Source organism: Lonchura striata, unplaced genomic scaffold, assembly GCF_046129695.1.
Source record: "Lonchura striata isolate bLonStr1 unplaced genomic scaffold, bLonStr1.mat Scaffold_131, whole genome shotgun sequence".
Classification (NCBI taxonomy): Eukaryota; Metazoa; Chordata; class Aves; order Passeriformes; family Estrildidae; genus Lonchura; species Lonchura striata.
Window position 1 is genome coordinate 174,719 of NW_027461092.1, and position 279,827 is coordinate 454,545.

Genomic DNA, 279,827 nt, shown 5'->3' on the forward strand with positions numbered 1-279,827 from the left:
GATTTTTTGCAGTGTGGCCACAGCCCAGGGCCAGGGGCCCCTGTGCACATCCTTTTTCCATTTTCCCTGGGAAAGAAAACTCAGCAGTCCAGGTTCCTGATGTCAGTTTGTAGGGCTCCCTTGGGTGTATCAGGGCAGCACAAGTTTGAGGTGGGGACAAATTCGGTGTGGGGTCCATCCTTCGATATAAGGATTTTTTGCAGTCAGGGCCAGGGGCCCCTGGGCGCATCTTTTTTCCATTTTCCCTGGGAAAGAAAACTCAGCAGTCCAGGTTCCTGATGTCAGTTTGTAGGGCTCCCTTGGGTCTATCAGGGCAGCACAAGTTTGAGGTGGGGACATCTTCGGTGTGGGGTCCATCCTTCGATATAAGGATTCTTTGCAGTGAGGCCCCAGCCCAGATCCAGGGGCCCCTGGGCACATCCTTTGGCCACTTTCCCTGGGAAAGAAAACTCAGCAGTCCCGGTTCCTGATGTCAGTTTGTAGGGCTCCCTTGGGTGTATCAGGGCAGCACAAGTTTGAGGTGGGGACAACTTCGGTGTGGGGTCCATCCTTCGATATAAGGATTTTTTGCAGTCAGGGCCAGGGGCCCCTGGGCACATCCTTTTTCCATTTTCCCTGGGAAAGAAAACTCAGCAGTCCAGGTTCCTGATGTCAGTTTGTAGGGCTCCCTTGGGTGTATCAGGGCAGCACAAGTGTGAGGTGGGGACAACTTCGGTGTGGGGTCCATCCTTCGATATAAGGATTTTTTGCAATCAGGGTCAGGGTCCCCTGGGCACATCCTTTTTCCATTTTCCCTGGGAAAGAAACTCAGCAGTCCAGGTTCCTGATGTCAGTTTGTAGGGCTCCCTTGGGTGTATCAGGGCAGCACAAGTTTGAGGTGGGGACAACTTCGGTGTGGGGTCCATCCTTCGATATAAGGATTCTTTGCAGTCAGGCCCCAGCCCAGGGCCAGGGGCCCCTGTGCACATCCTTTTTCCATTTTCCCTGGGAAAGAAAACTCAGCAGTCCAGGTTCCTGATGTCAGTTTGTAGGGCTCCCTTGGGTGTATCAGAGCTGCACATGTTTGAGGTGGGGACAACTTCGGTGTGGGCTCCATCCTTCGATATAAGGATATTTTGCAGTGAGGTCCCTGTCCAGGGCCACGGGCCCCTGGGCACATCCTTTTTCCATTTTCCCTGGGAAAGAAAACTCAGCAGTCCAAGTTCCTGATGTCAGTTTGTAGGGCTCCCTTGGGTCTATCAGGGTAGCACAAGTTTGAGGTTGCAACAACTTTGGTGTGGGGTGCATCCTTCGATATAAGGATTTTTTGTAGTGAGGTTCCTGTCCAGGGCCAGGGGCCCCTGGGCACATCCTTTTTCCATTTTCCCTGGGAAAGAAAACTCAGCAGTCCAGGTTCCCGATGTCAGTTTGTAGGGCTCCCTTGGGTCTATCAGGGCAGCACAAGTTTGAGGTGGGGACATCTTCGGTGTGGGGTCCATCCTTCGATATAAGGATTTTTTGCAGTCAGGGCCAGGGGCCCCTGGGCACATCCTTTTTCCATTTTCCCTGGGAAAGAAAACTCAGCAGTCCAGGTTCCTGATGTCAGTTTGTAGGGCTCCCTTGGGTCTATCAGGGCAGCACAAGTTTGAGGTGGGGACAACTTCGGTGTGGGGTCCATCCTTTGATATATGGATTTCTTGTAGTGAGGTCCCGGTCCAGTGCCAGGGGCCCCTGTGCACAACCTTTTTCCATTTTCCCTGGGAAAGAAAACTCAGCAGTCCAGGTTCCTGATGTCAGTTTGTAGAGCTCCCTTGGGTCTATCAGGGCAGCACAAGTTTGAGGTGGGGACAACTTTGGTGTGGGGTCCATCCTTCGATATAAGGATTCTTTGCAGTCAGGGCCAGGGGCCCCCTGGCACATCCTTTGGCCACTTTCCCTGGGAAAGAAAACTCAGCAGTCCCGGTACCTGATGTCAGTTTGTAGGGCTCCCTTGGGTCTATCAGGGCAGCACAAGTTTGAGGTGGGGACAACTTCGGTGTGGGGTCCATCCTTCGATATAAGGATTTTTTGCAGTGAGGCCCAGCCCAGGGCCAGGAGCCCCTGGGCACATCCTTTTTCCATTTTCCCTGGGAAAGAAAACTCAGCAGTCCAGGTTCCTGATGTCAGTTTGTAGGGCTCCCTTGGGTCTATCAGGGCAGCACAAGTTTGAGGTGGGGACAACTTCGGTGTGGGGTCCATCCTTCGATATAAGGATTTTTTGCAGTCAGGGCCAGGGGCCCCTGGGCACATCTTTTTTCCATTTTCCCTGGGAAAGAAAACTCACCAGTCCAGGTTCCTGATGTCAGTTTGTAGGGCTCCCTTGGGTCTATCAGGGCAGCACAAGTTTGAGGTGGGGACATCTTCGGTGTGGGGTCCATCCTTCGATATAAGGATTCTTTGCAGTGAGGTCCCTGCCCAGATCCAGGGGCCCCTGGGCACACCCTTTTTCCATTTTCCCTGGGAAAGAAAACTCAGCAGTCCAGGTTCCTGATGTCAGTTTGTAGGGCTCCCTTGGGTGTATCAGGGCAGCACAAGTTTGAGGTGGGGACAACTTCGGTGTGGGGTCCATCCTTCGATATAAGGATTTTTTGCAGTCAGGGCCAGGGGCCCCTGGGCACATCCTTTTTCCATTTTCCCTGGGAAAGAAAACTCAGCAGTCCAGGTTCCTGATGTCAGTTTATAGGGCTCCCTTGGGTCTATCAGGGCAGCACAAGTTTGAGGTGGGGACAACTTCGGTGTGGGGTCCATCCTTCGATATAAGGATGTTTTGCAGTCAGGGCCAGGGGCCCCTGGGCACATCCTTTTTCCATTTTCCCTGGGAAAGAAACTCAGCAGTCCAGGTTCCTGATGTCAGTTTGTAGGGCTCCCTTGGGTCTATCAGGGTAGCACAAGTTTGAGGTTGCAACAACTTTGGTGCAGGCTTCATCCTTCGATATAAGAATTTTTTGCAGTGAGGCCCCTTTCCAGCCCAGGGGCCCCCGGGCACATCCTTTGGCCATTTTCCCTGGGAAAGAAAACTCAGCAGTCCAGGTTCCTGATGTCAGTTTGTAGGGCTCCCTTGGGTCTATCAGGGCAGCACAAGTTTGAGGTGGGGACAACTTTGGTGTGGGGTCCATCCTTCGATATAAGGATTTTTTGCAGTCAGGGCCAGGGGCCCCTGGTCACATCCTTTCTCCATTTTCCCTGGGAAAGAAAACTCAGCAGTCCAGGTTCCTGATGTCAGTTTGTAGGGCTTCCTTGGGTGTATCAGGGCAGCACAAGTTTGAGTTGGGGACAACTTCGGTGTGGGGTGCATCCTTCGATACAAAGATTTTTTGCAGTCAGGGCCAGGGGCCCCTGGGCACATCCTTTTTCCATTTTCCCTGGGAAAGAAAACTCAGCAGTCCAGGTTCCTGATGTCAGTTTGTAGGGCTCCCTTGGGTCTATCAGGGCAGCACAAGTTTGAGGTGGGGACAACTTCGGTGTGGGGTCCATCCTTCGATATAAGGATTCTTTGCAGTCAGGTCCCAGCCCAGGGCCAGGGGCCCCTGTGCACATCCTTTTTCCATTTTCCCTGGGAAAGAAAACTCAGCAGTCCAGGTTCCTGATGTCAGTTTGTAGGGCTCCCTTGGGTCTATCAGGGCAGCACAAGTTTGAGGTGGGGACAACTTTGGTGTGGGGTCCATCCTTCGATATAAGGATTTCTTGTTGAGAGTCCCCTGCCAAGGGCCAGGGGCCGCTGGGCACATCCTTTTTCCATTTTCCCTGGGAAAGAAAACTCAGCAGTCCAGGTTCCTGATGTCAGTTTGTAGGGCTCCCTTGGGTCTATCAGGGCAGCACAAGTTTGAGGTGGGGACATCTTCGGTGTGGGGTCCATCCTTCGATATAAGGATTTTTTGCAGTCAGGGCCAGGGGCCCCTGGGCACATCCTTTTTCCATTTTCCCTGGGAAAGAAAACTCAGCCGTCCAGGTTCCTGATGTCAGTTTGTAGAGCTCCCTTGGGTCTATCAGGGCAGCACAAGTTTGAGGTGGGGACAACTTTGGTGTGTGGTCCATCCTTCGATATAAGGATTTTTTGCAGTGAGGTCCCAGCCCAGGGCCAGGGGCCCCTGGGCACATCCTTTTTCCATTTTCCCTGGGAAAGAAAACTCAGCAGTCCAGGTTCCTGATGTCAGTTTGTAGGGCTCCCTTGGGTGTATCAGGGTAGCACAAGTTTGAGGTGGGGACAACTTCGGTCTGGTCTCCATCCATCGATATAAGGATTCTTTGCAGTCAGTGCCAGGGGCCCCCGGGCACATCCTTTGGCCATTTTCCCTGGGAAAGAAAACTCAGCAGTCCAGGTTCCTGATGTCAGTTTGTAGGGCTCCCTTGGGTCTATCAGGGCAGCACGAGTTTGAGGTGGGGACAACTTTGGTGTGGGGTCCATCCTTCGATATAAGGATTTTTTGCAGTCAGGGCCAGGGGCCCCTGTGCACATCCTTTTTCCATTTTCCCTGGGAAAGAAAACTCAGCAGTCCAGGTTCCTGATGTCAGTTTGTAGGGCTCCCTTGGGTCTATCAGGGCAGCACAAGTTTGAGGTGGGGACAACTTCGGTGTGGGGTCAATCCTTCGATATAAGGATTTTTTGCAGTCAGGGCCAGGGGCCCCTGGGCACATCCTTTTTCCATTTTCCCTGGGAAAGAAAACTCAGCAGTCCAGGTTCCTGATGTCAGTTTGTAGGGCTCCCTTGGGTCTATCAGGGCAGCACAAGTTTGAGGTGGGGACAACTTCGGTGTGGGGTCCATCCTTTGATATATGGATTTCTTGTAGTGAGGTCCCGGTCCAGTGCCAGGGGCCCCTGTGCACAACCTTTTTCCATTTTCCCTGGGAAAGAAAACTCAGCAGTCCAGGTTCCTGATGTCAGTTTGTAGAGCTCCCTTGGGTCTATCAGGGCAGCACAAGTTTGAGGTGGGGACAACTTTGGTGTGGGGTCCATCCTTCGATATAAGGATTCTTTGCAGTCAGGGCCAGGGCCCCCTGGCACATCCTTTGGCCACTTTCCCTGGGAAAGAAAACTCAGCAGTCCCGGTTCCTGATGTCAGTTTGTAGGCCTCCCTTGGGTCTATCAGGGCAGCACAAGTTTGAGATGGGGACAACTTCGGTGTGGGGTCCATCCTTCGATATAAGGATTTTTTGCAGTGAGGCCCAGCCCAGGGCCAGGAGCCCCTGGGCACATCCTTTTTCCATTTTCCCTGGGAAAGAAAACTCAGCAGTCCAGGTTCCTGATGTCAGTTTGTAGGGCTCCCTTGGGTCTATCAGGGCAGCACAAGTTTGAGGTGGGGACAAATTCGGTGTGGGGTCCATCCTTCGATATAAGGATTTTTTGCAGTCAGGGCCAGGGGCCCCTGGGCACATCTTTTTTCCATTTTCCCTGGGAAAGAAAACTCAGCAGTCCAGGTTCCTGATGTCAGTGTGTAGGGCTCCCTTGGGTCTATCAGGGCAGCACAAGTTTGAGTTGGGGACATCTTCGGTGTGGGGTCCATCCTTCGATATAAGGATTCTTTGCAGTGAGGCCCCAGCCCAGATCCAGGGGCCCCTGGGCACATCCTTTTTCCATTTTCCCTGGGAAAGAAAACTCAGCAGTCCAGGTTCCTGATGTCAGTTTGTAGGGCTCCCTTGGGTGTATCAGGGCAGCACAAGTTTGAGGTGGGGACAACTTCGGTGTGGGGTCCATCCTTCGATATAAGGATTTTTTGCAGTCAGGGCCAGGGGCCCCTGGGCACATCCTTTTTCCATTTTCCCTGGGAAAGAAAACTCAGCAGTCCAGGTTCCTGATGTCAGTTTGTAGGGCTCCCTTGGGTCTATCAGGGCAGCACAAGTTTGAGGTGGGGACAACTTCGGTGTGGGGTCCATCCTTCGATATAAGGATGTTTTGCAGTCAGGGCCAGGGGCCCCTGGGCACATCCTTTTTCCATTTTCCCTGGGAAAGAAACTCAGCAGTCCAGGTTCCTGATGTCAGTTTGTAGGGCTCCCTTGGGTGTATCAGGGCAGCACAAGTTTGAGGTGGGGACAACTTCGGTGTGGGTTCCATCCTTCGATATAAGGATTTTTTGCAGTCAGGGCCAGGGACCCAGGGCCACGGGCCCCTGGGCACATCCTTTTTCCATTTTCCCTGGGAAAGAAAACTCAGCAGTCCAGGTTCCTGATGTCAGTTTGTAGGGCTCCCTTGGGTGTATCAGGGCAGCACAAGTTTGAGGTGGGGACAACTTCGGTGTGGGGTCCATCCTTCGATATAAGGATTCTTTGCAGTCAGGGCCAGGGGCCCCTGGGCACATCCTTTTTCCATTTTCCCTGGGAAAGAAAACTCAGCAGTCCAGGTTCCTGATGTCAGTTTGTAGGGCTCCCTTGGGTCTATCAGGGCAGCACAAGTTTGAGGTGGGGACAACTTCGGTGTGGGGTCCATCCTTCGATATAAGGATTTTTTGCAGTGTGGCCACAGCCCAGGGCCAGGGGCCCCTGTGCACATCCTTTTTCCATTTTCCCTGGGAAAGAAAACTCAGCAGTCCAGGTTCCTGATGTCAGTTTGTAGGGCTCCCTTGGGTGTATCAGGGCAGCACAAGTTTGAGGTGGGGACAAATTCGGTGTGGGGTCCATCCTTCGATATAAGGATTTTTTGCAGTCAGGGCCAGGGGCCCCTGGGCGCATCTTTTTTCCATTTTCCCTGGGAAAGAAAACTCAGCAGTCCAGGTTCCTGATGTCAGTTTGTAGGGCTCCCTTGGGTCTATCAGGGCAGCACAAGTTTGAGGTGGGGACATCTTCGGTGTGGGGTCCATCCTTCGATATAAGGATTCTTTGCAGTGAGGCCCCAGCCCAGATCCAGGGGCCCCTGGGCACATCCTTTGGCCACTTTCCCTGGGAAAGAAAACTCAGCAGTCCCGGTTCCTGATGTCAGTTTGTAGGGCTCCCTTGGGTGTATCAGGGCAGCACAAGTTTGAGGTGGGGACAACTTCGGTGTGGGGTCCATCCTTCGATATAAGGATTTTTTGCAGTCAGGGCCAGGGGCCCCTGGGCACATCCTTTTTCCATTTTCCCTGGGAAAGAAAACTCAGCAGTCCAGGTTCCTGATGTCAGTTTGTAGGGCTCCCTTGGGTGTATCAGGGCAGCACAAGTGTGAGGTGGGGACAACTTCGGTGTGGGGTCCATCCTTCGATATAAGGATTTTTTGCAATCAGGGTCAGGGTCCCCTGGGCACATCCTTTTTCCATTTTCCCTGGGAAAGAAACTCAGCAGTCCAGGTTCCTGATGTCAGTTTGTAGGGCTCCCTTGGGTGTATCAGGGCAGCACAAGTTTGAGGTGGGGACAACTTCGGTGTGGGGTCCATCCTTCGATATAAGGATTCTTTGCAGTCAGGCCCCAGCCCAGGGCCAGGGGCCCCTGTGCACATCCTTTTTCCATTTTCCCTGGGAAAGAAAACTCAGCAGTCCAGGTTCCTGATGTCAGTTTGTAGGGCTCCCTTGGGTGTATCAGAGCTGCACATGTTTGAGGTGGGGACAACTTCGGTGTGGGCTCCATCCTTCGATATAAGGATATTTTGCAGTGAGGTCCCTGTCCAGGGCCACGGGCCCCTGGGCACATCCTTTTTCCATTTTCCCTGGGAAAGAAAACTCAGCAGTCCAAGTTCCTGATGTCAGTTTGTAGGGCTCCCTTGGGTCTATCAGGGTAGCACAAGTTTGAGGTTGCAACAACTTTGGTGTGGGGTGCATCCTTCGATATAAGGATTTTTTGTAGTGAGGTTCCTGTCCAGGGCCAGGGGCCCCTGGGCACATCCTTTTTCCATTTTCCCTGGGAAAGAAAACTCAGCAGTCCAGGTTCCCGATGTCAGTTTGTAGGGCTCCCTTGGGTCTATCAGGGCAGCACAAGTTTGAGGTGGGGACATCTTCGGTGTGGGGTCCATCCTTCGATATAAGGATTTTTTGCAGTCAGGGCCAGGGGCCCCTGGGCACATCCTTTTTCCATTTTCCCTGGGAAAGAAAACTCAGCAGTCCAGGTTCCTGATGTCAGTTTGTAGGGCTCCCTTGGGTCTATCAGGGCAGCACAAGTTTGAGGTGGGGACAACTTCGGTGTGGGGTCCATCCTTTGATATATGGATTTCTTGTAGTGAGGTCCCGGTCCAGTGCCAGGGGCCCCTGTGCACAACCTTTTTCCATTTTCCCTGGGAAAGAAAACTCAGCAGTCCAGGTTCCTGATGTCAGTTTGTAGAGCTCCCTTGGGTCTATCAGGGCAGCACAAGTTTGAGGTGGGGACAACTTTGGTGTGGGGTCCATCCTTCGATATAAGGATTCTTTGCAGTCAGGGCCAGGGGCCCCCTGGCACATCCTTTGGCCACTTTCCCTGGGAAAGAAAACTCAGCAGTCCCGGTACCTGATGTCAGTTTGTAGGGCTCCCTTGGGTCTATCAGGGCAGCACAAGTTTGAGATGGGGACAACTTCGGTGTGGGGTCCATCCTTCGATATAAGGATTTTTTGCAGTGAGGCCCAGCCCAGGGCCAGGAGCCCCTGGGCACATCCTTTTTCCATTTTCCCTGGGAAAGAAAACTCAGCAGTCCAGGTTCCTGATGTCAGTTTGTAGGGCTCCCTTGGGTCTATCAGGGCAGCACAAGTTTGAGGTGGGGACAACTTCGGTGTGGGGTCCATCCTTCGATATAAGGATTTTTTGCAGTCAGGGCCAGGGGCCCCTGGGCACATCTTTTTTCCATTTTCCCTGGGAAAGAAAACTCACCAGTCCAGGTTCCTGATGTCAGTTTGTAGGGCTCCCTTGGGTCTATCAGGGCAGCACAAGTTTGAGGTGGGGACATCTTCGGTGTGGGGTCCATCCTTCGATATAAGGATTCTTTGCAGTGAGGTCCCTGCCCAGATCCAGGGGCCCCTGGGCACACCCTTTTTCCATTTTCCCTGGGAAAGAAAACTCAGCAGTCCAGGTTCCTGATGTCAGTTTGTAGGGCTCCCTTGGGTGTATCAGGGCAGCACAAGTTTGAGGTGGGGACAACTTCGGTGTGGGGTCCATCCTTCGATATAAGGATTTTTTGCAGTCAGGGCCAGGGGCCCCTGGGCACATCCTTTTTCCATTTTCCCTGGGAAAGAAAACTCAGCAGTCCAGGTTCCTGATGTCAGTTTATAGGGCTCCCTTGGGTCTATCAGGGCAGCACAAGTTTGAGGTGGGGACAACTTCGGTGTGGGGTCCATCCTTCGATATAAGGATGTTTTGCAGTCAGGGCCAGGGGCCCCTGGGCACATCCTTTTTCCATTTTCCCTGGGAAAGAAACTCAGCAGTCCAGGTTCCTGATGTCAGTTTGTAGGGCTCCCTTGGGTGTATCAGGGCAGCACAAGTTTGAGGTGGGGACAACTTCGGTGTGGGTTCCATCCTTCGATATAAGGATTTTTTGCAGTCAGGGCCAGGGACCCAGGGCCACGGGCCCCTGGGCACATCCTTTTTCCATTTTCCCTGGGAAAGAAAACTCAGCAGTCCAGGTTCCTGATGTCAGTTTGTAGGGCTCCCTTGGGTGTATCAGGGCAGCACAAGTTTGAGGTGGGGACAACTTCGGTGTGGGGTCCACCCTTCGATATAAGGATTCTTTGCAGTCAGGGCCAGGGGCCCCTGGGCACATCCTTTTTCCATTTTCCCTGGAAAAGAAAACTCAGCAGTCCAGGTTCCTGATGTCAGTTTGTAGGGCTCCCTTGGGTCTATCAGGGCAGCACAAGTTTGAGGTGGGGACAACTTCGGTGTGGGGTCCATCCTTCGATATAAGGATTTTTTGCAGTCAGGGCCAGGGGCCCCTGGGCACATCCTTTTTCCATTTTCCCTGGGAAAGAAAACTCAGCAGTCCAGGTTCCTGATGTCAGTTTGTAGGGCTCCCTTGGGTCTATCAGGGCAGCACAAGTTTGAGGTGGGGACAACTTCGGTGTGGGGTCCATCCTTCGATATAAGGATTTTTTGCAGTGTGGCCACAGCCCAGGGCCAGGGGCCCCTGTGCACATCCTTTTTCCATTTTCCCTGGGAAAGAAAACTCAGCAGTCCAGGTTCCTGATGTCAGTTTGTAGGGCTCCCTTGGGTGTATCAGGGCAGCACAAGTTTGAGGTGGGGACAAATTCGGTGTGGGGTCCATCCTTCGATATAAGGATTTTTTGCAGTCAGGGCCAGGGGCCCCTGGGCACATCTTTTTTCCATTTTCCCTGGGAAAGAAAACTCAGCAGTCCAGGTCCCTGATGTCAGTTTGTAGGGCTCCCTTGGGTCTATCAGGGCAGCACAAGTTTGAGGTGGGGACATCTTCGGTGTGGGGTCCATCCTTCGATATAAGGATTTTTTGCAGTGAGGCCCCAGCCCAGATCCAGGGGCCCCTGGGCACATCCTTTTTCCATTTTCCCTGGGAAAGAAAACTCAGCAGTCCAGGTTCCTGATGTCAGTTTGTAGGGCTCCCTTGGGTGTATCAGGGCAGCACAAGTTTGAGGTGGGGACAACTTCGGTGTGGGGTCCATCCTTCGATATAAGGATTTTTTGCAGTCAGGGCCAGGGGCCCCTGGGCACATCCTTTTTCCATTTTCCCTGGGAAAGTAAACTCAGCAGTCCAGGTTCCTGATGTCAGTTTGTAGGGCTCCCTTGGGTGTATCAGGGCAGCACAAGTTTGAGGTGCGGACAACTTCGGTGTGGGGTCCATCCTTCGATATAAGGATGTTTTGCAGTCAGGGCCAGGGGCCCCTGGGCACATCCTTTTTCCATTTTCCCTGGGAAAGAAAACTCAGCAGTCCAGGTTCCTGATGTCAGTTTGTAGGGCTCCCTTGGGTGTATCAGGGCAGCACAAGTTTGAGGTGGGGACAACTTCGGTGTGGGGTCCATCCTTCGATATAAGGATTTTTTGCAATCAGGGCCAGGGGCCCCTGGGCACATCCTTTTTCCATTTTCCCTGGGAAAGAAACTCAGCAGTCCAGGTTCCTGATGTCAGTTTGTAGGGCTCCCTTGGGTGTATCAGGGCAGCACAAGTTTGAGGTGGGGACAACTTCGGTGTGGGGTCCATCCTTCGATATAAGGATTCTTTGCAGTCAGGTCCCAGCCCAGGGCCAGGGGCCCCTGTGCACATCCTTTTTCCATTTTCCCTGGGAAAGAAAACTCAGCAGTCCAGGTTCCTGATGTCAGTTTGTAGGGCTCCCTTGGGTGTATCAGAGCTGCACATGTTTGAGGTGGGGACAACTTCGGTGTGGGCTCCATCCTTCGATATAAGGATATTTTGCAGTGAGGTCCCTGTCCAGGGCCCCTGGGCACATCCTTTTTCCATTTTCCCTGGGAAAGAAAACTCAGCAGTCCAAGTTCCTGATGTCAGTTTGTAGGGCTCCCTTGGGTCTATCAGGGTAGCACAAGTTTGAGGTTGCAACAACTTTGGTGTGGGGTGCATCCTTCGATATAAGGATTTTTTGTAGTGAGGTTCCTGTCCAGGGCCAGGGGCCCCTGGGCACATCCTTTTTCCATTTTCCCTGGGAAAGAAAACTCAGCAGTCCAGGTTCCCGATGTCAGTTTGTAGGGCTCCCTTGGGTCTATCAGGGCAGCACAAGTTTGAGGTGGGGACAACTTAGGTGTGGGGTCCATACTTCGATATAAGGTTTTCTTGTAGTGAGGTCCCTTCCAAGGGCCAGGGGCCGCTGGGCACATCCTTTTTCCATTTTCCCTGGGAAAGAAAACTCAGCACACCAGGTTCCTGATGTCAGTTTGTAGGGCTCCCTTGGGTGTATCAGGGCAGCACAAGTTTGAGGTGGGGACAACTTCGGTGTGGGGTCCATCCTTCGATATAAGGATTTTTTGCAGTCAGGGCCAGGGGCCCCTGGGCACATCCTTTTTCCATTTTCCCTGGGAAAGAAAACTCAGCAGTCCAGGTTCCTGATGTCAGTTTGTAGGGCTCCCTTGGGTCTATCAGGGCAGCACAAGTTTGAGGTGGGGACAACTTCGGTGTGGGCTCCATCCTTCGATATAAGGATTTTTTGCAGTCAGGGCCAGGGGCCCAGGGCCAGGGACCCCCGGGCACATCCTTTTTCCATTTTCCCTGGGAAAGAAAACTCAGCAGTCCAGGTTCCTGATGTCAGTTTGTAGGGCTCCCTTGGGTCTATCAGGGCAGCACAAGTTTGAGGTGGGGACAACTTCGGTGTGGGGTCCATCCTTCGATATAAGGATTCTTTGCAGTCAGTGCCAGGGGCCCCCGGGCACATCCTTTGGCCATTTTCCCTGGGAAAGAAAACTCAGCAGTCCAGGTTCCTGATGTCAGTTTGTAGGGCTCCCTTGGGTCTATCAGGGCAGCACAAGTTTGAGGTGGGGACAACTTTGGTGTGGGGTCCATCCTTCGATATAAGGATTTTTTGCAGTCAGGGCCAGGGGCCCCTGGTCACATCCTTTCTCCATTTTCCCTAGGAAAGAAAACTCAGCAGTCCAGGTTCCTGATGTCAGTTTGTAGGGCTTCCTTGGGTGTATCAGGGCAGCACAAGTTTGAGTTGGGGACAACTTCGGTGTGGGGTGCATCCTTCGATACAAAGATTTTTTGCAGTCAGGGCCAGGGGCCCCAGGGCACATCCTTTTTCCATTTGCCCTGGGAAAGAAAACTCAGCAGTCCAGGTTCCTGATGTCAGTTTGTAGGGCTCCCTTGGGTCTATCAGGGCAGCACAAGTTTGAGATGGGGACAACTTTGGTGTGGGGTCCATCCTTCGATATAAGGATTTCTTGTTGTGAGGTCCCTGCCAAGGGCCAGGGGCCGCTGGGCACATCCTTTTTCCATTTTCCCTGGGAAAGAAAACTCAGCAGTCCAGGTTCCTGATGTCAGTTTGTAGGGCTCCCTTGGGTCTATCAGGGCAGCACAAGTTTGAGGTGGGGACAACTTCGGTGTGGGGTCCATCCTTCGATATAAGGATTTTTTGAAGTCAGGGCCAGGGGCCCCTGGGCACACCCTTTTTCCATTTTCCCTGGGAAAGAAAACTCAGCAGTCCAGGTTCCTGATGTCAGTTTGTAGGGCTCCCTTGGGTCTATCAGGGCAGCACGAGTTTGAGGTGGGGACAACTTTGGTGTGGGGTCCATCCTTCGATATAAGGATTTTTTGCAGTCATGGCGAGGGGCCCCTGTGCACATCCTTTTTCCATTTTCCCTGGGAAAGAAAACTCAGCAGTCCAGGTTCCTGATGTCAGTTTGTAGGGCTCCCTTGGGTCTATCAGGGCAGCACAAGTTTGAGGTGGGGACAACTTCGGTGTGGGCTCCATCCTTCGATATAAGGATTTTTTGCAGTCAGGGCCAGGGGCCCAGGGCCAGGGGCCCCCGGGCACATCCTTTTTCCATTTTCCCTGGGAAAGAAAACTCAGCAGTCCAGGTTCCTGATGTCAGTTTGTAGGGCTCCCTTGGGTCTATCAGGGCAGCACAAGTTTGAGGTGGGGACAACTTCGGTGTGGGGTCCATCCTTCGATATAAGGATTCTTTGCAGTCAGTGCCAGGGGCCCCCGGGCACATCCTTTGGCCATTTTCCCTGGGAAAGAAAACTCAGCAGTCCAGGTTCCTGATGTCAGTTTGTAGGGCTCCCTTGGGTCTATCAGGGCAGCACAAGTTTGAGGTGGGGACAACTTCGGTGTGGGGTCCATCCTTCGATATAAGGATTTTTTGCAGTGAGGTCCCTGCCCAGGGCCAGGGGCCCCTGTGCACATCCTTTTTCCATTTTCCCTGGGAAAGAAAACTCAGCAGTCCAGGTTCCTGATGTCAGTTTGTAGGGCTCCCTTGGGTCTATCAGGGCAGCACAAGTTTGAGGTGGGGACAACTTTGGTGTGGGGTCCATCCTTCGATATAAGGATTTTTTGCAGTCAGGGCCAGGGGCCCCTGGGCACATCCTTTCTCCATTTTCCCTGGGAAAGAAAACTCAGCACACCAGGTTCCTGATGTCAGTTTGTAGGGCTTCCTTGGGTGTATCAGGGCAGCACAAGTTTGAGTTGGGGACAACTTCGGTGTGGGGTGCATCCTTCGATACAAAGATTTTTTGCAGTCAGGGCCAGGGGCCCCAGGGCACATCCTTTTTCCATTTTCCCTGGGAAAGAAAACTCAGCAGTCCAGGTTCCTGATGTCAGTTTGTAGGGCTCCCTTGGGTCTATCAGGGCAGCACAAGTTTGAGGTGGGGACAACTTCGGTGTGGGGTCCATCCTTCGATATAAGGATTTTTTGCATTGAGGCCCAGCCCATGTCCAGGGGCCCCTGTGCACATCCTTTTTCCATTTTCCCTGGGAAGGAAAACTCAGCAGTCCAGGTTCCTGATGTCAGTTTGTAGGGCTCCCTTGGGTCTATCAGGGCAGCACAAGTTTGAGGTGGGGACAACTTCGGTGTGGGGTCCATCCTTCGATATAAGGATTTTTTGCAGTGAGGTCCCTGCCCAGGGCCAGGGACCCCTGGGCACATCCTTTTTCCATTTTCCCTGGGAAAGAAAACTCAGCAGTCCAGGTTCCTGATGTCAGTTTATAGGGCTCCCTTGGGTGTATCAGGGCAGCACAAGTTTGAGGTGGGGACAACTTCGGTGTGGGGTCCATCCTTCGATATAAGGATTTTTTGCAGTCAGGGCCAGGGGCCCCCTGGCACACCCTTTGGCCATTTTCCCTGGGAAAGAAAACTCAGCAGTCCAGGTTCCTGATGTCAGTTTGTAGGGCTTCCTTGGGTGTATCAGGGCAGCACAAGTTTGAGGTGGGGACAACTTCGGTGTGGGGTCCATCCTTCGATATAGGGATTTTTTTCAGTGAGGCCCAGCCAGGACCAGGGGCCCTAGGGCACATCCTTTTTCCATTTTCCCTGGGAAAGAAAACTCAGCAGTCCCGGTTCCTGATGTCAGTTTGTAGAGCTCCCTTGGGTCTATCAGGTCAGCACAAGTTTGAGGTGGGGACAACTTCGGTGTGGGCTCCATCCTTCGATATAAGGATTTTTTGCAGTGAGGTCCCTGTCCAGGGCCAGGGGCCCCTTGGCACATCCTTTTCCCATTTTCCCTGGGAAAGAAAACTCAGCAGTCCAGGTTCCTGATGTCAGTTTGTAGGGCTCCCTTGGGTCTATCAGGGTGGCACAAGTTTGAGGTGGGGACAACTTTGGTGTGGGGTGCATCCTTCGATATAAGGATTTTTTGTAGTGAGGTTTCTGTCCAGGGCCAGGGGCCCCTGGGCACATCCTTTTTCCATTTTCCCTGGGAAAGAAAACTCAGCAGTCCAGGTTCCTGATGTCAGCTTGTAGGGCTCCCTTGGGTCTATCAGGGCAGCACAAGTTTGAGGTGGGGACAACTTCGGTGTGGGGTCCATTCTTCGATATAAGGATTTTTTGCAGTCAGGGCCAGGGGCCCCTGGGCACATCCTTTTTCCATTTTCCCTGGGAAAGAAAACTCAGCAGTCCAGGTTCCTGATGTCAGTTTGTAGGGCTCCCTTGGGTCTATCAGGGCAGTACAAGTTTGAGGTGGGGACAACTTCGGTGTGGGGTCCATCCTTCGATATAAGGATTTTTTGTAGTGAGGACCCAGCCCAGGGCCAGAGGCCCCTGGGCACATCCTTTTTCCATTTTCCCTGGGAAAGAAAACTCAGCAGTCCAGGTTCCTGATGTCAGTTTGTAGGGTTCCCTTGGGTCTATCAGGGCAGCACAAGTTTGAGGTGGGGACAACTTCGGTGTGGGGTCCATCCTTCGATATAAGGATTTTTTGCAGTCAGGGCCAGGGGCCCCTGGGCACATCCTTTTTCCATTTTCCCTGGGAAAGAAAACTCAGCAGTCCAGGTTCCTGATGTCAGTTTGTAGGGCTCCCTTGGGTCTATCAGGGCAGCACAAGTTTGAGGTGGGGACAACTTCGGTGTGGGGTCCATCCTTCGATATATGGATTCTTTGCAGTGTGGCCCCAGCCCAGGGCCAGGGGCCCCTGGGCACATCCTTTTTCCATTTTCCCTGGGAAAGAAAACTCAGCAGTCCAGGTTCTTGATGTCAGTTTGTAGGGCTCCCTTGGGTCTATCAGGGCAGCACAAGTTTGAGGTGGGGGCAAATTCGGTGTGGGCTCCATCCTTCGATATAAGGATTTTTTGCAGTCAGGGCCAGGGGCCCCTGGGCACATCTTTTTTCCATTTTCCCTGGGAAAGAAAACTCACCAGTCCAGGTTCCTGATGTCAGTTTGTAGGGCTCCCTTGGGTCTATCAGGGCAGCACAATTTTGAGGTGGGGACATCTTCGGTGTGGGGTCCATCCTTCGATATAAGGATTATTTGCAGAGAGGCCCCAGCCCAGGTCCAGGGACCCCTGGGCACATCCTTTTTCCATTTTCCCTGGGAAAGAAAACTCAGCAGTCCAGGTTCCTGATGTCAGTTTGTAGGGCTCCCTTGGGTGTATCAGGGCAGCACAAGTTTGAGGTGGGGACAACTTCGGTGTGGGGTCCATCCTTCGATATAAGGATTTTTTGCAGTCAGGGCCAGGGGCCCCTGGGCACATCCTTTTTCCATTTTCCCTGGGAAAGAAAACTCAGCAGTCCAGGTTCCTGATGTCAGTTTGTAGGGCTCCCTTGGGTCTATCAGGGCAGCACAAGTTTGAGGTGGGGACAACTTCGGTGTGGGGTCCATCCTTCGATATACGGATGTTTTGCAGTCAGGGCCAGGGGCCCCTGGGCACATCCTTTTTCCATTTTCCCTGGGAAAGAAAACTCAGCAGTCCAGGTTCCTGATGTCAGTTTGTAGGGCTCCCTTGGGTGTATCAGGGCAGCACAAGTGTGAGGTGGGGACAACTTCGGTGTGGGGTCCATCCTTCGATATAAGGATTTTTTGCAATCAGGGCCAGGGGCCCCTGGGCACATCCTTTTATCATTTTCCCTGGGAAAGAAAACTCAGCAGTCCAAGTTCCTGATGTCAGTTTGTAGGGCTCCCTTGGGTCTATCAGGGCAGCACAAGTTAGAGGTGGGGACATCTTCGGTGTGGGGTCCATCCTTCGATGTAAGGATTCTTTGCAGTCAGGGCCAGGGGCCCCCTGGCACAACCTTTGGCCACTTTCCCTGGGAAAGAAAACTCAGCAGTCCCGGTTCCTGATGTCAGTTTGTAGGGCTCCCTTGGGTCTATCAGGGCAGCACAAGTTTGAGATGGGGACAACTTCGGTATGGGGTCCATCCTTCGATATAAGGATTTTTTGCAGTGAGGCCCAGCCCAGGGCCAGGAGCCCCTGGGCACATCCTTTTTCCATTTTCCCTGGGAAAGAAAACTCAGCAGTCCAGGTTCCTGATGTCAGTTTGTAGGGCTACCTTGGGTGTATCAGGGCAGCACAAGTTTGAGGTGGGGACAACTTCGGTGTGGGGTCCATCCTTCGATATAAGGATTCTTTGCAGTCAGGGCCAGGGGCCCCTGGGCACATCCTTTTTCCATTTTCCCTGGGAAAGAAAACTCAGCAGTCCAGGTTCCTGATGTCAGTTTGTAGGGCTCCCTTGGGTCTATCAGGGCAGCACAAGTTTGAGGTGGGGACAACTTCGGTGTGGGGTCCATCCTTCGATATAAGGATTTTTTGCAGTCAGGGCCAGGGGCCCCTGGGCACATCCTTTTTCCATTTTCCCTGGGAAAGAAAACTCAGCAGTCCAGGTTCCTGATGTCAGTTTGTAGGGCTCCCTTGGGTCTATCAGGGCAGCACAAGTTTGAGGTGGGGACAACTTCGGTGTGGGGTCCATCCTTCGATATAAGGATTCTTTGCAGTGTGGCCACAGCCCAGGGCCAGGGGCCCCTGTGCACATCCTTTTTCCATTTTCCCTGGGAAAGAAAACTCAGCAGTCCAGGTTCCTGATGTCAGTTTGTAGGGCTCCCTTGGGTGTATCAGGGCAGCACAAGTTTGAGGTGGGGACAAATTCGGTGTGGGGTCCATCCTTCGATATAAGGATTTTTTGCAGTCAGGGCCAGGGGCCCCTGGGCACATCTTTTTTCCATTTTCCCTGGGAAAGAAAACTCAGCAGTCCAGGTTCCTGATGTCAGTTTGTAGGGCTCCCTTGGGTCTATCAGGGCAGTACAAGTTTGAGGTGGGGACATCTTCGGTGTGGGGTCCATCCTTCGATATAAGGATTCTTTGCAGTGAGGCCCCAGCCCAGATCCAGGGGCCCCTGGGCACATCCTTTTTCCATTTTCCCTGGGAAAGAAAACTCAGCAGTCCAGGTTCCTGATGTCAGTTTGTAGGGCTCCCTTGGGTGTATCAGGGCAGCACAAGTTTGAGGTGGGGACAACTTCGGTGTGGGGTCCATCCTTCGATATAAGGATTTTTTGCAGTCAGGGCCAGGGGCCCCTGGGCACATCCTTTTTCCATTTTCCCTGGGAAAGAAAACTCAGCAGTCCAGGTTCCTGATGTCAGTTTGTAGGGCTCCCTTGGGTCTATCAGGGCAGCACAAGTTTGAGGTGGGGACAACTTCGGTGTGGGGTCCATCCTTCGATATAAGGATGTTTTGCAGTCAGGGCCAGGGGCCCCTGGGCACATCCTTTTTCCATTTTCCCTGGGAAAGAAACTCAGCAGTCCAGGTTCCTGATGTCAGTTTGTAGGGCTCCCTTGGGTGTATCAGGGCAGCACAAGTTTGAGGTGGGGACAACTTCGGTGTGGGTTCCATCCTTCGATATAAGGATTTTTTGCAGTCAGGGCCAGGGACCCAGGGCCACGGGCCCCTGGGCACATCCTTTTTCCATTTTCCCTGGGAAAGAAAACTCAGCAGTCCAGGTTCCTGATGTCAGTTTGTAGGGCTCCCTTGGGTGTATCAGGGCAGCACAAGTTTGAGGTGGGGACAACTTCGGTGTGGGGTCCATCCTTCGATATAAGGATTCTTTGCAGTCAGGGCCAGGGGCCCCTGGGCACATCCTTTTTCCATTTTCCCTGGGAAAGAAAACTCAGCAGTCCAGGTTCCTGATGTCAGTTTGTAGGGCTCCCTTGGGTCTATCAGGGCAGCACAAGTTTGAGGTGGGGACAACTTCGGTGTGGGGTCCATCCTTCGATATAAGGATTTTTTGCAGTCAGGGCCAGGGGCCCCTGGGCACATCCTTTTTCCATTTTCCCTGGGAAAGAAAACTCAGCAGTCCAGGTTCCTGATGTCAGTTTGTAGGGCTCCCTTGGGTCTATCAGGGCAGCACAAGTTTGAGGTGGGGACAACTTCGGTGTGGGGTCCATCCTTCGATATAAGGATTTTTTGCAGTGTGGCCACAGCCCAGGGCCAGGGGCCCCTGTGCACATCCTTTTTCCATTTTCCCTGGGAAAGAAAACTCAGCAGTCCAGGTTCCTGATGTCAGTTTGTAGGGCTCCCTTGGGTGTATCAGGGCAGCACAAGTTTGAGGTGGGGACAAATTCGGTGTGGGGTCCATCCTTCGATATAAGGATTTTTTGCAGTCAGGGCCAGGGGCCCCTGGGCACACCTTTTTTCCATTTTCTCTGGGAAAGAAAACTCAGCAGTCCAGGTTCCTGATGTCAGTTTGTAGGGCTCCCTTGGGTCTATCAGGGCAGCACAAGTTTGAGGTGGGGACATCTTCGGTGTGGGGTCCATCCTTCGATATAAGGATTCTTTGCAGTGAGGCCCCAGCCCAGATCCAGGGGCCCCTGGGCACATCCTTTTTCCATTTTCCCTGGGAAAGAAAACTCAGCAGTCCAGGTTCCTGATGTCAGTTTGTAGGGCTCCCTTGGGTGTATCAGGGCAGCACAAGTTTGAGGTGGGGACAACTTCGGTGTGGGGTCCATCCTTCGATATAAGGATGTTTTGCAGTCAGGGCCAGGGGCCCCTGGGCACATCCTTTTTCCATTTTCCCTGGGAAAGAAAACTCAGCAGTCCAGGTTCCTGATGTCAGTTTGTAGGGCTCCCTTGGGTCTATCAGGGCAGCACAAGTGTGAGGTGGGGACAACTTTGGTGTGGGGTCCATCCTTCGATATAAGGATTTTTTGCAGTCAGGGCCAGGGGCCCCTGGGCACATCCTTTTTCCATTTTCCCTGGGAAAGAAAACTCAGCAGTCCAGATTCCTGATGTCAGTTTGTAGGGCTCCCTTGGGTCTATCAGGGCAGCACAAGTTTGAGGTGGGGACAACTTCGGTGTGGGGTCCATCCTTCGATATAAGGATTTTTTGCAATCAGGGCCAGGGGCCCCTGGGCACATCCTTTTTCCATTTTCCCTGGGAAAGAAACTCAGCAGTCCAGGTTCCTGATGTCAGTTTGTAGGGCTCCCTTGGGTCTATCAGGGCAGCACAAGTTTGAGGTGGGGACAACTTCGGTGTGGGTTCCATCCTTCGATATAAGGATTTTTTGCAGTCAGGGCCAGGGCCCTAGGGCCACAGGCCCCTGGGCACATCCTTTTTCCATTTTCCCTGGGAAAGAAAACTCAGCAGTCCAGGTTCCTGATGTCAGTTTGTAGGGCTCCCATGGGTCTATCAGGGCAGCACAAGTTTGAGGTGGGGACAACTTCGGTGTGGGGTCCATCCTTCGATATAAGGATTCTTTGCAGTCAGGGCCAGGGGCCCCTGGGCACATCCTTTTTCCATTTTCCCTGGGAAAGAAAACTCAGCAGTCCAGGTTCCTGATGTCAGTTTGTAGGGCTCCCTTGGGTGTATCAGGGCAGCACAAGTTTGAGGTGGGGACAACTTCGGTGTGGGGTCCATCCTTCGATATACGGATGTTTTGCAGTCAGGGCCAGGGGCCCCTGGGCACATCCTTTTTCCATTTTCCCTGGGAAAGAAAACTCAGCAGTCCAGGTTCCTGATGTCAGTTTGTAGGGCTCCCTTGGGTCTATCAGGGCAGCACAAGTTTGAGGTGGGGACAACTTCGGTGTGGGGTCCATCCTTCGATATAAGGATTCTTTGCAGTCAGGCCCCAGCCCAGTGCCAGGGGCCCCTGTGCACATCCTTTTTCCATTTTCCCTGGGAAAGAAAACTCAGCAGTCCAGGTTCCTGATGTCAGTTTGTAGGGCTCCCTTGGGTGTATCAGAGCTGCACATGTTTGAGGTGGGGACAACTTCGGTGTGGGCTCCATCCTTCGATATAAGGATATTTTGCAGTGAGGTCCCTGTCCAGGGCCACGGGCCCCTGGGCACATCCTTTTTCCATTTTCCCTGGGAAAGAAAACTCAGCAGTCCAAGTTCCTGATGTCAGTTTGTAGGGCTCCCTTGGGTCTATCAGGGTAGCACAAGTTTGAGGTTGCAACAACTTTGGTGTGGGGTGCATCCTTCGATATAAGGATTTTTTGTAGTGAGGTTCCTGTCCAGGGCCAGGGGCCCCTGGGCACATCCTTTTTCCATTTTCCCTGGGAAAGAAAACTCAGCAGTCCAGGTTCCTGATGTCAGTTTGTAGGGCTCCCTTGGGTCTATCAGGGCAGCACAAGTTTGAGGTGGGGACACCTTCGGTGTGGGGTCCATCCTTCGATATAAGGATTTCTTGTAGTGAGGTCCCTTCCAAGGGCCAGGGGCCGCTGGGCACATCCTTTTTCCATTTTCCCTGGGAAAAAAAACTCAGCACACCAGGTTCCTGATGTCAGTTTGTAGGGCTCCCTTGGGTGTATCAGGGCAGCACAAGTTTGAGGTGGGGACAACTTCGGTGTGGGGTCCATCCTTCGATATAAGGATTTTTTGCAGTCAGGGCCAGGGGCCCCTGGGCACATCCTTTTTCCATTTTCCCTGGGAAAGAAAACTCAGCAGTCCAGGTTCCTGATGTCAGTTTGTAGGGCTCCCTTGGGTCTATCAGGGCAGCACAAGTTTGAGGTGGGGACAACTTCGGTGTGGGCTCCATCCTTCGATATAAGGATTTTTTGCAGTCAGGGCCAGGGGGCCAGGGCCAGGGGCCCCCGGGCACATCCTTTTTCCATTTTCCCTGGGAAAGAAAACTCAGCAGTCCAGGTTCCTGATGTCAGTTTGTAGGGCTCCCTTGGGTCTATCAGGGCAGCACAAGTTTGAGGTGGGGACAACTTCGGTGTGGGGTCCATCCTTCGATATAAGGATTCTTTGCAGTCAGTGCCAGGGGCCCCCGGGCACATCCTTTGGCCATTTTCCCTGGGAAAGAAAACTCAGCAGTCCAGGTTCCTGATGTCAGTTTGTAGGGCTCCCTTGGGTCTATCAGGGCAGCACAAGTTTGAGGTGGGGACAACTTCGGTGTGGGGTCCATCCTTCGATATAAGGATTTTTTGCAGTCAGGGCCAGGGGCCCCTGGGCGCATCCTTTTTCCATTTTCCCTGGGAAAGAAAACTCAGCAGTCCAGGTTCCTGATGTCAGTTTGTAGGGCTCCCTTGGGTCTATCAGGGCAGCACAAGTTTGAGGTGGGGACAACTTCGGTGTGGGGTCCATCCTTCGATATATGGATTCTTTGCAGTGTGGCCCCAGCCCAGGGCCAGGGGCCCCTGGGCACATCCTTTTTCCATTTTCCCTGGGAAAGAAAACTCAGCAGTCCAGGTTCCTGATGTCAGTTTGTAGGGCTCCCTTGGGTGTATCAGGGCAGCACAAGTTTGAGGTGCGGACAACTTCGGTGTGGGGTCCATCCTTCGATATAAGGATTTTTTGCAGTCAGGGCCAGGGGCCCCTGGGCACATCTTTTTTCCATTTTCCCTGGGAAAGAAAACTGACCAGTCCAGGTTCCTGATGTCAGTTTGTAGGGCTCCCTTGGGTGTATCAGGGCAGCACAAGTTTGAGGTGGGGACATCTTCGGTGTGGGGTCCATCCTTCGATATAAGGATTCTTTGCAGAGAGGCCCCAGCCCAGGTCCAGGGGCCCCTGGGCACATCCTTTTTCCATTTTCCCTGGGAAAGAAAACTCAGCAGTCCAGGTTCCTGATGTCAGTTTGTAGGGCTCCCTTGGGTCTATCAGGGCAGCACAAGTTTGAGGTGGGGACAACTTCGGTGTGGGGTCCATCCTTCGATATAAGGATTTTTTGCAGTCAGGGCCAGGGGCCCCTGGGCACATCCTTTTTCCATTTTCCCTGGGAAAGAAAACTCAGCAGTCCAGGTTCCTGATGTCAGTTTGTAGGGCTCCCTTGGGTCTATCAGGGCAGCACAAGTTTGAGGTGGGGACAACTTCGGTGTGGGGTCCATCCTTCGATATAAGGATTTTTTGAAGTCAGGGCCAGGGGCCCCTGGGCACACCCTTTGGCCATTTTCCCTGGGAAAGAAAACTCAGCAGTCCAGGTTCCTGATGTCAGTTTGTAGGGCTCCCTTGGGTCTATCAGGGCAGCACAAGTTTGAGGTGGGGACAACTTCGGTGTGGGCTCCATCCTTCGATATAAGGATTTTTTGCAGTCAGGGCCAGGGGCCCAGGGCCAGGGGCCCCCGGGCACATCCTTTTTCCATTTTCCCTGGGAAAGAAAACTCAGCACACCAGGTTCCTGATGTCAGTTTGTAGGGCTCCCTTGGGTCTATCAGGGCAGCACAAGTTTGAGGTGGGGACAACTTCGGTGTGGGGTCCATCCTTCGATATAAGGATTCTTTGCAGTCAGTGCCAGGGGCCCCCGGGCACATCCTTTGGCCATTTTCCCTGGGAAAGAAAACTCAGCAGTCCAGGTTCCTGATGTCAGTTTGTAGGGCTCCCTTGGGTCTATCAGGGCAGCACAAGTTTGAGGTGGGGACAACTTTGGTGTGGGGTCCATCCTTCGATATAAGGATTTTTTGCAGTCAGGGCCAGGGGCCCCTGGTCACATCCTTTCTCCATTTTCCCTGGGAAAGAAAACTCAGCAGTCCAGGTTCCTGATGTCAGTTTGTAGGGCTTCCTTGGGTGTATCAGGGCAGCACAAGTTTGAGTTGGGGACAACTTCGGTGTGGGGTGCATCCTTCGATACAAAGATTTTTTGCAGTCAGGGCCAGGGGCCCCAGGGCACATCCTTTTTCCATTTTCCCTGGGAAAGAAAACTCAGCAGTCCAGGTTCCTGATGTCAGTTTGTAGGGCTCCCTTGGGTCTATCAGGGCAGCACAAGTTTGAGGTGGGGACAACTTCGGTGTGGGGTCCATCCTTCGATATAAGGATTTTTTGCAGTGAGGTCCCTGCCCAGGGCCAGGGGCCCCTGTGCACATCCTTTTTCCATTTTCCCTAGGAAAGAAAACTCAGCAGTCCAGGTTCCTGATGTCAGTTTGTAGGGCTCCCTTGGGTCTATCAGGGCAGCACAAGTTTGAGGTGGGGACAACTTTGGTGTGGGGTCCATCCTTCGATATAAGGATTTTTTGCAGTCAGGGCCAGGGGCCCCTGGTCACATCCTTTCTCCATTTTCCCTGGGAAAGAAAACTCAGCAGTCCAGGTTCCTGATGTCAGTTTGTAGGGCTTCCTTGGGTGTATCAGGGCAGCACAAGTTTGAGTTGGGGACAACTTCGGTGTGGGGTGCATCCTTCGATACAAAGATTTTTTGCAGTCAGGGCCAGGGGCCCCAGGGCACATCCTTTTTCCATTTTCCCTGGGAAAGAAAACTCAGCAGTCCAGGTTCCTGATGTCAGTTTGTAGGGCTCCCTTGGGTCTATCAGGGCAGCACAAGTTTGAGGTGGGGACAACTTCGGTATGGGGTCCATCCTTCGATATAAGGATTTTTTGCATTGAGGCCCAGCCCATGTCCAGGGGCCCCTGTGCACACCCTTTTTCCATTTTCCCTGGGAAGGAAAATTCAGCAGTCCAGGTTCCTGATGTCAGTTTGTAGGGCTCCCTTGGGTCTATCAGGGCAGCACAAGTTTGAGGTGGGGACAACTTTGGTGTGGGGTCCATCCTTCGATATAAGGATTTTTTGCAGTCAGGGCCAGGGGCCCCAGGGCACATCCTTTTTCCATTTTCCCTGGGAAAGAAAACTCAGCAGTCCAGGTTCCTGATGTCAGTTTGTAGGGCTCCCTTGGGTCTATCAGGGCAGCACAAGTTTGAGGTGGGGACAACTTCGGTATGGGGTCCATCCTTCGATATAAGGATTTTTTGCATTGAGGCCCAGCCCATGTCCAGGGGCCCCTGTGCACACCCTTTTTCCATTTTCCCTGGGAAGGAAAATTCAGCAGTCCAGGTTCCTGATGTCAGTTTGTAGGGCTCCCTTGGGTCTATCAGGGCAGCACAAGTTTGAGGTGGGGACAACTTTGGTGTGGGGTCCATCCTTCGATATAAGGATTTTTTGCAGTCAGGGCCAGGGGCCCCTGGGCACATCCTTTTTCCATTTCCCCTGGGAAAGAAAAGTCAGCAGTCCAGGTTCCTGATGTCAGTTTGTAGGGCTCCCTTGGGTCTATCAGGGCAGCACAAGTTTGAGGTGGGGACAACTTCGGTGTGGGGTCCATCCTTCGATATAAGGATTTTTTGCAGTGAGGTCCCTGCCCAGGGCCAGGGGCCCCTGGGCACATCCTTTTTCCATTTTCCCTGGGAAAGAAAACTCAGCAGTCCAGGTTCCTGATGTCAGTTTATAGGGCTCCCTTGGGTCTATCAGGGCAGCACAAGTTTGAGGTGGGGACAACTTCGGTGTGGGGTCCATCCTTCGATATAAGGATTCTTTGCAGTCAGGGCCAGGGGCCCCCTGGCACACCCTTTGGCCATTTTCCCTGGGAAAGAAAACTCAGCAGTCCAGGTTCCTGATGTCAGTTTGTAGGGCTCCCTTGGGTCTATCAGGGCAGCACAAGTTTGAGGTGGGGACAACTTCGGTGTGGGGTCCATCCTTCGATATAAGGATTTTTTTCAGTGAGGCCCAGCCAGGACCAGGGGCCCTAGGGCACATCCTTTTTCCATTTTCCCTGGGAAAGAAAACTCAGCAGTCCAGGTTCCTGATGTCAGTTTGTAGAGCTCCCTTGGGTCTATCAGGTCAGCACAAGTTTGAGGTGGGGACAACTTCGGTGTGGGCTCCATCCTTCGATATAAGGATTTTTTGCAGTGAGTCCCTGTCCAGGGCCAGGGGCCCCTGGGCACATCCTTTTCCCATTTTCCCTGGGAAAGAAAACTCAGCAGTCCAGGTTCCTGATGTCAGTTTGTAGGGCTCCCTTGGGTCTATCAGGGTAGCACAAGTTTGAGGTGGGGACAACTTTGGTGTGGGGTGCATCCTTCGATATACGGATTTTTTGTAGTGAGGTCCCTGTCCAGGGCCAGGGGCCCCTGGGCACATCCTTTTTCCATTTTCCCTGGGAAAGAAAACTCAGCAGTCCAGGTTCCTGATGTCAGCTTGTAGGGCTCCCTTGGGTCTATCAGGGCAGCACAAGTTTGAGGTGGGGACAACTTCGGTGTGGGGTCCATTCTTCGATATAAGGATTTTTTGCAGTCAGGGCCAGGGGCCCCTGGGCACATCCTTTTTCCATTTTCCCTGGGAAAGAAAACTCAGCAGTCCAGGTTCCTGATGTCAGTTTGTAGGGCTCCCTTGGGTGTATCAGGGCAGTACAAGTTTGAGGTGGGGACAACTTCGGTGTGGGGTCCATCCTTCGATATAAGGATTTTTTGCTGTCAGGGCCAGGGGCCCAGGGCCAGGAGCCCCTGGGCACATCCTTTTTCCATTTTCCCTGGGAAAGAAAACTCAGCAGTCCAAGTTCCTGATGTCAGTTTGTAGGGCTCCCTTGGGTCTATCAGGGCAGCACAAGTGTGAGGTGGGGACAACTTCGGTGTGGGGTCCATCCTTCGATATAAGGATTTTTTGTAGTGAGGACCCAGCCCAGGGCCAGAGGCCCCTGGGCACATCCTTTTTCCATTTTCCCTGGGAAAGAAAACTCAGCAGTCCAGGTTCCTGATGTCAGTTTGTAGGGTTCCCTTGGGTCTATCAGGGCAGCACAAGTTTGAGGTGGGGACAACTTCGGTGTGGGGTCCATCCTTCGATATAAGGATTTTTTGCAGTCAGGGCCAGGGGCCCCTGGGCACATCCTTTTTCCATTTTCCCTGGGAAAGAAAACTCAGCAGTCCAGGTTCCTGATGTCAGTTTGTAGGGCTCCCTTGGGTCTATCAGGGCAGCACAAGTTTGAGGTGGGGACAACTTCGGTGTGGGGTCCATCCTTCGATATATGGATTCTTTGCAGTGTGGCCCCAGCCCAGGGCCAGGGGCCCCTGGGCACATCCTTTTTCCATTTTCCCTGGGAAAGAAAACTCAGCAGTCCAGGTTCCTGATGTCAGTTTGTAGGGCTCCCTTGGGTGTATCAGGGCAGCACAAGTTTGAGGTGGGGACAAATTCGGTGTGGGCTCCATCCTTCGATATAAGGATTTTTTGCAGTCAGGGCCAGGGGCCCCTGGGCACATCTTTTTTCCATTTTCCCTGGGAAAGAAAACTCAGCAGTCCAGGTTCCTGATGTCAGTTTGTAGGGCTCCCTTGGGTCTATCAGGGCAGCACAAGTTTGAGGTGGGGACATCTTCGGTGTGGGGTCCATCCTTTGATATAAGGATTCTTTGCAGAGAGGCCCCAGCCCAGGTCCAGGGGCCCCTGGGCACATCCTTTTTCCATTTTCCCTGGGAAAGAAAACTCAGCAGTCCAGGTTCCTGATGTCAGTTTGTAGGGCTCCCTTGGGTCTATCAGGGCAGCACAAGTTTGAGGTGGGGACAACTTCGGTGTGGGGTCCATCCTTCGATATAAGGATTTTTTGCAGTCAGGGCCAGGGGCCCCTGGGCACATCCTTTTTCCATTTTCCCTGGGAAAGAAAACTCAGCAGTCCAGGTTCCTGATGTCAGTTTGTAGGGCTCCCTTGGGTCTATCAGGGCAGCACAAGTTTGAGGTGGGGACAACTTCGGTGTGGGGTCCATCCTTCGATATACGGATGTTTTGCAGTCAGGGCCAGGGGCCCCTGGGCACATCCTTTTTCCATTTTCCCTGGGAAAGAAAACTCAGCAGTCCAGGTTCCTGATGTCAGTTTGTAGGGCTCCCTTGGGTCTATCAGGGCAGCACAAGTGTGAGGTGGGGACAACTTCGGTGTGGGGTCCATCCTTCGATATAAGGATTTTTTGCAATCAGGGCCAGGGGCCCCTGGGCACATCCTTTTATCATTTTCCCTGGGAAAGAAAACTCAGCAGTCCAAGTTCCTGATGTCAGTTTGTAGGGCTCCCTTGGGTCTATCAGGGCAGCACAAGTTAGAGGTGGGGACAACTTCGGTGTGGGGTCCATCCTTCGATATAAGGATTTTTTGCAGTGAGGTCCCTGCCCAGGGCCAGGGGCCCCTGGGCACATCCTTTTTCCATTTTCCCTGGGAAAGAAAACTCAGCAGTCCAGGTTCCTGATGTCAGTTTATAGGGCTCCCTTGGGTCTATCAGGGCAGCACAAGTTTGAGGTGGGGACAACTTCGGTGTGGGGTCCATCCTTCGATATAAGGATTTTGTTCAGTGAGGCCCAGCCAGGACCAGGGGCCCTAGGGCACATCCTTTTTCCATTTTCCCTGGGAAAGAAAACTCAGCAGTCCCGGTTCCTGATGTCAGTTTGTAGAGCTCCCTTGGGTCTATCAGGTCAGCACAAGTTTGAGGTGGGGACAACTTCGGTGTGGGGTCCATCCTTCGATATACGGATGTTTTGCAGTCAGGGCCAGGGGCCCCTGGGCACATCCTTTTTCCATTTTCCCTGGGAAAGAAAACTCAGCAGTCCAGGTTCCTGATGTCAGTTTGTAGGGCTCCCTTGGGTCTATCAGGGCAGCACAAGTGTGAGGTGGGGACAACTTCGGTGTGGGGTCCATCCTTCGATATAAGGATTCTTTGCAGTCAGGGCCAGAGGCCCCTGGGCACATCCTTTTTCCATTTTCCCTGGGAAAGAAAACTCAGCAGTCCAGGTTCCTGATGTCAGTTTGTAGGGTTCCCTTGGGTCTATCAGGGCAGCACAAGTTTGAGGTGGGGACAACTTCGGTGTGGGGTCCATCCTTCGATATAAGGATTTTTTGCAGTCAGGGCCAGGGGCCCCTGGGCACATCCTTTTTCCATTTTCCCTGGGAAAGAAAACTCAGCAGTCCAGGTTCCTGATGTCAGTTTGTAGGGCTCCCTTGGGTCTATCAGGGCAGCACAAGTTTGAGGTGGGGACAACTTCGGTGTGGGGTCCATCCTTCGATATATGGATTCTTTGCAGTGTGGCCCCAGCCCAGGGCCAGGGGCCCCTGGGCACATCCTTTTTCCATTTTCCCTGGGAAAGAAAACTCAGCAGTCCAGGTTCCTGATGTCAGTTTGTAGGGCTCCCTTGGGTGTATCAGGGCAGCACAAGTTTGAGGTGGGGACAAATTCGGTGTGGGCTCCATCCTTCGATATAAGGATTTTTTGCAGTCAGGGCCAGGGGCCCCTGGGCACATCTTTTTTCCATTTTCCCTGGGAAAGAAAACTCAGCAGTCCAGGTTCCTGATGTCAGTTTGTAGGGCTCCCTTGGGTCTATCAGGGCAGCACAAGTTTGAGGTGGGGACATCTTCGGTGTGGGGTCCATCCTTTGATATAAGGATTCTTTGCAGAGAGGCCCCAGCCCAGGTCCAGGGGCCCCTGGGCACATCCTTTTTCCATTTTCCCTGGGAAAGAAAACTCAGCAGTCCAGGTTCCTGATGTCAGTTTGTAGGGCTCCCTTGGGTCTATCAGGGCAGCACAAGTTTGAGGTGGGGACAACTTCGGTGTGGGGTCCATCCTTCGATATAAGGATTTTGTTCAGTGAGGCCCAGCCAGGACCAGGGGCCCTAGGGCACATCCTTTTTCCATTTTCCCTGGGAAAGAAAACTCAGCAGTCCCGGTTCCTGATGTCAGTTTGTAGAGCTCCCTTGGGTCTATCAGGTCAGCACAAGTTTGAGGTGGGGACAACTTCGGTGTGGGGTCCATCCTTCGATATACGGATGTTTTGCAGTCAGGGCCAGGGGCCCCTGGGCACATCCTTTTTCCATTTTCCCTGGGAAAGAAAACTCAGCAGTCCAGGTTCCTGATGTCAGTTTGTAGGGCTCCCTTGGGTCTATCAGGGCAGCACAAGTGTGAGGTGGGGACAACTTCGGTGTGGGGTCCATCCTTCGATATAAGGATTCTTTGCAGTCAGGGCCAGGGGCCCCTGGGCACATCCTTTTTCCATTTTCCCTGGGAAAGAAAACTCAGCAGTCCAGGTTCCTGATGTCAGTTTGTAGGGCTCCCTTGGGTCTATCAGGGCAGCACAAGTTTGAGGTGGGGACAACTTCGGTGTGGGGTCCATCCTTCGATATAAGGATTTTTTGCAGTCAGGGCCAGGGGCCCCTGGGCACATCCTTTTTCCATTTTCCCTGGGAAAGAAAACTCAGCAGTCCAGGTTCCTGATGTCAGTTTGTAGGGCTCCCTTGGGTCTATCAGGGCAGCACAAGTTTGAGGTGGGGACAACTTCGGTGTGGGGTCCATCCTTCGATATAAGGATTCTTTGCGGTCAGGCCCCAGCCCAGGGCCAGGGGCCCCTGGGCACATCCTTTTTCCATTTTCCCTGGGAAAGAAAACTCAGCAGTCCAGGTTCCTGATGTCAGTTTGTAGAGCTCCCTTGGGTCTATCAGGGCAGCACAAGTTTGAGGTGGGGACAACTTCGGTGTGGGGTCCATCCTTCGATATAAGGATTTTTTTCAGTGAGGCCCAGCCCAGGGCCAGGGGCCCCAGGGCACATCCTTTTTCCATTTTCCCTGGGAAAGAAAACTCAGCAGTCCAGGTTCCTGATGTCAGTTTGTAGGGCTCCCTTGGGTGTATCAGAGCTGCACATGTTTGAGGTGGGGACAACTTCGGTGTGGGCTCCATCCTTCGATATAAGGATATTTTGCAGTGAGGTTCCTGTCCAGGGCCACGGGCCCCTGGGCACATCCTTTTTCCATTTTCCCTGGGAAAGAAAACTCAGCAGTCCAAGTTCCTGATGTCAGTTTGTAGGGCTCCCTTGGGTCTATCAGGGTAGCACAAGTTTGAGGTTGCAACAACTTTGGTGTGGGGTGCATCCTTCGATATAAGGATTTTTTGTAGTGAGGTTCCTGTCCAGGGCCAGGGGCCCCTGGGCACATCCTTTTTCCATTTTCCCTGGGAAAGAAAACTCAGCAGTCCAGGTTCCCGATGTCAGTTTGTAGGGCTCCCTTGGGTCTATCAGGGCAGCACAAGTTTGAGGTGGGGACAACTTCGGTGTGGGGTCCATCCTTCGATATAAGGATTTCTTGTAGTGAGGTCCCTGCCAAGGGCCAGGGGCCGCTGGGCACATCCTTTTTCCATTTTCCCTGGGAAAAAAAACTCAGCACACCAGGTTCCTGATGTCAGTTTATAGGGCTCCCTTGGGTGTATCAGGGCAGCACAAGTTTGAGGTGGGGACAACTTCGGTGTGGGGTCCATCCTTCGATATAAGGATTTTTTGCAGTCAGGGCCAGGGGCCCCTGGGCACATCCTTTTTCCATTTTCCCTGGGAAAGAAAACTCAGCAGTCCAGGTTCCTGATGTCAGTTTGTAGGGCTCCCTTGGGTCTATCAGGGCAGCACAAGTTTGAGGTGGGGACAACTTCGGTGTGGGCTCCATCCTTCGATATAAGGATTTTTTGCAGTCAGGGCCAGGGGCCCAGGGCCAGGGGCCCCCGGGCACATCCTTTTTCCATTTTCCCTGGGAAAGAAAACTCAGCAGTCCAGGTTCCTGATGTCAGTTTGTAGGGCTCCCTTGGGTCTATCAGGGCAGCACAAGTTTGAGGTGGGGACAACTTCGGTGTGGGGTCCATCCTTCGATATAAGGATTCTTTGCAGTCAGTGCCAGGGGCCCCCGGGCACATCCTTTGGCCATTTTCCCTGGGAAAGAAAACTCAGCAGTCCAGGTTCCTGATGTCAGTTTGTAGGGCTCCCTTGGGTCTATCAGGGCAGCACAAGTTTGAGGTGGGGACAACTTTGGTGTGGGGTCCATCCTTCGATATAAGGATTTTTTGCAGTCAGGGCCAGGGGCCCCTGGTCACATCCTTTCTCCATTTTCCCTGGGAAAGAAAACTCAGCAGTCCAGGTTCCTGATGTCAGTTTGTAGGGCTTCCTTGGGTGTATCAGGGCAGCACAAGTTTGAGTTGGGGACAACTTCGGTGTGGGGTGCATCCTTCGATACAAAGATTTTTTGCAGTCAGGGCCAGGGGCCCCAGGGCACATCCTTTTTCCATTTTCCCTGGGAAAGAAAACTCAGCAGTCCAGGTTCCTGATGTCAGTTTGTAGGGCTCCCTTGGGTCTATCAGGGCAGCACAAGTTTGAGGTGGGGACAACTTCGGTGTGGGGTCCATCCTTCGATATAAGGATTTTTTGCAGTGAGGTCCCTGCCCAGGGCCAGGGGCCCCTGTGCACATCCTTTTTCCATTTTCCCTGGGAAAGAAAACTCAGCAGTCCAGGTTCCTGATGTCAGTTTGTAGGGCTCCCTTGGGTCTATCAGGGCAGCACAAGTTTGAGGTGGGGACAACTTTGGTGTGGGGTCCATCCTTCGATATAAGGATTTCTTGTTGTGAGGTCCCTGCCAAGGGCCAGGGGCCGCTGGGCACATCCTTTTTCCATTTTCCCTGGGAAAGAAAACTCAGCAGTCCAGGTTCCTGATGTCAGTTTGTAGGGCTGCCTTGGGTCTATCAGGGCAGCACAAGTTTGAGGTGGGGACAACTTCGGTGTGGGGTCCATCCTTCGATATAAGGATTTTTTGCAGTCAGGGCCAGGGGCCCCTGGGCACATCCTTTTTCCATTTTCCCTGGGAAAGAAAACTCAGCAGTCCAGGTTCCTGATGTCAGTTTGTAGGGCTCCCTTGGGTCTATCAGGGCAGCACGAGTTTGAGGTGGGGACAACTTTGGTGTGGGGTCCATCCTTCGATATAAGGATTTTTTGCAGTCATGGCGAGGGGCCCCTGTGCACATCCTTTTTCCATTTTCCCTGGGAAAGAAAACTCAGCAGTCCAGGTTCCTGATGTCAGTTTGTAGGGCTCCCTTGGGTCTATCAGGGCAGCACAAGTTTGAGTTGGGGACACCTTCGGTGTGGGGTCCATCCTTCGATACAAAGATTTTTTGCAGTCAGGGCCAGGGGCCCCTGTGCACATCCTTTTTCCATTTTCCCTGGGAAAGAAAACTCAGCAGTCCAGGTTCCTGATGTCAGTTTGTAGGGCTCCCTTGGGTCTATCAGGGCAGCACAAGTTTGAGGTGGGGACAACTTCGGTGTGGGGTCCATCCTTCGATATAAGGATTTTTTGCATTGAGGCCCAGCCCATGTCCAGGGGCCCCTGTGCACATCCTTTTTCCATTTTCCCTGGGAAGGAAAACTCAGCAGTCCAGGTTCCTGATGTCAGTTTGTAGGGCTCCCTTGGGTCTATCAGGGCAGCACAAGTTTGAGGTGGGGACAACTTCGGTGTGGGGTCCATCCTTCGATATAAGGATTTTTTGCAGTCAGGGCCAGGGGCCCCTGGGCACATCCTTTTTCCATTTCCCGTGGGAAAGAAAAGTCAGCAGTCCAGGTTCCTGATGTCAGTTTGTAGGGCTCCCTTGGGTCTATCAGGGCAGCACAAGTTTGAGGTGGGGACAACTTCGGTGTGGGGTCCATCCTTCGATATAAGGATTTTTTGCAGTGAGGTCCCTGCCCAGGGCCAGGGGCCCCTGGGCACATCCTTTTTCCATTTTCCCTGGGAAAGAAAACTCAGCAGTCCAGGTTCCTGATGTCAGTTTATAGGGCTCCCTTGGGTGTATCAGGGCAGCACAAGTTTGAGGTGGGGACAACTTCGGTGTGGGGTCCATCCTTCGATATAAGGATTCTTTGCAGTCAGGGCCAGGGGCCCCCTGGCACACCCTTTGGCCATTTTCCCTGGGAAAGAAAACTCAGCAGTCCAGGTTCCTGATGTCAGTTTGTAGGGCTCCCTTGGGTCTATCAGGGCAGCACAAGTTTGAGGTGGGGACAACTTCGGTGTGGGGTCCATCCTTCGATATAAGGATTTTTTTCAGTGAGTCCCAGCCCAGGGCCAGGGGCCCCTGGGCACATCCTTTTTCATTTTCCCTGGGAAAGAAAACTCAGCAGTCCAGGTTCCTGATGTCAGTTTGTAGGGCTCCCTTGGGTGTATCAGGGTAGCACAAGTTTGAGGTGGGGACAACTTCGGTGTGGGGTCCATCCTTCGATATAAGGATTTTTTTCAGTGAGGCCCAGCCCAGGGCCAGGGGCCCCAGGGCACAACCTTTTTCCATTTTCCCTGGGAAAGAAAACTCAGCAGTCCAGGTTCCTGATGTCAGTTTGTAGAGCTCCCTTGGGTCTATCAGGGCAGCACAAGTTTGAGGTGGGGACAACTTCGGTGTGGGGTCCATCCTTCGATATAAGGATTTTTTTCAGTGAGGCCCAGCCCAGGGCCAGGGGCCCCAGGGCACATCCTTTTTCCATTTTCCCTGGGAAAGAAAACTCAGCAGTCCAGGTTCCTGATGTCAGTTTGTAGGGCTCCCTTGGGTGTATCAGAGCTGCACATGTTTGAGGTGGGGACAACTTCGGTGTGGGCTCCATCCTTCGATATAAGGATATTTTGCAGTGAGGTTCCTGTCCAGGGCCACGGGCCCCTGGGCACATCCTTTTTCCATTTTCCCTGGGAAAGAAAACTCAGCAGTCCAAGTTCCTGATGTCAGTTTGTAGGGCTCCCTTGGGTCTATCAGGGTAGCACAAGTTTGAGGTTGCAACATCTTTGGTGTGGGGTGCATCCTTCGATATAAGGATTTTTTGTAGTGAGGTTCCTGTCCAGGGCCAGGGGCCCCTGGGCACATCCTTTTTCCATTTTCCCTGGGAAAGAAAACTCAGCAGTCCAGGTTCCCGATGTCAGTTTGTAGGGCTCCCTTGGGTGTATCAGGGCAGCACAAGTTTGAGGTGGGGACAACTTCGGTGTGGGGTCCATCCTTCGATATAAGGATTTTTTGCAGTCAGGGCCAGGGGCCCCTGGGCACATCCTTTTTCCATTTTCCCTGGGAAAGAAAACTCAGCAGTCCAGGTTCCTGATGTCAGTTTGTAGGGCTCCCTTGGGTCTATCAGGGCAGCACAAGTTTGAGGTGGGGACAACTTCGGTGTGGGCTCCATCCTTCGATATAAGGATTTTTTGCAGTCAGGGCCAGGGGCCCAGGGCCAGGGGCCCCCGGGCACATCCTTTTTCCATTTTCCCTGGGAAAGAAAACTCAGCAGTCCAGGTTCCTGATGTCAGTTTGTAGGGCTCCCTTGGGTCTATCAGGGCAGCACAAGTTTGAGGTGGGGACAACTTCGGTGTGGGGTCCATCCTTCGATATAAGGATTCTTTGCAGTCAGTGCCAGGGGCCCCCGGGCACATCCTTTTTCCATTTTCCCTGGGAAAGAAAACTCAGCAGTCCAGGTTCCTGATGTCAGTTTGTAGGGCTCCCTTGGGTCTATCAGGGCAGCACAAGTTTGAGGTGGGGACAACTTTGGTGTGGGGTCCATCCTTCGATATAAGGATTTTTTGCAGTCAGGGCCAGGGGCCCCTGGTCACATCCTTTCTCCATTTTCCCTGGGAAAGAAAACTCAGCAGTCCAGGTTCCTGATGTCAGTTTGTAGGGCTTCCTTGGGTGTATCAGGGCAGCACAAGTTTGAGTTGGGGACAACTTCGGTGTGGGGTGCATCCTTCGATACAAAGATTTTTTGCAGTCAGGGCCAGGGGCCCCAGGGCACATCCTTTTTCCATTTTCCCTGGGAAAGAAAACTCAGCAGTCCAGGTTCCTGATGTCAGTTTGTAGGGCTCCCTTGGGTCTATCAGGGCAGCACAAGTTTGAGGTGGGGACAACTTCGGTGTGGGGTCCATCCTTCGATATAAGGATTTTTTGCAGTGAGGTCCCTGCCCAGGGCCAGGGGCCCCTGTGCACATCCTTTTTCCATTTTCCCTGGGAAAGGAAACTCAGCAGTCCAGGTTCCTGATGTCAGTTTGTAGGGCTCCCTTGGGTCTATCAGGGCAGCACAAGTTTGACGTGGGGACAACTTTGGTGTGGGGTCCATCCTTCGATATAAGGATTTCTTGTTGTGAGGTCCCTGCCAAGGGCCAGGGGCCGCTGGGCACATCCTTTTTCCATTTTCCCTGGGAAAGAAAACTCAGCAGTCCAGGTTCCTGATGTCAGTTTGTAGGGCTCCCTTGGGTCTATCAGGGCAGCACAAGTTTGAGGGGGGGACAACTTCGGTGTGGGGTCCATCCTTCGATATAAGGATTTTTTTCAGTGAGGCCCAGCCCAGGGCCAGGGGCCCCAGGGCACAACCTTTTTCCATTTTCCCTGGGAAAGAAAACTCAGCAGTCCAGGTTCCTGATGTCAGTTTGTAGAGCTCCCTTGGGTCTATCAGGGCAGCACAAGTTTGAGGTGGGGACAACTTCGGTGTGGGGTCCATCCTTCGATATAAGGATTTTTTTCAGTGAGGCCCAGCCCAGGGCCAGGGGCCCCAGGGCACATCCTTTTTCCATTTTCCCTGGGAAAGAAAACTCAGCAGTCCAGGTTCCTGATGTCAGTTTGTAGGGCTCCCTTGGGTGTATCAGAGCTGCACATGTTTGAGGTGGGGACAACTTCGGTGTGGGCTCCATCCTTCGATATAAGGATATTTTGCAGTGAGGTTCCTGTCCAGGGCCACGGGCCCCTGGGCACATCCTTTTTCCATTTTCCCTGGGAAAGAAAACTCAGCAGTCCAAGTTCCTGATGTCAGTTTGTAGGGCTCCCTTGGGTCTATCAGGGTAGCACAAGTTTGAGGTTGCAACATCTTTGGTGTGGGGTGCATCCTTCGATATAAGGATTTTTTGTAGTGAGGTTCCTGTCCAGGGCCAGGGGCCCCTGGGCACATCCTTTTTCCATTTTCCCTGGGAAAGAAAACTCAGCAGTCCAGGTTCCTGATGTCAGTTTGTAGGGCTCCCTTGGGTCTATCAGGGCAGCACAAGTTTGAGGTGGGGACAACTTAGGTGTGGGGTCCATACTTCGATATAAGGATTTCTTGTAGTGAGGTCCCTGCCAAGGGCAAGGGGCCCCTGGGCACATCCTTTTTCCATTTTCCCTGGGAAAGAAAACTCAGCAGTCCAGGTTCCCGATGTCAGTTTGTAGGGCTCCCTTGGGTGTATCAGGGCAGCACAAGTTTGAGGTGGGGACAACTTCGGTGTGGGGTCCATCCTTCGATATAAGGATTTTTTGCAGTCAGGGCCAGGGGCCCCTGGGCACATCCTTTTTCCATTTTCCCTGGGAAAGAAAACTCAGCAGTCCAGGTTCCTGATGTCAGTTTGTAGGGCTCCCTTGGGTCTATCAGGGCAGCACAAGTTTGAGGTGGGGACAACTTCGGTGTGGGCTCCATCCTTCGATATAAGGATTTTTTGCAGTCAGGGCCAGGGGCCCAGGGCCAGGGGCCCCCGGGCACATCCTTTTTCCATTTTCCCTGGGAAAGAAAACTCAGCAGTCCAGGTTCCTGATGTCAGTTTGTAGGGCTCCCTTGGGTCTATCAGGGCAGCACAAGTTTGAGGTGGGGACAACTTCGGTGTGGGGTCCATCCTTCGATATAAGGATTCTTTGCAGTCAGTGCCAGGGGCCCCCGGGCACATCCTTTTTCCATTTTCCCTGGGAAAGAAAACTCAGCAGTCCAGGTTCCTGATGTCAGTTTGTAGGGCTCCCTTGGGTCTATCAGGGCAGCACAAGTTTGAGGTGGGGACAACTTTGGTGTGGGGTCCATCCTTCGATATAAGGATTTTTTGCAGTCAGGGCCAGGGGCCCCTGGTCACATCCTTTCTCCATTTTCCCTGGGAAAGAAAACTCAGCAGTCCAGGTTCCTGATGTCAGTTTGTAGGGCTTCCTTGGGTGTATCAGGGCAGCACAAGTTTGAGTTGGGGACAACTTCGGTGTGGGGTGCATCCTTCGATACAAAGATTTTTTGCAGTCAGGGCCAGGGGCCCCAGGGCACATCCTTTTTCCATTTTCCCTGGGAAAGAAAACTCAGCAGTCCAGGTTCCTGATGTCAGTTTGTAGGGCTCCCTTGGGTCTATCAGGGCAGCACAAGTTTGAGGTGGGGACAACTTCGGTGTGGGGTCCATCCTTCGATATAAGGATTTTTTGCAGTGAGGTCCCTGCCCAGGGCCAGGGGCCCCTGTGCACATCCTTTTTCCATTTTCCCTGGGAAAGGAAACTCAGCAGTCCAGGTTCCTGATGTCAGTTTGTAGGGCTCCCTTGGGTCTATCAGGGCAGCACAAGTTTGACGTGGGGACAACTTTGGTGTGGGGTCCATCCTTCGATATAAGGATTTCTTGTTGTGAGGTCCCTGCCAAGGGCCAGGGGCCGCTGGGCACATCCTTTTTCCATTTTCCCTGGGAAAGAAAACTCAGCAGTCCAGGTTCCTGATGTCAGTTTGTAGGGCTCCCTTGGGTCTATCAGGGCAGCACAAGTTTGAGGGGGGGACAACTTCGGTGTGGGGTCCATCCTTCGATATAAGGATTTTTTGCAGTCAGGGCCAGGGGCCCCTGGGCACACCCTTTGGCCATTTTCCCTGGGAAAGAAAACTCAGCAGTCCAGGTTCCTGATGTCAGTTTGTAGGGCTCCCTTGGGTCTATCAGGGCAGCACGAGTTTGAGGTGGGGACAACTTTGGTGTGGGGTCCATCCTTCGATATAAGGATTTTTTGAAGTCATGGCGAGGGGCCCCTGTGCACATCCTTTTTCCATTTTCCCTGGGAAAGAAAACTCAGCAGTCCAGGTTCCTGATGTCAGTTTGTAGGGCTTCCTTGGGTGTATCAGGGCAGCACAAGTTTGAGTTGGGGACAACTTCGGTGTGGGGTGCATCCTTCGATACAAAGATTTTTTGCAGTCAGGGCCAGGGGCCCCAGGGCACATCCTTTTTCCATTTTCCCTGGGAAAGAAAACTCAGCAGTCCAGGTTCCTGATGTCAGTTTGTAGGGCTCCCTTGGGTCTATCAGGGCAGCACAAGTTTGAGGTGGGGACAACTTCGGTGTGGGGTCCATCCTTCGATATAAGGATTTTTTGCAGTGAGGTCCCTGCCCAGGGCCAGGGGCCCCTGTGCACATCCTTTTTCCATTTTCCCTGGGAAAGGAAACTCAGCAGTCCAGGTTCCTGATGTCAGTTTGTAGGGCTCCCTTGGGTCTATCAGGGCAGCACAAGTTTGACGTGGGGACAACTTTGGTGTGGGGTCCATCCTTCGATATAAGGATTTCTTGTTGTGAGGTCCCTGCCAAGGGCCAGGGGCCGCTGGGCACATCCTTTTTCCATTTTCCCTGGGAAAGAAAACTCAGCAGTCCAGGTTCCTGATGTCAGTTTGTAGGGCTCCCTTGGGTCTATCAGGGCAGCACAAGTTTGAGGGGGGGACAACTTCGGTGTGGGGTCCATCCTTCGATATAAGGATTTTTTGCAGTCAGGGCCAGGGGCCCCTGGGCACACCCTTTGGCCATTTTCCCTGGGAAAGAAAACTCAGCAGTCCAGGTTCCTGATGTCAGTTTGTAGGGCTCCCTTGGGTCTATCAGGGCAGCACGAGTTTGAGGTGGGGACAACTTTGGTGTGGGGTCCATCCTTCGATATAAGGATTTTTTGAAGTCATGGCGAGGGGCCCCTGTGCACATCCTTTTTCCATTTTCCCTGGGAAAGAAAACTCAGCAGTCCAGGTTCCTGATGTCAGTTTGTAGGGCTCCCTTGGGTCTATCAGGGCAGCACAAGTTTGAGTTGGGGACACCTTCGGTGTGGGGTGCATCCTTCGATACAAAGATTTTTTGCAGTCAGGGCCAGGGGCCCCTGGGCACATCCTTTTTCCATTTTCCCTGGGAAAGAAAACTCAGCAGTCCAGGTTCCTGATGTCAGTTTGTAGGGCTCCCTTGGGTCTATCAGGGCAGCACAAGTTTGACGTGGGGACAACTTCGGTGTGGGGTCCATCCTTCGATATAAGGATTTTTTGCATTGAGGCCCAGCCCAGGTCCAGGGGCCCCTGTGCACATCCTTTTTCCATTTTCCCTGGGAAGGAAAACTCAGCAGTCCAGGTTCCTGATGTCAGTTTGTAGGGCTCCCTTGGGTCTATCAGGGCAGCACAAGTTTGAGGTGGGGACAACTTCGGTGTGGGGTCCATCCTTCGATATAAGGATTTTTTGCAGTCAGGGCCAGGGGCCCCTGGGCACATCCTTTTTCCATTTCCCCTGGGAAAGAAAAGTCAGCAGTCCAGGTTCCTGATGTCAGTTTGTAGGGCTCCCTTGGGTCTATCAGGGCAGCACAAGTTTGAGGTGGGGACAACTTTGGTGTGGGGTGCATCCTTCGATATAAGGATTTTTTGTAGTGAGGTTCCTGTCCAGGGCCAGGGGCCCCTGGGCACATCCTTTTTCCATTTTCCCTGGGAAAGAAAACTCAGCAGTCCAGGTTCCCGATGTCAGTTTGTAGGGCTCCCTTGGGTCTATCAGGGCAGCACAAGTTTGAGGTGGGGACAACTTAGGTGTGGGGTCCATCCTTCGATATAAGGATTCTTTGCAGTCAGGGCCAGGGGCCCCCTGGCACACCCTTTGGCCATTTTCCCTGGGAAAGAAAACTCAGCAGTCCAGGTTCCTGATGTCAGTTTGTAGGGCTCCCTTGGGTCTATCAGGGCAGCACAAGTTTGAGGTGGGGACAACTTCGGTGTGGGGTCCATCCTTCGATATAAGGATTTTTTTCAGTGAGGCCCAGCCAGGACCAGGGGCCCTAGGGCACATCCTTTCTCCATTTTCCCTGGGAAAGAAAACTCAGCAGTCCCGGTTCCTGATGTCAGTTTGTAGAGCTCCCTTGGGTCTATCAGGTCAGCACAAGTTTGAGGTGGGGACAACTTCGGTGTGGGCTCCATCCTTCGATATAAGGATTTTTTGCAGTGAGGCCCCTGTCCAGGGCCAGGGGCCCCTGGGCACATCCTTTTCCCATTTTCCCTGGGAAAGAAAACTCAGCAGTCCAGGTTCCTGATGTCAGTTTGTAGGGCTCCCTTGGGTCTATCAGGGTAGCACAAGTTTGAGGTGGGGACAACTTTGGTGTGGGGTCCATCCTTCGATATAAGGATTTTTTGTTGTGAGGTCCCTGCCAAGGGCCAGGGGCCGCTGGGCACATCCTTTTTCCATTTTCCCTGGGAAAGAAAACTCAGCAGTCCAGGTTCCTGATGTCAGTTTGTAGGGCTCCCTTGGGTCTATCAGGGCAGCACAAGTTTGAGGGGGGGACAACTTCGGTGTGGGGTCCATCCTTCGATATAAGGATTTTTTGCAGTCAGGGCCAGGGGCCCCTGGGCACACCCTTTGGCCATTTTCCCTGGGAAAGAAAACTCAGCAGTCCAGGTTCCTGATGTCAGTTTGTAGGGCTCCCTTGGGTCTATCAGGGCAGCACGAGTTTGAGGTGGGGACAACTTTGGTGTGGGGTCCATCCTTCGATATAAGGATTTTTTGAAGTCATGGCGAGGGGCCCCTGTGCACATCCTTTTTCCATTTTCCCTGGGAAAGAAAACTCAGCAGTCCAGGTTCCTGATGTCAGTTTGTAGGGCTCCCTTGGGTCTATCAGGGCAGCACAAGTTTGAGTTGGGGACACCTTCGGTGTGGGGTGCATCCTTCGATACAAAGATTTTTTGCAGTCAGGGCCAGGGGCCCCTGGGCACATCCTTTTTCCATTTTCCCTGGGAAAGAAAACTCAGCAGTCCAGGTTCCTGATGTCAGTTTGTAGGGCTCCCTTGGGTCTATCAGGGCAGCACAAGTTTGACGTGGGGACAACTTCGGTGTGGGGTCCATCCTTCGATATAAGGATTTTTTGCATTGAGGCCCAGCCCAGGTCCAGGGGCCCCTGTGCACATCCTTTTTCCATTTTCCCTGGGAAGGAAAACTCAGCAGTCCAGGTTCCTGATGTCAGTTTGTAGGGCTCCCTTGGGTCTATCAGGGCAGCACAAGTTTGAGGTGGGGACAACTTCGGTGTGGGGTCCATCCTTCGATATAAGGATTTTTTGCAGTCAGGGCCAGGGGCCCCTGGGCACATCCTTTTTCCATTTCCCCTGGGAAAGAAAAGTCAGCAGTCCAGGTTCCTGATGTCAGTTTGTAGGGCTCCCTTGGGTCTATCAGGGCAGCACAAGTTTGAGGTGGGGACAACTTTGGTGTGGGGTGCATCCTTCGATATAAGGATTTTTTGTAGTGAGGTTCCTGTCCAGGGCCAGGGGCCCCTGGGCACATCCTTTTTCCATTTTCCCTGGGAAAGAAAACTCAGCAGTCCAGGTTCCCGATGTCAGTTTGTAGGGCTCCCTTGGGTCTATCAGGGCAGCACAAGTTTGAGGTGGGGACAACTTAGGTGTGGGGTCCATCCTTCGATATAAGGATTCTTTGCAGTCAGGGCCAGGGGCCCCCTGGCACACCCTTTGGCCATTTTCCCTGGGAAAGAAAACTCAGCAGTCCAGGTTCCTGATGTCAGTTTGTAGGGCTCCCTTGGGTCTATCAGGGCAGCACAAGTTTGAGGTGGGGACAACTTCGGTGTGGGGTCCATCCTTCGATATAAGGATTTTTTTCAGTGAGGCCCAGCCAGGACCAGGGGCCCTAGGGCACATCCTTTCTCCATTTTCCCTGGGAAAGAAAACTCAGCAGTCCCGGTTCCTGATGTCAGTTTGTAGAGCTCCCTTGGGTCTATCAGGTCAGCACAAGTTTGAGGTGGGGACAACTTCGGTGTGGGCTCCATCCTTCGATATAAGGATTTTTTGCAGTGAGGCCCCTGTCCAGGGCCAGGGGCCCCTGGGCACATCCTTTTCCCATTTTCCCTGGGAAAGAAAACTCAGCAGTCCAGGTTCCTGATGTCAGTTTGTAGGGCTCCCTTGGGTCTATCAGGGTAGCACAAGTTTGAGGTGGGGACAACTTTGGTGTGGGGTCCATCCTTCGATATAAGGATTTTTTGTAGTGAGGTCCCTGTCCAGGGCCAGGGGCCCCTGGGCACATCCTTTTTCCATTTTCCCTGGGAAAGAAAACTCAGCAGTCCAGGTTCCTGATGTCAGTTTGTAGGGCTCCCTTGGGTGTATCAGGGCAGTACAAGTTTGAGGTGGGGACAACTTCGGTGTGGGGTCCATCCTTCGATATAAGGATTTTTTGCTGTCAGGGCCAGGGGCCCAGGGCCAGGGGCCCCTGGGCACATCCTTTTTCCATTTTCCCTGGGAAAGAAAACTCAGCAGTCCAGGTTCCTGATGTCAGTTTGTAGGGTTCCCTTGGGTCTATCAGGGCAGCACAAGTTTGAGGTGGGGACAACTTCGGTGTGGGGTCCATCCTTCGATATAAGGATTTTTTGCAGTCAGGGCCAGGGGCCCCTGGGCACATCCTTTTTCCATTTTCCCTGGGAAAGAAAACTCAGCAGTCCAGGTTCCTGATGTCAGTTTGTAGGGCTCCCTTGGGTCTATCAGGGCAGCACAAGTTTGAGGTGGGGACAACTTCGGTGTGGGCTCCATCCTTCGATATATGGATTCTTTGCAGTGTGGCCCCAGCCCAGGGCCAGGGGCCCCTGGGCACATCCTTTTTCCATTTTCCCTGGGAAAGAAAACTCAGCAGTCCAGGTTCCTGATGTCAGTTTGTAGGGCTCCCTTGGGTGTATCAGGGCAGCACAAGTTTGAGGTGGGGACAAATTCGGTGTGGGCTCCATCCTTCGATATAAGGATTTTTTGCAGTCAGGGCCAGGGGCCCCTGGGCACATCTTTTTTCCATTTTCCCTGGGAAAGAAAACTCAGCAGTCCAGGTTCCTGATGTCAGTTTGTAGGGCTCCCTTGGGTCTATCAGGGCAGCACAAGTTTGAGGTGGGGACATCTTCGGTGTGGGGTCCATCCTTCGATATAAGGATTCTTTGCAGAGAGGCCCCAGCCCAGGGCCATGGGGCCCCTGTGCACATCCTTTTTCCATTTTCCCTGGGAAAGAAAACTCAGCAGTCCAGGTTCCTGATGTCAGTTTGTAGGGCTCCCTTGGGTCTATCAGGGCAGCACAAGTTTGAGGTGGGGACAACTTCGGTGTGGGGTCCTTCCTTCGATATAAGGATTTTTTGCAGTGAGGCCCAGCCCAGGGCCAGGGGCCCCTGGGCACATCCTTTTTCATTTTCCCTGGGAAAGAAAACTCAGCAGTCCAGGTTCCTGATGTCAGTTTGTAGGGCTCCCTTGGGTGTATCAGGGTAGCACAAGTTTGAGGTGGGGACAACTTCGGTGTGGGGTCCATCCTTCGATATAAGGATTTTTTTCAGTGAGGCCCAGCCCAGGGCCAGGGGCCCCCGGGCACAACCTTTTTCCATTTTCCCTGGGAAAGAAAACTCAGCAGTCCAGGTTCCTGATGTCAGTTTGTAGAGCTCCCTTGGGTCTATCAGGGCAGCACAAGTTTGAGGTGGGGACAACTTCGGTCTGGGGTCCATCCTTCGATATAAGGATTTTTTTCAGTGAGGCCCAGCCCAGGGCCAGGGGCCCCAGGGCACATCCTTTTTCCATTTTCCCTGGGAAAGAAAACTCAGCAGTCCAGGTTCCTGATGTCAGTTTGTAGGGCTCCCTTGGGTGTATCAGAGCTGCACATGTTTGAGGTGGGGACAACTTCGGTGTGGGCTCCATCCTTCGATATAAGGATATTTTGCAGTGAGGTTCCTGTCCAGGGCCACGGGCCCCTGGGCACATCCTTTTTCCATTTTCCCTGGGAAAGAAAACTCAGCAGTCCAGGTTCCCGATGTCAGTTTGTAGGGCTCCCTTGGGTCTATCAGGGCAGCACAAGTTTGAGGTGGGGACAACTTCGGTGTGGGGTCCATCCTTCGATATAAGGATTTCTTGTAGTGAGGTCCCTGACAAGGGCCAGGGGCCGCTGGGCACATCCTTTTTCCATTTTCCCTGGGAAAAAAAACTCAGCACACCAGGTTCCTGATGTCAGTTTGTAGGGCTCCCTTGGGTGTATCAGGGCAGCACAAGTTTGAGGTGGGGACAACTTCGGTGTGGGGTCCATCCTTCGATATAAGGATTTTTTGCAGTCAGGGCCAGGGGCCCCTGGGCACATCCTTTTTCCATTTTCCCTGGGAAAGAAAACTCAGCAGTCCAGGTTCCTGATGTCAGTTTGTAGGGCTCCCTTGGGTCTATCAGGGCAGCACAAGTTTGAGGTGGGGACAACTTCGGTGTGGGCTCCATCCTTCGATATAAGGATTTTTTGCAGTCAGTGCCAGGGGCCCCCGGGCACATCCTTTGGCCATTTTCCCTGGGAAAGAAAACTCAGCAGTCCAGGTTCCTGATGTCAGTTTGTAGGGCTCCCTTGGGTCTATCAGGGCAGCACAAGTTTGAGGTGGGGACAACTTCGGTGTGGGGTCCATCCTTCGATATAAGGATTCTTTGCAGTCAGTGCCAGGGGCCCCCGGGCACATCCTTTTTCCATTTTCCCTGGGAAAGAAAACTCAGCAGTCCAGGTTCCTGATGTCAGTTTGTAGGGCTCCCTTGGGTCTATCAGGGCAGCACAAGTTTGAGGTGGGGACAACTTTGGTGTGGGGTCCATCCTTCGATATAAGGATTTTTTGCAGTCAGGGCCAGGGGCCCCTGGTCACATCCTTTCTCCATTTTCCCTGGGAAAGAAAACTCAGCAGTCCAGGTTCCTGATGTCAGTTTGTAGGGCTTCCTTGGGTGTATCAGGGCAGCACAAGTTTGAGTTGGGGACAACTTCGGTGTGGGGTGCATCCTTCGATACAAAGATTTTTTGCAGTCAGGGCCAGGGGCCCCAGGGCACATCCTTTTTCCATTTTCCCTGGGAAAGAAAACTCAGCAGTCCAGGTTCCTGATGTCAGTTTGTAGGGCTTCCTTGGGTGTATCAGGGCAGCACAAGTTTGAGTTGGGGACAACTTCGGTGTGGGGTGCATCCTTCGATACAAAGATTTTTTGCAGTCAGGGCCAGGGGCCCCAGGGCACATCCTTTTTCCATTTTCCCTGGGAAAGAAAACTCAGCAGTCCAGGTTCCTGATGTCAGTTTGTAGGGCTCCCTTGGGTCTATCAGGGCAGCACAAGTTTGAGGTGGGGACAACTTCGGTGTGGGGTCCATCCTTCGATATAAGGATTCTTTGCAGTCAGGCCCCAGCCCAGGGCCAGGGGCCCCTGTGCACATCCTTTTTCCATTTTCCCTGGGAAAGAAAACTCAGCAGTCCAGGTTCCTGATGTCAGTTTGTAGGGCTCCCTTGGGTCTATCAGGGCAGCACAAGTTTGAGGTGGGGACAACTTCGGTGTGGGGTCCTTCCTTCGATATAAGGATTTTTTGCAGTGAGGCCCAGCCCAGGGCCAGGGGCCCCTGGGCACATCCTTTTTCATTTTCCCTGGGAAAGAAAACTCAGCAGTCCAGGTTCCTGATGTCAGTTTGTAGGGCTCCCTTGGGTGTATCAGGGTAGCACAAGTTTGAGGTGGGGACAACTTCGGTGTGGGGTCCATCCTTCGATATAAGGATTTTTTTCAGTGAGGCCCAGCCCAGGGCCAGGGGCCCCAGGGCACAACCTTTTTCCATTTTCCCTGGGAAAGAAAACTCAGCAGTCCAGGTTCCTGATGTCAGTTTGTAGAGCTCCCTTGGGTGTATCAGGGCAGCACAAGTTTGAGGTGGGGACAACTTCGGTGTGGGGTCCATCCTTCGATATAAGGATTTTTTTCAGTGAGGCCCAGCCCAGGGCCAGGGGCCCCAGGGCACATCCTTTTTCCATTTTCCCTGGGAAAGAAAACTCAGCAGTCCAGGTTCCTGATGTCAGTTTGTAGGGCTCCCTTGGGTGTATCAGAGCTGCACATGTTTGAGGTGGGGACAACTTCGGTGTGGGCTCCATCCTTCGATATAAGGATATTTTGCAGTGAGGTTCCTGTCCACGGCTACGGGCCCCTGGGCACATCCTTTTTCCATTTTCCCTGGGAAAGAAAACTCAGCAGTCCAAGTTCCTGATGTCAGTTTGTAGGGCTCCCTTGGGTCTATCAGGGCAGCACAAGTTTGAGGTGGGGACAACTTTGGTGTGGGGTGCATCCTTCGATATAAGGATTTTTTGTAGTGAGGTTCCTGTCCAGGGCCAGGGGCCCCTGGGCACATCCTTTTTCCATTTTCCCTGGGAAAGAAAACTCAGCAGTCCAGGTTCCTGATGTCAGTTTGTAGGGCTCCCTTGGGTGTATCAGGGCAGTACAAGTTTGAGGTGGGGACAACTTCGGTGTGGGGTCCATCCTTCGATATAAGGATTTTTTGCTGTCAGGGCCAGGGGCCCAGGGCCAGGGGCCCCTGGGCACATCCTTTTTCCATTTTCCCTGGGAAAGAAAACTCAGCAGTCCAGGTTCCTGATGTCAGTTTGTAGGGTTCCCTTGGGTCTATCAGGGCAGCACAAGTTTGAGGTGGGGACAACTTCGGTGTGGGGTCCATCCTTCGATATAAGGATTTTTTGCAGTCAGGGCCAGGGGCCCCTGGGCACATCCTTTTTCCATTTTCCCTGGGAAAGAAAACTCAGCAGTCCAGGTTCCTGATGTCAGTTTGTAGGGCTCCCTTGGGTCTATCAGGGCAGCACAAGTTTGAGGTGGGGACAACTTCGGTGTGGGCTCCATCCTTCGATATATGGATTCTTTGCAGTGTGGCCCCAGCCCAGGGCCAGGGGCCCCTGGGCACATCCTTTTTCCATTTTCCCTGGGAAAGAAAACTCAGCAGTCCAGGTTCCTGATGTCAGTTTGTAGGGCTCCCTTGGGTGTATCAGGGCAGCACAAGTTTGAGTTGGGGACAACTTCGGTGTGGGCTCCATCCTTCGATATAAGGATTTTTTGCAGTCAGGGCCAGGGGCCCCTGGGCACATCTTTTTTCCATTTTCCCTGGGAAAGAAAACTCAGCAGTCCAGGTTCCTGATGTCAGTTTGTAGGGCTCCCTTGGGACTATCAGGGCAGCACAAGTTTGAGGTGGGGACAACTTCGGTGTGGGGTCCATCCTTCGATATAAGGATTCTTTGCAGTCAGGCCCCAGCCCAGGGCCAGGGGCCCCTGTGCACATCCTTTTTCCATTTTCCCTGGGAAAGAAAACTCAGCAGTCCAGGTTCCTGATGTCAGTTTGTAGGGCTCCCTTGGGTCTATCAGGGCAGCACAAGTTTGAGGTGGGGACAACTTCGGTGTGGGGTCCTTCCTTCGATATAAGGATTTTTTGCAGTGAGGCCCAGCCCAGGGCCAGGGGCCCCTGGGCACATCCTTTTTCATTTTCCCTGGGAAAGAAAACTCAGCAGTCCAGGTTCCTGATGTCAGTTTGTAGGGCTCCCTTGGGTGTATCAGGGTAGCACAAGTTTGAGGTGGGGACAACTTCGGTGTGGGGTCCATCCTTCGATATAAGGATTTTTTTCAGTGAGGCCCAGCCCAGGTCCAGGGGCCCCAGGGCACAACCTTTTTCCATTTTCCCTGGGAAAGAAAACTCAGCAGTCCAGGTTCCTGATGTCAGTTTGTAGAGCTCCCTTGGGTGTATCAGGGCAGCACAAGTTTGAGGTGGGGACAACTTCGGTGTGGGGTCCATCCTTCGATATAAGGATTTTTTTCAGTGAGGCCCAGCCCAGGGCCAGGGGCCCCAGGGCACATCCTTTTTCCATTTTCCCTGGGAAAGAAAACTCAGCAGTCCAGGTTCCTGATGTCAGTTTGTAGGGCTCCCTTGGGTGTATCAGAGCTGCACATGTTTGAGGTGGGGACAACTTCGGTGTGGGCTCCATCCTTCGATATAAGGATATTTTGCAGTGAGGTTCCTGTCCAGGGCCACGGGCCCCTGGGCACATCCTTTTTCCATTTTCCCTGGGAAAGAAAACTCAGCAGTCCAAGTTCCTGATGTCAGTTTGTAGGGCTCCCTTGGGTCTATCAGGGCAGCACAAGTTTGAGGTGGGGACAACTTTGGTGTGGGGTGCATCCTTCGATATAAGGATTTTTTGTAGTGAGGTTCCTGTCCAGGGCCAGGGGCCCCTGGGCACATCCTTTTTCCATTTTCCCTGGGAAAGAAAACTCAGCAGTCCAGGTTCCTGATGTCAGTTTGTAGGGCTCCCTTGGGTCTATCAGGGCAGCACAAGTTTGAGGTGGGGACAACTTTGGTGTGGGGTCCATCCTTCGATATAAGGATTTCTTGTAGTGAGGTCCTTGCCAAGGGCCAGGGGCCGCTGGGCACATCCTTTTTCCATTTTCCCTGGGAAAAAAAACTCAGCACACCAGGTTCCTGATGTCAGTTTGTAGGGCTCCCTTGGGTGTATCAGGGCAGCACAAGTTTGAGGTGGGGACAACTTCGGTGTGGGGTCCATCCTTCGATATAAGGATTTTTTGCAGTCAGGGCCAGGGGCCCCTGGGCACATCCTTTTTCCATTTTCCCTGGGAAAGAAAACTCAGCAGTCCAGGTTCCTGATGTCAGTTTGTAGGGCTCCCTTGGGTCTATCAGGGCAGCACAAGTTTGAGGTGGGGACAACTTCGGTGTGGGGTCCATCCTTCGATATAAGGATTTTTTGCAGTCAGGGCCAGGGGCCCAGGGCCAGGGGCCCCCGGGCACATCCTTTTTCCATTTTCCCTGGGAAAGAAAACTCAGCAGTCCAGGTTCCTGATGTCAGTTTGTAGGGCTCCCTTGGGTCTATCAGGGCAGCACAAGTTTGAGGTGGGGACAACTTCGGTGTGGGGTCCATCCTTCGATAGAAGGATTCTTTGCAGTCAGTGCCAGGGGCCCCCGGGCACATCCTTTGGCCATTTTCCCTGGGAAGGAAAACTCAGCAGTCCAGGTTCCTGATGTCAGTTTGTAGGGCTCCCTTGGGTCTATCAGGGCAGCACAAGTTTGAGGTGGGGACAACTTTGGTGTGGGGTCCATCCTTCGATATAAGGATTTTTTGCAGTCAGGGCCAGGGGCCCCTGGTCACATCCTTTCTCCATTTTCCCTGGGAAAGAAAACTCAGCAGTCCAGGTTCCTGATGTCAGTTTGTAGGGCTTCCTGGGGTGTATCAGGGCAGCACAAGTTTGAGTTGGGGACAACTTCGGTGTGGGGTGCATCCTTCGATACAAAGATTTTTTGCAGTCAGGGCCAGGGGCCCCAGGGCACATCCTTTTTCCATTTTCCCTGGGAAAGAAAACTCAGCAGTCCAGGTTCCTGATGTCAGTTTGTAGGGCTCCCTTGGGTCTATCAGGGCAGCACAAGTTTGAGGTGGGGACAACTTCGGTGTGGGGTCCATCCTTCGATATAAGGATTTTTTGCAGTGAGGTCCCTGCCCAGGGCCAGGAGCCCCTGTGCACATCCTTTTCCCATTTTCCCTGGGAAAGAAAACTCAGCAGTCCAGGTTCCTGATGTCAGTTTGTAGGGCTCCCTTGGGTCTATCAGGGCAGCACAAGTTTGAGGTGGGGACAACTTTGGTGTGGGGTCCATCCTTCGATATAAGGATTTTTTGCAGTGAGGTCCCTGCCAAGGGCCAGGGGCCGCTGGGCACATCCTTTTTCCATTTTCCCTGGGAAAGAAAACTCAGCAGTCCAGGTTCCTGATGTCAGTTTGTAGGGCTCCCTTGGGTCTATCAGGGCAGCACAAGTTTGAGGTGGGGACAACTTCGGTGTGGGGTCCATCCTTCGATATAAGGATTTTTTGAAGTCAGGGCCAGGGGCCCCTGGGCACACACTTTGGCCATTTTCCCTGGGAAAGAAAACTCAGCAGTCCAGGTTCCTGATGTCAGTTTGTAGGGCTCCCTTGGGTCTATCAGGGCAGCACGAGTTTGAGGTGGGGACAACTTTGGTGGGGGGTCCATCCTTCGATATAAGGATTTTTTGCAGTCATGGCGAGGGGCCCCTGTGCACATCCTTTTTCCATTTTCCCTGGGAAAGAAAACTCAGCAGTCCAGGTTCCTGATGTCAGTTTGTAGGGCTCCCTTGGGTCTATCAGGGCAGCACAAGTTTGAGTTGGGGACACCTTCGGTGTGGGGTGCATCCTTCGATACAAAGATTTTTTGCAGTCAGGGCCAGGGGCCCCTGGGCACATCCTTTTTCCATTTTCCCTGGGAAAGAAAACTCAGCAGTCCAGGTTCCTGATGTCAGTTTGTAGGGCTCCCTTGGGTGTATCAGGGCAGCACAAGTTTGAGGTGGGGACAACTTCGGTGTGGGGTCCATCCTTCGATATAAGGATTTTTTGCATTGAGGCCCAGCCCATGTCCAGGGGCCGCTGTGCACATCCTTTTTCCATTTTCCCTGGGAAGGAAAACTCAGCAGTCCAGGTTCCTGATGTCAGTTTGTAGGGCTCCCTTGGGTCTATCAGGGCAGCACAAGTTTGAGGTGGGGACAACTTTGGTGTGGGGTCCATCCTTCGATATAAGGATTTTTTGAAGTCAGGGCCAGGGGCCCCTGGGCACATCCTTTTTCCATTTCCCCTGGGAAAGAAAAGTCAGCAGTCCAGGTTCCTGATGTCAGTTTGTAGGGCTCCCTTGGGTCTATCAGGGCAGCACAAGTTTGAGGTGGGGACAACTTCGGTGTGGGGTCCATCCTTCGATATAAGGATTTTTTGCAGTGAGGTCCCTGCCCAGGGCCAGGGGCCCCTGGGCACATCCTTTTTCCATTTTCCCTGGGAAAGAAAACTCAGCAGTCCAGGTTCCTGATGTCAGTTTATAGGGCTCCCTTGGGTGTATCAGGGCAGCACAAGTTTGAGGTGGGGACAACTTCGGTGTGGGGTCCATCCTTCGATATAAGGATTCTTTGCAGTCAGGGCCAGGGGCCCCCTGGCACACCCTTTGGCCATTTTCCCTGGGAAAGAAAACTCAGCAGTCCAGGTTCCTGATGTCAGTTTGTAGGGCTCCCTTGGGTCTATCAGGGCAGCACAAGTTTGAGGTGGGGACAACTTCGGTGTGGGCTCCATCCTTCGATATAAGGATTTTTTGCAGACAGGGCCAGGGGCCCAGGGCCAGGGGCCCCCGGGCACATCCTTTTTCCATTTTCCCTGGGGAAGAAAACTCAGCAGTCCAGGTTCCTGATGTCAGTTTGTAGGGCTCCCTTGGGTGTATCAGGGCAGCACAAGTTTGAGGTGGGGACAACTTCGGTGTGGGGTCCATCCTTCGATATAAGGATTCTTTGCAGTCAGTGCCAGGGGCCCCCGGGCACATCCTTTGGCCATTTTCCCTGGGAAAGAAAACTCAGCAGTCCAGGTTCCTGATGTCAGTTTGTAGGGCTCCCTTGGGTCTATCAGGGCAGCACAAGTTTGAGGTGGGGACAACTTTGGTGTGGGGTCCATCCTTCGATATAAGGATTTCTTGTTGTGAGGTCCCTGCCCAGGGCCAGGGGCCCCTGTGCACATCCTTTTTCCATTTTCCCTGGGAAAGAAAACTCAGCAGTCCAGGTTCCTGATGTCAGTTTGTAGGGCTCCCTTGGGTCTATCAGGGCAGCACAAGTTTGAGGTGGGGACAACTTTGGTGTGGGGTCCATCCTTCGATATAAGGATTTCTTGTTGTGAGGTCCCTGCCAAGGGCCAGGGGCCGCTGGGCACATCCTTTTTCCATTTTCCCTGGGAAAGAAAACTCAGCAGTCCAGGTTCCTGATGTCAGTTTGTAGGGCTCCCTTGGGTCTATCAGGGCAGCACAAGTTTGAGGTGGGGACAACTTCGGTGTGGGGTCCATCCTTCGATATAAGGATTTTTTGCAGTCATGGCGAGGGGCCCCTGTGCACATCCTTTTTCCATTTTCCCTGGGAAAGAAAACTCAGCAGTCCAGGTTCCTGATGTCAGTTTGTAGGGCTCCCTTGGGTCTATCAGGGCAGCACAAGTTTGAGTTGGGGACACCTTCGGTGTGGGGTGCATCCTTCGATACAAAGATTTTTTGCAGTCAGGGCCAGGGGCCCCTGGGCACATCCTTTTTCCATTTTCCCTGGGAAAGAAAACTCAGCAGTCCAGGTTCCTGATGTCAGTTTGTAGGGCTCCCTTGGGTCTATCAGGGCAGCACAAGTTTGAGGTGGGGACAACTTCTGTGTGGGCTCCATCCTTCGATATAAGGATTTTTTGAAGTCAGGGCCAGGGGCCCCTGGGCACATCCTTTTTCCATTTCCCCTGGGAAAGAAAACTCAGCAGTCCAGGTTCCTGATGTCAGTTTGTAGGGCTCCCTTGGGTCTATCAGGGCAGCACAAGTTTGAGGTGGGGACAACTTCGGTGTGGGGTCCATCCTTCGATATAAGGATTTTTTGCAGTGAGGTCCCTGCCCAGGGCCAGGGGCCCCTGGGCACATCCTTTTTCCATTTTCCCTGGGAAAGAAAACTCAGCAGTCCAGGTTCCTGATGTCAGTTTATAGGGCTCCCTTGGGTGTATCAGGGCAGCACAAGTTTGAGGTGGGGACAACTTCGGTGTGGGGTCCATCCTTCGATATAAGGATTCTTTGCAGTGAGGGCCAGGGGCCCCCTGGCACACCCTTTGGCCATTTTCCCTGGGAAAGAAAACTCAGCAGTCCAGGTTCCTGATGTCAGTTTGTAGGGCTCCCTTGGGTCTATCAGGGCAGCACAAGTTTGAGGTGGGGACAACTTCGGTGTGGGGTCCATCCTTCGATATAAGGATTCTTTGCAGTCAGTGCCAGGGGCCCCTGGGCACATCCTTTTTCCATTTTCCCTGGGAAGGAAAACTCAGCAGTCCAGGTTCCTGATGTCAGTTTGTAGGGCTCCCTTGGGTCTATCAGGGCAGCACAAGTTTGAGGTGGGGACAACTTTGGTGTGGGGTCCATCCTTCGATATAAGGATTTCTTGTTGTGAGGTCCCTGCCAAGGGCCAGGGGCCGCTGGGCACATCCTTTTTCCATTTTCCCTGGGAAAGAAAACTCAGCAGTCCAGGTTCCTGATGTCAGTTTGTAGGGCTCCCTTGGGTCTATCAGGGCAGCACAAGTTTGAGGTGGGGACAACTTTGGTGTGGGGTCCATCCTTCGATATAAGGATTTTTTGCAGTGAGGTCCCTGCCAAGGGCCAGGGGCCGCTGGGCACATCCTTTTTCCATTTTCCCTGGGAAAGAAAACTCAGCAGTCCAGGTTCCTGATGTCAGTTTGTAGGGCTCCCTTGGGTCTATCAGGGCAGCACAAGTTTGAGGTGGGGACAACTTCGGTGTGGGGTCCATCCTTCGATATAAGGATTTTTTGAAGTCAGGGCCAGGGGCCCCTGGGCACACACTTTGGCCATTTTCCCTGGGAAAGAAAACTCAGCAGTCCAGGTTCCTGATGTCAGTTTGTAGGGCTCCCTTGGGTCTATCAGGGCAGCACGAGTTTGAGGTGGGGACAACTTTGGTGGGGGGTCCATCCTTCGATATAAGGATTTTTTGCAGTCATGGCTAGGGGCCCCTGTGCACATCCTTTTTCCATTTTCCCTGGGAAAGAAAACTCAGCAGTCCAGGTTCCTGATGTCAGTTTGTAGGGCTCCCTTGGGTCTATCAGGGCAGCACAAGTTTGAGTTGGGGACACCTTCGGTGTGGGGTGCATCCTTCGATACAAAGATTTTTTGCAGTCAGGGCCAGGGGCCCCTGGGCACATCCTTTTTCCATTTTCCCTGGGAAAGAAAACTCAGCAGTCCAGGTTCCTGATGTCAGTTTGTAGGGCTCCCTTGGGTGTATCAGGGCAGCACAAGTTTGAGGTGGGGACAACTTCGGTGTGGGGTCCATCCTTCGATATAAGGATTTTTTGCATTGAGGCCCAGCCCATGTCCAGGGGCCGCTGTGCACATCCTTTTTCCATTTTCCCTGGGAAGGAAAACTCAGCAGTCCAGGTTCCTGATGTCAGTTTGTAGGGCTCCCTTGGGTCTATCAGGGCAGCACAAGTTTGAGGTGGGGACAACTTTGGTGTGGGGTCCATCCTTCGATATAAGGATTTTTTGAAGTCAGGGCCAGGGGCCCCTGGGCACATCCTTTTTCCATTTCCCCTGGGAAAGAAAAGTCAGCAGTCCAGGTTCCTGATGTCAGTTTGTAGGGCTCCCTTGGGTCTATCAGGGCAGCACAAGTTTGAGGTGGGGACAACTTCGGTGTGGGGTCCATCCTTCGATATAAGGATTTTTTGCAGTGAGGTCCCTGCCCAGGGCCAGGGGCCCCTGGGCACATCCTTTTTCCATTTTCCCTGGGAAAGAAAACTCAGCAGTCCAGGTTCCTGATGTCAGTTTATAGGGCTCCCTTGGGTGTATCAGGGCAGCACAAGTTTGAGGTGGGGACAACTTCGGTGTGGGGTCCATCCTTCGATATAAGGATTCTTTGCAGTCAGGGCCAGGGGCCCCCTGGCACACCCTTTGGCCATTTTCCCTGGGAAAGAAAACTCAGCAGTCCAGGTTCCTGATGTCAGTTTGTAGGGCTCCCTTGGGTCTATCAGGGCAGCACAAGTTTGAGGTGGGGACAACTTCGGTGTGGGCTCCATCCTTCGATATAAGGATTTTTTGCAGACAGGGCCAGGGGCCCAGGGCCAGGGGCCCCCGGGCACATCCTTTTTCCATTTTCCCTGGGGAAGAAAACTCAGCAGTCCAGGTTCCTGATGTCAGTTTGTAGGGCTCCCTTGGGTCTATCAGGGCAGCACAAGTTTGAGGTGGGGACAACTTCGGTGTGGGGTCCATCCTTCGATATAAGGATTCTTTGCAGTCAGTGCCAGGGGCCCCCGGGCACATCCTTTGGCCATTTTCCCTGGGAAAGAAAACTCAGCAGTCCAGGTTCCTGATGTCAGTTTGTAGGGCTCCCTTGGGTCTATCAGGGCAGCACAAGTTTGAGGTGGGGACAACTTTGGTTTGGGGTCCATCCTTCGATATAAGGATTTCTTGTTGTGAGGTCCCTGCCCAGGGCCAGGGGCCCCTGTGCACATCCTTTTTCCATTTTCCCTGGGAAAGAAAACTCAGCAGTCCAGGTTCCTGATGTCAGTTTGTAGGGCTCCCTTGGGTCTATCAGGGCAGCACAAGTTTGAGGTGGGGACAACTTTGGTGTGGGGTCCATCCTTCGATATAAGGATTTCTTGTTGTGAGGTCCCTGCCAAGGGCCAGGGGCCGCTGGGCACATCCTTTTTCCATTTTCCCTGGGAAAGAAAACTCAGCAGTCCAGGTTCCTGATGTCAGTTTGTAGGGCTCCCTTGGGTCTATCAGGCAAGCACAAGTTTGAGGTGGGGACAACTTCGGTGTGGGGTCCATCCTTCGATATAAGGATTTTTTGCAGTCATGGAGAGGGGCCCCTGTGCACATCCTTTTTCCATTTTCCCTGGGAAAGAAAACTCAGCAGTCCAGGTTCCTGATGTCAGTTTGTAGGGCTCCCTTGGGTCTATCAGGGCAGCACAAGTTTGAGTTGGGGACACCTTCGGTGTGGGGTGCATCCTTCGATACAAAGATTTTTTGCAGTCAGGGCCAGGGGCCCCTGGGCACATCCTTTTTCCATTTTCCCTGGGAAAGAAAACTCAGCAGTCCAGGTTCCTGATGTCAGTTTGTAGGGCTCCCTTGGGTCTATCAGGGCAGCACAAGTTTGAGGTGGGGACAACTTTGGTGTGGGGTCCATCCTTCGATATAAGGATTTTTTGAAGTCAGGGCCAGGGGCCCCTGGGCACATCCTTTTTCCATTTCCCCTGGGAAAGAAAACTCAGCAGTCCAGGTTCCTGATGTCAGTTTGTAGGGCTCCCTTGGGTCTATCAGGGCAGCACAAGTTTGAGGTGGGGACAACTTCGGTGTGGGGTCCATCCTTCGATATAAGGATTTTTTGCAGTGAGGTCCCTGCCCAGGGCCAGGGGCCCCTGGGCACATCCTTTTTCCATTTTCCCTGGGAAAGAAAACTCAGCAGTCCAGGTTCCTGATGTCAGTTTATAGGGCTCCCTTGGGTGTATCAGGGCAGCACAAGTTTGAGGTGGGGACAACTTCGGTGTGGGGTCCATCCTTCGATATAAGGATTCTTTGCAGTGAGGGCCAGGGGCCCCCTGGCACACCCTTTGGCCATTTTCCCTGGGAAAGAAAACTCAGCAGTCCAGGTTCCTGATGTCAGTTTGTAGGGCTCCCTTGGGTCTATCAGGGCAGCACAAGTTTGAGGTGGGGACAACTTCGGTGTGGGGTCCATCCTTCGATATAAGGATTCTTTGCAGTCAGTGCCAGGGGCCCCTGGGCACATCCTTTTTCCATTTTCCCTGGGAAGGAAAACTCAGCAGTCCAGGTTCCTGATGTCAGTTTGTAGGGCTCCCTTGGGTCTATCAGGGCAGCACAAGTTTGAGGTGGGGACAACTTTGGTGTGGGGTCCATCCTTCGATATAAGGATTTCTTGTTGTGAGGTCCCTGCCAAGGGCCAGGGGCCGCTGGGCACATCCTTTTTCCATTTTCCCTGGGAAAGAAAACTCAGCAGTCCAGGTTCCTGATGTCAGTTTGTAGGGCTCCCTTGGGTCTATCAGGGCAGCACAAGTTTGAGGTGGGGACAACTTCGGTGTGGGCTCCATCCTTCGATATAAGGATTTTTTGAAGTCAGGGCCAGGGGCCCCTGGGCACACCCTTTGGCCATTTTCCCTGGGAAAGAAAACTCAGCAGTCCAGGTTCCTGATGTCAGTTTGTAGGGCTCCCTTGGGTCTATCAGGGCAGCACGAGTTTGAGGTGGGGACAACTTTGGTGTGGGGTCCATCCTTCGATATAAGGATTTTTTGCAGTCATGGCGAGGGGCCCCTGTGCACATCCTTTTTCCATTTTCCCTGGGAAAGAAAACTCAGCAGTCCAGGTTCCTGATGTCAGTTTGTAGGGCTCCCTTGGGTCTATCAGGGAAGCACAAGTTTGAGTTGGGGACAACTTTGGTGTGGGGTGCATCCTTCGATACAAAGATTTTTTGCAGTCAGGGCCAGGGGCCCCTGGGCACATCCTTTTTCCATTTTCCCTGGGAAAGAAAACTCAGCAGTCCAGGTTCCTGATGTCAGTTTGTAGGGCTCCCTTGGGTCTATCAGGGCAGCACAAGTTTGAGGTGGGGACAACTTCTGTGTGGGCTCCATCCTTCGATATAAGGATTTTTTGCATTGAGGCCCAGCCCATGTCCAGGGGCCCCTGTGCACATCCTTTTTCCATTTTCCCTGGGAAGGAAAACTCAGCAGTCCAGGTTCCTGATGTCAGTTTGTAGGGCTCCCTTGGGTCTATCAGGGCAGCACAAGTTTGAGGTGGGGACAACTTCGGTGTGGGGTCCATCCTTCGATATAAGGATTTTTTGAAGTCAGGGCCAGGGGCCCCTGGGCACATCCTTTTTCCATTTCCCCCGGGAAAGAAAAGTCAGCAGTCCAGGTTCCTGATGTCAGTTTGTAGGGCTCCCTTGGGTCTATCAGGGCAGCACAAGTTTGAGGTGGGGACAACTTCGGTGTGGGGTGCATCCTTCGATATAAGGATTTTTTGCAGTGAGGTCCCTGCCCAGGGCCAGGGGCCCCTGGGCACATCCTTTTTCCATTTTCCCTGGGAAAGAAAACTCAGCAGTCCAGGTGCCTGATGTCAGTTTATAGGGCTCCCTTGAGTGTATCAGGGCAGCACAAGTTTGAGGTGGGGACAACTTCGGTGTGGGGTCCATCCTTCGATATAAGGATTCTTTGCAGTCAGGGCCAGGGGCCCCCTGGCACACCCTTTGGCCATTTTCCCTGGGAAAGAAAACTCAGCAGTCCAGGTTCCTGATGTCAGTTTGTAGGGCTCCCTTGGGTCTATCAGGGCAGCACAAGTTTGAGGTGGGGACAACTTCGGTGTGGGGTCCATCCTTCGATATAAGGATTTTTTTCAGTGAGGCCCAGCCAGGACCAGGGGCCCTAGGGCACATCCTTTTTCCATTTTCCCTGGGAAAGAAACTCAGCAGTCCAGGTTCCTGATGTCAGTTTGTAGGGCTCCCTTGGGTCTATCAGGGCAGCACAAGTTTGAGGTGGGGACAACTTCGGTGTGGGTTCCATCCTTCGATATAAGGATTTTTTGCAGTCAGGGCCAGGGACCTAGGGCCACGGGCCCCTGGGCACATCCTTTTTCCATTTTCCCTGGGAAAGAAAACTCAGCAGTCCAGGTTCCTGATGTCAGTTTGTAGGGCTCCCTTGGGTGTATCAGGGCAGCACAAGTTTGAGGTGGGGACAACTTCGGTGTGGGGTCCATCCTTCGATATAAGGATTCTTTGCAGTCAGGGCCAGGGGCCCCTGGGCACATCCTTTTTCCATTTTCCCTGGGAAAGAAAACTCAGCAGTCCAGGTTCCTGATGTCAGTTTGTAGGGCTCCCTTGGGTCTATCAGGGCAGCACAAGTTTGAGGTGGGGACATCTTCGGTGTGGGGTCCATCCTTCGATATAAGGATTCTTTGCAGTGAGGCCCCAGCCGAGGTCCAGGGGCCCCTGGGCACATCCTTTTTCCATTTTCCCTGGGAAAGAAAACTCAGCAGTCCAGGTTCCTGATGTCAGTTTATAGGGCTCCCTTGGGTCTATCAGGGCAGCACAAGTTTGAGGTGGGGACAACTTCGGTGTGGGCTCCATCCTTCGATATAAGGATTTTTTGCAGTCATGGCCAGGGGCCCCTGGGCACATCCTTTTTCCATTTTCCCTGGGAAAGAAAACTCAGCAGTCCAGGTTCCTGATGTCAGTTTGTAGGGCTCCCTTGGGTCTATCAGGGCAGCACAAGTTTGAGGTGGGGACAACTTCGGTGTGGGGTCCATCCTTCGATATAAGGATTTTTTGCAGTGAGGTCCCTGCCCAGGGCCAGGGCCCCTGGGCACATCCTTTTTCCATTTTCCCTGGGAAAGAAAACTCAGCAGTCCAGGTTCCTGATGTCAGTTTGTAGGGCTCCCTTGGGTCTATCAGGGCAGCACAAGTTTGAGGTGGGGACAACTTCGGTGTGGGCTCCATCCTTCGATATATGGATTCTTTGCAGTCAGAACCAGGGGCCCCCGGGCACATCCTTTTTCCATTTTCCCTGGGAAAGAAAACTCAGCAGTCCAGGTTCCTGATGTCAGTTTGTAGGGCTCCCTTGGGTCTATCAGGGCAGCATATGTTTGAGGTGGGGACAACTTTGGTGTGGGGTCCATCCTTCGATATAAGGATTTTTTGCAGTCAGGGCCAGGGGCCCCTGGGCACATCCTTTTTCCATTTTCCCTGGGAAAGAAAACTCAGCAGTCCAGGTTCCTGATGTCAGTTTGTAGGGCTCCCTTGGGTGTATCAGGGCAGCACAAGTTTGAGGTGGGGACAACTTCGGTGTGGGGTCCATCCTTCGATATAAGGATTTTTTGCAGTCAGGGCCAGGGGCCCCTGGGCACATCCTTTTTCCATTTTCCCTGGGAAAGAAAACTCAGCAGTCCAGGTTCCTGATGTCAGTTTGTAGGGCTCCCTTGGGTCTATCAGGGCAGCACAAGTTTGAGGTGGGGACAACTTCGGTGTGGGGTCCATCCTTCGATATAAGGATTCCTTGCAGTTAGGCCCCAGCCCAGGTCCAGGGGCCCCTGGGCACATCCTTTTTCCATTTTCCCTGGGAAAGAAAACTCAGCAGTCCAGGTTCCTGATGTCAGTTTATAGGCCTCCCTTGGGTCTATCAGGGCAGCACAAGTTTGAGGTGGGGACAACTTTGGTGTGGGGTCCATCCTTCGATATAAGGATTTTTTGCAGTGAGGTCCCTGCCAAGGGCCAGGGGCCGCTGGGCACATCCTTTTTCCATTTTCCCTGGGAAAGAAAACTCAGCAGTCCAGGTTCCTGATGTCAGTTTGTAGGGCTCCCTTGGGTCTATCAGGGCAGCACAAGTTTGAGGTGGGGACAACTTCGGTGTGGGGTCCATCCTTCGATATAAGGATTTTTTGCAGTCAGGGCCAGGGGCCCCTGGGCACAAACTTTGGCCATTTTCCCTGGGAAAGAAAACTCAGCAGTCCAGGTTCCTGATGTCAGTTTGTAGGGCTCCCTTGGGTCTATCAGGGCAGCACGAGTTTGAGGTGGGGACAACTTTGGTGGGGGGTCCATCCTTCGATATAAGGATTTTTTGCAGTCATGGCGAGGGGCCCCTGTGCACATCCTTTTTCCATTTTCCCTGGGAAAGAAAACTCAGCAGTCCAGGTTCCTGATGTCAGTTTGTAGGGCTCCCTTGGGTCTATCAGGGCAGCACAAGTTTGAGTTGGGGACACCTTCGGTGTGGGGTGCATCCTTCGATACAAAGATTTTTTGCAGTCAGGGCCAGGGGCCCCTGGGCACATCCTTTTTCCATTTTCCCTGGGAAAGAAAACTCAGCAGTCCAGGTTCCTGATGTCAGTTTGTAGGGCTCCCTTGGGTCTATCAGGGCAGCACAAGTTTGAGGTGGGGACAACTTCGGTGTGGGGTCCATCCTTCGATATAAGGATTTTTTGCATTGAGGCCCAGCCCATGTCCAGGGGCCGCTGTGCACATCCTTTTTCCATTTTCCCTGGGAAGGAAAACTCAGCAGTCCAGGTTCCTGATGTCAGTTTGTAGGGCTCCCTTGGGTCTATCAGGGCAGCACAAGTTTGAGGTGGGGACAACTTCGGTGTGGGGTCCATCCTTCGATATAAGGATTTTTTGAAGTCAGGGCCAGGGGCCCCTGGGCACATCCTTTTTCCATTTCCCCTGGGAAAGAAAAGTCAGCAGTCCAGGTTCCTGATGTCAGTTTGTAGGGCTCCCTTGGGTCTATCAGGGCAGCACAAGTTTGAGGTGGGGACAACTTCGGTGTGGGGTCCATCCTTCAATATAAGGATTTTTTGCAGTGAGGTCCCTGCCCAGGGCCAGGGGCCCCTGGGCACATCCTTTTTCCATTTTCCCTGGGAAAGAAAACTCAGCAGTCCAGGTTCCTGATGTCAGTTTATAGGGCTCCCTTGGGTGTATCAGGGCAGCACAAGTTTGAGGTGGGGACAACTTCGGTGTGGGGTCCATCCTTCGATATAAGGATTCTTTGCAGTCAGGGCCAGGGGCCCCCTGGCACACCCTTTGGCCATTTTCCCTGGGAAAGAAAACTCAGCAGTCCAGGTTCCTGATGTCAGTTTGTAGGGCTCCCTTGGGTCTATCAGGGCAGCACAAGTTTGAGGTGGGGACAACTTCGGTGTGGGCTCCATCCTTCGATATAAGGATTTTTTGCAGACAGGGCCAGGGGCCCAGGGCCAGGGGCCCCCGGGCACATCCTTTTTCCATTTTCCCTGGGGAAGAAAACTCAGCAGTCCAGGTTCCTGATGTCAGTTTGTAGGGCTCCCTTGGGTCTATCAGGGCAGCACCAGTTTGAGGTGGGGACAACTTCGGTGTGGGGTCCATCCTTCGATATAAGGATTCTTTGCAGTCAGTGCCAGGGGCCCCCGGGCACATCCTTTGGCCATTTTCCCTGGGAAAGAAAACTCAGCAGTCCAGGTTCCTGATGTCAGTTTGTAGGGCTCCCTTGGGTCTATCAGGGCAGCACAAGTTTGAGGTGGGGACAACTTTGGTGTGGGGTCCATCCTTCGATATAAGGATTTCTTGTTGTGAGGTCCCTGCCCAGGGCCAGGGGCCCCTGTGCACATCCTTTTTCCATTTTCCCTGGGAAAGAAAACTCAGCAGTCCAGGTTCCTGATGTCAGTTTGTAGGGCTCCCTTGGGTCTATCAGGGCAGCACAAGTTTGAGGTGGGGACAACTTCGGTGTGGGGTCCATCCTTCGATATAAGGATTTTTTGCAGTGAGGTCCCTGCCCAGGGCCAGGGGCCCCTGGGCACATCCTTTTTCCATTTTCCCTGGGAAGGAAAACTCAGCAGTCCAGGTTCCTGATGTCAGTTTGTAGGGCTCCCTTGGGTCTATCAGGGCAGCACAAGTTTGAGGTGGGGACAACTTTGGTGTGGGGTCCATCCTTCGATATAAGGATTTCTTGTTGTGAGGTCCCTGCCAAGGGCCAGGGGCCGCTGGGCACATCCTTTTTCCATTTTCCCTGGGAAAGAAAACTCAGCAGTCCAGGTTCCTGATGTCAGTTTGTAGGGCTCCCTTGGGTCTATCAGGGCAGCACAAGTTTGAGGTGGGGACAACTTCGGTGTGGGCTCCATCCTTCGATATAAGGATTTTTTGAAGTCAGGGCCAGGGGCCCCTGGGCACACCCTTTGGCCATTTTCCCTGGGAAAGAAAACTCAGCAGTCCAGGTTCCTGATGTCAGTTTGTAGGGCTCCCTTGGGTCTATCAGGGCAGCACGAGTTTGAGGTGGGGACAACTTTGGTGTGGGGTCCATCCTTCGATATAAGGATTTTTTGCAGTCATGGCGAGGGGCCCCTGTGCACATCCTTTTTCCATTTTCCCTGGGAAAGAAAACTCAGCAGTCCAGGTTCCTGATGTCAGTTTGTAGGGCTCCCTTGGGTCTATCAGGGAAGCACAAGTTTGAGTTGGGGACAACTTTGGTGTGGGGTGCATCCTTCGATACAAAGATTTTTTGCAGTCAGGGCCAGGGGCCCCTGGGCACATCCTTTTTCCATTTTCCCTGGGAAAGAAAACTCAGCAGTCCAGGTTCCTGATGTCAGTTTGTAGGGCTCCCTTGGGTCTATCAGGGCAGCACAAGTTTGAGGTGGGGACAACTTCTGTGTGGGCTCCATCCTTCGATATAAGGATTTTTTGCATTGAGGCCCAGCCCATGTCCAGGGGCCCCTGTGCACATCCTTTTTCCATTTTCCCTGGGAAGGAAAACTCAGCAGTCCAGGTTCCTGATGTCAGTTTGTAGGGCTCCCTTGGGTCTATCAGGGCAGCACAAGTTTGAGGTGGGGACAACTTCGGTGTGGGGTCCATCCTTCGATATAAGGATTTTTTGAAGTCAGGGCCAGGGGCCCCTGGGCACATCCTTTATCCATTTCCCCCGGGAAAGAAAAGTCAGCAGTCCAGGTTCCTGATGTCAGTTTGTAGGGCTCCCTTGGGTCTATCAGGGCAGCACAAGTTTGAGGTGGGGACAACTTCGGTGTGGGGTGCATCCTTCGATATAAGGATTTTTTGCAGTGAGGTCCCTGCCCAGGGCCAGGGGCCCCTGGGCACATCCTTTTTCCATTTTCCCTGGGAAAGAAAACTCAGCAGTCCAGGTGCCTGATGTCAGTTTATAGGGCTCCCTTGGGTGTATCAGGGCAGCACAAGTTTGAGGTGGGGACAACTTCGGTGTGGGGTCCATCCTTCGATATAAGGATTCTTTGCAGTCAGGGCCAGGGGCCCCCTGGCACACCCTTTGGCCATTTTCCCTGGGAAAGAAAACTCAGCAGTCCAGGTTCCTGATGTCAGTTTGTAGGGCTCCCTTGGGTCTATCAGGGCAGCACAAGTTTGAGGTGGGGACAACTTCGGTGTGGGGTCCATCCTTCGATATAAGGATTTTTTTCAGTGAGGCCCAGCCAGGACCAGGGGCCCTAGGGCACATCCTTTTTCCATTTTCCCTGGGAAAGAAAACTCAGCAGTCCAGGTTCCTGATGTCAGTTTGTAGGGCTCCCTTGGGTCTATCAGGGCAGCACAAGTTTGAGGTGGGGACAACTTCGGTGTGGGTTCCATCCTTCGATATAAGGATTTTTTGCAGTCAGGGCCAGGGACCTAGGGCCACGGGCCCCTGGGCACATCCTTTTTCCATTTTCCCTGGGAAAGAAAACTCAGCAGTCCAGGTTCCTGATGTCAGTTTGTAGGGCTCCCTTGGGTGTATCAGGGCAGCACAAGTTTGAGGTGGGGACAACTTCGGTGTGGGGTCCATCCTTCGATATAAGGATTCTTTGCAGTCAGGGCCAGGGGCCCCTGGGCACATCCTTTTTCCATTTTCCCTGGGAAAGAAAACTCAGCAGTCCAGGTTCCTGATGTCAGTTTGTAGGGCTCCCTTGGGTCTATCAGGGCAGCACAAGTTTGAGGTGGGGACATCTTCGGTGTGGGGTCCATCCTTCGATATAAGGATTCTTTGCAGTGAGGCCCCAGCCCAGGTCCAGGGGCCCCTGGGCACATCCTTTTTCCATTTTCCCTGGGAAAGAAAACTCAGCAGTCCAGGTTCCTGATGTCAGTTTATAGGGCTCCCTTGGGTCTATCAGGGCAGCAAAAGTTTGAGGTGGGGACAACTTCGGTGTGGGCTCCATCCTTCGATATAAGGATTTTTTGCAGTCATGGCCAGGGGCCCCTGGGCACATCCTTTTTCCATTTTCCCTGGGAAAGAAAACTCAGCAGTCCAGGTTCCTGATGTCAGTTTGTAGGGCTCCCTTGGGTCTATCAGGGCAGCACAAGTTTGAGGTGGGGACAACTTCGGTGTGGGGTCCATCCTTCGATATAAGGATTTTTTGCAGTGAGGTCCCTGCCCAGGGCCAGGGCCCCTGGGCACATCCTTTTTCCATTTTCCCTGGGAAAGAAAACTCAGCAGTCCAGGTTCCTGATGTCAGTTTGTAGGGCTCCCTTGGGTCTATCAGGGCAGCACAAGTTTGAGGTGGGGACAACTTCGGTGTGGGGTCCATCCTTCGATATATGGATTCTTTGCAGTCAGAACCAGGGGCCCCCGGGCACATCCTTTTTCCATTTTCCCTGGGAAAGAAAACTCAGCAGTCCAGGTTCCTGATGTCAGTTTATAGGGCTCCCTTGGGTGTATCAGGGCAGCACAAGTTTGAGGTGGGGACAACTTCGGTGTGGGGTCCATCCTTCGATATAAGGATTCTTTGCAGTGAGGGCCAGGGGCCCCCTGGCACACCCTTTGGCCATTTTCCCTGGGAAAGAAAACTCAGCAGTCCAGGTTCCTGATGTCAGTTTGTAGGGCTCCCTTGGGTCTATCAGGGCAGCACAAGTTTGAGGTGGGGACAACTTCGGTGTGGGGTCCATCCTTCGATATAAGGATTCTTTGCAGTCAGTGCCAGGGGCCCCTGGGCACATCCTTTTTCCATTTTCCCTGGGAAGGAAAACTCAGCAGTCCAGGTTCCTGATGTCAGTTTGTAGGGCTCCCTTGGGTCTATCAGGGCAGCACAAGTTTGAGGTGGGGACAACTTTGGTGTGGGGTCCATCCTTCGATATAAGGATTTCTTGTTGTGAGGTCCCTGCCAAGGGCCAGGGGCCGCTGGGCACATCCTTTTTCCATTTTCCCTGGGAAAGAAAACTCAGCAGTCCAGGTTCCTGATGTCAGTTTGTAGGGCTCCCTTGGGTCTATCAGGGCAGCACAAGTTTGAGGTGGGGACAACTTTGGTGTGGGGTCCATCCTTCGATATAAGGATTTTTTGCAGTGAGGTCCCTGCCAAGGGCCAGGGGCCGCTGGGCACATCCTTTTTCCATTTTCCCTGGGAAAGAAAACTCAGCAGTCCAGGTTCCTGATGTCAGTTTGTAGGGCTCCCTTGGGTCTATCAGGGCAGCACAAGTTTGAGGTGGGGACAACTTCGGTGTGGGGTCCATCCTTCGATATAAGGATTTTTTGAAGTCAGGGCCAGGGGCCCCTGGGCACACACTTTGGCCATTTTCCCTGGGAAAGAAAACTCAGCAGTCCAGGTTCCTGATGTCAGTTTGTAGGGCTCCCTTGGGTCTATCAGGGCAGCACGAGTTTGAGGTGGGGACAACTTTGGTGGGGGGTCCATCCTTCGATATAAGGATTTTTTGCAGTCATGGCGAGGGGCCCCTGTGCACATCCTTTTTCCATTTTCCCTGGGAAAGAAAACTCAGCAGTCCAGGTTCCTGATGTCAGTTTGTAGGGCTCCCTTGGGTCTATCAGGGCAGCACAAGTTTGAGTTGGGGACACCTTCGGTGTGGGGTGCATCCTTCGATACAAAGATTTTTTGCAGTCAGGGCCAGGGGCCCCTGGGCACATCCTTTTTCCATTTTCCCTGGGAAAGAAAACTCAGCAGTCCAGGTTCCTGATGTCAGTTTGTAGGGCTCCCTTGGGTGTATCAGGGCAGCACAAGTTTGAGGTGGGGACAACTTCGGTGTGGGGTCCATCCTTCGATATAAGGATTTTTTGCATTGAGGCCCAGCCCATGTCCAGGGGCCGCTGTGCACATCCTTTTTCCATTTTCCCTGGGAAGGAAAACTCAGCAGTCCAGGTTCCTGATGTCAGTTTGTAGGGCTCCCTTGGGTCTATCAGGGCAGCACAAGTTTGAGGTGGGGACAACTTTGGTGTGGGGTCCATCCTTCGATATAAGGATTTTTTGAAGTCAGGGCCAGGGGCCCCTGGGCACATCCTTTTTCCATTTCCCCTGGGAAAGAAAAGTCAGCAGTCCAGGTTCCTGATGTCAGTTTGTAGGGCTCCCTTGGGTCTATCAGGGCAGCACAAGTTTGAGGTGGGGACAACTTCGGTGTGGGGTCCATCCTTCGATATAAGGATTTTTTGCAGTGAGGTCCCTGCCCAGGGCCAGGGGCCCCTGGGCACATCCTTTTTCCATTTTCCCTGGGAAAGAAAACTCAGCAGTCCAGGTTCCTGATGTCAGTTTATAGGGCTCCCTTGGGTGTATCAGGGCAGCACAAGTTTGAGGTGGGGACAACTTCGGTGTGGGGTCCATCCTTCGATATAAGGATTCTTTGCAGTCAGGGCCAGGGGCCCCCTGGCACACCCTTTGGCCATTTTCCCTGGGAAAGAAAACTCAGCAGTCCAGGTTCCTGATGTCAGTTTGTAGGGCTCCCTTGGGTCTATCAGGGCAGCACAAGTTTGAGGTGGGGACAACTTCGGTGTGGGCTCCATCCTTCGATATAAGGATTTTTTGCAGACAGGGCCAGGGGCCCAGGGCCAGGGGCCCCCGGGCACATCCTTTTTCCATTTTCCCTGGGGAAGAAAACTCAGCAGTCCAGGTTCCTGATGTCAGTTTGTAGGGCTCCCTTGGGTCTATCAGGGCAGCACAAGTTTGAGGTGGGGACAACTTCGGTGTGGGGTCCATCCTTCGATATAAGGATTCTTTGCAGTCAGTGCCAGGGGCCCCCGGGCACATCCTTTGGCCATTTTCCCTGGGAAAGAAAACTCAGCAGTCCAGGTTCCTGATGTCAGTTTGTAGGGCTCCCTTGGGTCTATCAGGGCAGCACAAGTTTGAGGTGGGGACAACTTTGGTTTGGGGTCCATCCTTCGATATAAGGATTTCTTGTTGTGAGGTCCCTGCCCAGGGCCAGGGGCCCCTGTGCACATCCTTTTTCCATTTTCCCTGGGAAAGAAAACTCAGCAGTCCAGGTTCCTGATGTCAGTTTGTAGGGCTCCCTTGGGTCTATCAGGGCAGCACAAGTTTGAGGTGGGGACAACTTTGGTGTGGGGTCCATCCTTCGATATAAGGATTTCTTGTTGTGAGGTCCCTGCCAAGGGCCAGGGGCCGCTGGGCACATCCTTTTTCCATTTTCCCTGGGAAAGAAAACTCAGCAGTCCAGGTTCCTGATGTCAGTTTGTAGGGCTCCCTTGGGTCTATCAGGGCAGCACAAGTTTGAGGTGGGGACAACTTCGGTGTGGGGTCCATCCTTCGATATAAGGATTTTTTGCAGTCATGGAGAGGGGCCCCTGTGCACATCCTTTTTCCATTTTCCCTGGGAAAGAAAACTCAGCAGTCCAGGTTCCTGATGTCAGTTTGTAGGGCTCCCTTGGGTCTATCAGGGCAGCACAAGTTTGAGTTGGGGACACCTTCGGTGTGGGGTGCATCCTTCGATACAAAGATTTTTTGCAGTCAGGGCCAGGGGCCCCTGGGCACATCCTTTTTCCATTTTCCCTGGGAAAGAAAACTCAGCAGTCCAGGTTCCTGATGTCAGTTTGTAGGGCTCCCTTGGGTCTATCAGGGCAGCACAAGTTTGAGGTGGGGACAACTTTGGTGTGGGGTCCATCCTTCGATATAAGGATTTTTTGAAGTCAGGGCCAGGGGCCCCTGGGCACATCCTTTTTCCATTTCCCCTGGGAAAGAAAACTCAGCAGTCCAGGTTCCTGATGTCAGTTTGTAGGGCTCCCTTGGGTCTATCAGGGCAGCACAAGTTTGAGGTGGGGACAACTTCGGTGTGGGGTCCATCCTTCGATATAAGGATTTTTTGCAGTGAGGTCCCTGCCCAGGGCCAGGGGCCCCTGGGCACATCCTTTTTCCATTTTCCCTGGGAAAGAAAACTCAGCAGTCCAGGTTCCTGATGTCAGTTTATAGGGCTCCCTTGGGTGTATCAGGGCAGCACAAGTTTGAGGTGGGGACAACTTCGGTGTGGGGTCCATCCTTCGATATAAGGATTCTTTGCAGTGAGGGCCAGGGGCCCCCTGGCACACCCTTTGGCCATTTTCCCTGGGAAAGAAAACTCAGCAGTCCAGGTTCCTGATGTCAGTTTGTAGGGCTCCCTTGGGTCTATCAGGGCAGCACAAGTTTGAGGTGGGGACAACTTCGGTGTGGGGTCCATCCTTCGATATAAGGATTCTTTGCAGTCAGTGCCAGGGGCCCCTGGGCACATCCTTTTTCCATTTTCCCTGGGAAGGAAAACTCAGCAGTCCAGGTTCCTGATGTCAGTTTGTAGGGCTCCCTTGGGTCTATCAGGGCAGCACAAGTTTGAGGTGGGGACAACTTTGGTGTGGGGTCCATCCTTCGATATAAGGATTTCTTGTTGTGAGGTCCCTGCCAAGGGCCAGGGGCCGCTGGGCACATCCTTTTTCCATTTTCCCTGGGAAAGAAAACTCAGCAGTCCAGGTTCCTGATGTCAGTTTGTAGGGCTCCCTTGGGTCTATCAGGGCAGCACAAGTTTGAGGTGGGGACAACTTCGGTGTGGGCTCCATCCTTCGATATAAGGATTTTTTGAAGTCAGGGCCAGGGGCCCCTGGGCACACCCTTTGGCCATTTTCCCTGGGAAAGAAAACTCAGCAGTCCAGGTTCCTGATGTCAGTTTGTAGGGCTCCCTTGGGTCTATCAGGGCAGCACGAGTTTGAGGTGGGGACAACTTTGGTGTGGGGTCCATCCTTCGATATAAGGATTTTTTGCAGTCATGGCGAGGGGCCCCTGTGCACATCCTTTTTCCATTTTCCCTGGGAAAGAAAACTCAGCAGTCCAGGTTCCTGATGTCAGTTTGTAGGGCTCCCTTGGGTCTATCAGGGAAGCACAAGTTTGAGTTGGGGACAACTTTGGTGTGGGGTGCATCCTTCGATACAAAGATTTTTTGCAGTCAGGGCCAGGGGCCCCTGGGCACATCCTTTTTCCATTTTCCCTGGGAAAGAAAACTCAGCAGTCCAGGTTCCTGATGTCAGTTTGTAGGGCTCCCTTGGGTCTATCAGGGCAGCACAAGTTTGAGGTGGGGACAACTTCTGTGTGGGCTCCATCCTTCGATATAAGGATTTTTTGCATTGAGGCCCAGCCCATGTCCAGGGGCCCCTGTGCACATCCTTTTTCCATTTTCCCTGGGAAGGAAAACTCAGCAGTCCAGGTTCCTGATGTCAGTTTGTAGGGCTCCCTTGGGTCTATCAGGGCAGCACAAGTTTGAGGTGGGGACAACTTCGGTGTGGGGTCCATCCTTCGATATAAGGATTTTTTGAAGTCAGGGCCAGGGGCCCCTGGGCACATCCTTTTTCCATTTCCCCCGGGAAAGAAAAGTCAGCAGTCCAGGTTCCTGATGTCAGTTTGTAGGGCTCCCTTGGGTCTATCAGGGCAGCACAAGTTTGAGGTGGGGACAACTTCGGTGTGGGGTGCATCCTTCGATATAAGGATTTTTTGCAGTGAGGTCCCTGCCCAGGGCCAGGGGCCCCTGGGCACATCCTTTTTCCATTTTCCCTGGGAAAGAAAACTCAGCAGTCCAGGTGCCTGATGTCAGTTTATAGGGCTCCCTTGAGTGTATCAGGGCAGCACAAGTTTGAGGTGGGGACAACTTCGGTGTGGGGTCCATCCTTCGATATAAGGATTCTTTGCAGTCAGGGCCAGGGGCCCCCTGGCACACCCTTTGGCCATTTTCCCTGGGAAAGAAAACTCAGCAGTCCAGGTTCCTGATGTCAGTTTGTAGGGCTCCCTTGGGTCTATCAGGGCAGCACAAGTTTGAGGTGGGGACAACTTCGGTGTGGGGTCCATCCTTCGATATAAGGATTTTTTTCAGTGAGGCCCAGCCAGGACCAGGGGCCCTAGGGCACATCCTTTTTCCATTTTCCCTGGGAAAGAAACTCAGCAGTCCAGGTTCCTGATGTCAGTTTGTAGGGCTCCCTTGGGTCTATCAGGGCAGCACAAGTTTGAGGTGGGGACAACTTCGGTGTGGGTTCCATCCTTCGATATAAGGATTTTTTGCAGTCAGGGCCAGGGACCTAGGGCCACGGGCCCCTGGGCACATCCTTTTTCCATTTTCCCTGGGAAAGAAAACTCAGCAGTCCAGGTTCCTGATGTCAGTTTGTAGGGCTCCCTTGGGTGTATCAGGGCAGCACAAGTTTGAGGTGGGGACAACTTCGGTGTGGGGTCCATCCTTCGATATAAGGATTCTTTGCAGTCAGGGCCAGGGGCCCCTGGGCACATCCTTTTTCCATTTTCCCTGGGAAAGAAAACTCAGCAGTCCAGGTTCCTGATGTCAGTTTGTAGGGCTCCCTTGGGTCTATCAGGGCAGCACAAGTTTGAGGTGGGGACATCTTCGGTGTGGGGTCCATCCTTCGATATAAGGATTCTTTGCAGTGAGGCCCCAGCCGAGGTCCAGGGGCCCCTGGGCACATCCTTTTTCCATTTTCCCTGGGAAAGAAAACTCAGCAGTCCAGGTTCCTGATGTCAGTTTATAGGGCTCCCTTGGGTCTATCAGGGCAGCACAAGTTTGAGGTGGGGACAACTTCGGTGTGGGCTCCATCCTTCGATATAAGGATTTTTTGCAGTCATGGCCAGGGGCCCCTGGGCACATCCTTTTTCCATTTTCCCTGGGAAAGAAAACTCAGCAGTCCAGGTTCCTGATGTCAGTTTGTAGGGCTCCCTTGGGTCTATCAGGGCAGCACAAGTTTGAGGTGGGGACAACTTCGGTGTGGGGTCCATCCTTCGATATAAGGATTTTTTGCAGTGAGGTCCCTGCCCAGGGCCAGGGCCCCTGGGCACATCCTTTTTCCATTTTCCCTGGGAAAGAAAACTCAGCAGTCCAGGTTCCTGATGTCAGTTTGTAGGGCTCCCTTGGGTCTATCAGGGCAGCACAAGTTTGAGGTGGGGACAACTTCGGTGTGGGCTCCATCCTTCGATATATGGATTCTTTGCAGTCAGAACCAGGGGCCCCCGGGCACATCCTTTTTCCATTTTCCCTGGGAAAGAAAACTCAGCAGTCCAGGTTCCTGATGTCAGTTTGTAGGGCTCCCTTGGGTCTATCAGGGCAGCATATGTTTGAGGTGGGGACAACTTTGGTGTGGGGTCCATCCTTCGATATAAGGATTTTTTGCAGTCAGGGCCAGGGGCCCCTGGGCACATCCTTTTTCCATTTTCCCTGGGAAAGAAAACTCAGCAGTCCAGGTTCCTGATGTCAGTTTGTAGGGCTCCCTTGGGTGTATCAGGGCAGCACAAGTTTGAGGTGGGGACAACTTCGGTGTGGGGTCCATCCTTCGATATAAGGATTTTTTGCAGTCAGGGCCAGGGGCCCCTGGGCACATCCTTTTTCCATTTTCCCTGGGAAAGAAAACTCAGCAGTCCAGGTTCCTGATGTCAGTTTGTAGGGCTCCCTTGGGTCTATCAGGGCAGCACAAGTTTGAGGTGGGGACAACTTCGGTGTGGGGTCCATCCTTCGATATAAGGATTCCTTGCAGTTAGGCCCCAGCCCAGGTCCAGGGGCCCCTGGGCACATCCTTTTTCCATTTTCCCTGGGAAAGAAAACTCAGCAGTCCAGGTTCCTGATGTCAGTTTATAGGCCTCCCTTGGGTCTATCAGGGCAGCACAAGTTTGAGGTGGGGACAACTTTGGTGTGGGGTCCATCCTTCGATATAAGGATTTTTTGCAGTGAGGTCCCTGCCAAGGGCCAGGGGCCGCTGGGCACATCCTTTTTCCATTTTCCCTGGGAAAGAAAACTCAGCAGTCCAGGTTCCTGATGTCAGTTTGTAGGGCTCCCTTGGGTCTATCAGGGCAGCACAAGTTTGAGGTGGGGACAACTTCGGTGTGGGGTCCATCCTTCGATATAAGGATTTTTTGCAGTCAGGGCCAGGGGCCCCTGGGCACAAACTTTGGCCATTTTCCCTGGGAAAGAAAACTCAGCAGTCCAGGTTCCTGATGTCAGTTTGTAGGGCTCCCTTGGGTCTATCAGGGCAGCACGAGTTTGAGGTGGGGACAACTTTGGTGGGGGGTCCATCCTTCGATATAAGGATTTTTTGCAGTCATGGCGAGGGGCCCCTGTGCACATCCTTTTTCCATTTTCCCTGGGAAAGAAAACTCAGCAGTCCAGGTTCCTGATGTCAGTTTGTAGGGCTCCCTTGGGTCTATCAGGGCAGCACAAGTTTGAGTTGGGGACACCTTCGGTGTGGGGTGCATCCTTCGATACAAAGATTTTTTGCAGTCAGGGCCAGGGGCCCCTGGGCACATCCTTTTTCCATTTTCCCTGGGAAAGAAAACTCAGCAGTCCAGGTTCCTGATGTCAGTTTGTAGGGCTCCCTTGGGTCTATCAGGGCAGCACAAGTTTGAGGTGGGGACAACTTCGGTGTGGGGTCCATCCTTCGATATAAGGATTTTTTGCATTGAGGCCCAGCCCATGTCCAGGGGCCGCTGTGCACATCCTTTTTCCATTTTCCCTGGGAAGGAAAACTCAGCAGTCCAGGTTCCTGATGTCAGTTTGTAGGGCTCCCTTGGGTCTATCAGGGCAGCACAAGTTTGAGGTGGGGACAACTTCGGTGTGGGGTCCATCCTTCGATATAAGGATTTTTTGAAGTCAGGGCCAGGGGCCCCTGGGCACATCCTTTTTCCATTTCCCCTGGGAAAGAAAAGTCAGCAGTCCAGGTTCCTGATGTCAGTTTGTAGGGCTCCCTTGGGTCTATCAGGGCAGCACAAGTTTGAGGTGGGGACAACTTCGGTGTGGGGTCCATCCTTCAATATAAGGATTTTTTGCAGTGAGGTCCCTGCCCAGGGCCAGGGGCCCCTGGGCACATCCTTTTTCCATTTTCCCTGGGAAAGAAAACTCAGCAGTCCAGGTTCCTGATGTCAGTTTATAGGGCTCCCTTGGGTGTATCAGGGCAGCACAAGTTTGAGGTGGGGACAACTTCGGTGTGGGGTCCATCCTTCGATATAAGGATTCTTTGCAGTCAGGGCCAGGGGCCCCCTGGCACACCCTTTGGCCATTTTCCCTGGGAAAGAAAACTCAGCAGTCCAGGTTCCTGATGTCAGTTTGTAGGGCTCCCTTGGGTCTATCAGGGCAGCACAAGTTTGAGGTGGGGACAACTTCGGTGTGGGCTCCATCCTTCGATATAAGGATTTTTTGCAGACAGGGCCAGGGGCCCAGGGCCAGGGGCCCCCGGGCACATCCTTTTTCCATTTTCCCTGGGGAAGAAAACTCAGCAGTCCAGGTTCCTGATGTCAGTTTGTAGGGCTCCCTTGGGTCTATCAGGGCAGCACCAGTTTGAGGTGGGGACAACTTCGGTGTGGGGTCCATCCTTCGATATAAGGATTCTTTGCAGTCAGTGCCAGGGGCCCCCGGGCACATCCTTTGGCCATTTTCCCTGGGAAAGAAAACTCAGCAGTCCAGGTTCCTGATGTCAGTTTGTAGGGCTCCCTTGGGTCTATCAGGGCAGCACAAGTTTGAGGTGGGGACAACTTTGGTGTGGGGTCCATCCTTCGATATAAGGATTTTTTGCAGTCAGGGCCAGGGGCCCCTGGTCACATCCTTTCTCCATTTTCCCTGGGAAAGAAAACTCAGCAGTCCAGGTTCCTGATGTCAGTTTGTAGGGCTTCCTTGGGTGTATCAGGGCAGCACAAGTTTGAGTTGGGGACAACTTCGGTGTGGGGTGCATCCTTCGATACAAAGATTTTTTGCAGTCAGGGCCAGGGGCCCCTGGGCACATCCTTTTTCCATTTTCCCTGGGAAAGAAAACTCAGCAGTCCAGGTTCCTGATGTCAGTTTGTAGGGCTCCCTTGGGTCTATCAGGGCAGCACAAGTTTGAGGTGGGGACAACTTCGGTGTGGGGTCCATCCTTCGATATAAGGATTCTTTGCAGTCAGGTCCCAGCCCAGGGCCAGGGGCCCCTGGGCACATCCTTTTTCCATTTTCCCTGGGAAAGAAAACTCAGCAGTCCAGGTTCCTGATGTCAGTTTGTAGGGCTCCCTTGGGTCTATCAGGGTAGCACAAGTTTGAGGTGGGGACAACTTCGGTGTGGGGTCCATCCTTCGATATAAGAATTTTTTGCAGTCAGGGCCAGGGGCCCCTGGGCACATCCTTTTTCCATTTTCCCTGGGAAAGAAAACTCAGCAGTCCAGGTTCCTGATGTCAGTTTGTAGGGCTCCCTTGGGTGTATCAGGGCAGCACATGTTTGAGGTGGGGACAACTTTGGTGTGGGGTCCATCCTTCGATATAAGGATTTCTTGTTGTGAGGTCCCTGCCCAGGGCCAGGGGCCCCTGTGCACATCCTTTTTCCATTTTCCCTGGGAAAGAAAACTCAGCAGTCCAGGTTCCTGATGTCAGTTTGTAGGGCTCCCTTGGGTCTATCAGGGCAGCACAAGTTTGAGGTGGGGACAACTTCGGTGTGGGGTCCATCCTTCGATATAAGGATTTTTTGCAGTGAGGTCCCTGCCCAGGGCCAGGGGCCCCTGGGCACATCCTTTTTCCATTTTCCCTGGGAAGGAAAACTCAGCAGTCCAGGTTCCTGATGTCAGTTTGTAGGGCTCCCTTGGGTCTATCAGGGCAGCACAAGTTTGAGGTGGGGACAACTTTGGTGTGGGGTCCATCCTTCGATATAAGGATTTCTTGTTGTGAGGTCCCTGCCAAGGGCCAGGGGCCGCTGGGCACATCCTTTTTCCATTTTCCCTGGGAAAGAAAACTCAGCAGTCCAGGTTCCTGATGTCAGTTTGTAGGGCTCCCTTGGGTCTATCAGGGCAGCACAAGTTTGAGGTGGGGACAACTTCGGTGTGGGCTCCATCCTTCGATATAAGGATTTTTTGAAGTCAGGGCCAGGGGCCCCTGGGCACACCCTTTGGCCATTTTCCCTGGGAAAGAAAACTCAGCAGTCCAGGTTCCTGATGTCAGTTTGTAGGGCTCCCTTGGGTCTATCAGGGCAGCACGAGTTTGAGGTGGGGACAACTTTGGTGTGGGGTCCATCCTTCGATATAAGGATTTTTTGCAGTCATGGCGAGGGGCCCCTGTGCACATCCTTTTTCCATTTTCCCTGGGAAAGAAAACTCAGCAGTCCAGGTTCCTGATGTCAGTTTGTAGGGCTCCCTTGGGTCTATCAGGGAAGCACAAGTTTGAGTTGGGGACAACTTTGGTGTGGGGTGCATCCTTCGATACAAAGATTTTTTGCAGTCAGGGCCAGGGGCCCCTGGGCACATCCTTTTTCCATTTTCCCTGGGAAAGAAAACTCAGCAGTCCAGGTTCCTGATGTCAGTTTGTAGGGCTCCCTTGGGTCTATCAGGGCAGCACAAGTTTGAGGTGGGGACAACTTCTGTGTGGGCTCCATCCTTCGATATAAGGATTTTTTGCATTGAGGCCCAGCCCATGTCCAGGGGCCCCTGTGCACATCCTTTTTCCATTTTCCCTGGGAAGGAAAACTCAGCAGTCCAGGTTCCTGATGTCAGTTTGTAGGGCTCCCTTGGGTCTATCAGGGCAGCACAAGTTTGAGGTGGGGACAACTTCGGTGTGGGGTCCATCCTTCGATATAAGGATTTTTTGAAGTCAGGGCCAGGGGCCCCTGGGCACATCCTTTATCCATTTCCCCCGGGAAAGAAAAGTCAGCAGTCCAGGTTCCTGATGTCAGTTTGTAGGGCTCCCTTGGGTCTATCAGGGCAGCACAAGTTTGAGGTGGGGACAACTTCGGTGTGGGGTGCATCCTTCGATATAAGGATTTTTTGCAGTGAGGTCCCTGCCCAGGGCCAGGGGCCCCTGGGCACATCCTTTTTCCATTTTCCCTGGGAAAGAAAACTCAGCAGTCCAGGTGCCTGATGTCAGTTTATAGGGCTCCCTTGGGTGTATCAGGGCAGCACAAGTTTGAGGTGGGGACAACTTCGGTGTGGGGTCCATCCTTCGATATAAGGATTCTTTGCAGTCAGGGCCAGGGGCCCCCTGGCACACCCTTTGGCCATTTTCCCTGGGAAAGAAAACTCAGCAGTCCAGGTTCCTGATGTCAGTTTGTAGGGCTCCCTTGGGTCTATCAGGGCAGCACAAGTTTGAGGTGGGGACAACTTCGGTGTGGGGTCCATCCTTCGATATAAGGATTTTTTTCAGTGAGGCCCAGCCAGGACCAGGGGCCCTAGGGCACATCCTTTTTCCATTTTCCCTGGGAAAGAAACTCAGCAGTCCAGGTTCCTGATGTCAGTTTGTAGGGCTCCCTTGGGTCTATCAGGGCAGCACAAGTTTGAGGTGGGGACAACTTCGGTGTGGGTTCCATCCTTCGATATAAGGATTTTTTGCAGTCAGGGCCAGGGACCTAGGGCCACGGGCCCCTGGGCACATCCTTTTTCCATTTTCCCTGGGAAAGAAAACTCAGCAGTCCAGGTTCCTGATGTCAGTTTGTAGGGCTCCCTTGGGTGTATCAGGGCAGCACAAGTTTGAGGTGGGGACAACTTCGGTGTGGGGTCCATCCTTCGATATAAGGATTCTTTGCAGTCAGGGCCAGGGGCCCCTGGGCACATCCTTTTTCCATTTTCCCTGGGAAAGAAAACTCAGCAGTCCAGGTTCCTGATGTCAGTTTGTAGGGCTCCCTTGGGTCTATCAGGGCAGCACAAGTTTGAGGTGGGGACATCTTCGGTGTGGGGTCCATCCTTCGATATAAGGATTCTTTGCAGTGAGGCCCCAGCCCAGGTCCAGGGGCCCCTGGGCACATCCTTTTTCCATTTTCCCTGGGAAAGAAAACTCAGCAGTCCAGGTTCCTGATGTCAGTTTATAGGGCTCCCTTGGGTCTATCAGGGCAGCAAAAGTTTGAGGTGGGGACAACTTCGGTGTGGGCTCCATCCTTCGATATAAGGATTTTTTGCAGTCATGGCCAGGGGCCCCTGGGCACATCCTTTTTCCATTTTCCCTGGGAAAGAAAACTCAGCAGTCCAGGTTCCTGATGTCAGTTTGTAGGGCTCCCTTGGGTCTATCAGGGCAGCACAAGTTTGAGGTGGGGACAACTTCGGTGTGGGGTCCATCCTTCGATATAAGGATTTTTTGCAGTGAGGTCCCTGCCCAGGGCCAGGGCCCCTGGGCACATCCTTTTTCCATTTTCCCTGGGAAAGAAAACTCAGCAGTCCAGGTTCCTGATGTCAGTTTGTAGGGCTCCCTTGGGTCTATCAGGGCAGCACAAGTTTGAGGTGGGGACAACTTCGGTGTGGGGTCCATCCTTCGATATATGGATTCTTTGCAGTCAGAACCAGGGGCCCCCGGGCACATCCTTTTTCCATTTTCCCTGGGAAAGAAAACTCAGCAGTCCAGGTTCCTGATGTCAGTTTGTAGGGCTCCCTTGGGTCTATCAGGGCAGCATATGTTTGAGGTGGCGACAACTTCGGTGTGGGTTCCATCCTTCGATATAAGGATTTTTTGCAGTCAGGGCCAGGGGCCCCTGGGCACATCCTTTTTCCATTTTCCCTGGGAAAGAAAACTCAGCAGTCCAGGTTCCTGATGTCAGTTTGTAGGGCTCCCTTGGGTCTATCAGGGCAGCACAAGTTTGAGGTGGGGACAACTTCGGTGTGGGGTCCATCCTTCGATATAAGGATTTTTTGCAATCAGGGCCAGGGGCCCCTGGGCACATCCTTTTTCCATTTTCCCTGGGAAAGAAAACTCAGCAGTCCAGGTTCCTGATGTCAGTTTGTAGGGCTCCCTTGGGTCTATCAGGGCAGCACAAGTTTGAGGTGGGGACAACTTCGGTGTGGGGTCCATCCTTCGATATAAGGATTCCTTGCAGTGAGGCCCCAGCCCAGGTCCAGGGGCCCCTGGGCACATCCTTTTTCCATTTTCCCTGGGAAAGAAAACTCAGCAGTCCAGGTTCCTGATGTCAGTTTATAGGCCTCCCTTGGGTCTATCAGGGCAGCACAAGTTTGAGGTGGGGACAACTTTGGTGTGGGGTCCATCCTTCGATATAAGGATTTTTTGCAGTGAGGTGCCTGTCCAGGGCCAGGGGCCGCTGGGCACATCCTTTTTCCATTTTCCCTGGGAAAGAAAACTCAGCAGTCCAGGTTCCTGATGTCAGTTTGTAGGGCTCCCTTGGGTCTATCAGGGCAGCACAAGTTTGAGGTGGGGACAACTTCGGTGTGGGGTCCATCCTTCGATATAAGGATTTTTTGCAGTCAGGGCCAGGGACCCCTGGGCACACACTTTGGCCATTTTCCCTGGGAAAGAAAACTCAGCAGTCCAGGTTCCTGATGTCAGTTTGTAGGGCTCCCTTGGGTCTATCAGGGCAGCACGAGTTTGAGGTGGGGACAACTTTGGTGGGGGGTCCATCCTTCGATATAAGGATTTTTTGCAGTCATGGCGAGGGGCCCCTGTGCACATCCTTTTTCCATTTTCCCTGGGAAAGAAAACTCAGCAGTCCAGGTTCCTGATGTCAGTTTGTAGGGCTCCCTTGGGTCTATCAGGGCAGCACAAGTTTGAGTTGGGGACACCTTCGGTGTGGGGTGCATCCTTCGATACAAAGATTTTTTGCAGTCAGGGCCAGGGGCCCCTGGGCACATCCTTTTTCCATTTTCCCTGGGAAAGAAAACTCAGCAGTCCAGGTTCCTGATGTCAGTTTGTAGGGCTCCCTTGGGTGTATCAGGGCAGCACAAGTTTGAGGTGGGGACAACTTCGGTGTGGGGTCCATCCTTCGATATAAGGATTTTTTGCATTGAGGCCCAGCCCATGTCCAGGGGCCGCTGTGCACATCCTTTTTCCATTTTCCCTGGGAAGGAAAACTCAGCAGTCCAGGTTCCTGATGTCAGTTTGTAGGGCTCCCTTGGGTCTATCAGGGCAGCACAAGTTTGAGGTGGGGACAACTTCGGTGTGGGGTCCATCCTTCGATATAAGGATTTTTTGAAGTCAGGGCCAGGGGCCCCTGGGCACATCCTTTTTCCATTTCCCCTGGGAAAGAAAAGTCAGCAGTCCAGGTTCCTGATGTCAGTTTGTAGGGCTCCCTTGGGTCTATCAGGGCAGCACAAGTTTGAGGTGGGGACAACTTCGGTGTGGGGTCCATCCTTCAATATAAGGATTTTTTGCAGTGAGGTCCCTGCCCAGGGCCAGGGGCCCCTGGGCACATCCTTTTTCCATTTTCCCTGGGAAAGAAAACTCAGCAGTCCAGGTTCCTGATGTCAGTTTATAGGGCTCCCTTGGGTGTATCAGGGCAGCACAAGTTTGAGGTGGGGACAACTTCGGTGTGGGGTCCATCCTTCGATATAAGGATTCTTTGCAGTCAGGGCCAGGGGCCCCCTGGCACACCCTTTGGCCATTTTCCCTGGGAAAGAAAACTCAGCAGTCCAGGTTCCTGATGTCAGTTTGTAGGGCTCCCTTGGGTCTATCAGGGCAGCACAAGTTTGAGGTGGGGACAACTTCGGTGTGGGCTCCATCCTTCGATATAAGGATTTTTTGCAGACAGGGCCAGGGGCCCAGGGCCAGGGGCCCCCGGGCACATCCTTTTTCCATTTTCCCTGGGGAAGAAAACTCAGCAGTCCAGGTTCCTGATGTCAGTTTGTAGGGCTCCCTTGGGTCTATCAGGGCAGCACAAGTTTGAGGTGGGGACAACTTCGGTGTGGGGTCCATCCTTCGATATAAGGATTCTTTGCAGTCAGTGCCAGGGGCCCCCGGGCACATCCTTTGGCCATTTTCCCTGGGAAAGAAAACTCAGCAGTCCAGGTTCCTGATGTCAGTTTGTAGGGCTCCCTTGGGTCTATCAGGGCAGCACAAGTTTGAGGTGGGGACAACTTCTGTGTGGGCTCCATCCTTCGATATAAGGATTTTTTGCATTGAGGCCCAGCCCATGTCCAGGGGCCCCTGTGCACATCCTTTTTCCATTTTCCCTGGGAAGGAAAACTCAGCAGTCCAGGTTCCTGATGTCAGTTTGTAGGGCTCCCTTGGGTCTATCAGGGCAGCACAAGTTTGAGGTGGGGACAACTTCGGTGTGGGGTCCATCCTTCGATATAAGGATTTTTTGAAGTCAGGGCCAGGGGCCCCTGGGCACATCCTTTTTCCATTTCCCCCGGGAAAGAAAAGTCAGCAGTCCAGGTTCCTGATGTCAGTTTGTAGGGCTCCCTTGGGTCTATCAGGGCAGCACAAGTTTGAGGTGGGGACAACTTCGGTGTGGGGTGCATCCTTCGATATAAGGATTTTTTGCAGTGAGGTCCCTGCCCAGGGCCAGGGGCCCCTGGGCACATCCTTTTTCCATTTTCCCTGGGAAAGAAAACTCAGCAGTCCAGGTGCCTGATGTCAGTTTATAGGGCTCCCTTGGGTGTATCAGGGCAGCACAAGTTTGAGGTGGGGACAACTTCGGTGTGGGGTCCATCCTTCGATATAAGGATTCTTTTCAGTCAGGGCCAGGGGCCCCCTGGCACACCCTTTGGCCATTTTCCCTGGGAAAGAAAACTCAGCAGTCCAGGTTCCTGATGTCAGTTTGTAGGGCTCCCTTGGGTCTATCAGGGCAGCACAAGTTTGAGGTGGGGACAACTTCGGTGTGGGGTCCATCCTTCGATATAAGGATTTTTTTCAGTGAGGCCCAGCCAGGACCAGGGGCCCTAGGGCACATCCTTTTTCCATTTTCCCTGGGAAAGAAACTCAGCAGTCCAGGTTCCTGATGTCAGTTTGTAGGGCTCCCTTGGGTCTATCAGGGCAGCACAAGTTTGAGGTGGGGACAACTTCGGTGTGGGTTCCATCCTTCGATATAAGGATTTTTTGCAGTCAGGGCCAGGGACCTAGGGCCACGGGCCCCTGGGCACATCCTTTTTCCATTTTCCCTGGGAAAGAAAACTCAGCAGTCCAGGTTCCTGATGTCAGTTTGTAGGGCTCCCTTGGGTGTATCAGGGCAGCACAAGTTTGAGGTGGGGACAACTTCGGTGTGGGGTCCATCCTTCGATATAAGGATTCTTTGCAGTCAGGGCCAGGGGCCCCTGGGCACATCCTTTTTCCATTTTCCCTGGGAAAGAAAACTCAGCAGTCCAGGTTCCTGATGTCAGTTTGTAGGGCTCCCTTGGGTCTATCAGGGCAGCACAAGTTTGAGGTGGGGACATCTTCGGTGTGGGGTCCATCCTTCGATATAAGGATTCTTTGCAGTGAGGCCCCAGCCCAGGTCCAGGGGCCCCTGGGCACATCCTTTTTCCATTTTCCCTGGGAAAGAAAACTCAGCAGTCCAGGTTCCTGATGTCAGTTTATAGGGCTCCCTTGGGTCTATCAGGGCAGCAAAAGTTTGAGGTGGGGACAACTTCGGTGTGGGCTCCATCCTTCGATATAAGGATTTTTTGCAGTCATGGCCAGGGGCCCCTGGGCACATCCTTTTTCCATTTTCCCTGGGAAAGAAAACTCAGCAGTCCAGGTTCCTGATGTCAGTTTGTAGGGCTCCCTTGGGTCTATCAGGGCAGCACAAGTTTGAGGTGGGGACAACTTCGGTGTGGGGTCCATCCTTCGATATAAGGATTTTTTGCAGTGAGGTCCCTGCCCAGGGCCAGGGCCCCTGGGCACATCCTTTTTCCATTTTCCCTGGGAAAGAAAACTCAGCAGTCCAGGTTCCTGATGTCAGTTTGTAGGGCTCCCTTGGGTCTATCAGGGCAGCATATGTTTGAGGTGGCGACAACTTCGGTGTGGGTTCCATCCTTCGATATAAGGATTTTTTGCAGTCAGGGCCAGGGGCCCCTGGGCACATCCTTTTTCCATTTTCCCTGGGAAAGAAAACTCAGCAGTCCAGGTTCCTGATGTCAGTTTGTAGGGCTCCCTTGGGTGTATCAGGGCAGCACAAGTTTGAGGTGGGGACAACTTCGGTGTGGGGTCCATCCTTCGATATAAGGATTTTTTGCAGTCAGGGCCAGGGGCCCCTGGGCACATCCTTTTTCCATTTTCCCTGGGAAAGAAAACTCAGCAGTCCAGGTTCCTGATGTCAGTTTGTAGGGCTCCCTTGGGTCTATCAGGGCAGCACAAGTTTGAGGTGGGGACAACTTCGGTGTGGGGTCCATCCTTCGATATAAGGATTCCTTGCAGTGAGGCCCCAGCCCAGGTCCAGGGGCCCCTGGGCACATCCTTTTTCCATTTTCCCTGGGAAAGAAAACTCAGCAGTCCAGGTTCCTGATGTCAGTTTATAGGCCTCCCTTGGGTCTATCAGGGCAGCACAAGTTTGAGGTGGGGACAACTTTGGTGTGGGGTCCATCCTTCGATATAAGGATTTTTTGCAGTGAGGTCCCTGCCAAGGGCCAGGGGCCGCTGGGCACATCCTTTTTCCATTTTCCCTGGGAAAGAAAACTCAGCAGTCCAGGTTCCTGATGTCAGTTTGTAGGGCTCCCTTGGGTCTATCAGGGCAGCACAAGTTTGAGGTGGGGACAACTTCGGTGTGGGGTCCATCCTTCGATATAAGGATTTTTTGCAGTCAGGGCCAGGGGCCCCTGGGCACACACTTTGGCCATTTTCCCTGGGAAAGAAAACTCAGCAGTCCAGGTTCCTGATGTCAGTTTGTAGGGCTCCCTTGGGTCTATCAGGGCAGCACGAGTTTGAGGTGGGGACAACTTTGGTGGGGGGTCCATCCTTCGATATAAGGATTTTTTGCAGTCATGGCCAGGGGCCCCTGGGCACATCCTTTTTCCATTTTCCCTGGGAAAGAAAACTCAGCAGTCCAGGTTCCTGATGTCAGTTTGTAGGGCTCCCTTGGGTCTATCAGGGCAGCACAAGTTTGAGTTGGGGACACCTTCGGTGTGGGGTGCATCCTTCGATACAAAGATTTTTTGCAGTCAGGGCCAGGGGCCCCTGGGCACATCCTTTTTCCATTTTCCCTGGGAAAGAAAACTCAGCAGTCCAGGTTCCTGATGTCAGTTTGTAGGGCTCCCTTGGGTGTATCAGGGCAGCACAAGTTTGAGGTGGGGACAACTTCGGTGTGGGGTCCATCCTTCGATATAAGGATTTTTTGCATTGAGGCCCAGCCCATGTCCAGGGGCCGCTGTGCACATCCTTTTTCCATTTTCCCTGGGAAGGAAAACTCAGCAGTCCAGGTTCCTGATGTCAGTTTGTAGGGCTCCCTTGGGTCTATCAGGGCAGCACAAGTTTGAGGTGGGGACAACTTCGGTGTGGGGTCCATCCTTCGATATAAGGATTTTTTGAAGTCAGGGCCAGGGGCCCCTGGGCACATCCTTTTTCCATTTCCCCTGGGAAAGAAAAGTCAGCAGTCCAGGTTCCTGATGTCAGTTTGTAGGGCTCCCTTGGGTCTATCAGGGCAGCACAAGTTTGAGGTGGGGACAACTTCGGTGTGGGGTCCATCCTTCAATATAAGGATTTTTTGCAGTGAGGTCCCTGCCCAGGGCCAGGGGCCCCTGGGCACATCCTTTTTCCATTTTCCCTGGGAAAGAAAACTCAGCAGTCCAGGTTCCTGATGTCAGTTTATAGGGCTCCCTTGGGTGTATCAGGGCAGCACAAGTTTGAGGTGGGGACAACTTCGGTGTGGGGTCCATCCTTCGATATAAGGATTCTTTGCAGTCAGGGCCAGGGGCCCCCTGGCACACCCTTTGGCCATTTTCCCTGGGAAAGAAAACTCAGCAGTCCAGGTTCCTGATGTCAGTTTGTAGGGCTCCCTTGGGTCTATCAGGGCAGCACAAGTTTGAGGTGGGGACAACTTCGGTGTGGGCTCCATCCTTCGATATAAGGATTTTTTGCAGACAGGGCCAGGGGCCCAGGGCCAGGGGCCCCCGGGCACATCCTTTTTCCATTTTCCCTGGGGAAGAAAACTCAGCAGTCCAGGTTCCTGATGTCAGTTTGTAGGGCTGCCTTGGGTCTATCAGGGCAGCACAAGTTTGAGGTGGGGACAACTTCGGTGTGGGGTCCATCCTTCGATATAAGGATTCTTTGCAGTCAGTGCCAGGGGCCCCCGGGCACATCCTTTGGCCATTTTCCCTGGGAAAGAAAACTCAGCAGTCCAGGTTCCTGATGTCAGTTTGTAGGGCTCCCTTGGGTCTATCAGGGCAGCACAAGTTTGAGGTGGGGACAACTTTGGTGTGGGGTCCATCCTTCGATATAAGGATTTTTTGCAGTCAGGGCCAGGGGCCCCTGGTCACATCCTTTCTCCATTTTCCCTGGGAAAGAAAACTCAGCAGTCCAGGTTCCTGATGTCAGTTTGTAGGGCTTCCTGGGGTGTATCAGGGCAGCACAAGTTTGAGTTGGGGACAACTTCGGTGTGGGGTGCATCCTTCAATACAAAGATTTTTTGCAGTCAGGGCCAGGGGCCCCAGGGCACATCCTTTTTCCATTTTCCCTGGGAAAGAAAACTCAGCAGTCCAGGTTCCTGATGTCAGTTTGTAGGGCTCCCTTGGGTCTATCAGGGCAGCACAAGTTTGAGGTGGGGACAACTTCGGTGTGGGGTCCATCCTTCGATATAAGGATTTTTTGCAGTGAGGTCCCTGCCCAGGGCCAGGGGCCCCTGTGCACATCCTTTTTCCATTTTCCCTGGGAAAGAAAACTCAGCAGTCCAGGTTCCTGATGTCAGTTTGTAGGGCTCCCTTGGGTCTATCAGGGCAGCACAAGTTTGAGGTGGGGACAACTTTGGTGTGGGGTCCATCCTTCGATATAAGGATTTCTTGTTGTGAGGTCCCTGCCAAGGGCCAGGGGCCGCTGGGCACATCCTTTTTCCATTTTCCCTGGGAAAGAAAACTCAGCAGTCCAGGTTCCTGATGTCAGTTTGTAGGGCTCCCTTGGGTCTATCAGGGCAGCACAAGTTTGAGGTGGGGACAACTTCGGTGTGGGGTCCATCCTTCGATATAAGGATTTTTTGCAGTCATGGCGAGGGGCCCCTGGGCACATCCTTTTTCCATTTTCCCTGGGAAAGAAAACTCAGCAGTCCAGGTTCCTGATGTCAGTTTGTAGGGCTCCCTTGGGTCTATCAGGGCAGCACAAGTTTGAGTTGGGGACACCTTCGGTGTGGGGTGCATCCTTCGATACAAAGATTTTTTGCAGTCAGGGCCAGGGGCCCCTGGGCACATCCTTTTTCCATTTTCCCTGGGAAAGAAAACTCAGCAGTCCAGGTTCCTGATGTCAGTTTGTAGGGCTCCCTTGGGTCTATCAGGGCAGCACTAGTTTGAGGTGGGGACAACTTCGGTGTGGGGTCCATCCTTCGATATAAGGATTTTTTGAAGTCAGGGCCAGGGGCCCCAGGGCACATCCTTTTTCCATTTCCCCTGGGAAAGAAAACTCAGCAGTCCAGGTTCCTGATGTCAGTTTGTAGGGCTCCCTTGGGTCTATCAGGGCAGCACAAGTTTGAGGTGGGGACAACTTCGGTGTGGGGTCCATCCTTCGATATATGGATTCTTTGCAGTCAGAACCAGGGGCCCCCGGGCACATCCTTTTTCCATTTTCCCTGGGAAAGAAAACTCAGCAGTCCAGGTTCCTGATGTCAGTTTGTAGGGCTCCCTTGGGTCTATCAGGGCAGCATATGTTTGAGGTGGCGACAACTTCGGTGTGGGTTCCATCCTTCGATATAAGGATTTTTTGCAGTCAGGGCCAGGGGCCCCTGGGCACATCCTTTTTCCATTTTCCCTGGGAAAGAAAACTCAGCAGTCCAGGTTCCTGATGTCAGTTTGTAGGGCTCCCTTGGGTGTATCAGGGCAGCACAAGTTTGAGGTGGGGACAACTTCGGTGTGGGGTCCATCCTTCGATATAAGGATTTTTTGCAGTCAGGGCCAGGGGCCCCTGGGCACATCCTTTTTCCATTTTCCCTGGGAAAGAAAACTCAGCAGTCCAGGTTCCTGATGTCAGTTTGTAGGGCTCCCTTGGGTCTATCAGGGCAGCACAAGTTTGAGGTGGGGACAACTTCGGTGTGGGGTCCATCCTTCGATATAAGGATTCCTTGCAGTGAGGCCCCAGCCCAGGTCCAGGGGCCCCTGGGCACATCCTTTTTCCATTTTCCCTGGGAAAGAAAACTCAGCAGTCCAGGTTCCTGATGTCAGTTTATAGGCCTCCCTTGGGTCTATCAGGGCAGCACAAGTTTGAGGTGGGGACAACTTTGGTGTGGGGTCCATCCTTCGATATAAGGATTTTTTGCAGTGAGGTCCCTGCCAAGGGCCAGGGGCCGCTGGGCACATCCTTTTTCCATTTTCCCTGGGAAAGAAAACTCAGCAGTCCAGGTTCCTGATGTCAGTTTGTAGGGCTCCCTTGGGTGTATCAGGGCAGCACAAGTTTGAGGTGGGGACAACTTCGGTGTGGGGTCCATCCTTCGATATAAGGATTTTTTGCAGTCAGGGCCAGGGGCCCCTGGGCACACACTTTGGCCATTTTCCCTGGGAAAGAAAACTCAGCAGTCCAGGTTCCTGATGTCAGTTTGTAGGGCTCCCTTGGGTCTATCAGGGCAGCACGAGTTTGAGGTGGGGACAACTTTGGTGGGGGGTCCATCCTTCGATATAAGGATTTTTTGCAGTCATGGCGAGGGGCCCCTGTGCACATCCTTTTTCCATTTTCCCTGGGAAAGAAAACTCAGCAGTCCAGGTTCCTGATGTCAGTTTGTAGGGCTCCCTTGGGTCTATCAGGGCAGCACAAGTTTGAGTTGGGGACACCTTCGGTGTGGGGTGCATCCTTCGATACAAAGATTTTTTGCAGTCAGGGCCAGGGGCCCCTGGGCACATCCCTTTCCATTTTCCCTGGGAAAGAAAACTCAGCAGTCCAGGTTCCTGATGTCAGTTTGTAGGGCTCCCTTGGGTGTATCAGGGCAGCACAAGTTTGAGGTGGGGACAACTTCGGTGTGGGGTCCATCCTTCGATATAAGGATTTTTTGCATTGAGGCCCAGCCCATGTCCAGGGGCCGCTGTGCACATCCTTTTTCCATTTTCCCTGGGAAGGAAAACTCAGCAGTCCAGGTTCCTGATGTCAGTTTGTAGGGCTCCCTTGGGTCTATCAGGGCAGCACAAGTTTGAGGTGGGGACAACTTCGGTGTGGGGTCCATCCTTCGATATAAGGATTCCTTGCAGTGAGGCCCCAGCCCAGGTCCAGGGGCCCCTGGGCACATCCTTTTTCCATTTTCCCTGGGAAAGAAAACTCAGCAGTCCAGGTTCCTGATGTCAGTTTATAGGCCTCCCTTGGGTCTATCAGGGCAGCACAAGTTTGAGGTGGGGACAACTTTGGTGTGGGGTCCATCCTTCGATATAAGGATTTTTTGCAGTGAGGTCCCTGCCAAGGGCCAGGGGCCGCTGGGCACATCCTTTTTCCATTTTCCCTGGGAAAGAAAACTCAGCAGTCCAGGTTCCTGATGTCAGTTTGTAGGGCTCCCTTGGGTGTATCAGGGCAGCACAAGTTTGAGGTGGGGACAACTTCGGTGTGGGGTCCATCCTTCGATATAAGGATTTTTTGCAGTCAGGGCCAGGGGCCCCTGGGCACACACTTTGGCCATTTTCCCTGGGAAAGAAAACTCAGCAGTCCAGGTTCCTGATGTCAGTTTGTAGGGCTCCCTTGGGTCTATCAGGGCAGCACGAGTTTGAGGTGGGGACAACTTTGGTGGGGGGTCCATCCTTCGATATAAGGATTTTTTGCAGTCATGGCGAGGGGCCCCTGTGCACATCCTTTTTCCATTTTCCCTGGGAAAGAAAACTCAGCAGTCCAGGTTCCTGATGTCAGTTTGTAGGGCTCCCTTGGGTCTATCAGGGCAGCACAAGTTTGAGTTGGGGACACCTTCGGTGTGGGGTGCATCCTTCGATACAAAGATTTTTTGCAGTCAGGGCCAGGGGCCCCTGGGCACATCCTTTTTCCATTTTCCCTGGGAAAGAAAACTCAGCAGTCCAGGTTCCTGATGTCAGTTTGTAGGGCTCCCTTGGGTGTATCAGGGCAGCACAAGTTTGAGGTGGGGACAACTTCGGTGTGGGGTCCATCCTTCGATATAAGGATTTTTTGCATTGAGGCCCAGCCCATGTCCAGGGGCCGCTGTGCACATCCTTTTTCCATTTTCCCTGGGAAGGAAAACTCAGCAGTCCAGGTTCCTGATGTCAGTTTGTAGGGCTCCCTTGGGTCTATCAGGGCAGCACAAGTTTGAGGTGGGGACAACTTCGGTGTGGGGTCCATCCTTCGATATAAGGATTTTTTGAAGTCAGGGCCAGGGGCCCCTGGGCACATCCTTTTTCCATTTCCCCTGGGAAAGAAAAGTCAGCAGTCCAGGTTCCTGATGTCAGTTTGTAGGGCTCCCTTGGGTCTATCAGGGCAGCACAAGTTTGAGGTGGGGACAACTTCGGTGTGGGGTCCATCCTTCAATATAAGGATTTTTTGCAGTGAGGTCCCTGCCCAGGGCCAGGGGCCCCTGGGCACATCCTTTTTCCATTTTCCCTGGGAAAGAAAACTCAGCAGTCCAGGTTCCTGATGTCAGTTTATAGGGCTCCCTTGGGTGTATCAGGGCAGCACAAGTTTGAGGTGGGGACAACTTCGGTGTGGGGTCCATCCTTCGATATAAGGATTCTTTGCAGTCAGGGCCAGGGGCCCCCTGGCACACCCTTTGGCCATTTTCCCTGGGAAAGAAAACTCAGCAGTCCAGGTTCCTGATGTCAGTTTGTAGGGCTCCCTTGGGTCTATCAGGGCAGCACAAGTTTGAGGTGGGGACAACTTCGGTGTGGGCTCCATCCTTCGATATAAGGATTTTTTGCAGACAGGGCCAGGGGCCCAGGGCCAGGGGCCCCCGGGCACATCCTTTTTCCATTTTCCCTGGGGAAGAAAACTCAGCAGTCCAGGTTCCTGATGTCAGTTTGTAGGGCTCCCTTGGGTCTATCAGGGCAGCACAAGTTTGAGGTGGGGACAACTTCGGTGTGGGGTCCATCCTTCGATATAAGGATTCTTTGCAGTCAGTGCCAGGGGCCCCCGGGCACATCCTTTGGCCATTTTCCCTGGGAAAGAAAACTCAGCAGTCCAGGTTCCTGATGTCAGTTTGTAGGGCTCCCTTGGGTCTATCAGGGCAGCACAAGTTTGAGGTGGGGACAACTTCGGTGTGGGGTCCATCCTTCGATATAAGGATTTTTTGCAGTCAGGGCCAGGGGCCCCTGGTCACATCCTTTCTCCATTTTCCCTGGGAAAGAAAACTCAGCAGTCCAGGTTCCTGATGTCAGTTTGTAGGGCTTCCTGGGGTGTATCAGGGCAGCACAAGTTTGAGTTGGGGACAACTTCGGTGTGGGGTGCATCCTTCAATACAAAGATTTTTTGCAGTCAGGGCCAGGGGCCCCAGGGCACATCCTTTTTCCATTTTCCCTGGGAAAGAAAACTCAGCAGTCCAGGTTCCTGATGTCAGTTTGTAGGGCTCCCTTGGGTCTATCAGGGCAGCACAAGTTTGAGGTGGGGACAACTTCGGTGTGGGGTCCATCCTTCGATATAAGGATTTTTTGCAGTGAGGTCCCTGCCCAGGGCCAGGGGCCCCTGTGCACATCCTTTTTCCATTTTCCCTGGGAAAGAAAACTCAGCAGTCCAGGTTCCTGATGTCAGTTTGTAGGGCTCCCTTGGGTCTATCAGGGCAGCACAAGTTTGAGGTGGGGACAACTTTGGTGTGGGGTCCATCCTTCGATATAAGGATTTCTTGTTGTGAGGTCCGTGCCAAGGGCCAGGGGCCGCTGGGCACATCCTTTTTCCATTTTCCCTGGGAAAGAAAACTCAGCAGTCCAGGTTCCTGATGTCAGTTTGTAGGGCTCCCTTGGGTCTATCAGGGCAGCACAAGTTTGAGGTGGGGACAACTTCGGTGTGGGGTCCATCCTTCGATATAAGGATTTTTTGCAGTCATGGCGAGGGGCCCCTGTGCACATCCTTTTTCCATTTTCCCTGGGAAAGAAAACTCAGCAGTCCAGGTTCCTGATGTCAGTTTGTAGGGCTCCCTTGGGTCTATCAGGGCAGCACAAGTTTGAGTTGGGGACACCTTCGGTGTGGGGTGCATCCTTCGATACAAAGATTTTTTGCAGTCAGGGCCAGGGGCCCCTGGGCACATCCTTTTTCCATTTTCCCTGGGAAAGAAAACTCAGCAGTCCAGGTTCCTGATGTCAGTTTGTAGGGCTCCCTTGGGTCTATCAGGGCAGCACAAGTTTGAGGTGGGGACAACTTCGGTGTGGGGTCCATCCTTCGATATAAGGATTTTTTGAAGTCAGGGCCAGGGGCCCCAGGGCACATCCTTTTTCCATTTCCCCTGGGAAAGAAAACTCAGCAGTCCAGGTTCCTGATGTCAGTTTGTAGGGCTCCCTTGGGTCTATCAGGGCAGCACAAGTTTGAGGTGGGGACAACTTCGGTGTGGGGTCCATCCTTCGATATAAGGATTTTTTGCAGTGATGTCCCTGCCCAGGGCCAGGGGCCCCTGGGCACATCCTTTTTCCATTTTCCCTGGGAAAGAAAACTCAGCAGTCCAGGTTCCTGATGTTAGTTTATAGGGCTCCCTTGGGTGTATCAGGGCAGCACAAGTTTGAGGTGGGGACAACTTCGGTGTGGGGTCCATCCTTCGATATAAGGATTCTTTGCAGTGAGGACAAGGGGCCCCCTGGCACACCCTTTGGCCATTTTCCCTGGGAAAGAAAACTCAGCAGTCCAGGTTCCTGATGTCAGTTTGTAGGGCTCCCTTGGGTCTATCAGGGCAGCACAAGTTTGAGGTGGGGACAACTTCGGTGTGGGGTCCATCCTTCGATATAAGGATTCTTTGCAGTCAGTGCCAGGGGCCCCTGGGCACATCCTTTTTCCATTTTCCCTGGGAAGGAAAACTCAGCAGTCCAGGTTCCTGATGTCAGTTTGTAGGGCTCCCTTGGGTCTATCAGGGCAGCACAAGTTTGAGGTGGGGACAACTTTGGTGTGGGGTCCATCCTTCGATATAAGGATTTTTTGCAGTCAGGGCCAGGGGCCCCTGGTCACATCCTTTCTCCATTTTCCCTGGGAAAGAAAACTCAGCAGTCCAGGTTCCTGATGTCAGTTTGTAGGGCTTCCTGGGGTGTATCAGGGCAGCACAAGTTTGAGTTGGGGACAACTTCGGTGTGGGGTGCATCCTTCGATACAAAGATTTTTTGCAGTCAGGGCCAGGGGCCCCAGGGCACATCCTTTTTCCATTTTCCCTGGGAAAGAAAACTCAGCAGTCCAGGTTCCTGATGTCAGTTTGTAGGGCTCCCTTGGGTCTATCAGGGCAGCACAAGTTTGAGGTGGGGACAACTTCGGTGTGGGGTCCATCCTTCGATATAAGGATTTTTTGCAGTGAGGTCCCTGCCCAGGGCCAGGGGCCCCTGTGCACATCCTTTTTCCATTTTCCCTGGGAAAGAAAACTCAGCAGTCCAGGTTCCTGATGTCAGTTTGTAGGGCTCCCTTGGGTCTATCAGGGCAGCACAAGTTTGAGGTGGGGACAACTTTGGTGTGGGGTCCATCCTTCGATATAAGGATTTCTTGTTGTGAGGTTCCTGCCAAGGGCCAGGGGCCGCTGGGCACATCCTTTTTCCATTTTCCCTGGGAAAGAAAACTCAGCAGTCCAGGTTCCTGATGTCAGTTTGTAGGGCTCCCTTGGGTCTATCAGGGCAGCACAAGTTTGAGGTGGGGACAACTTCGGTGTGGGCTCCATCCTTCGATATAAGGATTTTTTGAAGTCAGGGCCAGGGGCCCCTGGGCACACCCTTTGGCCATTTTCCCTGGGAAAGAAAACTCAGCAGTCCAGGTTCCTGATGTCAGTTTGTAGGGCTCCCTTGGGTCTATCAGGGCAGCACGAGTTTGAGGTGGGGACAACTTTGGTGTGGGGTCCATCCTTCGATATAAGGATTTTTTGCAGTCATGGCGAGGGGCCCCTGTGCACATCCTTTTTCCATTTTCCCTGGGAAAGAAAACTCAGCAGTCCAGGTTCCTGATGTCAGTTTGTAGGGCTCCCTTGGGTCTATCAGGGAAGCACAAGTTTGAGTTGGGGACAACTTCGGTGTGGGGTGCATCCTTCGATACAAAGATTTTTTGCAGTCAGGGCCAGGGGCCCCTGGGCACATCCTTTTTCCATTTTCCCTGGGAAAGAAAACTCAGCAGTCCAGGTTCCTGATGTCAGTTTGTAGGGCTCCCTTGGGTCTATCAGGGCAGCACAAGTTTGAGGTGGGGACAACTTCTGTGTGGGCTCCATCCTTCGATATAAGGATTTTTTGCATTGAGGCCCAGCCCATGTCCAGGGGCCCCTGTGCACATCCTTTTTTCCATTTTCCCTGGGAAGGAAAACTCAGCAGTCCAGGGTCCTGATGTCAGTTTGTAGGGCTCCCTTGGGTCTATCAGGGCAGCACAAGTTTGAGGTGGGGACAACTTCGGTGTGGGGTCCATCCTTCGATATAAGGATTTTTTGAAGTCAGGGCCAGGGGCCCCTGGGCACATCCTTTTTCCATTTCCCCCGGGAAAGAAAACTCAGCAGTCCAGGTTCCTGATGTCTGTTTGTAGGGCTCCCTTGGGTCTATCAGGGCAGCACAAGTTTGAGGTGGGGACAACTTCGGTGTGGGGTGCATCCTTCGATATAAGGATTTTTTGCAGTGAGGTCCCTGCCCAGGGCCAGGGGCCCCTGGGCACATCCTTTTTCCATTTTCCCTGGGAAAGAAAACTCAGCAGTCCAGGTGCCTGATGTCAGTTTATAGGGCTCCCTTGGGTGTATCAGGGCAGCACAAGTTTGAGGTGGGGACAACTTCGGTGTGGGGTCCATCCTTCGATATAAGGATTCTTTTCAGTCAGGGCCAGGGGCCCCCTGGCACAACCTTTGGCCATTTTCCCTGGGAAAGAAAACTCAGCAGTCCAGGTTCCTGATGTCAGTTTGTAGGGCTCCCTTGGGTCTATCAGGGCAGCACAAGTTTGAGATGGGGACAACTTCGGTGTGGGGTCCATCCTTCGATATAAGGATTTTTTTCAGTGAGGCCCAGCCAGGACCAGGGGCCCTAGGGCACATCCTTTTTCCATTTTCCCTGGGAAAGAAACTCAGCAGTCCAGGTTCCTGATGTCAGTTTGTAGGGCTCCCTTGGGTCTATCAGGGCAGCACAAGTTTGAGGTGGGGACAACTTCGGTGTGGGTTCCATCCTTCGATATAAGGATTTTTTGCAGTCAGGGCCAGGGACCTAGGGCCACGGGCCCCTGGGCACATCCTTTTTCCATTTTCCCTGGGAAAGAAAACTCAGCAGTCCAGGTTCCTGATGTCAGTTTGTAGGGCTCCCTTGGGTCTATCAGGGCAGCACAAGTTTGAGGTGGGGACAACTTCGGTGTGGGGTCCATCCTTCGATATAAGGATTCTTTGCAGTCAGGGCCAGGGGCCCCTGGGCACATCCTTTTTCCATTTTCCCTGGGAAAGAAAACTCAGCAGTCCAGGTTCCTGATGTCAGTTTGTAGGGCTCCCTTGGGTCTATCAGGGCAGCACAAGTTTGAGGTGGGGACATCTTCGGTGTGGGGTCCATCCTTCGATATAAGGATTCTTTGCAGTGAGGCCCCAGCCCAGGTCCAGGGGCCCCTGGGCACATCCTTTTTCCATTTTCCCTGGGAAAGAAAACTCAGCAGTCCAGGTTCCTGATGTCAGTTTATAGGGCTCCCTTGGGTCTATCAGGGCAGCAAAAGTTTGAGGTGGGGACAACTTCGGTGTGGGCTCCATCCTTCGATATAAGGATTTTTTGCAGTCATGGCCAGGGGCCCCTGGGCACATCCTTTTTCCATTTTCCCTGGGAAAGAAAACTCAGCAGTCCAGGTTCCTGATGTCAGTTTGTAGGGCTCCCTTGGGTCTATCAGGGCAGCACAAGTTTGAGGTGGGGACAACTTCGGTGTGGGGTCCATCCTTCGATATAAGGATTTTTTGCAGTGAGGTCCCTGCCCAGGGCCAGGGCCCCTGGGCACATCCTTTTTCCATTTTCCCTGGGAAAGAAAACTCAGCAGTCCAGGTTCCTGATGTCAGTTTGTAGGGCTCCCTTGGGTCTATCAGGGCAGCACAAGTTTGAGGTGGGGACAACTTCGGTGTGGGGTCCATCCTTCGATATATGGATTCTTTGCAGTCAGAACCAGGGGCCCCCGGGCACATCCTTTTTCCATTTTCCCTGGGAAAGAAAACTCAGCAGTCCAGGTTCCTGATGTCAGTTTGTAGGGCTCCCTTGGGTCTATCAGGGCAGCATATGTTTGAGGTGGCGACAACTTCGGTGTGGGTTCCATCCTTCGATATAAGGATTTTTTGCAGTCAGGGCCAGGGGCCCCTGGGCACATCCTTTTTCCATTTTCCCTGGGAAAGAAAACTCAGCAGTCCAGGTTCCTGATGTCAGTTTGTAGGGCTCCCTTGGGTGTATCAGGGCAGCACAAGTTTGAGGTGGGGACAACTTCGGTGTGGGGTCCATCCTTCGATATAAGGATTTTTTGCAGTCAGGGCCAGGGGCCCCTGGGCACATCCTTTTTCCATTTTCCCTGGGAAAGAAAACTCAGCAGTCCAGGTTCCTGATGTCAGTTTGTAGGGCTCCCTTGGGTCTATCAGGGCAGCACAAGTTTGAGGTGGGGACAACTTCGGTGTGGGGTCCATCCTTCGATATAAGGATTCCTTGCAGTGAGGCCCCAGCCCAGGTCCAGGGGCCCCTGGGCACATCCTTTTTCCATTTTCCCTGGGAAAGAAAACTCAGCAGTCCAGGTTCCTGATGTCAGTTTATAGGCCTCCCTTGGGTCTATCAGGGCAGCACAAGTTTGAGGTGGGGACAACTTCGGTGTGGGGTCCATCCTTCGATATAACGATTCTTTGCAGTCAGGGCCAGGGGCCCCCGGCACACCCTTTTTCCATTTTCCCTGGGAAAGAAAACTCAGCAGTCCAGGTTCCTGATGTCAGTTTGTAGGGCTCCCTTGGGTGTATCAGGGCAGCACAAGTTTGAGGTGGGGACAACTTCAGTGTGGGGTCCATCCTTCGATATAAGGATTTTTTGCAGTCAGGGCCAGGGGCCCCTGGGCACATCCTTTTTCCATTTTCCCTGGGAAAGAAAACTCAGCAGTCCAGGTTCCTGATGTCAGTTTGTAGGGCTCCCTTGGGTCTATCAGGGCAGCACAAGTTTGAGGTGGGGACAACTTCGGTGTGGGGTCCATCCTTCGATATAAGGATTTTTTGCAGTGAGGTCCCTGTCCTGGGCCAGGACCCCAGGGCACATCCTTTTTCCATTTTCCCTGGGAAAGAAAACTCAGCAGTCCAGGTTCCTGATGTCAGTTTGTAGGGCTCCCTTGGGTCTATCAGGGCAGCACAAGTTTGAGGTGGGGACAACTTCGGTGTGGGGTCCATCCTTCGATATAAGGATTTTTTGCAGTCAGGGCCAGGGGGCCCCCGGCACATCCTTTTTCCATTTTCCCTGGGAAAGAAAACTCAGCAGTCCAGGTTCCTGATGTCAGTTTGTAGGGCACCCTTGGGTCTATCAGGGCAGCACAAGTTTGAGGTGGGGACAACTTCGGTGTGGGCTCCATCCTTCGATATAAGGATTTTTTGCAGTCAGGGCCAGGGGCCCCTGGGCACATCCTTTTTCCATTTTCCCTGGGAAAGAAAACTCAGCAGTCCAGTTTCCTGATGTCAGTTTGTAGGGCTCCCTTGGGTCTATCAGGGCAGCACAAGTTTGAGGTGGGGACAACTTCGGTGTGGGGTCCATCCTTCGATATATGGATTCTTTGCAGTCAGAACCAGGGGCCCCCGGGCACACCCTTTTTCCATTTTCCCAGGGAAAGAAAACTCAGCAGTCCAGGTTCCTGATGTCAGTTTGTAGGGCTCCCTTGGGTCTATCAGGGCAGCACAAGTTTGAGGTGGGGACAACTTCGGTGTGGGGTCCATCCTTCGATATAAGGATTTTTTGCAGTCAGGGCCAGGGGCCCCTGGGCACATCCTTTTTCCATTTTCCCTGGGAAAGAAAACTCAGCAGTCCAGGTTCCTGATGTCAGTTTGTAGGGCTCCCTTGGGTCTATCAGGGCAGCACAAGTTTGAGGTGGGGACAACTTCGGTGTGGGGTCCATCCTTCGATATAAGGATTCTTTGCAATGAGGTCCCTACCCAGGTCCAGGGGCCCCTGGGCACATCCTTTTTCCATTTTCCCTGGGAAAGAAAACTCAGCAGTCCAGGTTCCTGATGTCAATTTGTAGGGCTCCCTTGGGTCTATCAGGGCAGCACAAGTTTGAGGTGGGGACAGCTTCGGTGTGGGGTCCATCCTTCGATATAAGGATTTTTTGCAGTCAGGGCCAGGGGCCCCCGGGCACATCCTTTTTCCATTTTCCCTGGGAAAGAAAACTCAGCAGTCCAGGTTCCTGATGTCAGTTTGTAGGGCTCCCTTGGGTCTATCAGGGCAGCACAAGTTTGAGGTGGGGACAACTTCGGTGTGGGGTCCATCCTTCGATATAAGGATTTTTTGCAGTCAGGGCCCGGGGACCCTGGGCACATCCTTTTTCCATTTTCCCTGGGAAAGAAAACTCAGCAGTCCAGGTTCCTGATGTCAGTTTGTAGGGCTCCCTTGGGTCTATCAGGGCAGCACAAGTTTGAGGTGGGGACAACTTCGGTGTGGGGTCCATCCTTCGATATAAGGATTTTTTGCAGTCAGGGACAGGGGCCCCTGGGCACATCCTTTTTCCATTTTCCCTGGGAAAGAAAACTCAGCAGTCCAGGTTCCTGATGTCAGTTTGTAGGGCTCCCTTGGGTCTATCAGGGCAGCACAAGTTTGAGGTGGGGACAACTTCGGTGTGGGGTCCATTCTTCGATATAATGATTCTTTGCAGTGAGGTCGTAGCCCTGGGCCAGGGGCCCCTGGGCACATTCTTTTTCCATTTTCTCTGGGAAAGAAAACTCAGCAGTCCAGGTTCCTGATGTCAGTTTGTAGGGCTGCCTTGGGTCTATCAGGGCAGTACAAGTTTGAGGTGGGGACAACTTCGGTGTGGGGTCCATCCTTTGATATAAGGATTATTTGCAGTCAGGGCTAGGTGCCCCTGGGCACATCCTTTTTTCATTTTCCCTGGGAAAGAAAACTCAGCAGTCCAGGTTCCTGATGTCAGTTTGTAGGGCTGCCTTGGGTCTATCAGGGCAGCACAAGTTTGAGCTGGGGACAACTTCGGTGTGGGGTCCATCCTTCGATATAAGGATTCCTTGCAGTGAGGCCCCAGCCCAGGTCCAGGGGCCCCTGGGCACATCCTTTTTCCATTTTCCCTGGGAAAGAAAACTCAGCAGTCCAGGTTCCTGATGTCAGTTTGTAGGGCTCCCTTGGGTCTATCAGGGCAGCACAAGTTTGAGGTGGGGACAACTTCGGTGTGGGGTCCATCCTTCGATATAAGGATTCTTTGCAATGAGGTCCCTACCCAGGTCCAGGGGCCCCTGGGCACATCCTTTTTCCATTTTCCCTGGGAAAGAAAACTCAGCAGTCCAGGTTCCTGATGTCAGTTTGTAGGGCTCCCTTGGGTCTATCAGGGCAGCACAAGTTTGAGGTGGGGACAACTTCGGTGTGGGGTCCATCCTTCGATATATGGATTCTTTGGAGTCAGAACCAGGGGCCCCCGGGCACATCCTTTTTCCATTTTCCCTGGGAAAGAAAACTCAGCAGTCCAGGTTCCTGATGTCAGTTTGTAGGGCTCCCTTGGGTCTATCAGGGCAGCACAAGTTTGAGGTGGGGACAACTTCGGTGTGGGCTCCATCCTTCGATATAAGGATTTTTTGAAGTCAGGGCCAGGGGCCCCTGGGCACACCCTTTGGCCATTTTCCCTGGGAAAGAAAACTCAGCAGTCCAGGTTCCTGATGTCAGTTTGTAGGGCTCCCTTGGGTCTATCAGGGCAGCACGAGTTTGAGGTGGGGACAACTTTGGTGTGGGGTCCATCCTTCGATATAAGGATTTTTTGCAGTCATGGCGAGGGGCCCCTGTGCACATCCTTTTTCCATTTTCCCTGGGAAAGAAAACTCAGCAGTCCAGGTTCCTGATGTCAGTTTGTAGGGCTCCCTTGGGTCTATCAGGGAAGCACAAGTTTGAGTTGGGGACAACTTCGGTGTGGGGTGCATCCTTCGATACAAAGATTTTTTGCAGTCAGGGCCAGGGGCCCCTGGGCACATCCTTTTTCCATTTTCCCTGGGAAAGAAAACTCAGCAGTCCAGGTTCCTGATGTCAGTTTGTAGGGCTCCCTTGGGTCTATCAGGGCAGCACAAGTTTGAGGTGGGGACAACTTCTGTGTGGGCTCCATCCTTCGATATAAGGATTTTTTGCATTGAGGCCCAGCCCATGTCCAGGGGCCCCTGTGCACATCCTTTTTTCCATTTTCCCTGGGAAGGAAAACTCAGCAGTCCAGGGTCCTGATGTCAGTTTGTAGGGCTCCCTTGGGTCTATCAGGGCAGCACAAGTTTGAGGTGGGGACAACTTCGGTGTGGGGTCCATCCTTCGATATAAGGATTTTTTGAAGTCAGGGCCAGGGGCCCCTGGGCACATCCTTTTTCCATTTCCCCCGGGAAAGAAAAGTCAGCAGTCCAGGTTCCTGATGTCTGTTTGTAGGGCTCCCTTGGGTCTATCAGGGCAGCACAAGTTTGAGGTGGGGACAACTTCGGTGTGGGGTGCATCCTTCGATATAAGGATTTTTTGCAGTGAGGTCCCTGCCCAGGGCCAGGGGCCCCTGGGCACATCCTTTTTCCATTTTCCCTGGGAAAGAAAACTCAGCAGTCCAGGTGCCTGATGTCAGTTTATAGGGCTCCCTTGGGTGTATCAGGGCAGCACAAGTTTGAGGTGGGGACAACTTCGGTGTGGGGTCCATCCTTCGATATAAGGATTCTTTTCAGTCAGGGCCAGGGGCCCCCTGGCACAACCTTTGGCCATTTTCCCTGGGAAAGAAAACTCAGCAGTCCAGGTTCCTGATGTCAGTTTGTAGGGCTCCCTTGGGTCTATCAGGGCAGCACAAGTTTGAGGTGGGGACAACTTCGGTGTGGGGTCCATCCTTCGATATAAGGATTTTTTTCAGTGAGGCCCAGCCAGGACCAGGGGCCCTAGGGCACATCCTTTTTCCATTTTCCCTGGGAAAGAAACTCAGCAGTCCAGGTTCCTGATGTCAGTTTGTAGGGCTCCCTTGGGTCTATCAGGGCAGCACAAGTTTGAGGTGGGGACAACTTCGGTGTGGGTTCCATCCTTCGATATAAGGATTTTTTGCAGTCAGGGCCAGGGACCTAGGGCCACGGGCCCCTGGGCACATCCTTTTTCCATTTTCCCTGGGAAAGAAAACTCAGCAGTCCAGGTTCCTGATGTCAGTTTGTAGGGCTCCCTTGGGTCTATCAGGGCAGCACAAGTTTGAGGTGGGGACAACTTCGGTGTGGGGTCCATCCTTCGATATAAGGATTCTTTGCAGTCAGGGCCAGGGGCCCCTGGGCACATCCTTTTTCCATTTTCCCTGGGAAAGAAAACTCAGCAGTCCAGGTTCCTGATGTCAGTTTGTAGGGCTCCCTTGGGTCTATCAGGGCAGCACAAGTTTGAGGTGGGGACATCTTCGGTGTGGGGTCCATCCTTCGATATAAGGATTCTTTGCAGTGAGGCCCCAGCCCAGGTCCAGGGGCCCCTGGGCACATCCTTTTTCCATTTTCCCTGGGAAAGAAAACTCAGCAGTCCAGGTTCCTGATGTCAGTTTATAGGGCTCCCTTGGGTCTATCAGGGCAGCAAAAGTTTGAGGTGGGGACAACTTCGGTGTGGGCTCCATCCTTCGATATAAGGATTTTTTGCAGTCATGGCCAGGGGCCCCTGGGCACATCCTTTTTCCATTTTCCCTGGGAAAGAAAACTCAGCAGTCCAGGTTCCTGATGTCAGTTTGTAGGGCTCCCTTGGGTCTATCAGGGCAGCACAAGTTTGAGGTGGGGACAACTTCGGTGTGGGGTCCATCCTTCGATATAAGGATTTTTTGCAGTGAGGTCCCTGCCCAGGGCCAGGGCCCCTGGGCACATCCTTTTTCCATTTTCCCTGGGAAAGAAAACTCAGCAGTCCAGGTTCCTGATGTCAGTTTGTAGGGCTCCCTTGGGTCTATCAGGGCAGCACAAGTTTGAGGTGGGGACAACTTCGGTGTGGGGTCCATCCTTCGATATATGGATTCTTTGCAGTCAGAACCAGGGGCCCCCGGGCACATCCTTTTTCCATTTTCCCTGGGAAAGAAAACTCAGCAGTCCAGGTTCCTGATGTCAGTTTGTAGGGCTCCCTTGGGTCTATCAGGGCAGCATATGTTTGAGGTGGCGACAACTTCGGTGTGGGTTCCATCCTTCGATATAAGGATTTTTTGCAGTCAGGGCCAGGGGCCCCTGGGCACATCCTTTTTCCATTTTCCCTGGGAAAGAAAACTCAGCAGTCCAGGTTCCTGATGTCAGTTTGTAGGGCTCCCTTGGGTGTATCAGGGCAGCACAAGTTTGAGGTGGGGACAACTTCGGTGTGGGGTCCATCCTTCGATATAAGGATTTTTTGCAGTCAGGGCCAGGGGCCCCTGGGCACATCCTTTTTCCATTTTCCCTGGGAAAGAAAACTCAGCAGTCCAGGTTCCTGATGTCAGTTTGTAGGGCTCCCTTGGGTCTATCAGGGCAGCACAAGTTTGAGGTGGGGACAACTTCGGTGTGGGGTCCATCCTTCGATATAAGGATTCCTTGCAGTGAGGCCCCAGCCCAGGTCCAGGGGCCCCTGGGCACATCCTTTTTCCATTTTCCCTGGGAAAGAAAACTCAGCAGTCCAGGTTCCTGATGTCAGTTTATAGGCCTCCCTTGGGTCTATCAGGGCAGCACAAGTTTGAGGTGGGGACAACTTCGGTGTGGGGTCCATCCTTCGATATAACGATTCTTTGCAGTCAGGGCCAGGGGCCCCCGGCACACCCTTTTTCCATTTTCCCTGGGAAAGAAAACTCAGCAGTCCAGGTTCCTGATGTCAGTTTGTAGGGCTCCCTTGGGTGTATCAGGGCAGCACAAGTTTGAGGTGGGGACAACTTCAGTGTGGGGTCCATCCTTCGATATAAGGATTTTTTGCAGTCAGGGCCAGGGGCCCCTGGGCACATCCTTTTTCCATTTTCCCTGGGAAAGAAAACTCAGCAGTCCAGGTTCCTGATGTCAGTTTGTAGGGCTCCCTTGGGTCTATCAGGGCAGCACAAGTTTGAGGTGGGGACAACTTCGGTGTGGGGTCCATCCTTCGATATAAGGATTTTTTGCAGTGAGGTCCCTGTCCTGGGCCAGGACCCCAGGGCACATCCTTTTTCCATTTTCCCTGGGAAAGAAAACTCAGCAGTCCAGGTTCCTGATGTCAGTTTGTAGGGCTCCCTTGGGTCTATCAGGGCAGCACAAGTTTGAGGTGGGGACAACTTCGGTGTGGGGTCCATCCTTCGATATAAGGATTTTTTGCAGTCAGGGCCAGGGGGCCCCCGGCACATCCTTTTTCCATTTTCCCTGGGAAAGAAAACTCAGCAGTCCAGGTTCCTGATGTCAGTTTGTAGGGCACCCTTGGGTCTATCAGGGCAGCACAAGTTTGAGGTGGGGACAACTTCGGTGTGGGCTCCATCCTTCGATATAAGGATTTTTTGCAGTCAGGGCCAGGGGCCCCTGGGCACATCCTTTTTCCATTTTCCCTGGGAAAGAAAACTCAGCAGTCCAGTTTCCTGATGTCAGTTTGTAGGGCTCCCTTGGGTCTATCAGGGCAGCACAAGTTTGAGGTGGGGACAACTTCGGTGTGGGGTCCATCCTTCGATATATGGATTCTTTGCAGTCAGAACCAGGGGCCCCCGGGCACACCCTTTTTCCATTTTCCCAGGGAAAGAAAACTCAGCAGTCCAGGTTCCTGATGTCAGTTTGTAGGGCTCCCTTGGGTCTATCAGGGCAGCACAAGTTTGAGGTGGGGACAACTTCGGTGTGGGGTCCATCCTTCGATATAAGGATTTTTTGCAGTCAGGGCCAGGGGCCCCTGGGCACATCCTTTTTCCATTTTCCCTGGGAAAGAAAACTCAGCAGTCCAGGTTCCTGATGTCAGTTTGTAGGGCTCCCTTGGGTCTATCAGGGCAGCACAAGTTTGAGGTGGGGACAACTTCGGTGTGGGGTCCATCCTTCGATATAAGGATTCTTTGCAATGAGGTCCCTACCCAGGTCCAGGGGCCCCTGGGCACATCCTTTTTCCATTTTCCCTGGGAAAGAAAACTCAGCAGTCCAGGTTCCTGATGTCAATTTGTAGGGCTCCCTTGGGTCTATCAGGGCAGCACAAGTTTGAGGTGGGGACAGCTTCGGTGTGGGGTCCATCCTTCGATATAAGGATTTTTTGCAGTCAGGGCCAGGGGCCCCCGGGCACATCCTTTTTCCATTTTCCCTGGGAAAGAAAACTCAGCAGTCCAGGTTCCTGATGTCAGTTTGTAGGGCTCCCTTGGGTCTATCAGGGCAGCACAAGTTTGAGGTGGGGACAACTTCGGTGTGGGCTCCATCCTTCGATATAAGGATTTTTTGCAGTCAGGGCCCGGGGACCCTGGGCACATCCTTTTTCCATTTTCCCTGGGAAAGAAAACTCAGCAGTCCAGGTTCCTGATGTCAGTTTGTAGGGCTCCCTTGGGTCTATCAGGGCAGCACAAGTTTGAGGTGGGGACAACTTCGGTGTGGGGTCCATCCTTCGATATAAGGATTTTTTGCAGTCAGGGACAGGGGCCCCTGGGCACATCCTTTTTCCATTTTCCCTGGGAAAGAAAACTCAGCAGTCCAGGTTCCTGATGTCAGTTTGTAGGGCTCCCTTGGGTCTATCAGGGCAGCACAAGTTTGAGGTGGGGACAACTTCGGTGTGGGGTCCATTCTTCGATATAATGATTCTTTGCAGTGAGGTCGTAGCCCTGGGCCAGGGGCCCCTGGGCACATTCTTTTTCCATTTTCTCTGGGAAAGAAAACTCAGCAGTCCAGGTTCCTGATGTCAGTTTGTAGGGCTGCCTTGGGTCTATCAGGGCAGTACAAGTTTGAGGTGGGGACAACTTCGGTGTGGGGTCCATCCTTTGATATAAGGATTATTTGCAGTCAGGGCTAGGTGCCCCTGGGCACATCCTTTTTTCATTTTCCCTGGGAAAGAAAACTCAGCAGTCCAGGTTCCTGATGTCAGTTTGTAGGGCTGCCTTGGGTCTATCAGGGCAGCACAAGTTTGAGCTGGGGACAACTTCGGTGTGGGGTCCATCCTTCGATATAAGGATTCCTTGCAGTGAGGCCCCAGCCCAGGTCCAGGGGCCCCTGGGCACATCCTTTTTCCATTTTCCCTGGGAAAGAAAACTCAGCAGTCCAGGTTCCTGATGTCAGTTTGTAGGGCTCCCTTGGGTCTATCAGGGCAGCACAAGTTTGAGGTGGGGACAACTTCGGTGTGGGGTCCATCCTTCGATATAAGGATTCTTTGCAATGAGGTCCCTACCCAGGTCCAGGGGCCCCTGGGCACATCCTTTTTCCATTTTCCCTGGGAAAGAAAACTCAGCAGTCCAGGTTCCTGATGTCAGTTTGTAGGGCTCCCTTGGGTCTATCAGGGCAGCACAAGTTTGAGGTGGGGACAACTTCGGTGTGGGGTCCATCCTTCGATATATGGATTCTTTGGAGTCAGAACCAGGGGCCCCCGGGCACATCCTTTTTCCATTTTCCCTGGGAAAGAAAACTCAGCAGTCCAGGTTCCTGATGTCAGTTTGTAGGGCTCCCTTGGGTCTATCAGGGCAGCACAAGTTTGAGGTGGGGACAACTTCGGTGTGGGTTCCATCCTTCGATATAAGGATTTTTTGCAGTCAGGTCCCTGCCCAGGGCCAGGGCCCCTGGGCACATCCTTTTTCCATTTTCCCTGGGAAAGAAAACTCAGCAGTCCAGGTTCCTGATGTCAGTTTGTAGGGCTCCCTTGGGTCTATCAGGGCAGCACAAGTTTGAGGTGGGGACAACTTCGGTGTGGGGTCCATCCTTCGATATAAGGATTTTTTGCAGTCAGGGCCAGGGGGCCCCCGGCACATCCTTTTTCCATTTTCCCTGGGAAAGAAAACTCAGCAGTCCAGGTTCCTGATGTCAGTTTGTAGGGCTCCCTTGGGTCTATCAGGGCAGCACAAGTTTGAGGTGGGGACAACTTCGGTGTGGGGTCCATCCTTCGATATAAGGATTCTTTGCAATGAGGTCCCTACCCAGGTCCAGGGGCCCCCGGGCACATCCTTTTTCCATTTTCCCTGGGAAAGAAAACTCAGCAGTCCAGGTTCCTGATGTCAGTTTGTAGGGCTCCCTTGGGTCTATCAGGGCAGCACAAGTTTGAGGTGGGGACAACTTCGGTGTGGGGTCCATCCTTCGATATAAGGATTCTTTGCAATGAGGTCCCTACCCAGGTCCAGGGGCCCCTGGGCACATCCTTTTTCCATTTTCCCTGGGAAAGAAAACTCAGCAGTCCAGGTTCCTGATGTCAGTTTGTAGGGCTCCCTTGGGTCTATCAGGGCAGCACAAGTTTGAGGTGGGGACAACTTCGGTGTGGGCTCCATCCTTCGATATAAGGATTTTTTGCAGTGAGGTCCCTGCCCAGGGCCAGGGCCCCTGGGCACATCCTTTTTCCATTTTCCCTGGGAAAGAAAACTCAGCAGTCCAGGTTCCTGATGTCAGTTTGTAGGGCTCCCTTGGGTCTATCAGGGCAGCACAAGTTTGAGGTGGGGACAACTTCGGTGTGGGGTCCATCCTTCGATATATGGATTCTTTGGAGTCAGAACCAGGGGCCCCCGGGCACATCCTTTTTCCATTTTCCCTGGGAAAGAAAACTCAGCAGTCCAGGTTCCTGATGTCAGTTTGTAGGGCTCCCTTGGGTCTATCAGGGCAGCACAAGTTTGAGGTGGGGACAACTTCGGTGTGGGGTCCATCCTTCGATATAAGGATTTTTTGCAGTCAGGGCCAGGGGCCCCTGGGCACATCCTTTTTCCATTTTCCCTGGGAAAGAAAACTCAGCAGTCCAGGTTCCTGATGTCAGTTTGTAGGGCTCCCTTGGGTCTATCAGGGCAGCACAAGTTTGAGGTGGGGACAACTTCGGTGTGGGGTCCATCCTTCGATATAAGGATTTTTTGCAGTGAGGTCCCTGCCCAGGGCCGGGGCCCCTGGGCACATCCTTTTTCCATTTTCCCTGGGAAAGAAAACTCAGCAGTCCAGGTTCCTGATGTCAGTTTGTAGGGCTCCCTTGGGTCTATCAGGGCAGCACAAGTTTGAGGTGGGGACAACTTCGGTGTGGGGTCCATCCTTCGATATAAGGATTTTTTGCAGTGAGGTCCCTGCCCAGGGCCAGGGCCCCTGGGCACATCCTTTTTCCATTTTCCCTGGGAAAGAAACCTCAGCAGTCCAGGTTCCTGATGTCAATTTGTAGGGCTCCCTTGGGTCTATCAGGGCAGCACAAGTTTGAGGTGGGGACAACTTTGGTGTGGGGTCCATCCTTCGATATATGGATTCTTTGCAGTCAGAACCAGGGGGCCCTGGGCACATCCTTTTTCCATTTTCCCTGGGAAAGAAAACTCAGCAGTCCAGGTTCCTGATGTCAGTTTGTAGGGCTCCCTTGGGTCTATCAGGGCAGCACAAGTTTGAGGTGGGGACAACTTCGGTGTGGGCTCCATCCTTCGATATAAGGATTTTTTGCAGTCAGGGCCAGGGGCCCCTGGGCACATCCTTTTTCCATTTTCCCTGGGAAAGAAAACTCAGCAGTCCAGGTTCCTGATGTCAGTTTGTAGGGCTCCCTTGGGTCTATCAGGGCAGCACAAGTTTGAGGTGGGGACAACTTCGGTGTGGGGTCCATCCTTCGATATAAGGATTCCTTGCAGTGAGGCCCCAGCCCAGGTCCAGGGGCCCCTGGGCACATCCTTTTTCCATTTTCCCTGGGAAAGAAAACTCAGCAGTCCAGGTTCCTGATGTCAGTTTATAGGCCTCCCTTGGGTCTATCAGGGCAGCACAAGTTTGAGGTGGGGACAACTTCGGTGTGGGGTCCATCCTTCGATATAACGATTCTTTGCAGTCAGGGCCAGGGGCCCCCGGCACACCCTTTTTCCATTTTCCCTGGGAAAGAAAACTCAGCAGTCCAGGTTCCTGATGTCAGTTTGTAGGGCTCCCTTGGGTGTATCAGGGCAGCACAAGTTTGAGGTGGGGACAACTTCAGTGTGGGGTCCATCCTTCGATATAAGGATTTTTTGCAGTCAGGGCCAGGGGCCCCTGGGCACATCCTTTTTCCATTTTCCCTGGGAAAGAAAACTCAGCAGTCCAGGTTCCTGATGTCAGTTTGTAGGGCTCCCTTGGGTCTATCAGGGCAGCACAAGTTTGAGGTGGGGACAACTTCGGTGTGGGGTCCATCCTTCGATATAAGGATTTTTTGCAGTGAGGTCCCTGTCCTGGGCCAGGACCCCAGGGCACATCCTTTTTCCATTTTCCCTGGGAAAGAAAACTCAGCAGTCCAGGTTCCTGATGTCAGTTTGTAGGGCTCCCTTGGGTCTATCAGGGCAGCACAAGTTTGAGGTGGGGACAACTTCGGTGTGGGGTCCATCCTTCGATATAAGGATTTTTTGCAGTCAGGGCCAGGGGGCCCCCGGCACATCCTTTTTCCATTTTCCCTGGGAAAGAAAACTCAGCAGTCCAGGTTCCTGATGTCAGTTTGTAGGGCACCCTTGGGTCTATCAGGGCAGCACAAGTTTGAGGTGGGGACAACTTCGGTGTGGGCTCCATCCTTCGATATAAGGATTTTTTGCAGTCAGGGCCAGGGGCCCCTGGGCACATCCTTTTTCCATTTTCCCTGGGAAAGAAAACTCAGCAGTCCAGTTTCCTGATGTCAGTTTGTAGGGCTCCCTTGGGTCTATCAGGGCAGCACAAGTTTGAGGTGGGGACAACTTCGGTGTGGGGTCCATCCTTCGATATATGGATTCTTTGCAGTCAGAACCAGGGGCCCCCGGGCACACCCTTTTTCCATTTTCCCAGGGAAAGAAAACTCAGCAGTCCAGGTTCCTGATGTCAGTTTGTAGGGCTCCCTTGGGTCTATCAGGGCAGCACAAGTTTGAGGTGGGGACAACTTCGGTGTGGGGTCCATCCTTCGATATAAGGATTTTTTGCAGTCAGGGCCAGGGGCCCCTGGGCACATCCTTTTTCCATTTTCCCTGGGAAAGAAAACTCAGCAGTCCAGGTTCCTGATGTCAGTTTGTAGGGCTCCCTTGGGTCTATCAGGGCAGCACAAGTTTGAGGTGGGGACAACTTCGGTGTGGGGTCCATCCTTCGATATAAGGATTCTTTGCAATGAGGTCCCTACCCAGGTCCAGGGGCCCCTGGGCACATCCTTTTTCCATTTTCCCTGGGAAAGAAAACTCAGCAGTCCAGGTTCCTGATGTCAATTTGTAGGGCTCCCTTGGGTCTATCAGGGCAGCACAAGTTTGAGGTGGGGACAGCTTCGGTGTGGGGTCCATCCTTCGATATAAGGATTTTTTGCAGTCAGGGCCAGGGGCCCCCGGGCACATCCTTTTTCCATTTTCCCTGGGAAAGAAAACTCAGCAGTCCAGGTTCCTGATGTCAGTTTGTAGGGCTCCCTTGGGTCTATCAGGGCAGCACAAGTTTGAGGTGGGGACAACTTCGGTGTGGGGTCCATCCTTCGATATAAGGATTTTTTGCAGTCAGGGCCCGGGGACCCTGGGCACATCCTTTTTCCATTTTCCCTGGGAAAGAAAACTCAGCAGTCCAGGTTCCTGATGTCAGTTTGTAGGGCTCCCTTGGGTCTATCAGGGCAGCACAAGTTTGAGGTGGGGACAACTTCGGTGTGGGGTCCATCCTTCGATATAAGGATTTTTTGCAGTCAGGGACAGGGGCCCCTGGGCACATCCTTTTTCCATTTTCCCTGGGAAAGAAAACTCAGCAGTCCAGGTTCCTGATGTCAGTTTGTAGGGCTCCCTTGGGTCTATCAGGGCAGCACAAGTTTGAGGTGGGGACAACTTCGGTGTGGGGTCCATTCTTCGATATAATGATTCTTTGCAGTGAGGTCGTAGCCCTGGGCCAGGGGCCCCTGGGCACATTCTTTTTCCATTTTCTCTGGGAAAGAAAACTCAGCAGTCCAGGTTCCTGATGTCAGTTTGTAGGGCTGCCTTGGGTCTATCAGGGCAGTACAAGTTTGAGGTGGGGACAACTTCGGTGTGGGGTCCATCCTTTGATATAAGGATTATTTGCAGTCAGGGCTAGGTGCCCCTGGGCACATCCTTTTTTCATTTTCCCTGGGAAAGAAAACTCAGCAGTCCAGGTTCCTGATGTCAGTTTGTAGGGCTGCCTTGGGTCTATCAGGGCAGCACAAGTTTGAGCTGGGGACAACTTCGGTGTGGGGTCCATCCTTCGATATAAGGATTCCTTGCAGTGAGGCCCCAGCCCAGGTCCAGGGGCCCCTGGGCACATCCTTTTTCCATTTTCCCTGGGAAAGAAAACTCAGCAGTCCAGGTTCCTGATGTCAGTTTGTAGGGCTCCCTTGGGTCTATCAGGGCAGCACAAGTTTGAGGTGGGGACAACTTCGGTGTGGGGTCCATCCTTCGATATAAGGATTCTTTGCAATGAGGTCCCTACCCAGGTCCAGGGGCCCCTGGGCACATCCTTTTTCCATTTTCCCTGGGAAAGAAAACTCAGCAGTCCAGGTTCCTGATGTCAGTTTGTAGGGCTCCCTTGGGTCTATCAGGGCAGCACAAGTTTGAGGTGGGGACAACTTCGGTGTGGGGTCCATCCTTCGATATAAGGATTTTTTGCAGTCAGGGCCAGGGGCCCCTGGGCACATCCTTTTTCCATTTTCCCTGGGAAAGAAAACTCAGCAGTCCAGGTTCCTGATGTCAGTTTGTAGGGCTCCCTTGGGTCTATCAGGGCAGCACAAGTTTGAGGTGGGGACAACTTCGGTGTGGGGTCCATCCTTCGATATAAGGATTTTTTGCAGTGAGGTCCCTGTCCTGGGCCAGGACCCCAGGGCACATCCTTTTTCCATTTTCCCTGGGAAAGAAAACTCAGCAGTCCAGGTTCCTGATGTCAGTTTGTAGGGCTCCCTTGGGTCTATCAGGGCAGCACAAGTTTGAGGTGGGGACAACTTCGGTGTGGGGTCCATCCTTCGATATAAGGATTTTTTGCAGTCAGGGCCAGGGGGCCCCCGGCACATCCTTTTTCCATTTTCCCTGGGAAAGAAAACTCAGCAGTCCAGGTTCCTGATGTCAGTTTGTAGGGCACCCTTGGGTCTATCAGGGCAGCACAAGTTTGAGGTGGGGACAACTTCGGTGTGGGCTCCATCCTTCGATATAAGGATTTTTTGCAGTCAGGGCCAGGGGCCCCTGGGCACATCCTTTTTCCATTTTCCCTGGGAAAGAAAACTCAGCAGTCCAGTTTCCTGATGTCAGTTTGTAGGGCTCCCTTGGGTCTATCAGGGCAGCACAAGTTTGAGGTGGGGACAACTTCGGTGTGGGGTCCATCCTTCGATATATGGATTCTTTGCAGTCAGAACCAGGGGCCCCCGGGCACACCCTTTTTCCATTTTCCCAGGGAAAGAAAACTCAGCAGTCCAGGTTCCTGATGTCAGTTTGTAGGGCTCCCTTGGGTCTATCAGGGCAGCACAAGTTTGAGGTGGGGACAACTTCGGTGTGGGGTCCATCCTTCGATATAAGGATTTTTTGCAGTCAGGGCCAGGGGCCCCTGGGCACATCCTTTTTCCATTTTCCCTGGGAAAGAAAACTCAGCAGTCCAGGTTCCTGATGTCAGTTTGTAGGGCTCCCTTGGGTCTATCAGGGCAGCACAAGTTTGAGGTGGGGACAACTTCGGTGTGGGGTCCATCCTTCGATATAAGGATTCTTTGCAATGAGGTCCCTACCCAGGTCCAGGGGCCCCTGGGCACATCCTTTTTCCATTTTCCCTGGGAAAGAAAACTCAGCAGTCCAGGTTCCTGATGTCAATTTGTAGGGCTCCCTTGGGTCTATCAGGGCAGCACAAGTTTGAGGTGGGGACAGCTTCGGTGTGGGGTCCATCCTTCGATATAAGGATTTTTTGCAGTCAGGGCCAGGGGCCCCCGGGCACATCCTTTTTCCATTTTCCCTGGGAAAGAAAACTCAGCAGTCCAGGTTCCTGATGTCAGTTTGTAGGGCTCCCTTGGGTCTATCAGGGCAGCACAAGTTTGAGGTGGGGACAACTTCGGTGTGGGGTCCATCCTTCGATATAAGGATTTTTTGCAGTCAGGGCCCGGGGACCCTGGGCACATCCTTTTTCCATTTTCCCTGGGAAAGAAAACTCAGCAGTCCAGGTTCCTGATGTCAGTTTGTAGGGCTCCCTTGGGTCTATCAGGGCAGCACAAGTTTGAGGTGGGGACAACTTCGGTGTGGGGTCCATCCTTCGATATAAGGATTTTTTGCAGTCAGGGACAGGGGCCCCTGGGCACATCCTTTTTCCATTTTCCCTGGGAAAGAAAACTCAGCAGTCCAGGTTCCTGATGTCAGTTTGTAGGGCTCCCTTGGGTCTATCAGGGCAGCACAAGTTTGAGGTGGGGACAACTTCGGTGTGGGGTCCATTCTTCGATATAATGATTCTTTGCAGTGAGGTCGTAGCCCTGGGCCAGGGGCCCCTGGGCACATTCTTTTTCCATTTTCTCTGGGAAAGAAAACTCAGCAGTCCAGGTTCCTGATGTCAGTTTGTAGGGCTGCCTTGGGTCTATCAGGGCAGTACAAGTTTGAGGTGGGGACAACTTCGGTGTGGGGTCCATCCTTTGATATAAGGATTATTTGCAGTCAGGGCTAGGTGCCCCTGGGCACATCCTTTTTTCATTTTCCCTGGGAAAGAAAACTCAGCAGTCCAGGTTCCTGATGTCAGTTTGTAGGGCTGCCTTGGGTCTATCAGGGCAGCACAAGTTTGAGCTGGGGACAACTTCGGTGTGGGGTCCATCCTTCGATATAAGGATTCCTTGCAGTGAGGCCCCAGCCCAGGTCCAGGGGCCCCTGGGCACATCCTTTTTCCATTTTCCCTGGGAAAGAAAACTCAGCAGTCCAGGTTCCTGATGTCAGTTTGTAGGGCTCCCTTGGGTCTATCAGGGCAGCACAAGTTTGAGGTGGGGACAACTTCGGTGTGGGGTCCATCCTTCGATATAAGGATTCTTTGCAATGAGGTCCCTACCCAGGTCCAGGGGCCCCTGGGCACATCCTTTTTCCATTTTCCCTGGGAAAGAAAACTCAGCAGTCCAGGTTCCTGATGTCAGTTTGTAGGGCTCCCTTGGGTCTATCAGGGCAGCACAAGTTTGAGGTGGGGACAACTTCGGTGTGGGGTCCATCCTTCGATATATGGATTCTTTGGAGTCAGAACCAGGGGCCCCCGGGCACATCCTTTTTCCATTTTCCCTGGGAAAGAAAACTCAGCAGTCCAGGTTCCTGATGTCAGTTTGTAGGGCTCCCTTGGGTCTATCAGGGCAGCACAAGTTTGAGGTGGGGACAACTTCGGTGTGGGTTCCATCCTTCGATATAAGGATTTTTTGCAGTCAGGTCCCTGCCCAGGGCCAGGGCCCCTGGGCACATCCTTTTTCCATTTTCCCTGGGAAAGAAAACTCAGCAGTCCAGGTTCCTGATGTCAATTTGTAGGGCTCCCTTGGGTCTATCAGGGCAGCACAAGTTTGAGGTGGGGACAACTTCGGTGTGGGGTCCATCCTTCGATATATGGATTCTTTGCAGTCAGAACCAGGGGCCCCCGGGCACATCCTTTTTCCATTTTCCCTGGGAAAGAAAACTCAGCAGTCCAGGTTCCTGATGTCAGTTTGTAGGGCTCCCTTGGGTCTATCAGGGCAGCACAAGTTTGAGGTGGGGACAACTTCGGTGTGGGGTCCATCCTTCGATATAAGGATTTTTTGCAGTCAGGGACAGGGGCCCCTGGGCACATCCTTTTTCCATTTTCCCTGGGAAAGAAAACTCAGCAGTCCAGGTTCCTGATGTCAGTTTGTAGGGCTCCCTTGGGTCTATCAGGGCAGCACAAGTTTGAGGTGGGGACAACTTCGGTGTGGGGTCCATCCTTCGATATAAGGATTTTTTGCAGTCAGGGCCAGGGGGCCCCCGGCACATCCTTTTTCCATTTTCCCTGGGAAAGAAAACTCAGCAGTCCAGGTTCCTGATGTCAGTTTGTAGGGCTCCCTTGGGTCTATCAGGGCAGCACAAGTTTGAGGTGGGGACAACTTCGGTGTGGGGTCCATCCTTCGATATAAGGATTCTTTGCAATGAGGTCCCTACCCAGGTCCAGGGGCCCCCGGGCACATCCTTTTTCCATTTTCCCTGGGAAAGAAAACTCAGCAGTCCAGGTTCCTGATGTCAGTTTGTAGGGCTCCCTTGGGTCTATCAGGGCAGCACAAGTTTGAGGTGGGGACAACTTCGGTGTGGGGTCCATCCTTCGATATAAGGATTCTTTGCAATGAGGTCCCTACCCAGGTCCAGGGGCCCCTGGGCACATCCTTTTTCCATTTTCCCTGGGAAAGAAAACTCAGCAGTCCAGGTTCCTGATGTCAGTTTGTAGGGCTCCCTTGGGTCTATCAGGGCAGCACAAGTTTGAGGTGGGGACAACTTCGGTGTGGGCTCCATCCTTCGATATAAGGATTTTTTGCAGTGAGGTCCCTGCCCAGGGCCAGGGCCCCTGGGCACATCCTTTTTCCATTTTCCCTGGGAAAGAAAACTCAGCAGTCCAGGTTCCTGATGTCAGTTTGTAGGGCTCCCTTGGGTCTATCAGGGCAGCACAAGTTTGAGGTGGGGACAACTTCGGTGTGGGGTCCATCCTTCGATATATGGATTCTTTGGAGTCAGAACCAGGGGCCCCCGGGCACATCCTTTTTCCATTTTCCCTGGGAAAGAAAACTCAGCAGTCCAGGTTCCTGATGTCAGTTTGTAGGGCTCCCTTGGGTCTATCAGGGCAGCACAAGTTTGAGGTGGGGACAACTTCGGTGTGGGGTCCATCCTTCGATATAAGGATTTTTTGCAGTCAGGGCCAGGGGCCCCTGGGCACATCCTTTTTCCATTTTCCCTGGGAAAGAAAACTCAGCAGTCCAGGTTCCTGATGTCAGTTTGTAGGGCTCCCTTGGGTCTATCAGGGCAGCACAAGTTTGAGGTGGGGACAACTTCGGTGTGGGCTCCATCCTTCGATATAAGGATTTTTTGCAGTCAGGGACAGGGGGCCCCCGGCACATCCTTTTTCCATTTTCCCTGGGAAAGAAAACTCAGCAGTCCAGGTTCCTGATGTCAGTTTGTAGGGCTCCCTTGGGTCTATCAGGGCAGCACAAGTTTGAGGTGGGGACAACTTCGGTGTGGGGTCCATCCTTCGATATAAGGATTTTTTGCAGTCAGGGCCAGGGGCCCCTGGGCACATCCTTTTTCCATTTTCCCTGGGAAAGAAAACTCAGCAGTCCAGGTTCCTGATGTCAGTTTGTAGGGCTCCCTTGGGTCTATCAGGGCAGCACAAGTTTGAGGTGGGGACAACTTCGGTGTGGGGTCCATCCTTCGATATAAGGATTTTTTGCAGTGAGGTCCCTGCCCAGGGCCGGGGCCCCTGGGCACATCCTTTTTCCATTTTCCCTGGGAAAGAAAACTCAGCAGTCCAGGTTCCTGATGTCAGTTTGTAGGGCTCCCTTGGGTCTATCAGGGCAGCACAAGTTTGAGGTGGGGACAACTTCGGTGTGGGGTCCATCCTTCGATATAAGGATTTTTTGCAGTGAGGTCCCTGCCCAGGGCCAGGGCCCCTGGGCACATCCTTTTTCCATTTTCCCTGGGAAAGAAACCTCAGCAGTCCAGGTTCCTGATGTCAATTTGTAGGGCTCCCTTGGGTCTATCAGGGCAGCACAAGTTTGAGGTGGGGACAACTTTGGTGTGGGGTCCATCCTTCGATATATGGATTCTTTGCAGTCAGAACCAGGGGGCCCTGGGCACATCCTTTTTCCATTTTCCCTGGGAAAGAAAACTCAGCAGTCCAGGTTCCTGATGTCAGTTTGTAGGGCTCCCTTGGGTCTATCAGGGCAGCACAAGTTTGAGGTGGGGACAACTTCGGTGTGGGCTCCATCCTTCGATATAAGGATTTTTTGCAGTCAGGGCCAGGGGCCCCTGGGCACATCCTTTTTCCATTTTCCCTGGGAAAGAAAACTCAGCAGTCCAGGTTCCTGATGTCAGTTTGTAGGGCTCCCTTGGGTCTATCAGGGCAGCACAAGTTTGAGGTGGGGACAACTTCGGTGTGGGGTCCATCCTTCGATATAAGGATTCCTTGCAGTGAGGCCCCAGCCCAGGTCCAGGGGCCCCTGGGCACATCCTTTTTCCATTTTCCCTGGGAAAGAAAACTCAGCAGTCCAGGTTCCTGATGTCAGTTTATAGGCCTCCCTTGGGTCTATCAGGGCAGCACAAGTTTGAGGTGGGGACAACTTCGGTGTGGGGTCCATCCTTCGATATAACGATTCTTTGCAGTCAGGGCCAGGGGCCCCCGGCACACCCTTTTTCCATTTTCCCTGGGAAAGAAAACTCAGCAGTCCAGGTTCCTGATGTCAGTTTGTAGGGCTCCCTTGGGTGTATCAGGGCAGCACAAGTTTGAGGTGGGGACAACTTCAGTGTGGGGTCCATCCTTCGATATAAGGATTTTTTGCAGTCAGGGCCAGGGGCCCCTGGGCACATCCTTTTTCCATTTTCCCTGGGAAAGAAAACTCAGCAGTCCAGGTTCCTGATGTCAGTTTGTAGGGCTCCCTTGGGTCTATCAGGGCAGCACAAGTTTGAGGTGGGGACAACTTCGGTGTGGGGTCCATCCTTCGATATAAGGATTTTTTGCAGTGAGGTCCCTGTCCTGGGCCAGGACCCCAGGGCACATCCTTTTTCCATTTTCCCTGGGAAAGAAAACTCAGCAGTCCAGGTTCCTGATGTCAGTTTGTAGGGCTCCCTTGGGTCTATCAGGGCAGCACAAGTTTGAGGTGGGGACAACTTCGGTGTGGGGTCCATCCTTCGATATAAGGATTTTTTGCAGTCAGGGCCAGGGGGCCCCCGGCACATCCTTTTTCCATTTTCCCTGGGAAAGAAAACTCAGCAGTCCAGGTTCCTGATGTCAGTTTGTAGGGCACCCTTGGGTCTATCAGGGCAGCACAAGTTTGAGGTGGGGACAACTTCGGTGTGGGCTCCATCCTTCGATATAAGGATTTTTTGCAGTCAGGGCCAGGGGCCCCTGGGCACATCCTTTTTCCATTTTCCCTGGGAAAGAAAACTCAGCAGTCCAGTTTCCTGATGTCAGTTTGTAGGGCTCCCTTGGGTCTATCAGGGCAGCACAAGTTTGAGGTGGGGACAACTTCGGTGTGGGGTCCATCCTTCGATATATGGATTCTTTGCAGTCAGAACCAGGGGCCCCCGGGCACACCCTTTTTCCATTTTCCCAGGGAAAGAAAACTCAGCAGTCCAGGTTCCTGATGTCAGTTTGTAGGGCTCCCTTGGGTCTATCAGGGCAGCACAAGTTTGAGGTGGGGACAACTTCGGTGTGGGGTCCATCCTTCGATATAAGGATTTTTTGCAGTCAGGGCCAGGGGCCCCTGGGCACATCCTTTTTCCATTTTCCCTGGGAAAGAAAACTCAGCAGTCCAGGTTCCTGATGTCAGTTTGTAGGGCTCCCTTGGGTCTATCAGGGCAGCACAAGTTTGAGGTGGGGACAACTTCGGTGTGGGGTCCATCCTTCGATATAAGGATTCTTTGCAATGAGGTCCCTACCCAGGTCCAGGGGCCCCTGGGCACATCCTTTTTCCATTTTCCCTGGGAAAGAAAACTCAGCAGTCCAGGTTCCTGATGTCAATTTGTAGGGCTCCCTTGGGTCTATCAGGGCAGCACAAGTTTGAGGTGGGGACAGCTTCGGTGTGGGGTCCATCCTTCGATATAAGGATTTTTTGCAGTCAGGGCCAGGGGCCCCCGGGCACATCCTTTTTCCATTTTCCCTGGGAAAGAAAACTCAGCAGTCCAGGTTCCTGATGTCAGTTTGTAGGGCTCCCTTGGGTCTATCAGGGCAGCACAAGTTTGAGGTGGGGACAACTTCGGTGTGGGGTCCATCCTTCGATATAAGGATTTTTTGCAGTCAGGGCCCGGGGACCCTGGGCACATCCTTTTTCCATTTTCCCTGGGAAAGAAAACTCAGCAGTCCAGGTTCCTGATGTCAGTTTGTAGGGCTCCCTTGGGTCTATCAGGGCAGCACAAGTTTGAGGTGGGGACAACTTCGGTGTGGGGTCCATCCTTCGATATAAGGATTTTTTGCAGTCAGGGACAGGGGCCCCTGGGCACATCCTTTTTCCATTTTCCCTGGGAAAGAAAACTCAGCAGTCCAGGTTCCTGATGTCAGTTTGTAGGGCTCCCTTGGGTCTATCAGGGCAGCACAAGTTTGAGGTGGGGACAACTTCGGTGTGGGGTCCATTCTTCGATATAATGATTCTTTGCAGTGAGGTCGTAGCCCTGGGCCAGGGGCCCCTGGGCACATTCTTTTTCCATTTTCTCTGGGAAAGAAAACTCAGCAGTCCAGGTTCCTGATGTCAGTTTGTAGGGCTGCCTTGGGTCTATCAGGGCAGTACAAGTTTGAGGTGGGGACAACTTCGGTGTGGGGTCCATCCTTTGATATAAGGATTATTTGCAGTCAGGGCTAGGTGCCCCTGGGCACATCCTTTTTTCATTTTCCCTGGGAAAGAAAACTCAGCAGTCCAGGTTCCTGATGTCAGTTTGTAGGGCTGCCTTGGGTCTATCAGGGCAGCACAAGTTTGAGCTGGGGACAACTTCGGTGTGGGGTCCATCCTTCGATATAAGGATTCCTTGCAGTGAGGCCCCAGCCCAGGTCCAGGGGCCCCTGGGCACATCCTTTTTCCATTTTCCCTGGGAAAGAAAACTCAGCAGTCCAGGTTCCTGATGTCAGTTTGTAGGGCTCCCTTGGGTCTATCAGGGCAGCACAAGTTTGAGGTGGGGACAACTTCGGTGTGGGGTCCATCCTTCGATATAAGGATTTTTTGCAGTCAGGGCCAGGGGCCCCTGGGCACATCCTTTTTCCATTTTCCCTGGGAAAGAAAACTCAGCAGTCCAGGTTCCTGATGTCAGTTTGTAGGGCTCCCTTGGGTCTATCAGGGCAGCACAAGTTTGAGGTGGGGACAACTTCGGTGTGGGGTCCATCCTTCGATATATGGATTCTTTGGAGTCAGAACCAGGGGCCCCCGGGCACATCCTTTTTCCATTTTCCCTGGGAAAGAAAACTCAGCAGTCCAGGTTCCTGATGTCAGTTTGTAGGGCTCCCTTGGGTCTATCAGGGCAGCACAAGTTTGAGGTGGGGACAACTTCGGTGTGGGGTCCATCCTTCGATATAAGGATTTTTTGCAGTCAGGGCCAGGGGCCCCTGGGCACATCCTTTTTCCATTTTCCCTGGGAAAGAAAACTCAGCAGTCCAGGTTCCTGATGTCAGTTTGTAGGGCTCCCTTGGGTCTATCAGGGCAGCACAAGTTTGAGGTGGGGACAACTTCGGTGTGGGCTCCATCCTTCGATATAAGGATTTTTTGCAGTCAGGGACAGGGGGCCCCCGGCACATCCTTTTTCCATTTTCCCTGGGAAAGAAAACTCAGCAGTCCAGGTTCCTGATGTCAGTTTGTAGGGCTCCCTTGGGTCTATCAGGGCAGCACAAGTTTGAGGTGGGGACAACTTCGGTGTGGGGTCCATCCTTCGATATAAGGATTTTTTGCAGTCAGGGCCAGGGGCCCCTGGGCACATCCTTTTTCCATTTTCCCTGGGAAAGAAAACTCAGCAGTCCAGGTTCCTGATGTCAGTTTGTAGGGCTCCCTTGGGTCTATCAGGGCAGCACAAGTTTGAGGTGGGGACAACTTCGGTGTGGGGTCCATCCTTCGATATAAGGATTTTTTGCAGTGAGGTCCCTGCCCAGGGCCGGGGCCCCTGGGCACATCCTTTTTCCATTTTCCCTGGGAAAGAAAACTCAGCAGTCCAGGTTCCTGATGTCAGTTTGTAGGGCTCCCTTGGGTCTATCAGGGCAGCACAAGTTTGAGGTGGGGACAACTTCGGTGTGGGGTCCATCCTTCGATATAAGGATTTTTTGCAGTGAGGTCCCTGCCCAGGGCCAGGGCCCCTGGGCACATCCTTTTTCCATTTTCCCTGGGAAAGAAACCTCAGCAGTCCAGGTTCCTGATGTCAATTTGTAGGGCTCCCTTGGGTCTATCAGGGCAGCACAAGTTTGAGGTGGGGACAACTTTGGTGTGGGGTCCATCCTTCGATATATGGATTCTTTGCAGTCAGAACCAGGGGGCCCTGGGCACATCCTTTTTCCATTTTCCCTGGGAAAGAAAACTCAGCAGTCCAGGTTCCTGATGTCAGTTTGTAGGGCTCCCTTGGGTCTATCAGGGCAGCACAAGTTTGAGGTGGGGACAACTTCGGTGTGGGCTCCATCCTTCGATATAAGGATTTTTTGCAGTCAGGGACAGGGGCCCCTGGGCACATCCTTTTTCCATTTTCCCTGGGAAAGAAAACTCAGCAGTCCAGGTTCCTGATGTCAGTTTGTAGGGCTCCCTTGGGTCTATCAGGGCAGCACAAGTTTGAGGTGGGGACAACTTCGGTGTGGGGTCCATCCTTCGATATAAGGATTTTTTGCAGTCAGGGCCAGGTGGCCCCCGTCACATCCTTTTTCCATTTTCCCTGGGAAAGAAAACTCAGCAGTCCAGGTTCCTGATGTCAGTTTGTAGGGCTCCCTTGGGTCTATCAGGGCAGCACAAGTTTGAGTTGGGGACAACTTCGGTGTGGGGTCCATCCTTCGATATAAGGATTCTTTGCAATGAGGTCCCTACCCAGGTCCAGGGGCCCCTGGGCACATCATTTGGCCATTTTCCCTGGGAAAGAAAACTCAGCAGTCCAGGTTCCTGATGTCAATTTGTAGGGCTCCCTTGGGTCTATCAGGGCAGCACAAGTTTGATGTGGGGACAGCTTCGGTGTGGGGTCCATCCTTCGATATAAGGATTTTTTGCAGTCAGGGCCAGGGGCCCCCGGGCACATCCTTTTTCCATTTTCCCTGGGAAAGAAAACTCAGCAGTCCAGGTTCCTGATGTCAGTTTGTAGGGCTCCCTTTGGGTCTATCAGGGCAGCACAAGTTTGAGGTGGGGACAACTTCGGTGTGGGGTCCATCCTTCGATATAAGGATTCTTTGCAGTCAGGGCCAGGGGCCCCCGGGCACATCCTTTTTCCATTTTCCCTGGGAAAGAAAACTCAGCAGTCCAGGTTCCTGATGTCAGTTTGTAGGGCTCCCTTGGGTCTATCAGGGCAGCACAAGTTTGAGGTGGGGACAATTTCGGTGTGGGCTCCATCCTTCGATATAAGGATTTTTTGCAGTGATGGCCCTGCCCAGGGCCAGGGGCCCCTGGGCACATCCTTTGGCCATTTTCCCTGGGAAAGAAAACTCAGCAGTCCAGGTTCCTGATGTCAGTTTGTAGGGCTCCCTTGGGTCTATCAGGGCAGCACAAGTTTGAGGTGGGGACAACTTCGGTGTGGGGTCCATCCTTCGATATAAGGATTCCTTGCAGTGAGGCCCCAGCCCATGTCCAGGGGCCCCTGGGCACATCCTTTTTCCATTTTCCCTGGGAAAGAAAACTCAGCAGTCCAGGTTCCTGATGTCAGTTTATAGGGCTCCCTTGGGTCTATCAGGGCAGCACAAGTTTGAGGTGGGGACAACTTCGGTGTGGGTTCCATCCTTCGATATAAGGATTTTTTGCAGTCAGGGCCAGGGGCCCCTGGGCACATCCTTTTTCCATTTTCCCTGGGAAAGAAAACTCAGCAGTCCAGGTTCCTGATGTCAGTTTGTAGGGCTCCCTTGGGTCTATCAGGGCAGCACAAGTTTGAGGTGGGGACAACTTCGGTGTGGGCTCCATCCTTCGATATAAGGATTTTTTGCAGTGAGGTCCCTGCCCAGGGCCAGGGCCCCTGGGCACATCCTTTTTCCATTTTCCCTGGGAAAGAAAACTCAGCAGTCCAGGTTCCTGATGTCAGTTTGTAGGGCTCCCTTGGGTCTATCAGGGCAGCACAAGTTTGAGGTGGGGACAACTTCGGTGTGGGCTCCATCCTTCGATATAAGGATTTTTTGCAGTCAGGGCCAGGGGCCCCTGGGCACATCCTTTTTCCATTTTCCCTGGGAAAGAAAACTCAGCAGTCCAGGTTCCTGATGTCAGTTTGTAGGGCTCCCTTGGGTCTATCAGGGCAGCACAAGTTTGAGGTGGGGACAACCTCGGTGTGGGGTCCATCCTTCGATATAAGGATTTTTTGCAGTCATGGCGAGGGGCCCCTGTGCACATCCTTTTTCCATTTTCCCTGGGAAAGAAAACTCAGCAGTCCAGGTTCCTGATGTCAGTTTGTAGGGCTCCCTTGGGTCTATCAGGGCAGCACAAGTTTGAGTTGGGGACACCTTCGGTGTGGGGTGCATCCTTCGATACAAAGATTTTTTGCAGTCAGGGCCAGGGGCCCCTGGGCACATCCTTTTTCCATTTTCCCTGGGAAAGAAAACTCAGCAGTCCAGGTTCCTGATGTCAGTTTGTAGGGCTCCCTTGGGTCTATCAGGGCAGCACAAGTTTGAGGTGGGGACAACTTCGGTGTGGGGTCCATCCTTCGATATAAGGATTTTTTGAAGTCAGGGCCAGGGGCCCCTGGGCACATCCTTTTTCCATTTCCCCTGGGAAAGAAAACTCAGCAGTCCAGGTTCCTGATGTCAGTTTGTAGGGCTCCCTTGGGTCTATCAGGGCAGCACAAGTTTGAGGTGGGGACAACTTCGGTGTGGGGTCCATCCTTCGATATAAGGATTTTTTGCAGTGAGGTCCCTGCCCAGGGCCAGGGGCCCCTGGGCACATCCTTTTTCCATTTTCCCTGGGAAAGAAAACTCAGCAGTCCAGGTTCCTGATGTCAGTTTGTAGGGCTCCCTTGGGTCTATCAGGGCAGCACAAGTTTGAGGTGGGGACAACTTCGGTGTGGGGTCCATCCTTCGATATAAGGATTTTTTGCAGTCAGGGCCAGGGGGCCCCCGGCACATCCTTTTTCCATTTTCCCTGGGAAAGAAAACTCAGCAGTCCAGGTTCCTGATGTCAGTTTGTAGGGCTCCCTTGGGTCTATCAGGGCAGCACAAGTTTGAGTTGGGGACAACTTCGGTGTGGGGTCCATCCTTCGATATAAGGATTCTTTGCAATGAGGTCCCTACCCAGGTCCAGGGGCCCCTGGGCACATCATTTGGCCATTTTCCCTGGGAAAGAAAACTCAGCAGTCCAGGTTCCTGATGTCAATTTGTAGGGCTCCCTTGGGTCTATCAGGGCAGCACAAGTTTGATGTGGGGACAGCTTCGGTGTGGGGTCCATCCTTCGATATAAGGATTTTTTGCAGTCAGGGCCAGGGGCCCCCGGGCACATCCTTTTTCCATTTTCCCTGGGAAAGAAAACTCAGCAGTCCAGGTTCCTGATGTCAGTTTGTAGGGCTCCCTTGGGTCTATCAGGGCAGCACAAGTTTGAGGTGGGGACAACTTCGGTGTGGGGTCCATCCTTCGATATAAGGATTCTTTGCAGTCAGGGCCAGGGGCCCCCGGGCACATCCTTTTTCCATTTTCCCTGGGAAAGAAAACTCAGCAGTCCAGGTTCCTGATGTCAGTTTGTAGGGCTCCCTTGGGTCTATCAGGGCAGCACAAGTTTGAGGTGGGGACAATTTCGGTGTGGGCTCCATCCTTCGATATAAGGATTTTTTGCAGTGATGGCCCTGCCCAGGGCCAGGGGCCCCTGGGCACATCCTTTGGCCATTTTCCCTGGGAAAGAAAACTCAGCAGTCCAGGTTCCTGATGTCAGTTTGTAGGGCTCCCTTGGGTCTATCAGGGCAGCACAAGTTTGAGGTGGGGACAACTTCGGTGTGGGGTCCATCCTTCGATATAAGGATTCCTTGCAGTGAGGCCCCAGCCCATGTCCAGGGGCCCCTGGGCACATCCTTTTTCCATTTTCCCTGGGAAAGAAAACTCAGCAGTCCAGGTTCCTGATGTCAGTTTGTAGGGCTCCCTTGGGTCTATCAGGGCAGCACAAGTTTGAGGTGGGGACAACTTCGGTGTGGGTTCCATCCTTCGATATAAGGATTTTTTGCAGTCAGGGCCAGGGGCCCCTGGGCACATCCTTTTTCCATTTTCCCTGGGAAAGAAAACTCAGCAGTCCAGGTTCCTGATGTCAGTTTGTAGGGCTCCCTTGGGTCTATCAGGGCAGCACAAGTTTGAGGTGGGGACAACTTCGGTGTGGGCTCCATCCTTCGATATAAGGATTTTTTGCAGTGAGGTCCCTGCCCAGGGCCAGGGCCCCTGGGCACATCCTTTTTCCATTTTCCCTGGGAAAGAAAACTCAGCAGTCCAGGTTCCTGATGTCAGTTTGTAGGGCTCCCTTGGGTCTATCAGGGCAGCACAAGTTTGAGGTGGGGACAACTTCGGTGTGGGCTCCATCCTTCGATATAAGGATTTTTTGCAGTCAGGGCCAGGGGCCCCTGGGCACATCCTTTTTCCATTTTCCCTGGGAAAGAAAACTCAGCAGTCCAGGTTCCTGATGTCAGTTTGTAGGGCTCCCTTGGGTCTATCAGGGCAGCACAAGTTTGAGGTGGGGACAACCTCGGTGTGGGGTCCATCCTTCGATATAAGGATTTTTTGCAGTCATGGCGAGGGGCCCCTGTGCACATCCTTTTTCCATTTTCCCTGGGAAAGAAAACTCAGCAGTCCAGGTTCCTGATGTCAGTTTGTAGGGCTCCCTTGGGTCTATCAGGGCAGCACAAGTTTGAGTTGGGGACACCTTCGGTGTGGGGTGCATCCTTCGATACAAAGATTTTTTGCAGTCAGGGCCAGGGGCCCCTGGGCACATCCTTTTTCCATTTTCCCTGGGAAAGAAAACTCAGCAGTCCAGGTTCCTGATGTCAGTTTGTAGGGCTCCCTTGGGTCTATCAGGGCAGCACAAGTTTGAGGTGGGGACAACTTCGGTGTGGGGTCCATCCTTCGATATAAGGATTTTTTGAAGTCAGGGCCAGGGGCCCCTGGGCACATCCTTTTTCCATTTCCCCTGGGAAAGAAAACTCAGCAGTCCAGGTTCCTGATGTCAGTTTGTAGGGCTCCCTTGGGTCTATCAGGGCAGCACAAGTTTGAGGTGGGGACAACTTCGGTGTGGGGTCCATCCTTCGATATAAGGATTTTTTGCAGTCAGGTCCCTGCCCAGGGCCAAGGGCCCCTGGGCACATCCTTTTTCCATTTTCCCTGGGAAAGAAAACTCAGCAGTCCAGGTTCCTGATGTCAGTTTATAGGGCTCCCTTGGGTGTATCAGGGCAGCACAAGTTTGAGGTGGGGACAACTTCGGTGTGGGGTCCATCCTTCGATATAAGGATTCTTTGCAGTGAGGGCCAGGGGCCCCCTGGCACATCCTTTGGCCATTTTCCCTGGGAAAGAAAACTCAGCAGTCCAGGTTCCTGATGTCAGTTTGTAGGGCTCCCTTGGGTCTATCAGGGCAGCACATGTTTGAGGTGGGGACAACTTCGGTGTGGGGTCCATCCTTCGATATAAGGATTCTTTGCAGTCAGTGCCAGGGGCCCCTGGGCACATCCTTTTTCCATTTTCCCTGGGAAAGAAAACTCAGCAGTCCAGGTTCCTGATGTCAGTTTGTAGGGCTCCCTTGGGTCTATCAGGGCAGCACAAGTTTGAGGTGGGGACAACTTTGGTGTGGGGTCCATCCTTCGATATAAGGATTCCTTGCAGTGAGGCCCCAGCCCAGGTCCAGGGGCCCCTGGGCACATCCTTTTTCCATTTTCCCTGGGAAAGAAAACTCAGCAGTCCAGGTTCCTGATGTCAGTTTGTAGGGCTCCCTTGGGTCTATCAGGGCAGCACAAGTTTGAGGTGGGGACAACTTCGGTGTGGGGTCCATCCTTCGATATAAGGATTCTTTGCAATGAGGTCCCTACCCAGGTCCAGGGGCCCCTGGGCACATCCTTTTTCCATTTTCCCTGGGAAAGAAAACTCAGCAGTCCAGGTTCCTGATGTCAGTTTGTAGGGCTCCCTTGGGTCTATCAGGGCAGCACAAGTTTGAGGTGGGGACAACTTCGGTGTGGGGTCCATCCTTCGATATATGGATTCTTTGGAGTCAGAACCAGGGGCCCCCGGGCACATCCTTTTTCCATTTTCCCTGGGAAAGAAAACTCAGCAGTCCAGGTTCCTGATGTCAGTTTGTAGGGCTCCCTTGGGTCTATCAGGGCAGCACAAGTTTGAGGTGGGGACAACTTCGGTGTGGGTTCCATCCTTCGATATAAGGATTTTTTGCAGTCAGGTCCCTGCCCAGGGCCAGGGCCCCTGGGCACATCCTTTTTCCATTTTCCCTGGGAAAGAAAACTCAGCAGTCCAGGTTCCTGATGTCAATTTGTAGGGCTCCCTTGGGTCTATCAGGGCAGCACAAGTTTGAGGTGGGGACAACTTCGGTGTGGGGTCCATCCTTCGATATATGGATTCTTTGCAGTCAGAACCAGGGGCCCCCGGGCACATCCTTTTTCCATTTTCCCTGGGAAAGAAAACTCAGCAGTCCAGGTTCCTGATGTCAGTTTGTAGGGCTCCCTTGGGTCTATCAGGGCAGCACAAGTTTGAGGTGGGGACAACTTCGGTGTGGGGTCCATCCTTCGATATAAGGATTTTTTGCAGTCAGGGACAGGGGCCCCTGGGCACATCCTTTTTCCATTTTCCCTGGGAAAGAAAACTCAGCAGTCCAGGTTCCTGATGTCAGTTTGTAGGGCTCCCTTGGGTCTATCAGGGCAGCACAAGTTTGAGGTGGGGACAACTTCGGTGTGGGGTCCATCCTTCGATATAAGGATTTTTTGCAGTCAGGGCCAGGGGGCCCCCGGCACATCCTTTTTCCATTTTCCCTGGGAAAGAAAACTCAGCAGTCCAGGTTCCTGATGTCAGTTTGTAGGGCTCCCTTGGGTCTATCAGGGCAGCACAAGTTTGAGGTGGGGACAACTTCGGTGTGGGGTCCATCCTTCGATATAAGGATTCTTTGCAATGAGGTCCCTACCCAGGTCCAGGGGCCCCCGGGCACATCCTTTTTCCATTTTCCCTGGGAAAGAAAACTCAGCAGTCCAGGTTCCTGATGTCAGTTTGTAGGGCTCCCTTGGGTCTATCAGGGCAGCACAAGTTTGAGGTGGGGACAACTTCGGTGTGGGGTCCATCCTTCGATATAAGGATTCTTTGCAATGAGGTCCCTACCCAGGTCCAGGGGCCCCTGGGCACATCCTTTTTCCATTTTCCCTGGGAAAGAAAACTCAGCAGTCCAGGTTCCTGATGTCAGTTTGTAGGGCTCCCTTGGGTCTATCAGGGCAGCACAAGTTTGAGGTGGGGACAACTTCGGTGTGGGCTCCATCCTTCGATATAAGGATTTTTTGCAGTGAGGTCCCTGCCCAGGGCCAGGGCCCCTGGGCACATCCTTTTTCCATTTTCCCTGGGAAAGAAAACTCAGCAGTCCAGGTTCCTGATGTCAGTTTGTAGGGCTCCCTTGGGTCTATCAGGGCAGCACAAGTTTGAGGTGGGGACAACTTCGGTGTGGGGTCCATCCTTCGATATATGGATTCTTTGGAGTCAGAACCAGGGGCCCCCGGGCACATCCTTTTTCCATTTTCCCTGGGAAAGAAAACTCAGCAGTCCAGGTTCCTGATGTCAGTTTGTAGGGCTCCCTTGGGTCTATCAGGGCAGCACAAGTTTGAGGTGGGGACAACTTCGGTGTGGGGTCCATCCTTCGATATAAGGATTTTTTGCAGTCAGGGCCAGGGGCCCCTGGGCACATCCTTTTTCCATTTTCCCTGGGAAAGAAAACTCAGCAGTCCAGGTTCCTGATGTCAGTTTGTAGGGCTCCCTTGGGTCTATCAGGGCAGCACAAGTTTGAGGTGGGGACAACTTCGGTGTGGGCTCCATCCTTCGATATAAGGATTTTTTGCAGTCAGGGACAGGGGGCCCCCGGCACATCCTTTTTCCATTTTCCCTGGGAAAGAAAACTCAGCAGTCCAGGTTCCTGATGTCAGTTTGTAGGGCTCCCTTGGGTCTATCAGGGCAGCACAAGTTTGAGGTGGGGACAACTTCGGTGTGGGGTCCATCCTTCGATATAAGGATTTTTTGCAGTCAGGGCCAGGGGCCCCTGGGCACATCCTTTTTCCATTTTCCCTGGGAAAGAAAACTCAGCAGTCCAGGTTCCTGATGTCAGTTTGTAGGGCTCCCTTGGGTCTATCAGGGCAGCACAAGTTTGAGGTGGGGACAACTTCGGTGTGGGGTCCATCCTTCGATATAAGGATTTTTTGCAGTGAGGTCCCTGCCCAGGGCCGGGGCCCCTGGGCACATCCTTTTTCCATTTTCCCTGGGAAAGAAAACTCAGCAGTCCAGGTTCCTGATGTCAGTTTGTAGGGCTCCCTTGGGTCTATCAGGGCAGCACAAGTTTGAGGTGGGGACAACTTCGGTGTGGGGTCCATCCTTCGATATAAGGATTTTTTGCAGTGAGGTCCCTGCCCAGGGCCAGGGCCCCTGGGCACATCCTTTTTCCATTTTCCCTGGGAAAGAAACCTCAGCAGTCCAGGTTCCTGATGTCAATTTGTAGGGCTCCCTTGGGTCTATCAGGGCAGCACAAGTTTGAGGTGGGGACAACTTTGGTGTGGGGTCCATCCTTCGATATATGGATTCTTTGCAGTCAGAACCAGGGGGCCCTGGGCACATCCTTTTTCCATTTTCCCTGGGAAAGAAAACTCAGCAGTCCAGGTTCCTGATGTCAGTTTGTAGGGCTCCCTTGGGTCTATCAGGGCAGCACAAGTTTGAGGTGGGGACAACTTCGGTGTGGGCTCCATCCTTCGATATAAGGATTTTTTGCAGTCAGGGCCAGGGGCCCCTGGGCACATCCTTTTTCCATTTTCCCTGGGAAAGAAAACTCAGCAGTCCAGGTTCCTGATGTCAGTTTGTAGGGCTCCCTTGGGTCTATCAGGGCAGCACAAGTTTGAGGTGGGGACAACTTCGGTGTGGGGTCCATCCTTCGATATAAGGATTCCTTGCAGTGAGGCCCCAGCCCAGGTCCAGGGGCCCCTGGGCACATCCTTTTTCCATTTTCCCTGGGAAAGAAAACTCAGCAGTCCAGGTTCCTGATGTCAGTTTATAGGCCTCCCTTGGGTCTATCAGGGCAGCACAAGTTTGAGGTGGGGACAACTTCGGTGTGGGGTCCATCCTTCGATATAACGATTCTTTGCAGTCAGGGCCAGGGGCCCCCGGCACACCCTTTTTCCATTTTCCCTGGGAAAGAAAACTCAGCAGTCCAGGTTCCTGATGTCAGTTTGTAGGGCTCCCTTGGGTGTATCAGGGCAGCACAAGTTTGAGGTGGGGACAACTTCAGTGTGGGGTCCATCCTTCGATATAAGGATTTTTTGCAGTCAGGGCCAGGGGCCCCTGGGCACATCCTTTTTCCATTTTCCCTGGGAAAGAAAACTCAGCAGTCCAGGTTCCTGATGTCAGTTTGTAGGGCTCCCTTGGGTCTATCAGGGCAGCACAAGTTTGAGGTGGGGACAACTTCGGTGTGGGGTCCATCCTTCGATATAAGGATTTTTTGCAGTGAGGTCCCTGTCCTGGGCCAGGACCCCAGGGCACATCCTTTTTCCATTTTCCCTGGGAAAGAAAACTCAGCAGTCCAGGTTCCTGATGTCAGTTTGTAGGGCTCCCTTGGGTCTATCAGGGCAGCACAAGTTTGAGGTGGGGACAACTTCGGTGTGGGGTCCATCCTTCGATATAAGGATTTTTTGCAGTCAGGGCCAGGGGGCCCCCGGCACATCCTTTTTCCATTTTCCCTGGGAAAGAAAACTCAGCAGTCCAGGTTCCTGATGTCAGTTTGTAGGGCACCCTTGGGTCTATCAGGGCAGCACAAGTTTGAGGTGGGGACAACTTCGGTGTGGGCTCCATCCTTCGATATAAGGATTTTTTGCAGTCAGGGCCAGGGGCCCCTGGGCACATCCTTTTTCCATTTTCCCTGGGAAAGAAAACTCAGCAGTCCAGTTTCCTGATGTCAGTTTGTAGGGCTCCCTTGGGTCTATCAGGGCAGCACAAGTTTGAGGTGGGGACAACTTCGGTGTGGGGTCCATCCTTCGATATATGGATTCTTTGCAGTCAGAACCAGGGGCCCCCGGGCACACCCTTTTTCCATTTTCCCAGGGAAAGAAAACTCAGCAGTCCAGGTTCCTGATGTCAGTTTGTAGGGCTCCCTTGGGTCTATCAGGGCAGCACAAGTTTGAGGTGGGGACAACTTCGGTGTGGGGTCCATCCTTCGATATAAGGATTTTTTGCAGTCAGGGCCAGGGGCCCCTGGGCACATCCTTTTTCCATTTTCCCTGGGAAAGAAAACTCAGCAGTCCAGGTTCCTGATGTCAGTTTGTAGGGCTCCCTTGGGTCTATCAGGGCAGCACAAGTTTGAGGTGGGGACAACTTCGGTGTGGGGTCCATCCTTCGATATAAGGATTCTTTGCAATGAGGTCCCTACCCAGGTCCAGGGGCCCCTGGGCACATCCTTTTTCCATTTTCCCTGGGAAAGAAAACTCAGCAGTCCAGGTTCCTGATGTCAATTTGTAGGGCTCCCTTGGGTCTATCAGGGCAGCACAAGTTTGAGGTGGGGACAGCTTCGGTGTGGGGTCCATCCTTCGATATAAGGATTTTTTGCAGTCAGGGCCAGGGGCCCCCGGGCACATCCTTTTTCCATTTTCCCTGGGAAAGAAAACTCAGCAGTCCAGGTTCCTGATGTCAGTTTGTAGGGCTCCCTTGGGTCTATCAGGGCAGCACAAGTTTGAGGTGGGGACAACTTCGGTGTGGGGTCCATCCTTCGATATAAGGATTTTTTGCAGTCAGGGCCCGGGGACCCTGGGCACATCCTTTTTCCATTTTCCCTGGGAAAGAAAACTCAGCAGTCCAGGTTCCTGATGTCAGTTTGTAGGGCTCCCTTGGGTCTATCAGGGCAGCACAAGTTTGAGGTGGGGACAACTTCGGTGTGGGGTCCATCCTTCGATATAAGGATTTTTTGCAGTCAGGGACAGGGGCCCCTGGGCACATCCTTTTTCCATTTTCCCTGGGAAAGAAAACTCAGCAGTCCAGGTTCCTGATGTCAGTTTGTAGGGCTCCCTTGGGTCTATCAGGGCAGCACAAGTTTGAGGTGGGGACAACTTCGGTGTGGGGTCCATTCTTCGATATAATGATTCTTTGCAGTGAGGTCGTAGCCCTGGGCCAGGGGCCCCTGGGCACATTCTTTTTCCATTTTCCCTGGGAAAGAAAACTCAGCAGTCCAGGTTCCTGATGTCAGTTTGTAGGGCTGCCTTGGGTCTATCAGGGCAGCACAAGTTTGAGCTGGGGACAACTTCGGTGTGGGGTCCATCCTTCGATATAAGGATTCCTTGCAGTGAGGCCCCAGCCCAGGTCCAGGGGCCCCTGGGCACATCCTTTTTCCATTTTCCCTGGGAAAGAAAACTCAGCAGTCCAGGTTCCTGATGTCAGTTTGTAGGGCTCCCTTGGGTCTATCAGGGCAGCACAAGTTTGAGGTGGGGACAACTTCGGTGTGGGGTCCATCCTTCGATATAAGGATTCTTTGCAATGAGGTCCCTACCCAGGTCCAGGGGCCCCTGGGCACATCCTTTTTCCATTTTCCCTGGGAAAGAAAACTCAGCAGTCCAGGTTCCTGATGTCAGTTTGTAGGGCTCCCTTGGGTCTATCAGGGCAGCACAAGTTTGAGGTGGGGACAACTTCGGTGTGGGGTCCATCCTTCGATATAAGGATTTTTTGCAGTCAGGGCCAGGGGCCCCTGGGCACATCCTTTTTCCATTTTCCCTGGGAAAGAAAACTCAGCAGTCCAGGTTCCTGATGTCAGTTTGTAGGGCTCCCTTGGGTCTATCAGGGCAGCACAAGTTTGAGGTGGGGACAACTTCGGTGTGGGGTCCATCCTTCGATATATGGATTCTTTGGAGTCAGAACCAGGGGCCCCCGGGCACATCCTTTTTCCATTTTCCCTGGGAAAGAAAACTCAGCAGTCCAGGTTCCTGATGTCAGTTTGTAGGGCTCCCTTGGGTCTATCAGGGCAGCACAAGTTTGAGGTGGGGACAACTTCGGTGTGGGGTCCATCCTTCGATATAAGGATTTTTTGCAGTCAGGGCCAGGGGCCCCTGGGCACATCCTTTTTCCATTTTCCCTGGGAAAGAAAACTCAGCAGTCCAGGTTCCTGATGTCAGTTTGTAGGGCTCCCTTGGGTCTATCAGGGCAGCACAAGTTTGAGGTGGGGACAACTTCGGTGTGGGCTCCATCCTTCGATATAAGGATTTTTTGCAGTCAGGGACAGGGGGCCCCCGGCACATCCTTTTTCCATTTTCCCTGGGAAAGAAAACTCAGCAGTCCAGGTTCCTGATGTCAGTTTGTAGGGCTCCCTTGGGTCTATCAGGGCAGCACAAGTTTGAGGTGGGGACAACTTCGGTGTGGGGTCCATCCTTCGATATAAGGATTTTTTGCAGTCAGGGCCAGGGGCCCCTGGGCACATCCTTTTTCCATTTTCCCTGGGAAAGAAAACTCAGCAGTCCAGGTTCCTGATGTCAGTTTGTAGGGCTCCCTTGGGTCTATCAGGGCAGCACAAGTTTGAGGTGGGGACAACTTCGGTGTGGGGTCCATCCTTCGATATAAGGATTTTTTGCAGTGAGGTCCCTGCCCAGGGCCGGGGCCCCTGGGCACATCCTTTTTCCATTTTCCCTGGGAAAGAAAACTCAGCAGTCCAGGTTCCTGATGTCAGTTTGTAGGGCTCCCTTGGGTCTATCAGGGCAGCACAAGTTTGAGGTGGGGACAACTTCGGTGTGGGGTCCATCCTTCGATATAAGGATTTTTTGCAGTGAGGTCCCTGCCCAGGGCCAGGGCCCCTGGGCACATCCTTTTTCCATTTTCCCTGGGAAAGAAACCTCAGCAGTCCAGGTTCCTGATGTCAATTTGTAGGGCTCCCTTGGGTCTATCAGGGCAGCACAAGTTTGAGGTGGGGACAACTTTGGTGTGGGGTCCATCCTTCGATATATGGATTCTTTGCAGTCAGAACCAGGGGGCCCTGGGCACATCCTTTTTCCATTTTCCCTGGGAAAGAAAACTCAGCAGTCCAGGTTCCTGATGTCAGTTTGTAGGGCTCCCTTGGGTCTATCAGGGCAGCACAAGTTTGAGGTGGGGACAACTTCGGTGTGGGCTCCATCCTTCGATATAAGGATTTTTTGCAGTCAGGGACAGGGGCCCCTGGGCACATCCTTTTTCCATTTTCCCTGGGAAAGAAAACTCAGCAGTCCAGGTTCCTGATGTCAGTTTGTAGGGCTCCCTTGGGTCTATCAGGGCAGCACAAGTTTGAGGTGGGGACAACTTCGGTGTGGGGTCCATCCTTCGATATAAGGATTTTTTGCAGTCAGGGCCAGGTGGCCCCCGGCACATCCTTTTTCCATTTTCCCTGGGAAAGAAAACTCAGCAGTCCAGGTTCCTGATGTCAGTTTGTAGGGCTCCCTTGGGTCTATCAGGGCAGCACAAGTTTGAGTTGGGGACAACTTCGGTGTGGGGTCCATCCTTCGATATAAGGATTCTTTGCAATGAGGTCCCTACCCAGGTCCAGGGGCCCCTGGGCACATCATTTGGCCATTTTCCCTGGGAAAGAAAACTCAGCAGTCCAGGTTCCTGATGTCAATTTGTAGGGCTCCCTTGGGTCTATCAGGGCAGCACAAGTTTGATGTGGGGACAGCTTCGGTGTGGGGTCCATCCTTCGATATAAGGATTTTTTGCAGTCAGGGCCAGGGGCCCCCGGGCACATCCTTTTTCCATTTTCCCTGGGAAAGAAAACTCAGCAGTCCAGGTTCCTGATGTCAGTTTGTAGGGCTCCCTTGGGTCTATCAGGGCAGCACAAGTTTGAGGTGGGGACAACTTCGGTGTGGGGTCCATCCTTCGATATAAGGATTCTTTGCAGTCAGGGCCAGGGGCCCCCGGGCACATCCTTTTTCCATTTTCCCTGGGAAAGAAAACTCAGCAGTCCAGGTTCCTGATGTCAGTTTGTAGGGCTCCCTTGGGTCTATCAGGGCAGCACAAGTTTGAGGTGGGGACAATTTCGGTGTGGGCTCCATCCTTCGATATAAGGATTTTTTGCAGTGATGGCCCTGCCCAGGGCCAGGGGCCCCTGGGCACATCCTTTGGCCATTTTCCCTGGGAAAGAAAACTCAGCAGTCCAGGTTCCTGATGTCAGTTTGTAGGGCTCCCTTGGGTCTATCAGGGCAGCACAAGTTTGAGGTGGGGACAACTTCGGTGTGGGGTCCATCCTTCGATATAAGGATTCCTTGCAGTGAGGCCCCAGCCCATGTCCAGGGGCCCCTGGGCACATCCTTTTTCCATTTTCCCTGGGAAAGAAAACTCAGCAGTCCAGGTTCCTGATGTCAGTTTATAGGGCTCCCTTGGGTCTATCAGGGCAGCACAAGTTTGAGGTGGGGACAACTTCGGTGTGGGTTCCATCCTTCGATATAAGGATTTTTTGCAGTCAGGGCCAGGGGCCCCTGGGCACATCCTTTTTCCATTTTCCCTGGGAAAGAAAACTCAGCAGTCCAGGTTCCTGATGTCAGTTTGTAGGGCTCCCTTGGGTCTATCAGGGCAGCACAAGTTTGAGGTGGGGACAACTTCGGTGTGGGCTCCATCCTTCGATATAAGGATTTTTTGCAGTGAGGTCCCTGCCCAGGGCCAGGGCCCCTGGGCACATCCTTTTTCCATTTTCCCTGGGAAAGAAAACTCAGCAGTCCAGGTTCCTGATGTCAGTTTGTAGGGCTCCCTTGGGTCTATCAGGGCAGCACAAGTTTGAGGTGGGGACAACTTCGGTGTGGGCTCCATCCTTCGATATAAGGATTTTTTGCAGTCAGGGCCAGGGGCCCCTGGGCACATCCTTTTTCCATTTTCCCTGGGAAAGAAAACTCAGCAGTCCAGGTTCCTGATGTCAGTTTGTAGGGCTCCCTTGGGTCTATCAGGGCAGCACAAGTTTGAGGTGGGGACAACCTCGGTGTGGGGTCCATCCTTCGATATAAGGATTTTTTGCAGTCATGGCGAGGGGCCCCTGTGCACATCCTTTTTCCATTTTCCCTGGGAAAGAAAACTCAGCAGTCCAGGTTCCTGATGTCAGTTTGTAGGGCTCCCTTGGGTCTATCAGGGCAGCACAAGTTTGAGTTGGGGACACCTTCGGTGTGGGGTGCATCCTTCGATACAAAGATTTTTTGCAGTCAGGGCCAGGGGCCCCTGGGCACATCCTTTTTCCATTTTCCCTGGGAAAGAAAACTCAGCAGTCCAGGTTCCTGATGTCAGTTTGTAGGGCTCCCTTGGGTCTATCAGGGCAGCACAAGTTTGAGGTGGGGACAACTTCGGTGTGGGGTCCATCCTTCGATATAAGGATTTTTTGAAGTCAGGGCCAGGGGCCCCTGGGCACATCCTTTTTCCATTTCCCCTGGGAAAGAAAACTCAGCAGTCCAGGTTCCTGATGTCAGTTTGTAGGGCTCCCTTGGGTCTATCAGGGCAGCACAAGTTTGAGGTGGGGACAACTTCGGTGTGGGGTCCATCCTTCGATATAAGGATTTTTTGCAGTGAGGTCCCTGCCCAGGGCCAGGGGCCCCTGGGCACATCCTTTTTCCATTTTCCCTGGGAAAGAAAACTCAGCAGTCCAGGTTCCTGATGTCAGTTTATAGGGCTCCCTTGGGTGTATCAGGGCAGCACAAGTTTGAGGTGGGGACAACTTCGGTGTGGGGTCCATCCTTCGATATAAGGATTCTTTGCAGTGAGGGCCAGGGGCCCCCTGGCACATCCTTTGGCCATTTTCCCTGGGAAAGAAAACTCAGCAGTCCAGGTTCCTGATGTCAGTTTGTAGGGCTCCCTTGGGTCTATCAGGGCAGCACATGTTTGAGGTGGGGACAACTTCGGTGTGGGGTCCATCCTTCGATATAAGGATTCTTTGGAGTCAGAACCAGGGGCCCCTGGGCACATCCTTTTTCCATTTTCCCTGGGAAAGAAAACTCAGCAGTCCAGGTTCCTGATGTCAGTTTGTAGGGCTCCCTTGGGTCTATCAGGGCAGCACAAGTTTGAGGTGGGGACAACTTCGGTGTGGGGTCCATCCTTCGATATAAGGATTTTTTGCAGTCAGGGCCAGGGGGCCCCCGGCACATCCTTTTTCCATTTTCCCTGGGAAAGAAAACTCAGCAGTCCAGGTTCCTGATGTCAGTTTGTAGGGCTCCCTTGGGTCTATCAGGGCAGCACAAGTTTGAGTTGGGGACAACTTCGGTGTGGGGTCCATCCTTCGATATAAGGATTCTTTGCAATGAGGTCCCTACCCAGGTCCAGGGGCCCCTGGGCACATCATTTGGCCATTTTCCCTGGGAAAGAAAACTCAGCAGTCCAGGTTCCTGATGTCAATTTGTAGGGCTCCCTTGGGTCTATCAGGGCAGCACAAGTTTGATGTGGGGACAGCTTCGGTGTGGGGTCCATCCTTCGATATAAGGATTTTTTGCAGTCAGGGCCAGGGGCCCCCGGGCACATCCTTTTTCCATTTTCCCTGGGAAAGAAAACTCAGCAGTCCAGGTTCCTGATGTCAGTTTGTAGGGCTCCCTTGGGTCTATCAGGGCAGCACAAGTTTGAGGTGGGGACAACTTCGGTGTGGGGTCCATCCTTCGATATAAGGATTCTTTGCAGTCAGGGCCAGGGGCCCCCGGGCACATCCTTTTTCCATTTTCCCTGGGAAAGAAAACTCAGCAGTCCAGGTTCCTGATGTCAGTTTGTAGGGCTCCCTTGGGTCTATCAGGGCAGCACAAGTTTGAGGTGGGGACAATTTCGGTGTGGGCTCCATCCTTCGATATAAGGATTTTTTGCAGTGATGGCCCTGCCCAGGGCCAGGGGCCCCTGGGCACATCCTTTGGCCATTTTCCCTGGGAAAGAAAACTCAGCAGTCCAGGTTCCTGATGTCAGTTTGTAGGGCTCCCTTGGGTCTATCAGGGCAGCACAAGTTTGAGGTGGGGACAACTTCGGTGTGGGGTCCATCCTTCGATATAAGGATTCCTTGCAGTGAGGCCCCAGCCCATGTCCAGGGGCCCCTGGGCACATCCTTTTTCCATTTTCCCTGGGAAAGAAAACTCAGCAGTCCAGGTTCCTGATGTCAGTTTATAGGGCTCCCTTGGGTCTATCAGGGCAGCACAAGTTTGAGGTGGGGACAACTTCGGTGTGGGTTCCATCCTTCGATATAAGGATTTTTTGCAGTCAGGGCCAGGGGCCCCTGGGCACATCCTTTTTCCATTTTCCCTGGGAAAGAAAACTCAGCAGTCCAGGTTCCTGATGTCAGTTTGTAGGGCTCCCTTGGGTCTATCAGGGCAGCACAAGTTTGAGGTGGGGACAACTTCGGTGTGGGCTCCATCCTTCGATATAAGGATTTTTTGCAGTGAGGTCCCTGCCCAGGGCCAGGGCCCCTGGGCACATCCTTTTTCCATTTTCCCTGGGAAAGAAAACTCAGCAGTCCAGGTTCCTGATGTCAGTTTGTAGGGCTCCCTTGGGTCTATCAGGGCAGCACAAGTTTGAGGTGGGGACAACTTCGGTGTGGGCTCCATCCTTCGATATAAGGATTTTTTGCAGTCAGGGCCAGGGGCCCCTGGGCACATCCTTTTTCCATTTTCCCTGGGAAAGAAAACTCAGCAGTCCAGGTTCCTGATGTCAGTTTGTAGGGCTCCCTTGGGTCTATCAGGGCAGCACAAGTTTGAGGTGGGGACAACCTCGGTGTGGGGTCCATCCTTCGATATAAGGATTTTTTGCAGTCATGGCGAGGGGCCCCTGTGCACATCCTTTTTCCATTTTCCCTGGGAAAGAAAACTCAGCAGTCCAGGTTCCTGATGTCAGTTTGTAGGGCTCCCTTGGGTCTATCAGGGCAGCACAAGTTTGAGTTGGGGACACCTTCGGTGTGGGGTGCATCCTTCGATACAAAGATTTTTTGCAGTCAGGGCCAGGGGCCCCTGGGCACATCCTTTTTCCATTTTCCCTGGGAAAGAAAACTCAGCAGTCCAGGTTCCTGATGTCAGTTTGTAGGGCTCCCTTGGGTCTATCAGGGCAGCACAAGTTTGAGGTGGGGACAACTTCGGTGTGGGGTCCATCCTTCGATATAAGGATTTTTTGAAGTCAGGGCCAGGGGCCCCTGGGCACATCCTTTTTCCATTTCCCCTGGGAAAGAAAACTCAGCAGTCCAGGTTCCTGATGTCAGTTTGTAGGGCTCCCTTGGGTCTATCAGGGCAGCACAAGTTTGAGGTGGGGACAACTTCGGTGTGGGGTCCATCCTTCGATATAAGGATTTTTTGCAGTGAGGTCCCTGCCCAGGGCCAAGGGCCCCTGGGCACATCCTTTTTCCATTTTCCCTGGGAAAGAAAACTCAGCAGTCCAGGTTCCTGATGTCAGTTTATAGGGCTCCCTTGGGTGTATCAGGGCAGCACAAGTTTGAGGTGGGGACAACTTCGGTGTGGGGTCCATCCTTCGATATAAGGATTCTTTGCAGTGAGGGCCAGGGGCCCCCTGGCACATCCTTTGGCCATTTTCCCTGGGAAAGAAAACTCAGCAGTCCAGGTTCCTGATGTCAGTTTGTAGGGCTCCCTTGGGTCTATCAGGGCAGCACATGTTTGAGGTGGGGACAACTTCGGTGTGGGGTCCATCCTTCGATATAAGGATTCTTTGCAGTCAGTGCCAGGGGCCCCTGGGCACATCCTTTTTCCATTTTCCCTGGGAAAGAAAACTCAGCAGTCCAGGTTCCTGATGTCAGTTTGTAGGGCTCCCTTGGGTCTATCAGGGCAGCACAAGTTTGAGGTGGGGACAACTTTGGTGTGGGGTCCATCCTTCGATATAAGGATTTTTTGCAGTCAGGGCCAGGGGCCCCTGGTCACATCCTTTCTCCATTTTCCCTGGGAAAGAAAACTCAGCAGTCCAGGTTCCTGATGTCAGTTTGTAGGGCTTCCTGGGGTGTATCAGGGCAGCACAAGTTTGAGTTGGGGACAACTTCGGTGTGGGGTGCATCCTTCGATACAAAGATTTTTTGCAGTCAGGGCCAGGGGCCCCAGGGCACATCCTTTTTCCATTTTCCCTGGGAAAGAAAACTCAGCAGTCCAGGTTCCTGATGTCAGTTTGTAGGGCTCCCTTGGGTCTATCAGGGCAGCACAAGTTTGAGGTGGGGACAACTTCGGTGTGGGGTCCATCCTTCGATATAAGGATTTTTTGCAGTGAGGTCCCTGCCCAGGTCCAGGGGCCCCTGGGCACATCCTTTTTCCATTTTCCCTGGGAAAGAAAACTCAGCAGTCCAGGTTCCTGATGTCAGTTTGTAGGGCTCCCTTGGGTCTATCAGGGCAGCACAAGTTTGAGGTGGGGACAACTTTGGTGTGGGGTCCATCCTTCGATATAAGGATTTCTTGTTGTGAGGTCCCTGCCAAGGGCCAGGGGCCGCTGGGCACATCCTTTTTCCATTTTCCCTGGGAAAGAAAACTCAGCAGTCCAGGTTCCTGATGTCAGTTTGTAGGGCTCCCTTGGGTCTATCAGGGCAGCACAAGTTTGAGGTGGGGACAACTTCGGTGTGGGGTCCATCCTTCGATATAAGGATTTTTTGAAGTCAGGGCCAGGGGGCCCTGGGCACACCCTTTGGCCATTTTCCCTGGGAAAGAAAACTCAGCAGTCCAGGTTCCTGATGTCAGTTTGTAGGGCTCCCTTGGGTCTATCAGGGCAGCACGAGTTTGAGGTGGGGACAACTTCGGTGTGGGGTCCATCCTTCGATATAAGGATTTTTTGCAGTCATGGCGAGGGGCCCCTGTGCACATCCTTTTTCCATTTTCCCTGGGAAAGAAAACTCAGCAGTCCAGGTTCCTGATGTCAGTTTGTAGGGCTCCCTTGGGTCTATCAGGGAAGCACAAGTTTGAGTTGGGGACAACTTCGGTGTGGGGTGCATCCTTCGATACAAAGATTTTTTGCAGTCAGGGCCAGGGGCCCCTGGGCACATCCTTTTTCCATTTTCCCTGGGAAAGAAAACTCAGCAGTCCAGGTTCCTGATGTCAGTTTGTAGGGCTCCCTTGGGTCTATCAGGGCAGCACAAGTTTGAGGTGGGGACAACTTCTGTGTGGGCTCCATCCTTCGATATAAGGATTTTTTGCATTGAGGCCCAGCCCATGTCCAGGGGCCCTGTGCACATCCTTTTTCCATTTTCCCTGGGAAGGAAAACTCAGCAGTCCAGGTTCCTGATGTCAGTTTGTAGGGCTCCCTTGGGTCTATCAGGGCAGCACAAGTTTGAGGTGGGGACAACTTCGGTGTGGGGTCCATCCTTCGATATAAGGATTTTAGGAAGTCAGGGCCAGGGGCCCCTGGGCACATCCTTTTTCCATTTCCCCTGGGAAAGAAAAGTCAGCAGTCCAGGTTCCTGATGTCAGTTTGTAGGGCTCCCTTGGGTCTATCAGGGCAGCACAAGTTTGAGGTGGGGACAACTTCGGTGTGGGGTCCATCCTTCGATATAAGGATTTTTTGCAGTGAGGTCCCTGCCCAGGGCCAGGGGCCCCTGGGCACATCCTTTTTCCATTTTCCCTGGGAAAGAAAACTCAGCAGTCCAGGTGCCTGATGTCAGTTTATAGGGCTCCCTTGGGTGTATCAGGGCAGCACAAGTTTGAGGTGGGGACAACTTCGGTGTGGGGTCCATCCTTCGATATAAGGATTCTTTGCAGTCAGTTCCAGGGGCCCCCTGGCACACCCTTTGGCCATTATCCCTGGGAAAGAAAACTCAGCAGTCCAGGTTCCTGATGTCAGTTTGTAGGGCTCCCTTGGGTCTATCAGGGCAGCACAAGTTTGAGGTGGGGACAACTTCGGTGTGGGGTCCATCCTTCGATATAAGGATTTTTTTCAGTGAGGCCCAGCCAGGACCAGGGGCCCTAGGGCACATCCTTTTTCCATTTTCCCTGGGAAAGAAACTCAGCAGTCCAGGTTCCTGATGTCAGTTTGTAGGGCTCCCTTGGGTGTATCAGGGCAGCACAAGTTTGAGGTGGGGACAACTTCGGTGTGGGTTCCATCCTTCGATATAAGGATTTTTTGCAGTCAGGGCCAGGGACCTAGGGCCACGGGCCCCTGGGCACATCCTTTTTCCATTTTCCCTGGGAAAGAAAACTCAGCAGTCCAGGTTCCTGATGTCAGTTTGTAGGGCTCCCTTGGGTCTATCAGGGCAGCACAAGTTTGAGGTGGGGACAACTTCGGTGTGGGGTCCATCCTTCGATATAAGGATTCTTTGCAGTCAGGGCCAGGGGCCCCTGGGCACATCCTTTTTCCATTTTCCCTGGGAAAGAAAACTCAGCAGTCCAGGTTCCTGATGTCAGTTTGTAGGGCTCCCTTGGGTCTATCAGGGCAGCACAAGTTTGAGGTGGGGACAACTTCGGTGTGGGCTCCATCCTTCGATATAAGGATTCCTTGCAGTGAGGCCCCAGCCCAGGTCCAGGGGCCCCTGGGCACATCCTTTTTCCATTTTCCCTGGGAAAGAAAACTCAGCAGTCCAGGTTCCTGATGTCAGTTTATAGGGCTCCCTTGGGTCTATCAGGGCAGCACAAGTTTGAGGTGGGGACAACTTCGGTGTGGGGTCCGTCCTTCGATATAAGGATTTTTTGCAGTCATGGCCAGGGGCCCCTGGGCACATCCTTTTTCCATTTTCCCTGGGAAAGAAAACTCAGCAGTCCAGGTTCCTGATGTCAGTTTGTAGGGCTCCCTTGGGTCTATCAGGGCAGCACAAGTTTGAGGTGGGGACAACTTCGGTGTGGGGTCCATCCTTCGATATAAGGATTCTTTGCAGTCAGGGCCAGGGGCCCCTGGGCACATCCTTTTTCCATTTTCCCTGGGAAAGAAAACTCAGCAGTCCAGGTTCCTGATGTCAGTTTGTAGGGCTCCCTTGGGTCTATCAGGGCAGCACAAGTTTGAGGTGGGGACAACTTCGGTGTGGGCTCCATCCTTCGATATAAGGATTCCTTGCAGTGAGGCCCCAGCCCAGGTCCAGGGGCCCCTGTGCACATCCTTTTTCCATTTTCCCTGGGAAAGAAAACTCAGCAGTCCAGGTTCCTGATGTCAGTTTATAGGGCTCCCTTGGGTTTATCAGGGCAGCACAAGTTTGAGGTGGGGACAACTTCGGTGTGGGCTCCATCCTTCGATATAAGGATTTTTTGCAGTCATGGCCAGGGGCCCCTGGGCACATCCTTTTTCCATTTTCCCTGGGAAAGAAAACTCAGCAGTCCAGGTTCCTGATGTCAGTTTGTAGGGCTCCCTTGGGTCTATCAGGGCAGCACAAGTTTGAGGTGGGGACAACTTCGGTGTGGGGTCCATCCTTCGATATAAGGATTTTTTGCAGTGAGGTGCCTGCCCAGGGCCAGGGCCCCTTGGCACATCCTTTTTCCATTTTCCCTGGGAAAGAAAACTCAGCAGTCCAGGTTCCTGATGTCAGTTTGTAGGGCTCCCTTGGGTCTATCAGGGCAGCACAAGTTTGAGGTGGGGACAACTTCGGTGTGGGGTCCATCCTTCGATATATGGATTCTTTGCAGTCAGAACCAGGGGCCCCCGGGCACATCCTTTTTCCATTTTCCCTGGGAAAGAAAACTCAGCAGTCCAGGTTCCTGATGTCAGTTTGTAGGGCTCCCTTGGGTCTATCAGGGCAGCATATGTTTGAGGTGGCGACAACTTCGGTGTGGGTTCCATCCTTCGATATAAGGATTTTTTGCAGTCAGGGCCAGGGGCCCCTGGGCACATCCTTTTTCCATTTTCCCTGGGAAAGAAAACTCAGCAGTCCAGGTTCCTGATGTCAGTTTGTAGGGCTCCCTTGGGTCTATCAGGGCAGCACAAGTTTGAGGTGGGGACAACTTCGGTGTGGGGTCCATCCTTCGATATAAGGATTTTTTGCAGTCAGGGCCAGGGGCCCCTGGGCACATCCTTTTTCCATTTTCCCTGGGAAAGAAAACTCAGCAGTCCAGGTTCCTGATGTCAGTTTGTAGGGCTCCCTTGGGTCTATCAGGGCAGCACAAGTTTGAGGTGGGGACAACTTCGGTGTGGGGTCCATCCTTCGATATAAGGATTCCTTGCAGTGAGGCCCCAGCCCAGGTCCAGGGGCCCCTGGGCACATCCTTTCTCCATTTTCCCTGGGAAAGAAAACTCAGCAGTCCAGGTTCCTGATGTCTGTTTATAGGCCTCCCTTGGGTCTATCAGGGCAGCACAAGTTTGAGGTGGGGACAACTTCGGTGTGGGGTCCATCCTTCGATACAACGATTCTTTGCAGTCAGGGCCAGGGGCCCCCGGCACACCCTTTTTCCATTTTCCCTGGGAAAGAAAACTCAGCAGTCCAGGTTCCTGATGTCAGTTTGTAGGGCTCCCTTGGGTCTATCAGGGCAGCACAAGTTTGAGGTGGGGACAACTTCGGTGTGGGGTCCATCCTTCGATATAAGGATTTTTTGCAGTGAGGTCCCTGCCCTGGGCCAGGACCCCTGGGCACATCCTTTTTCCATTTTCCCTGGGAAAGAAAACTCAGCAGTCCAGGTTCCTGATGTCAGTTTGTAGGGCTCCCTTGGGTCTATCAGGGCAGCACAAGTTTGAGGTGGGGACAACTTCGGTGTGGGGTCCATCCTTCGATATAAGGATTCTTTGCAGTCAGGGCCAGGGGGCCCCCGGCACATCCTTTTTCCATTTTCCCTGGGAAAGAAAACTCAGCAGTCCAGGTTCCTGATGTCAGTTTGTAGGGCTCCCTTGGGTCTATCAGGGCAGCACAAGTTTGAGGTGGGGACAACTTCGGTGTGGGGTCCATCCTTCGATATAAGGATTTTTTGCAGTCAGGGACAGGGGCCCCTGGGCACATCCTTTTTCCATTTTCCCTGGGAAAGAAAACTCAGCAGTCCAGGTTCCTGATGTCAGTTTGTAGGGCTCCCTTGGGTCTATCAGGGCAGCACAAGTTTGAGGTGGGGACAACTTCGGTGTGGGGTCCATCCTTCGATATAAGGATTCTTTGCAATGAGGTCCCTACCCAGGTCCAGGGGCCCCTGGGCACATCCTTTTTCCATTTTCCCTGGGAAAGAAAACTCAGCAGTCCAGGTTCCTGATGTCAATTTGTAGGGCTCCCTTGGGTCTATCAGGGCAGCACAAGTTTGAGGTGGGGACAGCTTCGGTGTGGGGTCCATCCTTCGATATAAGGATTTTTTGCAGTCAGGGCCAGGGGCCCCCGGGCACATCCTTTTTCCATTTTCCCTGGGAAAGAAAACTCAGCAGTCCAGGTTCCTGATGTCAGTTTGTAGGGCTCCCTTGGGTCTATCAGGGCAGCACAAGTTTGAGGTGGGGACAACTTCGGTGTGGGGTCCATCCTTCGATATAAGGATTTTTTGCAGTCAGGGCCAGGGGACCCTGGGCACATCCTTTTTCCATTTTCCCTGGGAAAGAAAACTCAGCAGTCCAGGTTCCTGATGTCAGTTTGTAGGGCTCCCTTGGGTCTATCAGGGCAGCACAAGTTTGAGGTGGGGACAACTACGGTGTGGGGTCCATCCTTCGATATAAGGATTCTTTGCAGTGAGGTCCCTACCCAGGTCCAGGGGCCCGTGGGCACATCATTTGGCCATTTTCCCTGGGAAAGAAAACTCAGCAGTCCAGGTTCCTGATGTCAGTTTGTAGGGCTCCCTTGGGTCTATCAGGGCAGCACAAGTTTGAGGTGGGGACAACTTCGGTGTGGGGTCCATCCTTCGATATAAGGATTTTTTGCAGTGAGGTCCCTGCCCAGGGCCGGGGCCCCTGGGCACATCCTTTTTCCATTTTCCCTGGGAAAGAAAACTCAGCAGTCCAGGTTCCTGATGTCAGTTTGTAGGGCTCCCTTGGGTCTATCAGGGCAGCACAAGTTTGAGGTGGGGACAACTTCGGTGTGGGCTCCATCCTTCGATATAAGGATTTTTTGCAGTCAGGGCCAGGGGCCCCTGGGCACATCCTTTTTCCATTTTCCCTGGGAAAGAAAACTCAGCAGTCCAGGTTCCTGATGTCAGTTTGTAGGGCTCCCTTGGGTCTATCAGGGCAGCACAAGTTTGAGGTGGGGACAACTTCGGTGTGGGGTCCATTCTTCGATATAATGATTCTTTGCAGTGAGGTCGCAGCCCTGGGCCAGGGGCCCCTGGGCACATTCTTTTTCCATTTTCTCTGGGAAAGAAAACTCAGCAGTCCAGGTGCCTGATGTCAGTTTGTAGGGCTGCCTTGGGTCTATCAGGGCAGTACAAGTTTGAGGTGGGGACAACTTCGGTGTGGGGTCCATCCTTTGATATAAGGATTATTTGCAGTCAGGGCTAGGTGCCCCTGTGCACATCCTTTTTTCATTTTCCCTGGGAAAGAAAACTCAGCAGTCCAGGTTCCTGATGTCAGTTTGTAGGGCTGCCTTGGGTCTATCAGGGCAGCACAAGTTTGAGCTGGGGACAACTTCGGTGTGGGGTCCATCCTTCGATATAAGGATTCCTTGCAGTGAGGCCCCAGCCCAGGTCCAGGGGCCCCTGGGCACATCCTTTTTCCATTTTCCCTGGGAAAGAAAACACAGCAGTCCAGGTTCCTGATGTCAGTTTGTAGGGCTCCCTTGGGTCTATCAGGGCAGCACAAGTTTGAGGTGGGGACAACTTCGGTGTGGGGTCCATCCTTCGATATAACGATTCTTTGCAGTCAGGGCCAGGGGCCCCCGGCACATCCTTTTTCCATTTTCCCTGGGAAAGAAAACTCAGCAGTCCAGGTTCCTGATGTCAGTTTGTAGGGCTCCCTTGGGTCTATCAGGGCAGCACAAGTTTGAGGTGGGGACAACTTCGGTGTGGGGTCCATCCTTCGATATAAGGATTCTTTGCAATGAGGTCCCTACCCAGGTCCAGGGGCCCCTGGGCACATCCTTTTTCCATTTTCCCTGGGAAAGAAAACTCAGCAGTCCAGGTTCCTGATGTCAGTTTGTAGGGCTCCCTTGGGTCTATCAGGGCAGCACAAGTTTGAGGTGGGGACAACTTCGGTGTGGGGTCCATCCTTCGATATAAGGATTTTTTGCAGTGAGGTCCCTGCCCAGGGCCAGGGCCCCTGGGCACATCCTTTTTCCATTTTCCCTGGGAAAGAAAACTCAGCAGTCCAGGTTCCTGATGTCAGTTTGTAGGGCTCCCTTGGGTGTATCAGGGCAGCACAAGTTTGAGGTGGGGACAACTTCGGTGTGGGGTCCATCCTTCGATATAAGGATTTTTTGCAGTCAGGGCCAGGGGCCCCTGGGCACATCCTTTTTCCATTTCCCCTGGGAAAGAAAACTCAGCAGTCCAGGTTCCTGATGTCAGTTTGTAGGGCTCCCTTGGGTCTATCAGGGCAGCACAAGTTTGAGGTGGGGACAACTTCGGTGTGGGGTCCATCCTTCGATATAAGGATTCTTTGCAATGAGGTCCCTACCCAGGTCCAGGGGCCCCTGGGCACATCCTTTTTCCATTTTCCCTGGGAAAGAAAACTCAGCAGTCCAGGTTCCTGATGTCAGTTTGTAGGGCTCCCTTGGGTCTATCAGGGCAGCACAAGTTTGAGGTGGGGACAACTTCGGTGTGGGGTCCATCCTTCGATATATGGATTCTTTGGAGTCAGAACCAGGGGCCCCCGGGCACATCCTTTTTCCATTTTCCCTGGGAAAGAAAACTCAGCAGTCCAGGTTCCTGATGTCAGTTTGTAGGGCTCCCTTGGGTCTATCAGGGCAGCACAAGTTTGAGGTGGGGACAACTTCGGTGTGGGGTCCATCCTTCGATATAAGGATTCTTTGCAGTCAGAACCAGGGGCCCCTGGGCACATCCTTTTTCCATTTTCCCTGGGAAAGAAAACTCAGCAGTCCAGGTTCCTGATGTCAGTTTGTAGGGCTCCCTTGGGTCTATCAGGGCAGCACAAGTTTGAGGTGGGGACAACTTCGGTGTGGGGTCCATCCTTCGATATAAGGATTTTTTGCAGTCAGGGCCAGGGGCCCCTGGGCACATCCTTTTTCCATTTTCCCTGGGAAAGAAAACTCAGCAGTCCAGGTTCCTGATGTCAGTTTGTAGGGCTCCCTTGGGTCTATCAGGGCAGCACAAGTTTGAGGTGGGGACAACTTTGGTGTGGGGTCCATCCTTCGATATAAGGATTTTTTGCAGTCAGGGCCAGGGGGCCCCCGGCACATCCTTTTTCCATTTTCCCTGGGAAAGAAAACTCAGCAGTCCAGGTTCCTGATGTCAGTTTGTAGGGCTCCCTTGGGTCTATCAGGGCAGCACAAGTTTGAGGTGGGGACAACTTCGGTGTGGGGTCCATCCTTCGATATAAGGATTCTTTGCAATGAGGTCCCTACCCAGGTCCAGGGGCCCCCGGGCACATCCTTTTTCCATTTTCCCTGGGAAAGAAAACTCAGCAGTCCAGGTTCCTGATGTCAGTTTGTAGGGCTCCCTTGGGTCTATCAGGGCAGCACAAGTTTGAGGTGGGGACAACTTCGGTGTGGGGTCCATCCTTCGATATAAGGATTTTTTGCAGTCAGGGCCAGGGGACCCTGGGCACATCCTTTGTCCATTTTCCCTGGGAAAGAAAACTCAGCAGTCCAGGTTCCTGATGTCAGTTTGTAGGGCTCCCTTGGGTCTATCAGGGCAGCACAAGTTTGAGGTGGGGACAACTTCGGTGTGGGGTCCATCCTTCGATATAAGGATTCTTTGCAGTGAGGCCCCAGCCCAGGTCCAGGGGCCCCCGGGCACATCCTTTTTCCATTTTCCCTGGGAAAGAAAACTCAGCAGTCCAGGTTCCTGATGTCAGTTTGTAGGGCTCCCTTGGGTCTATCAGGGCAGCACAAGTTTGAGGTGGGGACAACTTCGGTGTGGGGTCCATCCTTCGATATAAGGATTTTTTGCAGTCAGGGCCAGGGGCCCCTGGGCACATCCTTTTTCCATTTTCCCTGGGAAAGAAAACTCAGCAGTCCAGGTTCCTGATGTCAGTTTGTAGGGCTCCCTTGGGTCTATCAGGGCAGCACAAGTTTGAGGTGGGGACAACTTCGGTGTGGGGTCCATCCTTCGATATAAGGATTCTTTGCAATGAGGTCCCTACCCAGGTCCAGGGGCCCCTGGGCACATCCTTTTTCCATTTTCCCTGGGAAAGAAAACTCAGCAGTCCAGGTTCCTGATGTCAGTTTGTAGGGCTCCCTTGGGTCTATCAGGGCAGCACAAGTTTGAGGTGGGGACAACTTCGGTGTGGGCTCCATCCTTCGATATAAGGATTTTTTGCAGTGAGGTCCCTGCCCAGGGCCAGGACCCCTGGGCACATCCTTTTTCCATTTTCCCTGGGAAAGAAAACTCAGCAGTCCAGGTTCCTGATGTCAGTTTGTAGGGCTCCCTTGGGTCTATCAGGGCAGCACAAGTTTGAGGTGGGGACAACTTCGGTGTGGGGTCCATCCTTCGATATAAGGATTTTTTGCAGTCAGGGACAGGGGCCCCTGGGCACATCCTTTTTCCATTTTCCCTGGGAAAGAAAACTCAGCAGTCCAGGTTCCTGATGTCAGTTTGTAGGGCTCCCTTGGGTCTATCAGGGCAGCACAAGTTTGAGGTGGGGACAACTTCGGTGTGGGGTCCATCCTTCGATATAAGGATTTTTTGCAGTCAGGGCCAGGGGGCCCCCGGGCACATCCTTTTTCCATTTTCCCTGGGAAAGAAAACTCAGCAGTCCAGGTTCCTGATGTCAGTTTGTAGGGCTCCCTTGGGTGTATCAGGGCAGCACAAGTTTGAGGTGGGGACAACTTCGGTGTGGGGTCCATCCTTCGATATAAGGATTTTTTGCAGTCAGGGCCAGGGGCCCCTGGGCACATCCTTTTTCCATTTTCCCTGGGAAAGAAAACTCAGCAGTCCAGGTTCCTGATGTCAGTTTGTAGGGCTCCCTTGGGTCTATCAGGGCAGCACAAGTTTGAGGTGGGGACAACTTCGGTGTGGGGTCCATCCTTCGATATAAGGATTCTTTGCAATGAGGTCCCTACCCAGGTCCAGGGGCCCCTGGGCACATCCTTTTTCCATTTTCCCTGGGAAAGAAAACTCAGCAGTCCAGGTTCCTGATGTCAATTTGTAGGGCTCCCTTGGGTCTATCAGGGCAGCACAAGTTTGAGGTGGGGACAGCTTCGGTGTGGGGTCCATCCTTCGATATAAGGATTTTTTGCAGTCAGGGCCAGGGGCCCCCGGGCACATCCTTTTTCCATTTTCCCTGGGAAAGAAAACTCAGCAGTCCAGGTTCCTGATGTCAGTTTGTAGGGCTCCCTTGGGTCTATCAGGGCAGCACAAGTTTGAGGTGGGGACAACTTCGGTGTGGGGTCCATCCTTCGATATATGGATTTTTTGCAGTCAGGGCCAGGGGACCCTGGGCACATCCTTTTTCCATTTTCCCTGGGAAAGAAAACTCAGCAGTCCAGGTTCCTGATGTCAGTTTGTAGGGCTCCCTTGGGTCTATCAGGGCAGCACAAGTTTGAGGTGGGGACAACTACGGTGTGGGGTCCATCCTTCGATATAAGGATTCTTTGCAGTGAGGTCCCTACCCAGGTCCAGGGGCCCGTGGGCACATCATTTGGCCATTTTCCCTGGGAAAGAAAACTCAGCAGTCCAGGTTCCTGATGTCAGTTTGTAGGGCTCCCTTGGGTCTATCAGGGCAGCACAAGTTTGAGGTGGGGACAACTTCGGTGTGGGGTCCATCCTTCGATATAAGGATTTTTTGCAGTGAGGTCCCTGCCCAGGGCCGGGGCCCCTGGGCACATCCTTTTTCCATTTTCCCTGGGAAAGAAAACTCAGCAGTCCAGGTTCCTGATGTCAGTTTGTAGGGCTCCCTTGGGTCTATCAGGGCAGCACAAGTTTGAGGTGGGGACAACTTCGGTGTGGGCTCCATCCTTCGATATAAGGATTTTTTGCAGTCAGGGCCAGGGGCCCCTGGGCACATCCTTTTTCCATTTTCCCTGGGAAAGAAAACTCAGCAGTCCAGGTTCCTGATGTCAGTTTGTAGGGCTCCCTTGGGTCTATCAGGGCAGCACAAGTTTGAGGTGGGGACAACTTCGGTGTGGGGTCCATTCTTCGATATAATGATTCTTTGCAGTGAGGTCGCAGCCCTGGGCCAGGGGCCCCTGGGCACATTCTTTTTCCATTTTCTCTGGGAAAGAAAACTCAGCAGTCCAGGTTCCTGATGTCAGTTTGTAGGGCTGCCTTGGGTCTATCAGGGCAGTACAAGTTTGAGGTGGGGACAACTTCGGTGTGGGGTCCATCCTTCGATATAAGGATTATTTGCAGTCAGGGCTAGGTGCCCCTGGGCACACCCTTTTTTCATTTTCCCTGGGAAAGAAAACTCAGCAGTCCAGGTTCCTGATGTCAGTTTGTAGGGCTGCCTTGGGTCTATCAGGGCAGCACAAGTTTGAGCTGGGGACAACTTCGGTGTGGGGTCCATCCTTCGATATAAGGATTCCTTGCAGTGAGGCCCCAGCCCAGGTCCAGGGGCCCCTGGGCACATCCTTTTTCCATTTTCCCTGGGAAAGAAAACTCAGCAGTCCAGGTTCCTGATGTCAGTTTGTAGGGCTCCCTTGGGTCTATCAGGGCAGCACAAGTTTGAGGTGGGGACAACTTCGGTGTGGGGTCCATCCTTCGATATAACGATTCTTTGCAGTCAGGGCCAGGGGCCCCCGGCACATCCTTTTTCCATTTTCCCTGGGAAAGAAAACTCAGCAGTCCAGGTTCCTGATGTCAGTTTGTAGGGCTCCCTTGGGTCTATCAGGGCAGCACAAGTTTGAGGTGGGGACAACTTCGGTGTGGGGTCCATCCTTCGATATAAGGATTCTTTGCAATGAGGTCCCTACCCAGGTCCAGGGGCCCCTGGGCACATCCTTTTTCCATTTTCCCTGGGAAAGAAAACTCAGCAGTCCAGGTTCCTGATGTCAGTTTGTAGGGCTCCCTTGGGTCTATCAGGGCAGCACAAGTTTGAGGTGGGGACAACTTCGGTGTGGGGTCCATCCTTCGATATAAGGATTTTTTGCAGTGAGGTCCCTGCCCAGGGCCAGGGCCCCTGGGCACATCCTTTTTCCATTTTCCCTGGGAAAGAAAACTCAGCAGTCCAGGTTCCTGATGTCAGTTTGTAGGGCTCCCTTGGGTGTATCAGGGCAGCACAAGTTTGAGGTGGGGACAACTTCGGTGTGGGGTCCATCCTTCGATATAAGGATTTTTTGCAGTCAGGGCCAGGGGCCCCTGGGCACATCCTTTTTCCATTTTCCCTGGGAAAGAAAACTCAGCAGTCCAGGTTCCTGATGTCAGTTTGTAGGGCTCCCTTGGGTGTATCAGGGCAGCACAAGTTTGAGGTGGGGACAACTTCGGTGTGGGGTCCATCCTTCGATATAAGGATTTTTTGCAGTCAGGGCCAGGGGCCCCTGGGCACATCCTTTTTCCATTTTCCCTGGGAAAGAAAACTCAGCAGTCCAGGTTCCTGATGTCAGTTTGTAGGGCTCCCTTGGGTCTATCAGGGCAGCACAAGTTTGAGGTGGGGACAACTTCGGTGTGGGGTCCATCCTTCGATATAAGGATTCCTTGCAGTGAGGCCCCAGCCCAGGTCCAGGGGCCCCTGGGCACATCCTTTCTCCATTTTCCCTGGGAAAGAAAACTCAGCAGTCCAGGTTCCTGATGTCTGTTTATAGGCCTCCCTTGGGTCTATCAGGGCAGCACAAGTTTGAGGTGGGGACAACTTCGGTGTGGGGTCCATCCTTCGATATAACGATTCTTTGCAGTCAGGGCCAGGGGCCCCCGGCACACCCTTTTTCCATTTTCCCTGGGAAAGAAAACTCAGCAGTCCAGGTTCCTGATGTCAGTTTGTAGGGCTCCCTTGGGTGTATCAGGGCAGCACAAGTTTGAGGTGGGGACAACTTCGGTGTGGGGTCCATCCTTCGATATAAGGATTTTTTGCAGTCAGGGCCAGGGGGCCCTGGGCACATCCTTTTTCCATTTTCCCTGGGAAAGAAAACTCAGCAGTCCAGGTTCCTGATGTCAGTTTGTAGGGCTCCCTTGGGTCTATCAGGGCAGCACAAGTTTGAGGTGGGGACAACTTCGGTGTGGGGTCCATCCTTCGATATAAGGATTTTTTGCAGTGAGGTCCCTGCCCTGGGCCAGGACCCCTGGGCACATCCTTTTTCCATTTTCCCTGGGAAAGAAAACTCAGCAGTCCAGGTTCCTGATGTCAGTTTGTAGGGCTCCCTTGGGTCTATCAGGGCAGCACAAGTTTGAGGTGGGGACAACTTCGGTGTGGGGTCCATCCTTCGATATAAGGATTTTTTGCAGTCAGGGCCAGGGGGCCCCCGGCACATCCTTTTTCCATTTTCCCTGGGAAAGAAAACTCAGCAGTCCAGGTTCCTGATGTCAATTTGTAGGGCTCCCTTGGGTCTATCAGGGCAGCACAAGTTTGAGGTGGGGACAACTTCGGTGTGGGCTCCATCCTTCGATATAAGGATTTTTTGCAGTCAGGGCCAGGGGCCCCTGGGCACATCCTTTTTCCATTTTCCCTGGGAAAGAAAACTCAGCAGTCCAGGTTCCTGATGTCAGTTTGTAGGGCTCCCTTGGGTCTATCAGGGCAGCACAAGTTTGAGGTGGGGACAACTTCGGTGTGGGGTCCATCCTTCGATATAAGGATTTTTTGCAGTCAGGGCCAGGGGCCCCTGGGCACATCCTTTTTCCATTTTCCCTGGGAAAGAAAACTCAGCAGTCCAGGTTCCTGATGTCAGTTTGTAGGGCTCCCTTGGGTGTATCAGGGCAGCACAAGTTTGAGGTGGGGACAACTTCGGTGTGGGGTCCATCCTTCGATATAAGGATTTTTTGCAGTCAGGGCCAGGGGCCCCTGGGCACATCCTTTTTCCATTTTCCCTGGGAAAGAAAACTCAGCAGTCCAGGTTCCTGATGTCAGTTTGTAGGGCTCCCTTGGGTCTATCAGAGCAGCACAAGTTTGAGGTGGGGACAACTTCGGTGTGGGGTCCATCCTTCGATATAAGGATTTTTTGCAGTCAGGGCCAGGGGACCCTGGGCACATCCTTTTTCCATTTTCCCTGGGAAAGAAAACTCAGCAGTCCAGGTTCCTGATGTCAGTTTGTAGGGCTCCCTTGGGTCTATCAGGGCAGCACAAGTTTGAGGTGGGGACAACTACGGTGTGGGGTCCATCCTTCGATATAAGGATTCTTTGCAGTGAGGTCCCTACCCAGGTCCAGGGGCCCGTGGGCACATCATTTGGCCATTTTCCCTGGGAAAGAAAACTCAGCAGTCCAGGTTCCTGATGTCAGTTTGTAGGGCTCCCTTGGGTCTATCAGGGCAGCACAAGTTTGAGGTGGGGACAACTTCGGTGTGGGGTCCATCCTTCGATATAAGGATTTTTTGCAGTGAGGTCCCTGCCCAGGGCCGGGGCCCCTGGGCACATCCTTTTTCCATTTTCCCTGGGAAAGAAAACTCAGCAGTCCAGGTTCCTGATGTCAGTTTGTAGGGCTCCCTTGGGTCTATCAGGGCAGCACAAGTTTGAGGTGGGGACAACTTCGGTGTGGGCTCCATCCTTCGATATAAGGATTTTTTGCAGTCAGGGCCAGGGGCCCCTGGGCACATCCTTTTTCCATTTTCCCTGGGAAAGAAAACTCAGCAGTCCAGGTTCCTGATGTCAGTTTGTAGGGCTCCCTTGGGTCTATCAGGGCAGCACAAGTTTGAGGTGGGGACAACTTCGGTGTGGGGTCCATTCTTCGATATAATGATTCTTTGCAGTGAGGTCGCAGCCCTGGGCCAGGGGCCCCTGGGCACATCCTTTTTCCATTTTCCCTGGGAAAGAAAACTCAGCAGTCCAGGTTCCTGATGTCAGTTTGTAGGGCTCCCTTGGGTCTATCAGGGCAGCACAAGTTTGAGGTGGGGACAACTTCGGTGTGGGGTCCATTCTTCGATATAATGATTCTTTGCAGTGAGGTCGCAGCCCTGGGCCAGGGGCCCCTGGGCACATTCTTTTTCCATTTTCTCTGGGAAAGAAAACTCAGCAGTCCAGGTTCCTGATGTCAGTTTGTAGGGCTGCCTTGGGTCTATCAGGGCAGTACAAGTTTGAGGTGGGGACAACTTCGGTGTGGGGTCCATCCTTTGATATAAGGATTATTTGCAGTCAGGGCTAGGTGCCCCTGGGCACATCCTTTTTTCATTTTCCCTGGGAAAGAAAACTCAGCAGTCCAGGTTCCTGATGTCAGTTTGTAGGGCTGCCTTGGGTCTATCAGGGCAGCACAAGTTTGAGGTGGGGACAACTTCGGTGTGGGGTCCATCCTTCGATATAAGGATTCCTTGCAGTGAGGCCCCAGCCCAGGTCCAGGGGCCCCTGGGCACATCCTTTTTGCATTTTCCCTGGGAAAGAAAACACAGCAGTCCAGGTTCCTGATGTCAGTTTGTAGGGCTCCCTTGGGTCTATCAGGGCAGCACAAGTTTGAGGTGGGGACAACTTCGGTGTGGGGTCCATCCTTCGATATAAGGATTCTTTGCAATGAGGTCCCTACCCAGGTCCAGGGGGCCCTGGGCACATCCTTTTTCCATTTTCCCTGGGAAAGAAAACTCAGCAGTCCAGGTTCCTGATGTCAGTTTGTAGGGCTCCCTTGGGTCTATCAGGGCAGCACAAGTTTGAGGTGGGGACAACTTCGGTGTGGGGTCCATCCTTCGATATAAGGATTTTTTGCAGTGAGGTCCCTGCCCAGGGCCAGGGCCCCTGGGCACATCCTTTTTCCATTTTCCCTGGGAAAGAAAACTCAGCAGTCCAGGTTCCTGATGTCAGTTTGTAGGGCTCCCTTGGGTGTATCAGGGCAGCACAAGTTTGAGGTGGGGACAACTTCGGTGTGGGGTCCATCCTTCGATATAAGGATTTTTTGCAGTCAGGGCCAGGGGCCCCTGGGCACATCCTTTTTCCATTTTCCCTGGGAAAGAAAACTCAGCAGTCCAGGTTCCTGATGTCAGTTTGTAGGGCTCCCTTGGGTCTATCAGGGCAGCACAAGTTTGAGGTGGGGACAACTTCGGTGTGGGGTCCATCCTTCGATATAAGGATTCTTTGCAATGAGGTCCCTACCCAGGTCCAGGGGCCCCTGGGCACATCCTTTTTCCATTTTCCCTGGGAAAGAAAACTCAGCAGTCCAGGTTCCTGATGTCAGTTTGTAGGGCTCCCTTGGGTCTATCAGGGCAGCACAAGTTTGAGGTGGGGACAACTTCGGTGTGGGGTCCATCCTTCGATATATGGATTCTTTGGAGTCAGAACCAGGGGCCCCCGGGCACATCCTTTTTCCATTTTCCCTGGGAAAGAAAACTCAGCAGTCCAGGTTCCTGATGTCAGTTTGTAGGGCTCCCTTGGGTCTATCAGGGCAGCACAAGTTTGAGGTGGGGACAACTTCGGTGTGGGGTCCATCCTTCGATATAAGGATTTTTTGCAGTCAGGGCCAGGGGGCCCCCGGCACATCCTTTTTCCATTTTCCCTGGGAAAGAAAACTCAGCAGTCCAGGTTCCTGATGTCAGTTTGTAGGGCTCCCTTGGGTCTATCAGGGCAGCACAAGTTTGAGGTGGGGACAACTTCGGTGTGGGGTCCATCCTTCGATATAAGGATTTTTTGCAGTCTGGGCCAGGGGCCCCTGGGCACATCCTTTTTCCATTTTCCCTCGGAAAGAAAACTCAGCAGTCCAGGTTCCTGATGTCAGTTTGTAGGGCTCCCTTGGGTCTATCAGGGCAGCACAAGTTTGAGGTGGGGACAACTTCGGTGTGGGGTCCATCCTTCGATATAAGGATTTTTTGCAGTGAGGTCCCTGCCCAGGGCCAGGGCCCCTGGGCACATCCTTTTTCCATTTTCCCTGGGAAAGAAAACTCAGCAGTCCAGGTTCCTGATGTCAATTTGTAGGGCTCCCTTGGGTCTATCAGGGCAGCACAAGTTTGAGGTGGGGACAACTTCGGTGTGGGGTCCATCCTTCGATATATGGATTCTTTGCAGTCAGAACCAGGGGCCCCTGGGCACATCCTTTTTCCATTTTCCCTGGGAAAGAAAACTCAGCAGTCCAGGTTCCTGATGTCAGTTTGTAGGGCTCCCTTGGGTCTATCAGGGCAGCACAAGTTTGAGGTGGGGACAACTTCGGTGTGGGGTCCATCCTTCGATATAAGGATTTTTTGCAGTCAGGGCCAGGGGCCCCTGGGCACATCCTTTTTCCATTTTCCCTGGGAAAGAAAACTCAGCAGTCCAGGTTCCTGATGTCAGTTTGTAGGGCTCCCTTGGGTCTATCAGGGCAGCACAAGTTTGAGGTGGGGACAACTTCGGTGTGGGGTCCATCCTTCGATATAAGGATTTTTTGCAGTCAGGGACAGGGGCCCCTGGGCACATCCTTTTTCCATTTTCCCTGGGAAAGAAAACTCAGCAGTCCAGGTTCCTGATGTCAGTTTGTAGGGCTCCCTTGGGTCTATCAGGGCAGCACAAGTTTGAGGTGGGGACAACTTCGGTGTGGGGTCCATCCTTCGATATAAGGATTCTTTGCAATGAGGTCCCTACCCAGGTCCAGGGGCCCCTGGGCACATCCTTTTTCCATTTTCCCTGGGAAAGAAAACTCAGCAGTCCAGGTTCCTGATGTCAATTTGTAGGGCTCCCTTGGGTCTATCAGGGCAGCACAAGTTTGAGGTGGGGACAGCTTCGGTGTGGGGTCCATCCTTCGATATAAGGATTTTTTGCAGTCAGGGCCAGGGGCCCCCGGGCACATCCTTTTTCCATTTTCCCTGGGAAAGAAAACTCAGCAGTCCAGGTTCCTGATGTCAGTTTGTAGGGCTCCCTTGGGTCTATCAGGGCAGCACAAGTTTGAGGTGGGGACAACTTCGGTGTGGGGTCCATCCTTCGATATAAGGATTTTTTGCAGTCAGGGCCAGGGGACCCTGGGCACATCCTTTTTCCATTTTCCCTGGGAAAGAAAACTCAGCAGTCCAGGTTCCTGATGTCAGTTTGTAGGGCTCCCTTGGGTCTATCAGGGCAGCACAAGTTTGAGGTGGGGACAACTACGGTGTGGGGTCCATCCTTCGATATAAGGATTCTTTGCAGTGAGGTCCCTACCCAGGTCCAGGGGCCCGTGGGCACATCATTTGGCCATTTTCCCTGGGAAAGAAAACTCAGCAGTCCAGGTTCCTGATGTCAGTTTGTAGGGCTCCCTTGGGTCTATCAGGGCAGCACAAGTTTGAGGTGGGGACAACTTCGGTGTGGGGTCCATCCTTCGATATAAGGATTTTTTGCAGTGAGGTCCCTGCCCAGGGCCGGGGCCCCTGGGCACATCCTTTTTCCATTTTCCCTGGGAAAGAAAACTCAGCAGTCCAGGTTCCTGATGTCAGTTTGTAGGGCTCCCTTGGGTCTATCAGGGCAGCACAAGTTTGAGGTGGGGACAACTTCGGTGTGGGCTCCATCCTTCGATATAAGGATTTTTTGCAGTCAGGGCCAGGGGCCCCTGGGCACATCCTTTTTCCATTTTCCCTGGGAAAGAAAACTCAGCAGTCCAGGTTCCTGATGTCAGTTTGTAGGGCTCCCTTGGGTCTATCAGGGCAGCACAAGTTTGAGGTGGGGACAACTTCGGTGTGGGGTCCATTCTTCGATATAATGATTCTTTGCAGTGAGGTCGCAGCCCTGGGCCAGGGGCCCCTGGGCACATTCTTTTTCCATTTTCTCTGGGAAAGAAAACTCAGCAGTCCAGGTTCCTGATGTCAGTTTGTAGGGCTGCCTTGGGTCTATCAGGGCAGTACAAGTTTGAGGTGGGGACAACTTCGGTGTGGGGTCCATCCTTTGATATAAGGATTATTTGCAGTCAGGGCTAGGTGCCCCTGGGCACATCCTTTTTTCATTTTCCCTGGGAAAGAAAACTCAGCAGTCCAGGTTCCTGATGTCAGTTTGTAGGGCTGCCTTGGGTCTATCAGGGCAGCACAAGTTTGAGCTGGGGACAACTTCGGTGTGGGGTCCATCCTTCGATATAAGGATTCCTTGCAGTGAGGCCCCAGCCCAGGTCCAGGGGCCCCTGGGCACATCCTTTTTCCATTTTCCCTGGGAAAGAAAACACAGCAGTCCAGGTTCCTGATGTCAGTTTGTAGGGCTCCCTTGGGTCTATCAGGGCAGCACAAGTTTGAGGTGGGGACAACTTCGGTGTGGGGTCCATCCTTCGATATAACGATTCTTTGCAGTCAGGGCCAGGGGCCCCCGGCACATCCTTTTTCCATTTTCCCTGGGAAAGAAAACTCAGCAGTCCAGGTTCCTGATGTCAGTTTGTAGGGCTCCCTTGGGTCTATCAGGGCAGCACAAGTTTGAGGTGGGGACAACTTCGGTGTGGGGTCCATCCTTCGATATAAGGATTCTTTGCAATGAGGTCCCTACCCAGGTCCAGGGGGCCCTGGGCACATCCTTTTTCCATTTTCCCTGGGAAAGAAAACTCAGCAGTCCAGGTTCCTGATGTCAGTTTGTAGGGCTCCCTTGGGTCTATCAGGGCAGCACAAGTTTGAGGTGGGGACAACTTCGGTGTGGGGTCCATCCTTCGATATAAGGATTTTTTGCAGTGAGGTCCCTGCCCAGGGCCAGGGCCCCTGGGCACATCCTTTTTCCATTTTCCCTGGGAAAGAAAACTCAGCAGTCCAGGTTCCTGATGTCAGTTTGTAGGGCTCCCTTGGGTGTATCAGGGCAGCACAAGTTTGAGGTGGGGACAACTTCGGTGTGGGGTCCATCCTTCGATATAAGGATTTTTTGCAGTCAGGGCCAGGGGCCCCTGGGCACATCCTTTTTCCATTTTCCCTGGGAAAGAAAACTCAGCAGTCCAGGTTCCTGATGTCAGTTTGTAGGGCTCCCTTGGGTCTATCAGGGCAGCACAAGTTTGAGGTGGGGACAACTTCGGTGTGGGGTCCATCCTTCGATATAAGGATTCTTTGCAATGAGGTCCCTACCCAGGTCCAGGGGCCCCTGGGCACATCCTTTTTCCATTTTCCCTGGGAAAGAAAACTCAGCAGTCCAGGTTCCTGATGTCAGTTTGTAGGGCTCCCTTGGGTCTATCAGGGCAGCACAAGTTTGAGGTGGGGACAACTTCGGTGTGGGGTCCATCCTTCGATATATGGATTCTTTGGAGTCAGAACCAGGGGCCCCCGGGCACATCCTTTTTCCATTTTCCCTGGGAAAGAAAACTCAGCAGTCCAGGTTCCTGATGTCAGTTTGTAGGGCTCCCTTGGGTCTATCAGGGCAGCACAAGTTTGAGGTGGGGACAACTTCGGTGTGGGGTCCATCCTTCGATATAAGGATTTTTTGCAGTCAGGGCCAGGGGGCCCCCGGCACATCCTTTTTCCATTTTCCCTGGGAAAGAAAACTCAGCAGTCCAGGTTCCTGATGTCAGTTTGTAGGGCTCCCTTTGGTCTATCAGGGCAGCACAAGTTTGAGGTGGGGACAACTTCGGTGTGGGGTCCATCCTTCGATATAAGGATTTTTTGCAGTCTGGGCCAGGGGCCCCTGGGCACATCCTTTTTCCATTTTCCCTCGGAAAGAAAACTCAGCAGTCCAGGTTCCTGATGTCAGTTTGTAGGGCTCCCTTGGGTCTATCAGGGCAGCACAAGTTTGAGGTGGGGACAACTTCGGTGTGGGGTCCATCCTTCGATATAAGGATTTTTTGCAGTGAGGTCCCTGCCCAGGGCCAGGGCCCCTGGGCACATCCTTTTTCCATTTTCCCTGGGAAAGAAAACTCAGCAGTCCAGGTTCCTGATGTCAATTTGTAGGGCTCCCTTGGGTCTATCAGGGCAGCACAAGTTTGAGGTGGGGACAACTTCGGTGTGGGGTCCATCCTTCGATATATGGATTCTTTGCAGTCAGAACCAGGGGCCCCTGGGCACATCCTTTTTCCATTTTCCCTGGGAAAGAAAACTCAGCAGTCCAGGTTCCTGATGTCAGTTTGTAGGGCTCCCTTGGGTCTATCAGGGCAGCACAAGTTTGAGGTGGGGACAACTTCGGTGTGGGGTCCATCCTTCGATATAAGGATTTTTTGCAGTCAGGGACAGGGGCCCCTGGGCACATCCTTTTTCCATTTTCCCTGGGAAAGAAAACTCAGCAGTCCAGGTTCCTGATGTCAGTTTGTAGGGCTCCCTTGGGTCTATCAGGGCAGCACAAGTTTGAGGTGGGGACAACTTTGGTGTGGGGTCCATCCTTCGATATAAGGATTTTTTGCAGTCAGGGCCAGGGGGCCCCCGGCACATCCTTTTTCCATTTTCCCTGGGAAAGAAAACTCAGCAGTCCAGGTTCCTGATGTCAGTTTGTAGGGCTCCCTTGGGTCTATCAGGGCAGCACAAGTTTGAGGTGGGGACAACTTCGGTGTGGGGTCCATCCTTCGATATAAGGATTCTTTGCAATGAGGTCCCGACCCAGGTCCAGGGGCCCCCGGGCACACCCTTTTTCCATTTTCCCTGGGAAAGAAAACTCAGCAGTCCAGGTTCCTGATGTCAGTTTGTAGGGCTCCCTTGGGTCTATCAGGGCAGCACAAGTTTGAGGTGGGGACAACTTCGGTGTGGGGTCCATCCTTCGATATAAGGATTTTTTGCAGTCAGGGCCAGGGGACCCTGGGCACATCCTTTTTCCATTTTCCCTGGGAAAGAAAACTCAGCAGTCCAGGTTCCTGATGTCAGTTTGTAGGGCTCCCTTGGGTCTATCAGGGCAGCACAAGTTTGAGGTGGGGACAACTTCGGTGTGGGGTCCATCCTTCGATATAAGGATTTTTTGCAGTGAGGTCCCTGCCCAGGGCCAGGGACCGTGGGCACATCCTTTTTCCATTTTCCCTGGGAAAGAAAACTCAGCAGTCCAGGTTCCTGATGTCAATTTGTAGGGCTCCCTTGGGTCTATCAGGGCAGCACAAGTTTGAGGTGGGGACAACTTCGGTGTGGGGTCCATCCTTCGATATATGGATTCTTTGCAGTCAGAACCAGGGGCCCCTGGGCACATCCTTTTTCCATTTTCCCTGGGAAAGAAAACTCAGCAGTCCAGGTTCCTGATGTCAGTTTGTAGGGCTCCCTTGGGTCTATCAGGGCAGCACAAGTTTGAGGTGGGGACAACTTCGGTGTGGGGTCCATCCTTCGATATAAGGATTTTTTGCAGTCAGGGACAGGGGCCCCTGGGCACATCCTTTTTCCATTTTCCCTGGGAAAGAAAACTCAGCAGTCCAGGTTCCTGATGTCAGTTTGTAGGGCTCCCTTGGGTCTATCAGGGCAGCACAAGTTTGAGGTGGGGACAACTTTGGTGTGGGGTCCATCCTTCGATATACGGATTTTTTGCAGTCAGGGCCAGGGGGCCCCCGGCACATCCTTTTTCCATTTTCCCTGGGAAAGAAAACTCAGCAGTCCAGGTTCCTGATGTCAGTTTGTAGGGCTCCCTTGGGTCTATCAGGGCAGCACAAGTTTGAGGTGGGGACAACTTCGGTGTGGGGTCCATCCTTCGATATAAGGATTCTTTGCAATGAGGTCCCTACCCAGGTCCAGGGGCCCCCGGGCACATCCTTTTTCCATTTTCCCTGGGAAAGAAAACTCAGCAGTCCAGGTTCCTGATGTCAGTTTGTAGGGCTCCCTTGGGTCTATCAGGGCAGCACAAGTTTGAGGTGGGGACAACTTCGGTGTGGGGTCCATCCTTCGATATAATGATTTTTTGCAGTCAGGGCCAGGGGACCCTGGGCACATCCTTTTTCCATTTTCCCTGGGAAAGAAAACTCAGCAGTCCAGGTTCCTGATGTCAGTTTGTAGGGCTCCCTTGGGTCTATCAGGGCAGCACAAGTTTGAGATGGGGACAACTTCGGTGTGGGGTCCATCCTTCGATATAAGGATTCTTTGCAGTGAGGTCCCTACCCAGGTCCATGGGCCCCTGGGCACATCATTTGGCCATTTTCCCTGGGAAAGAACACTCACCAGTCCAGGTTCCTGATGTCAGTTTGTAGGGCTGCCTTGGGTCTATCAGGGCAGCACAAGTTTGAGGTGGGGACAACTTCGGTGTGGGGTCCATCCTTCGATATATTGATTCCTTGCAGTGAGGCCCCAGCCCAGGTCCAGGGGCCCCCGGGCACATCCTTTTTCCATTTTCCCTGGGAAAGAAAACTCAGCAGTCCAGGTTCCTGATGTCAGTTTGTAGGGCTCCCTTGGGTCTATCAGGGCAGCACAAGTTTGAGGTGGGGACAACTTCGGTGTGGGGTCCATCCTTCGATATAAGGATTCTTTGCAGTCAGAACCAGGGGCCCCCGGGCACATCCTTTTTCCATTTTCCCTGGGAAAGAAAACTCAGCAGTCCAGGTTCCTGATGTCAGTTTGTAGGGCTCCCTTGGGTCTATCAGGGCAGCACAAGTTTGAGGTGGGGACAACTTCGGTGTGGGGTCCATCCTTCGATATAAGGATTTTTTGCAGTCAGGGCCAGGGGCCCCTGGGCACATCCTTTTTCCATTTTCCCTGGGAAAGAAAACTCAGCAGTCCAGGTTCCTGATGTCAGTTTGTAGGGCTCCCTTGGGTCTATCAGGGCAGCACAAGTTTGAGGTGGGGACAACTTCGGTGTGGGGTCCATCCTTCGATATAACGATTCTTTGCAGTCAGGGCCAGGGGCCCCCGGCACATCCTTTTTCCATTTTCCCTGGGAAAGAAAACTCAGCAGTCCAGGTTCCTGATGTCAGTTTGTAGGGCTCCCTTGGGTGTATCAGGGCAGCACAAGTTTGAGGTGGGGACAACTTCGGTGTGGGGTCCATCCTTCGATATAAGGATTTTTTGCAGTCAGGGCCAGGGGCCCCTGGGCACATCCTTTTTCCATTTTCCCTGGGAAAGAAAACTCAGCAGTCCAGGTTCCTGATGTCAGTTTGTAGGGCTCCCTTGGGTCTATCAGGGCAGCACAAGTTTGAGGTGGGGACAACTTCGGTGTGGGGTCCATCCTTCGATATAAGGATTCTTTGCAATGAGGTCCCTACCCAGGTCCAGGGGCCCCCGGCACATCCTTTTTCCATTTTCCCTGGGAAAGAAAACTCAGCAGTCCAGGTTCCTGATGTCAGTTTGTAGGGCTCCCTTGGGTCTATCAGGGCAGCACAAGTTTGAGGTGGGGACAACTTCGGTGTGGGCTCCATCCTTCGATATAAGGATTTTTTGCAGTGAGGTCCCTGCCCAGGGCCAGGGCCCCTGGGCACATCCTTTTTCCATTTTCCCTGGGAAAGAAAACTCAGCAGTCCAGGTTCCTGATGTCAGTTTGTAGGGCTCCCTTGGGTCTATCAGGGCAGCACAAGTTTGAGGTGGGGACAACTTCGGTGTGGGGTCCATCCTTCGATATAAGGATTTTTTGCAGTCAGGGACAGGGGCCCCTGGGCACATCCTTTTTCCATTTTCCCTGGGAAAGAAAACTCAGCAGTCCAGGTTCCTGATGTCAGTTTGTAGGGCTCCCTTGGGTCTATCAGGGCAGCACAAGTTTGAGGTGGGGACAACTTCGGTGTGGGGTCCATCCTTCGATATAAGGATTTTTTGCAGTCAGGGCCAGGGGGCCCCCGGGCACATCCTTTTTCCATTTTCCCTGGGAAAGAAAACTCAGCAGTCCAGGTTCCTGATGTCAGTTTGTAGGGCTCCCTTGGGTGTATCAGGGCAGCACAAGTTTGAGGTGGGGACAACTTCGGTGTGGGGTCCATCCTTCGATATAAGGATTTTTTGCAGTCAGGGCCAGGGGCCCCTGGGCACATCCTTTTTCCATTTTCCCTGGGAAAGAAAACTCAGCAGTCCAGGTTCCTGATGTCAGTTTGTAGGGCTCCCTTGGGTCTATCAGGGCAGCACAAGTTTGAGGTGGGGACAACTTCGGTGTGGGGTCCATCCTTCGATATAAGGATTCTTTGCAGTCAGGGCCAGGGGGCCCCCGGCACATCCTTTTTCCATTTTCCCTGGGAAAGAAAACTCAGCAGTCCAGGTTCCTGATGTCAGTTTGTAGGGCTCCCTTGGGTCTATCAGGGCAGCACAAGTTTGAGGTGGGGACAACTTCGGTGTGGGGTCCATCCTTCGATATAAGGATTTTTTGCAGTCAGGGACAGGGGCCCCTGGGCACATCCTTTTTCCATTTTCCCTGGGAAAGAAAACTCAGCAGTCCAGGTTCCTGATGTCAGTTTGTAGGGCTCCCTTGGGTCTATCAGGGCAGCACAAGTTTGAGGTGGGGACAACTTCGGTGTGGGGTCCATCCTTCGATATAAGGATTTTTTGCAGTGAGGTCCCTGCCCAGGGCCGGGGCCCCTGGGTACATCCTTTTTCCATTTTCCCTGGGAAAGAAAACTCAGCAGTCCAGGTTCCTGATGTCAGTTTGTAGGGCTCCCTTGGGTCTATCAGGGCAGCACAAGTTTGAGGTGGGGACAACTTCGGTGTGGGCTCCATCCTTCGATATAAGGATTTTTTGCAGTCAGGGCCAGGGGCCCCTGGGCACACCCTTTTTTCATTTTCCCTGGGAAAGAAAACTCAGCAGTCCAGGTTCCTGATGTCAGTTTGTAGGGCTGCCTTGGGTCTATCAGGGCAGCACAAGTTTGAGCTGGGGACAACTTCGGTGTGGGGTCCATCCTTCGATATAAGGATTCCTTGCAGTGAGGCCCCAGCCCAGGTCCAGGGGCCCCTGGGCACATCCTTTTTCCATTTTCCCTGGGAAAGAAAACTCAGCAGTCCAGGTTCCTGATGTCAGTTTGTAGGGCTCCCTTGGGTCTATCAGGGCAGCACAAGTTTGAGGTGGGGACAACTTCGGTGTGGGGTCCATCCTTCGATATAACGATTCTTTGCAGTCAGGGCCAGGGGCCCCCGGCACATCCTTTTTCCATTTTCCCTGGGAAAGAAAACTCAGCAGTCCAGGTTCCTGATGTCAGTTTGTAGGGCTCCCTTGGGTCTATCAGGGCAGCACAAGTTTGAGGTGGGGACAACTTCGGTGTGGGGTCCATCCTTCGATATAAGGATTTTTTGCAGTGAGGTCCCTGCCCAGGGCCAGGGCCCCTGGGCACATCCTTTTTCCATTTTCCCTGGGAAAGAAAACTCAGCAGTCCAGGTTCCTGATGTCAGTTTGTAGGGCTCCCTTGGGTCTATCAGGGCAGCACAAGTTTGAGGTGGGGACAACTTCGGTGTGGGGTCCATCCTTCGATATAAGGATTTTTTGCAGTCAGGGCCAGGGGACCCTGGGCACATCCTTTTTCCATTTTCCCTGGGAAAGAAAACTCAGCAGTCCAGGTTCCTGATGTCAGTTTGTAGGGCTCCCTTGGGTCTATCAGGGCAGCACAAGTTTGAGGTGGGGACAACTTCGGTGTGGGGTCCATCCTTCGATATATGGATTCTTTGGAGTCAGAAACAGGGGCCCCCGGGCACATCCTTTTTCCATTTTCCCTGGGAAAGAAAACTCAGCAGTCCAGGTTCCTGATGTCAGTTTGTAGGGCTCCCTTGGGTCTATCAGGGCAGCACAAGTTTGAGGTGGGGACAACTTCGGTGTGGGGTCCATCCTTCGATATAAGGATTTTTTGCAGTCAGGGCCAGGGGGCCCCCGGCACATCCTTTTTCCATTTTCCCTGGGAAAGAAAACTCAGCAGTCCAGGTTCCTGATGTCAGTTTGTAGGGCTCCCTTGGGTCTATCAGGGCAGCACAAGTTTGAGGTGGGGACAACTTCGGTGTGGGGTCCATCCTTCGATATAAGGATTTTTTGCAGTCTGGGCCAGGGGCCCCTGGGCACATCCTTTTTCCATTTTCCCTGGGAAAGAAAACTCAGCAGTCCAGGTTCCTGATGTCAGTTTGTAGGGCTCCCTTGGGTCTATCAGGGCAGCACAAGTTTGAGGTGGGGACAACTTCGGTGTGGGGTCCATCCTTCGATATAAGGATTTTTTGCAGTGAGGTCCCTGCCCAGGGCCAGGGCCCCTGGGCACATCCTTTTTCCATTTTCCCTGGGAAAGAAAACTCAGCAGTCCAGGTTCCTGATGTCAATTTGTAGGGCTCCCTTGGGTCTATCAGGGCAGCACAAGTTTGAGGTGGGGACAACTTCGGTGTGGGGTCCATCCTTCGATATATGGATTCTTTGCAGTCAGAACCAGGGGCCCCCGGGCACATCCTTTTTCCATTTTCCCTGGGAAAGAAAACTCAGCAGTCCAGGTTCCTGATGTCAGTTTGTAGGGCTCCCTTGGGTCTATCAGGGCAGCACAAGTTTGAGGTGGGGACAACTTCAGTGTGGGGTCCATCCTTCGATCTAAGGATTTTTTGCAGTCATGGCCAGGGGCCCTTGGGCACATCCTTTTTCCATTTTCCCTGGGAAAGAAAACTCAGCAGTCCAGGTTCCTGATGTCAGTTTGTAGGGCTCCCTTGGGTCTATCAGGGCAGCACAAGTTTGAGGTGGGGACAACTTTGGTGTGGGGTCCATCCTTCGATATAAGGATTTTTTGCAGTCAGGGCCAGGGGGCCCCCGGCACATCCTTTTTCCATTTTCCCTGGGAAAGAAAACTCAGCAGTCCAGGTTCCTGATGTCAGTTTGTAGGGCTCCCTTGGGTCTATCAGGGCAGCACAAGTTTGAGGTGGGGACAACTTCGGTGTGGGGTCCATCCTTCGATATATGGATTCTTTGCAATGAGGTCCCTACCCAGGTCCAGGGGCCCCCGGGCACATCCTTTTTCCATTTTCCCTGGGAAAGAAAACTCAGCAGTCCAGGTTCCTGATGTCAGTTTGTAGGGCTCCCTTGGGTCTATCAGGGCAGCACAAGTTTGAGGTGGGGACAACTTCGGTGTGGGGTCCATCCTTCGATATAAGGATTTTTTGCAGTCAGGGCCAGGGGACCCTGGGCACATCCTTTTTCCATTTTCCCTGGGAAAGAAAACTCAGCAGTCCAGGTTCCTGATGTCAGTTTGTAGGGCTCCCTTGGGTCTATCAGGGCAGCACAAGTTTGAGGTGGGGACAACTTCGGTGTGGGGTCCATCCTTCGATATAAGGATTTTTTGCAGTCAGGGCCAGGGGGCCCCCGGCACATCCTTTTTCCATTTTCCCTGGGAAAGAAAACTCAGCAGTCCAGGTTCCTGATGTCAGTTTGTAGGGCTCCCTTGGGTCTATCAGGGCAGCACAAGTTTGAGGTGGGGACAACTTCGGTGTGGGGTCCATCCTTCGATATAAGGATTTTTTGCAGTCAGGGCCAGGGGCCCCTGGGCACACCCTTTTTCCATTTTCCCTGGGAAAGAAAACTCAGCAGTCCAGGTTCCTGATGTCAGTTTGTAGGGCTCCCTTGGGTCTATCAGGGCAGCACAAGTTTGAGGTGGGGACAACTTCGGTGTGGGGTCCATCCTTCGATATAACGATTCTTTGCAGTCAGGGCCAGGGGCCCCCGGCACATCCTTTTTCCATTTTCCCTGGGAAAGAAAACTCAGCAGTCCAGGTTCCTGATGTCAGTTTGTAGGGCTCCCTTGGGTGTATCAGGGCAGCACAAGTTTGAGGTGGGGACAACTTCGGTGTGGGGTCCATCCTTCGATATAAGGATTTTTTGCAGTCAGGGCCAGGGGCCCCTGGGCACATCCTTTTTCCATTTTCCCTGGGAAAGAAAACTCAGCAGTCCAGGTTCCTGATGTCAGTTTGTAGGGCTCCCTTGGGTCTATCAGGGCAGCACAAGTTTGAGGTGGGGACAACTTCGGTGTGGGGTCCATCCTTCGATATAAGGATTCTTTGCAATGAGGTCCCTACCCATGTCCAGGGGCCCCTGGGCACATCCTTTTTCCATTTTCCCTGGGAAAGAAAACTCAGCAGTCCAGGTTCCTGATGTCAGTTTGTAGGGCTCCCTTGGGTCTATCAGGGCAGCACAAGTTTGAGGTGGGGACAACTTCGGTGTGGGCTCCATCCTTCGATATAAGGATTTTTTGCAGTCAGGGCCAGGGGCCCCAGGGCACATCCTTTTTCCATTTTCCCTGGGAAAGAAAACTCAGCAGTCCAGGTTCCTGATGTCAGTTTGTAGGGCTCCCTTGGGTCTATCAGGGCAGCACAAGTTTGAGGTGGGGACAACTTCGGTGTGGGGTCCATCCTTCGATATATGGATTCTTTGCAGTCAGAACCAGGGGCCCCCGGGCACATCCTTTTTCCATTTTCCCTGGGAAAGAAAACTCAGCAGTCCAGGTTCCTGATGTCAGTTTGTAGGGCTCCCTTGGGTCTATCAGGGCAGCACAAGTTTGAGGTGGGGACAACTTTGGTGTGGGGTCCATCCTTCGATATAAGGATTTTTTGCAGTCAGGGCCAGGGGCCCCTGGGCACATCCTTTTTCCATTTTCCCTGGGAAAGAAAACTCAGCAGTCCAGGTTCCTGATGTCAGTTTGTAGGGCTCCCTTGGGTCTATCAGGGCAGCACAAGTTTGAGGTGGGGACAACTTCGGTGCGGGGTCCATCCTTCGATATAAGGATTTTTTTCAGTCAGGGCCAAGGGCTCCCGGGCACAACCTTTGGCCATTTTCCCTGGGAAAGAAAACTCAGCAGTCCAGGTTCCTGATGTCAGTTTGTAGGGCTCCCTTGGGTCTATCAGGGCAGCACAAGTTTGAGGTGGGGACAACTTCGGTGTGGGGTCCATCCTTTGATATAAGGATTTTTTGCAGTCAGGGCCAGGGGCCCCTGGGCACATCCTTTTTCCATTTTCCCTGGGAAAGAAAACTCAGCAGTCCAGGTTCCTGATGTCAGTTTGTAGGGCTCCCTTGGGTCTATCAGGGCAGCACAAGTTTGAGGTGGGGACAACTTCGGTGTGGGGTCCATCCTTCGATATAAGGATTTTTTGCAGTCAGGGACAGGGGCCCCTGGGCACATCCTTTTTCCATTTTCCCTGGGAAAGAAAACTCAGCAGTCCAGGTTCCTGATGTCAGTTTGTAGGGCTCCCTTGGGTCTATCAGGGCAGCGCAAATTTGAGGTGGGGACAACTTCGGTGTGGGTTCCATCCTTCGATATAAGGATTTTTTGCAGTCAGGGCCAGGGGCCCCTGGGCACATCCTTTTTCCATTTTCCCTGGGAAAGAAAACTCAGCAGTCCAGGTTCCTGATGTCAGTTTGTAGGGCTCCCTTGGGTCTATCAGGGCAGCACAAGTTTGAGGTGGGGACAACTTCGGTGTGGGGTCCATCCTTCGATATATGGATTCTTTGCAGTCAGAACCAGGGGCCCCCGGGCACATCCTTTTTCCATTTTCCCTGGGAAAGAAAACTCAGCAGTCCAGGTTCCTGATGTCAGTTTGTAGGGCTCCCTTGGGTGTATCAGGGCAGCACAAGTTTGAGGTGGGGACAACTTCGGTGTGGGGTCCATCCTTCGATATAAGGATTCTTTGCAATGAGGTCCCTACCCAGGTCCAGGGGCCCCTGGGCACATCATTTGGCCATTTTCCCTGGGAAAGAAAACTCACCAGTCCAGGTTCCTGATGTCAGTTTGTATGGCTCCCTTGGGTCTATCAGGGCAGCACAAGTTTGAGGTGGGGACAACTTCGGTGTGGGGTCCATCCTTCGATATATGGATTCTTTGCAGTCAGAACCAGGGGCCCCCGGGCACATCCTTTTTCCATTTTCCCTGGGAAAGAAAACTCAGCAGTCCAGGTTCCTGATGTCAGTTTGTAGGGCTCCCTTGGGTCTATCAGGGCAGCACAAGTTTGAGGTGGGGACAACTTCGGTGTGGGGTCCATCCTTCGATATATGGATTCTTTGGAGTCAGAACCAGGGGCCCCCGGGCACATCCTTTTTCCATTTTCCCTGGGAAAGAAAACTCAGCAGTCCAGGTTCCTGATGTCAGTTTGTAGGGCTCCCTTGGGTCTATCAGGGCAGCATATTTTTGAGGTGGCGACAACTTCGGTGTGGGTTCCATCCTTCGATATAAGGATTTTTTGCAGTCAGGGCCAGGGGCCCCTGGGCACATCCTTTTTCCATTTTCCCTGGGAAAGAAAACTCAGCAGTCCAGGTTCCTGATGTCAGTTTGTAGGGCTCCCTTGGGTCTATCAGGGCAGCACAAGTTTGAGGTGGGGACAACTTCGGTGTGGGGTCCATCCTTCGATATAAGGATTTTTTGCAGTCAGGGCCAGGGGCCCCTGGGCACATCCTTTTTCCATTTTCCCTGGGAAAGAAAACTCAGCAGTCCAGGTTCCTGATGTCAGTTTGTAGGGCTCCCTTGGGTCTATCAGGGCAGCACAAGTTTGAGGTGGGGACAACTTCGGTGCGGGGTCCATCCTTCGATATAAGGATTTTTTTCAGTCAGGGCCAAGGGCTCCCGGGCACAACATTTGGCCATTTTCCCTGGGAAAGAAAACTCAGCAGTCCAGGTTCCTGATGTCAGTTTGTAGGGCTCCCTTGGGTCTATCAGGGCAGCACAAGTTTGAGGTGGGGACAACTTCGGTGTGGGGTCCATCCTTTGATATAAGGATTTTTTGCAGTCAGGGCCAGGGGCCCCTGGGCACATCCTTTTTCCATTTTCCCTGGGAAAGAAAACTCAGCAGTCCAGGTTCCTGATGTCAGTTTGTAGGGCTCCCTTGGGTCTATCAGGGCAGCACAAGTTTGAGGTGGGGACAACTTCGGTGTGGGGTCCATCCTTCGATATAAGGATTCTTTGCAGTCAGGGACAGGGGCCCCTGGGCACATCCTTTTTCCATTTTCCCTGGGAAAGAAAACTCAGCAGTCCAGGTTCCTGATGTCAGTTTGTAGGGCTCCCTTGGGTCTATCAGGGCAGCGCAAATTTGAGGTGGGGACAACTTCGGTGTGGGTTCCATCCTTCGATATAAGGATTTTTTGCAGTCAGGGCCAGGGGCCCCTGGGCACATCCTTTTTCCATTTTCCCTGGGAAAGAAAACTCAGCAGTCCAGGTTCCTGATGTCAGTTTGTAGGGCTCCCTTGGGTCTATCAGGGCAGCACAAGTTTGAGGTGGGGACAACTTCGGTGTGGGGTCCATCCTTCGATATATGGATTCTTTGCAGTCAGAACCAGGGGCCCCCGGGCACATCCTTTTTCCATTTTCCCTGGGAAAGAAAACTCAGCAGTCCAGGTTCCTGATGTCAGTTTGTAGGGCTCCCTTGGGTCTATCAGGGCAGCACAAGTTTGAGGTGGGGACAACTTCGGTGTGGGGTCCATCCTTCGATATAAGGATTCTTTGCAATGAGGTCCCTACCCAGGTCCAGGGGCCCCTGGGCACATCATTTGGCCATTTTCCCTGGGAAAGAAAACTCAGCAGTCCAGGTTCCTGATGTCAGTTTGTAGGGCTCCCTTGGGTCTATCAGGGCAGCATATGTTTGAGGTGGCGACAACTTCGGTGTGGGTTCCATCCTTCGATATAAGGATTTTTTGCAGTCAGGGCCAGGGGCCCCTGGGCACATCCTTTTTCCATTTTCCCTGGGAAAGAAAACTCAGCAGTCCAGGTTCCTGATGTCAGTTTGTAGGGCTCCCTTGGGTCTATCAGGGCAGCACAAGTTTGAGGTGGGGACAACTTCGGTGTGGGGTCCATCCTTCGATATAAGGATTTTTTGCAGTCAGGGCCAGGGGCCCCTGGGCACATCCTTTTTCCATTTTCCATGGGAAAGAAAACTCAGCAGTCCAGGTTCCTGATGTCAGTTTGTAGGGCTCCCTTGGGTCTATCAGGGCAGCACAAGTTTGAGGTGGGGACAACTTCGGTGTGGGGTCCATCCTTCGATATAAGGATTCCTTGCAGTGAGGCCCCAGCCCAGGTCCAGGGGCCCCTGGGCACATCCTTTTTCCATTTTCCCTGGGAAAGAAAACTCAGCAGTCCAGGTTCCTGATGTCAGTTTATAGGGCTCCCTTGGGTCTATCAGGGCAGCACAAGTTTGAGGTGGGGACAACTTCGGTGTGGGGTCCATCCTTCGATATAAGGATTTTTTGCAGTCAGGGCCAAGGGCCCCTGGGCACATCCTTTTTCCATTTTCCCTGGGAAAGAAAACTCAGCAGTCCAGGTTCCTGATGTCAGTTTGTAGGGCTCCCTTGGGTGTATCAGGGCAGCACAAGTTTGAGGTGGGGACAACTTCGGTGTGGGGTCCATCCTTCGATATAAGGATTCTTTGCAATGAGGTCCCTACCCAGGTCCAGGGGCCCCTGGGCACATCATTTGGCCATTTTCCCTGGGAAAGAAAACTCACCAGTCCAGGTTCCTGATGTCAGTTTGTATGGCTCCCTTGGGTCTATCAGGGCAGCACAAGTTTGAGGTGGGGACAACTTCGGTGTAGGGTCCATCCTTCGATATAAGGATTCCTTAGAGTGAGGCCCCAGCCCAGGTCCAGGGGCCCCTGGGCACATCCTTTTTCCATTTTCCCTGGGAAAGAAAACTCAGCAGTCCAGGTTCCTGATGTCAGTTTATAGGGCTCCCTTGGGTCTATCAGGGCAGAACAAGTTTGAGGTGGGGACAACTTCGGTGTGGGGTCCATCCTTCGATATAAGGATTTTTTGCAGTCAGGGACAGGGGCCCCTGGGCACATCCTTTTTCCATTTTCCCTGGGAAAGAAAACTCAGCAGTCCAGGTTCCTGATGTCAGTTTGTAGGGCTCCCTTGGGTCTATCAGGGCAGCACAAGTTTGAGGTGGGGACAACTTCGGTGTGGGGTCCATCCTTCGATATAAGAATTCTTTGCAGTCAGAACCAGGGGCCCCCGGGCACATCCTTTTTCCATTTTCCCTGGGAAAGAAAACTCAGCAGTCCAGGTTCCTGATGTCAGTTTGTAGGGCTCCCTTGGGTGTATCAGGGCAGCACAAGTTTGAGGTGGGGACAACTTCGGTGTGGGGTCCATCCTTCGATATAAGGATTCTTTGCAATGAGGTCCCTACCCAGGTCCAGGGGCCCCTGGGCACATCATTTGGCCATTTTCCCTGGGAAAGAAAACTCACCAGTCCAGGTTCCTGATGTCAGTTTGTAGGGCTCCCTTGGGTGTATCAGGGCAGCACAAGTTTGAGGTGGGGACAACTTCGGTGTGGGGTCCATCCTTCGATATAAGGATTTTTTGCAGTGAGGTCCCTGCCCAGGGCCGGGGCCCCTGGGCACATCCTTTTTCCATTTTCCCTGGGAAAGAAAACTCAGCAGTCCAGGTTCCTGATGTCAGTTTGTAGGGCTCCCTTGGGTCTATCAGGGCAGCACAAGTTTGAGGTGGGGACAACTTCGGTGTGGGGTCCATCCTTCGATATAAGGATTTTTTGCAGTGAGGTCCCTGCCCAGGGCCGGGGCCCCTGGGCACATCCTTTTTCCATTTTCCCTGGGAAAGAAAACTCAGCAGTCCAGGTTCCTGATGTCAGTTTGTAGGGCTCCCTTGGGTCTATCAGGGCAGCACAAGTTTGAGGTGGGGACAACTTCGGTGTGGGGTCCATCCTTCGATATATGGATTCTTTGCAGTCAGAACCAGGGGCCCCCGGGCACATCCTTTTTCCATTTTCCCTGGGAAAGAAAACTCAGCAGTCCAGGTTCCTGATGTCAGTTTGTAGGGCTCCCTTGGGTCTATCAGGGCAGCATATGTGTGAGGTGGCGACAACTTCGGTGTGGGTTCCATCCTTCGATATAAGGATTTTTTGCAGTCAGGGCCAGGGGCCCCTGGGCACATCCTTTTTCCATTTTCCCTGGGAAAGAAAACTCAGCAGTCCAGGTTCCTGATGTCAGTTTGTAGGGCTCCCTTGGGTGTATCAGGGCAGCACAAGTTTGAGGTGGGGACAACTTCGGTGTGGGGTCCATCCTTCGATATAAGGATTTTTTGCAGTCAGGGCCAGGGGCCCCTGGGCACATCCTTTTTCCATTTTCCATGGGAAAGAAAACTCAGCAGTTCAGGTTCCTGATGTCAGTTTGTAGGGCTCCCTTGGGTCTATCAGGGCAGCACAAGTTTGAGGTGGGGACAACTTCGGTGTGGGGTCCATCCTTCGATATAAGGATTCCTTGCAGTGAGGCCCCAGCCCAGGTCCAGGGGCCCCTGGGCACATCCTTTTTCCATTTTCCCTGGGAAAGAAAACTCAGCAGTCCAGGTTCCTGATGTCAGTTTGTAGGGCTCCCTTGGGTCTATCAGGGCAGCACAAGTTTGAGGTGGGGACAACTTCGGTGTGGGGTCCATCCTTCGATATAAGGATTTTTTGCAGTCAGGGACAGGGGCCCCTGGGCACATCCTTTTTCCATTTTCCCTGGGAAAGAAAACTCAGCAGTCCAGGTTCCTGATGTCAGTTTGTAGGGCTCCCTTGGGTCTATCAGGGCAGCACAAGTTTGAGGTGGGGACAACTTCGGTGTGGGGTCCATCCTTCGATATAACGATTCTTTGCAGTCAGGGCCAGGGGCCCCTGGGCACATCCTTTTTCCATTTTCCCTGGGAAAGAAAACTCAGCAGTCCAGGTTCCTGATGTCAGTTTGTAGAGCTCCCTTGGGTCTATCAGGGCAGCACAAGTTTGAGGTGGGGACAACTTCGGTGTGGGGTCCATCCTTCGATATAAGGATTTTTTGCAGTCAGGGCCAGGGGCCCCAGGGCACATCCTTTTTCCATTTTCCCTGGGAAAGAAAACTCAGCAGTCCAGGTTCCTGATGTCAGTTTGTAGGGCTCCCTTGGGTCTATCAGGGCAGCACAAGTTTGAGGTGGGGACAACTTCGGTGTGGGGTCCATCCTTCGATATAAGGATTCTTTGCAATGAGGTCCCTACCCAGGTCCAGGGGCCCCTGGGCACATCCTTTTTCCATTTTCCCTGGGAAAGAAAACTCAGCAGTCCAGGTTCCTGATGTCAGTTTGTAGGGCTCCCTTGGGTCTATCAGGGCAGCACAAGTTTGAGGTGGGGACAACTTCGGTGTGGGCTCCATCCTTCGATATAAGGATTTTTTGCAGTGAGGTCCCTGCCCAGGGCCAGGGCCCCTGGGCACATCCTTTTTCCATTTTCCCTGGGAAAGAAAACTCAGCAGTCCAGGTTCCTGATGTCAGTTTGTAGGGCTCCCTTGGGTCTATCAGGGCAGCACAAGTTTGAGGTGGGGACAACTTCGGTGTGGGGTCCATCCTTCGATATATGGATTCTTTGCAGTCAGAACCAGGGGCCCCTGGGCACATCCTTTTTCCATTTTCCCTGGGAAAGAAAACTCAGCAGTCCAGGTTCCTGATGTCAGTTTGTAGGGCTCCCTTGAGTCTATCAGGGCAGCACAAGTTTGAGGTGGGGACAACTTCGGTGTGGGGTCCATCCTTCGATATAAGGATTCTTTGCAGTCAGGGCCAGGGGCCCCTGGGCACATCCTTTTTCCATTTTCCCTGGGAAAGAAAACTCAGCAGTCCAGGTTCCTGATGTCAGTTTGTAGGGCTCCCTTGGGTCTATCAGGGCAGCACAAGTTTGAGGTGGGGACAACTTCGGTGTGGGCTCCATCCTTCGATATAAGGATTCTTTGCAGTCAGGGCCAGGGGCCCCTGGGCACATCCTTTTTCCATTTTCCCTGGGAAAGAAAACTCAGCAGTCCAGGTTCCTGATGTCAGTTTGTAGGGCTCCCTTGGGTCTATCAGGGCAGCACAAGTTTGAGGTGGGGACAACTTCGGTGTGGGGTCCATCCTTCGATATATGGATTCTTTGCAGTCAGAACCAGGGGCCCCCGGGCACATCCTTTTTCCATTTTCCCTGGGAAAGAAAACTCAGCAGTCCAGGTTCCTGATGTCAGTTTGTAGGGCTCCCTTGGGTCTATCAGGGCAGCACAAGTTTGAGGTGGGGACAACTTCGGTGTGGGGTCCATCCTTCGATATAAGGATTTTTTGCAGTCAGGGACAGGGGCCCCTGGGCACATCCTTTTTCCATTTTCCCTGGGAAAGAAAACTCAGCAGTCCAGGTTCCTGATGTCAGTTTGTAGGGCTCCCTTGGGTCTATCAGGGCAGCACAAGTTTGAGGTGGGGACAACTTCGGTGTGGGGTCCATCCTTTGAAATAAGGATTATTTGCAATGAGGTCCCTACCCAGGTCCAGGGGCCCCTGGGCACATCCTTTTTCCATTTTCCCTGGGAAAGAAAACTCAGCAGTCCAGGTTCCTGATGTCAGTTTGTAGGGCTCCCTTGGGTCTATCAGGGCAGCACAAGTTTGAGGTGGGGACAACTTCGGTGCGGGGTCCATCCTTCGATATAAGGATTTTTTTCAGTCAGGGCCAAGGGCTCCCGGGCACATCCTTTTTCCATTTTCCCTGGGAAAGAAAACTCAGCAGTCCAGGTTCCTGATGTCAGTTTATAGGGCTCCCTTGGGTCTATCAGGGCAGCACAAGTTTGAGGTGGGGACAACTTCGGTGTGGGGTCCATCCTTCGATATAAGGATTTTTTGCAGTCAGGGCCAGGGGCCCCTGGGCACATCCTTTTTCCATTTTCCCTGGGAAAGAAAACTCAGCAGTCCAGGTTCCTGATGTCAGTTTGTAGGGCTCCCTTGGGTCTATCAGGGCAGCACAAGTTTGAGGTGGGGACAACTTCGGTGTGGGGTCCATCCTTCGATATAAGGATTCTTTGCAGTCAGGGCCAGGGGCCCCCGGCACATCCTTTTTCCATTTTCCCTGGGAAAGAAAACTCAGCAGTCCAGGTTCCTGATGTCAGTTTGTAGGGCTCCCTTGGATGTATCAGGGCAGCACAAGTTTGAGGTGGGGACAACTTCGGTGTGGGGTCCATCCTTCGATATATGGATTCTTTGCAGTCAGAACCAGGGGCCCCTGTGCACATCCTTTTTCCATTTTCCCTGGGAAAGAAAACTCAGCAGTCCAGGTTCCTGATGTCAGTTTGTAGGGCTCCCTTGGGTCTATCAGGGCAGCACAAGTTTGAGGTGGGGACAACTTCGGTGTGGGGTCCATCCTTCGATATAAGGATTCTTTGCAATGAGGTCCCTACCCAGGTCCAGGGGCCCCTGGGCACATCATTTGCCCATTTTCCCTGGGAAAGAAAACTCAGCAGTCCAGGTTCCTGATGTCAGTTTGTATGGCTCCCTTGGGTCTATCAGGGCAGCACAAGTTTGAGGTGGGGACAACTTCGGTGTGGGGTCCATCCTTCGATATAAGGATTTTTTGCAGTGAGGTCCCTGCCCAGGACCGGGGCCCCTGGGCACATCCTTTTTCCATTTTCCCTGGGAAAGAAAACTCAGCAGTCCAGGTTCCTGATGTCAGTTTGTAGGGCTCCCTTGGGTCTATCAGGGCAGCACAAGTTTGAGGTGGGGACAACTTCGGTGTGGGCTCCATACTTCTATATAAGGATTTTTTGCAGTCATGGCCAGGGGCCCCTGGGCACATCCTTTTTCCATTTTCCCTGGGAAAGAAAACTCAGCAGTCCAGGTTCCTGATGTCAGTTTGTAGGGCTCCCTTGGGTCTATCAGGGCAGCACAAGTTTGAGGTGGGGACAACTTCGGTGTGGGGTCCATCCTTCGATATAAGGATTTTTTGCAGTGAGGTCCCTGCCCAGGGCCAGGGCCCCTGGGCACATCCTTTTTCCATTTTCCCTGGGAAAGAAAACTCAGCAGTCCAGGTTCCTGATGTCAGTTTGTAGGGCTCCCTTGGGTGTATCAGGGCAGCACAAGTTTGAGGTGGGGACAACTTCGGTGTGGGGTCCATCCTTCGATATATGGATTCTTTGCAGTCAGAACCAGGGGCCCCCGGGCACATCCTTTTTCCATTTTCCCTGGGAAAGAAAACTCAGCAGTCCAGGTTCCTGATGTCAGTTTGTAGGGCTCCCTTGGGTCTATCAGGGCAGCACAAGTTTGAGGTGGGGACAACTTCAGTGTGGGGTCCATCCTTCGATCTAAGGATTTTTTGCAGTCATGGCCAGGGGCCCTTGGGCACATCCTTTTTCCATTTTCCCTGGGAAAGAAAACTCAGCAGTCCAGGTTCCTGATGTCAGTTTGTAGGGCTCCCTTGGGTCTATCAGGGCAGCACAAGTTTGAGGTGGGGACAACTTCGGTGTGGGGTCCATCCTTCGATATAAGGATTTTTTGCAGTGAGGTCCCTGCCCAGGGCCAGGGCCCCTGGGCACATCCTTTTTCCATTTTCCCTGGGAAAGAAAACTCAGCAGTCCAGGTTCCTGATGTCAGTTTGTAGGGCTCCCTTGGGTCTATCAGGGCAGCACAAGTTTGAGGTGGGGACAACTTCGGTGTGGGGTCCATCCTTCGATATAAGGATTTTTTGCAGTCAGGGCCAGGGGCCCCTGGGCACATCCTTTTTCCATTTTCCCTGGGAAAGAAAACTCAGCAGTCCAGGTTCCTGATGTCAGTTTGTAGGGCTCCCTTGGGTTTATCAGGGCAGCACAAGTTTGAGGTGGGGACAACTTCGGTGTGGGGTCCATCCTTCGATATAAGGATTCTTTGCAATGAGGTCCCTACCCAGGTCCAGGGGCCTCTGGGCACATCCTTTTTCCATTTTCCCTGGGAAAGAAAACTCAGCAGTCCAGGTTCCTGATGTCAGTTTGTAGGGCTCCCTTGGGTCTATCAGGGCAGCACAAGTTTGAGGTGGGGACAACTTCGGTGTGGGGTCCATCCTTCGATATAAGGATTTTTTGCAGTCAGAACCAGGGGCCCCCGGGCACATCCTTTTTCCATTTTCCCTGGGAAAGAAAACTCAGCAGTCCAGGTTCCTGATGTCAGTTTGTAGGGCTCCCTTGGGTCTACCAGGGCAGCACAAGTTTGAGGTGGGGACAACTTCGGTGTGGGGTCCATCCTTCGATATAAGGATTTTTTGCAGTCATGGCCAGGGGCCCCTGGGCACATCCTTTTTCCATTTTCCCTGGGAAAGAAAACTCAGCAGTCCAGGTTCCTGATGTCAGTTTGTAGGGCTCCCTTGGGTCTATCAGGGCAGCACAAGTTTGAGGTGGGGACAACTTCGGTGTGGGGTCCATCCTTCGATATAAGGATTCTTTGCAATGAGGCCCCAGCCCAGGTCCAGGGGCCCCTGGGCACATCATTTGGCCATTTTCCCTGGGAAAGAAAATTCGGCAGTCCAGGTTCCTGATGTCAGTTTGTAGGGCTCCCTTGGGTCTATCAGGGCAGCACAAGTTTGAGGTGGGGACAACTTCGGTGTGGGGTCCATCCTTCGATATATGGATTCTTTGCAGTCAGAACCAGGGGCCCCCGGGCACAACCTTTTTCCATTTTCCCTGGGAAAGAAAACTCAGCAGTCCAGGTTCCTGATGTCAGTTTGTAGGGCTCCCTTGGGTCTATCAGGGCAGCACAAGTTTGAGGTGGGGACAACTTCGGTGTGGGTTCCATCCTTCGATATAAGGATTTTTTGCAGTCAGGGCCAGGGGCCCCTGGGCACATCCTTTTTCCATTTTCCCTGGGAAAGAAAACTCAGCAGTCCAGGTTCCTGATGTCAGTTTGTAGGGCTCCCTTGGGTGTATCAGGGCAGCACAAGTTTGAGGTGGGGACAACTTCGGTGTGGGGTCCATCCTTCGATATAAGGATTTTTTGCAGTCAGGGCCAGGGGCCCCTGGGCACATCCTTTTTCCATTTTCCCTGGGAAAGAAAACTCAGCAGTCCAGGTTCCTGATGTCAGTTTGTAGGGCTCCCTTGGGTCTATCAGGGCAGCACAAGTTTGAGGTGGGGACAACTTCGGTGTGGGGTCCATCCTTCGATATAAGGATTTTTTGCAGTCAGGGCCAGGGGCCCCCGGCACATCCTTTTTCCATTTTCCCTGGGAAAGAAAACTCAGCAGTCCAGGTTCCTGATGTCAGTTTGTAGGGCTCCCTTGGGTCTATCAGGGCAGCACAAGTTTGAGGTGGGGACAACTTCGGTGTGGGGTCCATCCTTCGATATAAGGATTTTTTGCAGTGAGGTCCCTGCCCAGGGCCAGGGCCCCTGGGCACATCCTTTTTCCATTTTCCCTGGGAAAGAAAACTCAGCAGTCCAGGTTCCTGATGTCAGTTTGTAGGGCTCCCTTGGGTGTATCAGGGCAGCACAAGTTTGAGGTGGGGACAACTTCGGTGTGGGGTCCATCCTTCGATATATGGATTCTTTGCAGTCAGAACCAGGGGCCCCCGGGCACATCCTTTTTCCATTTTCCCTGGGAAAGAAAACTCAGCAGTCCAGGTTCCTGATGTCAGTTTGTAGGGCTCCCTTGGGTCTATCAGGGCAGCACAAGTTTGAGGTGGGGACAACTTCAGTGTGGGGTCCATCCTTCGATCTAAGGATTTTTTGCAGTCATGGCCAGGGGCCCTTGGGCACATCCTTTTTCCATTTTCCCTGGGAAAGAAAACTCAGCAGTCCAGGTTCCTGATGTCAGTTTGTAGGGCTCCCTTGGGTCTATCAGGGCAGCACAAGTTTGAGGTGGGGACAACTTCGGTGTGGGGTCCATCCTTCGATATAAGGATTTTTTGCAGTGAGGTCCCTGCCCAGGGCCAGGGCCCCTGGGCACATCCTTTTTCCATTTTCCCTGGGAAAGAAAACTCAGCAGTCCAGGTTCCTGATGTCAGTTTGTAGGGCTCCCTTGGGTCTATCAGGGCAGCACAAGTTTGAGGTGGGGACAACTTCGGTGTGGGGTCCATCCTTCGATATAAGGATTTTTTGCAGTCAGGGCCAGGGGCCCCTGGGCACATCCTTTTTCCATTTTCCCTGGGAAAGAAAACTCAGCAGTCCAGGTTCCTGATGTCAGTTTGTAGGGCTCCCTTGGGTTTATCAGGGCAGCACAAGTTTGAGGTGGGGACAACTTCGGTGTGGGGTCCATCCTTCGATATAAGGATTTTTTGCAGTGAGGTCCCTGCCCAGGGCCAGGGCCCCTGGGCACATCCTTTTTCCATTTTCCCTGGGAAAGAAAACTCAGCAGTCCAGGTTCCTGATGTCAGTTTGTAGGGCTCCCTTGGGTCTATCAGGGCAGCACAAGTTTGAGGTGGGGACAACTTCGGTGTGGGGTCCATCCTTCGATATAAGGATTTTTTGCAGTCAGGGCCAGGGGCCCCTGGGCACATCCTTTTTCCATTTTCCCTGGGAAAGAAAACTCAGCAGTCCAGGTTCCTGATGTCAGTTTGTAGGGCTCCCTTGGGTTTATCAGGGCAGCACAAGTTTGAGGTGGGGACAACTTCGGTGTGGGGTCCATCCTTCGATATAAGGATTCTTTGCAATGAGGTCCCTACCCAGGTCCAGGGGCCTCTGGGCACATCCTTTTTCCATTTTCCCTGGGAAAGAAAACTCAGCAGTCCAGGTTCCTGATGTCAGTTTGTAGGGCTCCCTTGGGTCTATCAGGGCAGCACAAGTTTGAGGTGGGGACAACTTCGGTGTGGGGTCCATCCTTCGATATAAGGATTTTTTGCAGTCATGGCCAGGGGCCCCTGGGCACATCCTTTTTCCATTTTCCCTGGGAAAGAAAACTCAGCAGTCCAGGTTCCTGATGTCAGTTTGTAGGGCTCCCTTGGGTCTATCAGGGCAGCACAAGTTTGAGGTGGGGACAACTTCGGTGTGGGGTCCATCCTTCGATATAAGGATTTTTTTCAGTCAGGGCCAGGGGGCCCCCGGCACATACTTTTTCCATTTTCCCTGGGAAAGAAAACTCAGCAGTCCAGGTTCCTGATGTCAGTTTGTAGGGCTCCCTTGGGTCTATCAGGGCAGCACAAGTTTGAGGTGGGGACAACTTCGGTGTGGGTTCCATCCTTCGATATAAGGATTTTTTGCAGTCAGGGCCAGGGGCCCCTGGGCACATCCTTTTTCCATTTTCCCTGGGAAAGAAAACTCAGCAGTCCAGGTTCCTGATGTCAGTTTGTAGGGCTCCCTTGGGTGTATCAGGGCAGCACAAGTTTGAGGTGGGGACAACTTCGGTGTGGGGTCCATCCTTCGATATAAGGATTTTTTGCAGTCAGGGCCAGGGGCCCCTGGGCACATCCTTTTTCCATTTTCCCTGGGAAAGAAAACTCAGCAGTCCAGGTTCCTGATGTCAGTTTGTAGGGCTCCCTTGGGTCTATCAGGGCAGCACAAGTTTGAGGTGGGGACAACTTCGGTGTGGGGTCCATCCTTCGATATAAGGATTTTTTGCAGTCAGGGCCAGGGGCCCCTGGGCACATCCTTTTTCCATTTTCCCTGGGAAAGAAAACTCAGCAGTCCAGGTTCCTGATGTCAGTTTGTAGGGCTCCCTTGGGTCTATCAGGGCAGCACAAGTTTGAGGTGGGGACAACTTCGGTGTGGGGTCCATCCTTCGATATAAGGATTTTTTGCAGTGAGGTCCCTGCCCAGGGCCAGGGCCCCTGGGCACATCCTTTTTCCATTTTCCCTGGGAAAGAAAACTCAGCAGTCCAGGTTCCTGATGTCAGTTTGTAGGGCTCCCTTGGGTCTATCAGGGCAGCACAAGTTTGAGGTGGGGACAACTTCAGTGTGGGGTCCATCCTTCGATCTAAGGATTTTTTGCAGTCATGGCCAGGGGCCCTTGGGCACATCCTTTTTCCATTTTCCCTGGGAAAGAAAACTCAGCAGTCCAGGTTCCTGATGTCAGTTTGTAGGGCTCCCTTGGGTCTATCAGGGCAGCACAAGTTTGAGGTGGGGACAACTTCGGTGTGGGGTCCATCCTTCGATATAAGGATTTTTTGCAGTGAGGTCCCTGCCCAGGGCCAGGGCCCCTGGGCACATCCTTTTTCCATTTTCCCTGGGAAAGAAAACTCAGCAGTCCAGGTTCCTGATGTCAGTTTGTAGGGCTCCCTTGGGTCTATCAGGGCAGCACAAGTTTGAGGTGGGGACAACTTCGGTGTGGGGTCCATCCTTCGATATAAGGATTTTTTGCAGTCAGGGCCAGGGGCCCCTGGGCACATCCTTTTTCCATTTTCCCTGGGAAAGAAAACTCAGCAGTCCAGGTTCCTGATGTCAGTTTGTAGGGCTCCCTTGGGTTTATCAGGGCAGCACAAGTTTGAGGTGGGGACAACTTCGGTGTGGGGTCCATCCTTCGATATAAGGATTCTTTGCAATGAGGTCCCTACCCAGGTCCAGGGGCCTCTGGGCACATCCTTTTTCCATTTTCCCTGGGAAAGAAAACTCAGCAGTCCAGGTTCCTGATGTCAGTTTGTAGGGCTCCCTTGGGTCTATCAGGGCAGCACAAGTTTGAGGTGGGGACAACTTCGGTGTGGGGTCCATCCTTCGATATAAGGATTTTTTGCAGTCAGAACCAGGGGCCCCCGGGCACATCCTTTTTCCATTTTCCCTGGGAAAGAAAACTCAGCAGTCCAGGTTCCTGATGTCAGTTTGTAGGGCTCCCTTGGGTCTATCAGGGCAGCACAAGTTTGAGGTGGGGACAACTTCGGTGTGGGGTCCATCCTTCGATATAAGGATTTTTTGCAGTCAGGGACAGGGGCCCCTGGGCACATCCTTTTTCCATTTTCCCTGGGAAAGAAAACTCAGCAGTCCAGGTTCCTGATGTCAGTTTGTAGGGCTCCCTTGGGTGTATCAGGGCAGCACAAGTTTGAGGTGGGGACAACTTCGGTGTGGGGTCCATCCTTCGATATAAGGATTTTTTTCAGTCAGGGCCAGGGGGCCCCCGGCACATCCTTTGGCCATTTTCCCTGGGAAAGAAAACTCAGCAGTCCAGGTTCCTGATGTCAGTTTGTAGGGCTCCCTTGGGTGTATCAGGGCAGCACAAGTTTGAGGTGGGGACAACTTCGGTGTGGGGTCCATCCTTCGATATAAGGATTCTTTGCAATGAGGCCCCAGCCCAGGTCCAGGGGCCCCTGGGCACATCCTTTTTCCATTTTCCCTGGGAAAGAAAACTCGGCAGTCCAGGTTCCTGATGTCAGTTTGTAGGGCTCCCTTGGGTCTATCAGGGCAGCACAAGTTTGAGGTGGGGACAACTTCGGTGTGGGGTCCATCCTTCGATATATGGATTCTTTGCATTCAGAACCAGGGGCCCCCGGGCACAACCTTTTTCCATTTTCCCTGGGAAAGAAAACTCAGCAGTCCAGGTTCCTGATGTCAGTTTGTAGGGCTCCCTTGGGTCTATCAGGGCAGCACAAGTTTGAGGTGGGGACAACTTCGGTGTGGGTTCCATCCTTCGATATAAGGATTTTTTGCAGTCAGGGCCAGGGGCCCCTGGGCACATCCTTTTTCCATTTTCCCTGGGAAAGAAAACTCAGCAGTCCAGGTTCCTGATGTCAGTTTGTAGGGCTCCCTTGGGTGTATCAGGGCAGCACAAGTTTGAGGTGGGGACAACTTCGGTGTGGGGTCCATCCTTCGATATAAGGATTTTTTGCAGTCAGGGCCAGGGGCCCCTGGGCACATCCTTTTTCCATTTTCCCTGGGAAAGAAAACTCAGCAGTCCAGGTTCCTGATGTCAGTTTGTAGGGCTCCCTTGGGTCTATCAGGGCAGCACAAGTTTGAGGTGGGGACAACTTCGGTGTGGGGTCCATCCTTCGATATAAGGATTTTTTGCAGTCAGGGCCAGGGGCCCCCGGCACATCCTTTTTCCATTTTCCCTGGGAAAGAAAACTCAGCAGTCCAGGTTCCTGATGTCAGTTTGTAGGGCTCCCTTGGGTCTATCAGGGCAGCACAAGTTTGAGGTGGGGACAACTTCGGTGTGGGGTCCATCCTTCGATATAACGATTCTTTGCAGTCAGGGCCAGGGGCCCCCGGCACATCCTTTTTCCATTTTCCCTGGGAAAGAAAACTCAGCAGTCCAGGTTCCTGATGTCAGTTTGTATGGCTCCCTTGGGTCTATCAGGGCAGCACAAGTTTGAGGTGGGGACAACTTCGGTGTGGGGTCCATCCTTCGATATAAGGATTTTTTGCATTGAGGTCCCTGCCCAGGGCCGGGGCCCCTGGGCACATCCTTTTTCCATTTTCCCTGGGAAAGAAAACTCAGCAGTCCAGGTTCCTGATGTCAGTTTGTAGGGCTCCCTTGGGTGTATCAGGGCAGCACAAGTTTGAGGTGGGGACAACTTCGGTGTGGGGTCCATCCTTCGATATAAGGATTTTTTGCAGTCATGGCCAGGGGCCCCTGGGCACATCCTTTTTCCATTTTCCCTGGGAAAGAAAACTCAGCAGTCCAGGTTCCTGATGTCAGTTTGTAGGGCTCCCTTGGGTGTATCAGGGCAGCACAAGTTTGAGGTGGGGACAACTTCGGTGTGGGGTCCATCCTTCGATATAAGGATTTTTTGCAGTCAGGGCCAGGGGCCCCTGGGCACATCCTTTTTCCATTTTCCCTGGGAAAGAAAACTCAGCAGTCCAGGTTCCTGATGTCAGTTTATAGGCCTCCCTTGGGTCTATCAGGGCAGCACAAGTTTGAGGTGGGGACAACTTCGGTGTGGGGTCCATCCTTCGATATATGGATTCTTTGCAGTCAGAACCAGGGGCCCCCGGGCACATCCTTTTTCCATTTTCCCTGGGAAAGAAAACTCAGCAGTCCAGGTTCCTGATGTCAGTTTGTAGGGCTCCCTTGGGTCTATCAGGGCAGCACAAGTTTGAGGTGGGGACAACTTCGGTGTGGGGTCCATCCTTCGATATAAGGATTTTTTGCAGTCAGGGCCAGGGGGCCCCCGGCACATCCTTTTTCCATTTTCCCTGGGAAAGAAAACTCAGCAGTCCAGGTTCCTGATGTCAGTTTATAGGGCTCCCTTGGGTCTATCAGGGCAGCACAAGTTTGAGGTGGGGACAACTTCGGTGTGGGCTCCATCCTTCGATATAAGGATTTTTTGCAGTCAGGGCCAGGGGCCCCTGGGCACATCCTTTTTCCATTTTCCCTGGGAAAGAAAACTCAGCAGTCCAGGTTCCTGATGTCAGTTTGTAGGGCTCCCTTGGGTCTATCAGGGCAGCACAAGTTTGAGGTGGGGACAACTTCGGTGTGGGGTCCATCCTTCGATATAAGGATTTTTTGCAGTCAGGGCCAGGGGCCCCTGGGCACATCCTTTTTCCATTTTCCCTGGGAAAGAAAACTCAGCAGTCCAGGTTCCTGATGTCAGTTTGTAGGGCTCCCTTGGGTCTATCAGGGCAGCACAAGTTTGAGGTGGGGACAACTTCGGTGCGGGGTCCATCCTTCGATTTAAGGATTTTTTTCAGTCAGGGCCAGGGGCCCCTGGGCACATCCTTTGGCCATTTTCCCTGGGAAAGAAAACTCAGCAGTCCAGGTTCCTGATGTCAGTTTGTAGGGCTCCCTTGGGTGTATCAGGGCAGCACAAGTTTGAGGTGGGGACAACTTCGGTGTGGGGTCCATCCTTCGATATAAGGATTCTTTGCAATGAGGCCCCAGCCCAGGTCCAGGGGCCCCTGGGCACAACATTTGGCCATTTTCCCTGGGAAAGAAAACTCGGCAGTCCAGGTTCCTGATGTCAGTTTGTAGGGCTCCCTTGGGTCTATCAGGGCAGCACAAGTTTGAGGTGGGGACAACTTCGGTGTGGGGTCCATCCTTCGATATATGGATTCTTTGCAGTCAGAACCAGGGGCCCCCGGGCACAACCTTTTTCCATTTTCCCTGGGAAAGAAAACTCAGCAGTCCAGGTTCCTGATGTCAGTTTGTAGGGCTCCCTTGGGTCTATCAGGGCAGCACAAGTTTGAGGTGGGGACAACATCGGTGTGGGTTCCATCCTTCGATATAAGGATTTTTTGCAGTCAGGGCCAGGGGCCCCTGGGCACATCCTTTTTCCATTTTCCCTGGGAAAGAAAACTCAGCAGTCCAGGTTCCTGATGTCAGTTTGTAGGGCTCCCTTGGGTCTATCAGGGCAGCACAAGTTTGAGGTGGGGACAACTTCGGTGTGGGGTCCATCCTTCGATATAAGGATTTTTTGCAGTCAGGGCCAGGGGCCCCTGGGCACATCCTTTTTCCATTTTCCCTGGGAAAGAAAACTCAGCAGTCCAGGTTCCTGATGTCAGTTTGTAGGGCTCCCTTGGGTCTATCAGGGCAGCACAAGTTTGAGGTGGGGACAACTTCGGTGTGGGGTCCATCCTTCGATATAAGGATTTTTTGCAGTCAGGGCCAGGGGCCCCCGGCACATCCTTTTTCCATTTTCCCTGGGAAAGAAAACTCAGCAGTCCAGGTTCCTGATGTCAGTTTGTAGGGCTCCCTTGGGTCTATCAGGGCAGCACAAGTTTGAGGTGGGGACAACTTCGGTGTGGGGTCCATCCTTCGATATAAGGATTTTTTGCAGTGAGGTCCCTGCCCAGGGCCAGGGCCCCTGGGCACATCCTTTTTCCATTTTCCCTGGGAAAGAAAACTCAGCAGTCCAGGTTCCTGATGTCAGTTTGTAGGGCTCCCTTGGGTGTATCAGGGCAGCACAAGTTTGAGGTGGGGACAACTTCGGTGTGGGGTCCATCCTTCGATATATGGATTCTTTGCAGTCAGAACCAGGGGCCCCCGGGCACATCCTTTTTCCATTTTCCCTGGGAAAGAAAACTCAGCAGTCCAGGTTCCTGATGTCAGTTTGTAGGGCTCCCTTGGGTCTATCAGGGCAGCACAAGTTTGAGGTGGGGACAACTTCAGTGTGGGGTCCATCCTTCGATCTAAGGATTTTTTGCAGTCATGGCCAGGGGCCCTTGGGCACATCCTTTTTCCATTTTCCCTGGGAAAGAAAACTCAGCAGTCCAGGTTCCTGATGTCAGTTTGTAGGGCTCCCTTGGGTCTATCAGGGCAGCACAAGTTTGAGGTGGGGACAACTTCGGTGTGGGGTCCATCCTTCGATATAAGGATTTTTTGCAGTGAGGTCCCTGCCCAGGGCCAGGGCCCCTGGGCACATCCTTTTTCCATTTTCCCTGGGAAAGAAAACTCAGCAGTCCAGGTTCCTGATGTCAGTTTGTAGGGCTCCCTTGGGTCTATCAGGGCAGCACAAGTTTGAGGTGGGGACAACTTCGGTGTGGGGTCCATCCTTCGATATAAGGATTTTTTGCAGTCAGGGCCAGGGGCCCCTGGGCACATCCTTTTTCCATTTTCCCTGGGAAAGAAAACTCAGCAGTCCAGGTTCCTGATGTCAGTTTGTAGGGCTCCCTTGGGTTTATCAGGGCAGCACAAGTTTGAGGTGGGGACAACTTCGGTGTGGGGTCCATCCTTCGATATAAGGATTCTTTGCAATGAGGTCCCTACCCAGGTCCAGGGGCCTCTGGGCACATCCTTTTTCCATTTTCCCTGGGAAAGAAAACTCAGCAGTCCAGGTTCCTGATGTCAGTTTGTAGGGCTCCCTTGGGTCTATCAGGGCAGCACAAGTTTGAGGTGGGGACAACTTCGGTGTGGGGTCCATCCTTCGATATAAGGATTTTTTGCAGTCAGAACCAGGGGCCCCCGGGCACATCCTTTTTCCATTTTCCCTGGGAAAGAAAACTCAGCAGTCCAGGTTCCTGATGTCAGTTTGTAGGGCTCCCTTGGGTCTATCAGGGCAGCACAAGTTTGAGGTGGGGACAACTTCGGTGTGGGGTCCATCCTTCGATATAAGGATTTTTTGCAGTCAGGGACAGGGGCCCCTGGGCACATCCTTTTTCCATTTTCCCTGGGAAAGAAAACTCAGCAGTCCAGGTTCCTGATGTCAGTTTGTAGGGCTCCCTTGGGTCTATCAGGGCAGCACAAGTTTGAGGTGGGGACAACTTCGGTGTGGGGTCCATCCTTCGATATAAGGATTTTTTTCAGTCAGGGCCAGGGGGCCCCCGGCACATACTTTTTCCATTTTCCCTGGGAAAGAAAACTCAGCAGTCCAGGTTCCTGATGTCAGTTTGTAGGGCTCCCTTGGGTCTATCAGGGCAGCACAAGTTTGAGGTGGGGACAACTTCGGTGTGGGCTCCATCCTTCGATATAAGGATTTTTTGCAGTCAGGGCCAGGGGCCCCTGGGCTCATCCTTTTTCCATTTTCCCTGGGAAAGAAAACTCAGCAGTCCAGGTTCCTGATGTCAGTTTGTAGGGCTCCCTTGGGTCTATCAGGGCAGCACAAGTTTGAGGTGGGGACAACTTCGGTGTGGGGTCCATCCTTCGATATAAGGATTTTTTGCAGTCAGGGCCAGGGGCCCCTGGGCACATCCTTTTTCCATTTTCCCTGGGAAAGAAAACTCAGCAGTCCAGGTTCCTGATGTCAGTTTGTAGGGCTCCCTTGGGTCTATCAGGGCAGCACAAGTTTGAGGTGGGGACAACTTCGGTGTGGGGTCCATCCTTCGATATAAGGATTCCTTGCAGTGAGGCCCCAGCCCAGGTCCAGGGGCCCCTGGGCACATCCTTTTTCCATTTTCCCTGGGAAAGAAAACTCAGCAGTCCAGGTTCCTGATGTCAGTTTATAGGCCTCCCTTCGGTCTATCAGGGCAGCACAAGTTTGAGGTGGGGACAACTTCGGTGTGGGGTCCATCCTTCGATATATGGATTTTTTGCAGTCAGGGCCAGGGGCCCCTGGGCACATCCTTTTTCCATTTTCCCTGGGAAAGAAAACTCAGCAGTCCAGGTTCCTGATGTCAGTTTGTAGGGCTCCCTTGGGTCTATCAGGGCAGCACAAGTTTGAGGTGGGGACAACTTCGGTGTGGGGTCCATCCTTCGATATAACGATTCTTTGCAGTCAGGGCCAGGGGCCCCCGGCACATCCTTTTTCCATTTTCCCTGGGAAAGAAAACTCAGCAGTCCAGGTTCCTGATGTCAGTTTGTAGGGCTCCCTTGGGTGTATCAGGGCAGCACAAGTTTGAGGTGGGGACAACTTCGGTGTGGGGTCCATCCTTCGATATAAGGATTTTTTGCAGTCAGGGCCAGGGGCCCATGGGCACATCCTTTTTCCATTTTCCCTGGGAAAGAAAACTCAGCAGTCCAGGTTCCTGATGTCAGTTTGTAGGGCTCCCTTGGGTCTATCAGGGCAGCACAAGTTTGAGGTGGGGACAACTTCGGTGTGGGGTCCATCCTTCGATATAAGGTTTCTTTGCAATGAGGTGCCTACCCAGGTCCAGGGGCCCCTGGGCACATCCTTTTTCCATTTTCCCTGGGAAAGAAAACTCAGCAGTCCAGGTTCCTGATGTCAGTTTGTAGGGCTCCCTTGGGTCTATCAGGGCAGCACAAGTTTGAGGTGGGGACAACTTCGGTGTGGGGTCCATCCTTCGATATATGGATTCTTTGCAGTCAGAACCAGGGGCCCCCGGGCACATCCTTTTTCCATTTTCCCTGGGAAAGAAAACTCAGCAGTCCAGGTTCCTGATGTCAGTTTGTAGGGCTCCCTTGGGTCTATCAGGGCAGCACAAGTTTGAGGTGGGGACAACTTCGGTGTGGGGTCCATCCTTCGATATAAGGATTTTTTGCAGTCAGGGCCAGGGGGCCCCCGGCACATCCTTTTTCCATTTTCCCTGGGAAAGAAAACTCAGCAGTCCAGGTTCCTGATGTCAGTTTGTAGGGCTCCCTTGGGTCTATCAGGGCAGCACAAGTTTGAGGTGGGGACAACTTCGGTGTGGGGTCCATCCTTCGATATAAGGATTTTTTGCAGTCAGGGCCAGGGGCCCCTGGGCACATCCTTTTTCCATTTTCCCTGGGAAAGAAAACTCAGCAGTCCAGGTTCCTGATGTCAGTTTGTAGGGCTCCCTTGGGTCTATCAGGGCAGCACAAGTTTGAGGTGGGGACAACTTCGGTGTGGGGTCCATCCTTCGATATATGGATTCTTTGCAGTCAGAACCAGGGGCCCCCGGGCACACCCTTTTTCCATTTTCCCTGGGAAAGAAAACTCAGCAGTCCAGGTTCCTGATGTCAGTTTGTAGGGCTCCCTTGGGTCTATCAGGGCAGCACAAGTTTGAGGTGGGGACAACTTCGGTGTGGGGTCCATCCTTCGATATAAGGATTTTTTGCAGTGAGGTCCCTGCCCAGGGCCAGGGCCCCTGGGCACATCCTTTTTCCATTTTCCCTGGGAAAGAAAACTCAGCAGTCCAGGTTCCTGATGTCAATTTGTAGGGCTCCCTTGGGTCTATCAGGGCAGCACAAGTTTGAGGTGGGGACAGCTTCGGTGTGGGGTCCATCCTTCGATATATGGATTTTTTGCAGTCAGGGCCAGGGGCCCCCGGGCACATCCTTTTTCCATTTTCCCTGGGAAAGAAAACTCAGCAGTCCAGGTTCCTGATGTCAGTTTATAGGGCTCCCTTGGGTCTATCAGGGCAGCACAAGTTTGAGGTGGGGACAACTTCGGTGTGGGGTCCATCCTTCGATATAAGGATTTTTTGCAGTCAGGGACAGGGGCCCCTGGGCACATCCTTTTTCCATTTTCCCTGGGAAAGAAAACTCAGCAGTCCAGGTTCCTGATGTCAGTTTGTAGGGCTCCCTTGGGTCTATCAGGGCAGCACAAGTTTGAGGTGGGGACAACTTCGGTGTGGGGTCCATCCTTCGATATAAGGATTCTTTGCAGTGAGGTCCCTACCCAGGTCCAGGGGCCCTGGGCACATCCTTTTTCCATTTTCCCTGGGAAAGAAAACTCAGCAGTCCAGGTTCTTGATGTCAGTTTGTAGGGCTCCCTTGGGTCTATCAGGGCAGCACAAGTTTGAGGTGGGGACAACTTCGGTGTGGGGTCCATTCTTCGATATAATGATTCTTTGCAGTGAGGTCGCAGCCCTGGGCCAGGGGCCCCTGGGCACATTCTTTTTCCATTTTCTCTGGGAAAGAAAACTCAGCAGTCCAGGTTCCTGATGTCAGTTTGTAGGGCTGCCTTGGGTCTATCAGGGCAGTACAAGTTTGAGGTGGGGACAGCTTCGGTGTGGGGTCCATCCTTTGATATAAGGATTATTTGCAGTCAGGGCTAGGTGCCCCTGGGCACATCCTTTTTCCATTTTCCCTGGGAAAGAAAACTCAGCAGTCCAGGTTCCTGATGTCAGTTTGTAGGGCTGCCTTGGGTCTATCAGGGCAGCACAAGTTTGAGGTGGGGACAACTTCGGTGTGGGGTCCATCCTTCGATATAAGGATTTTTTGCAGTCAGGGGCACGGGCCCAGGGCCAGGGGCCCCTGGGCACATCCTTTTTCCATTTTCCCTGGGAAAGAAAACTCAGCAGTCCAGGTTCCTGATGTCAGTCTGTAGGGCTCACTTGGGTCTATCAGGGCAGCACAAGTTTGAGGTGGGGACAACTTCGGTGTGGGGTGCATCCTTTGATATAAGGATTTTTTGCAGTCATGGTATGGGGCCCCTGGGCACATCCTTTTTCCATTTTCCCTGGGAAAGAAAACTCAGCAGTCCAGGTTCCTGATGTCAGTTTGTAGGGCTCCCTTGGGTCTATCAGGGCAGCACAAGTTTGAGGTGGGGACAGCTTCAGTGTGGGGTCCATCCTTCGATATAAGGATTATTTGCAGTCAGGGCAGGGGCCCCTGGGCACATCCTTTTTCCATTTTCCCTGGGAAAGAAAACTCAGCAGCCCAGGTTCCTGATGTCAGTTTGTAGGGCTCCCTTGGGTCTATCAGGGCAGCACAAGTTTGAGGTGGGGAGAACTTCTGTCTCGGGTCCATCCTTCGATAAAAGGATTCTTTGCAGTGAGGCCCTAGCCCAGGGCCAGGGGCCCCTGGGCACATCCTTTTTCCATTTTCCCTGGGAAAGAAAACTCAGCAGTCCAGGTTCCTGATGTCAGTTTGTAGGGCTTCCTTGGGTCTATCAGGGCAGCACAAGTTTGAGGTGGGGACAACTTCGGTGTGGGGTCCATTCTTCGATATAATGATTCTTTGCAGTGAGGTCGCAGCCCTGGGCCAGGGGCCCCTGGGCACATCCTTTTTCCATTTTCTCTGGGAAAGAAAACTCAGCAGTCCAGGTTCCTGATGTCAGTTTGTAGGGCTCCCTTGGGTCTATCAGGGCAGCACAAGTTTGAGGTGGGGACAACTTCGGTCTGGGGTCCATCCTTCAATATAAAGATTTTTTGCAGTCGGGACCCAGCTTAGGGCCAGGGGCTCCTGGGCACGTCCTTTGCCATTTTCCCTGGGAAAGAAAACTCAGCAGTCCAGGTTCCTGATGTCAGTTTGTAGGGCTCCCTTGGGTCTATCAGGGCAGCACGAGTTTGAGGTGGGTGCTCTTTGGGCCTGGGTTATATTTTTCTATGTTCATATTTCCTGCACTCAGTTGTCCACGCATGGACGCAAGGTTCTGTGCGCTAATTCCAGATCTTTTCCCTAGGAAAGCACGCTCGCCAGTCTTGGTTCCTGAAGTCAGTTTGCGATTTGTGCTTGGGATCTTCAAAGCAACCCCTCATCGACATGAAAGCAGCTTGGGTCCACAACACATCCTTCTCCATTCAGATTTTCAAGGGGCAACCCTTTTTTCGTGGCCCCTGGCTCTTGGGCTCTGTCGCTGGCCCTATTCTGTGTGAAACATGGCTCACTCTCTACACTTCCTGATGTCAGTGTCAAGGAGGTGCTTGTCTCTTCCAGGGCAGGGAGAATTCTTGCTGGCAGCAGTTTTTCTCCTGGATAAATCCTGTGCCATTCAGAACAAAAAGATGTAGAAAGTCACTTGGGGCCACAGGCCTTGTGACCCGACCTCTGCCCATTTTCCGTGTAAAACCAACCTCACTCTCCCTGTGTGTTGATGTGTGTTTACTGGAGGCGTGCTGCTCTCCAAAGGCAGTGAGAGTTCCTGGTGGTGGCAGATGTGGTCTGCGAGAAATCATTCACTGTTTGCAATTTTGGTAGCACAATTCCTGTTTGGCCAGGGGAAAGATTGTTAATTATCTTGGCAATGAAAATCTGGCACCCCATTGTTTAAGGGTCTGGCAAAGGCCTGCGTAGGGAAGGGAACACCCCACAGGACCTTTCTTCACCTCATCCCCCACTCCTAGGTGTAGCAGCTCCCCGTGTGAGCAGCTGCTTTCAGTGCAGCTACCTGGGCACACCTGCACAGGGAGCTGCTAATCCAGAGGGGCTAACAGGGGTATCCCAAGTGTCCCTCCAGGAGCTATGGCTGGAACATCCAGCAGGGATCGGGGAGCAGCCGGACCCACCCGGGCACGAGCATCCCTTTGAGAAAATGCCGAGGGAAGAGCCCTCTTGCCAAGGGGCAGCACCTGAGCAGGCCGGGCAGCATGTGGGGTTCCACGGGAGAGCTTTCAACTTTCCCCTTTTATTGTGTCAATCCCTCCTTAGAACCCCCAGACCTTCCACAGCGCTCCCAGAAAAATGAGGGGTTATGGAGAGAAAAGGGGTTTAAATTGTGGGAAAAAGCTTCCTTTTCCATTATTTCTTGTGTTCAAATCATGAAGGAATCCATTTCCCCTGCAATTTGTAATGCATGGTGTATTCAATATATATTCAAGTACTGTTTATAGAAAGATATTTTTTTTTTTTTGTTTTTGTTTTTATTTGGTTAGAGGCAGGGCATTAATGGAAAAAATATGTATATACATTTTATTTTGATATCGTTCTAAATATGGAAATATATATTCAATATATACAGATATATATAAAAATATAAAATAGAAATAAAAATAGTATTAGGAAGAGATAGACTATAAATAACACCATACATCAATCTACATTTAAAATGTAAATTTGACTATAAATGCTAAAAATAGAAATAAATTTAAATGGAGTTTAAATAAAGGGTTTTTTTAAAAGATTTTTACTTGGATAGAGTCAGGTTTTTATTTTAATCAATATAAACCTTTTAGAACTCTAAATCTAACTATAGAAATATGTAAGCAATCTATTAAGATATGTATAAAAATATAAAATATAATAAAATATAATAAATGGAATAAATGTAAGGAATTATGAAAATACAATTATATATCAATATACATTATAAATCCGAATGTGAATATAAATGTGAAAAATGTAAAAATAAACTCTGTTGAAATGCAGTTTAAGAGGAAAGGTTTTTTCTTTCGGTTCCTATCGGGTCCGAGGCAGGGTTTTTGTTCCGTTCTTTCCCGCGCGGATCTTTGGGGCATTCGCTGCTGACGGCTCAGTGCTGCCGCCGTGTGGGCAGAGAGCGGCACTGCAGCCCGCCGCCTGCGGCCGCCATCTTGGGAGTGGCGAGGACGTTGAAATTCGAGGACCCGTGTCTGTTTTTTACACTGCCTGAATTGCCCGCACCGCCGGCGCCCCGCAACGGGATTTTCCGCGGCGTTTCTGGTATCGTGCACACGGGCCGTGGGGTCAGCAGCGCCGCAAGCGTGCGGGTTTTTGGCGGGAGCCGACAGGCATCAGCAGAAACGCCTGTCACCATCACGGTCCCCACGGGCCGCCATCTTGTCGCGGACTCACTTGACAAGTGCTGCCGCCTTGTGGACACAGGGCGGTACTGCAGCCCCGCAGCCAGCGTGACCCCAAAACCATCGGGACGGCCCTGGAACGCCCAAAATTCCCTTAGGGACCCCAAAAACCCCCCTGGGACCCACAAAATTCCCTTCGGGACCCAGAACACCCCCTGGGACCCCCAAAATTCCCTTCAGAACCCAGAAAACCCCCCTGGGACCACCAAAATTCCCTTCAGGACCCCGAAAACCCCCCTGGGACCCCCAAAATTCCAAGCAGGGTCCCCGAAATTCATCCTGGGAAGCCCCAAAACTCTTTGAGACCCCAAAATTCCCTTCAAGATGCCAAAATTCCTCATGGGACCCCCCAAAACCCCACTGAGACCCCCAAAATTCCCATCAGGGTCACCAAAATTATTTCTGGGACTCCCAAAAACTTGGTGAGACCCCAAAATTCTTTTCAGGACCCCAAAACCTCACCCAGGACCCAAAAAATTCTACTCCGGACCCCCAAAATTCCCCCCAAAAACCCCCAGAGACCCTCAAAATTCTCCCCAGGACTCCAAAAACCCCCTTGGACGCTCAAAATTCCCTTCGGGACGCCAAACCCCCCCCTGGGACTCCCAAAATTCCATTCGGGCCCCCAAAAACCCCACTGGGACCCCCAAAATTCCCATCAGGGTCCCCAAAATTCCTTCTGGGACCTCCCAAAAACTTCGTGAGACACCAAAACTTCCTTCAGGACCCCAAAAGTCCTCATGGGACCCTCCAAAAAGTCCCAGAGACCCCAAAATTCTCTTCAGTAACCAAACTCATCCCTGGGACTCCCAAAATTCTACACGGGACCCCCAAAATTCCTCCCAAAAACCGCCTGGGACCCCCAAAATTCTCCCCAGGACTCCAAAACCCCCCCTGGGACCCAAAAAAACCTATCAGGGACCCCGAAATTCCACCTGGGACCCCCAAAAACCCCCTGAGACCCCTAAAATTCCCTTCAGGACCCCAACCCACCCCCGTGGGATCCCCAAAATTCTACCCGGGACCCCCAAAATTCCTCCCAAAAACCCCCTGGGACTCCCAAAATTCCCATTAGGACCCCAAAACCCCCCCTGGGACCCCCAAAATTCCCTTCAAAACCCCAAACCCTCCCCCAGGACCCACAAAATTCTACTCGGGACCCCCAAAATTCCTCCCAAAAAAACCCTGAGACCCTGAAAATTCTCCCCAGGACTCCAAAACTCCCCCTGGGACAGCCAAAATTCCCTTTGCGACCCCAAAACCCCCCGTGGGACCCACAAAATTCTACCCGGGACTCCCAAAATTCCTCCCAAAACCCCCCTAGAACTCCCAAAATTCCCTTCGGGACCCCAAAACCCCCCCTGGGACCCCCAAAATTCCCTTCAGGACCCCAAAATTCCTCCTGGGAGCCCACAAATACTTCCAGAGACCCCCAAAATTCTCTTCAGAACCCCAAACCCGCCCCAAGACCCACAAAATTCTACTCTGGACCCCCAAAATTCCTCCCAAAAAACCCCTGAGACCCACAAAATTCTCCCCAGGACTCAAAAACCCCCCTTGGGACTCCCAAAATTCCCTTCAGAACCCCAAACCCACCCCCACGACCCCCAAAATTATAATCGGGACCCCCGAAATTCCTCCCAAAAAACCCCTGAGACCATCAAAATTCTCCCCAGGACTCCAAAACCCCCCCTGGGACTCCCAAAATTCCCTTCAGGACCCCAAAACCCCCCCTGGGACCCAAAAAATTCTACCCGGGACCCCAAAAATTCCTCCCAAAAAACGCCTGACACCATCAAAACTCTCCCCAGGACTCCAAAACCCCCCGTGGGACCCCCAAAATTCCCATCACGGTCCCCAAAATTCCCTCCTGGGATGCCCCAAAAACTCCCTGAGACCCAAAAATTCCTTTCAGGACCTCAAAACCTCTCCCAGGACCCACAAAATTCTCCCCAGGACTCCCAAACTCCCCCTGGGATGGCCAAAATTCCCTTTGTGACCCCAAAAGCCCCCCTGGGACACCCAAAATTCTACCCGGGACTCCCAAAATTCCTCCCAAAAACCCCCTGGGACGCCCAAAATTCCCTTTGGGACCACAAAACACACACTTGGACCCCCAAAATTCCCTTCAGGACCCCAAAATTCCTCCTGGGACCCCCCAAAAACTTGGTGAGACCCCCAAAATTCTCTTCAGAACCCCAAACCCCCCCTGGGACCCAAAAAATTCTACCCGGGACCCCCAAAATTCCTCCCAAAAAATCCCTGAGACCCTCAAAATTCTCCCCAGGACTCCAAAACCCCCCCTGGAACGCCTAAAATTCCCTTTGGGACACCAAAAACCCCCCTCGGGGAACCTAAAAATTCCCATCAGGGTCCCCGAAATTCCTCCAGGGACCCCCCAAAACTCCTTGAGACCCCCAAAGTTCCCTTCAGGTCCCCAAACCCACCCCCAGAACCCCCAAAATTCTACTCGGGACCCCAGAAATTCCTCCCAAAAAAACCCTGAGACCATCAAAATTCTCCCCAGGACTACAATCCCCCCACCTGGGACTCCCAAAATTCCCTTCGGGACCCCAAAACACCCCTGGGATCCCCAGAATTCCCATCAGGGTCCCCGAAATATCTCCTGGGACCCCCCAAAAACTCCCAGAGACTCCAAAATTCCCTTCAGGACCATAAACCCCCCCCCAGGACCCCCAAAATTCTCCCCAGGACTCCAAAACCCCCCATCAGGGTCCCACAAAATTCCCTTCAGGACCCCAAACCCTCCCCAGGACACACAAAATTCTACCCGGGACCCCCAAAATTCCTCCCAAAAAACCACTGAGACCCCTAAATTCTCCCCAGGACAACACAAGCCCCCCTGGGACACCCAAAATTCCCATCAGGGTCCCTGAAATTCCTCCTGGGAGACCCAAAACCCCACTGAGACCCCCAAAATTCCCTTCGGGACCCCAAAACCCTCCACTGGGAGCCTTAAAATTCCCATCAGGGTCCCCGAAATTCTTTCTGGGACCCCCCAAAAACTTCCTGAGACCCCAAAATTCACTTCAGGACCCCAAACCCCCCCACCCCCAGGACCCCGAAAATTCTACTCGGGACCCCCAAAATTCCTCCCAAAAACTCCCTGAGACCCTCAAAATTCTCCCCAGGACTCCAAAACCCCCCTGGGACCCAAAAAAACCTATCAGGGACCCCGAAATTCCACCTGGGACCCCCCAAAACCCCCTGAGACCTCTAAAATTCCCTTCAGGACCCCAACCCACCGCCGTGGGATCCCCAAAATTCTACCCGGGACCCCCAAAATTCCTCCCAAAAAACCCCTGGGACTCCCAAAATTCCCTTCAGCACCACAAAACCCCCCCTGGGACTCCCAAAATTCCCATTAGGACCCCAAAACCCCCCCTGGGACCCCCAAAATTCCCTTCAAAACCCCAAACCCTCCCCCAGAACCCACAAAATTCTACTCGGGACCCCCAAAATTCCTCCCAAAAAAACCCTGAGACCCTGAAAATTCTCCCCAGGACTCCAAAACTCCCCCTGGGACAGCCAAAATTCCCTTTGCGACCCCAAAACCCCCCGTGGGACCCACAAAATTCTACCCGGGACTCCCAAAATTCCTCCCAAAACCCCCCTGGGACTCCCAAAATTCCCTTCGGGACCCCAAAACCCACCTGGGAGCCCCAAAATTCCCTTCAGGACCCCAAAATTCCTCCTGGGACCCCCCAAATACTTCCAGAGACCCCCAAAATTCCCTTCAGAACCCCAAACCCGCCCCAAGACCCACAAAATTCTACTCGGGACACCCAAAATTCCTCCCAAAAAACCCCTGAGACCCACAAAATTCTCCCCAGGACTCAAAAACCCCCCTTGGGACTCCCAAAATTCCCTTCAGAACCCCAAACCCGCCCCAAGACCCCCAAAATTCTACTCGGGACACCCAAAATTCCTCCCAAAAAACCCCTGAGACCCACAAAATTCTCCCCAGGACTCAAAAACCCCCCTTGGGACTCCCAAAATTCCCTTCAGAACCCCAAACCCACCCCCACGACCCCCAAAATTATAATCGGGACCCCCGAAATTCCTCCCAAAAAACCCCTGAGACCATCAAAATTCTCCCCAGGACTCCAAAACCCCCCCTGAGACCCCCAAAATTCCCTTCGGGACCCCAAAACCCACCTGGGAGCCCCAAAATTCCCTTCAGGACCCCAAAATTCCTTCTGGGACCGCCCCCCACAAACTCCCAGAGACCCAAAAATTCCCTTCAGGACCCCAAACCCCCCCTGGGACCCAAAAAATTCTACCCGGGACCCCAAAAATTCCTCCCAAAAAACGCCTGACACCCCCAAAATTCTCCCCAGGACTCCAAAACCCCCCCTGGGACCCAAAAAAACCTATCAGGGACCCCGAAATTCCACCTGGGACCCCCAAAAACCCCCTGAGACCCCTAAAATTCCCTTCAGGACCCCAACCCACCCCCGTGGGATCCCCAAAATTCTACCCGGGACCCCCAAAATTCCTCCCAAAAACCCCCTGGGACGCCCAAAATTCCCTTCAGCACCACAAAACCCCCCCTGGGACTCCCAAAATTCCCATTAGGACCCCAAAACCCCCCCTGGGACCCCCAAAATTCCCTTCAAAACCCCAAACCCTCCCCCAGGACCCACAAAATTCTACTCGGGACCCCCAAAATTCCTCCCAAAAAAACCCTGAGACCCTGAAAATTCTCCCCAGGACTCCAAAACTCCCCCTGGGACAGCCAAAATTCCCTTTGCGACCCCAAAACCCCCCGTGGGACCCACAAAATTCTACCCGGGACTCCCAAAATTCCTCCCAAAACCCCCCTAGAACTCCCAAAATTCCCTTCGGGACCCCAAAACCCCCCCTGGGACCCCCAAAATTCCCTTCAGGACCCCAAAATTCCTCCTGGGAGCCCACAAATACTTCCAGAGACCCCCAAAATTCTCTTCAGAACCCCAAACCCGCCCCAAGACCCACAAAATTCTACTCTGGACCCCCAAAATTCCTCCCAAAAAACCCCTGAGACCCACAAAATTCTCCCCAGGACTCAAAAACCCCCCTTGGGACTCCCAAAATTCCCTTCAGAACCCCAAACCCACCCCCACGACCCCCAAAATTATAATCGGGACCCCCGAAATTCCTCCCAAAAAACCCCTGAGACCATCAAAATTCTCCCCACGACTCCAAAACCCCCCCTGGGACCCCCAAAATTCCCTTCAGGACCCCAAAACCCCCCCTGGGACCCAAAAAATTCTACCCGGGACCCCCAAAATTCCTCCCAAAAAACGCCTGACACCATCAAAACTCTCCCCAGGACTCCAAAACCCCCCGTGGGACCCCCAAAATTCCCATCACGGTCCCCAAAATTCCCTCCTGGGATGCCCCAAAAACTCCCTGAGACCCAAAAATTCCTTTCAGGACCTCAAAACCTCTCCCAGGACCCACAAAATTCTCCCCAGGACTCCCAAACTCCCCCTGGGATGGCCAAAATTCCCTTTGTGACCCCAAAAGCCCCCCTGGGACACCCAAAATTCTACCCGGGACTCCCAAAATTCCTCCCAAAAACCCCCTGGGACGCCCAAAATTCCCTTTGGGACCACAAAACACACACTTGGACCCCCAAAATTCCCTTCAGGACCCCAAAATTCCTCCTGGGACCCCCCAAAAACTTGGTGAGACCCCCAAAATTCTCTTCAGAACCCCAAACCCCCCCTGGGACCCAAAAAATTCTACCCGGGACCCCCAAAATTCCTCCCAAAAAATCCCTGAGACCCTCAAAATTCTCCCCAGGACTCCAAAACCCCCCCTGGAACGCCTAAAATTCCCTTTGGGACACCAAAAACCCCCCTCGGGGAACCTAAAAATTCCCATCAGGGTCCCCGAAATTCCTCCAGGGACCCCCCAAAACTCCTTGAGACCCCCAAAGTTCCCTTCAGGTCCCCAAACCCACCCCCAGAACCCCCAAAATTCTACTCGGGACCCCAGAAATTCCTCCCAAAAAAACCCTGAGACCATCAAAATTCTCCCCAGGACTACAATCCCCCCACCTGGGACTCCCAAAATTCCCTTCGGGACCCCAAAACACCCCTGGGATCCCCAGAATTCCCATCAGGGTCCCCGAAATATCTCCTGGGACCCCCCAAAAACTCCCAGAGACTCCAAAATTCCCTTCAGGACCATAAACCCCCCCCCAGGACCCCCAAAATTCTCCCCAGGACTCCAAAACCCCCCATCAGGGTCCCACAAAATTCCCTTCAGGACCCCAAACCCTCCCCAGGACACACAAAATTCTACCCGGGACCCCCAAAATTCCTCCCAAAAAACCACTGAGACCCCTAAATTCTCCCCAGGACAACACAAGCCCCCCTGGGACACCCAAAATTCCCATCAGGGTCCCTGAAATTCCTCCTGGGAGACCCAAAACCCCACTGAGACCCCCAAAATTCCCTTCGGGACCCCAAAACCCTCCACTGGGAGCCTTAAAATTCCCATCAGGGTCCCCGAAATTCTTTCTGGGACCCCCCAAAAACTTCCTGAGACCCCAAAATTCACTTCAGGACCCCAAACCCCCCCACCCCCAGGACCCCGAAAATTCTACCCGGGACCCCCAAAATTCCTCCCAAAAACCCCCTGGGACGCCCAAAATTCCCTTCAGCACCACAAAACCCCCCCTGGGACTCCCAAAATTCCCATTAGGACCCCAAAACCCCCCCTGGGACCCCCAAAATTCCCTTCAAAACCCCAAACCCTCCCCCAGGACCCACAAAATTCTACTCGGGACCCCCAAAATTCCTCCCAAAAAAACCCTGAGACCCTGAAAATTCTCCCCAGGACTCCAAAACTCCCCCTGGGACAGCCAAAATTCCCTTTGCGACCCCAAAACCCCCCGTGGGACCCACAAAATTCTACCCGGGACTCCCAAAATTCCTCCCAAAACCCCCCTAGAACTCCCAAAATTCCCTTCGGGACCCCAAAACCCCCCCTGGGACCCCCAAAATTCCCTTCAGGACCCCAAAATTCCTCCTGGGAGCCCACAAATACTTCCAGAGACCCCCAAAATTCTCTTCAGAACCCCAAACCCGCCCCAAGACCCACAAAATTCTACTCTGGACCCCCAAAATTCCTCCCAAAAAACCCCTGAGACCCACAAAATTCTCCCCAGGACTCAAAAACCCCCCTTGGGACTCCCAAAATTCCCTTCAGAACCCCAAACCCACCCCCACGACCCCCAAAATTATAATCGGGACCCCCGAAATTCCTCCCAAAAAACCCCTGAGACCATCAAAATTCTCCCCAGGACTCCAAAACCCCCCCTGGGACTCCCAAAATTCCCTTCAGGACCCCAAAACCCCCCCTGGGACCCAAAAAATTCTACCCGGGACCCCAAAAATTCCTCCCAAAAAACGCCTGACACCATCAAAACTCTCCCCAGGACTCCAAAACCCCCCGTGGGACCCCCAAAATTCCCATCACGGTCCCCAAAATTCCCTCCTGGGATGCCCCAAAAACTCCCTGAGACCCAAAAATTCCTTTCAGGACCTCAAAACCTCTCCCAGGACCCACAAAATTCTCCCCAGGACTCCCAAACTCCCCCTGGGATGGCCAAAATTCCCTTTGTGACCCCAAAAGCCCCCCTGGGACACCCAAAATTCTACCCGGGACTCCCAAAATTCCTCCCAAAAACCCCCTGGGACGCCCAAAATTCCCTTTGGGACCACAAAACACACACTTGGACCCCCAAAATTCCCTTCAGGACCCCAAAATTCCTCCTGGGACCCCCCAAAAACTTGGTGAGACCCCCAAAATTCTCTTCAGAACCCCAAACCCCCCCTGGGACCCAAAAAATTCTACCCGGGACCCCCAAAATTCCTCCCAAAAAATCCCTGAGACCCTCAAAATTCTCCCCAGGACTCCAAAACCCCCCCTGGAACGCCTAAAATTCCCTTTGGGACACCAAAAACCCCCCTCGGGGAACCTAAAAATTCCCATCAGGGTCCCCGAAATTCCTCCAGGGACCCCCCAAAACTCCTTGAGACCCCCAAAGTTCCCTTCAGGTCCCCAAACCCACCCCCAGAACCCCCAAAATTCTACTCGGGACCCCAGAAATTCCTCCCAAAAAAACCCTGAGACCATCAAAATTCTCCCCAGGACTACAATCCCCCCACCTGGGACTCCCAAAATTCCCTTCGGGACCCCAAAACACCCCTGGGATCCCCAGAATTCCCATCAGGGTCCCCGAAATATCTCCTGGGACCCCCCAAAAACTCCCAGAGACTCCAAAATTCCCTTCAGGACCATAAACCCCCCCCCAGGACCCCCAAAATTCTCCCCAGGACTCCAAAACCCCCCATCAGGGTCCCACAAAATTCCCTTCAGGACCCCAAACCCTCCCCAGGACACACAAAATTCTACCCGGGACCCCCAAAATTCCTCCCAAAAAACCACTGAGACCCCTAAATTCTCCCCAGGACAACACAAGCCCCCCTGGGACACCCAAAATTCCCATCAGGGTCCCTGAAATTCCTCCTGGGAGACCCAAAACCCCACTGAGACCCCCAAAATTCCCTTCGGGACCCCAAAACCCTCCACTGGGAGCCTTAAAATTCCCATCAGGGTCCCCGAAATTCTTTCTGGGACCCCCCAAAAACTTCCTGAGACCCCAAAATTCACTTCAGGACCCCAAACCCCCCCACCCCCAGGACCCCGAAAATTCTACTCGGGACCCCCAAAATTCCTCCCAAAAACTCCCTGAGACCCTCAAAATTCTCCCCAGGACTCCAAAACCCCCCTGGGACCCAAAAAAACCTATCAGGGACCCCGAAATTCCACCTGGGACCCCCCAAAACCCCCTGAGACCTCTAAAATTCCCTTCAGGACCCCAACCCACCGCCGTGGGATCCCCAAAATTCTACCCGGGACCCCCAAAATTCCTCCCAAAAAACCCCTGGGACTCCCAAAATTCCCTTCAGCACCACAAAACCCCCCCTGGGACTCCCAAAATTCCCATTAGGACCCCAAAACCCCCCCTGGGACCCCCAAAATTCCCTTCAAAACCCCAAACCCTCCCCCAGAACCCACAAAATTCTACTCGGGACCCCCAAAATTCCTCCCAAAAAAACCCTGAGACCCTGAAAATTCTCCCCAGGACTCCAAAACTCCCCCTGGGACAGCCAAAATTCCCTTTGCGACCCCAAAACCCCCCGTGGGACCCACAAAATTCTACCCGGGACTCCCAAAATTCCTCCCAAAACCCCCCTGGGACTCCCAAAATTCCCTTCGGGACCCCAAAACCCACCTGGGAGCCCCAAAATTCCCTTCAGGACCCCAAAATTCCTCCTGGGACCCCCCAAATACTTCCAGAGACCCCCAAAATTCCCTTCAGAACCCCAAACCCGCCCCAAGACCCACAAAATTCTACTCGGGACACCCAAAATTCCTCCCAAAAAACCCCTGAGACCCACAAAATTCTCCCCAGGACTCAAAAACCCCCCTTGGGACTCCCAAAATTCCCTTCAGAACCCCAAACCCGCCCCAAGACCCCCAAAATTCTACTCGGGACACCCAAAATTCCTCCCAAAAAACCCCTGAGACCCACAAAATTCTCCCCAGGACTCAAAAACCCCCCTTGGGACTCCCAAAATTCCCTTCAGAACCCCAAACCCACCCCCACGACCCCCAAAATTATAATCGGGACCCCCGAAATTCCTCCCAAAAAACCCCTGAGACCATCAAAATTCTCCCCAGGACTCCAAAACCCCCCCTGGGACACCCAAAATTCCCTTCGGGACCCCAAAACCCACCTGGGAGCCCCAAAATTCCCTTCAGGACCCCAAAATTCCTTCTGGGACCGCCCCCCACAAACTCCCAGAGACCCAAAAATTCCCTTCAGGACCCCAAACCCCCCCTGGGACCCAAAAAATTCTACCCGGGACCCCAAAAATTCCTCCCAAAAAACGCCTGACACCATCAAAACTCTCCCCAGGACTCCAAAACCCCCCGTGGGACCCCCAAAATTCCCATCACGGTCCCCAAAATTCCCTCCTGGGATGCCCCAAAAACTCCCTGAGACCCAAAAATTCCTTTCAGGACCTCAAAACCTCCCCCAGGACCCACAAAATTCTCCCCAGGACTCCAAAACTCCCCCTGGGATGGCCAAAATTCCCTTTGGGACACCAAAAACCCCCCTCGGGGAACCTAAAAATTCCCATCAGGGTCCCCGAAATTCCTCCAGGGACCCCCCAAAACTCCTTGAGACCCCCAAAGTTCCCTTCAGGTCCCCAAACCCACCCCCAGAACCCCCAAAATTCTACTCGGGACCCCAGAAATTCCTCCCAAAAAAACCCTGAGACCATCAAAATTCTCCCCAGGACTACAATCCCCCCACCTGGGACTCCCAAAATTCCCTTCGGGACCCCAAAACACCCCTGGGATCCCCAGAATTCCCATCAGGGTCCCCGAAACACCCCTGGGATCCCCAGAATTCCCATCAGGGTCCCCGAAATATCTCCTGGGACCCCCCAAAAACTCCCAGAGACTCCAAAATTCCCTTCAGGACCCCAAAACCCTCCACCCGGAGCCCCAAAATTCCCATCAGGGTCCCCAAAATTCTTCCTGGGACCCCCCAAAAACTTCCTGAGACCCCAAAATTCACTTCAGGACCCCAAACCCCCCCACCCCCAGGACCCCGAAAATTCTACTCGGGACCCCCAAAATTCCTCCCAAAAACTCCCTGAGACCCTCAAAATTCTCCCCAGGACTCCAAAACCCCCCCTGGGACCCAAAAAAACCTATCAGGGACCCCGAAATTCCACCTGGGACCCCCAAAAACCCCCTGAGACCTCTAAAATTCCCTTCAGGACCCCAACCCACCGCCGTGGGATCCCCAAAATTCTACCCGGGACCCCCAAAATTCCTCCCAAAAAAACCCTGAGTCCCTCAAAATTCTCCCCAGGACTCCAAAACTCCCCCTATGACTCCCAAAATTCCCTTCGGGACCTCAAAACTTCCCCCAGGACCCACAAAATTCTACTCGGGACCCCAAAATTCCTCCCCCAAAACCCCCCCTGGGACGCCCAGAATTCCCTTTGGGACCCCAAAACCCCCACTGGGGGCCTCAAAATTCCCTTCAGAACCCCAAACCCTCCCCAGGACCCACAAAATTCTAGTCGGGACCCCCAAAATTCCTCCCAAAACCCCCCTGAGACCCTCAAAATTCTCCCCAGGACTCCAAAACCCCCCCTGGGACTCCCAAAATTCCCTTTGGGACCCCAAAACTTCCACTGGGACCCGCCAAATTCCCATCAGAGTCCCCAAAATTCTTTCTGGGACCCCCCAAAAACTTCGTGAGACCCCAAAATTCCCTTCAGAACCCCAAAACCTCTCCCAGGACCCACAAAATTCTCCCCGGGACCCCCAAAATTCCTCCCAAAAACCCTCCCCAGGACCCCCAAAATTCTCCCCAGGACTCCAATACCCCCCCTGGGACACCCAAAATTCCCTTCAGGACACCAAAACACCCCCTGGGACTTCCAAAATTCCCTTTGGGACCCCAAAACCCCCCCCGGGACCCCCAAAATTTCCATCAGGGTCCTTGAAATTCCTCCTGAGAGACCCAAAACCCCACTGAGACCCCCAAAATTCCCTTTGGGACCCCAAAACCCCCTGCCCGGGAGCCCCAAAATTCTCATCAGGGTCCCCAAAATTCTTTCTGGGACCCCCAAAAACTTCGTGAGACTCCAAAATTCCCTTCAGGACCCCAAACCCACCTCCTGGGACTCCCAAAATTCTCTTCAGGACACCAAAACCCCCCCTGGGCCTCCCAAAATTCCCTTTGGGACCACAAAACCCCCCTGGGACCCCCAAATTTCCCTTCAGGACCCCTGTGGGAACTCATAATGTCTCTCAGACATTTTTAGTGGTTCCAGGCCTTGGTCAGAAGCATTTGGGACCCTGGCAGGCAGCTGGAAACAGCTGTGATTTTGAGTTTGAGCCATGGAATGATTTACCAACTTTGGAGGTGGAACAAGCAGTCACAAAAGGTTAGATAGTATAGTAAAAGTAATTACAAAGTAGAGGGGAAATTTTTTTAGTATTGTACAGGGGGGTTTTAGCACCTGTACAGGGGGGTTTTCACTTTGTACATGGAGGTCAGAAGTTCTAAGATGGAGGAAAGTGGGCTGATCCTGTTCTTCCTCCTTCTTTTTCCTTACCTCCATGTTCTTGGTGATGTTGGCACTCACAGATTGGTTTAGAGTAGAAAAACACTTGGCAACGTAGGTAGTAGGTACTGGAGAATAATTGTAAACATGTAATACGTAATATATCTTATAAAAGATAGCAGCAGCCCTGGGCGGGGGGAGAGACGAAGAAGACAGCAGATAGAGAGGATGTCAGGGTGTGTGTGTGCCTCTGCCCAGGCCGCTGATCAAACAGCCGCAGTCCAAGAACATAATCTGTTAGATAACTAGCGATAAACTGCCTTGAGACTGAACAGCTAAAGCCTGCGGAGTTTTTCTTTGGAAGCACGGGTTGGAGGAGGAATTTCACCACATGAGACCCCAGAGAAAGGCTGGGGTTCTCACAAACCCCAAATTCCTCCTGGGACCCCCCACAAACTCCCAGAGACCCCCAAAATTCCCTTCGGGACGCCAAACCCCCCCCAGGACCCTCAAAATTCTAGTCGGGACCCCCAAAATTCCTCCCAAAAACCCCCTGAGACCATCAAAATTGCCTTCGGGACACCAAAACCCCTCCTGGAATGCCCAGAATTCCATTTGGGACCCCAAAAACCCTCCTAGGGCCTCCAAAATTCCCATCAGGGTCCCCGAAATCCCTCCTGGGACCCCCCAAGATTACTTGAGACCCCAAATTTCCCTTCAGGACTCCAAAATTTCTACTGGAACCCCCCAAAAACTCCCAGAGACCCCCAAAATTCCCTTCAGAACCCCAAACCCTCCCCAGGACCCACAAAATTCCACTCGGGACCCCCAAAATTCTACCCAAAAACCCCCTGAGACCCTCAAAATTCTCCCCAGGACTCCAAAACTCCCCCTGGGACGCCCAAAATTCCCTTTGGAACCCCAAACCCCCCCCTGGGACCCCCAAAATTCCTATCAGGGTCCCCAAAATTCCTCCTGGGACACCCCAAAACCCCCTGAGACCCCCAAAGTTCCCTTCAGGACCTAAACCCTCCCCAGGACCCACAAAATTCTCTTTGGGACCCCAAAATTCCTCCCAAAAACCTCCTGAGATCCCCAAAATTCTCCCCAGGACTCCAAACCCCCCCCTGGGACGCCCAAAATTCCCTTTGGGACCCCAAAACCCCCCCTGGGACCCCCAAAATTCTCATCAAGGTCCCCAAAATTCCTTCTGGGATCCCCCAAAAACCCCTGAGACCCTAAAATTCCCTTCCGAAACCCAAAACCTCCCCCAGAACCCCCAAAATTCTACTCGGGACCACCAAAATTTCTCCCAAAAACCCCTGAGACCCTCAAAATTTTCCCCAGGACTCCAAAACCCCCCCGGGAGGCCCAAAATTCCCTTCAGGACCCCAAAACCCCCCTGGGACTTCCAAATTTCCCTTTAGGACCCCTGAAATTCCTCCTGGGACCCCAAAAACTCCCTGAGAACCCCCCAAAAACCTCTCCAGGACCCACAAAACCACCCCGGGACCCCCAAAATTCCCATCAGGATCCCCAAAATTCCTCCTGGGACCCCCCCAAAACTCCCTGAGACCCCAAAATTCCCTTCAGGACCCCCAAACCCCCCATGGGACCCCCAAAATTCCCTTCGGGACCCCAGAACACCCCCTAGACCCCCAAAATTCTACTCGTCACCCCAAAACACCTTCTGGGACCTCCAAATTTCTCTTTAGGACCCCTGAAATTTTTCCTGGGTCCCCAAAAACTCCCTGAGACCCCCCCAAAAACCTCTCCAGGACCTCAAAACACCCCCTGGGACCCCCAAAATTCCCATCAAGGTCCCCAAAATTTCTTCTGGGACCCCCCAAAAACTCTCTGAGACCCCCTAAATTCCCTTCATGACTCCCCAAAAACCCCCTGACACCCCAAAAATTCCTCCTGGGATGCTGCAAAGACCTTCCAGAGCCCCCCAGGCCCCCCCCAATTTTGGGTCCCCCCCCAATTCGGGGTTCCCCCCGATTTTTAGGTCCCCAGGCTGGTGGCTCATGAGGACGACCCCAACTCGGACCCCGAACGCCCCCCGGATTCAGCCCTCCATGTGTCCTTGGTATCAGAGGCTGGAATTGCAGAGTTGCCACTTTACCCCCAGACGTAATTTTTGATGTGGTTGTGCCACTTGAACAGTATTTGAAATCTGTTTGTGCTCTTGCAGCAGCATTTCCGAACCACAATGGAAATTTAGCCCTTCTGCCTGGGGCTGCTCACAGAATCGTGGAATCCCAGAAGGGTTTGGATGGGAAGGCACCTTTATTTAAAGCTCGTCCCGTTCCACCCCTGCCATGGGCAGGGACACCTTCCACCATGCCAGGGTGCTCCAAGCCCTGTCCAGCCTGGCCTTGGACACTTCCAGGGATCCGGGGGCAGCCACAGCTTCTGTGGGCAACCTGTGCTGGACAGCAGCTTTGAAAGGCAGAGTGAAGTACAGCTGTGATTTTTGTGCTGCCCCTAACTTTGTATTGCCTGGCAAATGTGCCTTTGGGGTTTTTTGGGGTTTTTTGGGGTTTTTTTTTTAGTTTTTTTGGGTGTTTTTTTTTTTTAAAATTTTTGTGACTAAAAAGCTACCTTGTGTTCCTGGAATGTTGCATTCTACCTCTGTTGTTTTCCCAGTCAGTCTGGATCCTCTGCTTACATTTTTTCCTTCACTTATTAGATGTCATGGATGTGCTGGCTGTTCTGATGGAGGGCAGTGATGGCTTAGATGAAGGAACTGGGTTCTCTTTAAATGAAGACGTGATTATCCAAACATTTCCCTTCAGTGCTGTTGTCCCTGCTGCATGAGCAGCCAGGAATATGCTGTTGTTTCAGTCTGAAAATGGAACAGGTACAGGGGTTTTTTTATGTTTTATGTGTCATTTCTAGCAGTGGAGTGAAAGCGGCATCATTTCTACCCTCTTGTAATAATTTTTTACCATTTATCATTTTTTACCTTGAGGCATTTTATTATCTTCCCTGCAAGCAGCAGGAGGTGCAGATTCACGGTGCTTTGTGCTCAGGAGGGGCATTGAAGCTCTGTAGGTGCTTCTGCCCTTTTTCCCTGACCCTGAAGAGAAGGGACACTGTCCCTGCATGGACAGTCTTGGTCTGGAAGTAGCTGGCCTCGGTAACAGCGTTTTAAGGGCAGAGCGTGGCGATCAGGAGAGGAAGGTGGTTCCCGTGCCTGTGGGCAGCTCTTCCCGAGAGCAGGGAGAGGGGACTGCCTTGTTAAGTAGGAAATGGGTGCGTTTCCCAAGGAAAACTTCAGAAATTAAGCTCCAGGGGCAAACACTGTGAGGTTCTACCACCTCCTTGAGGACATCCTTAAAACCACAGGGGCATCAGGAGGGCTTGGAGCAGGACTGGCCAACCCCAGAGCACCTCACGAAGCCCTCTGTGTGTCTGTGGCAGTCGAGTAGCACCTGGGGGGTGCTGAAAGTCCCAGTTCTGAGAGAAAATTCTGTTTAACTCGTACACGTTGGCTGGGTGTGTCCCCCCAGTACAGCTCGGTTCTTCTCTGAGGCGGTGCCTGGCAGGGTCTCTCCCTGTTAAGGGCTGGGCGTGTTTTTGGCACAACACAGTGAAGGTGGATTATTTGCTTAAGCAAGAGCTGATGATGTCTGGAGGGTTTTTCAGGTACCTCAGCGGCCAGGAGCACCTGTCTAGGTCACTAGGAACACTTTTTGATCTCGATCAGTTCTTTTCTGCGTGAGGCTCTGTGGGCTGCTGGCAAGGCCCAAAGTAAGGAAGGTTGCCCCAGTGTCCATGCTCATGTCAATAGTTTAATTTATTTGGCTTTTCTAGGAGCAGACATCGTGGAGGACCTTGGTGCTGTTTTCACTGGCCTCCTGCACTCTCTGAGAGAACCCCTTGCTCCCTGCGTGACGTTCCAGCTCTGTGACAAAGCTGATAAGTATCCTCAGCTCTACCAGTTTAACCAATACTATAGACTCTGGATGCCCAAGCAGTCCCAGGCACCTGTGGTATGGAATCCCTGAAGTCACTGAATTCTTGAGCCAGTATTCCTATAAAATCCTCGCAGTCGACAGAGGTAACATTTCCATCAGAAACAGCGTTTTTATTGAGGAGGTAATTCTGCATCTCTTGTTGATCGTGCTGGGGACACATGTTTGCTCCAGGGCTTTTCTCTGATGACACAAGAGGTCTCTGTGGTGTTTGGGAGGCGATGCCAGGGCTCAGGGCTCATACAGAGACTCCTCACTGGGCACAGCAGAGCCTGGTGTGTGCTGTGGCCTCTGTTTACAGCGCCTGGAGTTCCCCCGGGTGGGTGGAGGATCACAGGCCCCTGGGCTGGGTTTGGTGAGTTTTTCTCAGCTCAGCAGTGTGAACACTCCAGATGCCCCTGGGGACACTGCTGGACAGCATCCATCCACTCTCTCCATCCACTCATTTGTACCCAGGAATGTAGGAAACTCTGACTGGGGACGGGCAGTAGTTCTGAAAATCATGCCCTAGCCTTTTTCTTCAGGAACGAACCAAGCGAGTGCCCTGAAACCAGCGGAGCAGCTGCAGGGGCTGAAGGGAACAGAAAGGGCTCCCCGGCACCTTTTGCCTCCGTTCTCTGCCATTCCCCAAAAGGCGTCGCAGTCCCTGAAGAGGTGTTTGTCATGCAGCCTGCCAAAATAAAGACCTGTAAAATCCTAGCTCTGCCTTTTGTTTAACGTGTTCTTACTTCCTATTTATGTCATCACAGAAAGCAAGGAAAGAAGAAATGTGTCTGGTTCCCACTATTGCTCCGTGCAGGCATTTTTAAAGGCTGCTGTACTTCTGTCCTCTTTTTCCACTCCAAGCTTGACTTTTCCCCTCCTTTTTTGAGGTCTGCTGCTTTGGGTGTCCCAGGCAGGGCTGGGTTCCTCTGCAGGGGTCTTAGGAATTGGTGCTGATTCTGCTTTTTCCGAAGGTGTATCAAAGTGTGCCGGCAAAAGGACTGTTTTCTCCAGGGGAAAGCTTTCTCTCAAAGACCATCAATGCATGTATGTGTTTTAATCGTGTAACCAGGTGGATTAAGAAAAGCCGACACCTGTAGCAGATTTTTGTTGGATCTGTGTCTGTGAGAAGTCGGCTGTGTGCTGGAGAGGGAGAGACCAAGAGACGCTGTTGGAGAGTGGATACAGTGCCAGGTGTGAGCTGTTAGCAGGATGAGGGCTCAGAGCAGCCACAGGTGTGAGCTGTTAAGTTGATGAGGCCTCAGAGCAGCCACAGGTGTGAGCTGTCAGGATGATGACGAGGGGCGGGGTCCCTCCGGGGGGAGGTTAATTAAGGGCGAGGCTTTGCCTCAGCCCGTTTTCGCATGGAGCTGCTGGAGAAGAGGAGTTTATGGGGAGCTCCCGGGACTGTCTCATGGAAGAACGGTGAGTGCTTTGGACTCGGTCCGGGGGATCACCTGGACACATCCTTTGCCACTTTCCCTGGGAAAGAAAACTCAGCAGTCCAGGTTCCTGATGTCAGTTTGTAGGGCTCCCTTGGGACTATCAAGGCAGCACAAGGTTGAGGTGAGGACAACTTAGGTGTGGGGACCATCATTTGATATAAGGACTTTTTGCTCTCAGTCCCAGCCGAGTGTGGGGGGCCCCTGGGCACATCCTTTTTCCATTTTCCCTGGGAAAGAAAACTCAGCAGTCCAGGTTCCTGATGTCAGTTTGTAGGGCTCCCTTGGGTGTATCAGGGCAGCACAACTTTGAGGTGGGGACAACTTCGGTGTAGGGTCCATCCTTCGATATAAGGATTTCTTGTAGTGAGGTCCCTGCCCAGGGCCAGGGGCCCCTGGGCACATCCTTTTTCCATTTTCCCTGGGAAAGAAAACTCAGCAGTCCAGGTTCCTGATGTCAGTTTGTAGGGCTCCCTTGGGTCTATCAGGGCAGCAAAAGTTTGAGATGGGGACAATTTCGGTGTGGGGTCCATCCTTCGATATAAGGATTTTTTGTAGTGGGGCCCCGGGGCACATCCTTTTTCCATTTTCCCTGGGAAAGAAAACTCAGCAGTCCAGGTTCCTGATGTCAGTTTGTAGGGCTCCCTTGGGTCTATCAGGGCAGCACAAGTTTGAGGTGGGGACAACTTCGGTGTGGGGTCCATCCTTCGATATAAGGATATTTTGCAGTCAGGGCCAGGGGCCCCTGGGCACATCCTTTTTCCATTTTCCCTGGGAAAGAAAACTCAGCAGTCCAGGTTCCTGATGTCAGTTTGTAGGGCTCCCTTGGGTGTATCAGGGCAGCACAACTTTGAGGTGGGGACAAGTTCGGTGTGGGGTGCATCCTTCGATATAAGGATTTCTTGTAGTGAGGTCCCTGCCCAGGGCCAGGGGCCCCTGGGCACATCCTTTTTCCATTTTCCCTGGGAAAGAAAACTCAGCAGTCCAGGTTCCTGATGTCAGTTTGTAGGGCTCCCTTGGGTGTATCAGGGCAGCACAACTTTGAGGTGGGGACAACTTCGGTGTAGGGTCCATCCTTCGATATAAGGATTTCTTGTAGTGAGGTCCCTGCCCAGGGCCAGGGGCCCCTGGGCACATCCTTTTTCCATTTTCCCTGGGAAAGAAAACTCAGCAGTCCAGGTTCCTGATGTCAGTTTGTAGGGCTCCCTTGGGTCTATCAGGGCAGCAAAAGTTTGAGATGGGGACAATTTCGGTGTGGGGTCCATCCTTCGATATAAGGATTTTTTGTAGTGGGGCCCCGGGGCACATCCTTTTTTCATTTTCCCTGGGAAAGAAAACTCAGCAGTCCAGGTTCCTGATGTCAGTTTGTAGGGCTCCCTTGGGTCTATCAGGGCAGCACAAGTTTGAGGTGGGGACAACTTCGGTGTGGGGTCCATCCTTCGATATAAGGATATTTTGCAGTCAGGGCCAGGGGCCCCTGGGCACATCCTTTTTCCATTTTCCCTGGGAAAGAAAACTCAGCAGTCCAGGTTCCTGATGTCAGTTTGTAGGGCTCCCTTGGGTGTATCAGGGCAGCACAACTTTGAGGTGGGGACAAGTTCGGTGTGGGGTGCATCCTTCGATATAAGGATTTCTTGTAGTGAGGTCCCTGCCCAGGGCCAGGGGCCCCTGGGCACATCCTTTTTCCATTTTCCCTGGGAAAGAAAACTCAGCAGTCCAGGTTCCTGATGTCAGTTTGTAGGGCTCCCTTGGGTCTATCAGGGTAGCACAAGTTTGAGGTGGGGACAACTTCGGTGTGGGGTCCATCCTTCGATATAAGGATTTCTTGTAGCGAGGTCCCTGCCCAGGGCCAGGGGCCCCTGGGCACATCCTTTTTCCATTTTCCCTGGGAAAGAAAACTCAGCAGTCCAGGTTCCTGATGTCAGTTTGTAGGGCTCCCTTGGGTGTATCAGGGCACCACAAGTTTGAGGTGGGGACAACTTCGGTGTGGGGTCCATCCTTCGATATAAGGATTATTTGCAGTCAGGCCCCAGCCCAGGGCCAGGGGCCCCTGGGCACATCCTTTTTCCATTTTCCCTGGGAAAGAAAACTCAGCAGTCCAGGTTCCTGATGTCAGTTTGTAGGGCTCCCTTGGGTCTATCAGGGCAGCACAAGTTTGAGGTGGGGACAACTTCGGTGTGGGGTCCATCCTTGGATATAAGGATTTTTTGCAGTGTGGCCCCTGCCCAGGGCCAGGGGCCCCTGGGCACATCCTTTTTCCATTTTCCCTGGGAAAGAAAACTCAGCAGTCCAGGTTCCTGATGTCAGTTTGTAGGGCTCCCTTGGGTCTATCAGGGCAGCACAAGTTTGAGGTGGCAACATCTTCGGTGTGGGGTCCATCCTTCGATATAAGGATTCTTTGCAGTGAGGCCCCAGCCCAGGTCCAGGGGCCCCTGGGCACATCCTTTTTCCATTTTCCCTGGGAAAGAAAACTCAGCAGTCCAGGTTCCTGATGTCAGTTTATAGGGCTCCCTTGGGTCTATCAGGGCAGCACAAGTTTGAGGTGGGGACAAATTCAGTGTGGGCTCCATCCTTCGATATAAGGATTTTTTGCAGTCAGGGCCAGGGGCCCCTGGGCACATCCTTTTTCCATTTTCCCTGGGAAAGAAAACTCAGCAGTCCAGGTTCCTGATGTCAGTTTGTAGGGCTCCCTTGGGTCTATCAGGGCAGCACAAGTTTGAGTTGGGGACAACTTCGGTGTGGGGTCCATCCTTCGATATAAGGATTCTTTGCAGTGAGGCCCCAGCCCAGGTCCAGGGGCCCCTGGCACATCCTTTTTCCATTTTCCCTGGGAAAGAAAACTCAGCAGTCCAGGTTCCTGATGTCAGTTTGTAGGGCTCCCTTGGGTGTATCAGGGCAGCACAAGTTTGAGGTGGGGACATCTTCGGTGTGGGGTCCATCCTTCGATATATGGATTTTTTGCAGTCAGGGCCAGGGGCCCCTGGGCACATCCTTTTTCCATTTTCCCTGGGAAAGAAAACTCAGCAGTCCAGGTTCCTGATGTCAGTTTGTAGGGCTCCCTTGGGTCTATCAGGGCAGCACAAGTTTGAGGTGGGGACAACTTCGGTGTGGGCTCCATCCTTCGATATAAGGAGTTTTTGCAGTCAGGGCCAGGGGCCCAGGGCCAGGAGCCCCTGGGCACATCCTTTTTCCATTTTCCCTGGGAAAGAAAACTCAGCAGTCCAGGTTCGTGATGTCAGTTTGTAGGGCTCCCTTGGGTCTATCAGGGCAGCACAAGTTTGAGGTGGGGACAACTTCGGTGTGGGGTCCATCCTTGGATATAAGGATTCTTTGTAGTGGGGCCCCGGGGCACATCCTTTTTTGATTTTCCCTGGGAAAGAAAACTCAGCAGTCCAGGTTCCTGATGTCAGTTTGTAGGGCTCCCTTGGGTCTATCAGGGCAGCACAAGTTTGAGGTGGGGACAAGTTCGGTGTGGGGTGCATCCTTCGATATAAGGATTTCTTGTAGTGAGGTCCCTGCCCAGGGCCAGGGGCCCCTGGGCACATCCTTTTTCCATTTTCCCTGGGAAAGAAAACTCAGCAGTCCAGGTTCCTGATGTCAGTTTGTAGGGCTCCCTTGGGTCTATCAGGGTAGCAAAAGTTTGAGGTGGGGACAACTTCGGTGTGGGGTCCATCCTTCGATATAAGGATTTCTTGTAGCGAGGTCCCTGCCCAGGGCCAGGGGCCCCTGGGCACATCCTTTTTCCATTTTCCCTGGGAAAGAAAACTCAGCAGTCCAGGTTCCTGATGTCAGTTTGTAGGGCTCCCTTGGGTGTATCAGGGCACCACAAGTTTGAGGTGGGGACAACTTCGGTGTGGGGTCCATCCTTCGATATAAGGATTCTTTGCAGTCAGGCCCCAGCCCAGGGCCAGGGGCCCCTGGGCACATCCTTTTTCCATTTTCCCTGGGAAAGAAAACTCAGCAGTCCAGGTTCCTGATGTCAGTTTGTAGGGCTCCCTTGGGTCTATCAGGGTAGCAAAAGTTTGAGGTGGGGACAACTTCGGTGTGGGGTCCATCCTTCGATATAAGGATTTCTTGTAGCGAGGTCCCTGCCCAGGGCCAGGGGCCCCTGGGCACATCCTTTTTCCATTTTCCCTGGGAAAGAAAACTCAGCAGTCCAGGTTCCTGATGTCAGTTTGTAGGGCTCCCTTGGGTGTATCAGGGCACCACAAGTTTGAGGTGGGGACAACTTCGGTGTGGGGTCCATCCTTCGATATAAGGATTATTTGCAGTCAGGCCCCAGCCCAGGGCCAGGGGCCCCTGGGCACATCCTTTTTCCATTTTCCCTGGGAAAGAAAACTCAGCAGTCCAGGTTCCTGATGTCAGTTTGTAGGGCTCCCTTGGGTCTATCAGGGCAGCACAAGTTTGAGGTTGCAACAACTTTGGTGTGGGGTCCATCCTTCGATATAAGGATTTTTTGCAGTGAGGCCCAGCCCAGGGCCAGGGGCCCCTGTGCACATCCTTTTTCCATTTTCCCTGGGAAAGAAAACTCAGCAGTCCAGGTTCCTGATGTCAGTTTGTAGGGCTCCCTTGGGTCTATCAGGGCAGCACAAGTTTGAGGTGGGGACAACTTTGGTGTGGGGTCCATCCTTCGATATAAGGATTTTTTGCAGTCAGGGCCAGGGGCCCCTGGGCACATCCTTTTTCCATTTTCTTTGGGAAAGAAAACTCAGCAGTCCAGGTTCCTGATGTCAGTTTGTAGGGCTCCCTTGGGTCTATCAGGGCAGCACAAGTTTGAGGTGGGGACAACTTCGGTGTGGGGTCCATCCTTCGATATAAGGATTCTTTGAAGTCAGGGCCAGGGGCCCCTGGGCACATCCTTTTTCCATTTTCCCTGGGAAAGAAAACTCAGCAGTCCAGGTTCCTGATGTCAGTTTGTAGGGCTCCCTTGGGTCTATCAGGGCAGCACAAGTTTGAGGTGGGGACAACTTCGGTGTGGGGTCCATCCTTCGATATAAGGATATTTTGCAGTCAGGGCCAGGGGCCCCTGGGCACATCCTTTTTCCATTTTCCCTGGGAAAGAAAACTCAGCAGTCCAGGTTCCTGATGTCAGTTTGTAGGGCTCCCTTGGGTGTATCAGGGCAGCACAAGTTTGAGGTGGGGACAAGTTCGGTGTGGGGTGCATCCTTCGATATAAGGATTTCTTGTAGTGAGGTCCCTGCCCAGGGCCAGGGGCCCCTGGGCACATCCTTTTTCCATTTTCCCTGGGAAAGAAAACTCAGCAGTCCAGGTTCCTGATGTCAGTTTGTAGGGCTCCCTTGGGTCTATCAGGGTAGCACAAGTTTGAGGTGGGGACAACTTCGGTGTGGGGTCCATCCTTCGATATAAGGATTTCTTGTAGCGAGGTCCCTGCCCAGGGCCAGGGGCCCCTGGGCACATCCTTTTTCCATTTTCCCTGGGAAAGAAAACTCAGCAGTCCAGGTTCCTGATGTCAGTTTGTAGGGCTCCCTTGGGTGTATCAGGGCACCACAAGTTTGAGGTGGGGACAACTTCGGTGTGGGGTCCATCCTTCGATATAAGGATTATTTGCAGTCAGGCCCCAGCCCAGGGCCAGGGGCCCCTGGGCACATCCTTTTTCCATTTTCCCTGGGAAAGAAAACTCAGCAGTCCAGGTTCCTGATGTCAGTTTGTAGGGCTCCCTTGGGTCTATCAGGGCAGCACAAGTTTGAGGTGGGGACAACTTCGGTGTGGGGTCCATCCTTCGATATAAGGATTCTTTGAAGTCAGGGCCAGGGGCCCCTGGGCACATCCTTTTTCCATTTTCCCTGGGAAAGAAAACTCAGCAGTCCAGGTTCCTGATGTCAGTTTGTAGGGCTCCCTTGGGTCTATCAGGGCAGCACAAGTTTGAGGTGGGGACAACTTCGGTGTGGGGTCCATCCTTCGATATAAGGATATTTTGCAGTCAGGGCCAGGGGCCCCTGGGCACATCCTTTTTCCATTTTCCCTGGGAAAGAAAACTCAGCAGTCCAGGTTCCTGATGTCAGTTTGTAGGGCTCCCTTGGGTGTATCAGGGCAGCACAAGTTTGAGGTGGGGACAAGTTCGGTGTGGGGTGCATCCTTCGATATAAGGATTTCTTGTAGTGAGGTCCCTGCCCAGGGCCAGGGGCCCCTGGGCACATCCTTTTTCCATTTTCCCTGGGAAAGAAAACTCAGCAGTCCAGGTTCCTGATGTCAGTTTGTAGGGCTCCCTTGGGTCTATCAGGGTAGCACAAGTTTGAGGTGGGGACAACTTTGGTGTGGGGTCCATCCTTCGATATAAGGATTTCTTGTAGCGAGGTCCCTGCCCAGGGCCAGGGGCCCCTGGGCACATCCTTTTTCCATTTTCCCTGGGAAAGAAAACTCAGCAGTCCAGGTTCCTGATGTCAGTTTGTAGGGCTCCCTTGGGTGTATCAGGGCACCACAAGTTTGAGGTGGGGACAACTTCGGTGTGGGGTCCATCCTTCGATATAAGGATTATTTGCAGTCAGGCCCCAGCCCAGGGCCAGGGGCCCCTGGGCACATCCTTTTTCCATTTTCCCTGGGAAAGAAAACTCAGCAGTCCAGGTTCCTGATGTCAGTTTGTAGGGCTCCCTTGGGTCTATCAGGGCAGCACAAGTTTGAGGTGGGGACAACTTCGGTGTGGGGTCCATCCTTGGATATAAGGATTTTTTGCAGTGTGGCCCCTGCCCAGGGCCAGGGGCCCCTGGGCACATCCTTTTTCCATTTTCCCTGGGAAAGAAAACTCAGCAGTCCAGGTTCCTGATGTCAGTTTGTAGGGCTCCCTTGGGTCTATCAGGGCAGCACAAGTTTGAGGTGGCAACATCTTCGGTGTGGGGTCCATCCTTCGATATAAGGATTCTTTGCAGTGAGGCCCCAGCCCAGGTCCAGGGGCCCCTGGGCACATCCTTTTTCCATTTTCCCTGGGAAAGAAAACTCAGCAGTCCAGGTTCCTGATGTCAGTTTATAGGGCTCCCTTGGGTCTATCAGGGCAGCACAAGTTTGAGGTGGGGACAAATTCAGTGTGGGCTCCATCCTTCGATATAAGGATTTTTTGCAGTCAGGGCCAGGGGCCCCTGGGCACATCCTTTTTCCATTTTCCCTGGGAAAGAAAACTCAGCAGTCCAGGTTCCTGATGTCAGTTTGTAGGGCTCCCTTGGGTCTATCAGGGCAGCACAAGTTTGAGGTGGGGACAACTTCGGTGTGGGCTCCATCCTTCGATATAAGGAGTTTTTGCAGTCAGGGCCAGGGGCCCAGGGCCAGGAGCCCCTGTGCACATCCTTTTTCCATTTTCCCTGGGAAAGAAAACTCAGCAGTCCAGGTTCCTGATGTCAGTTTGTAGGGCTCCCTTGGGTCTATCAGGGCAGCACAAGTTTGAGGTGGGGACAACTTCGGTGTGGGGTCCATCCTTGGATATAAGGATTCTTTGTAGTGGGGCCCCGGGGCACATCCTTTTTTGATTTTCCCTGGGAAAGAAAACTCAGCAGTCCAGGTTCCTGATGTCAGTTTGTAGGGCTCCCTTGGGTCTATCAGGGCAGCACAAGTTTGAGGTGGGGATAAGTTCGGTGTGGGGTGCATCCTTCGATATAAGGATTTCTTGTAGTGAGGTCCCTGCCCAGGGCCAGGGGCCCCTGGGCACATCCTTTTTCCATTTTCCCTGGGAAAGAAAACTCAGCAGTCCAGGTTCCTGATGTCAGTTTGTAGGGCTCCCTTGGGTCTATCAGGGTAGCAAAAGTTTGAGGTGGGGACAACTTCGGTGTGGGGTCCATCCTTCGATATAAGGATTTCTTGTAGCGAGGTCCCTGCCCAGGGCCAGGGGCCCCTGGGCACATCCTTTTTCCATTTTCCCTGGGAAAGAAAACTCAGCAGTCCAGGTTCCTGATGTCAGTTTGTAGGGCTCCCTTGGGTGTATCAGGGCACCACAAGTTTGAGGTGGGGACAACTTCGGTGTGGGGTCCATCCTTCGATATAAGGATTCTTTGCAGTCAGGCCCCAGCCCAGGGCCAGGGGCCCCTGGGCACATCCTTTTTCCATTTTCCCTGGGAAAGAAAACTCAGCAGTCCAGGTTCCTGATGTCAGTTTGTAGGGCTCCCTTGGGTCTATCAGGGCAGCACAAGTTTGAGGTTGCAACAACTTTGGTGTGGGGTCCATCCTTCGATATAAGGATTTTTTGCAGTGAGGCCCAGCCCAGGGCCAGGGGCCCCTGTGCACATCCTTTTTCCATTTTCCCTGGGAAAGAAAACTCAGCAGTCCAGGTTCCTGATGTCAGTTTGTAGGGCTCCCTTGGGTCTATCAGGGCAGCACAAGTTTGAGGTGGGGACAACTTCGGTGTGGGGTCCATCCTTCGATATAAGGATTTTTTGCAGTCAGGGCCAGGGGCCCCTGGGCACATCCTTTTTCCATTTTCCCTGGGAAAGAAAACTCAGCAGTCCAGGTTCCTGATGTCAGTTTGTAGGGCTCCCTTGGGTGTATCAGGGCAGCACAAGTTTGAGGTGGGGACAAATTCAGTGTGGCTCCATCCTTCGATAAAAGGATTTTTTGCAGTCAGGGCCAGGGGCCCCTGGGCACATCCTTTTTCCATTTTCCCTGGGAAAGAAAACTCAGCAGTCCAGGTTCCTGATGTCAGTTTGTAGGGCTCCCTTGGGTCTATCAGGGCAGCACAAGTTTGAGGTGGGGACAACTTCGGTGTGGGTTCCATCCTTCGATATAACGATTTTTTGCAGTCAGGGCCAGGGGCCCCTGGGCACATCCTTTTTCCATTTTCCCTGGGAAAGAAAACTCAGCAGTCCAGGTTCCTGATGTCAGTTTGTAGGGCTCCCTTGGGTCTATCAGGGCAGCACAAGTTTGAGGTGGGGACAACTTCGGTGTGGGCTCCATCCTTCGATATAAGGATTCTTTGTAGTGGGGCCCCGGGGCACATCCTTTTTCCATTTTCCCTGGGAAAGAAAACTCAGCAGTCCAGGTTCCTGATGTCAGTTTGTAGGGCTCCCTTGGGTCTATCAGGGCAGCACAAGTTTGAGGTGGGGACAAGTTCGGTGTGGGGTGCATCCTTCGATATAAGGATTTCTTGTAGTGAGGTCCCTGCCCAGGGCCAGGGGCCCCTGGGCACATCCTTTTTCCATTTTCCCTGGGAAAGAAAACTCAGCAGTCCAGGTTCCTGATGTCAGTTTGTAGGGCTCCCTTGGGTCTATCAGGGCAGCAAAGTTTGAGGTGGGGACAACTTCGGTGTGGGGTCCATCCTTCGATATAAGGATTTCTTGTAGCGAGGTCCCTGCCCAGGGCCAGGGGCCCCTGGGCACATCCTTTTTCCATTTTCCCTGGGAAAGAAAACTCAGCAGTCCAGGTTCCTGATGTCAGTTTGTAGGGCTCCCTTGGGTGTATCAGGGCACCACAAGTTTGAGGTGGGGACAACTTCGGTGTGGGGTCCATCCTTCGATATAAGGATTCTTTGCAGTCAGGCCCCAGCCCAGGGCCAGGGGCCCCTGTGCACATCCTTTTTCCATTTTCCCTGGGAAAGAAAACTCAGCAGTCCAGGTTCCTGATGTCAGTTTATAGGGCTCCCTTGGGTCTATCAGGGCAGCACAAGTTTGAGGTGGGGACAAATTCAGTGTGGGCTCCATCCTTCGATATAAGGATTTTTTGCAGTCAGGGCCAGGGGCCCCTGGGCACATCCTTTTTCCATTTTCCCTGGGAAAGAAAACTCAGCAGTCCAGGTTCCTGATGTCAGTTTGTAGGGCTCCCTTGGGTCTATCAGGGCAGCACAAGTTTGAGGTGGGGACAACTTCGGTGTGGGCTCCATCCTTCGATATAAGGAGTTTTTGCAGTCAGGGCCAGGGGCCCAGGGCCAGGAGCCCCTGTGCACATCCTTTTTCCATTTTCCCTGGGAAAGAAAACTCAGCAGTCCAGGTTCCTGATGTCAGTTTGTAGGGCTCCCTTGGGTCTATCAGGGCAGCACAAGTTTGAGGTGGGGACAACTTCGGTGTGGGGTCCATCCTTGGATATAAGGATTCTTTGTAGTGGGGCCCCGGGGCACATCCTTTTTTGATTTTCCCTGGGAAAGAAAACTCAGCAGTCCAGGTTCCTGATGTCAGTTTGTAGGGCTCCCTTGGGTCTATCAGGGCAGCACAAGTTTGAGGTGGGGATAAGTTCGGTGTGGGGTGCATCCTTCGATATAAGGATTTCTTGTAGTGAGGTCCCTGCCCAGGGCCAGGGGCCCCTGGGCACATCCTTTTTCCATTTTCCCTGGGAAAGAAAACTCAGCAGTCCAGGTTCCTGATGTCAGTTTGTAGGGCTCCCTTGGGTCTATCAGGGTAGCAAAAGTTTGAGGTGGGGACAACTTCGGTGTGGGGTCCATCCTTCGATATAAGGATTTCTTGTAGCGAGGTCCCTGCCCAGGGCCAGGGGCCCCTGGGCACATCCTTTTTCCATTTTCCCTGGGAAAGAAAACTCAGCAGTCCAGGTTCCTGATGTCAGTTTGTAGGGCTCCCTTGGGTCTATCAGGGCAGCACAAGTTTGAGGTGGGGACAACTTCGGTGTGGGCTCCATCCTTCGATATAAGGATTCTTTGTAGTGGGGCCCCGGGGCACATCCTTTTTCCATTTTCCCTGGGAAAGAAAACTCAGCAGTCCAGGTTCCTGATGTCAGTTTGTAGGGCTCCCTTGGGTGTATCAGGGCACCACAAGTTTGAGGTGGGGACAACTTCGGTGTGGGGTCCATCCTTCGATATAAGGATTCTTTGCAGTCAGGCCCCAGCCCAGGGCCAGGGGCCCCTGTGCACATCCTTTTTCCATTTTCCCTGGGAAAGAAAACTCAGCAGTCCAGGTTCCTGATGTCAGTTTATAGGGCTCCCTTGGGTCTATCAGGGCAGCACAAGTTTGAGGTGGGGACAAATTCAGTGTGGGCTCCATCCTTCGATATAAGGATTTTTTGCAGTCAGGGCCAGGGGCCCCTGGGCACATCCTTTTTCCATTTTCCCTGGGAAAGAAAACTCAGCAGTCCAGGTTCCTGATGTCAGTTTGTAGGGCTCCCTTGGGTCTATCAGGGCAGCACAAGTTTGAGGTGGGGACAACTTCGGTGTGGGCTCCATCCTTCGATATAAGGAGTTTTTGCAGTCAGGGCCAGGGGCCCAGGGCCAGGAGCCCCTGTGCACATCCTTTTTCCATTTTCCCTGGGAAAGAAAACTCAGCAGTCCAGGTTCCTGATGTCAGTTTGTAGGGCTCCCTTGGGTCTATCAGGGCAGCACAAGTTTGAGGTGGGGACAACTTCGGTGTGGGGTCCATCCTTCGATATAAGGATTCTTTGCAGTCAGGCCCCAGCCCAGGGCCAGGGGCCCCTGGGCACATCCTTTTTCCATTTTCCCTGGGAAAGAAAACTCAGCAGTCCAGGTTCCTGATGTCAGTTTGTAGGGCTCCCTTGGGTCTATCAGGGCAGCACAAGTTTGAGGTTGCAACAACTTTGGTGTGGGGTCCATCCTTCGATATAAGGATTTTTTGCAGTGAGGCCCAGCCCAGGGCCAGGGGCCCCTGTGCACATCCTTTTTCCATTTTCCCTGGGAAAGAAAACTCAGCAGTCCAGGTTCCTGATGTCAGTTTGTAGGGCTCCCTTGGGTCTATCAGGGCAGCACAAGTTTGAGGTGGGGACAACTTCGGTGTGGGGTCCATCCTTCGATATAAGGATTTTTTGCAGTCAGGGCCAGGGGCCCCTGGGCACATCCTTTTTCCATTTTCCCTGGGAAAGAAAACTCAGCAGTCCAGGTTCCTGATGTCAGTTTGTAGGGCTCCCTTGGGTGTATCAGGGCAGCACAAGTTTGAGGTGGGGACAAATTCAGTGTGGCTCCATCCTTCGATAAAAGGATTTTTTGCAGTCAGGGCCAGGGGCCCCTGGGCACATCCTTTTTCCATTTTCCCTGGGAAAGAAAACTCAGCAGTCCAGGTTCCTGATGTCAGTTTGTAGGGCTCCCTTGGGTCTATCAGGGCAGCACAAGTTTGAGGTGGGGACAACTTCGGTGTGGGTTCCATCCTTCGATATAACGATTTTTTGCAGTCAGGGCCAGGGGCCCCTGGGCACATCCTTTTTCCATTTTCCCTGGGAAAGAAAACTCAGCAGTCCAGGTTCCTGATGTCAGTTTGTAGGGCTCCCTTGGGTCTATCAGGGCAGCACAAGTTTGAGGTGGGGACAACTTCGGTGTGGGCTCCATCCTTCGATATAAGGATTCTTTGTAGTGGGGCCCCGGGGCACATCCTTTTTCCATTTTCCCTGGGAAAGAAAACTCAGCAGTCCAGGTTCCTGATGTCAGTTTGTAGGGCTCCCTTGGGTCTATCAGGGCAGCACAAGTTTGAGGTGGGGACAAGTTCGGTGTGGGGTGCATCCTTCGATATAAGGATTTCTTGTAGTGAGGTCCCTGCCCAGGGCCAGGGGCCCCTGGGCACATCCTTTTTCCATTTTCCCTGGGAAAGAAAACTCAGCAGTCCAGGTTCCTGATGTCAGTTTGTAGGGCTCCCTTGGGTCTATCAGGGCAGCACAAGTTTGAGGTGGGGACAACTTCGGTGTGGGGTCCATCCTTCGATATAAGGATTTCTTGTAGCGAGGTCCCTGCCCAGGGCCAGGGGCCCCTGGGCACATCCTTTTTCCATTTTCCCTGGGAAAGAAAACTCAGCAGTCCAGGTTCCTGATGTCAGTTTGTAGGGCTCCCTTGGGTGTATCAGGGCACCACAAGTTTGAGGTGGGGACAACTTCGGTGTGGGGTCCATCCTTCGATATAAGGATTCTTTGCAGTCAGGCCCCAGCCCAGGGCCAGGGGCCCCTGTGCACATCCTTTTTCCATTTTCCCTGGGAAAGAAAACTCAGCAGTCCAGGTTCCTGATGTCAGTTTGTAGGGCTCCCTTGGGTGTATCAGGGCAGCACAAGTTTGAGGCGGGAACATCTTCGGTGTGGGGTCCATCCTTCGATATAAGGATTTTTTGCAGTCAGGGCCAGGGCCCCCTGGGCACATCCTTTTTCCATTTTCCCTGGGAAAGAAAACTCAGCAGTCCAGGTTCCTGATGTCAGTTTGTAGGGCTCCCTTGGGTCTATCAGGGCAGCACAAGTTTGAGGTGGGGACAACTTCGGTGTGGGGTCCATCCTTCGATATAAGGATTCTTTGAAGTCAGGGCCAGGGGCCCCTGGGCACATCCTTTTTCCATTTTCCCTGGGAAAGAAAACTCAGCAGTCCAGGTTCCTGATGTCAGTTTGTAGGGCTCCCTTGGGTCTATCAGGGCAGCACAAGATTGAGGTGGGGACAATTTCGGTGTGGGGTCCATCCTTCGATATAAGGATTTCTTGTAGTGAGGTCCCTGTCCAGGGCCAGGGGCCCCTGGGCCCATCCTTTTTCCATTTTCCCTGGGAAAGAAAACTCAGCAGTCCAGGTTCCTGATGTCAGTTTGTAGGGCTCCCTTGGGTGTATCAGGGCAGCACAAGTTTGAGGTGGGGACAAATTCAGTGTGGCTCCATCCTTCGATAAAAGGATTTTTTGCAGTCAGGGCCAGGGGCCCCTGGGCACATCCTTTTTCCATTTTCCCTGGGAAAGAAAACTCAGCAGTCCAGGTTCCTGATGTCAGTTTGTAGGGCTCCCTTGGGTCTATCAGGGCAGCACAAGTTTGAGTTGGGGACAACTTCGGTGTGGGGTCCATCCTTCGATATAAGGATTCTTTGCAGTGAGGCCCCAGCCCAGGTCCAGGGGCCCCTGGCACATCCTTTTTCCATTTTCCCTGGGAAAGAAAACTCAGCAGTCCAGGTTCCTGATGTCAGTTTGTAGGGCTCCCTTGGGTGTATCAGGGCAGCACAAGTTTGAGGTGGGGACATCTTCGGTGTGGGGTCCATCCTTCGATATATGGATTTTTTGCAGTCAGGGCCAGGGGCCCCTGGGCACATCCTTTTTCCATTTTCCCTGGGAAAGAAAACTCAGCAGTCCAGGTTCCTGATGTCAGTTTGTAGGGCTCCCTTGGGTCTATCAGGGCAGCACAAGTTTGAGGTGGGGACAACTTCGGTGTGGGCTCCATCCTTCGATATTAGGAGTTTTTGCAGTCAGGGCCAGGGGCCCAGGGCCAGGAGCCCCTGTGCACATCCTTTTTCCATTTTCCCTGGGAAAGAAAACTCACCAGTCCAGGTTCGTGATGTCAGTTTGTAGGGCTCCCTTGGGTCTATCAGGGCAGCACAAGTTTGAGGTGGGGACAACTTCGGTGTGGGGTCCATCCTTGGATATAAGGATTCTTTGTAGTGGGGCCCCGGGGCACATCCTTTTTTGATTTTCCCTGGGAAAGAAAACTCAGCAGTCCAGGTTCCTGATGTCAGTTTGTAGGGCTCCCTTGGGTCTATCAGGGCAGCACAAGTTTGAGGTGGGGACAAGTTCGGTGTGGGGTGCATCCTTCGATATAAGGATTTCTTGTAGTGAGGTCCCTGCCCAGGGCCAGGGGCCCCTGGGCACATCCTTTTTCCATTTTCCCTGGGAAAGAAAACTCAGCAGTCCAGGTTCCTGATGTCAGTTTGTAGGGCTCCCTTGGGTCTATCAGGGTAGCAAAAGTTTGAGGTGGGGACAACTTCGGTGTGGGGTCCATCCTTCGATATAAGGATTTCTTGTAGCGAGGTCCCTGCCCAGGGCCAGGGGCCCCTGGGCACATCCTTTTTCCATTTTCCCTGGGAAAGAAAACTCAGCAGTCCAGGTTCCTGATGTCAGTTTGTAGGGCTCCCTTGGGTGTATCAGGGCACCACAAGTTTGAGGTGGGGACAACTTCGGTGTGGGGTCCATCCTTCGATATAAGGATTCTTTGCAGTCAGGCCCCAGCCCAGGGCCAGGGGCCCCTGGGCACATCCTTTTTCCATTTTCCCTGGGAAAGAAAACTCAGCAGTCCAGGTTCCTGATGTCAGTTTGTAGGGCTCCCTTGGGTCTATCAGGGCAGCACAAGTTTGAGGTTGCAACAACTTTGGTGTGGGGTCCATCCTTCGATATAAGGATTTTTTGCAGTGAGGCCCAGCCCAGGGCCAGGGGCCCCTGTGCACATCCTTTTTCCATTTTCCCTGGGAAAGAAAACTCAGCAGTCCAGGTTCCTGATGTCAGTTTGTAGGGCTCCCTTGGGTCTATCAGGGCAGCACAAGTTTGAGGTGGGGACAACTTCGGTGTGGGGTCCATCCTTCGATATAAGGATTTTTTGCAGTCAGGGCCAGGGGCCCCTGGGCACATCCTTTTTCCATTTTCCCTGGGAAAGAAAACTCAGCAGTCCAGGTTCCTGATGTCAGTTTGTAGGGCTCCCTTGGGTCTATCAGGGCAGCACAAGTTTGAGGTGGGGACAACTTCGGTGTGGGGTCCATCCTTCGATATAAGGATTCTTTGAAGTCAGGGCCAGGGGCCCCTGGGCACATCCTTTTTCCATTTTCCCTGGGAAAGAAAACTCAGCAGTCCAGGTTCCTGATGTCAGTTTGTAGGGCTCCCTTGGGTCTATCAGGGCAGCACAAGTTTGAGGTGGGGACAATTTCGGTGTGGGGTCCATCCTTCGATATAAGGATTTCTTGTAGTGAGGTCCCTGTCCAGGGCCAGGGGCCCCTGGGCCCATCCTTTTTCCATTTTCCCTGGGAAAGAAAACTCAGCAGTCCAGGTTCCTGATGTCAGTTTGTAGGGCTCCCTTGGGTGTATCAGGGCAGCACAAGTTTGAGGTGGGGACAACTTCGGTGTGGGGTCCATCCTTCGATATAAGGATTCTTTGCAGTCAGGCCCCAGCCCAGGGCCAGGGGCCCCTGTGCACATCCTTTTTCCATTTTCCCTGGGAAAGAAAACTCAGCAGTCCAGGTTCCTGATGTCAGTTTGTAGGGCTCCCTTGGGTGTATCAGGGCAGCACAAGTTTGAGGTGGGGACAAATTCAGTGTGGCTCCATCCTTCGATAAAAGGATTTTTTGCAGTCAGGGCCAGGGGCCCCTGGGCACATCCTTTTTCCATTTTCCCTGGGAAAGAAAACTCAGCAGTCCAGGTTCCTGATGTCAGTTTGTAGGGCTCCCTTGGGTCTATCAGGGCAGCACAAGTTTGAGGTGGGGACAACTTCGGTGTGGGTTCCATCCTTCGATATAACGATTTTTTGCAGTCAGGGCCAGGGGCCCCTGGGCACATCCTTTTTCCATTTTCCCTGGGAAAGAAAACTCAGCAGTCCAGGTTCCTGATGTCAGTTTGTAGGGCTCCCTTGGGTCTATCAGGGCAGCACAAGTTTGAGGTGGGGACAACTTCGGTGTGGGGTCCATCCTTCGATATAAGGATTCTTTGTAGTGGGGCCCCGGGGCACATCCTTTTTCCATTTTCCCTGGGAAAGAAAACTCAGCAGTCCAGGTTCCTGATGTCAGTTTGTAGGGCTCCCTTGGGTCTATCAGGGCAGCACAAGTTTGAGGTGGGGACAAGTTCGGTGTGGGGTGCATCCTTCGATATAAGGATTTCTTGTAGTGAGGTCCCTGCCCAGGGCCAGGGGCCCCTGGGCACATCCTTTTTCCATTTTCCCTGGGAAAGAAAACTCAGCAGTCCAGGTTCCTGATGTCAGTTTGTAGGGCTCCCTTGGGTCTATCAGGGCAGCACAAGTTTGAGGTGGGGACAACTTCGGTGTGGGGTCCATCCTTCGATATAAGGATTTCTTGTAGCGAGGTCCCTGCCCAGGGCCAGGGGCCCCTGGGCACATCCTTTTTCCATTTTCCCTGGGAAAGAAAACTCAGCAGTCCAGGTTCCTGATGTCAGTTTGTAGGGCTCCCTTGGGTGTATCAGGGCAGCACAAGTTTGAGGCGGGGACATCTTCGGTGTGGGGTCCATCCTTCGATATAAGGATTTTTTGCAGTCAGGGCCAGGGGGCCCTGGGCACATCCTTTTTCCATTTTCCCTGGGAAAGAAAACTCAGCAGTCCAGGTTCCTGATGTCAGTTTGTAGGGCTCCCTTGGGTCTATCAGGGCAGCACAAGTTTGAGGTTGCAACAACTTTGGTGTGGGGTCCATCCTTCAATATAAGGATTTTTTGCAGTGAGGCCCAGCCCAGGGCCAGGGGCCCCTGTGCACATCCTTTTTCCATTTTCCCTGGGAAAGAAAACTCAGCAGTCCAGGTTCCTGATGTCAGTTTGTAGAGCTCCCTTGGGTCTATCAGGGCAGCACAAGTTTGAGGTGGGGACAACTTCGGTGTGGGGTCCATCCTTCGATATAAGGATTTTTTGCAGTCAGGGCCAGGGGCCCCTGGGCACATCCTTTTTCCATTTTCCCTGGGAAAGAAAACTTAGCAGTCCAGGTTCCTGATGTCAGTTTGTAGGGCTCCCTTGGGTCTATCAGGGCAGCACAAGTTTGAGGTGGGGACAACTTCGGTGTGGGGTCCATCCTTCGATATAAGGATTCTTTGAAGTCAGGGCCAGGGGCCCCTGGGCACATCCTTTTTCCATTTTCCCTGGGAAAGAAAACTCAGCAGTCCAGGTTCCTGATGTCAGTTTGTAGGGCTCCCTTGGGTCTATCAGGGCAGCACAAGATTGAGGTGGGGACAATTTCGGTGTGGGGTCCATCCTTCGATATAAGGATTTCTTGTAGTGAGGTCCCTGTCCAGGGCCAGGGGCCCCTGGGCCCATCCTTTTTCCATTTTCCCTGGGAAAGAAAACTCAGCAGTCCAGGTTCCTGATGTCAGTTTGTAGGGCTCCCTTGGGTGTATCAGGGCAGCACAAGTTTGAGGTGGGGACAACTTCGGTGTGGGGTCCATCCTTCGATATAAGGATTCTTTGCAGTCAGGCCCCAGCCCAGGGCCAGGGGCCCCTGTGCACATCCTTTTTCCATTTTCCCTGGGAAAGAAAACTCAGCAGTCCAGGTTCCTGATGTCAGTTTGTAGGGCTCCCTTGGGTCTATCAGGGCAGCACAAGTTTGAGGTGGGGACAAATTCAGTGTGGCTCCATCCTTCGATAAAAGGATTTTTTGCAGTCAGGGCCAGGGGCCCCTGGGCACATCCTTTTTCCATTTTCCCTGGGAAAGAAAACTCAGCAGTCCAGGTTCCTGATGTCAGTTTGTAGGGCTCCCTTGGGTGTATCAGGGCAGCACAAGTTTGAGGTGGGGACAACTTCGGTGTGGGGTCCATCCTTCGATATAAGGATTTTTTGCAGTCAGGGCCAGGGGCCCCTTGGCACATCCTTTTTCCATTTTCCCTGGGAAAGAAAACTCAGCAGTCCAGGTTCCTGATGTCAGTTTGTAGGGCTCCCTTGGGTGTATCAGGGCAGCACAAGTTTGAGGTGGGGACAACTTCGGTGTGGGCTCCATCCTTCGATATAAGGATTTTTTGCAGTCAGGGCCAGGGGCCCCTGGGCACATCCTTTTTCCATTTTCCCTGGGAAAGAAAACTCAGCAGTCCAGGTTCCTGATGTCAGTTTGTAGGGCTCCCTTGGGTCTATCAGGGCAGCACAACTTTGAGGTGGGGACAAGTTCGGTGTTGGGTGCATCCTTCGATATAAGGATTTCTTGTAGTGAGGTCCCTGCCCAGGGCCAGGGGCCCCTGGGCACATCCTTTTTCCATTTTCCCTGGGAAAGAAAACTCAGCAGTCCAGGTTCCTGATGTCAGTTTGTAGGGCTCCCTTGGGTCTATCAGGGCAGCAAAAGTTTGAGATGGGGACAATTTCGGTGTGGGGTCCATCCTTCGATATAAGGATTTTTTGTAGTGGGGCCCAGGGGCACATCCTTTTTTCATTTTCCCTGGGAAAGAAAACTCAGCAGTCCAGGTTCCTGATGTCAGTTTGTAGGGCTCCCTTGGGTCTATCAGGGCAGCACAAGTTTGAGGTGGGGACAACTTCGGTGTGGGGTCCATCCTTCGATATAAGGATATTTTGCAGTCAGGGCCAGGGGCCCCTGGGCACATCCTTTTTCCATTTTCCCTGGGAAAGAAAACTCAGCAGTCCAGGTTCCTGATGTCAGTTTGTAGGGCTCCCTTGGGTGTATCAGGGCAGCACAAGTTTGAGGTGGGGACAAGTTCGGTGTGGGGTGCATCCTTCGATATAAGGATTTCTTGTAGTGAGGTCCCTGCCCAGGGCCAGGGGCCCCTGGGCACATCCTTTTTCCATTTTCCCTGGGAAAGAAAACTCAGCAGTCCAGGTTCCTGATGTCAGTTTGTAGGGCTCCCTTGGGTGTATCAGGGCAGCACAAGTTTGAGGTGGGGACAACTTCGGTGTGGGGTCCATCCTTCGATATAAGGATTATTTGCAGTCAGGCCCCAGCCCAGGGCCAGGGGCCCCTGGGCACATCCTTTTTCCATTTTCCCTGGGAAAGAAAACTCAGCAGTCCAGGTTCCTGATGTCAGTTTGTAGGGCTCCCTTGGGTCTATCAGGGCAGCACAAGTTTGAGGTGGGGACAACTTCGGTGTGGGGTCCATCCTTGGATATAAGGATTTTTTGCAGTGTGGCCCCTGCCCAGGGCCAGGGGCCCCTGGGCACATCCTTTTTCCATTTTCCCTGGGAAAGAAAACTCAGCAGTCCAGGTTCCTGATGTCAGTTTGTAGGGCTCCCTTGGGTCTATCAGGGCAGCACAAGTTTGAGGTGGCAACATCTTCGGTGTGGGGTCCATCCTTCGATATAAGGATTCTTTGCAGTGAGGCCCCAGCCCAGGTCCAGGGGCCCCTGGGCACATCCTTTTTCCATTTTCCCTGGGAAAGAAAACTCAGCAGTCCAGGTTCCTGATGTCAGTTTATAGGGCTCCCTTGGGTCTATCAGGGCAGCACAAGTTTGAGGTGGGGACAAATTCAGTGTGGGCTCCATCCTTCGATATAAGGATTTTTTGCAGTCAGGGCCAGGGGCCCCTGGGCACATCCTTTTTCCATTTTCCCTGGGAAAGAAAACTCAGCAGTCCAGGTTCCTGATGTCAGTTTGTAGGGCTCCCTTGGGTGTATCAGGGCACCACAAGTTTGAGGTGGGGACAACTTCGGTGTGGGGTCCATCCTTCGATATAAGGATTCTTTGCAGTGAGGCCCCAGCCCAGGTCCAGGGGCCCCTGGCACATCCTTTTTCCATTTTCCCTGGGAAAGAAAACTCAGCAGTCCAGGTTCCTGATGTCAGTTTGTAGGGCTCCCTTGGGTGTATCAGGGCAGCACAAGTTTGAGGTGGGGACATCTTCGGTGTGGGGTCCATCCTTCGATATATGGATTTTTTGCAGTCAGGGCCAGGGGCCCCTGGGCACATCCTTTTTCCATTTTCCCTGGGAAAGAAAACTCAGCAGTCCAGGTTCCTGATGTCAGTTTGTAGGGCTCCCTTGGGTCTATCAGGGCAGCACAAGTTTGAGGTGGGGACAACTTCGGTGTGAGCTCCATCCTTCGATAAAAGGATTTTTTGCAGTCAGGGCCAGGGGCCCAGGGCCAGGAGCCCCTGGGCACATCCTTTTTCCATTTTCCCTGGGAAAGAAAACTCACCAGTCCAGGTTCGTGATGTCAGTTTGTAGGGCTCCCTTGGGTCTATCAGGGCAGCACAAGTTTGAGGTGGGGACAACTTCGGTGTGGGGTCCATCCTTGGATATAAGGATTCTTTGTAGTGGGGCCCCGGGGCACATCCTTTTTTGATTTTCCCTGGGAAAGAAAACTCAGCAGTCCAGGTTCCTGATGTCAGTTTGTAGGGCTCCCTTGGGTCTATCAGGGCAGCACAAGTTTGAGGTGGGGACAAGTTCGGTGTGGGGTGCATCCTTCGATATAAGGATTTCTTGTAGTGAGGTCCCTGCCCAGGGCCAGGGGCCCCTGGGCACATCCTTTTTCCATTTTCCCTGGGAAAGAAAACTCAGCAGTCCAGGTTCCTGATGTCAGTTTGTAGGGCTCCCTTGGGTCTATCAGGGTAGCAAAAGTTTGAGGTGGGGACAACTTCGGTGTGGGGTCCATCCTTCGATATAAGGATTTCTTGTAGCGAGGTCCCTGCCCAGGGCCAGGGGCCCCTGGGCACATCCTTTTTCCATTTTCCCTGGGAAAGAAAACTCAGCAGTCCAGGTTCCTGATGTCAGTTTGTAGGGCTCCCTTGGGTGTATCAGGGCACCACAAGTTTGAGGTGGGGACAACTTCGGTGTGGGGTCCATCCTTCGATATAAGGATTCTTTGCAGTCAGGCCCCAGCCCAGGGCCAGGGGCCCCTGGGCACATCCTTTTTCCATTTTCCCTGGGAAAGAAAACTCAGCAGTCCAGGTTCCTGATGTCAGTTTGTAGGGCTCCCTTGGGTCTATCAGGGCAGCACAAGTTTGAGGCGGGGACAGCTTCGGTGTGGGGTCCATCCTTCGATATAAGGATTTTTTGCAGTCAGGGCCAGGGGCCCCTGGGCACATCCTTTTTCCATTTTCCCTGGGAAAGAAAACTCAGCAGTCCAGGTTCCTGATGTCAGTTTGTAGGGCTCCCTTGGGTCTATCAGGGCAGCACAAGTTTGAGGTTGCAACAACTTTGGTGTGGGGTCCATCCTTCGATATAAGGATTTTTTGCAGTGAGGTCCAGCCCAGGGCCAGGGGCCCCTGTGCATATCCTTTTTCCATTTTCCCTGGGAAAGAAAACTCAGCAGTCCAGGTTCCTGATGTCAGTTTGTAGGGCTCCCTTGGGTCTATCAGGGCAGCACAAGTTTGAGGTGGGGACAACTTCGGTGTGGGGTCCATCCTTCGATATAAGGATTTTTTGCAGTCAGGGCCAGGGGCCCCTGGGCACATCCTTTTTCCATTTTCCCTGGGAAAGAAAACTCAGCAGTCCAGGTTCCTGATGTCAGTTTGTAAGGCTCCCTTGGGTCTATCAGGGCAGCACAAGTTTGAGGTGGGGACAACTTCGGTGTGGGGTCCATCCTTCGATATAAGGATTCTTTGAAGTCAGGGCCAGGGGCCCCTGGGCACATCCTTTTTCCATTTTCCCTGGGAAAGAAAACTCAGCAGTCCAGGTTCCTGATGTCAGTTTGTAGGGCTCCCTTGGGTCTATCAGGGCAGCACAAGTTTGAGGTGGGGACAATTTCGGTGTGGGGTCCATCCTTCGATATAAGGATTTCTTGTAGTGAGGTCCCTGTCCAGGGCCAGGGGCCCCTGGGCCCATCCTTTTTCCATTTTCCCTGGGAAAGAAAACTCAGCAGTCCAGGTTCCTGATGTCAGTTTGTAGGGCTCCCTTGGGTGTATCAGGGCAGCACAAGTTTGAGGTGGGGACAACTTCGGTGTGGGGTCCATCCTTCGATATAAGGATTCTTTGCAGTCAGGCCCCAGCCCAGGGCCAGGGGCCCCTGTGCACATCCTTTTTCCATTTTCCCTGGGAAAGAAAACTCAGCAGTCCAGGTTCCTGATGTCAGTTTGTAGGGCTCCCTTGGGTGTATCAGGGCAGCACAAGTTTGAGGTGGGGACAAATTCAGTGTGGCTCCATCCTTCGATAAAAGGATTTTTTGCAGTCAGGGCCAGGGGCCCCTGGGCACATCCTTTTTCCATTTTCCCTGGGAAAGAAAACTCAGCAGTCCAGGTTCCTGATGTCAGTTTGTAGGGCTCCCTTGGGTGTATCAGGGCAGCACAAGTTTGAGGTGGGGACATCTTCGGTGTGGGGTCCATCCTTCGATATAAGGATTTTTTGCAGTCAGGGCCAGGGGCCCCTGGGCACATCCTTTTTCCATTTTCCCTGGGAAAGAAAACTCAGCAGTCCAGGTTCCTGATGTCAGTTTGTAGGGCTCCCTTGGGTGTATCAGGGCAGCACAAGTTTGAGGTGGGGACAACTTCGGTGTGGGTTCCATCCTTCGATATAACGATTTTTTGCAGTCAGGGCCAGGGGCCCCTGGGCACATCCTTTTTCCATTTTCCCTGGGAAAGAAAACTCAGCAGTCCAGGTTCCTGATGTCAGTTTGTAGGGCTCCCTTGGGTGTATCAGGGCAGCACAAGTTTGAGGTGGGGACAACTTCGGTGTGGGTTCCATCCTTCGATATAACGATTTTTTGCAGTCAGGGCCAGGGGCCCCTGGGCACATCCTTTTTCCATTTTCCCTGGGAAAGAAAACTCAGCAGTCCAGGTTCCTGATGTCAGTTTGTAGGGCTCCCTTGGGTGTATCAGGGCACCACAAGTTTGAGGTGGGGACAACTTCGGTGTGGGGTCCATCCTTCGATATAAGGATTCTTTGCAGTCAGGGCCAGGGGCCCCTGGGCACATCCTTTTTCCATTTTCCCTGGGAAAGAAAACTCAGCAGTCCAGGTTCCTGATGTCAGTTTGTAGGGCTCCCTTGGGTCTATCAGGGCAGCACAAGTTTGAGGTTGCAACAACTTTGGTGTGGGGTCCATCCTTCGATATAAGGATTTTTTGCAGTGAGGCCCAGCCCAGGGCCAGGGGCCCCTGTGCACATCCTTTTTCCATTTTCCCTGGGAAAGAAAACTCAGCAGTCCAGGTTCCTGATGTCAGTTTGTAGGGCTCCCTTGGGTCTATCAGGGCAGCACAAGTTTGAGGTGGGGACAACTTCGGTGTGGGGTCCATCCTTCGATATAAGGATTTTTTGCAGTCAGGGCCAGGGGCCCCTTGGCACATCCTTTTTCCATTTTCCCTGGGAAAGAAAACTCAGCAGTCCAGGTTCCTGATGTCAGTTTGTAGGGCTCCCTTGGGTGTATCAGGGCAGCACAAGTTTGAGGTGGGGACAACTTCGGTGTGGGCTCCATCCTTCGATATAAGGATTTTTTGCAGTCAGGGCCAGGGGCCCCTGGGCACATCCTTTTTCCATTTTCCCTGGGAAAGAAAACTCAGCAGTCCAGGTTCCTGATGTCAGTTTGTAGGGCTCCCTTGGGTGTATCAGGGCAGCACAACTTTGAGGTGGGGACAAGTTCGGTGTTGGGTGCATCCTTCGATATAAGGATTTCTTGTAGTGAGGTCCCTGCCCAGGGCCAGGGGCCCCTGGGCACATCCTTTTTCCATTTTCCCTGGGAAAGAAAACTCAGCAGTCCAGGTTCCTGATGTCAGTTTGTAGGGCTCCCTTGGGTCTATCAGGGCAGCAAAAGTTTGAGATGGGGACAATTTCGGTGTGGGGTCCATCCTTCGATATAAGGATTTTTTGTAGTGGGGCCCAGGGGCACATCCTTTTTTCATTTTCCCTGGGAAAGAAAACTCAGCAGTCCAGGTTCCTGATGTCAGTTTGTAGGGCTCCCTTGGGTCTATCAGGGCAGCACAAGTTTGAGGTGGGGACAACTTCGGTGTGGGCTCCATCCTTCGATATAAGGATATTTTGCAGTCAGGGCCAGGGGCCCCTGGGCACATCCTTTTTCCATTTTCCCTGGGAAAGAAAACTCAGCAGTCCAGGTTCCTGATGTCAGTTTGTAGGGCTCCCTTGGGTGTATCAGGGCAGCACAAGTTTGAGGTGGGGACAAGTTCGGTGTGGGGTGCATCCTTCGATATAAGGATTTCTTGTAGTGAGGTCCCTGCCCAGGGCCAGGGGCCCCTGGGCACATCCTTTTTCCATTTTCCCTGGGAAAGAAAACTCAGCAGTCCAGGTTCCTGATGTCAGTTTGTAGGGCTCCCTTGGGTGTATCAGGGCACCACAAGTTTGAGGTGGGGACAACTTCGGTGTGGGGTCCATCCTTCGATATAAGGATTATTTGCAGTCAGGCCCCAGCCCAGGGCCAGGGGCCCCTGGGCACATCCTTTTTCCATTTTCCCTGGGAAAGAAAACTCAGCAGTCCAGGTTCCTGATGTCAGTTTGTAGGGCTCCCTTGGGTGTATCAGGGCAGCACAAGTTTGAGGTGGGGACAACTTCGGTGTGGGGTCCATCCTTGGATATAAGGATTTTTTGCAGTGTGGCCCCTGCCCAGGGCCAGGGGCCCCTGGGCACATCCTTTTTCCATTTTCCCTGGGAAAGAAAACTCAGCAGTCCAGGTTCCTGATGTCAGTTTGTAGGGCTCCCTTGGGTCTATCAGGGCAGCACAAGTTTGATGTGGCAACATCTTCGGTGTGGGGTCCATCCTTCGATATAAGGATTCTTTGCAGTGAGGCCCCAGCCCAGGTCCAGGGGCCCCTGGGCACATCCTTTTTCCATTTTCCCTGGGAAAGAAAACTCAGCAGTCCAGGTTCCTGATGTCAGTTTGTAGGGCTCCCTTGGGTCTATCAGGGCAGCACAAGTTTGAGGTGGGGACAAATTCAGTGTGGGCTCCATCCTTCGATATAAGGATTTTTTGCAGTCAGGGCCAGGGGCCCCTGGGCACATCCTTTTTCCATTTTCCCTGGGAAAGAAAACTCAGCAGTCCAGGTTCCTGATGTCAGTTTGTAGGGCTCCCTTGGGTCTATCAGGGCAGCACAAGTTTGAGTTGGGGACAACTTCGGTGTGGGGTCCATCCTTCGATATAAGGATTCTTTGCAGTGAGGCCCCAGCCCAGGTCCAGGGGCCCCTGGCACATCCTTTTTCCATTTTCCCTGGGAAAGAAAACTCAGCAGTCCAGGTTCCTGATGTCAGTTTGTAGGGCTCCCTTGGGTGTATCAGGGCAGCACAAGTTTGAGGTGGGGACATCTTCGGTGTGGGGTCCATCCTTCGATATATGGATTTTTTGCAGTCAGGGCCAGGGGCCCCTGGGCACATCCTTTTTCCATTTTCCCTGGGAAAGAAAACTCAGCAGTCCAGGTTCCTGATGTCAGTTTGTAGGGCTCCCTTGGGTCTATCAGGGCAGCACAAGTTTGAGGTGGGGACAACTTCGGTGTGAGCTCCATCCTTCGATATAAGGAGTTTTTGCAGTCAGGGCCAGGGGCCCAGGGCCAGGAGCCCCTGGGCACATCCTTTTTCCATTTTCCCTGGGAAAGAAAACTCACCAGTCCAGGTTCGTGATGTCAGTTTGTAGGGCTCCCTTGGGTCTATCAGGGCAGCACAAGTTTGAGGTGGGGACAACTTCGGTGTGGGGTCCATCCTTGGATATAAGGATTCTTTGTAGTGGGGCCCCGGGGCACATCCTTTTTTGATTTTCCCTGGGAAAGAAAACTCAGCAGTCCAGGTTCCTGATGTCAGTTTGTAGGGCTCCCTTGGGTCTATCAGGGCAGCACAAGTTTGAGGTGGGGACAAGTTCGGTGTGGGGTGCATCCTTCGATATAAGGATTTCTTGTAGTGAGGTCCCTGCCCAGGGCCAGGGGCCCCTGGGCACATCCTTTTTCCATTTTCCCTGGGAAAGAAAACTCAGCAGTCCAGGTTCCTGATGTCAGTTTGTAGGGCTCCCTTGGGTCTATCAGGGTAGCAAAAGTTTGAGGTGGGGACAACTTCGGTGTGGGGTCCATCCTTCGATATAAGGATTTCTTGTAGCGAGGTCCCTGCCCAGGGCCAGGGGCCCCTGGGCACATCCTTTTTCCATTTTCCCTGGGAAAGAAAACTCAGCAGTCCAGGTTCCTGATGTCAGTTTGTAGGGCTCCCTTGGGTGTATCAGGGCACCACAAGTTTGAGGTGGGGACAACTTCGGTGTGGGGTCCATCCTTCGATATAAGGATTCTTTGCAGTCAGGCCCCAGCCCAGGGCCAGGGGCCCCTGGGCACATCCTTTTTCCATTTTCCCTGGGAAAGAAAACTCAGCAGTCCAGGTTCCTGATGTCAGTTTGTAGGGCTCCCTTGGGTGTATCAGGGCAGCACAAGTTTGAGGCGGGGACAGCTTCGGTGTGGGGTCCATCCTTCGATATAAGGATTTTTTGCAGTCAGGGCCAGGGGCCCCTGGGCACATCCTTTTTCCATTTTCCCTGGGAAAGAAAACTCAGCAGTCCAGGTTCCTGATGTCAGTTTGTAGGGCTCCCTTGGGTCTATCAGGGCAGCACAAGTTTGAGGTTGCAACAACTTCGGTGTGGGGTCCATCCTTCGATATAAGGATTTTTTGCAGTGAGGCCCAGCCCAGGGCCAGGGGCCCCTGTGCATATCCTTTTTCCATTTTCCCTGGGAAAGAAAACTCAGCAGTCCAGGTTCCTGATGTCAGTTTGTAGGGCTCCCTTGGGTCTATCAGGGCAGCACAAGTTTGAGGTGGGGACAACTTCGGTGTGGGGTCCATCCTTCGATATAAGGATTTTTTGCAGTCAGGGCCAGGGGCCCCTGGGCACATCCTTTTTCCATTTTCCCTGGGAAAGAAAACTCAGCAGTCCAGGTTCCTGATGTCAGTTTGTAAGGCTCCCTTGGGTCTATCAGGGCAGCACAAGTTTGAGGTGGGGACAACTTCGGTGTGGGGTCCATCCTTCGATATAAGGATTCTTTGAAGTCAGGGCCAGGGGCCCCTGGGCACATCCTTTTTCCATTTTCCCTGGGAAAGAAAACTCAGCAGTCCAGGTTCCTGATGTCAGTTTGTAGGGCTCCCTTGGGTCTATCAGGGCAGCACAAGTTTGAGGTGGGGACAATTTCGGTGTGGGGTCCATCCTTCGATATAAGGATTTCTTGTAGTGAGGTCCCTGTCCAGGGCCAGGGGCCCCTGGGCCCATCCTTTTTCCATTTTCCCTGGGAAAGAAAACTCAGCAGTCCAGGTTCCTGATGTCAGTTTGTAGGGCTCCCTTGGGTGTATCAGGGCAGCACAAGTTTGAGGTGGGGACAACTTCGGTGTGGGGTCCATCCTTCGATATAAGGATTCTTTGCAGTCAGGCCCCAGCCCAGGGCCAGGGGCCCCTGTGCACATCCTTTTTCCATTTTCCCTGGGAAAGAAAACTCAGCAGTCCAGGTTCCTGATGTCAGTTTGTAGGGCTCCCTTGGGTGTATCAGGGCAGCACAAGTTTGAGGTGGGGACAAATTCAGTGTGGCTCCATCCTTCGATAAAAGGATTTTTTGCAGTCAGGGCCAGGGGCCCCTGGGCACATCCTTTTTCCATTTTCCCTGGGAAAGAAAACTCAGCAGTCCAGGTTCCTGATGTCAGTTTGTAGGGCTCCCTTGGGTGTATCAGGGCAGCACAAGTTTGAGGTGGGGACATCTTCGGTGTGGGGTCCATCCTTCGATATAAGGATTTTTTGCAGTCAGGGCCAGGGGCCCCTGGGCACATCCTTTTTCCATTTTCCCTGGGAAAGAAAACTCAGCAGTCCAGGTTCCTGATGTCAGTTTGTAGGGCTCCCTTGGGTGTATCAGGGCAGCACAAGTTTGAGGTGGGGACAACTTCGGTGTGGGTTCCATCCTTCGATATAACGATTTTTTGCAGTCAGGGCCAGGGGCCCCTGGGCACATCCTTTTTCCATTTTCCCTGGGAAAGAAAACTCAGCAGTCCAGGTTCCTGATGTCAGTTTGTAGGGCTCCCTTGGGTGTATCAGGGCAGCACAAGTTTGAGGTGGGGACAACTTCGGTGTGGGGTCCATCCTTCGATATAAGGATTCTTTGTAGTGGGGCCCCGGGGCACATCCTTTTTTGATTTTCCCTGGGAAAGAAAACTCAGCAGTCCAGGTTCCTGATGTCAGTTTGTAGGGCTCCCTTGGGTCTATCAGGGTAGCAAAAGTTTGAGGTGGGGACAACTTCGGTGTGGGGTCCATCCTTCGATATAAGGATTTCTTGTAGCGAGGTCCCTGCCCAGGGCCAGGGGCCCCTGGGCACATCCTTTTTCCATTTTCCCTGGGAAAGAAAACTCAGCAGTCCAGGTTCCTGATGTCAGTTTGTAGGGCTCCCTTGGGTGTATCAGGGCACCACAAGTTTGAGGTGGGGACAACTTCGGTGTGGGGTCCATCCTTCGATATAAGGATTCTTTGCAGTCAGGCCCCAGCCCAGGGCCAGGGGCCCCTGGGCACATCCTTTTTCCATTTTCCCTGGGAAAGAAAACTCAGCAGTCCAGGTTCCTGATGTCAGTTTGTAGGGCTCCCTTGGGTCTATCAGTGCAGCACAAGTTTGAGGTGGGGACAGCTTCGGTGTGGGGTCCATCCTTCGATATAAGGATTTTTTGCAGTCAGGGCCAGGGGCCCCTGGGCACATCCTTTTTCCATTTTCCCTGGGAAAGAAAACTCAGCAGTCCAGGTTCCTGATGTCAGTTTGTAGGGCTCCCTTGGGTCTATCAGGGCAGCACAAGTTTGAGGTTGCAACAACTTTGGTGTGGGGTCCATCCTTCGATATAAGGATTTTTTGCAGTGAGGCCCAGCCCAGGGCCAGGGGCCCCTGTGCACATCCTTTTTCCATTTTCCCTGGGAAAGAAAACTCAGCAGTCCAGGTTCCTGATGTCAGTTTGTAGGGCTCCCTTGGGTCTATCAGGGCAGCACAAGTTTGAGGTGGGGACAACTTCGGTGTGGGGTCCATCCTTCGATATAAGGATTCTTTGAAGTCAGGGCCAGGGGCCCCTGGGCACATCCTTTTTCCATTTTCCCTGGGAAAGAAAACTCAGCAGTCCAGGTTCCTGATGTCAGTTTGTAGGGCTCCCTTGGGTCTATCAGGGCAGCACAAGTTTGAGGTGGGGACAATTCCGGTGTGGGGTCCATCCTTCGATATAAGGATTTCTTGTAGTGAGGTCCCTGTCCAGGGCCAGGGGCCCCTGGGCCCATCCTTTTTCCATTTTCCCTGGGAAAGAAAACTCAGCAGTCCAGGTTCCTGATGTCAGTTTGTAGGGCTCCCTTGGGTCTATCAGGGCAGCACAAGTTTGAGGTGGGGACAACTTCGGTGTGGGGTCCATCCTTCGATATAAGGATTCTTTGCAGTCAGGCCCCAGCCCAGGGCCAGGGGCCCCTGTGCACATCCTTTTTCCATTTTCCCTGGGAAAGAAAACTCAGCAGTCCAGGTTCCTGATGTCAGTTTGTAGGGCTCCCTTGGGTGTATCAGGGCAGCACAAGTTTGAGGTGGGGACATCTTCGGTGTGGGGTCCATCCTTCGATATAAGGATTTTTTGCAGTCAGGGCCAGGGGCCCCTGGGCACATCCTTTTTCCATTTTCCCTGGGAAAGAAAACTCAGCAGTCCAGGTTCCTGATGTCAGTTTGTAGGGCTCCCTTGGGTCTATCAGGGCAGCACAAGTTTGAGGTGGGGACAACTTCGGTGTGGGGTCCATCCTTCGATATAAGGATTTTTTGCAGTCAGGGCCAGGGGCCCAGGGCCAGGGGCCCCTGGGCACATCCTTTTTCCATTTTCCCTGGGAAAGAAAACTCAGCAGTCCAGGTTCCTGATGTCAGTTTGTAGGGCTCCCTTGGGTCTATCAGGGCAGCACAAGTTTGAGTTGGGGACAACTTCGGTGTGGGGTCCATCCTTCGATATAAGGATTCTTTGCAGTGAGGCCCCAGCCCAGGTCCAGGGGCCCCTGGCACACCCTTTTTCCATTTTCCCTGGGAAAGAAAACTCAGCAGTCCAGGTTCCTGATGTCAGTTTGTAGGGCTCCCTTGGGTGTATCAGGGCAGCACCAGTTTGAGGTGGGGACATCTTCGGTGTGGGGTCCATCCTTCGATATATGGATTTTTTGCAGTCAGGGCCAGGGGCCCCTGGGCACATCCTTTTTCCATTTTCCCTGGGAAAGAAAACTCAGCAGTCCAGGTTCCTGATGTCAGTTTGTAGGGCTCCCTTGGCTCTATCAGGGCAGCACAAGTTTGAGGTGGGGACATCTTCGGTGTGGGGTCCATCCTTCGATATAAGGATTTTTTGCAGTCAGGGCCAGGGGCCCCTGGGCACATCCTTTTTCCATTTTCCCTGGGAAAGAAAACTCAGCAGTCCAGGTTCCTGATGTCAGTTTGTAGGGCTCCCTTGGGTCTATCAGGGCAGCAAAAGTTTGAGATGGGGACAATTTCGGTGTGGGGTCCATCCTTCGATATAAGGATTTTTTGTAGTGGGGCCCCGGGGCACATCCTTTTTTCATTTTCCCTGGGAAAGAAAACTCAGCAGTCCAGGTTCCTGATGTCAGTTTGTAGGGCTCCCTTGGGTCTATCAGGGCAGCACAAGTTTGAGGTGGGGACAACTTCGGTGTGGGGTCCATCCTTCGATATAAGGATATTTTGCAGTCAGGGCCAGGGGCCCCTGGGCACATCCTTTTTCCATTTTCCCTGGGAAAGAAAACTCAGCAGTCCAGGTTCCTGATGTCAGTTTGTAGGGCTCCCTTGGGTGTATCAGGGCAGCACAAGTTTGAGGTGGGGACAAGTTCGGTGTGGGGTGCATCCTTCGATATAAGGATTTCTTGTAGTGAGGTCCCTGCCCAGGGCTAGGGGCCCCTGGGCACATCCTTTTTCCATTTTCCCTGGGAAAGAAAACTCAGCAGTCCAGGTTCCTGATGTCAGTTTGTAGGGCTCCCTTGGGTCTATCAGGGTAGCACAAGTTTGAGGTGGGGACAACTTCGGTGTGGGGTCCATCCTTCGATATAAGGATTTCTTGTAGCGAGGTCCCTGCCCAGGGCCAGGGGCCCCTGGGCACATCCTTTTTCCATTTTCCCTGGGAAAGAAAACTCAGCAGTCCAGGTTCCTGATGTCAGTTTGTAGGGCTCCCTTGGGTCTATCAGGGCACCACAAGTTTGAGGTGGGGACAACTTCGGTGTGGGGTCCATCCTTCGATATAAGGATTATTTGCAGTCAGGCCCCAGCCCAGGGCCAGGGGCCCCTGGGCACATCCTTTTTCCATTTTCCCTGGGAAAGAAAACTCAGCAGTCCAGGTTCCTGATGTCAGTTTGTAGGGCTCCCTTGGGTGTATCAGGGCAGCACAAGTTTGAGGTGGGGACAACTTCGGTGTGGGGTCCATCCTTGGATATAAGGATTTTTTGCAGTGTGGCCCCTGCCCAGGGCCAGGGGCCCCTGGGCACATCCTTTTTCCATTTTCCCTGGGAAAGAAAACTCAGCAGTCCAGGTTCCTGATGTCAGTTTGTAGGGCTCCCTTGGGTCTATCAGGGCAGCACAAGTTTGAGGTGGCAACATCTTCGGTGTGGGGTCCATCCTTCGATATAAGGATTCTTTGCAGTAAGGCCCCAGCCCAGGTCCAGGGGCCCCTGGGCACATCCTTTTTCCATTTTCCCTGGGAAAGAAAACTCAGCAGTCCAGGTTCCTGATGTCAGTTTATAGGGCTCCCTTGGGTCTATCAGGGCAGCACAAGTTTGAGGTGGGGACAAATTCAGTGTGGGCTCCATCCTTCGATATAAGGATTTTTTGCAGTCAGGGCCAGGGGCCCCTGGGCACATCCTTTTTCCATTTTCCCTGGGAAAGAAAACTCAGCAGTCCAGGTTCCTGATGTCAGTTTGTAGGGCTCCCTTGGGTCTATCAGGGCAGCACAAGTTTGAGTTGGGGACAACTTCGGTGTGGGGTCCATCCTTCGATATAAGGATTCTTTGCAGTGAGGCCCCAGCCCAGGTCCAGGGGCCCCTGGCACATCCTTTTTCCATTTTCCCTGGGAAAGAAAACTCAGCAGTCCAGGTTCCTGATGTCAGTTTGTAGGGCTCCCTTGGGTGTATCAGGGCAGCACAAGTTTGAGGTGGGGACATCTTCGGTGTGGGGTCCATCCTTCGATATATGGATTTTTTGCAGTCAGGGCCAGGGGCCCCTGGGCACATCCTTTTTCCATTTTCCCTGGGAAAGAAAACTCAGCAGTCCAGGTTCCTGATGTCAGTTTGTAGGGCTCCCTTGGGTCTATCAGGGCAGCACAAGTTTGAGGTGGGGACAACTTCGGTGTGGGCTCCATCCTTCGATATAAGGAGTTTTTGCAGTCAGGGCCAGGGGCCCAGGGCCAGGAGCCCCTGGGCACATCCTTTTTCCATTTTCCCTGGGAAAGAAAACTCAGCAGTCCAGGTTCGTGATGTCAGTTTGTAGGGCTCCCTTGGGTCTATCAGGGCAGCACAAGTTTGAGGTGGGGACAAGTTCGGTGTGGGGTGCATCCTTCGATATAAGGATTTCTTGTAGTGAGGTCCCTGCCCAGGGCCAGGGGCCCCTGGGCACATCCTTTTTCCATTTTCCCTGGGAAAGAAAACTCAGCAGTCCAGGTTCCTGATGTCAGTTTGTAGGGCTCCCTTGGGTCTATCAGGGTAGCAAAAGTTTGAGGTGGGGACAACTTCGGTGTGGGGTCCATCCTTCGATATAAGGATTTCTTGTAGCGAGGTCCCTGCCCAGGGCCAGGGGCCCCTGGGCACATCCTTTTTCCATTTTCCCTGGGAAAGAAAACTCAGCAGTCCAGGTTCCTGATGTCAGTTTGTAGGGCTCCCTTGGGTGTATCAGGGCACCACAAGTTTGAGGTGGGGACAACTTCGGTGTGGGGTCCATCCTTCGATATAAGGATTATTTGCAGTCAGGCCCCAGCCCAGGGCCAGGGGCCCCTGGGCACATCCTTTTTCCATTTTCCCTGGGAAAGAAAACTCAGCAGTCCAGGTTCCTGATGTCAGTTTGTAGGGCTCCCTTGGGTCTATCAGGGCAGCACAAGTTTGAGGTTGCAACAACTTTGGTGTGGGGTCCATCCTTCGATATAAGGATTTTTTGCAGTGAGGCCCAGCCCAGGGCCAGGGGCCCCTGTGCACATCCTTTTTCCATTTTCCCTGGGAAAGAAAACTCAGCAGTCCAGGTTCCTGATGTCAGTTTGTAGGGCTCCCTTGGGTCTATCAGGGCAGCACAAGTTTGAGGTGGGGACAACTTCGGTGTGGGGTCCATCCTTCGATATAAGGATTTTTTGCAGTCAGGGCCAGGGGCCCCTGGGCACATCCTTTTTCCATTTTCTTTGGGAAAGAAAACTCAGCAGTCCAGGTTCCTGATGTCAGTTTGTAGGGCTCCCTTGGGTCTATCAGGGCAGCACAAGTTTGAGGTGGGGACATCTTCGGTGTGGGGTCCATCCTTCGATATAAGGATTCTTTGAAGTCAGGGCCAGGGGCCCCTGGGCACATCCTTTTTCCATTTTCCCTGGGAAAGAAAACTCAGCAGTCCAGGTTCCTGATGTCAGTTTGTAGGGCTCCCTTGGGTCTATCAGGGCAGCACAAGTTTGAGGTGGGGACAACTTCGGTGTGGGGTCCATCCTTCGATATAAGGATATTTTGCAGTCAGGGCCAGGGGCCCCTGGGCACATCCTTTTTCCATTTTCCCTGGGAAAGAAAACTCAGCAGTCCAGGTTCCTGATGTCAGTTTGTAGGGCTCCCTTGGGTGTATCAGGGCAGCACAACTTTGAGGTGGGGACAAGTTCGGTGTGGGGTGCATCCTTCGATATAAGGATTTCTTGTAGTGAGGTCCCTGCCCAGGGCCAGGGGCCCCTGGGCACATCCTTTTTCCATTTTCCCTGGGAAAGAAAACTCAGCAGTCCAGGTTCCTGATGTCAGTTTGTAGGGCTCCCTTGGGTCTATCAGGGTAGCACAAGTTTGAGGTGGGGACAACTTCGGTGTGGGGTCCATCCTTCGATATAAGGATTTCTTGTAGCGAGGTCCCTGCCCAGGGCCAGGGGCCCCTGGGCACATCCTTTTTCCATTTTCCCTGGGAAAGAAAACTCAGCAGTCCAGGTTCCTGATGTCAGTTTGTAGGGCTCCCTTGGGTGTATCAGGGCACCACAAGTTTGAGGTGGGGACAACTTCGGTGTGGGGTCCATCCTTCGATATAAGGATTATTTGCAGTCAGGCCCCAGCCCAGGGCCAGGGGCCCCTGGGCACATCCTTTTTCCATTTTCCCTGGGAAAGAAAACTCAGCAGTCCAGGTTCCTGATGTCAGTTTGTAGGGCTCCCTTGGGTCTATCAGGGCAGCACAAGTTTGAGGTGGGGACAACTTCGGTGTGGGGTCCATCCTTGGATATAAGGATTTTTTGCAGTGTGGCCCCTGCCCAGGGCCAGGGGCCCCTGGGCACATCCTTTTTCCATTTTCCCTGGGAAAGAAAACTCAGCAGTCCAGGTTCCTGATGTCAGTTTGTAGGGCTCCCTTGGGTCTATCAGGGCAGCACAAGTTTGAGTTGGGGACAACTTCGGTGTGGGGTCCATCCTTCGATATAAGGATTCTTTGCAGTGAGGCCCCAGCCCAGGTCCAGGGGCCCCTGGCACATCCTTTTTCCATTTTCCCTGGGAAAGAAAACTCAGCAGTCCAGGTTCCTGATGTCAGTTTGTAGGGCTCCCTTGGGTGTATCAGGGCAGCACAAGTTTGAGGTGGGGACATCTTCGGTGTGGGGTCCATCCTTCGATATATGGATTTTTTGCAGTCAGGGCCAGGGGCCCCTGGGCACATCCTTTTTCCATTTTCCCTGGGAAAGAAAACTCAGCAGTCCAGGTTCCTGATGTCAGTTTGTAGGGCTCCCTTGGGTCTATCAGGGCAGCACAAGTTTGAGGTGGGGACAACTTCGGTGTGGGCTCCATCCTTCGATATAAGGAGTTTTTGCAGTCAGGGCCAGGGGCCCAGGGCCAGGAGCCCCTGGGCACATCCTTTTTCCATTTTCCCTGGGAAAGAAAACTCAGCAGTCCAGGTTCGTGATGTCAGTTTGTAGGGCTCCCTTGGGTCTATCAGGGCAGCACAAGTTTGAGGTGGGGACAACTTCGGTGTGGGGTCCATCCTTGGATATAAGGATTCTTTGTAGTGGGGCCCCGGGGCACATCCTTTTTCCATTTTCCCTGGGAAAGAAAACTCAGCAGTCCAGGTTCCTGATGTCAGTTTGTAGGGCTCCCTTGGGTCTATCAGGGCAGCACAAGTTTGAGGTGGGGACAAGTTCGGTGTGGGGTGCATCCTTCGATATAAGGATTTCTTGTAGTGAGGTCCCTGCCCAGGGCCAGGGGCCCCTGGGCACATCCTTTTTCCATTTTCCCTGGGAAAGAAAACTCAGCAGTCCAGGTTCCTGATGTCAGTTTGTAGGGCTCCCTTGGGTCTATCAGGGTAGCACAAGTTTGAGGTGGGGACAACTTCGGTGTGGGGTCCATCCTTCGATATAAGGATTTCTTGTAGCGAGGTCCCTGCCCAGGGCCAGGGGCCCCTGGGCACATCCTTTTTCCATTTTCCCTGGGAAAGAAAACTCAGCAGTCCAGGTTCCTGATGTCAGTTTGTAGGGCTCCCTTGGGTGTATCAGGGCACCACAAGTTTGAGGTGGGGACAACTTCGGTGTGGGGTCCATCCTTCGATATAAGGATTCTTTGCAGTCAGGCCCCAGCCCAGGGCCAGGGGCCCCTGGGCACATCCTTTTTCCATTTTCCCTGGGAAAGAAAACTCAGCAGTCCAGGTTCCTGATGTCAGTTTGTAGGGCTCCCTTGGGTCTATCAGGGCAGCACAAGTTTGAGGTTGCAACAACTTTGGTGTGGGGTCCATCCTTCGATATAAGGATTTTTTGCAGTGAGGCCCAGCCCAGGGCCAGGGGCCCCTGTGCACATCCTTTTTCCATTTTCCCTGGGAAAGAAAACTCAGCAGTCCAGGTTCCTGATGTCAGTTTGTAGGGCTCCCTTGGGTCTATCAGGGCAGCACAAGTTTGAGGTGGGGACAACTTCGGTGTGGGGTCCATCCTTCGATATAAGGATTTTTTGCAGTCAGGGCCAGGGGCCCCTGGGCACATCCTTTTTCCATTTTCTTTGGGAAAGAAAACTCAGCAGTCCAGGTTCCTGATGTCAGTTTGTAGGGCTCCCTTGGGTCTATCAGGGCAGCACAAGTTTGAGGTGGGGACATCTTCGGTGTGGGGTCCATCCTTCGATATAAGGATTCTTTGAAGTCAGGGCCAGGGGCCCCTGGGCACATCCTTTTTCCATTTTCCCTGGGAAAGAAAACTCAGCAGTCCAGGTTCCTGATGTCAGTTTGTAGGGCTCCCTTGGGTCTATCAGGGCACCACAAGTTTGAGGTGGGGACAACTTCGGTGTGGGGTCCATCCTTGGATATAAGGATTTTTTGCAGTGTGGCCCCTGCCCAGGGCCAGGGGCCCCTGGGCACATCCTTTTTCCATTTTCCCTGGGAAAGAAAACTCAGCAGTCCAGGTTCCTGATGTCAGTTTGTAGGGCTCCCTTGGGTCTATCAGGGCAGCACAAGTTTGAGGTGGCAACATCTTCGGTGTGGGGTCCATCCTTCGATATAAGGATTCTTTGCAGTGAGGCCCCAGCCCAGGTCCAGGGGCCCCTGGGCACATCCTTTTTCCATTTTCCCTGGGAAAGAAAACTCAGCAGTCCAGGTTCCTGATGTCAGTTTATAGGGCTCCCTTGGGTCTATCAGGGCAGCACAAGTTTGAGGTGGGGACAAATTCAGTGTGGGCTCCATCCTTCGATATAAGGATTTTTTGCAGTCAGGGCCAGGGGCCCCTGGGCACATCCTTTTTCCATTTTCCCTGGGAAAGAAAACTCAGCAGTCCAGGTTCCTGATGTCAGTTTGTAGGGCTCCCTTGGGTCTATCAGGGCAGCACAAGTTTGAGTTGGGGACAACTTCGGTGTGGGGTCCATCCTTCGATATAAGGATTCTTTGCAGTGAGGCCCCAGCCCAGGTCCAGGGGCCCCTGGCACATCCTTTTTCCATTTTCCCTGGGAAAGAAAACTCAGCAGTCCAGGTTCCTGATGTCAGTTTGTAGGGCTCCCTTGGGTGTATCAGGGCAGCACAAGTTTGAGGTGGGGACATCTTCGGTGTGGGGTCCATCCTTCGATATATGGATTTTTTGCAGTCAGGGCCAGGGGCCCCTGGGCACATCCTTTTTCCATTTTCCCTGGGAAAGAAAACTCAGCAGTCCAGGTTCCTGATGTCAGTTTGTAGGGCTCCCTTGGGTCTATCAGGGCAGCACAAGTTTGAGGTGGGGACAACTTCGGTGTGGGGTCCATCCTTCGATATAAGGATTCTTTGTAGTGGGGCCCCGGGGCACATCCTTTTTTGATTTTCCCTGGGAAAGAAAACTCAGCAGTCCAGGTTCCTGATGTCAGTTTGTAGGGCTCCCTTGGGTCTATCAGGGCAGCACAAGTTTGAGGTGGGGACAAGTTCGGTGTGGGGTGCATCCTTCGATATAAGGATTTCTTGTAGTGAGGTCCCTGCCCAGGGCCAGGGGCCCCTGGGCACATCCTTTTTCCATTTTCCCTGGGAAAGAAAACTCAGCAGTCCAGGTTCCTGATGTCAGTTTGTAGGGCTCCCTTGGGTCTATCAGGGTAGCAAAAGTTTGAGGTGGGGACAACTTCGGTGTGGGGTCCATCCTTCGATATAAGGATTTCTTGTAGCGAGGTCCCTGCCCAGGGCCAGGGGCCCCTGGGCACATCCTTTTTTCATTTTCCCTGGGAAAGAAAACTCAGCAGTCCAGGTTCCTGATGTCAGTTTGTAGGGCTCCCTTGGGTGTATCAGGGCACCACAAGTTTGAGGTGGGGACAACTTCGGTGTGGGGTCCATCCTTCGATATAAGGATTATTTGCAGTCAGGCCCCAGCCCAGGGCCAGGGGCCCCTGGGCACATCCTTTTTCCATTTTCCCTGGGAAAGAAAACTCAGCAGTCCAGGTTCCTGATGTCAGTTTGTAGGGCTCCCTTGGGTCTATCAGGGCAGCACAAGTTTGAGGTTGCAACAACTTTGGTGTGGGGTCCATCCTTCGATATAAGGATTTTTTGCAGTGAGGCCCAGCCCAGGGCCAGGGGCCCCTGTGCACATCCTTTTTCCATTTTCCCTGGGAAAGAAAACTCAGCAGTCCAGGTTCCTGATGTCAGTTTGTAGGGCTCCCTTGGGTCTATCAGGGCAGCACAAGTTTGAGGTGGGGACAACTTGGGTGTGGGGTCCATCCTTGGATATAAGGATTTTTTGCAGTGTGGCCCCTGCCCAGGGCCAGGGGCCCCTGGGCACATCCTTTTTCCATTTTCCCTGGGAAAGAAAACTCAGCAGTCCAGGTTCCTGATGTCAGTTTGTAGGGCTCCCTTGGGTCTATCAGGGCAGCACAAGTTTGAGGTGGCAACATCTTCGGTGTGGGGTCCATCCTTCGATATAAGGATTCTTTGCAGTGAGGCCCCAGCCCAGGTCCAGGGGCCCCTGGGCACATCCTTTTTCCATTTTCCCTGGGAAAGAAAACTCAGCAGTCCAGGTTCCTGATGTCAGTTTATAGGGCTCCCTTGGGTCTATCAGGGCAGCACAAGTTTGAGGTGGGGACAAATTCAGTGTGGGCTCCATCCTTCGATATAAGGATTTTTTGCAGTCAGGGCCAGGGGCCCCTGGGCACATCCTTTTTCCATTTTCCCTGGGAAAGAAAACTCAGCAGTCCAGGTTCCTGATGTCAGTTTGTAGGGCTCCCTTGGGTCTATCAGGGCAGCACAAGTTTGAGTTGGGGACAACTTCGGTGTGGGGTCCATCCTTCGATATAAGGATTCTTTGCAGTGAGGCCCCAGCCCAGGTCCAGGGGCCCCTGGCACATCCTTTTTCCATTTTCCCTGGGAAAGAAAACTCAGCAGTCCAGGTTCCTGATGTCAGTTTGTAGGGCTCCCTTGGGTGTATCAGGGCAGCACAAGTTTGAGGTGGGGACATCTTCGGTGTGGGGTCCATCCTTCGATATATGGATTTTTTGCAGTCAGGGCCAGGGGCCCCTGGGCACATCCTTTTTCCATTTTCCCTGGGAAAGAAAACTCAGCAGTCCAGGTTCCTGATGTCAGTTTGTAGGGCTCCCTTGGGTCTATCAGGGCAGCACAAGTTTGAGGTGGGGACAACTTCGGTGTGGGGTCCATCCTTCGATATAAGGATTCTTTGTAGTGGGGCCCCGGGGCACATCCTTTTTTGATTTTCCCTGGGAAAGAAAACTCAGCAGTCCAGGTTCCTGATGTCAGTTTGTAGGGCTCCCTTGGGTCTATCAGGGCAGCACAAGTTTGAGGTGGGGACAAGTTCGGTGTGGGGTGCATCCTTCGATATAAGGATTTCTTGTAGTGAGGTCCCTGCCCAGGGCCAGGGGCCCCTGGGCACATCCTTTTTCCATTTTCCCTGGGAAAGAAAACTCAGCAGTCCAGGTTCCTGATGTCAGTTTGTAGGGCTCCCTTGGGTCTATCAGGGTAGCAAAAGTTTGAGGTGGGGACAACTTCGGTGTGGGGTCCATCCTTCGATATAAGGATTTCTTGTAGCGAGGTCCCTGCCCAGGGCCAGGGGCCCCTGGGCACATCCTTTTTTCATTTTCCCTGGGAAAGAAAACTCAGCAGTCCAGGTTCCTGATGTCAGTTTGTAGGGCTCCCTTGGGTGTATCAGGGCACCACAAGTTTGAGGTGGGGACAACTTCGGTGTGGGGTCCATCCTTCGATATAAGGATTATTTGCAGTCAGGCCCCAGCCCAGGGCCAGGGGCCCCTGGGCACATCCTTTTTCCATTTTCCCTGGGAAAGAAAACTCAGCAGTCCAGGTTCCTGATGTCAGTTTGTAGGGCTCCCTTGGGTCTATCAGGGCAGCACAAGTTTGAGGTTGCAACAACTTTGGTGTGGGGTCCATCCTTCGATATAAGGATTTTTTGCAGTGAGGCCCAGCCCAGGGCCAGGGGCCCCTGTGCACATCCTTTTTCCATTTTCCCTGGGAAAGAAAACTCAGCAGTCCAGGTTCCTGATGTCAGTTTGTAGGGCTCCCTTGGGTCTATCAGGGCAGCACAAGTTTGAGGTGGGGACAACTTCGGTGTGGGGTCCATCCTTCGATATAAGGATTTTTTGCAGTCAGGGCCAGGGGCCCCTGGGCACATCCTTTTTCCATTTTCCCTGGGAAAGAAAACTCAGCAGTCCAGGTTCCTGATGTCAGTTTGTAGGGCTCCCTTGGGTCTATCAGGGCAGCACAAGTTTGAGGTGGGGACAACTTCGGTGTGGGGTCCATCCTTCGATATAAGGATTCTTTGAAGTCAGGGCCAGGGGCCCCTGGGCACATCCTTTTTCCATTTTCCCTGGGAAAGAAAACTCAGCAGTCCAGGTTCCTGATGTCAGTTTGTAGGGCTCCCTTGGGTCTATCAGGGCAGCACAAGTTTGAGGTGGGGACAATTTCGGTGTGGGGTCCATCCTTCGATATAAGGATTTCTTGTAGTGAGGTCCCTGTCCAGGGCCAGGGGCCCCTGGGCCCATCCTTTTTCCATTTTCCCTGGGAAAGAAAACTCAGCAGTCCAGGTTCCTGATGTCAGTTTGTAGGGCTCCCTTGGGTCTATCAGGGCAGCACAAGTTTGAGGTGGGGACATCTTCGGTGTGGGGTCCATCCTTCGATATAAGGATTCTTTGTAGTGGGGCCCCGGGGCACATCCTTTTTCCATTTTCCCTGGGAAAGAAAACTCAGCAGTCCAGGTTCCTGATGTCAGTTTGTAGGGCTCCCTTGGGTCTATCAGGGCAGCACAAGTTTGAGGTGGGGACAAGTTCGGTGTGGGGTGCATCCTTCGATATAAGGATTTCTTGTAGTGAGGTCCCTGCCCAGGGCCAGGGGCTCCTGGGCACATCCTTTTTCCATTTTCCCTGGGAAAGAAAACTCAGCAGTCCAGGTTCCTGATGTCAGTTTGTAGGGCTCCCTTGGGTCTATCAGGGTAGCAAAAGTTTGAGGTGGGGACAACTTCGGTGTGGGGTCCATCCTTCGATATAAGGATTTCTTGTAGCGAGGTCCCTGCCCAGGGCCAGGGGCCCCTGGGCACATCCTTTTTCCATTTTCCCTGGGAAAGAAAACTCAGCAGTCCAGGTTCCTGATGTCAGTTTGTAGGGCTCCCTTGGGTGTATCAGGGCACCACAAGTTTGAGGTGGGGACAACTTCGGTGTGGGCTCCATCCTTCGATATAAGGATTCTTTGCAGTCAGGCCCCAGCCCAGGGCCAGGGGCCCCTGGGCACATCCTTTTTCCATTTTCCCTGGGAAAGAAAACTCAGCAGTCCAGGTTCCTGATGTCAGTTTGTAGGGCTCCCTTGGGTGTATCAGGGCAGCACAAGTTTGAGGCGGGGACAGCTTCGGTGTGGGGTCCATCCTTCGATATAAGGATTTTTTGCAGTCAGGGCCAGGGGCCCCTGGGCACATCCTTTTCCCATTTTCCCTGGGAAAGAAAACTCAGCAGTCCAGGTTCCTGATGTCAGTTTGTAGGGCTCCCTTGGGTCTATCAGGGCAGCACAAGTTTGAGGTTGCAACAACTTTGGTGTGGGGTCCATCCTTCGATATAAGGATTTTTTGCAGTGAGGCCCAGCCCAGGGCCAGGGGCCCCTGTGCACATCCTTTTTCCATTTTCCCTGGGAAAGAAAACTCAGCAGTCCAGGTTCCTGATGTCAGTTTGTAGGGCTCCCTTGGGTCTATCAGGGCAGCACAAGTTTGAGGTGGGGACAACTTCGGTGTGGGGTCCATCCTTCGATATAAGGATTTTTTGCAGTCAGGGCCAGGGGCCCCTGGGCACATCCTTTTTCCATTTTCCCTGCGAAAGAAAACTCAGCAGTCCAGGTTCCTGATGTCAGTTTGTAGGGCTCCCTTGGGTCTATCAGGGCAGCACAAGTTTGAGGTGGGGACAACTTCGGTGTGGGGTCCATCCTTCGATATAAGGATTCTTTGAAGTCAGGGCCAGGGGCCCCTGGGCACATCCTTTTTCCATTTTCCCTGGGAAAGAAAACTCAGCAGTCCAGGTTCCTGATGTCAGTTTGTAGGGCTCCCTTGGGTCTATCAGGGCAGCACAAGTTTGAGGTGGGGACAACTTCGGTGTGGGGTCCATCCTTCGATATAAGGATTTTTTGCAATCAGGGCCAGGGGCCCCTGGGCACATCCTTTTTCCATTTTCTTTGGGAAAGAAAACTCAGCAGTCCAGGTTCCTGATGTCAGTTTGTAGGGCTCCCTTGGGTCTATCAGGGCAGCACAAGTTTGAGGTGGGGACATCTTCGGTGTGGGGTCCATCCTTCGATATAAGGATTCTTTGAAGTCAGGGCCAGGGGCCCCTGGGCACATCCTTTTTCCATTTTCCCTGGGAAAGAAAACTCAGCAGTCCAGGTTCCTGATGTCAGTTTGTAGGGCTCCCTTGGGTCTATCAGGGCAGCACAAGTTTGAGGTGGGGACAACTTCGGTGTGGGGTCCATCCTTGGATATAAGGATTTTTTGCAGTGTGGCCCCTGCCCAGGGCCAGGGGCCCCTGGGCACATCCTTTTTCCATTTTCCCTGGGAAAGAAAACTCAGCAGTCCAGGTTCCTGATGTCAGTTTGTAGGGCTCCCTTGGGTCTATCAGGGCAGCACAAGTTTGAGGTGGCAACATCTTCGGTGTGGGGTCCATCCTTCGATATAAGGATTCTTTGCAGTGAGGCCCCAGCCCAGGTCCAGGGGCCCCTGGGCACATCCTTTTTCCATTTTCCCTGGGAAAGAAAACTCAGCAGTCCAGGTTCCTGATGTCAGTTTATAGGGCTCCCTTGGGTCTATCAGGGCAGCACAAGTTTGAGGTGGGGACAAATTCAGTGTGGGCTCCATCCTTCGATATAAGGATTTTTTGCAGTCAGGGCCAGGGGCCCCTGGGCACATCCTTTTTCCATTTTCCCTGGGAAAGAAAACTCAGCAGTCCAGGTTCCTGATGTCAGTTTGTAGGGCTCCCTTGGGTCTATCAGGGCAGCACAAGTTTGAGTTGGGGACAACTTCGGTGTGGGGTCCATCCTTCGATATAAGGATTCTTTGCAGTGAGGCCCCAGCCCAGGTCCAGGGGCCCCTGGCACATCCTTTTTCCATTTTCCCTGGGAAAGAAAACTCAGCAGTCCAGGTTCCTGATGTCAGTTTGTAGGGCTCCCTTGGGTGTATCAGGGCAGCACAAGTTTGAGGTGGGGACATCTTCGGTGTGGGGTCCATCCTTCGATATATGGATTTTTTGCAGTCAGGGCCAGGGGCCCCTGGGCACATCCTTTTTCCATTTTCCCTGGGAAAGAAAACTCAGCAGTCCAGGTTCCTGATGTCAGTTTGTAGGGCTCCCTTGGGTCTATCAGGGCAGCACAAGTTTGAGGTGGGGACAACTTCGGTGTGGGGTCCATCCTTCGATATAAGGATTCTTTGTAGTGGGGCCCCGGGGCACATCCTTTTTTGATTTTCCCTGGGAAAGAAAACTCAGCAGTCCAGGTTCCTGATGTCAGTTTGTAGGGCTCCCTTGGGTCTATCAGGGCAGCACAAGTTTGAGGTGGGGACAAGTTCGGTGTGGGGTTCATCCTTCGATATAAGGATTTCTTGTAGTGAGGTCCCTGCCCAGGGCCAGGGGCCCCTGGGCACATCCTTTTTCCATTTTCCCTGGGAAAGAAAACTCAGCAGTCCAGGTTCCTGATGTCAGTTTGTAGGGCTCCCTTGGGTCTATCAGGGTAGCAAAAGTTTGAGGTGGGGACAACTTCGGTGTGGGGTCCATCCTTCGATATAAGGATTTCTTGTAGCGAGGTCCCTGCCCAGGGCCAGGGGCCCCTGGGCACATCCTTTTTTCATTTTCCCTGGGAAAGAAAACTCAGCAGTCCAGGTTCCTGATGTCAGTTTGTAGGGCTCCCTTGGGTCTATCAGGGCAGCACAAGTTTGAGGTGGGGACAACTTTGGTGTGGGGTCCATCCTTCGATATAAGGATTTTTTGCAGTGAGGCCCAGCCCAGGGCCAGGGGCCCCTGTGCACATCCTTTTTCCATTTTCCCTGGGAAAGAAAACTCAGCAGTCCAGGTTCCTGATGTCAGTTTGTAGGGCTCCCTTGGGTCTATCAGGGCAGCACAAGTTTGAGGTGGGGACAACTTCGGTGTGGGGTCCATCCTTCGATATAAGGATTTTTTGCAGTCAGGGCCAGGGGCCCCTGGGCACATCCTTTTTCCATTTTCCCTGGGAAAGAAAACTCAGCAGTCCAGGTTCCTGATGTCAGTTTGTAGGGCTCCCTTGGGTCTATCAGGGCAGCACAAGTTTGAGGTGGGGACAACTTCGGTGTGGGGTCCATCCTTCGATATAAGGATTCTTTGAAGTCAGGGCCAGGGGCCCCTGGGCACATCCTTTTTCCATTTTCCCTGGGAAAGAAAACTCAGCAGTCCAGGTTCCTGATGTCAGTTTCTAGGGCTCCCTTGGGTGTATCAGGGCAGCACAAGTTTGAGGTGGGGACAACTTCGGTGTGGGGTCCATCCTTCGATATAAGGATTCTTTGCAGTCAGGCCCCAGCCCAGTGCCAGGGGCCCCTGTGCACATCCTTTTTCCATTTTCCCTGGGAAAGAAAACTCAGCAGTCCAGGTTCCTGATGTCAGTTTGTAGGGCTCCCTTGGGTGTATCAGGGCAGCACAAGTTTGAGGTGGGGACAAATTCAGTGTGGCTCCATCCTTCGATAAAAGGATTTTTTGCAGTCAGGGCCAGGGGCCCCTGGGCACATCCTTTTTCCATTTTCCCTGGGAAAGAAAACTCAGCAGTCCAGGTTCCTGATGTCAGTTTGTAGGGCTCCCTTGGGTCTATCAGGGCAGCACAAGTTTGAGGTGGGGACATCTTCGGTGTGGGGTCCATCCTTCGATATAAGGATTTTTTGCAGTCAGGGCCAGGGGCCCCTGGGCACATCCTTTTTCCATTTTCCCTGGGAAAGAAAACTCAGCAGTCCAGGTTCCTGATGTCAGTTTGTAGGGCTCCCTTGGGTGTATCAGGGCAGCACAAGTTTGAGGTGGGGACAACTTCGGTGTGGGTTCCATCCTTCGATATAACGATTTTTTGCAGTCAGGGCCAGGGGCCCCTGGGCACATCCTTTTTCCATTTTCCCTGGGAAAGAAAACTCAGCAGTCCAGGTTCCTGATGTCAGTTTGTAGGGCTCCCTTGGGTCTATCAGGGCAGCACAAGTTTGAGGTGGGGACAACTTCGGTGTGGGGTCCATCCTTCGATATAAGGATTCTTTGTAGTGGGGCCCCGGGGCACATCCTTTTTCCATTTTCCCTGGGAAAGAAAACTCAGCAGTCCAGGTTCCTGATGTCAGTTTGTAGGGCTCCCTTGGGTCTATCAGGGCAGCACAAGTTTGAGGTGGGGACAAGTTCGGTGTGGGGTGCATCCTTCGATATAAGGATTTCTTGTAGTGAGGTCCCTGCCCAGGGCCAGGGGCCCCTGGGCACATCCTTTTTCCATTTTCCCTGGGAAAGAAAACTCAGCAGTCCAGGTTCCTGATGTCAGTTTGTAGGGCTCCCTTGGGTCTATCAGGGTAGCAAAAGTTTGAGGTGGGGACAACTTCGGTGTGGGGTCCATCCTTCGATATAAGGATTTCTTGTAGCGAGGTCCCTGCCCAGGGCCAGGGGCCCCTGGGCACATCCTTTTTCCATTTTCCCTGGGAAAGAAAACTCAGCAGTCCAGGTTCCTGATGTCAGTTTGTAGGGCTCCCTTGGGTGTATCAGGGCACCACAAGTTTGAGGTGGGGACAACTTCGGTGTGGGGTCCATCCTTCGATATAAGGATTCTTTGCAGTCAGGCCCCAGCCCAGGGCCAGGGGCCCCTGGGCACATCCTTTTTCCATTTTCCCTGGGAAAGAAAACTCAGCAGTCCAGGTTCCTGATGTCAGTTTGTAGGGCTCCCTTGGGTGTATCAGGGCAGCACAAGTTTGAGGCGGGGACAGCTTCGGTGTGGGGTCCATCCTTCGATATAAGGATTTTTTGCAGTCAGGGCCAGGGGCCCCTGGGCACATCCTTTTTCCATTTTCCCTGGGAAAGAAAACTCAGCAGTCCAGGTTCCTGATGTCAGTTTGTAGGGCTCCCTTGGCTCTATCAGGGCAGCACAAGTTTGAGGTTGCAACAACTTTGGTGTGGGGTCCATCCTTCGATATAAGGATTTTTTGCAGTGAGGCCCAGCCCAGGGCCAGGGGCCCCTGTGCATATCCTTTTTCCATTTTCCCTGGGAAAGAAAACTCAGCAGTCCAGGTTCCTGATGTCAGTTTGTAGGGCTCCCTTGGGTCTATCAGGGCAGCACAAGTTTGAGGTGGGGACAACTTCGGTGTGGGGTCCATCCTTCGATATAAGGATTTTTTGCAGTCAGGGCCAGGGGCCCCTGGGCACATCCTTTTTCCATTTTCCCTGGGAAAGAAAACTCAGCAGTCCAGGTTCCTGATGTCAGTTTGTAGGGCTCCCTTGGGTCTATCAGGGCAGCACAAGTTTGAGGTGGGGACAACTTCGGTGTGGGGTCCATCCTTCGATATCAGGATTCTTTGTAGTGGGGCCCCGGGGCACATCCTTTTTTGATTTTCCCTGGGAAAGAAAACTCAGCAGTCCAGGTTCCTGATGTCAGTTTGTAGGGCTCCCTTGGGTCTATCAGGGTAGCAAAAGTTTGAGGTGGGGACAACTTCGGTGTGGGGTCCATCCTTCGATATAAGGATTTCTTGTAGTGAGGTCCCTGCCCAGGGCCAGGGGCCCCTGGGCACATCCTTTTTCCATTTTCCCTGGGAAAGAAAACTCAGCAGTCCAGGTTCCTGATGTCAGTTTGTAGGGCTCCCTTGGGTCTATCAGGGTAGCAAAAGTTTGAGGTGGGGACAACTTCGGTGTGGGGTCCATCCTTCGATATAAGGATTTCTTGTAGTGAGGTCCCTGCCCAGGGCCAGGGGCCCCTGGGCACATCCTTTTTCCATTTTCCCTGGGAAAGAAAACTCAGCAGTCCAGGTTCCTGATGTCAGTTTGTAGGGCTCCCTTGGGTGTATCAGGGCACCACAAGTTTGAGGTGGGGACAACTTCGGTGTGGGGTCCATCCTTCGATATAAGGATTCTTTGCAGTCAGGCCCCAGCCCAGGGCCAGGGGCCCCTGGGCACATCCTTTTTCCATTTTCCCTGGGAAAGAAAACTCAGCAGTCCAGGTTCCTGATGTCAGTTTGTAGGGCTCCCTTGGGTGTATCAGGGCAGCACAAGTTTGAGGCGGGGACAGCTTCGGTGTGGGGTCCATCCTTCGATATAAGGATTTTTTGCAGTCAGGGCCAGGGGCCCCTGGGCACATCCTTTTTCCATTTTCCCTGGGAAAGAAAACTCAGCAGTCCAGGTTCCTGATGTCAGTTTGTAGGGCTCCCTTGGGTCTATCAGGGCAGCACAAGTTTGAGGTTGCAACAACTTTGGTGTGGGGTCCATCCTTCGATATAAGGATTTTTTGCAGTGAGGCCCAGCCCAGGGCCAGGGGCCCCTGTGCATATCCTTTTTCCATTTTCCCTGGGAAAGAAAACTCAGCAGTCCAGGTTCCTGATGTCAGTTTGTAGGGCTCCCTTGGGTCTATCAGGGCAGCACAAGTTTGAGGTGGGGACAACTTCGGTGTGGGGTCCATCCTTCGATATAAGGATTTTTTGCAGTCAGGGCCAGGGGCCCCTGGGCACATCCTTTTTCCATTTTCCCTGGGAAAGAAAACTCAGCAGTCCAGGTTCCTGATGTCAGTTTGTAAGGCTCCCTTGGGTCTATCAGGGCAGCACAAGTTTGAGGTGGGGACAACTTCGGTGTGGGGTCCATCCTTCGATATAAGGATTCTTTGAAGTCAGGGCCAGGGGCCCCTGGGCACATCCTTTTTCCATTTTCCCTGGGAAAGAAAACTCAGCAGTGCAGGTTCCTGATGTCAGTTTGTAGGGCTCCCTTGGGTCTATCAGGGCAGCACAAGTTTGAGGTGGGGACAATTTCGGTGTGGGGTCCATCCTTCGATATAAGGATTTCTTGTAGTGAGGTCCCTGTCCAGGGCCAGGGGCCCCTGGGCCCAACCTTTTTCCATTTTCCCTGGGAAAGAAAACTCAGCAGTCCAGGTTCCTGATGTCAGTTTGTAGGGCTCCCTTGGGTGTATCAGGGCAGCACAAGTTTGAGGTGGGGACAACTTCGGTGTGGGGTCCATCCTTCGATATAAGGATTCTTTGCAGTCAGGCCCCAGCCCAGGGCCAGGGGCCCCTGTGCACATCCTTTTTCCATTTTCCCTGGGAAAGAAAACTCAGCAGTCCAGGTTCCTGATGTCAGTTTGTAGGGCTCCCTTGGGTGTATCAGGGCAGCACAAGTTTGAGGTGGGGACAAATTCAGTGTGGCTCCATCCTTCGATAAAAGGATTTTTTGCAGTCAGGGCCAGGGGCCCCTGGGCACATCCTTTTTCCATTTTCCCTGGGAAAGAAAACTCAGCAGTCCAGGTTCCTGATGTCAGTTTGTAGGGCTCCCTTGGGTGTATCAGGGCAGCACAAGTTTGAGGTGGGGACATCTTCGGTGTGGGGTCCATCCTTCGATATAAGGATTTTTTGCAGTCAGGGCCAGGGGCCCCTGGGCACATCCTTTTTCCATTTTCCCTGGGAAAGAAAACTCAGCAGTCCAGGTTCCTGATGTCAGTTTGTAGGGCTCCCTTGGGTGTATCAGGGCAGCACAAGTTTGAGGTGGGGACAACTTCGGTGTGGGTTCCATCCTTCGATATAACGATTTTTTGCAGTCAGGGCCAGGGGCCCCTGGGCACATCCTTTTTCCATTTTCCCTGGGAAAGAAAACTCAGCAGTCCAGGTTCCTGATGTCAGTTTGTAGGGCTCCCTTGGGTCTATCAGGGCAGCACAAGTTTGAGGTGGGGACAACTTCGGTGTGGGGTCCATCCTTCGATATAAGGATTCTTTGTAGTGGGGCCCCGGGGCACATCCTTTTTTGATTTTCCCTGGGAAAGAAAACTCAGCAGTCCAGGTTCCTGATGTCAGTTTGTAGGGCTCCCTTGGGTCTATCAGGGTAGCAAAAGTTTGAGGTGGGGACAGCTTCGGTGTGGGGTCCATCCTTCGATATAAGGATTTTTTGCAGTCAGGGCCAGGGGCCCCTGGGCACATCCTTTTTCCATTTTCCCTGGGAAAGAAAACTCAGCAGTCCAGGTTCCTGATGTCAGTTTGTAGGGCTCCCTTGGGTCTATCAGGGCAGCACAAGTTTGAGGTTGCAACAACTTTGGTGTGGGGTCCATCCTTCGATATAAGGATTTTTTGCAGTGAGGCCCAGCCCAGGGCCAGGGGCCCCTGTGCACATCCTTTTTCCATTTTCCCTGGGAAAGAAAACTCAGCAGTCCAGGTTCCTGATGTCAGTTTGTAGGGCTCCCTTGGGTCTATCAGGGCAGCACAAGTTTGAGGTGGGGACAACTTCGGTGTGGGGTCCATCCTTCGATATAAGGATTTTTTGCAGTCAGGGCCAGGGGCCCCTGGGCACATCCTTTTTCCATTTTCCCTGGGAAAGAAAACTCAGCAGTCCAGGTTCCTGATGTCAGTTTGTAGGGCTCCCTTGGGTCTATCAGGGCAGCACAAGTTTGAGGTGGGGACAACTTCGGTGTGGGGTCCATCCTTCGATATAAGGATTCTTTGAAGTCAGGGCCAGGGGCCCCTGGGCACATCCTTTTTCCATTTTCCCTGGGAAAGAAAACTCAGCAGTCCAGGTTCCTGATGTCAGTTTGTAGGGCTCCCTTGGGTCTATCAGGGCAGCACAAGTTTGAGGTGGGGACAATTCCGGTGTGGGGTCCATCCTTCGATATAAGGATTTCTTGTAGTGAGGTCCCTGTCCAGGGCCAGGGGCCCCTGGGCCCATCCTTTTTCCATTTTCCCTGGGAAAGAAAACTCAGCAGTCCAGGTTCCTGATGTCAGTTTGTAGGGCTCCCTTGGGTGTATCAGGGCAGCACAAGTTTGAGGTGGGGACAACTTCGGTGTGGGGTCCATCCTTCGATATAAGGATTCTTTGCAGTCAGGCCCCAGCCCAGGGCCAGGGGCCCCTGTGCACATCCTTTTTCCATTTTCCCTGGGAAAGAAAACTCAGCAGTCCAGGTTCCTGATGTCAGTTTGTAGGGCTCCCTTGGGTCTATCAGGGCAGCACAAGTTTGAGTTGGGGACAACTTCGGTGTGGGGTCCATCCTTCGATATAAGGATTCTTTGCAGTGAGGCCCCAGCCCAGGTCCAGGGGCCCCTGGCACACCCTTTTTCCATTTTCCCTGGGAAAGAAAACTCAGCAGTCCAGGTTCCTGATGTCAGTTTGTAGGGCTCCCTTGGGTGTATCAGGGCAGCACCAGTTTGAGGTGGGGACATCTTCGGTGTGGGGTCCATCCTTCGATATATGGATTTTTTGCAGTCAGGGCCAGGGGCCCCTGGGCACATCCTTTTTCCATTTTCCCTGGGAAAGAAAACTCAGCAGTCCAGGTTCCTGATGTCAGTTTGTAGGGCTCCCTTGGCTCTATCAGGGCAGCACAAGTTTGAGGTGGGGACAACTTCGGTGTGGGGTCCGTCCTTGGATATAAGGATTCTTTGCAGTGAGGCACCAGCCCAGGGCCAGGGGCCCCTGGGCACATCCTTTTTCCATTTTCCCTGGGAAAGAAAACTCAGCAGTCCAGGTTCCTGATGTCAGTTTGTAGGGCTCCCATGGGTCTATCAGGGCAGCACAAGTTTGAGGTGGGGACAACTTCGGTGTGGGGTCCATCCTTCGATATAAGGATTTTTTGCAGTCAAGGCCAGGGGCCCCTGGGCACATCCTTTTTCCATTTTCCCTGGGAAAGAAAACTCAGCAGTCCAGGTTCCTGATGTCAGTTTGTAGGGCTCCCTTGGGTCTATCAGGGCAGCACAAGTTTGAGGTGGGGACATCTTCGGTGTGGGGTCCATCCTTCGATATAAGGATTTTTTGCAGTCAGGGCCAGGGGCCCCTGGGCACATCCTTTTTCCATTTTCCCTGGGAAAGAAAACTCAGCAGTCCAGGTTCCTGATGTCAGTTTGTAGGGCTCCCTTGGGTCTATCAGGGCAGCAAAAGTTTGAGATGGGGACAATTTCGGTGTGGGGTCCATCCTTCGATATAAGGATTTTTTGTAGTGGGGCCCCGGGGCACATCCTTTTTCCATTTTCCCTGGGAAAGAAAACTCAGCAGTCCAGGTTCCTGATGTCAGTTTGTAGGGCTCCCTTGGGTCTATCAGGGCAGCACAAGTTTGAGGTGGGGACAACTTCGGTGTGGGGTCCATCCTTCGATATAAGGATTTTTTGCAGTCAGGGCCAGGGGCCCCTGGGCACATCCTTTTTCCATTTTCCCTGGGAAAGAAAACTCAGCAGTCCAGGTTCCTGATGTCAGTTTGTAGGGCTCCCTTGGGTCTATCAGGGCAGCACAAGTTTGAGGTGGGGACAACTTCGGTGTGGGGTCCATCCTTCGATATAAGGATTCTTTGAAGTCAGGGCCAGGGGCCCCTGGGCACATCCTTTTTCCATTTTCCCTGGGAAAGAAAACTCAGCAGTCCAGGTTCCTGATGTCAGTTTGTAGGGCTCCCTTGGGTCTATCAGGGCAGCACAAGTTTGAGGTGGGGACAACTTCGGTGTGGGGTCCATCCTTCGATATAAGGATATTTTGCAGTCAGGGCCAGGGGCCCCTGGGCACATCCTTTTTCCATTTTCCCTGGGAAAGAAAACTCAGCAGTCCAGGTTCCTGATGTCAGTTTGTAGGGCTCCCTTGGGTGTATCAGGGCAGCACAACTTTGAGGTGGGGACAAGTTCGGTGTGGGGTGCATCCTTCGATATAAGGATTTCTTGTAGTGAGGTCCCTGCCCAGGGCCAGGGGCCCCTGGGCACATCCTTTTTCCATTTTCCCTGGGAAAGAAAACTCAGCAGTCCAGGTTCCTGATGTCAGTTTGTAGGGCTCCCTTGGGTCTATCAGGGTAGCACAAGTTTGAGGTGGGGACAACTTCGGTGTGGGGTCCATCCTTCGATATAAGGATTTCTTGTAGCGAGGTCCCTGCCCAGGGCCAGGGGCCCCTGGGCACATCCTTTTTCCATTTTCCCTGGGAAAGAAAACTCAGCAGTCCAGGTTCCTGATGTCAGTTTGTAGGGCTCCCTTGGGTCTATCAGGGCACCACAAGTTTGAGGTGGGGACAACTTCGGTGTGGGGTCCATCCTTCGATATAAGGATTATTTGCAGTCAGGCCCAAGCCCAGGGCCAGGGGCCCCTGGGCACATCCTTTTTCCATTTTCCCTGGGAAAGAAAACTCAGCAGTCCAGGTTCCTGATGTCAGTTTGTAGGGCTCCCTTGGGTCTATCAGGGCAGCACAAGTTTGAGGTGGGGACAACTTCGGTGTGGGGTCCATCCTTGGATATAAGGATTTTTTGCAGTGTGGCCCCTGCCCAGGGCCAGGGGCCCCTGGGCACATCCTTTTTCCATTTTCCCTGGGAAAGAAAACTCAGCAGTCCAGGTTCCTGATGTCAGTTTGTAGGGCTCCCTTGGGTCTATCAGGGCAGCACAAGTTTGAGGTGGCAACATCTTCGGTGTGGGGTCCATCCTTCGATATAAGGATTCTTTGCAGTGAGGCCCCAGCCCAGGTCCAGGGGCCCCTGGGCACATCCTTTTTCCATTTTCCCTGGGAAAGAAAACTCAGCAGTCCAGGTTCCTGATGTCAGTTTATAGGGCTCCCTTGGGTCTATCAGGGCAGCACAAGTTTGAGGTGGGGACAAATTCAGTGTGGGCTCCATCCTTCGATATAAGGATTTTTTGCAGTCAGGGCCAGGGGCCCCTGGGCACATCCTTTTTCCATTTTCCCTGGGAAAGAAAACTCAGCAGTCCAGGTTCCTGATGTCAGTTTGTAGGGCTCCCTTGGGTCTATCAGGGCAGCACAAGTTTGAGTTGGGGACAACTTCGGTGTGGGGTCCATCCTTCGATATAAGGATTCTTTGCAGTGAGGCCCCAGCCCAGGTCCAGGGGCCCCTGGCACATCCTTTTTCCATTTTCCCTGGGAAAGAAAACTCAGCAGTCCAGGTTCCTGATGTCAGTTTGTAGGGCTCCCTTGGGTGTATCAGGGCAGCACAAGTTTGAGGTGGGGACATCTTCGGTGTGGGGTCCATCCTTCGATATATGGATTTTTTGCAGTCAGGGCCAGGGGCCCCTGGGCACATCCTTTTTCCATTTTCCCTGGGAAAGAAAACTCAGCAGTCCAGGTTCCTGATGTCAGTTTGTAGGGCTCCCTTGGGTCTATCAGGGCAGCACAAGTTTGAGGTGGGGACAACTTCGGTGTGGGCTCCATCCTTCGATATAAGGAGTTTTTGCAGTCAGGGCCAGGGGCCCAGGGCCAGGATCCCCTGGGCACATCCTTTTTCCATTTTCCCTGGGAAAGAAAACTCAGCAGTCCAGGTTCGTGATGTCAGTTTGTAGGGCTCCCTTGGGTCTATCAGGGCAGCACAAGTTTGAGGTGGGGACAACTTCGGTGTGGGGTCCATCCTTGGATATAAGGATTCTTTGTAGTGGGGCCCCGGGGCACATCCTTTTTTGATTTTCCCTGGGAAAGAAAACTCAGCAGTCCAGGTTCCTGATGTCAGTTTGTAGGGCTCCCTTGGGTCTATCAGGGCAGCACAAGTTTGAGGTGGGGACAAGTTCGGTGTGGGGTGCATCCTTCGATATAAGGATTTCTTGTAGTGAGGTCCCTGCCCAGGGCCAGGGGCCCCTGGGCACATCCTTTTTCCATTTTCCCTGGGAAAGAAAACTCAGCAGTCCAGGTTCCTGATGTCAGTTTGTAGGGCTCCCTTGGGTCTATCAGGGTAGCACAAGTTTGAGGTGGGGACAACTTCGGTGTGGGGTCCATCCTTCGATATAAGGATTTCTTGTAGCGAGGTCCCTGCCCAGGGCCAGGGGCCCCTGGGCACATCCTTTTTCCATTTTCCCTGCGAAAGAAAACTCAGCAGTCCAGGTTCCTGATGTCAGTTTGTAGGGCTCCCTTGGGTGTATCAGGGCACCACAAGTTTGAGGTGGGGACAACTTCGGTGTGGGGTCCATCCTTCGATATAAGGATTCTTTGCAGTCAGGCCCCAGCCCAGGGCCAGGGGCCCCTGGGCACATCCTTTTTCCATTTTCCCTGGGAAAGAAAACTCAGCAGTCCAGGTTCCTGATGTCAGTTTGTAGGGCTCCCTTGGGTCTATCAGGGCAGCACAAGTTTGAGGTTGCAACGACTTTGGTGTGGGGTCCATCCTTCGATATAAGGATTTTTTGCAGTGAGGCCCAGCCCAGGGCCAGGGGCCCCTGTGCACATCCTTTTTCCATTTTCCCTGGGAAAGAAAACTCAGCAGTCCAGGTTCCTGATGTCAGTTTGTAGGGCTCCCTTGGGTCTATCAGGGCAGCACAAGTTTGAGGTTGCAACAACTTCGGTGTGGGGTCCATCCTTCGATATAAGGATTTTTTGCAGTCAGGGCCAGGGGCCCCTGGGCACATCCTTTTTCCATTTTCTTTGGGAAAGAAAACTCAGCAGTCCAGGTTCCTGATGTCAGTTTGTAGGGCTCCCTTGGGTCTATCAGGGCAGCACAAGTTTGAGGTGGGGACATCTTCGGTGTGGGGTCCATCCTTCGATATAAGGATTCTTTGAAGTCAGGGCCAGGGGCCCCTGGGCACATCCTTTTTCCATTTTCCCTGGGAAAGAAAACTCAGCAGTCCAGGTTCCTGATGTCAGTTTGTAGGGCTCCCTTGGGTCTATCAGGGCAGCACAAGTTTGAGGTGGGGACAACTTCGGTGTGGGGTCCATCCTTGGATATAAGGATTTTTTGCAGTGTGGCCCCTGCCCAGGGCCAGGGGCCCCTGGGCACATCCTTTTTCCATTTTCCCTGGGAAAGAAAACTCAGCAGTCCAGGTTCCTGATGTCAGTTTGTAGGGCTCCCTTGGGTCTATCAGGGCAGCACAAGTTTGAGGTGGCAACATCTTCGGTGTGGGGTCCATCCTTCGATATAAGGATTCTTTGCAGTGAGGCCCCAGCCCAGGTCCAGGGGCCCCTGGGCACATCCTTTTTCCATTTTCCCTGGGAAAGAAAACTCAGCAGTCCAGGTTCCTGATGTCAGTTTATAGGGCTCCCTTGGGTCTATCAGGGCAGCACAAGTTTGAGGTGGGGACAAATTCAGTGTGGGCTCCATCCTTCGATATAAGGATTTTTTGCAGTCAGGGCCAGGGGCCCCTGGGCACATCCTTTTTCCATTTTCCCTGGGAAAGAAAACTCAGCAGTCCAGGTTCCTGATGTCAGTTTGTAGGGCTCCCTTGGGTCTATCAGGGCAGCACAAGTTTGAGTTGGGGACAACTTCGGTGTGGGGTCCATCCTTCGATATAAGGATTCTTTGCAGTGAGGCCCCAGCCCAGGTCCAGGGGCCCCTGGCACATCCTTTTTCCATTTTCCCTGGGAAAGAAAACTCAGCAGTCCAGGTTCCTGATGTCAGTTTGTAGGGCTCCCTTGGGTGTATCAGGGCAGCACAAGTTTGAGGTGGGGACATCTTCGGTGTGGGGTCCATCCTTCGATATATGGATTTTTTGCAGTCAGGGCCAGGGGCCCCTGGGCACATCCTTTTTCCATTTTCCCTGGGAAAGAAAACTCAGCAGTCCAGGTTCCTGATGTCAGTTTGTAGGGCTCCCTTGGGTCTATCAGGGCAGCACAAGTTTGAGGTGGGGACAACTTCGGTGTGGGGTCCATCCTTCGATATAAGGATTCTTTGTAGTGGGGCCCCGGGGCACATCCTTTTTTGATTTTCCCTGGGAAAGAAAACTCAGCAGTCCAGGTTCCTGATGTCAGTTTGTAGGGCTCCCTTGGGTCTATCAGGGCAGCACAAGTTTGAGGTGGGGACAAGTTCGGTGTGGGGTGCATCCTTCGATATAAGGATTTCTTGTAGTGAGGTCCCTGCCCAGGGCCAGGGGCCCCTGGGCACATCCTTTTTCCATTTTCCCTGGGAAAGAAAACTCAGCAGTCCAGGTTCCTGATGTCAGTTTGTAGGGCTCCCTTGGGTCTATCAGGGTAGCAAAAGTTTGAGGTGGGGACAACTTCGGTGTGGGGTCCATCCTTCGATATAAGGATTTCTTGTAGCGAGGTCCCTGCCCAGGGCCAGGGGCCCCTGGGCACATCCTTTTTTCATTTTCCCTGGGAAAGAAAACTCAGCAGTCCAGGTTCCTGATGTCAGTTTGTAGGGCTCCCTTGGGTGTATCAGGGCACCACAAGTTTGAGGTGGGGACAACTTCGGTGTGGGGTCCATCCTTCGATATAAGGATTATTTGCAGTCAGGCCCCAGCCCAGGGCCAGGGGCCCCTGGGCACATCCTTTTTCCATTTTCCCTGGGAAAGAAAACTCAGCAGTCCAGGTTCCTGATGTCAGTTTGTAGGGCTCCCTTGGGTCTATCAGGGCAGCACAAGTTTGAGGTTGCAACAACTTTGGTGTGGGGTCCATCCTTCGATATAAGGATTTTTTGCAGTGAGGCCCAGCCCAGGGCCAGGGGCCCCTGTGCACATCCTTTTTCCATTTTCCCTGGGAAAGAAAACTCAGCAGTCCAGGTTCCTGATGTCAGTTTGTAGGGCTCCCTTGGGTCTATCAGGGCAGCACAAGTTTGAGGTGGGGACAACTTCGGTGTGGGGTCCATCCTTCGATATAAGGATTTTTTGCAGTCAGGGCCAGGGGCCCCTGGGCACATCCTTTTTCCATTTTCCCTGGGAAAGAAAACTCAGCAGTCCAGGTTCCTGATGTCAGTTTGTAGGGCTCCCTTGGGTCTATCAGGGCAGCACAAGTTTGAGGTGGGGACAACTTCGGTGTGGGGTCCATCCTTCGATATAAGGATTCTTTGAAGTCAGGGCCAGGGGCCCCTGGGCACATCCTTTTTCCATTTTCCCTGGGAAAGAAAACTCAGCAGTCCAGGTTCCTGATGTCAGTTTGTAGGGCTCCCTTGGGTCTATCAGGGCAGCACAAGTTTGAGGTGGGGACAATTTCGGTGTGGGGTCCATCCTTCGATATAAGGATTTCTTGTAGTGAGGTCCCTGTCCAGGGCCAGGGGCCCCTGGGCCCATCCTTTTTCCATTTTCCCTGGGAAAGAAAACTCAGCAGTCCAGGTTCCTGATGTCAGTTTGTAGGGCTCCCTTGGGTCTATCAGGGCAGCACAAGTTTGAGGTGGGGACAACTTCGGTGTGGGGTCCATCCTTCGATATAAGGATTCTTTGCAGTCAGGCCCCAGCCCAGGGCCAGGGGCCCCTGTGCACATCCTTTTTCCATTTTCCCTGGGAAAGAAAACTCAGCAGTCCAGGTTCGTGATGTCAGTTTGTAGGGCTCCCTTGGGTGTATCAGGGCAGCACAAGTTTGAGGTGGGGACATCTTCGGTGTGGGGTCCATCCTTCGATATAAGGATTTTTTGCAGTCAGGGCCAGGGGCCCCTGGGCACATCCTTTTTCCATTTTCCCTGGGAAAGAAAACTCAGCAGTCCAGGTTCCTGATGTCAGTTTGTAGGGCTCCCTTGGGTCTATCAGGGCAGCACAAGTTTGAGGTGGGGACATCTTCGGTGTGGGGTCCATCCTTCGATATAAGGATTTTTTGCAGTCAGGGCCAGGGGCCCCTGGGCACATCCTTTTTCCATTTTCCCTGGGAAAGAAAACTCAGCAGTCCAGGTTCCTGATGTCAGTTTGTAGGGCTCCCTTGGGTGTATCAGGGCAGCACAAGTTTGAGGTGGGGACAACTTCGGTGTGGGTTCCATCCTTCGATATAACGATTTTTTGCAGTCAGGGCCAGGGGCCCCTGGGCACATCCTTTTTCCATTTTCCCTGGGAAAGAAAACTCAGCAGTCCAGGTTCCTGATGTCAGTTTGTAGGGCTCCCTTGGGTCTATCAGGGCAGCACAAGTTTGAGGTGGGGACAACTTCGGTGTGGGGTCCATCCTTCGATATAAGGATTCTTTGTAGTGGGGCCCCGGGGCACATCCTTTTTCCATTTTCCCTGGGAAAGAAAACTCAGCAGTCCAGGTTCCTGATGTCAGTTTGTAGGGCTCCCTTGGGTCTATCAGGGCAGCACAAGTTTGAGGTGGGGACAAGTTCGGTGTGGGGTGCATCCTTCGATATAAGGATTTCTTGTAGTGAGGTCCCTGCCCAGGGCCAGGGGCCCCTGGGCACATCCTTTTTCCATTTTCCCTGGGAAAGAAAACTCAGCAGTCCAGGTTCCTGATGTCAGTTTGTAGGGCTCCCTTGGGTCTATCAGGGTAGCAAAAGTTTGAGGTTGCAACAACTTCGGTGTGGGGTCCATCCTTCGATATAAGGATTTCTTGTAGCGAGGTCCCTGCCCAGGGCCAGGGGCCCCTGGGCACATCCTTTTTCCATTTTCCCTGGGAAAGAAAACTCAGCAGTCCAGGTTCCTGATGTCAGTTTGTAGGGCTCCCTTGGGTGTATCAGGGCAGCACAAGTTTGAGGCGGGGACAGCTTCGGTGTGGGGTCCATCCTTCGATATAAGGATTTTTTGCAGTCAGGGCCAGGGGCCCCTGTGCACATCCTTTTTCCATTTTCCCTGGGAAAGAAAACTCAGCAGTCCAGGTTCCTGATGTCAGTTTGTAGGGCTCCCTTGGGTCTATCAGGGCAGCACAAGTTTGAGGTTGCAACAACTTTGGTGTGGGGTCCATCCTTCGATATAAGGATTTTTTGCAGTGAGGCCCAGCCCAGGGCCAGGGGCCCCTGTGCACATCCTTTTTCCATTTTCCCTGGGAAAGAAAACTCAGCAGTCCAGGTTCCTGATGTCAGTTTGTAGGGCTCCCTTGGGTCTATCAGGGCAGCACAAGTTTGAGGTGGGGACAACTTCGGTGTGGGGTCCATCCTTCGATATAAGGATTTTTTGCAGTCAGGGCCAGGGGCCCCTGGGCACATCCTTTTTCCATTTTCCCTGCGAAAGAAAACTCAGCAGTCCAGGTTCCTGATGTCAGTTTGTAGGGCTCCCTTGGGTCTATCAGGGCAGCACAAGTTTGAGGTGGGGACAACTTCGGTGTGGGGTCCATCCTTCGATATAAGGATTCTTTGAAGTCAGGGCCAGGGGCCCCTGGGCACATCCTTTTTCCATTTTCCCTGGGAAAGAAAACTCAGCAGTCCAGGTTCCTGATGTCAGTTTGTAGGGCTCCCTTGGGTCTATCAGGGCAGCACAAGTTTGAGGTGGGGACAACTTCGGTGTGGGGTCCATCCTTCGATATAAGGATTTTTTGCAGTCAGGGCCAGGGGCCCCTGGGCACATCCTTTTTCCATTTTCTTTGGGAAAGAAAACTCAGCAGTCCAGGTTCCTGATGTCAGTTTGTAGGGCTCCCTTGGGTCTATCAGGGCAGCACAAGTTTGAGGTGGGGACATCTTCGGTGTGGGGTCCATCCTTCGATATAAGGATTCTTTGAAGTCAGGGCCAGGGGCCCCTGGGCACATCCTTTTTCCATTTTCCCTGGGAAAGAAAACTCAGCAGTCCAGGTTCCTGATGTCAGTTTGTAGGGCTCCCTTGGGTCTATCAGGGCAGCACAAGTTTGAGGTGGGGACAACTTCGGTGTGGGGTCCATCCTTGGATATAAGGATTTTTTGCAGTGTGGCCCCTGCCCAGGGCCAGGGGCCCCTGGGCACATCCTTTTTCCATTTTCCCTGGGAAAGAAAACTCAGCAGTCCAGGTTCCTGATGTCAGTTTGTAGGGCTCCCTTGGGTCTATCAGGGCAGCACAAGTTTGAGGTGGCAACATCTTCGGTGTGGGGTCCATCCTTCGATATAAGGATTCTTTGCAGTGAGGCCCCAGCCCAGGTCCAGGGGCCCCTGGGCACATCCTTTTTCCATTTTCCCTGGGAAAGAAAACTCAGCAGTCCAGGTTCCTGATGTCAGTTTATAGGGCTCCCTTGGGTCTATCAGGGCAGCACAAGTTTGAGGTGGGGACAAATTCAGTGTGGGCTCCATCCTTCGATATAAGGATTTTTTGCAGTCAGGGCCAGGGGCCCCTGGGCACATCCTTTTTCCATTTTCCCTGGGAAAGAAAACTCAGCAGTCCAGGTTCCTGATGTCAGTTTGTAGGGCTCCCTTGGGTCTATCAGGGTAGCAAAAGTTTGAGGTGGGGACAACTTCGGTGTGGGGTCCATCCTTCGATATAAGGATTTCTTGTAGCGAGGTCCCTGCCCAGGGCCAGGGGCCCCTGGGCACATCCTTTTTTCATTTTCCCTGGGAAAGAAAACTCAGCAGTCCAGGTTCCTGATGTCAGTTTGTAGGGCTCCCTTGGGTGTATCAGGGCACCACAAGTTTGAGGTGGGGACAACTTCGGTGTGGGGTCCATCCTTCGATATAAGGATTATTTGCAGTCAGGCCCCAGCCCAGGGCCAGGGGCCCCTGGGCACATCCTTTTTCCATTTTCCCTGGGAAAGAAAACTCAGCAGTCCAGGTTCCTGATGTCAGTTTGTAGGGCTCCCTTGGGTCTATCAGGGCAGCACAAGTTTGAGGTTGCAACAACTTTGGTGTGGGGTCCATCCTTCGATATAAGGATTTTTTGCAGTGAGGCCCAGCCCAGGGCCAGGGGCCCCTGTGCACATCCTTTTTCCATTTTCCCTGGGAAAGAAAACTCAGCAGTCCAGGTTCCTGATGTCAGTTTGTAGGGCTCCCTTGGGTCTATCAGGGCAGCACAAGTTTGAGGTGGGGACAACTTCGGTGTGGGGTCCATCCTTCGATATAAGGATTTTTTGCAGTCAGGGCCAGGGGCCCCTGGGCACATCCTTTTTCCATTTTCTTTGGGAAAGAAAACTCAGCAGTCCAGGTTCCTGATGTCAGTTTGTAGGGCTCCCTTGGGTCTATCAGGGCAGCACAAGTTTGAGGTGGGGACATCTTCGGTGTGGGGTCCATCCTTCGATATAAGGATTCTTTGAAGTCAGGGCCAGGGGCCCCTGGGCACATCCTTTTTCCATTTTCCCTGGGAAAGAAAACTCAGCAGTCCAGGTTCCTGATGTCAGTTTGTAGGGCTCCCTTGGGTCTATCAGGGCAGCACAAGTTTGAGGTGGGGACAACTTCGGTGTGGGGTCCATCCTTGGATATAAGGATTTTTTGCAGTGTGGCCCCTGCCCAGGGCCAGGGGCCCCTGGGCACATCCTTTTTCCATTTTCCCTGGGAAAGAAAACTCAGCAGTCCAGGTTCCTGATGTCAGTTTGTAGGGCTCCCTTGGGTGTATCAGGGCACCACAAGTTTGAGGTGGGGACAACTTCGGTGTGGGGTCCATCCTTCGATATAAGGATTCTTTGCAGTCAGGCCCCAGCCCAGGGCCAGGGGCCCCTGGGCACATCCTTTTTCCATTTTCCCTGGGAAAGAAAACTCAGCAGTCCAGGTTCCTGATGTCAGTTTGTAGGGCTCCCTTGGGTCTATCAGGGCAGCACAAGTTTGAGGTTGCAACAACTTTGGTGTGGGGTCCATCCTTCGATATAAGGATTTTTTGCAGTGAGGCCCAGCCCAGGGCCAGGGGCCCCTGTGCACATCCTTTTTCCATTTTCCCTGGGAAAGAAAACTCAGCAGTCCAGGTTCCTGATGTCAGTTTGTAGGGCTCCCTTGGGTCTATCAGGGCAGCACAAGTTTGAGGTGGGGACAACTTCGGTGTGGGGTCCATCCTTCGATATAAGGATTTTTTGCAGTCAGGGCCAGGGGCCCCTGGGCACATCCTTTTTCCATTTTCCCTGGGAAAGAAAACTCAGCAGTCCAGGTTCCTGATGTCAGTTTGTAGGGCTCCCTTGGGTCTATCAGGGCAGCACAAGTTTGAGGTGGGGACATCTTCGGTGTGGGGTCCATCCTTCGATATAAGGATTCTTTGAAGTCAGGGCCAGGGGCCCCTGGGCACATCCTTTTTCCATTTTCCCTGGGAAAGAAAACTCAGCAGTCCAGGTTCCTGATGTCAGTTTGTAGGGCTCCCTTGGGTCTATCAGGGCAGCACAAGTTTGAGGTGGGGACAACTTCGGTGTGGGGTCCATCCTTGGATATAAGGATTTTTTGCAGTGTGGCCCCTGCCCAGGGCCAGGGGCCCCTGGGCACATCCTTTTTCCATTTTCCCTGGGAAAGAAAACTCAGCAGTCCAGGTTCCTGATGTCAGTTTGTAGGGCTCCCTTGGGTCTATCAGGGCAGCACAAGTTTGAGGTGGCAACATCTTCGGTGTGGGGTCCATCCTTCGATATAAGGATTCTTTGCAGTGAGGCCCCAGCCCAGGTCCAGGGGCCCCTGGGCACATCCTTTTTCCATTTTCCCTGGGAAAGAAAACTCAGCAGTCCAGGTTCCTGATGTCAGTTTATAGGGCTCCCTTGGGTCTATCAGGGCAGCACAAGTTTGAGGTGGGGACAAATTCAGTGTGGGCTCCATCCTTCGATATAAGGATTTTTTGCAGTCAGGGCCAGGGGCCCCTGGGCACATCCTTTTTCCATTTTCCCTGGGAAAGAAAACTCAGCAGTCCAGGTTCCTGATGTCAGTTTGTAGGGCTCCCTTGGGTCTATCAGGGCAGCACAAGTTTGAGTTGGGGACAACTTCGGTGTGGGGTCCATCCTTCGATATAAGGATTCTTTGCAGTGAGGCCCCAGCCCAGGTCCAGGGGCCCCTGGCACATCCTTTTTCCATTTTCCCTGGGAAAGAAAACTCAGCAGTCCAGGTTCCTGATGTCAGTTTGTAGGGCTCCCTTGGGTGTATCAGGGCAGCACAAGTTTGAGGTGGGGACATCTTCGGTGTGGGGTCCATCCTTCGATATATGGATTTTTTGCAGTCAGGGCCAGGGGCCCCTGGGCACATCCTTTTTCCATTTTCCCTGGGAAAGAAAACTCAGCAGTCCAGGTTCCTGATGTCAGTTTGTAGGGCTCCCTTGGGTCTATCAGGGCAGCACAAGTTTGAGGTGGGGACAACTTCGGTGTGGGGTCCATCCTTCGATATAAGGATTCTTTGTAGTGGGGCCCCGGGGCACATCCTTTTTTGATTTTCCCTGGGAAAGAAAACTCAGCAGTCCAGGTTCCTGATGTCAGTTTGTAGGGCTCCCTTGGGTCTATCAGGGCAGCACAAGTTTGAGGTGGGGACAAGTTCGGTGTGGGGTGCATCCTTCGATATAAGGATTTCTTGTAGTGAGGTCCCTGCCCAGGGCCAGGGGCCCCTGGGCACATCCTTTTTCCATTTTCCCTGGGAAAGAAAACTCAGCAGTCCAGGTTCCTGATGTCAGTTTGTAGGGCTCCCTTGGGTCTATCAGGGTAGCAAAAGTTTGAGGTGGGGACAACTTCGGTGTGGGGTCCATCCTTCGATATAAGGATTTCTTGTAGCGAGGTCCCTGCCCAGGGCCAGGGGCCCCTGGGCACATCCTTTTTTCATTTTCCCTGGGAAAGAAAACTCAGCAGTCCAGGTTCCTGATGTCAGTTTGTAGGGCTCCCTTGGGTGTATCAGGGCACCACAAGTTTGAGGTGGGGACAACTTCGGTGTGGGGTCCATCCTTCGATATAAGGATTATTTGCAGTCAGGCCCCAGCCCAGGGCCAGGGGCCCCTGGGCACATCCTTTTTCCATTTTCCCTGGGAAAGAAAACTCAGCAGTCCAGGTTCCTGATGTCAGTTTGTAGGGCTCCCTTGGGTCTATCAGGGCAGCACAAGTTTGAGGTTGCAACAACTTTGGTGTGGGGTCCATCCTTCGATATAAGGATTTTTTGCAGTGAGGCCCAGCCCAGGGCCAGGGGCCCCTGTGCACATCCTTTTTCCATTTTCCCTGGGAAAGAAAACTCAGCAGTCCAGGTTCCTGATGTCAGTTTGTAGGGCTCCCTTGGGTCTATCAGGGCAGCACAAGTTTGAGGTGGGGACAACTTCGGTGTGGGGTCCATCCTTCGATATAAGGATTTTTTGCAGTCAGGGCCAGGGGCCCCTGGGCACATCCTTTTTCCATTTTCCCTGGGAAAGAAAACTCAGCAGTCCAGGTTCCTGATGTCAGTTTGTAGGGCTCCCTTGGGTCTATCAGGGCAGCACAAGTTTGAGGTGGGGACAACTTCGGTGTGGGGTCCATCCTTCGATATAAGGATTCTTTGAAGTCAGGGCCAGGGGCCCCTGGGCACATCCTTTTTCCATTTTCCCTGGGAAAGAAAACTCAGCAGTCCAGGTTCCTGATGTCAGTTTGTAGGGCTCCCTTGGGTCTATCAGGGCAGCACAAGTTTGAGGTGGGGACAATTTCGGTGTGGGGTCCATCCTTCGATATAAGGATTTCTTGTAGTGAGGTCCCTGTCCAGGGCCAGGGGCCCCTGGGCCCATCCTTTTTCCATTTTCCCTGGGAAAGAAAACTCAGCAGTCCAGGTTCCTGATGTCAGTTTGTAGGGCTCCCTTGGGTCTATCAGGGCAGCACAAGTTTGAGGTGGGGACAACTTCGGTGTGGGGTCCATCCTTCGATATAAGGATTCTTTGCAGTCAGGCCCCAGCCCAGGGCCAGGGGCCCCTGTGCACATCCTTTTTCCATTTTCCCTGGGAAAGAAAACTCAGCAGTCCAGGTTCCTGATGTCAGTTTGTAGGGCTCCCTTGGGTGTATCAGGGCAGCACAAGTTTGAGGTGGGGACATCTTCGGTGTGGGGTCCATCCTTCGATATAAGGATTTTTTGCAGTCAGGGCCAGGGGCCCCTGGGCACATCCTTTTTCCATTTTCCCTGGGAAAGAAAACTCAGCAGTCCAGGTTCCTGATGTCAGTTTGTAGGGCTCCCTTGGGTCTATCAGGGCAGCACAAGTTTGAGGTGGGGACATCTTCGGTGTGGGGTCCATCCTTCGATATAAGGATTTTTTGCAGTCAGGGCCAGGGGCCCCTGGGCACATCCTTTTTCCATTTTCCCTGGGAAAGAAAACTCAGCAGTCCAGGTTCCTGATGTCAGTTTGTAGGGCTCCCTTGGGTGTATCAGGGCAGCACAAGTTTGAGGTGGGGACAACTTCGGTGTGGGTTCCATCCTTCGATATAACGATTTTTTGCAGTCAGGGCCAGGGGCCCCTGGGCACATCCTTTTTCCATTTTCCCTGGGAAAGAAAACTCAGCAGTCCAGGTTCCTGATGTCAGTTTGTAGGGCTCCCTTGGGTCTATCAGGGCAGCACAAGTTTGAGGTGGGGACAACTTCGGTGTGGGGTCCATCCTTCGATATAAGGATTCTTTGTAGTGGGGCCCCGGGGCACATCCTTTTTCCATTTTCCCTGGGAAAGAAAACTCAGCAGTCCAGGTTCCTGATGTCAGTTTGTAGGGCTCCCTTGGGTCTATCAGGGCAGCACAAGTTTGAGGTGGGGACAAGTTCGGTGTGGGGTGCATCCTTCGATATAAGGATTTCTTGTAGCGAGGTCCCTGCCCAGGGCCAGGGGCCCCTGGGCACATCCTTTTTCCATTTTCCCTGGGAAAGAAAACTCAGCAGTCCAGGTTCCTGATGTCAGTTTGTAGGGCTCCCTTGGGTGTATCAGGGCACCACAAGTTTGAGGTGGGGACAACTTCGGTGTGGGCTCCATCCTTCGATATAAGGATTCTTTGCAGTCAGGCCCCAGCCCAGGGCCAGGGGCCCCTGGGCACATCCTTTTTCCATTTTCCCTGGGAAAGAAAACTCAGCAGTCCAGGTTCCTGATGTCAGTTTGTAGGGCTCCCTTGGGTGTATCAGGGCAGCACAAGTTTGAGGCGGGGACAGCTTCGGTGTGGGGTCCATCCTTCGATATAAGGATTTTTTGCAGTCAGGGCCAGGGGCCCCTGGGCACATCCTTTTTCCATTTTCCCTGGGAAAGAAAACTCAGCAGTCCAGGTTCCTGATGTCAGTTTGTAGGGCTCCCTTGGGTCTATCAGGGCAGCACAAGTTTGAGGTTGCAACAACTTTGGTGTGGGGTCCATCCTTCGATATAAGGATTTTTTGCAGTGAGGCCCAGCCCAGGGCCAGGGGCCCCTGTGCACATCCTTTTTCCATTTTCCCTGGGAAAGAAAACTCAGCAGTCCAGGTTCCTGATGTCAGTTTGTAGGGCTCCCTTGGGTCTATCAGGGCAGCACAAGTTTGAGGTGGGGACAACTTCGGTGTGGGGTCCATCCTTCGATATAAGGATTTTTTGCAGTCAGGGCCAGGGGCCCCTGGGCACATCCTTTTTCCATTTTCCCTGGGAAAGAAAACTCAGCAGTCCAGGTTCCTGATGTCAGTTTGTAGGGCTCCCTTGGGTCTATCAGGGCAGCACAAGTTTGAGGTGGGGACAACTTCGGTGTGGGGTCCATCCTTCGATATAAGGATTCTTTGAAGTCAGGGCCAGGGGCCCCTGGGCACATCCTTTTTCCATTTTCCCTGGGAAAGAAAACTCAGCAGTCCAGGTTCCTGATGTCAGTTTGTAGGGCTCCCTTGGGTCTATCAGGGCAGCACAAGTTTGAGGTGGGGACAACTTCGGTGTGGGGTCCATCCTTCGATATAAGGATTTTTTGCAGTCAGGGCCAGGGGCCCCTGGGCACATCCTTTTTCCATTTTCTTTGGGAAAGAAAACTCAGCAGTCCAGGTTCCTGATGTCAGTTTGTAGGGCTCCCTTGGGTCTATCAGGGCAGCACAAGTTTGAGGTGGGGACATCTTCGGTGTGGGGTCCATCCTTCGATATAAGGATTCTTTGAAGTCAGGGCCAGGGGCCCCTGGGCACATCCTTTTTCCATTTTCCCTGGGAAAGAAAACTCAGCAGTCCAGGTTCCTGATGTCAGTTTGTAGGGCTCCCTTGGGTCTATCAGGGCAGCACAAGTTTGAGGTGGGGACAACTTCGGTGTGGGGTCCATCCTTGGATATAAGGATTTTTTGCAGTGTGGCCCCTGCCCAGGGCCAGGGGCCCCTGGGCACATCCTTTTTCCATTTTCCCTGGGAAAGAAAACTCAGCAGTCCAGGTTCCTGATGTCAGTTTGTAGGGCTCCCTTGGGTCTATCAGGGCAGCACAAGTTTGAGGTGGCAACATCTTCGGTGTGGGGTCCATCCTTCGATATAAGGATTCTTTGCAGTGAGGCCCCAGCCCAGGTCCAGGGGCCCCTGGGCACATCCTTTTTCCATTTTCCCTGGGAAAGAAAACTCAGCAGTCCAGGTTCCTGATGTCAGTTTATAGGGCTCCCTTGGGTCTATCAGGGCAGCACAAGTTTGAGGTGGGGACAAATTCAGTGTGGGCTCCATCCTTCGATATAAGGATTTTTTGCAGTCAGGGCCAGGGGCCCCTGGGCACATCCTTTTTCCATTTTCCCTGGGAAAGAAAACTCAGCAGTCCAGGTTCCTGATGTCAGTTTGTAGGGCTCCCTTGGGTCTATCAGGGCAGCACAAGTTTGAGTTGGGGACAACTTCGGTGTGGGGTCCATCCTTCGATATAAGGATTCTTTGCAGTGAGGCCCCAGCCCAGGTCCAGGGGCCCCTGGCACATCCTTTTTCCATTTTCCCTGGGAAAGAAAACTCAGCAGTCCAGGTTCCTGATGTCAGTTTGTAGGGCTCCCTTGGGTGTATCAGGGCAGCACAAGTTTGAGGTGGGGACATCTTCGGTGTGGGGTCCATCCTTCGATATATGGATTTTTTGCAGTCAGGGCCAGGGGCCCCTGGGCACATCCTTTTTCCATTTTCCCTGGGAAAGAAAACTCAGCAGTCCAGGTTCCTGATGTCAGTTTGTAGGGCTCCCTTGGGTCTATCAGGGCAGCACAAGTTTGAGGTGGGGACAACTTCGGTGTGGGGTCCATCCTTCGATATAAGGATTCTTTGTAGTGGGGCCCCGGGGCACATCCTTTTTTGATTTTCCCTGGGAAAGAAAACTCAGCAGTCCAGGTTCCTGATGTCAGTTTGTAGGGCTCCCTTGGGTCTATCAGGGCAGCACAAGTTTGAGGTGGGGACAAGTTCGGTGTGGGGTTCATCCTTCGATATAAGGATTTCTTGTAGTGAGGTCCCTGCCCAGGGCCAGGGGCCCCTGGGCACATCCTTTTTCCATTTTCCCTGGGAAAGAAAACTCAGCAGTCCAGGTTCCTGATGTCAGTTTGTAGGGCTCCCTTGGGTCTATCAGGGTAGCAAAAGTTTGAGGTGGGGACAACTTCGGTGTGGGGTCCATCCTTCGATATAAGGATTTCTTGTAGCGAGGTCCCTGCCCAGGGCCAGGGGCCCCTGGGCACATCCTTTTTTCATTTTCCCTGGGAAAGAAAACTCAGCAGTCCAGGTTCCTGATGTCAGTTTGTAGGGCTCCCTTGGGTGTATCAGGGCACCACAAGTTTGAGGTGGGGACAACTTCGGTGTGGGGTCCATCCTTCGATATAAGGATTATTTGCAGTCAGGCCCCAGCCCAG